This window comes from Acanthopagrus latus, chromosome 14, assembly GCF_904848185.1.
Source record: "Acanthopagrus latus isolate v.2019 chromosome 14, fAcaLat1.1, whole genome shotgun sequence".
In the NCBI taxonomy this organism is placed as follows: domain Eukaryota; kingdom Metazoa; phylum Chordata; class Actinopteri; order Spariformes; family Sparidae; genus Acanthopagrus; species Acanthopagrus latus.
Genome location: NC_051052.1, coordinates 4,633,932 through 4,922,289, shown reverse-complemented (window position 1 = coordinate 4,922,289; position 288,358 = coordinate 4,633,932). Strand labels below are relative to the sequence as shown.

Below are 288,358 nucleotides of genomic sequence, written 5' to 3'. Positions count from 1 at the left end.
GTGACACTTTCATTAAGTTTAAAAATGCAGTGCAAAGAGTGATGAGATATAATGGGATGCATCAAGAAGCAAGAGCAACTGGTCGACATGCAGTTCTGCACGTACACCAATCTTCGCGCAAGCGCATAAGGTAATACTGGGTTTTTCCACTAGAGGTACGGGGATTTTCCATAAGAAATATGGTGTTTTTCCATAAAGAAATAACAGTGTCAGCAGAAATTAAGCAGAATAGTGATTGGTTGAAACCCTGTTGTCCGAACGGACACACCCACTTTTTTTTGCATTTAAAAAAGAGGATGTCCGGGGCTTTGAGCCTCGGGTCAGTTTGGTTTTTCATGGATTTTGTCTGTGTCTGATCCCGTTCTTTTTTTTGCCGGCAAATAATTCCTATTACACTCGGCCTTGAAGACTCCTGGTGACTTTTTGATTTTGAAACTTTTTGGACCAACGAAGAAAAGAGAAGTCGTTTATACGACACAACCAAGGACGAGACAAAGTAGTAAAGCAAAAATACAAAGTTCAAATCAAACATGGGAAAAAAGAAAAAAAAAATGCAAAAAGATCCAAAACATACCAAACAGGGAACAGGAGCATGAATAGGAACATGAATAGGCGGAAGGACAACCCAAGACAAACAACGACCGGACAAGGAGTGAAGGAAACACACAGACTAAATACACAGACACTAATGACACGATGAGGAACAGGTGAGGAGAGAGAGGAGGGAGGAGGCCAGGTGAGGTACCGAGGGGGAGGAGCACATGAGAAAACATGAAGGGAACAAAACAACAGAGGGAGCCAGAGGGGAGAACATAGGAGAAACTTACAGGACACATAAGGGCATGGAAAATCAAAACATAAGACACAAGACATGGAAAAACAAAACATAGGACACAACAAGACATGATACAAAGACATGATACCAAGACAGGAGAATATAAGACAAAAAAAAAAAAAAAAAAAACATAATCAGAACATAACACAAGGACATGACTCTAGAGTCATGACCAATGATGTGGTGGAGACTGGACCCCCAAACACCCTGAGTACTGACCCAGATGATGTCCCGCTGACACCATCCAGCCCAGCAGCACTGCAGGGACTCCTGCAACTCCTGTAACTGTTTTAATATTGTTTTCAATGCTAATTGTTTTTGCTAATAGTGAATTATAATCTGTAAATAGTTATTTATGCTGTCATGTTGTAAATAGTTGTAAATGTTAAGACCTTGAAAATAAAAGAAAACATTCAATCCCTTGTTGTCCCTGAAAAGTAGCACTTGATGCCGTTTGCTGTTATAGATTGTGCGTAAGTTGTAAATACTGAATGGAATAGACAACGTGTGACAAGAGCACTGTATTTTATTTCATGAATTATATAAAATGAACAATTATCAGAATCAGAATCAGAATCAGAATCAGAAAAAGCTTTATTGCCAAGTACGATGTTACACATACGAGGAATTTGTTGTGGTGATATTGGTGCATGCATCAAATAACTATTTAGTGAAAATATAACAAATTAACAATATAAACTATTTAAAGAATAGAAAATATAACAAATTAACAATATAAACTATTTTATAAAAGTAGAAAATATAGCGTGAGCGTTAATGTAACGCATAAAGTTATGGTGCTGTCAGTGTGACAGTAGAGTCAGTGGTAGAGGTGGAGTGTGAGGAGTGTCAGGGGGGATTCAGGCCTTGTTGATAAGGCTGACAGCAGACGGGAAGAAACTGTTCTTGTGGCGTGAGGTTTTGGTCCTGATGGACCGCAGCCTCCTGCCAGAGGGGAGTGTCTCAAAGAGTTTGTGACCGGGATGGGAGGGATCAGCAACAATCTTTCCTGCACGCCTCAGGGTCCTGGAGGTGTACAGGTCCTGAAGAGACGGGAGGTTGCAGCCAATCACCTTCTCTGGTGACCGAATGACACGCTGCAGCCTGCCCTTGTCCTTGGCGGTGGCAGCAGCGTACCAGATGGTGATGGAGGAGGTGAGGATGGACTCAATGATGGGTGTGTAGAAGTGCACCATCATTGTCTTCGGCAGACTGAATTTCTGCAGCTGCCGCAGGAAGTACATCCTCTGCTGTGCTTTCTTGATGAGGGAGCTAATGTTCAGCTCCCACTTGAGGTCCTGGGAGATGATTGTTCCCAGGAAGCGGAAAGACTCCACAGTGTCAATAGTGGAGTCACAGAGGGTGATGGGGGCAGGTGAGGCTGAGTTCTTCCTGTAGTCCACAACCATCTCCACTGTCTTTAGAGCATTGAGCTCTAGGCTGTTCTGGTTACACCAGGTCACCAGGTGGTCAACCTCCCACCTGTAGGCGGACTCGTCACCATCAGAGATGAGTCCGATGAGGGTGGTGTCGTCCGCAAACTTCAGGAGCTTGACGGACTGGTGACTGGAGGTGCAGCTGTTGGTGTACAGGGAGAAGAGCAGAGGAGAAAGAACACAGCCCTGGGGGGATCCGGTACTGATAGTCTGTGCATCGGAGATGTGTTTTCCCAGCTTTACACACTGCTTCCTGTCAGGCAGGAAGTCAGTAATCCACCTGCAGGTGGAGTCAGGCACGTTCAGCTGGGAGAGCTTCTCCTGTAGCAGAGCTGGGATGATGGTGTTGAAAGCAGAGCTGAAATCCACAAACAGGATCCTGGCGTAGGTTCCTGTAGAGTCCAGGTGCTGGAGGATATAGTGGAGGGCCAGGTTGACAGCGTCGTCTACAGACCTGTTGGCTCTGTAGGCAAACTGCAGGGGGTCCAGGAGAGGGTCGGTGATGTCCTTGAGGTGAGAGAGCACAAGGCGCTCGAAGGACTTCATGACCACAGAGGTCAGGGCGACGGGTCTGAAGTCATTAAGTCCGGTGGTCCTTGGCTTCTTGGGGACAGGGATGATGGTTGAGGTCTTGAAGCAGGCTGGCACGTGACAGGTCTCCAGTGAGGTGTTAAAAATGTCTGTGAACACTGGGGACAGCTGGTCAGCACAGTGCTTCAGGGAGGATGGGGAGACCGAAACCGGTCCAGCAGCTTTCCGGGGGTTCTGTCTCTTGAAGAGTTTGTTGACGTCCCTCTCATGGATGGAAAGAGTCGTCACTGAGGAGGGGGGGCCCATTAAGGTGGGCATTGGTGGAGGTGACTGGAGTTGGAGCTGGAGCTGTTGGGAGGTGTCGTGGGGGATGGTTTCAGGACTGTCCCTTTGTCTTTCAAAGCGGCAGTAGAACTCGTTCAGGTCGTTGGCTAGGCGTCGGTCGTTAATGGAGTGGGGGGCTTTAGGCTTGTAGTTGGTGATCTGCCTGAGCCCTTTCCAGACAGACGCAGAGTCGTTAGCTGAGAACTGGTGTTGGAGCTTCTCAGAGTACTGTCGTTTAGCCTCTTTCACAGCCTTGCTAAACTTGTACTTCGCCTCTTTGAATCTGTCTTTGTCCCCACTCCTGAAGGCCTCTTCCTTTGCAAGCCTTAGCTGTCTGAGTTTGGCTGTGAACCAGGGTTTGTCATTGTTGTAACTCACCCTGTCTTATGAACAAATGATTTAAAAAGAACTCATAAATTAAGTAAATAACAACAGAAATAAAGTTAGGATTGTCCTCTGGAGCAGAGGAGAGCCTCTCCATCCTCTCTGCAGCCTCACGTCCTCCTTCATCCTCCCTCCTCCTCTTCCTCCTCGGTCCTGTCCGGCTCTCCTCCTCCCCCTCATCGTCTTCATCCTCCTCCTCCTCCTCCTCCTCCTCCTCCTGGTTACCTGGCCCTGGTGTGTCCTCAGGGATGGAGACAGTTATGAGGACAAACCATGAGGACAAACCAGGACCCAGTAGCAGCGCTGGGCCTCCCGCTGACCCTCTCCTGTCCCTGGATATTAGCAATCCTAAGGCAGTGGCAATCAATCTCGTCAGCAATTTATGTGTTGACTTGCACGGGTAAAACAAATACAATTTAGTTTCCACGTCATCATTCAAACCTGCAGCTACTTTGTACTTCTTCTTTAAATGGTCCCCATTTGTTTCAGTGATGAAGCTCTCTGTTTGCGCCCTAAAACACGATGAAACTTAAAAGACGTTTTGTGTAACGTCAACAGACAAATGGGTTCTAATACAGCAAAAATGTAATATGATCATCACGAGGATAATCATAAACGTGAAGTAAAAATAGTCTATAACATCTCCACAGTCACAATAAGATATAAGATATAAGTCAACCTCTGAACGTCTAACGTTTGAAAGTGAAGGCTTTTAAGGCTTTACTTCCAAAGGCATCAAGCTGAGCATTACCAACGTATTCAAACTGATACTTTGAGATTTTAAGGTCCCTTGAAGTTTAACATATCTGGCGTTGGATGTTCAAATGAGTAAAAAAACGAGTATAAACGCAAAACTTACATTTAAATGCGAGATCCGCGCCACTTGAGGTTATTTATTTATGTCTTCTCTTCTTCTCGAGCAACGAATCTTGGGATATGTGAGACCACGATGGATAGTGGCGGTGCACCCTCCAAAAGCAGGGCGCCTTTGTAGGGTGCATTTGGGGAAAACTTTGAGTTTGGACAGGCTTCGTGCAGCATTGTGACGGCATTGAGATATCTATCTTCTCATGTAACCCACAGCAAGAGATCAATTAAGCATATTTTTTTCAAGATGCAATACTATTTCTTTAAAAAAAAAAAAAAAAAAGGCACTGCATGAATGCAAAATTGCCCAGATGATGATCCTCCATTTTTTAAATAAAATCATGAAACTTAGTAAATGTTTTAAGGGCCCTGAACATTATAAACATATATATATATATATATATATATATATATATATATATATATATACAGTATATATATATATATATATATATATATATATATATATATATATATATATATATATATATGTATATATATGAATGTACTTTTCCTTCTTCAGTGTTTTTCAATTCACAGATTAAGGATTGAATTGTATTATTTTATAGAAGATGCTCTGTCCTTTTATTTTCTGTTGTTTTCAACCAAGCACTACGGAGCCAGATTTCTGCAGAATAAATATGTTTCATCAGTAAGTTGTGTAAGCTGGTTCAGGATATATAACAATGAATGAAAGTCTAGTTAACCTTAAGCATCAAAGCAATTGACTGAGGTGATACTGAAACCAGAGTCATATGTGTAAAGGCCATACATTACCAGAAAGATCCATTTTAAAAAGCCAGGATTAAGCAGAATTAAAAGACTGATTTAAACAGTAGTGGTTAACAAAACGTTTATATTTTATTCAAAGACTTCCTTTTTCTTCTCCCTGTCCAGGCAGCATTGCAGTTTACAGTGACAGCTGTGCAGATGTATAAGTCCAGTGTGTGGGATCTAACAACAAAGTATATATAACATTCGTGTTGTACTAATTATCATTTCTTAATTTCTGCGTAATCACACAGATAAATGACGGCCTGGGAAACATAAACACTTCTGAACCACAGGCTTGTTCGGTGAACATGGTTCTACTATCAAAACAGTCTGTTGCAGTAAACTGTGAACGTGTGTAGAATGACCTACATGGCTTTACTCTCACCCCTCAGGTCGACGACAGCATTAACATTTTGCATGAAGAATGACAAAACTCAGACGAAACTGCTTCCATTATCATTTATTAACACAGAGGAAAGTATGCCAACTGGAAAAAAAAAAAAAAAAAAAGTGGTGATACATGCCTGAGATCCTTAAGTATCCAGTTTCTAAGAGGTGATTTTCAAAGTGTTGTCTTTTCCTGTCACCCTGTAAAAGTCATTTGCTTAATGTAATTTAAAGTATTTTCTTCACTGTAGCTACTCTATTGCAAAAGAATACTTTTTTTTTTTTTTTTTTACATATCTTTAAGTCTTAATGTTCCCTGTTGTCAGAATAAGCAGTAGCCTGATAAAAGGAAGAGAGATGAATAGTTACACCACAGCTTTGCCATTAAGAAAAAAAATCATTCATAATGATATAATCCTCCGTGACGGAACAGAGATTGGCGGACACTGAGGACAGTGAGCGTGCATTCCACATTAGTGTGTGCACTTCATGAGCAAGCCAGAGGTGGTCACAACCCAGAGGTTGCCCAGGTCGTAGGAAACATGGCGGACTGGCATGCACATTGAGACTGTTGTCCAAGACGTACCCTGAGGGCTGCGACTGCTGATGCCCGATCTGTCGAGACAGAAGCCAGTGAAATATATTGAAACCATCATTCTAATCAGCAGACATTTTGTGCAAGATGGCTTTTTGTCTTTGACAGAAAATTCTGTTTATGTTCCATTTTTTACATATCTTCAGTGCTTATATTAATGAGTATATATATCAATTAAATGCAACTGGAAGCCACACTTAATGTTTTGCCTCACAGGTGGAATTAGTAAAGTCAGCTCGATCATAGAGTGATAATGCATTTCAGAACTGCACTGAAACTTTTGAAAGGCACCACTAAGCACATGCATGAATGAGAATATGCCCTTAAAGACATTGTTCGTGGTATTAAAGTTCAGTATTTGGGGTTGTAAATGTGTACTGTTGCTATTGATCTTGCAGTAGGTATCATACGTACTAGAATGTGGATAAGAATTCGGATTGTACCCTGTATTAATTATTCAAATGTTGCTGCATTACCTCTGGTAGAGCTGCCCTGAACTATTCACCACGAAGACGCTTCCATCTGTCCCCACTTCAACCATGACTGCAGACCCAGAAATCTGTGACCAGCGACTGTTGCCACAGGTGGTTGGCGACAAGGTCTGTCATAAAAATTAGGATAAGGAGATCATGATGAATGAGATATTATATATTTCTTAATAACCTCACCTTCAAGAGTTAAAAAGATACAGTATGTCACTGGTGCTGCGGTTTCAAACCTGTGAGAAGTAGATCCGATGGCTTGTGTCGGTTCCCCAGCATCCGTACTTTCCGCAGCTGATGTACTTCAAGACCCTCGACAGGTTGCTCCAGCTCAGGGAGCCAGATCCCTTGTAGCTCGAGGCCAAGTCACTTCTCAGACAGTAGGCAGCGGAGGAGCTGGTCACTCCCACGACCTGACCATTACCTCCAGCATCCACCTGCCGCATAGACAAACCTGAAGACAAGCACACAGAAGTATTTAATCAGCACGCAGTAACTCAATCTGTCACTCTCTATGTAGTAAGTTATGGCAATAATAATAATAATAATAGTAATAATAGTAATAATAATAATAATAATAATAATAATAATAATAATAATAGTTACCACTGGAGACAGCAAAGTTGCCAGCTATGTATTTGTAGACCCTGTTCCCACTGGTACTTGTTGCCCAAAGCCCTGCAGGTCCAATTGAGGCATGATTGAATCTAATTGTGGTCATTCTGTGCCAGGACGATCCAATCAAGAAGTACACATAGCCAGATGTGTCTCTTGCAATCACTTTCCCCTGTCCAGCATCGATCTGCCTGGCATTGTACAGCCGTGGACCCTCACTGCAGCGCCAGGCTGTTGTGAAGACAAATATCATTATTGATGTCCATTGTTAGGAAAATCATCAATTTCAGTTTCAACAATTAATTCATCAGTTAAAAAAACTAAATCTAGCGACCTACCGTGAGTGACGGCCAGGTAACACAGCACCAGCAGAAAGGCTGCGACAGCTCTCATGTTGCCTCTGTGTTGGTGTGTCTGTTAGTCAGCAGTGAATCTCTGGATGTCGCTCTGTAGCCGTGTGGAGCTGCTGCCGTACATCCCGTCTGGTCCTGTCTTGCTTTTATAGTCCATGGCCGCTGATGTCTAATCCTACTAAACTGGTTCTGCGGGCTGCAGGCTTTCTGGGAAAGAAGAAATCAATTTAAAGTTATTAATTTACTGTAACCCTTGACATGAAAAAAAATGCATCTGGTTTGACTGCTTTTGTCAGGTAGAGCCTCCCATTTTAAACTCGACAAAAGGCTAGAGTCTGAGAAGGAATGCAAACATGAGATGAGAGGAAGTTCATTGTGTGCTGCTGAGAATGTTTACTTGTGAAGCCGTCACACATGAAAACTTGTCAGGGAAGTTCCCCAGGCCGACTGAAGTCGTCGTAATGTTCAGATTTCCACAGAACTAATAACATAACTTGTTATTAGTTATAATTGTCCTTTTTAAATGAACACAGTTTAAAAAAAAACAATTGCAATGAAGTCAGGATGTTACGTAAAACGTCATCAATAAAAACAGAATACAATGATTTGCAAATCCTTTTCAACTTAAATTCAATTGAATACACTACAAAGACAAGATATTTAATGTTCAAACTGATCAACTTTATTGGTTTTTGTGCAGATATTTCACTCATTTTGAATCGGATGTCTGCAACAAAAGTCTGGGAAAGTTCGGGAGTATTTAAAAGACACCTGTTTGGAACATTCCACAGGTGAACATGTTAATAGGAAACAGGTGAGTGCCATGACAGGGTATAAAAGGAATATCCATGAAAGTTGTTCACAAGCAAGGATGATGCGAGGTTCACCACTTTGCCAAGCCACAGGACAGGTGATGCGACACAGTGCTGAACACGCTCCTGTCCCAGCTCTTTTGGAACACGGTATGGGAATCCTCACAAGGGAAGGCTATGTACAGATTGACAAAATTGCTTTGTCACAATTATAAAGAAACCTACTTTATGCCCCACCACCAAACTTCCCAACCTCCCTTCACTCGTGCCACCATCCGTGATGTACTGGCAATCTTGAACATATGCAGATCGCAGAGGAACCCCAGACGCTTGTGGGCCGGCGGACTAATCATTCTGTTCTCTGTCAAGCGTTACTCATCTGCCAGACGACTATCAAGTCTGTGTGATTTCTTCACATCTGCCAAAACTGTAATCTGATCAGTATTTATGAACCGCATACAAGTCTCTGTATCACAGTCATGGTTACCCTCCACAGTCTACAGTCACAAACCTCTACATCAGTCTGCATTGTTTCGTAAACGTGCATGGTTTGAAATAAGACAAATCTACCTGCATTTTTTTATTTGATTATTTGTTTGCAAAAGACAAAAATGTAGCAATGCCCTCTGGTCATTTCAAGACTGAATCGAGCGGACCGTGTCTGCGTGGTTGTTGGAAGTTGGAGATTGGGGAATTGGGAGTTGACTGAGATTAGGTTAGCAAAAAAAAAAAGAAAAAAGCAGGTGGAGGTGGGTTTAAAATTCAAAATGCCAATTACATTATAGCTTCAAATTTAAATAGAAAATATGTTAGTAGACTGACATCAATAGTTCGTTGGCCAGAGAATTTGTTTTCTTCGTCATTCCAGAAAAAAAAAAAAAAAACGTCATCCCCATGGCTCTCAAAACAGTAGCAGTTGGTGAACCATCAACATTTCTTACTGCCCCCCCCCAATTAAGGTAGTCTAGAACAGGGGCTGGTTAGTTGGCTAAACATAACCCTAGAAAAGTGAAAACTGATTATTATGTAATGACTGGTTGTTTAATCTGTACAAAACCACAGTGTCAAAACATCAAATTGTGGTTTTACAAGGAGGTTGTGCCAGATGTCTTGGCATGGAGCACACACTTCCTCAGTCTTTACCTCCTTGTAAGGCCAGGGGTAGGATCACAGTGTTACTTTGCACCTACATTATGTAGATCAGGGTTTTGCATTAACGTCAGTGGGGGCGTCAAATTGCACAAAATGCCAATCTCTACATAATGTTCCTTTAAACATCAATATGTACTGAGCTATAGAGGCATGGGCAGATGGATATTGTTTCCTTTGAACTGAGCCATATTATACTCCGTTCCCAGCCTTCAGGATAAGCTCCAGCTAAATATTTACCATACAGATGTGAGAGGTATCAATCTTCTCATTTAACCCTCAGCAAGACATCAATTAAGGATATTTTTTTCAAGATGTAATACTATTTCTTAAAAAAAAAAAAAAAAGTCACTGCAGAAATGCAAAATAGTCCAGCTTGCATGTGAAAAATTCTCCCACTTTAAAAAAAAGCATGAAACTTCTGCTGTTTTTAAAGGTCCCATATTATACTGTGTTTCATCATATCCACACAGCTGTCGGAGGTCCAACAACACTGTATTCGATATGCATTGCCCCAAACCCATCTGTGGTTCTGAGTTTCAGCTAACTAAAAGTCGCTGAAGTGAGCGCTGCTGAGAGCAGGCTGTTTCTGTGCCTGCACCTTTAAATGCTCATGAGCTCCATCTGTCAACGCCCACTTGGAGAGCCCTGCCTGGTACACGCCCCTCTCAGGGAGACGATGCTTATGCTAGCGGTAGCATGAACTCGCTTCAGACACCATTGCATAGCGGACTGAAATAAAAGCTAACTAGTTAGCCAGTTTCCAGCTGACTTCACCATGAATCTGAGCAGCCTGTAGGAGCGCCATGTTACCAGTGGGTGGGCTGCAGAGACCATGCAGGAATCACTTGTTTTCATCATTCTGGGAGTTGGCAGGCTCAGGAAGGAGCAGCTTATATACGTAGAGACCAGAGAAAACGTGTTTTTCATAATACGGGACCTTTAAGTGAGCGCCTCATAAACCGTCAGTAACCCCTCTGAGAAATATGAACCTGTTGCTTCAGTAAAAAGAACAGAGGAGAAAATATTCCTTTTTCTTTTTCAGTGTTTCAGAATTCACAGATTAAGGACTGAATTGCTTTGTTGTTTGATTTTTTTAGAAGATGCTCTGTCCTTTTATTTCCTGTTGTTTTCAGACAAATACTAGACAGAGGCTCTGGCCATATATTCTCAGAAAAGTCAATTGTAAAATGCCAGAATTAAAATGCTGATTTAAATAATAGTCTTTGTTTAAAAAGTGTAAATTTCATTTATGGACTTCCTTTTTCTTCTCCCTATTAAATATGACCCCAGGTTCTTTTGAAAAAGTTTCCTGTCGCGTCGCCTGTCCAGGCACAATTGCAGTTTACAGTGATAGTTGTGCAGATGTATAGGTCCAGTGTGTGAGATATAACAACAACATATTTATAACGTTCGTATTGTACTAATTATCATTAATTTGTGTATAATCACACAGGTGAAGGATAGCCTGGGAAACGGTTTTCAGGACTCATACAGTATATTACTGTCAACTATGAACACGTGTAGAATGACCTGCATGTCTTTACTTTTTCTTTATTTTTCACTCCTCAGGTCGACAACAGCATTAACATCTTGCATGAATAATGACAAAACTCAGATGAAATTGCTTCCATTATCATTCATTAACACAGAAGAAAGTCTGCCAACAAGTGGTGACACATGCCTGAGTATCCAGTTTCTAAGAGGTTTCTCTTCACTGTATTAGGTTACCCTTACACTACTTATGTGTTGCTGCCATTCCTTTCAAAGATTTGTTTTTTAAAAATGACATCAAATTTACCCCGTCACCTTATTGAAGTAATTTGCGTACTGTGATTTAAAGTATTTGTTGTCAGAATAAGCAGTAGCCTGATAAAAGGAAGAGAGATGAATAGCTACACCACAGCTTTTACATTAAGAGAGAAATCATTCATTCATTGTGTACTGTTAACTGGATAATCTAAAGAAAGGACAGAATGTTAAAGAGGAGACAATTAGCAAAAGAGATCCTTGTCCCTGAAAAACAAATAATCTTCCGTGACGAACAGAGACTGTTGGTTGAGGACTGTGAGCGTGCATTCCACATTAGTGTGTGCACTTCATGAGCAAGCCAGAGGTGGTCACAACCCAGAGGTTGCCCAGATCGTAGGAAACATGGCGGAGTGGCATGCACATTGAGATTGGTGTCCAAGTTGTACCCTGAGGGCTGCGACTGCTGATGCCCAATCTATTGAGACAGAAGCCAGTGAAATATATCACACTGTCACTCTAATCATCGTTCTATCTGCAGACACTTTGTGTAAGATAGCGTTTATCTTTTACAGAAAATTCTGTTCATGTTCCAGTTTTTACATATGTTCAGTGCTTATATGAATGAATGTATGTATCAATTAAATGCAGTAACTGGAAGCCACGTTTAACATTTTGCCTCATATCACATGCAGGTGGAATTGGTAAAGTTGGATGGATCATAGAGTGACGATGCATTTTAGAACTGCACTGATTGAATGAGTGTAAATTCAAAAAATCCAAACTTTTGATAGACCACTGAGCACATGCATGCAAGATAAAGCTGCACTGAGACAGACGTTGTTCATGGTATTAAAGTTCAGTATTTGGGGTTGTAAATGTGTACTGTAATGTGTACCTACTGCAGTAGGTATCATACGTACTAGAATGTGGATGCTTCAGATTGTACCCTGTCTTAATCATTCAAACGTTGCTGCATTACCTCTGGTAGAGCTGCCCTGATTTATTCACCACGAAGACGCTTCCGTCTGTCCCCACTTCAGCCATGGCTGCAGACCCAGAAATCTGTGACCAGCGACTGTTGCCACAGGTGGTTGGTGACAAGGTCTGTCATAAAAATTAGGATAAGGAGATCATGATGAATGAAAGATTATATATTTCTTAATAACCTCACCTTCAAGAGTTAAAAAGATACAGTATGTCACTGGTGCTGCGGTTTCAAACCTGTGAGAAGTAGATCCGATGGCTTGTGTCGGTTCCCCAGCATCCGTACTTTCCGCAGCTGATGTACTTCAAGACCCTCGACAGGTTGCTCCAGCTCACAGAGCCAGATCCCTTGTAGCTCGAGGCCAAGTCACTTCTCAGACACCAGGAAGCGGAGGAGCTGCTCACTCCCACAACCTGACCATTACCTCCAGCATCCAACTGCCGCAACAGACCTGAAGACAAGTACACAGAAGTACGGGTCATTTAGTCAGCATGCAGTAACTCAATCTGTCACTCTCTATGTAGTAGGTTATGGCAATAATAATAATAATAATAATAATAATAATAATAATAATAATAATAATAATGATAATAATAATGATGATAATAATAATAATAATAATAATAATAATAATAATAATAATAATAATTACCACTGGAAATAACAAAGTTGCCAGCTATGTATTTGTAGATCTTGTCCCCACTGCTACCCGTTGCCCAAAGCCCTGCAGGTCCAATTGAGGCGTGATTGAATCTAATTGTGCTCATTCTGTGCCAGGACGATCCAATCAAGAAGTACACATAGCCATATGTGTCTCTTGCAATCACTTTCCCCTGTCCAGCATCGATCTGCCTGACATTGTACAGCCGTGGACCCTCATTGCAGCGCCAGGCTGACAAAAGAGAAGACAAAAATCATTATTGATATCCATTTTTTGAGAAAAAGATCTATTTCAATTTTAACCATAAATTTGTCCAGCGATTAATTTTACACTTTTACTCTCAAGAACTTAATCTAGTGACCTACCGTGAGTGACGGCCAGGTAACACAGCACCAGCAGAAAGGCTGCGACAGCTCTCATGTTGCCTCTGTGCTTGTGGGTCTGTAGTCAGCGGTGAATCTCTGGATTATTTTATACTCTGCATCCAAGAGGTATGCGACTTATCTTCCAAAGCTGGTCCTGCAGGCTTTACGAGGAAGGAGGAAATATTTTTTAGAGATGGAATGGAAAGACGAGATGAAAGGGAAGTTCATTGGTGTGCTGGTGAGAAAATTTACTCTCACACGTGAAAACTTGTCAGGCTGTCAACCCCAAGCCCTGATACCATCGCAATGTTTAGATTTTCTCATAAACAATAATGCAACTTGTAATTCGTTACAATTGTCTTTTTCAAATGTATACAGCTGGCATTGTTGGAAGAAGCACTAAAATCATTTACAAGAGTGAAAGCTGAAATACTACTAAGTAAAAAAAAAAAAAAAAAAAAAAAAAAAAAAACGCCATTACATAAATATCTGGCATATCAAATCCCATAAAATAAATGGAGCAAATGCACATAATCAATCAAAAGGTTTTGCTGATGAGTTTAAGCTACTTTATATTCACTAAGATAGTTTAGTGTACTTGTTCCCAACCTAGTGGTATGGTATTAAAGACCATATCCAGGTCTATAATACATTAATGCATGTTTTCGTAAAGTTAACTCTCGCTCCCTTGTGTCCTTTTTCCTCGCATGACCTGGAAATTGTTTCTCCTTGGAGAAGGGAGGCGCCACAATTTTTTTACTTGATGGCAACACCCTTTGGTCGACCAGTGTCCTTACTGATCGGTCTACTGTTCTGACTGGAGAGTATCCGTATCCGAAATTGTTAGAATAGGCTACACTTTTTCCGGTTACAGTAAGGAAGGCCTTATTCAAGCAATTGAAGAGCGCTCATGGGCTCCCATGTGGGAAAAACAAGTATCTGAGTAGACATCATCTAAATGCACCGCACAACCTCCCAAAATGCCAAAATGCCTTGCTCATTAAATTTTCGAATGTTGCAGGTGGACTACAGGACGGGTGGACAATGCAATTGCTTATGCCGTTTCAGACAAAGGGATGCTGCAATAACCTCTCCAGCAATTGAAATTGCTTAAGAATTTGCAGCGCCAGCCTGGTCAATGCAGCCATCCACCTGAGATAGGATGTATAAGTCAGGTTTAGTAGAGGGTTCACCAATCCACTTTTCAATGTGTTATCAGTCTATGGCTCAATGTAATTTATTTTGCTCAAGCTCAAGCATGAGCATGCACCAATTCAACAAAGCCATTACACAAGTGCCTGGAGGAAAGAATGGGACGCACACAATCAATAGTCAGGTGTTCAAATGGCTGGCTATTTATCTGAATGGGATGCATGTCTGATTCTTCTTACCTGTCCACTGTAAGGTATGTCATGTTTCTATGTAACCTGTGATTCTTTTCTCAACTTGGCCTTGGCCCAGTTGCTCTGTACGTCCCAAAGCACGTCCCCTCCCCCCCAGGCACCAGCTGCCCTGCATTCTCATTGCTCGGTTACCCTTTTGTCCACATGTCATCCCACCGTGGCGCGGTTGTGGCACACCGGAGAACGGAGAGAACATAGCTGCAACTTTGCTGACTTTTTTGTGGCTCGTTTTGTGCCGTTTTGGTCATCAGTCATACTCATAGCGTGAATCACGAAGCATGCCTTGAACACTTCAGGGCATGACCTGGGAAATCTACTGGTTAAACTGGCTGATCAGCCCAGAGACCTTCCATGTCACATGTAACAGCATCAGCAGGCAAAGCACTGAGCACCGCACACCTCCACTTTACCTTCAACTTCAGGCAACGCTGAATGCACCTCGAGTTTGTTTGCTAGCACATGAAAAATAGACATGCCTTTGCCCAACACAGGTATAAAGGATCCTAGGTGTCTGAGTTTTCTCAGAGAAAGGCAGAGATGGCAGGATTCTCCAGGATCTGTGCAAAGCCAAGTTTCGCCTCAGTACTTGTGAGGCTTTTGGGGTGGTTACTAGCCCATGAACTGCCACCAATGAGGAGGGCTTCCTCATAGCACAGCAGTTTAACACTTCATCAACATCGTAATCATACTTGACTGCCTTTTCCATTATTGTACTCATATTTTTGCCTAAATAAACTATCCTGTACATTTCATTGTTGGTGTGGTTCTTGCTCATGAACCCTTTTTTTTTTTTTTTTTTTGCAGAAATAACAAATTTGTCACCAGAACCCACAGAAATTTGTCCCGAACCAGTGCTCCCAAGACGACTGCTCAAACCACATTCACGCCACACAGCATTCATAAGCACACAAATATTAGATAATAAGAAAGGTTTTAACTTACCTTCCTCAGTAGAAATGACTCCGTTGTGCCATAGCACCCCACAAACAAGGAAATCCAAGAGCTTCCTCTGGGGCGGTCACTATTACCAGACAAAAACAAAAGCAACGCCAGATTTCTGAAGCTGTCAAATCAAAAACATAAAGACGGTTGTACAAGTGTTTCTGTGTTGGTCTGTAGGGGACTGACAGATATACTCTGATGAACCCCCACATTTACATGTGATTATCCAAAAGACAATATGCCATGAAAACTTTGTCAGAAAGTATGGTCTTAAGTAGTACAGCTGCTTAGCGACAGACAGTGCTGATTGTTAATCTCGAGCCCTTTACTATTTTCATATATACCCAGCCATTTGGACCTACCGACATGACAAAGTGGTGGTAATGGGCTAGTAGACTAGGGCCGGGCTATAGTCATGAAAACTGGTCATAGTACTTTGATAAGACTGTCTGAAAAAACACTTTTCACAATAGAAAAAATACATAACTGCGAAAATGAACATTAATAACAAACAGCATGGCAGTAATGAGCCATTGTAGCTTGTACCAAATCCAAAGAGGAAGAGGTGTGGGCGAACGCTTACTTCTGTGTGCTAGCCTAGATCCAAAACATCCACATGTCAGCACGTGGTCTATACCCATGTTTGCTGCCAAAAAAATAAATTTAAAAAAATGCCTCAGCTCAAGGTTATCCATCGAAACAGTATTAATGAGACAATGTGGTGAATGGGCCCGCCAACAGCAGACACAGGTTAGCTGTACTAGCTAACAAGCGGCACACAGTTCACCCACACAGAAGAGCAGCTGGCCATGAACCATCCCGTCAAAGTTTGGTGCCAAGCCCAACGTAAGAGTGATCCTTAGCATATTGCATGTTTAACTAGTAATTTCACAACAAGTTCAGTAATTACAAGTTTTTGTATTCCTGACATAGAATGAAATGCTTAAATAACAAAACAGTGTGTTTAAAAATAGTCAGCAGTGAGTTTGGTGCACAAGAAGCACAATAGAATAAATATAGTGCAAATAAAATCCAATATATCTTAGAGGGAACTGTCTGTATATAATGTAAAATGCTTTACTTGATAAGCTTCTTGGTATTCCGTATCAATACGCATGTGTTGAGCAATAAGCAGTGACACTGCCCGTCTCTGCAGGTCACGTAAGGCTAAGAATAGATAAGATCCTTGGTGAGGCATGGCTGAACTGCTATGAGTGTATTACAGGCATCTTGAACTTGCTGTGATTTGCAGCTATGATTAACAGCAAATGCTTGCTCAGCAGGTTTCTGACTGACACGCTTCTGTGGATGCTATGGTGTCTCTTTGTGTATTTATTCATGTTTATAACTTTAACGTTACAACTTTTAAAATGATTGTATTATTTTATGGCCTATAACCTTTTGTTGGCATAGCACACGGTTCCCATAAACAGCCTGATTTCCGTGTGTGTCATTGTTGATTCACACCTGAGTGAACTGTGTTGCGTTACAGAGGATTAGGTGTCAAACTACAGCAATCACAGTATAATTTGACCCTCTCATCCACCAATTAACAATCTGAATGAGGAGGGAGCACACCTGAAATGTGCAACCCACTGGAAACTGAGGCCAACAAGGAAGGACTACTACAAGTTACCGAAATGACAACAAAAGATCTCATGCTAAATGATCCAAACTGGCTGGTCTGGTTGAAACACTTGTGAGCTGTCTGCACCACAAACATCTCGATGAACCAGCGCTTCCCTGCAAGGAAACAGAGCTTACAGAAAAAATGCCACCAGGGTGATTTATCGCAAGGCTGGTTTTACACTGAGGTGTGTATGGAGAAACATAGTTTTTGAAATAGCTGACTTGACAACATTCACAGATATGACCTGCAGCAAATGTTTGGTTTGCTCCTACAGTAAATGGCAGGGACAAACGGATACAACCTTTTTTTTTTATACAAAGGAAGATATATTTTCATCTATAACATTTGCTGAATCAACAAGTAGGCCTTAAAAGTTAAGACTGTGTTGTAGACAGCATTTCACCGTTTATACAGTTTCTCCAAATGCAACACATTTTCAAAATTGAGCATTTTTTTAAAGGAGTCTGGTGACTTTATTCACAGATGACAATAAGTAGCCCATATAAGTTGCTGTCTACGGCATTTGTGGATAAAATTACACAAACGGACAGTTTTTACAGGGAGCAAAACAACGTAATGTACTTCATATAATGCTGAAGTTTACATCAAGGCTCCAGTGATTTATAATGTACCGTAGCTGTTTCACAAAGTTTCTTGCAATAACTTTGAATGATGTGATCTGTAAGGTAGTCAGGTATATTGCCTTTACTAGTGACGTCACTTCATCACGCGTCCACCACTTGCTGACACACACAGCAGCCCACGTCTTGCAACAAATGTAAGGAGTAGATCACAGAAAACAGTATATTAATTTCAATATGAAAATGTATGGACAGCTAGCACACACCCCAGAGAGAGACACTTTCATTTTCACTGTCATTCACGTGAGAATATGGTGCGGAATTTGTCTGGAAAACATATTTTTTTGAAGGTATTTGTATCATTAATGTAACAAAAAAAAACAACAATAAAAAAAAAAAAAAACACACACATTGAACATTTTTATATTCATGATTAAAATGATGTTCTTTGTAAAAAGTGAAGAGCTTGGATCCAGGAGGTCGTTGGAGGGCAGCCAAGAGAGAGAGATCAGGCGCTTCCCAAACTACCAATGATCCCGCCAGGAACAGGAACAGGAGTGAAAAGAGAGCTGCATGATGGGAAATGTACAGGGGGATCCTGTTTTGGAGCTTGATCCAAAAGTCTTGATATTTCAGCCTCTGCTACTTCCCCATTTACCAGCAGTTTTTAATCTCACCCCAAGTAAATACACAATATCCGGTATATTTTCAGTACAAGCGCACAGTGAAAATGGACTGAGTGTCATTACCATGTGCCCACAATCGGTGTTTGATTCACTAGACTGTCTTATGACATTTAATGGGGTTCAAGACATGGAGTCCTACTTTAATATTGAACATGTTTAAGAACAAACAACAATATGAAATGACGGCCTTATCATAGCTGAGCTGTTGCACCATCTGGCAGCCACGGAGCATCACAGAAATGTGCTGAAGGTCGGGGTAATGGACTGAGACGCATCCACAATGCACAAAAACAAAGAAAAGAAACAGGAAATGCGAAACAATCAGGCATAACACAGCCAGAGTCTGTAACAACTATACAAGGAGGAAGGAAATAAGACAATTGCAGATATTTGCTAACCTGAGGAGCCAGATGGTTTGTTACACAGAATCGTCTGGAGGGGAACCACTCGAAACTGTTTGGAAAAAGGCAGAAACTCACATGAAATACATATTAGGCCTGCACGATATGAGAAAAATCTGCGATGTGCGATAACACAGTTCAATATTGCGATGACGATACAACTTGCGATAAATAAACAAATACTGAAGTTTGCGTATTATTAACTTTACAGTTAATGATTGGCTAACGTTAGTTTTGAATTGTTCGTGTAGGTCTTTATGGTTGTATTGCAGGTGGTACCTGTGTTTGTAACGCGTCGATTCTCCTGCATCCAAAATAAGTCCATTTGTGGGGAGCGCATATGCACACACACACACCCGACACACAGCTCTCCGACACACACGCACACACATACACACACCTGCCCGACACGGCTCCATGACCCGTTCACGTTGGAGTTGAAAACATCCCGTAATTCATTCCATTAACTGTTTAGTAGCGTGATCAATGGTGCACACTTGTTCGTCCTACTGTTTCCTGGTTACATACATACATACTCACACAATCAGCACACACTCAGTGCTGTTTCTTTTCACCACAGGGTCTTCGTCAACCACATTTTCATCGCTTCTCTCTCCTCCCTCAGCCATTACAACCTGGCAATCACCACCGAACTGATGCCGATTAATTTTGTCAGGGAAGCCAACGGCTAGCTGGGGCTTCATCCTATTGGCCCTTTTATCCAGGGCTCTGCCTGATAGGCTAAATGTTAGCATGCTCAAGTTGCATGCATGGCGCATGTAAACAAAATTATTTTTCTTATTCATCGCGTGTCAGGCAGTCTTTCGCGATGAGTTTATCGCACATGTTATCGCGACGACGATGAAAATTCGATTTATCGGGCACCCCTGATAGATGATTAGATGATTGGATGACCATCTGTCCAATCAGATCGACTGTAGAAAAGAGGGACCACCAGCAGAGCCAGTTACCGACGGCAGTCGTGAGAAGACTGAGAAGCGTCTTTTCCGTCAAGAAAAGCCCTCACTGCTGTTCTTTGTTCCACTTTCAGTGATGACAAGCTCTCCAGTTCCGACGTAAGTCACGCCATAGAAGCCAGGCAAACCTCTTGATTGGCTGCCATTGTTTTTTAAAATGAACAGTACCATCCAGAAGGTCCTTAAGGGACCCTGGATTGTTCAACGGCTGGCAAGATGGATTTGCACGATCACATCCAGCTGCCTCGCAAGGTCAGGTATTTTCAAACGAGTGGCTGGGATTAACAGCGTACTTTCTCTTCCTTTGCTCTCTTCCCACTTGTTTTTAATGGAGAGAACAGTAACTGACATTTGAATGCCGTCGGTGTGTTTTGCGCAACCGTGCATAGGAGCTTGGCAGGGATGTGTGAGTGGATCTCTGCTGGCTGTTTAGTCGTGTGGCCTTCCAGAGACTCACCGCACAGCGAGTAGTCCTTCACCTCCTCTTCCTCCCACACCGGCCTCCCACGTTGGCTCTTCGTCAGCATGCAGCATCAAGACGGCGTGTGTGTGTGTGTGAGGCCGACACGTACGCACCACATCATACCGTCTTGGGGAAAACTGGAACACGTCTTTGAGTCAGCGAGGTTTCGATAGCGGAGTGCTGCCCGCGCTTAGTCCTCTCATAAGAATCAAATATGTCACAAAGGTGAGGGTATTTTATTACTCCACAGGTCTTGTAGTCTGCAAGGTCCCACAAAGAATATCCTTCCACTTTCTTTCTGCTGTCCCTGCCCTCTAATTTATCTCCCGAGCACGTCCTCCCCTCCAAGTCCTTTGTCTCCATAACTGAGTGCTCTGTTTTCCTCCTGTCCGTCTGCCGCGACCCTAAATAGCGCGAGGCAGCGTTACATCCTGTTTATTGGTAAACAGCCTCACTTTTTACAGACTGCTGAGCAGGTATGAGGCATCAGGTGTAAACTCATAAATCCTCCAGGATGCTGCCCTGCATTTTGATGAAGGTATTAGAAATTCCACCGTAGGTCGGACGCCTTGTCTCTGTCGTCTTCCTTGCTTTCTCCGTCTCGGTCTGTTCTTCTCTCTCCTTTGCAATTCAGTGGAGTTTGTTCTCATATACACAAGATAATCTCAGAATCTCAGAATCGCAGTAACTTATGTCAATAATCAAAAATCATGGACAGCCTGCTCCAATCCTGATGGTTGATGGTTGCAGACACGTCCAGCGTTTCATAGCCCCAGAGGATGCCACTTTCCTTGGGGACATACGCCGATGGAGGTTTGCGGATGACTTGAGGCTCCACGAAGCCTTGGGAGTCCCCGAGGCCCAGAGAGCCTTCAGACTGACGACTCTATCAACTTTTATTACGTTTGGGGTCATGTGCTGTCAGTGTTTGATGCACTATACTGTCTTATGACATTTAATGGGGTTTAAGACATGTATGGACCAATTTAGTTTAAAGTTTTGGCATTACCTTTGTCTCAGCAGGGTCCCTGTTTGGTTAGGTATAGGGAAAGATTGTGGTTTGGTTCCAAATAACTACCATACTCATGTAATTTAAGTAAATGCATACATTACATTATGTACATGATGTGAGTGAAGTATTTGGCTAAGTTAAACCAGCTCACTATTGACTCTTGGTTTAACACGGGACATGAACCCTATATACCCTCTATGTCCAGTCTCTTTAGCCATAGGCTACTACAATTTAGGAAACTCTGAACATTTCAATGCAGGAGAAAACAGAAATCATCGCTGGTAAGTTCCCGAATCTACTTTCCCTGATAGCCCATAATATCATTTAATAGACTCTTTCCAAAATGCTTCTTCAGGGCGAGAGGGTTATCTCCTGCGTGACTGCTGCAGGGTTATTTGACCCAGGTGTGAGTCTCAGTAATTTTCCAATGCACCCAAAAGTCAGATGAAGGCGGGTGTTAAGTGTGTCTTCTTGGCTAAGGGGTATCAGATGGATGAAAAATGCACAGCGATGCAATAAATTCCGGTTGCGTATTCTTAAAAATGTTAACTCTACCTTGATTGTTCTCGCACACCAGGTTTACGACTTTGGATCTTCTACCTTCAGCGAGGTATGTGAGGCCTTTCCTGCTGCTTGTGTCAGTCACTGACGCAGCAGTGACTGCAGAGAGGCTGAGTCTGACTGCTAACAGTGGGACAGAGGAGGCTGAGCCGACTGGTCACAGTTGGGCAGTGAGTTTGAGTGGTTTTGATATGTGTGCTCAAGGCAGATTGTGGAGGATTTAGCAAAAAAAAAAGGGGGATGGTGCTCATACTTTCTGTCCACGTGGGCCATGCAAATCACCAAAAATTAAAGTTCCTTGAAGCTGCTTTAAGTAAAACACCTGAGAACTTTTTTTCTACCCCCGATAAGAAAACTGTATTCAAAGCAAACGTTTTTTGGATCATGAGCCACTGATGATTCATTTAAGCACTGCTACAGTGCGCTACAGTCAGCTGCTGCATTTTCCGATCGACCATTCTCAAGACATGCGACTATAATCTGTATCGATCACACTCGTGTTCCGAAATGGTTCGCACGCCTGCACGACGAACAATGGAAAGCTTGGCGTTGGGTTCCCACGGCTCATCGTGCAGGTTTGACTGGTCTGGTAAAGCCATTTGTTTTGCCAGGGAGGGAGCTTGAAAGGTGACGCGGGCAGTCTTCTCAGGTATTTAAGGAATGGTTTGTTGTTTTCTTTTCTCCTGAAAGGACATTAAATGAAATCTTTTCCCTCCACTTAACCGCTGACGTTCAGAGTGTCATTTCATCGCGACCTCTCATCCCGTCGTCCTCGTGATGGTGCTCAGCTGCACGATCAATCCGGCCAAAAGGAGCCGTGATGAGAAGATCTGATAATTTGTCCCCTCTCTACACGCAAACCCAACAACCTTTCAGCCTTCCTGCTCCAGTTGCGTGTCCCCCCCCCCCCAGGTTGCATGCGAACACCATGTGTGACACTAATCAAAAGATATCAGGCTTGGAGCGAACGTCTCTTCATGGTGCCATCGTGATTGATTGTGTCAGCTACACTTTAACGATAAATACACAACACGTTTTACAAAGCTGCTTAACTCAGACTAAAAAGAAGACTTGCTGTGCTTTGGCCATGTTCCTTCATATTTTGACTTGATAAATCTTATCGATGCCACATTTTGCACCTCGCTGACACTGATAAGAATACTGGTATGACAACAGTTATGAGATTTAAAGTCGGGTGATACGCAACCTTAATTTAAACAGCAAAATCAGTTCGTGAGTCAAAATGAATTGATGCGAATGTTGTGTAGAGTTCAAATTTGGTGGACTTGGACTGGCAATTTCACACCATTGACTTACAGTCAGCCACCTCGACAGTGCTGAGAAGCCGGAGAACAGGGCACAGCCTATCATTGCTTCGTAGTTGTGCGCTACCGTTAATTTTTATAATTACCTCTGTCGAGTGTGAACTGCTCCAAAAAAAAAAAAAAAAAGAGCAATGGTTTGCGGACATTTCATGTTGCAAATGTGAAGAATCTTCTGAATGTCACATCCGCCGTGAGGAAGCATGCAATGTCACTAAACAAGCCGGCTGGACGACGGTGTCGGGTTAGCATGCAGACAACGGAAACTGTTTGGCAAAGCATAAAGCCAACACGTCAAAGGTGTGTGTTTTTCTTTTACTGTCAAGCGACACTTACCATAGATGCCAAGAATACTACCCCAAATTATGTTTTTTACCGTGTTTTCCTATGCAAGCTAAACCGATGGGTGGAGGATCACTGACGGCGTTTGCAAGCCTGAATGTTTATTGTCTCTCTCTCTGTCGCCAAACCCTAATGTTGCCATGCTTATATTTAGCAGATATTACTTGTACAATGTAGTTATTTAAGCATGTTTTGTAAATGCATTATACTTCATTCACTAATATACAATATAACAGAACTGATGGCGTCTTTTTGCAACTTTTGCTGCGAGAGACCGTCACTACCCGATGTGAAGTGGCGCTGAAGAGCCACTAGGTATGTCAACACTGTTATGACAAACCACATGCAGAATTGCAGTGAAGCAAGGATCCTTTCATAGTCGCTTTGAAAATGATGCAGTATTACCGAAGTTGTGTCTGTTTGTCCAAGTTGTGTCGCCGTACCTTACTGTCCACGACGGCACACGCAGCCACATTATTACAAAACTGGACTTGCAGGCAGAGAAGGTCTAAGATGCAGTTTATTCATGGGAATGATTTGCATTATGGGAAATGTAGGATCAAACGTTTTTCAGAGCTTGCCCCATATTATGGACTAAAAGTCAACAAGTTGGCTTCTGCCGATTATGTTACAGCAATTCTGTTTTTGCCTTGACTCTGACGAGTCTATAAACTGGACATAAGGAATACACTAAAATTGGTGGACTGCTCCTTTAAATGCCCAGATATATGTAAGTATAATTATAAGTATTTAACAAGCAATAATCTATATCAGTAAGTTCAATGGGCTCTATGATGATTCATTAAGCTAAGTTTTTTTTTTAAATTGAGTTAGAAGAATTTATACAGGTGGTCACATAATTTACACTGTGCACATTTGCGCACCACTTTATGCTTCTGCTAAATGTTGGGGCCCGCTGCGCTTTCTGGCTGCAAAGGTCAAACCCTTGTGTTTCATGGAGCTCATCTGAGAGGTTAGTTTCACGCCTCACAGGCTGCCGATGTTCCCGCCGCCATGCAGCAGAAACGACCGTTTGACTGAAGCTCCGACATATATTGAAAGTTCATTTTATTTATAGGGCACTTCATTTTTAAATCAAACCGCTGACTGCTAAAGGGAGCAGCCTCTAATCTGTTTAATCAGCCAGAGAGAGAGAGAGCGAGAGAGTCTTTTGATGGTTCGGGGAGAAGTTCTGTCTCCGCTGCTGCACCAGCGTCGGCTGCGGTTAAACGTCTGCGTCGATTTGCATCAGCAACGCGCGGGAGCTAGGATTAAAGCTCGGCCGCGCTGAATGTAATCAGATCTTATGTGCGACACCTGCATCACTGATGTGGAGTCAGCGCTGAGTCAGCTGGTGACTGTCCCATAAGGCCATGCCATCATGGAAGAGAGTCAGCCACTGAACTACAAACAGTTATTAACGCTTATTTTCACTTCTAAACATCCAAATTTAGGTCGGCGTGTTTCGGCTGAACATCTTTCACTGTAGCTGCTGTGCTCGTGTACGTACGTACGCTTCTGCAGTAGTGACAACATGAGATGGAAGCGTTCACATTTTTGCCAAAGCAGAAGGATTCAGGACAAAATATACCATTATTCAGCCCTTAACAGAGGCTGTGGAGGAAGTAAATGTGTATATGAAATAATACCACTTTAAACAATTGAACAATTTAAATGAAAGGCAGCGGGAGAGGTTGTTTCTGTGATCCTGGAAATAGTGTAGATAAAGTGCTGGGTAATGTATGGGGTGAATATGTAGGATGGTTAAAAAGAGAGGCTTTTTACTTCTCCAGAGCCATTATCTGCTGTGAGTAATATGGCTGAAGTAACAGTGAGCTGATATTTGGCTTCAGAGGTTTAAAAGTTGTCTAATACAACAGCAGAAGGACATGTTAACTGTCCTTGCAACTGTGTAGCTATAGTTGGGCTAGGGTTGGTTGCTACTTGCCATTAAAGGACAGTTTGTAAGATATGGCCAGAAAGTTAGTTAAAAACATGAAGATAACTGGATGACAATTGTCAACAGAATGTGAGGACACAACAATGTTGATGTTACCGCAAAGACATACAGTGTGAATGGTGTTGCAGCGATGTCTACTGAAGTTAGCATGCTAACCAGTTATCCTTGGCTAACACGTCCTGGTTCATAATAACCCTAACCCTAACCCTGCAGGATGGTGTAAAAGTTTCACTAGTTAGTCAAATAAACAAAAAAAATCCTCAATTTACTGAGTAAAAATATATCTGCTACATGCCCTTTTTAGCCAACAGCTGATGTCTGACCCTCTTGTCAGACTCTCTCTTGTCCCTGATTATTCCCTAGTCCTGGTCAGAGCCGTTAATCGCCTCTGTAGCCGATCCCCTTTCTTCAAACTTGCATTTGTCAATCTAAAAGGCCCTTTTTAATCCCAGTCTGGTGTCCAGCTATGTTCACTGGGCGGCCAGCTCACTTGGCTCTGTTGCCCAAGTTGACTCACAACATCATCCAAGGTTCCGGTGCCGGAAGACTCATGTCAGCAAATAGGGCCACTCGTTGTTCGTTGCTACAGCCAAAGACAGCTGCAGCAAGGAGGCGCAAGTCCAGTATAGTGAGAGGGAGTAAGCTGCTATGCTGCCCCTATAGTTTTGGAGCCAAATTAGTGCTTAAATTAGCATAGCATTCTGGCAAGACTAACATGTTATTGTGTAGTAGGTTAAGATTTTACTATAGGGTGTTAGCATGCAACATTTGCTAATAATCAGCACCAAAGCTTAAGTACAGCTAAAGCTGACTTAAATGTTGTTCGTTTTCAAGGTATTTGTTCAAAAGACAAATAAATTGGACACACTAGAATTTTGACCTGATTCAGGAAGGGATTGGGAACGCCAAAATCATGCCTGAAAACCAATTTCATTCAGTATTTAAGGAGATTTAAGGGGGTATTTGACGGACCAGCCGACTGACACTGCCATCCCTACAGCCATGCTGCTACCTCAAGCTACCTTGACAAGGTCCAAGATGTTCTGTCACTCCATGACTTGATTCCCCACACTTAAATAGGTCATATAGGATCATATGTAATCTAAAACCCCCCCAAGCGACGCCAGATTTCACTGCAGCCGCTGTTGGTGTCTGCTTTTCAGCGTGGAGCTCCTGTCGAATGAATGTGTTGAGGAATAGGACGCTGGGCTGATGATGCAGCTCAGAGCGGCGTTCAGCGCGACTCTCTCCATTTACCCATACATCACACGTGTGAACCCTAACAAGCAGCTGGCCGGCCCGACTCGACGCCAAATTGCACCAAATTGTTTTCCTCTTGTTTCGTCAGGCCAAATCAAATCACATCGCGCTTCAGAGGAGAATCTGAGGCGTTATCATTTTCATACACACCGAGAGGGGTTCATGTGATAGAGGACACCTCTCAGATATAAACAGGTTTATTTTCCATCCAGACTGTTTATCTGCGATGATTCACATTGCGTTATGTGTCATCTCTCCACCATTCCGGCCTCTGGCCTCCTCGTGTTTTCATCCCCGTGTAGAAAAATTGATTTCACAATGCAGTGTGTGATTCCACGGGTCACTGGTCCCTGGCGCCCTCTCTCAGTAGGTAAATGCAAGTGTTCATTGTGAACCTTTGCATTGTCATGACAGACAATTCAGAAGTAGGATGCCGAGCCCATCACTTGGACAAAAACAGTGCATGTGACTTCAGTAAATCCTCCGTATGAACAACGTGGCACCAACTGTGAGTCAGAGCAAGGGACTTGGCCATAGGAGAGTCTGGAAGTCATTTTTCAACCATCTACGATTAAAAGTGTTTCACGACATTTTATGAGATCTGCTGCAAACAGGTCAGGGTGAACTCTAACCCACGCCTGTCTCATAAAGACAGACGTCAGACAGCGTTTTCCTCAAGGTCAAGTTTTGATGTAAACAGTAAAACCTCGGCACATCCTGGATCTACAGGCATCATAAAGATTCAAAGAAAGAATAAACTGGGCACTATAAAAGGAGCAGAGGGCAGCTAACTGGATCGAGCTGATAACATATTGATATCAAATCGTTAAATGGAGATATAAATTAAACCTGCACCGTAGTGAAGCTGGGAGCAGACCAAACAATCGACTGGGCGCTGGCTTAAGTAACACTGCAAATCCCACAAGAACTGGCTGTCCTTCCACCGAACCGCCATTTATCTCTGCTTGTGAATTTCACATTTAGCGTGACAAGTTGGCAAAGAAGCTGAGAAAAAAAAAAAAATGCTACATTTAGTTGGTCGGTGGGAAAGAGAGGAGCGGACCAAGGTAAGTGAACTCGTGCTAACCCTCAGCTGGAGCTGTGACTAAAACTACTGACAGCAAACATCTCATGTAAATGGATATAAAAAATGGCTAAACCTGTTATCTAGCAAGCAGTTTTATTCAAAGCGGCAAGACAGCTCCCTGAAGGCTCTCGGGTAAGGATAAGCGTCTAGTGAAGATGTTTTTTTGGGTTTTTTTCTCTGTAATCCTAGAGAGAGGAGTACCTGCATGGAATAAAGCTCTGCTCAGGCTGAGAGGGAGAGGCAGCAGCCTGCAGGATCATGAGCATGGAGCTGCAGCTACACGGCTGGACACAAGATGGCGGTGTTTCAGCCCAGATACAGTGTATTTTTTTTTTTTCATTGTCTTTATTATGAATAGCCACCAAATATACATTTATTTGGAAAATACTGACAATTTTTAGGCTATTACAAAAAAAAAAAAATGTGACTTGGAGATGACACTTCTTCAGCCAATTTTCAAGATCACAGCTCAGAATAAATGATAACGCAGCTACATAATAACAACGAGCAGTTCATTTCTTCCCTGAATACAAACTACAAATTCCCTTGGGTAAGAATTTAGAATTATGAGACTCGCTCTTTGTACCATCTTACATAATCTGCATAAACTTTTAAACTCAGACACACCCTGCTCTAATCCGCAGCCTCTATACAGCCAAACTGAATAATGGCTATTGACTGGATGAAAACTGCAACATTCAGTCTTTGGCACCATATCAAGCACTTACAAGAAAACACTCAGTAGAGTATTGGATATGTCAGCTCCACATTAAGGTTAATGACACCCACTGCCCGCATGGTGCACCCGTGGTTGAAGAAACAATGCGGAAAGTGCCCTCTGGGGTGCCCCTGCGGTAGATAAAGCATGATAAAGTGTCCATTACGGTGCTTTTCGAGTGCCTTTTTAGCAATCTGGTGCCATTTTCCTCGCCCCTACCCCTAAAACATCTTGAGTCCGCCACTGCGCCCGGGGGCCAGTTCAATGTGAAAAGTGAGTGTATTTCTTTCCTTTGCCCTTTCAACAACCTGTTCATTTAGTGTCAAGCAGTGTTCACAGTTCCTCTCCTCTGCACTGGAGTCCTAATCCTTGTGTTTGACAGACACACATCTGGGGCGGTACCAAGAAGTGCTGCTGCTGCTGCACTGCACCGTCACCTCTCATTTGTGTGAGGTCCTGCAGATACAGCGGATCTGCAACTGCTTCTTCTGCACTAATCTAATGGGAAATCAGGAGAGAAGAATTGTGTTTCATGTGAACTCAGCCTTCTTAAGAATAGTAGCACAATTGTGAGGAACACGGAGAGAAAACTAGACTAGGGACAACACATGGTGGAAAAGAGTAAAATCTGAAGGAGCGCAGGTGAAATAATGGAGAGATATGCTCCATGTAATCCCATCAACCCCCTTCTTGAAAAGTAATAAGTATCATAAAGGAAGACGTAACGGAGAACTGAATATTTCCTTGTGTATTTATTCATTTATTGATTGAGATATCTCATTATAGGAAAGTGATGAAATCGGCATGAAACCCTGTAAGGGAAGTACCTGGCAGCGCTGCTCCACAACACAACAGGTCGATATTACTGACAAATAAAAGTGGGTGTAAAAATGAAAACACACGAAACACACACGCTCTCAGGGATTACGCAAGTGGAGCAGTAAAGCAAAGCACAAGTTTCCTCGCCACTCCCACTGCCGCTCTGAGCTCTGACCGTCTCTCTCCATGGTGCTGAAGCCTCCCTGCTGGAGAGGCTGGAGTGAGATCTCTTAGACTTTAGCCTGTTCACTTGCTGGTGAAAACTTTTAAGTTTACTTCACTCTTTTGCCCATTTTGCAGTGTTGATTGATGTATATGTAACTATTTCAAGTGACGAGAGATCAGATGTTGATCTGTCTTCCTCCTCAGCTGGTATGTGCTACATCCAGGGACGTCCTGCGGTGGGCTTCCCTGACATCTACTGGCTGTTCGACAGGGAGGAAGATCTGCCCCCGGTGGGTAGGTGAGGATGAGGTAGGTATGTTAGATGAAGGTGAGGGCCTCCCTCGCCGGCAGGGCCTTCTACTGATGGTGGAGGAGGAGGATGAGATTAGCAGGGATGGAGAGAAGGCACTCTCTGATAGGTCACTCTTTCTGTCATTTGCAGCCACCGGGTGGTTGTGCTTTGATTTAAAAACTTACTTACTGTGGTATTCAGAAAGTAACCAAACCTCCCTACTTAATAACCCGACCAGGTGTTTTACTCTGCCCTTTTACAACCCCGAGATTCCTACGGTGTTAAATTTCACTCATTTAAAGTTCAGAGATCATAAATTGAACTCGTTGTTTCTGTTGAGTATTTTTCTGTAGCGGGTGTAGAAGGTTCTAACAGACAAAGGTGAGTAAAAACTTCATGTCAGGTCTTCATGTCACTCAGTACCAGTAATTCAAAGATTGATTATGCCACTCATTAAGTTGTATTATGTTCTTTCAGACGCTGCATCAACCTGCCCGGAAGAGCTGGCGACACGGGACATCTGGGATTTCGTCATCTGTTGTGGAAAAAAACACTTCACTCTGTCATAAAAGAACATGCAGACAGTTTATAGGAGCTCCACGGGCATCACTTCCTGTGAACTTAACTTCCTTCAACTCATATAAGATTTTTTTTGTCTTTTAATCAATAATGACCAGGAAAGCGAATCTATCCGCTCTCAGGGTAAGTATAATTAAAGCATCTTAGCTCTAATAGGACGTAACCACAGTAATTCATCCACAATGAGCAATTTAACTAATAATGAAGCTTCTCTCTTGCACGTTGCAACACAATAAACAAGGCTCATGTTAGATACAAAGCATGACAGCTGCTCTTAACCATGACAAGGTGCGCAGGAACCTGTGGCGGTTGATGTGATGCAGCCCTGCAAGGGTCTTCAGTGGAGGCCTGCTATTGGCTGTTGGGTGCTTGAGGAAGGGTACTGTGGGCAGACATGATTGTAGTCCTTATCCTTGAACGCTGCAGTCAGTACTTGAGAATCACACTATATTTTGAGGGGTGCATCAGGTATCATTTACAGACTGCTTCATATACATCACAGACTTTGAAGGGTCCATGCTAGTGTTCGCATTTCTGGCCCTCTGTTGCGCTACATGAAAACACAGGGTGCTACCAACGACATCAGACTGCTGACTGAGGGTCTGCACCGCAGTCGAGTCAAATTATATTTCAGGCAAATTCAGCATGCACACATCTTACTGTGTTCCAGCCTTCAACAAGGCAGTACTTTTACACTTTAGTTAAATGTATATAGCGCACATTTACCTCCTGTATACAATGCACATTGCCTCTCTTTCCTGTATACAATTCAGATAGCATATAGTCCTTTCTATTTTGTATCTTTATCTGTTATCTAATTCATTTTTGGTATTTTTTAAGAATTGTACTTATTGTATGTCTGTCTAACTGCTACTGTAACAAGTGAATTTCCCCGATGTGGGATGAATAAAAGTCAAAGTCCAAAGTCTAAAGTCTTTAATGTATTAGCTCACTCTTACACTCTTATTTCCTATTGTCAGCTATTATTACCATTTCACCGTCCAATCCATTTTCGTGTTTAATCAAAGTAATTTGCTTGCAGTAAACACATTCTTGCAGCCTTGATTTACAGTGTTGTTACACCACAGCTTGTAAGATAAAAATAAAATTTACAAAAAAAATGAAATGGCAATCAGGCGTTACTGTGTGCACTTCAGGAGCAAACCAATGTTGGTCACGACCCACATAGTGCCCAGGTCAAGGGACACGTGGCGGACTTTCATGCACACTGAGACGTGATTCCAGCCTGTTCCTTGAGGGGTTCTGGCGGCGATGCCCGTTCTGTTGAGAGAGAAGCCGGTGAAATATATGAAATCCTCATCCTAACAATGCCCCCCCCTTTCTAAATATACTGGTTAAATTCTGTTACGGTTCCAATTTTCACATATATACAGTGCATACATTAATGAATACTTGTTTGGTTTAAATGCAGTATTTAGAGGCCGGGCTTTTAGACTCTTGCCTCATATCGGAAGTCGTAAAGTTGGGTAAGTCATAAAGTGATGATGCGTTTTAGAATTGCCGTCAAAGCTGGAGGAGTGGAGGTCAAAATGTTTAACTTCTGAAAGCCGCCGCTGTCATTTCAACTTCACATTTAGTGCACATGCATGCAAGATATAATGCCCTAAATGTTACACATTAAAAAGATAAATATTTCTGAGTCTATATTGCGAATGTAAAAATCTTGCACTGAGGTCTCTTTGGGGGGGTTTTCTCTTCATTTTGTTGCATATCAGGAAGCCTCCTTGACACCCTGGCCTAGGGACTGGCCCTGTTTACAGCGTTCAACGTTCACACAATAACATTGTGAAAATGACAGTGCAGTCAAAGGTGATCAGTGTAATGCAGCACCAAATCTATTCTTTGCTGGAGGAGCCTAATGAATTCAGTAGGGTCTCCGTAGCCACCATTGTTCTTGCTGTCTTAACATGAGAGTATATGAGGATGGTAAGGATGTTTTTTTTTTAAAAGATTGCCCCCAAAGTAACTCTGTTTTATATATAAAGAGTAAATATCGTCCTCTGAAATGTCATTGGCTTACCTTTCCCAGAGCATCCCTCCTCGATTCACCACGAAGACTTTCCCGTCCGTCCCAACTTCAACCATTACCGCGGCCCCTTCGATCTGGGTCCACTCTCTGGTGTCACAGGAGGTCGGTGTCATATTCTGTGATACATGATTGGAGTTCACAATGAATGAGTGAATGGGGGTTGTCATACATTCCCTAATAACAACACCGCCGAGGGTTAAAAGACATGCCACGAGCTGCATCGACGAACCGGCGTGAAGAAGATCTTGTCGGTTTTGTCCACTCCCCAGCATCCGTACGGTCCGCAGCTGATGTACGTCATGGCCTTCGACAGGCTGGTCCAGGTCAGGGCGCCGGACCCACTGTAGGCTGAGGCGGAAGTACTGCTCAGGCAGTAGTTGTTGTCGTAGTAAACCCCCACAACCTGACCATTACCTCCAGCATCCACCTGCTGCATAGCCTGACCTGAAGACAAATGCACAGAAGTACAGGTCATTTAATCAGCATGCAGCAACTCTGTAGAAAATCTGTCACTCTCTATATATTGGGTTATAATAATAATAATAATAATAATAATAATAATAATAATAATAATAATAGTTACCGCTAGTCACAATTTGAAAGTTGCCAGCTATGTATTTGTAGACCTTGTCCTGGGTGTTACCAGTCGCCCAAATCCCTGCAGGTCCAACTGAGGCGTGCTTGAATTCAGTTGTGCTCATTCTGTGCCAGGACGATCCAATCAGGAAGTACACATAGCCAGATGTGTCTCTTGCGATCACCATCCCCTGGCCGGCATCCACCTGCGTAACGTTGTACATCCCCGTGCCCTCGTCGCAGTTCCAGGCTGTTGAGAAGACAAAATCACAGTTGCTGTAAGTGTAAAATAAATCTTCAGGAAAACTTTAACTTTCAAAAAAAATCAATAAATAAATAAATCCTACAGTGACCTACCGTGAGTGACGGCCAGGTAACACAGCACCAGCAGAAAGGCTGCGACAGCTCTCATGTCTTCTCTGTGTTTGTGTGTCTGTTAGTCAGCAGTGAATCTCTGGATGTCGCTCTGTAGCCGTGTGTGGAGCTGCTGCCGTACATCCCGTCCGGTTTGTCTTGCTTTTATACTTACGCCCCAGATGGGCTGGAAGTATGTTGCAAAAGCTCTGACGCTTGTTCTGCAATGTGTTGAGGAAAGGTTTTTTAGTTTTCACAAATTCACCGAAACCGCTTCTCTAAAACGTGGAAGGAAATGTTTTTGCGTGTAAGAAGGTTATTGTGAAACCGCACGCGGCAACTCGCCAGGGTAGTCGGATTTCCCTGGGAGAAGCTTTAAAGTCCATTATAAGAGTGGAATCAGCAGCACTGCAAAGTAAAAAAAAAAGAGCTACTTTGCATTCAGTGCACTGGTTCCCAACCTAGTGGTATGGCCCCTTCAACAAGAGTCAGAAGATAAATGTGGGTTGTAAGATAATTAATGGGAGCGGGGAGAATTCAAACAAAGATTTCATCCCTTAAACGGACAAAGTTTAGAGGGGAGAGCGCTTAGTGGTTCTGCTAACAACTCAGGTATCTGAAATGTGACAAGCTTCCTGCACTAGATGCCAGATTAAGTAGTCACAAAGCAAAACATTTGGGAACGTATTGGTTTAATCTCAAGCAATACTATTGACTATTTAAAGGTCCAGTGTGTAGAAATCATATATGCAGAGGTATATGGTAATTTTTTTACATTAGGGTATAATCACCCGAGACAAAGAATTGTGTTTTCCATACCTTAGAATGAGTGTCGCCACTAACTGACTTGAGCAGCCCGTGCACGAGTGCCATAGTGGACAGCTACTGTAAGTATGGCAACACGACTAGCACAAACCACATACAGAGTTACAGTAAAACTTAATTTTGTTGAATTAGGTCATTTTAAAATGTAATCATGGACTAATTTTGTTAAGTTAGTTCATGATTACATTTTTACAATGATTATTTTGGATGGAGTGCATGTTAGCCACGTTAGCATAGCATATTTTTTTGATGTTCATATTGCTGTGATTGCATATAGTTTCCATGTCAGCAGAGCCCCTTTGAATTCTATGCTGTACGCTATCCTGTGTCAGCCAGCCAGCCGGTCGTATCTACGGACTGAGTGGATCCTCTTCTGTGGAGTCCGCCATGTTGCAATCCTGGGGAGTTTAGTCGGTTGCAATCTGCAATATAGTCTGGCTCTGAGGCCAAAACAAATAAGTGACGCACATGTAAGTAATAAACTAAAAGAAATGAATTGTACTGAATCATTACTAGCGTTTCACAGCAGGAGATGTGCTGCAGGACATGGGTGTGAGGGCCAAATCAGTGCCTGAGAATACAATTGTATCTTTGATTAAGACCAAATCCCGTAATTTGGAGGGCGCAACAATCTATTCAACAAGATCTGCAAGAAATGCGGTGTTGTTTTAAACGTGCCATACCCGTGCGTTTTGTTTCACCGCGTCTTCCAAACTGGAGCTGTGCAAGACGAGCAAGGGAGTGCTAAAAATGGACAAAACAAACAATCCTGCGGTACCGACCCCCTGCTTTTGCCTGCTCTGACAAAAATGGCACCGTCACCAGCGTGGCATTGCATAATCTTTCATTTTCGTCAGAACTATTGCTCCACAGCACTGCCGGGGAAAACTGCCAAAAACTGGCTGATTGTGCTTTTTCAGACTCAGCATAACACCATCAACAGGCAGAGCAGGATCCCCACTCCCAACAACCATTATTATCACCTGATTTCCTGACTTTAAATGAGATCACAAGTTGTTAGAAATTGTTCTTAAGAGCCTCACTGCAAAAGCTTCCCGAACACAAGCTGAACATTTTCTCTGCTCGTTCCGTGAAGCTAGCAGTCGAATCCAGACTCTTTGACAGGCTGATGGTCAAGGTTGCAGGCCCCTCCGGCTCCGGCAGGTCCCAGGGGTGGCTGCTGGAGGTGGTTACGTGACTTGAGGCTCCACAAAGCCTCTGGGACCAGCATATACCTTTATAAATGCACCAGAGGCTGTCCGTCTGTGTGCCTGGAGACTGATGACTGCTGCCGCCCCGGGATGTCAGAGGCCATCCATCACAGAAGCAGAGGTCTCGCTGTGTTAAGTACATAACTGTCCCACACACAAGGCTGTGTTCACTGCACTGTGTCGTCTTAATGGGACCAATTTGACATATTAAAGTGTGTTTACAGGTCTTGGGAATTCTACGGAATATATGGAAAAAAGTAGTATCAAGTCTTTTGTGGCTCCAGAGGAAGCCGCATTTAATCTAATAAATTGGACTCAGTGAAGTTGCATTGTGGGTAATGCAGGTCCCAGGCTTTGAAAAGGAATAAGAATGCATGGAACACAAATGGTGATACCTCTGGTTCTGCTGTATGGATTTTAAACATTTCTTTATGGTCCATGACGAGTCCGACAGTGATACAAGGAGGCAGGACGAAGGGAAAGGAAACTGACAAAGAGTGAGTGAAATGAACGAATGAAACACAGGTGCACACAGGAAAGAGAGGCAGGAAGAAGACAAAGGCAGGAAGCGTAGAAAAGATAATGAAAGACCTTGCCCATGACACTGGCTCGCTCTTTTCTGTGGTTTTCCAAGGGTACTAACTGTAACCGCTGTTACCTGACAGCTACAGCCTCCACTAGGTTATATATTTATAAGGCCCTCTTCGCAGCCTCCAACCATTTCTACACTATGAAGAACAAAGCATCTGCCTGCTGCGTGTACTGTAAATGTACAAAGGAATGTCAAGTTTCCCCAGAGCATTTAAATGCAGGAGACAAATTGGAATAAACACTGCCAGGCTCCCAAAGCTACTTCCCCCCCCTGATTGTACCTATTATCATTTAATAGACTTTTACCAAACTGCCTCCTCAGTGCCTGTCGCTTATCTCCTCCGCTCTCCGCGAGATCAATCACCGAGTCACTCTTGAGTTCTGATTCGGAGCGCTTGCGGTTGAGTGGAGCCGGTGGGTAAAAAATGAGCCACCCCCCTGCAAAAAAAAAAAAAAAAAAAGATCATCATCACGCCCAGTGAATTCATTATGTTGTGGTATAATTGTGAGTCTGAGCCACTGCGTCTCATAATAGTGCTACCCGATTGCTGAACGTATAAGCCACATACAAAGATGTTAGCGTATTTGCTAAAAACAATGAGTTCTTGCCTTTGTTACATCGGTGGCATTGATAAAGTTTAGAATTATCTGAGAATTGTTGATTTTGTGTCTTTTACAAATATCAGTATTCGGTGGCTGTTTACCACTAGAGGGCTCAACTCACCCCAAACCCGCCCTCATTTCACCCCCATAAGCAACTTGGTCATTTTTCTGAAACCATCACAATCAGACAACTTTCCATGGGTTCGCATCCACTTGAGCTATATTATTTGAATCAAATACACTCCACCTTTTGCTGTAAAATAATCCAAAATGAAAAAATGTCTCATGTTACCCAGCTCTGCCCTACTGAAACACAGTCGGATTCACAGTACTGTAAACAGAGTGTTTTGAATGTTAGGGCATGGAATAAAAGGAAGATGTTTGTAACTAAAAACTTAAAAAAACTGTCGAGACTGCCTTCCAATCATTTGGCGCCACAGATCCTTGACAGATGGCGGCGACTTTTGAATAGAAGACGAAGGAAAATATCACAAAAAAAAATTTCAGATGCTTCCAGGTGATTTTCCTGACATGGTTTTCAATGCGAATGCGAAGTTGTCTTGAGTGATCACGATTATCCTCTGATGAAACGAGCTGAAATACCCCGACTAATCTAGAGTTAACCCTTCTGAGGAGTTTATGGTATCTTGATGCTGCCGACACTTTCCCGGTGAAATCACTGCTGGAACGCTTTTGCCTTTCCCCTGAAAATGTCCTGATTCCGACCGCGTAAACAGTCCGTGTGTGCGATTGCAGATCATGCGGTATATGGGACTGAAGAGCGCTTTGCATCTCCCCCCTCTTTGCCCTCTCCTCAAATGTCTGTTTTCCCTCTCAAGTTCTCATCTTCCACCTGTAACAGCATCTCCCCCACCAACGCGCTCACGCCCGCCACAGAGTACAGCCCCCTCTCCATTGAAATTCCTAGTGTCGTTTCATCACAGCCTCTCATCTCGCCGGCGTTCCTCGTGTCTGTGCTCGATTTTGCAATCAATACAGCCAGGAGGAGGTGCGATAAGCTCCAGAACCTACCCCTCCCAATCCAACGCCGCACGCAAACGCGCACTGTAACTTTCTCCCGCCCTCCAGCTCCAGTTCCGTGTCATCAGGTCACGATGGGGGAAAAAAAAAAAAACGCTCCGATTCGGTCAGTAAGTAAGAACCCATAAGAGGGCCCTCCAGTGGTGCTTCAGGAGGAACATTTATAGGCAAGATTTGGTGTAGTTCATATCAAATAAGTGACAAAATTGAGTCTACAGCAACATGGCTACTGTGAAAAGAGCGTGTTGTTCACGTGCTCTTCTGTCTTACAGTGCATTTTATCAAGGAAATAGAGGAATACGACTGAGGGATCATGGAAAATAAAAGAACAAGCTCTGCAACTGGCAGTGGGCACATTACACCTCTGAGTGGGAGGCTCAATCTTTTGCACCTCACAGGCTGCTGATGTGTCACTGCGGTTAAGTTCAGTTCAGCTGAAGAGCTTTCATTGTAGCTGCCGTGCTCGCACACGTGTTTCAACTGTAACTACAACATGAGACATCTCTCAAGGATTCTGGATGAACACGACTGATCCGCGGGTGAATGTCTCACCTATTTGCACCCCATCAGCCTGTGAGAATCTCTAAAAACTACATTTCATGTTTGCATTCCGGGGCGTTCAGCCAATGCCGTTTTCAGGCTCATTTAAATGGAGGGCAACAGCAGGCTGAGCTGGACAATAATACTCATTATTTAAGTTACATTTTCAGTTTGAGAAGAGGCCGCGGGTCACGGTGGCTCGGCAAGAGCTGTAAGAAGTAATTCCTGTAAGTTGGGTGAAGGAATAAGATAAGTGTTTAAGAAGATAAGGGAAAAGAGATGTTTCTGATTCCTCTAGTGCAGGAAGAGATGATTTGATTGAGTGATTTTTTTTTTTTTTTTCAGTTCGGGTCGTTCAGCCATTATCTGCTGTCAGCACTGGCCGGAATCCGCGGTGAGAAAAAGGGAAGCGAGGCGGGAGAAGAGAAATCCATTTTTTGGAAAATCCTCTCAGATCAAAATTACGCTGCAGAAATACCTTAAGACAACTTAAAGAACTGCCAGCCTCCCCGAAATCCTCCTCGTGTCAGGTTAGAATTTCTCGGCAGTGTCAACAGCTAGCGGTTGCAAACGAAAGGCGCTGATGGAAAGGGGAAAAAAAAAGGGTTCTTGTTAAAACATTTCTTGGTCCAGAGCAGTTCTTTCTCAAATTCTGCTTAAAAAAAAAAAAAAAAAAAAAAGTGATCGGGACAAATTGGGCCTTTTCAGAGGTCGTCCCAAGTGTAAATGACACTTGCGCAAAAACACAGCTAATATAAATCCAGCCAAGCGGATAACACTGCTGCTGTTTGCTATTCAGCGTGGCGCTCCTGTTGAGTGAAGTGTTGAGGCTGACGATCCAGCTCAGCGCGACTCTCTCCATTTACCCATACATCACACGTGTGAGCCCTAACGAGCAGCCGGCCGGCCCGACTCGACGCCAAATTGCGCCAAATTGCTTTCCTCTTGTTTCGCCGGCGGAATCAAATCACATCGCGCTTCAGAGGAGAATCTGAGGCGTTATCGTTTTCACACAGACCGAGGGGGAGCATGTGATAGAGGACGCCTCTCAGATATAAACAGGTTTATTTGCCATCCATACTGTTTATCTGATGATGAGTCACATTGTGTTATGTATCATCTCTCCGCTATTCCAGCCTCTGGCTTCCTCGCGTTTCCATCCCCACGTTGGAAAAATGGATTTCTTCTCGCGTTAACTGTAACATCCGTGGCCTCTACTGTGCATGTTTAGGTTTTTTGAATGCGACAGACTCCTGAATATTGATACAAACAGGATATCTTAAAGCCACCACAGGCAAAAAAATAAATAAGTATGCACGTGTCTCTAAAAATAAAGCTGTAGTTGCCTTTGATTAATTCACAATTATCACTTCCAGTGCAGCCAGTGGATTATTTACTTGGGTAACTGTTCGCTGGCTGCACCGTAAGTACGCAGTGTCAGCAGTATAGTGAGATCTCCACAGCGTCCGTGTGATGAAATGTGCCGCAGCCTTTGTTTTTGATGCTTAAATAACAAAATTGTGACCGAAAGATCCCTGGTTGGGAAATAACATCCCTGTTTCATCATCACTCACACGGCCACAGAGGACACGCTTGGCGGTTGCGTTGCCTCAGTCTTCGTTTCTCCACATCTACAGCGTTTCATTCTCCCGTCTGCAGACACTGTTGTGTATCGACACTGCAGGGCAAATCATCTCACCTCCCCTCAAATCAATAACCAGTCTCTCTGTTTGTTTGTTTTTTAAAATTCCAATAACAAGAATTTATTGATAGATTTCCATTTTTTCGGTCCGGGTGAGTGATTGAATGCCAATTTGAATTTTTCAGCTGTCACTAGAGGGGTTGGAGGTGATGTGTGGTGAATGTTAGTGCGGTCAGAAATGCCAAGCAACGGCCAACGTTCGCGCCCCCGAGGCTAACGTCTAGCTAGCATATTACTGTTGACAGGAAATCTCGCCTCCAGTGCTCGCCGAACGATGAAAAACCTGTGTTGAGCTCGTCCCCCCTCAAACACGTCCAGACTCATTTAACCTTCTGCCTTTGTTTTTCCTCACAGCAAGCTGTTGCACCGTGCCGTTCTCGATTTTGTTTACGTCTGCTTCCCCATGAGATGATGAGAGAGAGATCAAATGTTTGCCCGGCTCTAGTCGGCGGGGCCGTGAAGCCACAGTGCTGGAGCTTTTGTAACGCCTTACACTGCTGCTACATGCTGCTATTAGCTCAGTTAGCCGTGCATCTAGCATGGGAGCTTTACGGAAGTGCTTTTTTTTTTTTTTTTTTTTTTTTTTAAATAAAGGAGTGGGTCTAAAGAGATGAATAACGCTAAAAAACAGTGTTGGGGGGAACAGGATAAGTAGCATGTTATTGTTATATTGTACTTTAAGCAGTAAGGGAGTTAGTTGTATAACATGTTGAAATATAGGATGTTGGTCATTTTGTTAGTTACTGATGCATTGCCACCCTGAAATTAAGGGTTCATTGATTTTTTTTTTTTTTTTTTTTTTTTTTTTTAAATAATTTATCCTCACAAAGTTATGTGTCACCAGAAAAAAAATCCCAGAAGAAGAAGAATCTTGTTGGTTAAAAGGTCAAATGGTTGTGGAGTCAGATGTTTTTCGAAATGGGTGCACTGCCATCACTATCACTTTGTCGGCGATACCAACAAAAAACAGAATACAAGCGCAATCTATTGGTAAAACCGAGTGAACTCTCTAAAGTGAGAGACAGCCTATGCCTCCAAGGTTTTTAATCAGTGTAAAATAGATGTAGGATATTTAATTGTAGGGGGTAGCATGGACGAGGGTTCGGGACCGGACTGGGGCAGAGCCTTTCTGTGCCGAGTTTGTGTGTTCTCCCCATGTCTGTGTGGGATTTCTCCGGGTGCTCCTACATGTCATCCCTGTGATGAACTGGCGACTTATCCAGGGTGTACCCCACCGTCGCACTGTGTCAGCTGTTCCATGTCATCATTACAATACTGTAGCGTAAGCAGGTGATTTTAATACACACTGTGTCATGGTTCTGTATCTTGTGTTTTGATTTTGATATTATGCCCCTGTGTGTCCCCTCTTTCAGTTTCCCCTGTGTGTTTCTCCCTCTCTGTTTATTCCCTTCCTTCGTTACCTCACCTGTCCTTTTCCCTCCTCACTCACCTCACCTGTTCCCGATCCCCTCATTAGTGTGTCTGTGTTTTCCATGCGCTCCTTGTCTCTTCATTCCGTCATCCTCTGTTTGTTTCTCTTTGTGATGTTCTGTAGTGTCTCCCCTATTGGCACATTTTGGATTTTCTCGTGTGATTTGAACTTTGCCCTTTTCTTTTCACCATGTTTAGTTTTTAGTTGGTACTTTGTTTGTTGTCCTCTAAGCTCTTTTTTTTCCTAGTCTCCTGTTTTTTATACTTTTCAGCTTGTTAAAATAAAGCTGTCGTTTTGGTTTTTTTTTTCCCCCTCCTATCCTGCCTCCCGTGTGTGTCTGCGTTTGGGTCCACATCTAATTTCGTCCATTATTGTAACACACTGCATGAAGAGGCATCCGCGGGTGAGCCCTCATTAGGCTATACAGCATCGCCCACCACTGGATTCATAATGAACTGCAGCAAACCTGAGCTTCTGTGCTTTGATTACCACTCTGAAACAATATTACCCTCTTCAATTTTACAGCGCCTAGTTTTAGCCAACTTACTACTTTCAAACGATGAAGCACTGACATGTTTTTGTTTAAAGGATACTAAAATATGTGACTTTGAAAGGATTTAGTTCAAGTTCACAAGCTGTCAACACAAGCTTGATTGAAAACGTATCTTGGGTTGCAAATTCCTTATTGAGACGTGCGTCCTACCGGCTTCTTTATACACAGTGGGAGTCCCTGTAAATCTTCCCGGGTTCTTCCTCCATCAGCGCTTCAGCAAAATGAACACGGACGTCTCATCGATTAACACTCCGGAGACCTGGTGGCTGAACGAGTCGCACTAGAGGGGAAGAGAGGGGAAGGTAGAAGTGAAACAACACTTAAAGATGATATTCGGCAGACGTCCGTCACCATGTAATCGAAATAGGAAGACATCAAAACACCATCAGACGTCTAAGTGCTATTGATCCTCTGTCTGCCTTATGAGGAAATGCTTCAGAGAGGAGGAAACAGCGAAAAGACGGAGGAGGCCGGGAGAGTCGACCTGTTAAGTGTGCTATTAATAAAACTTGGGAGCCGGGGATAGAACAGCTTTCAACAGACTCACTCAATTCCCCAAACCCCTGGTATTGGATGGATACATCTTTGTGTTTTCAGTTGAAAATGTATCATAAGGATGGGGGGGAAAAGCAAAAATGAATGACCTCTGACCTTGAGAAAGCAGATGCAGTAATGCTGATCACCTTTGTATGGCAGTGTTGTGCGTTTTTGTTGTTGTGTGAAGTCCATGCCCTGTTATCCTGCCAGATCTAATCAAGTCAGCTATAACCCAGCACCTCGAAGCACAATTTGTTATAACTTTGAGGAAATGAAGCTTATTTTGGCTCTCCTTCTAAGTTGAAAGTTGATGCGGTGTGAGCAAGAGAATTCAAGGCCTTGACGAAATGTTTTCGGTTAAATTGTGGTTGAGCCCAAAGTACAGCCACAAAAAAAAAAAAAAAAAAAAAAAATGGAGGTGGATTTCACTGTTCGATGTCGTCATTCAGTTCCCGTCATGAACAATCGTTCATGTTGTTCGTTCGTTCATGTGTTCAGTCGCGTTTCCGGTACAACTGCATTTAGCGGTGAATCATGTAACGCACAGTTCTCAGCTCCTCGTTCTCAAACGGTCGTGCTAATGGTCAACATAACACTGTAGTCCAAGGCAAATACGTGGCTGCAACTTCATGATTATGTGTACTTTTAGACAACACAACAGGGGATAATGTATATGATATGTATATTCACCTTGACAATAAATTGACATGTACTGAAGGTAAGCCAAGGGTGACTTACTGATTGAACGAGAACGATGAGCTATGAACGAAATGTCATGTTTCTTTTTCATAGACACGGTTGCTGTGCTTCCCTGTTTCTCATTGGCTAAAATTCGACGACAGTGTCCTAGACTCAGCATACGATTGGCTGGCTCTCACTCCTCTTCACCCCTCTGATAACTTAACAGTGAACAACACAGCGACTGGTCTCTGAGAACGAAAGAACGAACGAGAGAGAAGTGAAATGTGAAATCAGGTCAGTTCGTTCGCCAACAATCCATCTTTAGTCAGCATCTTTTCTGATTTTAATCACTGTAGTAGCAGCAGAAGAACGTCAACAAATTAAACTATCACAGATTCATATCTGAGAAGTGTTGGGTTTTTTTTTTGGGTGTGGCTGTTTTTGCTTCTTGAAATGACCCAATGATTAATCTTCTATCAGAGGTCCAAGCAATTTACCTTCTGTTGTTCAAGTTAAGGAATGGCTCATTCAACACCAACCCACCTACACACTCGTTCAGGTTGAGCGTTACACTGCACTTAAGCAGCTGTTACTACGAACCGACAAACTGGGTCGCACCCCATGACAGATTGGTATCTTAGGACTCTCACAAAGCTCCTCAGTGGCCAATCAGAGTTGAGAATTGAACAAAGCCGCGCTGCGACTTTATTCAAACAGTAGAGAGAGAGAGGTGAGCGCGGGAGGAGGGGGAGTCACTTCTGGCTGTTGGGACCCAAACAGCTTCAGCTGACTCCCTGACAACTCGACGAGGGCAAGTCCTGACGCGTCCGCCCTGAGAGCACAGCACAGGGCACGCGCCAGCTGAACGAAGGCATCAATTAGTCGGTGGACAAAAATAATCTCCGACTGTTTCGCCGATCAGCTGAGGAGCTTCTGTGATCTTTTTTCACTGAGCGCTGCGCTGACGTTTCTCCTGTTTCAATTGGAGGTGATTTCATTTCAACATGGCCGACGGTGACTCACATTTGATGGGTCAGTCGTAATGGAGCAACAGAATTTAAAAAAAAAACAAAGAAAAACACTTCTTTAGAATGTTTTCCTGCAACAATATAGATGTACTCTTTGTTTTAAAGAATTGGTAAAAAAAAAAAAACTAAAACATAATAAATTCACTATAATTTATCAAATAATCATTCATTTCTACTACCCATCTTACAGACATTTGAAGGCACCATCATACAATTACTGCTTCATCCATTATACCACCATCAACCCCACCTCTGTGGCTGTCAGCATGCTGGGGATCGATCCTACTTGCGTTTGCTGTTATACATCCTGGTCCTTGGCAGAAATGGAGACACTGGTTCCACTTTTACAAAGCCCCTCATAAAAGTTTTGGCACCATCTGTGGGGTGATGACAGAAACAAGAAGGCCACACTAAGTTTTGGGGGGGTGAATGTTAATGATGATGGAGGGAATCCCAACCTGCTGTCGCTCAAAGGAACACCAGTAACTTACAGTAATACACTGAGGAGAGAGCACCTAAAAGTCCTTTTAATTACATTTTAAAGATTGTACAAGAATATCTGGTTAAACCTGAAGTTACGGAGCTCCCTTCAGAGAGCTGTAGACATCTAATAATGTCCAAAATGAGTCACTGTTGCCGTGTAAAAGTCAGAGTCAACCCATAACATACCGTACGATAATGTGACTTTTGAAAGCTCAGACAGAACAGAAAATCCAGGGAAATGAGCCACAACTAACGAAGGACCGGGTCTGAAGCCTTCGCTAAATGTCAGCCGTGAGACATTTCAGATGCTGTAAAATGCCTGAGCTGAGCTCACCGCAAATCGCAGCAATATTCCAGGGGAGCGGTTTGAGAAAAGGTCACCATGCGTCGCCGCGCATTGACAAGGAGACAGGAAAAACTACAGTATCCGTCCAATAAAAGTTTGGAGGGGAGTGAAAAGAGGTAGCTTTGAGCTTTAAAGGAATTATCTCCCCTTTATTGAACCGATACACCGTGTGCTAGATCAATCTGATGATCAATGCAATACATACACAAAGTTAATTTATCTTTCCAACGGGCTGTTTAAGTCTTTGCTTTCAAACATTTCCCAGAATGCCTGGCATCGACAACCACAGAGAACATGCCTGAACTTGCCGCATTCAGCTCGAGTTCACCATCAAGCAAGAACACCTAAAACAGGGCTGAGAGGGATCATCCGTGCCAAATCCATTACCGTGGTCAACAAACAAACCTGTTAACGCCTGATTCAGTGAAGAGTTCCCTTGATTTCGGCTGTTAAACCGCTTGATGTGGTGAGTTCGATTGGGGGGGCCGCGGTTAAAACAAGGAATGTCATACGAGTGGGTAATGGAGAGTGTAATGACTTCACGAGCTGCGTGTGCTCAAACGCGAAACAACAAAAAAAAATCAAACACAAAAGGACAGCGTGAGATGAAACGACGTGGGTTTAACGGGAAGAAATAAACGTGCTGCAGCATCCCTCACTTCCCTTTCTCCCTCCATCATGATGATACTCACACGGCTATCAACACAGCTCTAATCAGTGTCTCACAAGTGCTGACAGCTGCCACCTACAATCAGGCATTTCACATTCATGTCACAGTTTGATCTGATTAGATGTCCAAATAATTAGATCGACAAGTATACAAGGAACACTGCAAAAAGAGAATATATATATATATAACAACGGAGAAAATGATGAACAGTAGAAGGATCCGATATAAACCGTCTCATAGCTCCAGATCTGGAAGGTTTTAGGGTGCTCACCTGGGCTGATTTGGGCTTTGGAGTCGTGACAGCACGCGTGGAGTCTTGGAGTCTGGCATAAGTCTAGGAACTCAGTGTGTCAAATTTAGCCTCTGCTGAGGTAGGAGATTTATTTGTCGCAGCTTGGACATCTGATAACTTAAGTTTTTAAAAAAAACAAAAGGACAAACAGTTATTTTCATTATGGATTGGTCTGCCCTATCGTTTGTTTTTTCGATTCATTGTCTACTCTACGAAATTCTCAAAAACACTGTGAAAATGCGCACCACAAACTCTTTTTACTTGGATTGTTTTATTTAAAGCACTTTCAGAAGCATGAAGGGGTGGAAGTATAATGTTGAACATGAAAAAGTAAAAGAAATTAGAGAGAAAATAGGTTAAAAAAAAACCCTTGTGACCCCTCAGATGTTCTTTGGCCTTGCAGCCCCTGGGTTGGAAACCTTATAGCCATTTACTGTCTGCTTCATATTTATACTAAGTAACACTTTGCATATGGTTATTGTATAGTTAATCAAACTTAAGTTAATAGTTGCTTAACAATGACATGCAACATAAACCATTTATGGAGCATTTGGTAATTGTAAAGTTGCAACTGATGATTATATTATGTTTCAAATGCGTTATAAATACTGTGTAACTCCTTATAAAGTCACAACTTGTGTTTATTAACCTTTACAATTACCTAGTGAATGGTTTATAAAGCATTTCATGGTGAAGTTTCATTTACTTTAAATGCACTGTTTATTTGTGACAGCGTGGCCATTATAAAGTGTGACAAAGAAGGTTTCCATTGAACATTCTAACACACTAACATATATGAAACTACGGAATCCCTCTTTAAATGTATCATGTGTTCACTGCACTTCAAATCAACGTTTCCCTCCTTCTTCCCCAGCCAAGATTTGAATACCGTTTGGCGGCAGATCGTGTGTATTGAGGGCTATTATGTAATCATTTTGGGGGGGGTTGTCCTCAGACACCGTGTTTGCATGCAGGGCGGGACACGGTCCGCTGAGGACCCGATCCGTCCCCCAACGCATCCTTTTCGCGCTGTGACCCAGGTAGTGTTAGCGCCACTCGTGTAGTCTGTCCCCCCCCCCAACCCACCCAGGCCCCCCGGCTCCCTCCCATCTGTCTGTTCCAGCCGCAGAGCTAATTACAGCCGGAGACAAAAGCCTGCGTGATTAGGTTCGAGGTATTAATAGCGTGTTTCCATGTGTGGGGCTTTACTCGCTGACGCTGGTGTCACGGTGGGAGAGGAAGCCAGGTTTCTCAGCTGAAAGTCAAAGATCGTTAATAACGACAACGACTCACTCATTGGTGTGGGGGGGGGGGGGAACCCCTCACATATCACTGATAGCATGGCCCTTGAGAACATATCAGTCGTTATACTACTCGTTTGTACGTGACCAAGATTAGCAGTCATTGGTGGGTGATTACAATGACCGAAATAAAGTTTTAACTAGCTATATATTAAATGTTACTAATCTGTTTCGTATCGCCTTGCTTTGACTTCTTTGTTAACCACTCAGTCAAATCCTGTAGAGTAATGGACACGACTCTAACAAGGATTTGCTGTGAGGGGGGTGGGTGTAGTCGTTTTTATTGTTAAAAATCTGTATCTGTATCTGTAAAAAAAAAAAAAAAAAAAAAAAAAAATCAAGCTCCATTTCTGCCTGACATTCTTTTACAGTGCAAACTGTTCTCTCTCTCGCGTAAATTATGGCATACAGATTAATAATTCATAGCCGTGCATGTGTCAGTCATTCAAAATAAACTATTTAAAGTTGCCTTCCATAGGACCCAAGTTTCCCCGCCGACATTGTTGTTCCGTACTCGGAAAATCGCTGCCGAGTGAGACCTCTTGTTTCTATACTTAACTCCCCTAAGGCTTCGGCAGAGCGCGCCGGTTGCCCCGCCAACACTACTGGGGAGGCGTGGCCGTCATCCCCGCCCATTGGTGGAAGCCGAGGCGCGCACCCGAGTACACTAACGCTGATTGGCTGGAGCTGAATGACGCAGCAATCGCCAGGGCGCTGATTGGCTGGAGTGAGCCAGATGCTCGAGAGCGCCAGAAAACAAGCTTGAGCGGGTGATGCTGGAGTCACCACGGGACAGTGCAGAGTTTCCGCTAGTTGGACAGGAGTCTACAGAGGACTGGAGGTGCAGGCTAAGGAGGACTACCCGCTTCTTTTAAAGAGGGAAATTAGCTGCTATGTTGGTTTGAAGAAACTACACGCTGACAAGTGTTTTAAACCCGACACTGAGCCACATTGGAGTACTTCATTCATTCAGCAAGCGGAGAAAGGTGAGGAATTCTGTTTTCCCTCCAGTGGTTTGCTACTTGCTGCTAAACTAAGTTGTGGAATGCTTATCAGCTGAGCTAGTGATGTTAGCCAAGTAGCTAATTAAAGCTTAATTAGCCTTTATGACTGTAAATAAGTCACAGAATAACAGGTAGGACCCTTAATAGGCTCTGCCACCCCTATATGTATGGACTTATTTGGGTGAATTGGCCCTTTAGTGAGTTAATAACGTTACGTTAACGCTACGTCTCATGTTTCAACTTAGAATTAACGTAATTAGTTAATAACACGTACTAACTCGTTCAGCTTAACCTGCTACATCAGCTGCACTTCAGCAGGTTAAGTTTCGTTAGCAGTAGGCCAAACTATTAAGTAGGTAGCTTGCTAGTTTGGTCCCAGGCGCTAGCTAGCTAAGAGCTAATTAGCTGATGTTCTTTCCGCCAAATTCAGCTGACCACTCGTTTGGGTTCTCTCTCTGCTGCCCGAAACGTCCTCAACTCCACAAGTCATCCCGCTGAGATCATAGTCAGTAATCTGTACACATCCTTACTTTTATCTAACAGCAGTTTTCCCAGATGGAAGTTCAATGCCTCGCACTGAAAGACCTCACAAGTCCAAGGAAAAGTTTCAAGGTGGAGCCGGAGGAGGAAGAGGATGGGGGCCAAAGTGAACAAAAGGTAAGGTGCCCCGCTGCTTGATCCTAGGTGTGGTCTGAATAGTGTGGCAGGTTTCATGTGATAATCAGGATAACCAGGCTAATCAGGAAGGGATGAACAGAGCAATGTGGTGGCATGTTAAGAGTGACATGGTTGCAAGATATGGACATGCCTAGGGTGGTTTTGGGCTATAAACACTAAAATTACCTGAAGAAAGAATGGTAAAGTAGTTTATTGGTTGAAGAAAATAGCAATGAAGTGTTTAAAAATCAGTGTATTGAAAGTACCTGATTCTTTATCTAAATACTGGCCCAAATTTACTAACATGCCCCAGGGAATATGTTTGATTTTCTAAATAAAATCATGAGATGGAGATGTCAGTTTAAAAAGCAGCAGATTTGAAATAAAAGACTTCAAGAGCATTACAGGTTGTAGAGTGTTTCATAATGTCTTCTTTTGCCCCATCATTGTCATTTTTAAGTCCTTGATATTCCCCCAGTCTTACCAAATGTTTGAAATCAACCGTGTAACCACAAATCACTTTGTCGCCATCACAGGAAAACATCTGCGCAGAGTGGAGAAGATCCACGCCACTGAAATCCACCGAGCCCGTTCCTGTTCTGCTCATAAGTAGGTTAGGCGCCGCCCCCGACCTGGCCCACATCACACCCATCAAACACTCAACCCTGGTCGAGCCCTGGACGCCTACAGCCAATCTGAAGATGCTGATCAGCGCCGCCAGCCCAGACATCCGCGACAGAGAGATGAAAAAAGTACTGTTCAGACCCATAGAGAATGAGAAGGACAAGCCAGCAAGTCTGGATGCTGTGGTGGAGGATACAGAGGTGGAGGACTCTTGTCAGGTATGTGAAATGGGACATTTTACCTGTATACGATATTATCTAAAAAGCACATGATTTCAAAAGGTCTCTGACACACTTAAAAAGACATTAAAACACTTCTCCGCTTGGTTTTAAATCCACTGGGCAAAAATCAGTGAGATCGCAGTTCTTGTTTATCAGTTTACTTAAAGAACTGGTCTCACAGGGGAGCCAGAATTTCCACAATCTTAAAAGTCCAGGGAGTAAACACTTTGCCTCCTCACTTCACTCACAGCAGCAGCTGAAATCTCAAGATACTGAGTTTTCAGATACACAAACGCAACCACTCAATTATGCCTAATAAATTAAGTGATATTGTATGTAAAATGGCAGCTGGAGCCTAAATTCCCCAGAGGTTTGTGATAAAATTGTTTGTAATGAGTAATTTAAGGCTCTGTACTGAGATGTGTGATAATGTGTATGCTAAAATAACCCAAAATCATTTATCTATTCGTACCTTTATTTGTTGGTCCAGTTCGAAGCCGTGGAGGAAGAGGACGATGCCGACAAAAAGCCGAGCAGGAAGCAGAAGAGTCTGGGTCTGCTGTGCCAGAAGTTCCTGGCCCTCTACCCTGATTACCCACCGCCACACAGCCCCATCTGGATCTCACTGGATGAAGTGGCGACCAATCTTGGTAAGCACCAGCGACTGGGAGTGAGACGATAATGAAAGCAGCTAATGTCCGTTTCATGAGCGTTAATCATATTTTATGTTATTGGGTTAAACAGCATGCCACTCGTACTGAGCTGCACTTAATGTCCTTTACATACAAACACTAAACATTTGGCCAGTTTTTATTCAAATGCATATATTTCTAACAAATAGAGGGCTGATTTCTCTACTCTCACACTCAAATTGTCAGGAGTGGAGCGGCGGCGCATCTACGACATCGTCAACGTGCTGGAGTCGCTCATGATTGTCGGTCGGATAGCCAAGAACAGCTACACCTGGTACGGTCGTCAGCGGCTGGAGGCCACGCTGGAGGACCTGCAGCGAAGGGGCCGGCAGCAAGGCTACCACCTCCAGATGGAGGTGGCCTCTGAGAGCAGGGAGGCCGGGCCGGGACGAGAGGAAGACGGAGCGGAAGGAGATGCTGGCAGTGGTAATTAACTTATCTTATTTGTACAGCATATTTGATACAAACACACATCCCAAAGCGCTTCCTTAAAATAGACAACAATAAATAAGTGATTGGAAAGAAAACTACACATTTTCTTCCTCTCGAACCTTTGTCTTTACCACTGGCTGCAGTTTACTGTCGCACTTATAGTATAAAATCAGTTTAATGCTGCATGTGTAAACATTTAAGTGCAGGTTCCATCTCAGGAGCAGCTGCCACCAAATGAACGCTGCAGCCAAATGATCAATCCTTTCACTCGCAAACACAGGGGTGAATATGGGCCCAGTTTCCATAGTGATCCTGCCTCTTTATACATGCACGCAGCTTTTCGCCAAGAGGGTTTATGTGTGATAATAGCAGCACTCGTGACAAAGAGGTAGTTTACAAAGGTGACATGCTTTCAGGCGATGTCCATTAAGTAGTTAGTGTCTGGTTGAATGTGATGACCTCAGGAAGTATTTACATAATAGCCGTCATCATGTCAGCAAACACAGGCAGCTGAAATGGTGTCATTAAGGCACCAGCTGCACATTTCAGCCTTCATATTTTCATGGTTCATAATCCCATTATTTCAGCATTGTACACAAGTTGGAAACAGTGAAGTTCATAACAACATGTGAACACAAAGATGATATCATATGAAAGATTGGAGGGTTGATACTGATACTGCAAACGTGGCATTAGAGGACTTCAGCGTGCAGATTTGAGACTTCTGAATTTACACGGCTTATTTTTCTCGGTTGTGGTGGTTGGAGAGGAACCCCCATTTTCACCTTTTAATGTGCGATTTCAAGTGATTGGGATTTAACAGAGGTCATCTTGTCTTATATAAGGGCTGTTCCAATTAAAATTCTAAATTGAAGATCAAGCCAGACCAAACTAACATTGGCAAAAATTGAATATAATCATAGAGCTGGAGAATCTTGGCACACCTGCCTCCTTCATGGTAGATTTATTTGACTGCATCACTCTGACATATTTGCGCCTTTCTGTTATCCGTAGCTGGTGGCAACAGGAAAGACAAATCTCTGCGCATCATGAGCCAGAAGTTTGTCATGCTCTTCCTGGTGTCTAAGACACAGACGGTTACTCTGGACGCAGCAGCAAAGATCCTCATCGAGGAGAGCCAGGACTCGTCGAGCCACAGCAAATACAAAAGTAAGAAAAAGAAAGGATGTGTCCTGCAACACAGAAATCCTGCATTGTTGTTTTTTCCGTTTTATCAGCATTAAACCTCATCTCTATCTGCAGCTAAAGTGCGTCGACTGTACGACATCGCCAATGTGCTGACCAGCCTGGGCCTCATAAAGAAGGTCCACGTGCGTGAGGAGAGAGGCAGGAAGCCGGCCTTCAAGTGGCTCGGCCCTGTTGAATTCAAAAACACTGCAAATGCTGGTAAGATTTAAAGACTAGCTTTGTCAACGACATGAAAGTAGTTCTAAAAGCTATGAGGGCACTCTGGGAACTGATTTTATACACATCACTGTCATCTCTAAGGTGTTTTGGATAAACAAGTCAACCAAGCAGTAGATTTATTGCCAGTAACTGCATTTGTCATTGTTGCTGTCATGCTAACCCAGTAACTGTCATCATCTGCAGAAAATACTGTGAACATGGCAGCTGTCAGTCTGCCTGAGGCCGCACAGCCACTGACAAGCCAGGACTTCAGAAAAGCCAAGATGGCGCGGCACGCCTCTTTCAACATCATGCCAACTTCTGTGGCTATCCAGCGACAGGTCAGCTCTGCGCCTAGCAGTCCGCGGCAAGAGCCTGCAGGTATTGTACACACCCATGTTTGTATCTGTATGTCAAACAGAGCAGGTTACAGATTGTGTGGGTCATTTTTGTATTCTTGTCTGATGAATTGTTTTCTTTCCTCGCACTGCAGGTCTCTCAAACCTGCCTGTGGATTATTCAAAACGGACTGCAGGCAACAACGCAGTGTGTCGACTGCAGTTTGAAAACAGCACTGAGTGAGTTACTAACACACACAGATACACAGATACGCAGCCTGTCTGTAATCACCTTGTGTCTCTTAGTTCAGATTTATCTGCCTTCATCCTCTACAGATTTACTGCCAAACAATTTACTGCACACATGAGCTCTTTCTGCTAACCGTTGCAGAGCAGTCAATCAGTATTACTGTAGAGAATCCACCTCAGCTATCTAGAACAAGGGGAAAGAGTCCACTAGTTGTTTGTGGATTTTAGTTGTCAACCAAAAATTGTAATTTTTCGGGGGGGGAAAAAAAATCAAAATTCTTTTATTCCAGCTTTGTAAATGTAATCTTTTTTTTCTGAATTCTTTCCTCCTCTGTGACAGCACTGAATATCTTTGAGTTATGAACAAAACAAGACATTTGAGGACATCATCTTTGGCTTTGGGAAGCACTGGTCAACTTTTTAAACCATTTTTCTGTCATATTAAATAGAAAACAACTTCAGACTGAAGCTAAACTATTAGATCAAGTGATTGTTGGCTTGGTAAGCATCTGACAGTGTCTTAGTTATAAGATGCCAAGGCTCACCACTTCCTGTCTCTCATACATAATAATTCACACTCACTGCCAGTGTTTGCATTGGCCCAAGTGTTTAGCTTTAGGCTACATGAAACATGAGCCGACTGCTGCGGATATGAATAGTTTTTGTCTATGCATGTATGCATTGGCTCCAGAGATAGAGAACACAGTACTTCATGTTATTTCTGCGGTCGACCTGCTTGTAGCCAAACCATGGCTGCCTCATGACCGTGGCCGTTAAGTGTTTTTGGAGGGAGAGAGATAATAGGACACAGAAGTGCGTGTTGAAAGAGTACATTTTAAAATGAAGCTGGGTAAGAATGCACCAGAGGCAGTGGTAGCCCACAGGATAAGATGGGAGGTTCATAGCTTGGAGGTGGCCAGTTCGGAGCGAGAGAGATCAGAGTGACATCTCACCCCTTTTCCACGACAAGAACTTTTCCACGGATCCGAGAACCACGCTGTGTCTTGACTGGTGAAAGGCTGGAATTTACCGCAGTTCTTGTGCCATACAGGGCTGCAACTAACAATTATTTTCATTATTGGTGGATCTCCCGATTCTTTTCATGATAATTGTTGAGTACTGCAGTCTTGAAAGTATCAAGTAATTGTGAAAAATGCTCATCACAAATTCCCACAGCCTAGATTGACATCCGCATATAGCTCCTTTTGTAAATGAATGACAAGCGAGCAGCAAATCCTAGCAAATGTTTGAAATTTATGTCAGAAAAATCACCGAAACAGGTAATCAGTTAATTCGGTCATTGTTGAAGCCCTAGTGCCAAAAGTTCCCGGTGCCTAAAAAGTCCTGAAAGTGTGAAATGTTGCTGATAGGTCATATACAAAACCTGTGGTTGCTACATCTTGTGTACAGCACTGGGTGGCACTGGCATCACTACTGGGACAATAGTTGGACCTTTTTTTTATAATGATAATTAGTAAACTAGAGGGGGAGTTAGAGAGATCAAATGAAAAATCATTTACTTTCCGGATTTTGCCATTGCAGTCACGCACTAAAGCAGAAGGGAACAGAACACATCATCGGTGCTTTGATTGGGCCATAAACTTTGACCCAAGCCCAGACTACTTCGACATTCATTGCGTTCAATGCAAAATGACCGAATTAACATTAGTTGCTACCTTCTGGTTTCTCTGCAGTAACCGTCCCAGCGCAGCGCTGCAGACGCCCACGAGCAGAAGCCTGCAGCCTCCGTCCTCCACCCATCAAACACTGCTGGCACATTCCATCCACCCAGAGCACCTCTTCACGCCTTCCTCCTCCCCCCACTGCTTGGCCTACCTGCCCAGCCTGTCCCAGCCCTCGGTGGTCATGCTGTACAGGGCGCCGGACAATCCCGACCAAGCGCCCGAAGGCCAGAGATCGCCCAGGTTGCCGTCTGAGGAGGGGAGGAAGAGAAGGAGGGAGGAAGGAGAAGACGAGGAGACGGTGGCGAAAAAGAAGGGAACGTCCGAGTTAGAGGAATGTGACCAGGTGAGGTGGTGTCAGATGTGTTTTGGTACAAAATAAGTGTGATTGTTGTTTGATTTTCTTTCGCCACAGTACTTATTTTGTGAAGATTGACTGGTAGCGACATGATCATTTCGCTTCAGTGCAGTAATATGATTATATGAGGTCTTTTTCTCTGCATAGATTCTGGATAGTGGAGCGCTAAATTGAAATTGGCTGATGAGGATAACTCATCCCTGGTGTAATTAAAGTCTAATCATATTAGTTATGTTTAGGATAGATGAGAGTTGGAAAACCTTAGCAATCTTAGTAATTCCAAATGTCTCAGTTTTCACGATAAAACGGTCTTTTAGAAAGGTAAATTAGACAGTAGAATCTAAACGATTTTACATCAAGAAAATGAACTTGGCAGAAGTTAACTCCAGTGCTTAATCAGCGGAGGGGTTTTAGTGCTGAGGCATAAATCGTTCCACGTTATGACATGAAATGTTAATTCACAATGGATTGTAAATGGTTGGCTCCTTCATCTTTAATGTCCATAATGAGGTCCAGGTTAATTTATTCCCAGTGTTTGTCTTTCCTCTCAGATGAGAGCCGCGTCAGCTGGGTGTTCACAGACTGGAAGCAGCAGGACTTCCCCCAGTCGCCCAGCAGGCCCCTCCAGAGAGCAGCCGGTCGATGAGAGTCAAGTAGGCAGCGGCAGCAGTGAGCCCGCCCAGCCATCACACTACCTCTACGTCCCCAACAATGCAGGTATGTACACAAGTTTGTGAAAGAAATCGATTCACATAAGAATGCATCCTTTACAAGTTTTTTTTGTTGGCTTAGTCCATAGAAAAATGTTTTTTTTCTCCTGATCTGTCTTTTCCAGGTCTGAACAACCTCAACTTCCTCCTCTCTGCCGGTCAGCCACCAGCCGGTCTCGCGCTCCCTCCCGGCGGCGTTCCTACCCTGGCGCTGCCCTACGTCCTGCTGCCCTCTGCAGCCCTCTCCCACTACCCCCTGATAGCCAGCGGCCTACCACAGCAAGGCTCTGACGGCCACAGCAAACTGAGCTTCAGCCTCCCCACTGTGATGTCACCGGCTCACTTTATGGTGGGGGCGGCGCCGTACGGCGTGACGGCAGCACCGGAGATGAGCAGGTCGCCGGTGCCTACGCCGTCCACTCCAGAACAGAGCAGGCTGTACGGTTCAGCCGCTGGCACGCCGCACTCCCCCCCACGACCATGTCAGACAGTCAGCGTCAGCACACCAGAACCCCTGGTAAGACACACACACACACACAGATCTCTGCACTAAAACTGTGTTAACTCCGACATAATTTGCCATCATTATGACACATGACCTTTCTGCTATCAGGCAAAATGCCACAACACAGCTTGACATGAAAGCGAGTGCAGCATCTGTTTTGTGGAAGGTCTCCACTCATTTCCTCATTGAGACACTTCCTGTGTGCCACAGCGGTTTAAGTTGATTAATCTCCAAGTTGTTAAATAGGGATTAATGTCCTTGTCTGCAAAAGCCCAACACAGCCTGCCAGCAGTGCTCCTCTCATACAGAGTCGCTTCAGACGACCTGCTGGGGAGCTGGACGGCAAATGAATGCAGCATTAGAGACAATGTGACAAGTCAATGACTGCGCTGCACTGAGGCATCAATCAGGAGTGTCCTCTGTGTGCCACCCACTTCCACAGTTAATATGGGTGGAGTAATACCTTCATAAAAGGGTTCAGATGTTGGTTACTAGAACGCATTCTGTCATTCATTCCAGATATTACGTTTTGTAAAACGGCACACAAAATTCCCGGCAGACCATAACCATGTAAGAACTTTAAGCAGAAGAGGAAGCTCTTCTTTATGTTTTAACAAACTGACTTTTAAAGGACAAAACCATTTCATTCTTATCTCCTTTCTTTATATTTCGATTTCTTTCGATTTCTAGGTTCAAATAGTGTTCTGGGGACCTTATTGTCCTCTGAGAACAGATTTCTGAGTTTGAGATTAATTATTACCTAATTAATATTGTCAATATTAAAATTCTGTGTGTGAATTTATTCTCCAAAACCACATAGCGACCTTTAAACGATAATTCAAAGGGAAGTTCTATTGGGCATGTTCTGTGCCTTTTTAACAAAAAAAACACTGGAGGAAATGGCAGAGGAAAATAGTACTGAGGATAGTACTAAAGATTATTTCTGCATTTTCAGTACCACCCTGGAGAGACTCAATACTTCTTTGAGTTCACCGGAATTAGTGTTTCCTTGTTTTCATATTTAAGGAAAAAAAACTAGAGTTAATAAACACAGGATTTCAGAATCAGTTGGTAAATTGTCAATTTTGAGCTCTGTTGACCTAAATAATCGCTATTTTCTGATTTTTGACATTATCGAGCAGCCATATTGGCTCCTCTATCAGATTTTCCCATTTGCAGCATCCAGAAAATATCCAGAACACAACATATATATGTTCGCCTTGACTGCACCTCCAAGGAAATGTATAAAAATGCTCTTTGATCCTCAAGTACTCGGTCTAAATGTTCTCTGATCTTCTCCACCTTCACAGACCCCACATACTCCAAAGGAAACGACACCGTCCGCTTCTAAGGCTTTCTTCCAGACGCCGGGCACACTGGGAAATGCAGTCAGCGCTGTGCCGGCGACCCGGAAGAGAGGCTCCGCACAGAGAAGACTGGACGTCGGCCACCCTCCCACCAGTTAGACGTGTGAGGAGATGAATAAATGGTGCTGTTTTAACACTCAGGTGTTGACCCCTGAAAGTGAGGAATATGGTTTCAAACCATTGGTGCTTTGTTAGTGTACTAATGAAAAGGGTTCCTTCCAAAATGCAAGAATGTAAGTTTAAACGCAAGATCTTAAGACGTCATTTTGAAACGAAACTCTCACCTTATCGGTCTTTATGTTGACAGTTAAAATGTGCCTCCTGGAAACAAGATTTCAGACTGATGAGTGAAGCAGTATTGCCAATGCGACAGTGCCCTCCTGTGGTGGGAGTCGGCCACTGCTCTGTTTTGTATTCCAGCCTTAATTTTCCCTCCGCGATATGATCACGCTACCTAATTCCCTATCACTTGTGTATTTATATTTTAGATAATATATGTTGATTACAGGGATTGTAATAAAACATTTACTTTGTTTTTAGCACTAAGTATTTGACATTTTGTACGTCTCATATTGAAGTGATTGTTTTTAGTGGGCCCCTTCAGGTTTTTTTTTTTTTTTTTTTTTTCCAGTATCAAGGTTCGATAGGAAATCCATAAGCTGCTGATCACTGAGAAAACATCGATGGTAGCAGACAAATGTCTCACGGTTCATGTCAGACGTCACTGTGAGGAGAAAATCACTAAAGCCTTAAATGTTTACAGCCAGCCGAGCATCTCAAGGAACTGTTCTTGGAATTCATCGGTTCATCAGGAAGACAGACGTCACTGGTGCTGCGTGTGCTCTCACTGAGTATCTGTAACCAAAGTGCATGATGGTTAAACCCCAAGAATAGAGCTGCAATGATTAATTGATTAGTTGTCAAGTTTTAGATTAAACTTCAAGTATTTCGATAGTGCGAATTCTCTGATTTTCTGGTTTTAGCTGTAATCAAAATTTCCCCTATTTTATAGACCTGACTAATCAATTAATCGAGAAGTTTGTCAGTCGCAGCCCAGCACCAAACCCTCCATCTCTGTTACTGAAAAAAAAAACAAAACAATGTGACGATGCTCTCAGGTACTTGAATACTTGTGAACTCACTTGAAGTGGAATTTGAAAAGATATCAGAGTACTGTAGAAGACTCAGCCTTAATTTATCAGAGGACAGTAGACTGAGGTTAAATGCTGTCCTTTTTTTTTTTTTTTTTTAAGCAGCACTGTTCCACATTCATAGAGTCTTGGAGACTCTCGTTATGACCACTGTCTGCTGTCGTCTGGTGCAAGTTGAGGGGGGGGGTTGAGTGCCTTACACAAAGACACCCCTGAGTAGTTGCCTCGGTACAGATTTTCCTCAGGTCGTGTGAACGGCCCTCAAGTGTTGCCTCCAGACGACCCAGCCTGAATACTGGCGCTTTGGCACGGGACTCATTCAGGAGAGCTCAGCGATGCCACACCAAAGGGTGCACAGATAATCCACTCTGACCGGTGGGTGTGTAGTTGTTAATGTACAGTTATGTCAGCAGTTATTTTTGTACGTCGTATTCATAGCGTCATATGTACTTTCACATGCAGAACGTTAAAATGCTGCTTACTGTGTTTTTTTTTAAATGATGTTTTAATGCACTGCTAGTTTTAGTAGTTGTGTCTGCTGATGTAACAAAGCGAAGAGCCGTTCGTACACTGTAGCTCTGCTCTCTCTGTAGTTGTGGGCCAAACCGGGTTTCTTCTGTAAGGTTTTCATAAACTCTCATTAAAAAAAATTAAAAAAAAATCTATGATGCTGACCTGCCTTGTCATGTGTATGCTTTTGATTTGAAGGAAATTGGGACTGCGTTTTCTAGGAATGCGCAAGTAAACAGATGCATTTGAGTGGCCTTTAACCACTGGTAACCTGGAATTTGTTGATTTAAGCCTGAAATGAATGAAAACTCTTTGCTGAACAGCCTCAGAACTGAGCTTCTGATCAATGTTTTTGATCACATAATATAAGAACTATTAAAAAAAACACTTTTTTTTTTAAATAAATGAATGAATAACTATAAAAGTCAGCTATCCAATGTGGGTTTCACACATTTTACTCAGATGGGGTTTGTACCGCTACTTCATCTGGACTGGATAAACCCTTGTTGTCGCACAAACCTTGTACTGTCATGTTTCCCGTTAAAATCTGTGTTTAAATGACAAAGGTTTCCACATTCTTTTAATAAGAAAACTTGTTTCAAAAATGATTATACTTCTCTGTCTCAAACTAGACTGGGAAATAAAATTGTTAATCCAAAATTAGGGATAGGCTGATTATTGACACGGCTGAGACTCGGCGTTCGTCCGACTGTCAGTTCCACTCTGTGGTCTTTCTCGATGCCCTGCCAACAGCATGGCGTGATCGGTTACATGTTACACGCATTACCTTGTCATGATGACTGCATAATCTGAATCTGCCAGTAACTAGTGATTAAAGTTATCTGACTGGAAGTATAGCAGAGATAGAAAAATGGTACGTCAAAATTGTATTCAAGTGCAGTACTTGGGTGTTAGATAGTTACATTACATTACTGGCTATTCTAAATTTTGATACAAACATAATTTGATCCCTAATCCAAATGTTGACAGATTCACAGATGGCTCCAGTTTACTAATTTACAGATGCTACCAATAATTCAGAGTCCAGTTTGAAATTTCCCAGGCTAAAGGTGCTGCAAAGCCTGCTATGTTGCACACTTTCAAGGTTTAAATGCATGATGGAACTGATGATTTTTGGTAAGGCAGCAGTTTTATACGGTGTTATTACAAAAACAAATATTAACTCTCCGAGTGAAAAAGCAGAAAGGTGGTTGATATTCAAATTGCACATGGGGTGTAGTCATCGTTAATCTGTGGGTTGCATCCTTAATTACGACGAATAAAATCCCACATTTCGCACATCAAGTGTGATCTCGGTGTCAGATCGGGCCGACTGAGCCGCACTTAAAAAACACACACACACTCCCATCTGTCCGGACACATCAACATCTAATCAGAGCTTTTACACCAGCACTAAAACTGAGCTGCCGGTAGATGTGTTCGGCCCCTGAGAGGCATTCATGACACTAAACCTCAGCAGATGGGACGATAAACTTTATATACATAGATGGTTTAGCCGAGCTCTGCCGTGACCAGTATACACACTGTTCCAGAGGCAAAACTGGACAGTTAACTTTCAAATACACATCACCACTACAGTACTACACAGCTAATGAAACTTGTACCTCTTCTACTACAATAGATGCAGGTTTGTGCTGCCAACTAAATAGGCCTACAGTAAGCTAAGGCAACATACTGCCCTTCTGCACTGAGAAAAAGATACCCTTATAAAAAATAAAAATTAAAAAAAAAAATGATTCTGGCTGTAAAAATGCTGTAAATTAACCAAAATCATAATCCCAAAAAAAAAACCATAAATACAGTTTTCAGCCTTATCTTGTTCATGTTTAGTTATGAATGTTTACCCTTATAAAAACAGTGACATTACCTTTAAATATGGATTGATCTACGTCTCCACATAGTTCCCAGCCAGTGTTGGCTTATCACTTAATTCATCAACATCAATGTCCACATTTTTCAGTAGATCATACCGTCAATAGAAAACACTAATTTCAACTATGTTTGTAACTCTGTAGCAGTCCCATTGTTTGACCTTGCTGTCTTTCTTTGTTTGGGGCTGATTTTCCCAAATCCCTCGAGGCTGATTGCAGGAGATTGAGATCACCTGTGCACAGGGTGGGGCGACTGACCCCTGATTGAGGAGTGGAAGCAGCTTGAGGGCATTTCCCTCCCAGCCAGTCACGGTGTGATGACACCCTTTTTTTTTTTTTTTGTGAAGGCTTAAAAGCGGTGGGGTATGGCACAGAGGTGGCGCTCACCCTCGTTGTGAATCTGTCCCTGACCCACTGAGAACCTCATTCCCCTTTAAAATCCAAGCCTCTATACACCTTCAGTATGTCATTTTATTTCCCTCGGGCTTGTGGGAGGCATTTGTTTGTTATACACTGTCTAAGTAGCGGACATTGGGCACCCCCCCCCCCCTAGATTTTCCCGTTTATATTTTAACGTAGGTTGGGCTTGCCTGTAAACAATTTACTACCGATAACGCCACAACCTGGCACCCACTTCACCAACGGTAAAACTACAAACCAGCACAAAAATGACATTTACTCTCTTTCTGAGCAGACACATTACAAACGCTGACAGAAAGTATTTAGGAACAATAAACAGCCAGCATAACAAACTGCTCAGCACAATGCATGATGGGGAAAAAGGGAGCCATCTTTGATGCTCGGCACTGTCCTACACGTTGCAGCCAGGCGGTGCCTTTCACAAAAAAAGTTTCTCACGAGTTTGTGAAATACAAAAACAAAATAACAGGCAGATCTATGTAACTACACAATACAGTACTTTTAAGCATAACATACAGAAACTTTTATTGTTTTTTTACTGTTGATTTTTGCTTAATTCATTTCATTTGATCGATGCAATTACAGTACTGAAACTTGAGTGTCACATTTTCAATTTAAAAAGAATGCAAAGCTATTTTTATATGGAAGATGTTTTGCAAAAAAAAAAATTGATAGTGTTAATAACACAGTTATTGACTTTTCATGTTATTTACTTAAGACATGTAAATTCATGGTATATTTACGTGATTCCATAGATATTTCGTGTATTTAAAAAAAAAAATACAGGGAACATCTGGAAAATGAAATAAAAACAATCACAGAATTACAGATTTTTAAATCCTGTTTGAATGATTTTTTATCTAATACCACCACCACTACTACTACTACTACTACTACTACTACTACTACTACTACTACTACTACTACATCCATGCTATGAGCGACATAGATTTAATACATGCCGAACCCAAAAACCCTTGAACGTGAGAAACATGGCTGCACTGAAGAGTGGGTTAATATCTACCACAGCGACGTGAGAGAAAGACTGATATCAGTTCTGGGGAGAGTTAGCAGCAGTAATATTCACTTCAGCAAGAACTTTATGTTTGAAGGCAACCATTTACGAACCTGGCAACACACCTGGGTTTAATAAGCCCCCGAAAGTGTAACGTGGAGGGAATTTCTGAGAGCAGAAAAGCAGCAGCGGCGAACCAACGCGTGGAGCAGGTGGAGCTGCTGCTCCCCACTTTGCCTTATATGGACACACAGGCTCGGGGTGAGGAAATCCCAGAGCAGAGCCACGGAGACATGAATGGAAGTGAATGCCGTGGTTTGCACTGAAGATGAAAAAGTGGAGGGAGAACAAAGGTGCATGTAGGGTGGTTTACGGTACTCTCAAAGGTTACACCAGAGGGTACACCAATTGTTCAGACGTGTAAAAGAACTGATGTTTGTGTTTCTTGTAAGGGAAGGAGGTATGGAACCCTTGAAGTACTTGTTTTTAGCGCTCATTCACTGACCTTGGAGACTTCTGACTACAGAGCAGCTTTATTTCCGCTACCCTGAGTCTCCTGACTTCAACAATCCCATAAAAAGTCATGCGAGTAGCATAAAAGGACTGCAGGTTCCTCTGTCGATGGAGAAGGAGAAATCGAAGTGAGATGGACGTTTCTGCTGACACACTGAGCTGCGTCGCTGTTCGCCAGTGGCAGGGTCTTAAAAATCAACCTCGCAAGTTGGATCTTTCATCTTGCAAATTGTTTAATTCAGAGACCAGGTCCTGTTTGCTTTACAAGATATGCAACATTTACATTTTAGGGCACTTGTCAAACGCTTTTTGTCTGTCGTCAACAAAACCGATGGCGCTGGCTGCCATGCAAAGGTGCCGACCAGCTCACCAGAAGCAGTTTGGGGTTCAGTGCCTTGCCCAAGGACACTTCGCAGACCAGGGGAGTTGAACCAGCAACTTTTTAACAAGTAGCATGATATCTGAACCCTGTGAATGATGTTTTACTTCAGTTTTTACTCCGTAGATGACTTGACTTGAGTCCCAACTTGGAACTGGAGGTCAAGAACTCCTGACTTGTGACATGATTGCTCAAATGAAATGTGTTCTGTCAAAGATTTCCGTTTATTTTTTGTCGTTTTTTAAATTTATTTTTGTAGTCTTGCCGTCAGTATTTCACTGTTTAGAAGTGACGGAATGAAAACAGTTTCACGATTGAGCAGAAATTAAGAAATAAATGAGCTGTTTAAAAGGTTTACCTTTTTGTTTGAATGCATTTATTTCATTTTATATCAGTAACGACACAAGTCCAGCACACTGTCATACTGTTTGAACAGGTTACATAAATCAGCATATGATATTATTAATCATTATTCGACTGGGACCGAGGCCTCGTCTTTCTTCCTTGTGAAGATCAGATACTGCAGGGAAGTCTGCTGTGGCTTCTTTGTGGCTCCGAGCATGTGATGGATTCAGTATCTGCACATAATTCAATCACTAAATACATTTTGCCAGACAGCATACGGCCTAAAATGACCATCTCGTGCGTATTTTTTCAGCTATTGTGATCATGTTCTGATCTTTTTGAATAGAGCAGCCCTTTGAATTAGTCGTCAGTCCGAAGAAGTTACGTTTCAGATAAAATGCTTACAAGAATGAAGCTGATTTGATATTGTTTTATCAAGCGCTCTATTGTTATTGACCTTTCAACAACAAATAGCCTTATTGAAAAAATAATGAAGCTGAGGTTTGCTGGCGTCAGTGCAGGTTACTGCCTGTTCTCCCCCCCTGCGATCCACCCACTGCAGATGAAATCGCAACAGCAGGAGACTTGGATCATTGACACATGTCGGGTTTAACCAAGAATTACTGTGTCTCTGTTTACATCCAGTCTTTAATTAGGCATAATACAACCCTACCCTCCCCCAAGAGGGCCTAATTTCATGTTCTAACCTTTGAATTAAATTTAATAAATCATGCCAGTCTGCTCCCAGTGTCGCCATGTTGCTCCGCTGTGGTGAGACGTGCAGCGATGCCACGAGAAAAGTCGTGAAACTAAAGGTCATGGGTTTCATCAGCAGTCCTGTTACAGTGTGCTGTATCCTTGCTCGGTTCTTCATTTTGTGGCCCCATTACAGAGTTAGCTTAAAGACAAAAGGAACGGTGATGGATGTACACCTCTACTGTTGAATGATCTGATTTTTTTTTTTTTTCTCTAGAACTAGGCTTGTGGACAAAGAGTTCAGTTCCACAGTAAGACAACGGATCGTCTGTCTTTTTAATTTGGGTCGCAGATGTCAGCCATGTTGTATGGTTGTAGTTATAATCAGGATGTGGTCTGTGGTGGCTTTGGACGTTGCTCCACTGATGAGCGTTACATCATTCGCAACAGTATAATCTGTTATGATACAGTTATGATGTCAACCCGAATCTCTCTTTTTGGCCTTTTTTTCCCCCCCTGTCTGCAAGTCAAACACAACAATTTATTTATATTCTGTGTCCACCAGGGGACAGGAAAGCTGCAAGTTTGGACAGAAAGTTAAAGAATTGTTCATGCAGTATTTCATATAAAAGTAATTGTACTGCACTTAGATTTATAGACAGAAAATGAAAGTGCTAACCCAGGTGTGCAGGAAGCACAAATCCCTTTTTCCTGCACAATCCCACAAGTTATTGCCTTTTATTAAGCATAAGAAAAAGTGTTAGAGACAACCGAAGGACAGTGTGTCCTCCAGAGTTTAAAGCCATTTAGGCTGGCATACCAAACCTCTAAAGTGCTCTAAATGGAATCCTCTTAAATGGAATCAGCTACAGGTCCAAAATCATTAAAAACAAAGGTTTTAGTAGCTGTTTCCTCTCTGATGCATGTGTAACACACCACCTACCTTGTAGGCCCACCTTCAACATATTTTCTGTGTTTAATGATCTGTCACGCAGAACATTTTTAAACCATCTGCCACACATGTTTGTATGGCTGTATTTGAAACTTACACAGTTTAAGGCAAAGGAAAGTTTATTTTCTCCCTTTTTTTAAAATTGAATTCTCATTTGGCAAACATGCCGAGTCAGCTGTCTTAACAAAACCATATCTCAATATGAGTATGAAACTGAATTTCTCTTTCTTTTTTTAGTTTATCTATAAAAACTCTTCCTATAACATTCGTGCTATTATTGTCCCAGGTGTGTGTATGCTGAGCTCAATGATACACTGCCCACCTATAGAATTTCTGACGGCACCTGAAGGCAGCAGTGCGTTGTGTTCACGCCCCTTGAAAAAACCCCTCCTTCCACTGGAATCGTTAAATATGTGGAGTATGTGGCATTTAAGCCTCAGCGTAGTAAAGTCTGCGGCACAGACACGCCGGAGAGCACTTTGGATACACACGCATCCAGCTGGAGTTCAGCCATTTTCACAAAGTTTACCTGCTTTTTAAAGGTCTTACATCAAGGTAACTCTTTTCACTCTGACTTACTATGCTGCTTTGTGAATAGCTGAATATATTACATGTAGTCTGTTGAAGAAAATATATAGTGTTTTTTAATGTTATGGCAGTTTAGAGTGAATATTTTACTGTCGTTGTTTCAGTAACTTTATTAATTTGGACACACTGCTGTTGGGGTTTTTTGTTGTTGTTGTTGTTGTTGTTGTTTTTTTGGCATTTTGGTAAATTAAGTCAAAAGAGCAGCAGTTAGCTAGCTAATAAAAACTGCGCAACATTAATTATTTTTTCATTAACGTTAGCTGTCTTAGTTAAAACACCAAAACCCTGTTAATGAGGCTTCAAGTCAGACAAGTAACAGTGTCTTACCATCTTAAATACATTTATATCTACAGTGTTATAACTTGTTAAAGCTGCTTTTGTGTTTTATAACATCAGGTCGAAATGTATGAACTTTTCGTGTCATGCTGTGCAGCTAGCGACAGAACAGCATTACTAAACCTTCCCCCCTTCTGAAATGTGGTCATTCTAAACAATTGCCCAATATTGGTTCGGTATTGTTTAAAGGGTCAGAGAGGTCACACTGTGGATTAATGGGAATCTGTATAAGTTATGTAACAAGTGCCAGAAGGAGAAAATAATTGGACCTGAACTGAAAATCGTTAGTTTTTAGAATGTAAGTTAATTTAATGGCAGTGATGTTTTCCAGAGTTTCCGTAGTGAAAAGGTTCAGTGAATCAGACCTTATATAAAAGAACAATAAAAATGTCATTAGTCTTGGTTCAGTGGAATATTTCAGCATCCAACGATGATCTCAGAGCCATTTCAGATTGTTTTCTGGGTACAGTGAATACTGAATGAAATATGCCAGATTGAAAAACTCTCAATATCAGCACAAATATAAGACTTTGGCAAATTCACTCTAAAAGTGTCATTATGAATCGAAGGCGCAGATCTAAATTCTTCACCTCATTGAAGGTATTACCACTGAACTCTGTTAAACTTTGAATAGACTGTGGCGGCCTGCGCAGGCAAACTGAAAGAAATAGCTATCAAAGCTGGTCTGTACGCTTCAGCACCAACCTTTTCATCGCACCCCACCCCTGTGGGAAATTTAAGGGTAATCTTAGTGGTCTTTTCATCCCCTCTCATGCTCGGGCCTGCTCTGCAGTCTCTAATCCAGCTGGGAGGAGGACTCACTGACGCACAAGATTAATAGTTTCTACTGCCGTGTGCTTATTTTTCAATTAATTAAGAGCAGCAGCTCTTTTTAATTTCAGCCGCCAGATTATGATATCACAGCGGGCTTGTTTTGTGAGTCTTAAAACGTTAAATTTGTCCCGTATGGATCCTCCTTGACCGCCCTCTTGACACATTTTTAAAAGGGGAGTGAGTCTGTAATTATGGGCAGATGCACATGTGAGTCAGGGAGTGTGCGTCATGTGGCCTCCCAGCGGTGGTGTTTACTTCACACTCACACTTCTTCTTTGCCGCCTGTTTTTGTGTACTGCAGCCACAGGCAATCAGAATACAAAAGCCCTAAGGCCTGGTGCCCGACACATTCCTTTGGGTATTAGTCTGCTCTGTTCTTTAGGCTGACCTCTTTAGCATTGTTATTTTTTTGTTTTGGCCTGGAGCTGTGGTTCTCAATTCAACCAGCAATATTCCAACCGCAAATCCAGTGATACAGTTACTCAGAGGCAGATGCAGATAATACAGCGTGGATCAAGGGACTGCATGCCTTTATATATGACGGGAACTCATTGAATTATCCAGGAAAATTTATTAACAAAAAACATAATGGGAATGACCAACAGGCTCCTCTCCATGGAAAAACTAGAGTTGATGTGCCTTTGAGCAAAGCATCTACCACAAAGTATAGCTTGCCAGGTGCATCGCGGCTGATTCAGCCTCTGATTTTATCGTTTCATCTCTCCTTTCGAAGAACACACAATGCCAAACTGGGGTGGAGGCAACAAGTGTACAGCGTGCCATGGGACGGTGTACCACGCCGAGGAAGTGCAGTGTGACGGCAAGAGTTTCCACAAATGCTGTTTTCTCTGCAGTAAGTACAGCTGCGACGCCTACACAGCTGGACTGTGATCAGATTTAAAGGACCATCACAGCGTTGTTGCATGTAGAGACTAAATACATTTTATGTCACTGCTAACCTTTTTTCAAAGCGTACAACATACTTTTACAGTGACTTTCCAACCTCAGGCAGCCACTGAGTTTATTATTTTTCATCATCCATCAATCCAAAATTTGCTTCTCACATATAAGTCAGGATCTCATTGGTATCACATCTATGTATGTATGATTTATTTATTTATTTTTTTTTTACGATACTGCTGCAAAAGATTCTTGGGGTCATTTACAATGGATACAGTTTTCACTGACTATACTGATGTCTTGTGATAATGAATTTTATTATTAACTGTAAGATATATATGGAGGCTGGATATTCTACTGTTTGATAATAAACTTTACTGTCCAAACTTAGAGCACTGCACTGGAAACTATGAACTTCACTGGGAATGTAATAATTATAAATCATGTCAAGCATCTTTTTCTGCATTATAATCTCTCAGAACCAAAGTTTTAATGTCTGTGATAGGACAATATCGTCCCTTTGTTCTCTCATATGTGTAGTATATACAGAATATTGGCCGATGTGTTGATAGCAGAATATCCTACTCCCTAATATCAGTTTCTGCATCGGCCACAGTTTTGTTTGGCTCCGTTTCTCTCGTATGCTTTATCAAGAACAGTTTACTTGTCATAGTGAGTAACAGTCAGTCTGTGAAAACAGCTGTATGATGGCTTCTGTGCCAGAGCTTTCTCAGATCTAAAGAAATAAAATAACAATGACATCATCATTGTGAACTGAAAAAGTCACTAAAAGTTAATAAACTCTTAAATGTCAGATGTCTCTCTGCATTTCCCCCAATGTCACCCAGACGAACATTTGTTTATTGGCTTTGAAGACAGCTCAGACATTTTAGTAGTTGTGGCGTAACCTTGGCACAAGTCTCAAGTTTAATTAATGAACTAATGACCTGCCGAGAGCATATATTACATCAGCTTGCATTATGTCATTTGTATTCATGACTTCTTTGATGACATAGACTTTATTTGACTGTTTCTACTGCGTCGTGTCCTTGGTTGAGGAGCCATGGAAGATCAGAGATAGAACCCAATAAAGGGATGAGTCAGGAGAAACACTGGTGGACTCAGTTTCACCTCTCTGCTCATCAAAGGAAGCTTGTACTGACATTTCCCTGACGGGTCATCGGATATTCGGCTCACACTGAATTATTGTCGGTTTGCTGGATGGGTGGGCGGTTTGTCCTGCTCCTGAACCATCCTTGAAATGTCAGCAAAGATGTTACAGAGAACCTCATATGGAGACCAGTATTATACAAACGCTTTCATTTAGCTGCTATCAAGAAGACACCAAAGCAATCTGAGCCACAAAAGATGAGTTTATTTTTCCAGCGGTTCCCATATAAAGGCGGCTTTGTCTAACACTCCTACTGAGGAGATGATGAGCTAGAGGACGTGGTGCCCTTGGCTCTCAAGTGCCCTTTCCTCCAGTTTGTCAGTTTGACATTCACTGCTTTTCAGCTCTGTGTATGAAAGGCAGCTATGTAGTGACACAAAATGTCACACAGCTGCAAAGAGAACCTCATGTAACTCTTTGTACTTTTACTGTGACTTTATCTTTTTCATTTGCTTGTACTCTTTGCCATTGGTGAACAGTGATCCAGCTGAAAAGGGGATGGAATTGGAAATACTGTGAGAACCCGTAACAATTGCATAGAAAAATGGTTAAGGAAATGTGAGGAATTGGGAGCAATTTGATTGGACACAGAAATCAGAAACTCACAGAGCTTTCATTTTGAAAGTGTTGGCCCAAAGATCAGAGAGACATGAGGGGAGGCATTTTTCCAGCCAGTTGAGTGAAATCTCAAACCAGTATCAGACGTTCACACAGTGCAGGCCAGTGTGTGAAAAATTCTGCTAATCCCAGCAGTCAGTTTGCAGTCTTAAGTAACAGCAATGCCTCTGTTTTTCCGAACAATGCATACTTCAACTTGGAAGAAACCCGCGAAAATGAATTTCTGTAACCGCTGCTGTAAACAGGGAGTTTAACTTGAATAAAAGCAGTTGAAGTGGAATTCTTGAAAGAAATGAATACCTGATTAGGTTTAAAAACTAGGGTTGGGTATGGTACTTTGATACCTTTAACTATCACAGTTTTAACTAGTATCAGAAATTCTCCAGTCAAACAACACCTACATTTGACTGAAGTTCCACAGCTTTACTTTTTCCATCTTTTATTCTTGAACAGTTCATCAGCCTTCAGTAAGGACACTTCAACTGATGGATTCTTACACCTCTTGTGACACTTAAAAGCTTTTTAGGTCTCACATCTGCACATTCATAAAATCAAAAATGTATTCTGTTTCTCTAAATCCCACAATTCCCAAAACTCAATGTACACTCAGTGCTTACATTTTAGCCAACACATGAAACTAATGTCTTTCAATACAATTCAACTGCTACTAATTTCTTCTGAGGTTTTTACTTCAACTGACCCTTCCAGCTAAATGTATCACTCAGGCTTCAGTTGACATTTAAATTCCTTTTAGTGCCTGATGCGCCACTGAATTTTTAGCTAAAATCTTCTTTACCACACACTCTCAAATTTACACTTTAACTGCCACTTAAACTTTTTTGCATGTTTCACATGCAAATTTTTGGCAGCAAGCAGACATATTTAGTCAAAATACTAGTTAAAATAATGATTCCACAGCAAAGGATCTTCCTTATAACACGAGCAGACATTGGCATACTTGTTTTTTTTTTATCTGAGAACATTTCAGCAACATCCCAGTCACATGAAGACACTGTATCTCTTTGTGATGTGCATAGTGGCAGCATTCTACTTTCGTAACTCCTTTTCTCCTTGTGTCCACAGTGGTCTGCAGGAAGGGATTAGACAGCACCACGCTGGCTATTCATGAGCAGGAGATCTACTGCAAGTCCTGCTATGGGAAGAAGTACGGCCCTAAGGGCTACGGTTATGGTCAGGGGGCGGGGACGCTCAACATGGACCGAGGAGAGCGGCTGGGAATCAAACACGAACAGTAAGCCTGGCTGCTGCATGGGCACTGATTGTTGTATGGTGTACTTCAAGGCTGCATGATGCTTGTAAAAAGTACTGAGAAGAAGCAGTTTCAGTCATTGTGACTGATCACTGTGCTAATCAAGATCAAGATAAATATTATTGGTCACTATTTTTCAGAAGTCAACATGCTTTAAATGATATCCCATGGCAATTTCATGCAATCCATTAACTCTGTTGTCCTTTAGTCTCCCTTTTTATTATTTGTAATGCCACAGAGCCACAGAGCTGTGTTAAGATACATTCCTGCTCTGCAATGCAAAAGAACCATGTAGATACAGTTCAACAGTAAAAGCCCTGCAGTGCTGCCAGTAACTACGGAATTACTATTTAAATTTGACTGCATTTTGCAATTTTGTCTATTCAGTACAACACAAATGACATCTTGAGACATCTGAATAAAGGATCATTCTTCAGACTTAATTGGACAAATAGTTGCAGTGAGGCTGACAAGGTCACTGAGGTCAGTGATTCCCCATGTGTAAAGATGTTTTCAGTTGTGGCCGCTGACTCTGACCGTGCTATCGTCTCCAAACAGCATGCAGTCATGGTGCTGAACTTGTAAGAGTTCCCAAATACACAAACTTGGAAAAATGATACTTCACATTAGACATGGGGCCTCGTTTATACGACAGACTTACGATAAGTAAAGTGTGCACTTTTTTTAGGAATCTAATACAAGCACATGGTTAGAAATAATCTAAGACAAAGGTGTGACAGTCACATGCACCAGATGAGAGATTAAAGTCAACTGATGCAGGTTATGGCAAACTCTGTGTTGTAACATGAGTTACCTTCATCCCTGTCTCAAACTGCACCGTGGTTGGTCTTTGAATTCGAGGGAGTTGGGTCTGGAAAGTCCTTTAAATGTAGTTGATTTTGATGTTTAAAGATATGTTGGAACCTTTGGTTTCACTGTCAAGTCAGCCTCATTAAGGATCATCAGTCCTGGCACTTGTGGGACTCTGCAGCAGTCCAAGTACACAAGAGTTGAGTCGTCAAGCTTAAATATGTCAAAACTGTATATAAAAGCCTCTGTTCTTGTCCTCCATCCTTTTCTGTTTCTCACTGCCCTAACCGCTAAGCTTTGTGAAAGAAAATAAACCTTGACAGGAACATTGGCATACAGTCGACCTCTTTATCAAATCCAGCTTGGCTGCAGCAGCTCCCAGCTGGTATTGTTGAACAGCGTAGATCCAAGAAGAGAGAAGCCTGAGCTGAAGTCTGAGATTCAGAGTGATGATCTAAGAGCTTAATAGATCATCTAATAGACCTGGCTCATTGCTTTCAAAGATGCTCTCCAGCCTGGAGCGGGTGGGTCGTCTTTCAGGGCACTCGTACTGCAATTTTACACCCACTTCTTAGACCTGAAGACAGTGTTTGACTGCAGATGAGTATCCTTATATACAGCAAACACAATGTGAAAGCAGCAAAAACAGACAGGGCAACACAGACCCCCCACACACCTATGTGCAGTGTTTACTCTTGCAACCAGACGTCAGGTGATGACTGTTATGAAAGAGGTCATTATGTAACCTCCTCTCTGTCCTCTGCCACAAAGGGCTTCATTCAGGGGCCACTGGGGCTGGCAGTCACCCTTCGATAAGCACTGTTCCGAGGCCCCTAGTGTGCCCTGATCTCTTTCCCACCACTGGCCAAGGACAGAGGGACAGTAGTGGAATGGAGTGGGACATGCCAGTTTTATTCCTGGTCTTTTTGTCTTTTAAAATTGGGGTGAATCCATTCATGAAGTTGCCTCAACAGAATCGAATGAAGATTTAATGTTTAACTGATACTTAACTAAGGTATTTGCTAAGGTTCTGTAGAGGTTAAGTAAATGGGTAAATGTTTTTTTACAAGAAAAGAGGAGGTTCCAGCAGATATCAGATATCAAGTGTTTGTAAAGAAGGAGCTGATGTTCTTACATTTTTAAGGAACAAAATTCTGCCTTTACATGATAGTCATGTGCTTTAAATTGTTGCCCCCAGGACACACGCTCACAAACCGACCACCAACCCCAACCCATCCAAATTTGCCCAGAAGTTCGGAGGTTCCGAGAAGTGCGCCCGGTGTGGAGACTCTGTGTATGCAGCTGAGAAGATCATGGGAGCCGGCAAGGTGAGAGTTTTCATCTGAAGCATTTTCTACTGATGTGACGCTTTCATGTTGCTGGTGACACTTTCACACTTTAAGCCGAAGCCTAACAGTTACTGCAGAAATAAATAAACAAGTTTGCCGATTTCACATATCTGAACAAAACAAATCAACCACCAGTCGTCCACCTGTAAGTAATCATGGTGATTCTGTCTCCAGTAAATACACCAGCGTGAAGTGACAGTTGAGCAGAAAGATGTGTTTGCCGGATAAAAAACACTGTGGATACAATATGCACTCTCAGGCTTTAGGTTGAGGCATCTGCCAAGATGTAAGCCAAATGGACCATTAAGCCTTCACTAGTGGAGCCAAGTCACAAAAATTATTACTCTTGGTTCAGTGAGGATTCATTTATTTCATGACAACACTGATGGAGAGTGTACAACAAGGCTTTCCCAGTGAATCTGATCGCAGCCCACAGAATTAAAAAAAAGTGCTCGTTCAACTCCGATCGGGTGTTCTGTGTTCACGGTAATTACAAAACTTTACGTGCCCCATAGAATCTTAAGCTGCACTGTGAACTTAATCTCCAAAAGTGTGTAGTAATTATACAGAGCTTTAGCATGAAGAGCCCCCCGCAGAAAGCAAGCCTCCAACCCAGGCAGGGTTGGTTCCTTGAACTTCACAGGGCCATAATCTACATCACAAACCACAGAGGGGTGAAGCAGGTTTGACTGGATTGAAGGCACATGGTTGTTGCAGCGCGGAAACACATGCAAGATGTTTGCTGTGCTCTCTGCTAATGAGAGAGCGCAAATCTTGTTTTTTCCTCATCGAAGCCATTGCATTACAGCTTCCTAACAGCTGGCGTTAATCGTCCAAGGCTGTCTGGTCACTGAGGCTCTTGCAGTTGTTGACAAATGGATTTACAGTAGATGAAGTCACGAAGAGGATGTTTAGTCCTGAGGAAGAAGAATCGGTGAGGCCCAGAGCAGTTGCTGTCCACAGATGAGCAAAGATTTGTGTACTGAGGATTCTGTTTCCTCTAAAAGTGGGAGTGGACCGTTTCCTGTCGCTGCTCGCTTGTGGATTCACATGAGCTTATTTACAGCAGGTGACGTCATCGGGCAGAGAGCTGTTAATGTGTTTCCTATTGGGAGGAAATCTGTTTGAGGCTCTACTCATTGGCTTAAGCGTAACCTGTAATTTTGAGTATAATGAAGACATTCAGAGGTGGCCCCGGGCTGATGGAAAACTGAGCTGCTTTGATGGGATTAGATGAAGGAAATGGTGACACAGGCTACAAAAAACATCTGCAGTTATCAGCTGGAATTAGCTGCAAGGACAAAATCTTTTTTTGTTTGAGCAGAGTTTTGTTTAAAATATATCACATGTGACATTCCTGCATTAAAATGTGTAAAAACAGCCTTTGTCAATGATAAATCTGTGATTTTGTTGTTGCTATGAGAGAGCTAAGAAGGAAGTCGGCAAATGTGATGCAACATAATGTGAACAAAATGTTGAAACATCACCTCAGATCAGATCAGAACATTTCTGCCTGACTCATATATCAGCAGTGTTGGTTGTCCAACAATGATGACAACAACTCCCATGATTCCACACTACCTCACATCATCATCAAACTGCATCTTGTGTTTTTAATTGTTGAGCTTGAGAGACCCTATAGCAGCAGAAATCACGTACTGTGCTCAACACTGTACAAACAACTGTACAGTTTCAGCTAGATTTAGCATAAAAGCATGATGACAGACTGGGGCAGCTGCCACTGTGGACATAACATCAAATCTCCCTCTTCCTCCTCACAGCCGTGGCACAAGAACTGCTTCCGATGTGCAAAATGTGGCAAGAGCCTCGAGTCGACCACTCAGACCGAGAAAGACGGAGAAATCTACTGCAAAGGTGAGATAAAACATCTGAGGTTGAGCTAAATGTGTGCACTGTTCCATGAAAGCTGGAGCAAGAGCTGCAGTCCTACTGACATTTCCTCTGCTGCCACCATGAGTTAACATTCGTGGTTTTGAATGAGTTGTCTCTACATCTACACAAGACTTGAATATTAACCTTTTCATCTAGTGCCATCATTACATCGAGGTTTCAGTTAGTTTATGGATAGATGCCTAATGACATTCTTGGCACCCAAATCTGTATTTATAGCTTTGTGCTTTGCAAATGTTAGCATAGAGCGCTGAGATGGTCAACATGGTAAACATGTGGACCTTAAGATCAGCTTGTAAACATGGTGAGCATGTTAGCAGGCTAATGCAAACATTTAGCTCTAAGCAAATGTGCAAATGCAGTGCAGGCTCACAGAGCTGCTAGCATGGCTGTAGACTGACAACCTGTCTCGCTGGCTCAGACAAAATAAGACCAACTGTAGGTGCAGTATGATCACACTGTGAGGATTCAACCTGAACAAAATCCTCAGCTGCTCTGATTATAAAATACTGTGAACTTTTAATGCATGTTGTTAAATGTCATAGTTGGCTTGGTTTATCACCATTCAGTAGGTCAGTAAGAGCAAGAACAACCTTCCAAATAATAAAACAGTGATCTTGCTCAGATCATGACAAGTGTGTTTTTTAGCTGATTTCATGCAGAAACTCTGGACAAAACCTGGACCAGACCAGCATTAGTTACCATGGTTGAATACAGCTCATGACATGTTCATGACATGGAACACGTTGTCTTTACACATCTTTGAAACTAAGTTGTAAGAAGAGGCAAGACACACGACGGAAAACCTAATAACTGCTTCAGATCCGATATTTGCTAGATTTACTTGATTGATTAATTAGCAATCTTCCAAATGTTGATTTGTGAAGAGCTAGTTAAGATGAGAGCAGCGAAGTCGTACTGGCAGTTGGTGCGATCGCATCAGCAAAGACAGACCTGGAGACTGGCTGTCGGTAACAGCCTCTAGAAACCAAACACACGTACACAAGCTCGTGTGCTCCCTGCGGTCTCAGCGAGCGTTATTTTACACATTTGTTGTGCTGGTCTGGCTGGAGGACACCGACCTTGTCAAGCTAACAGAGCTGCTCACTGTGTAGCAGACGTTTCTCCTCGTCAGCACAATGAGCGGGGACGGGACACAAACACACACTATAGAAACAGATGTAAACACACAGACGTCAGCAGATGGATGTTTGCGTAATGTCATAATGAAACCTTGTACTGATGAGGAGGAATGTTGCATCTCAGCTCCAACAGGCCGGATTCTCCGGCTGCTGTCAGCCAATGATTGTGAGACATCCAGACTGTGTGAGCAGCAGCTGGATATTGTTTCTCTCAGCATGAACATTTTGAAGACAGATGTGGACAGCAGACCTGAGATGTCACATTTACAAAGAAAGCGAAAAGAATTATCAGAGACATGTGTTTTAAACAATCCAGGAGTGTGTGTACCTCATTGTTTGACCACAACCTGAGGAGCGAGCTTATTTTAAACTTTGCACATCGTTGTGAGATAAACAGCTCTGAGTGTTACAGATTGGAAACTGCGCACCCACACACAGACAGGTGTTGTTCATTATGGCAGATTAGACCTTTATTCAAGCTGAAGGTGGTCAAGTATGTACGAACAGCAGCAGCTGCTCGCCTCAGTACAGTGGAATCAGGAGTCGGTCCTCGGGAACTGGTTCGTTGTGCTCCAAGGGCCAAAATGAAGTCAGAAGCTAAGTCAGATTCCAAATAGAAAGGCACAGTTAATAATGAAAGTTTGACTGAAACTGGCGATAGACAAGATTTCTGCTTCACTGTCTCATTGTAAAGTTAATGTTGATTGCACAATGTAATGGATACAGAATCAGTAGTTCTTTATATACCTCACTGTCACTATACAACTTTGTCTGCCACCGGGCACATAGGCACTGGCAAGAAGGAAGTGTAACTGGTGATCCATTTCTATTATAGACTAAGTGACTGAATGAACTCGCGTTTTGTCCTGTGTTGTTGCTGTTTGTGACACTGAGGAAAATGGCAATGTGTCTGCAACAGCGACACCAACAATCTTGGCCAAAAAAACATTTGAACTGAGGAGAGAGTGAGGGATTTTTTTTACAAGTATGATGAAAAGATACACATTTGTTTTTTTTTTAAGAGAACCTGTGTATGTGTGTGTGTGTGTGTTGATGATGTTAACCCAAACTGCACATTCGTGATGTCAGAATGACTTTTTCCCTGGACCTGAATTGTCTTCCCAGCATGCTTCACTGCATCTGCTTGCATACAGCCTGCTGTTACTGCCATACATCTGTAACTTCTTCTTTCCAGTCACTCTGTGAAATTCCGGTATTACTTTTCCTACCTCAGCTACTTGACCTTGAAGCTGCTACTGGTCAACATCAGCTAACGACAGAGTTTTGAAATGCAGATTTTCACAGGATCCTGTCAGGATGCATCTTTGGAACAATGATATCTGCAGCTTGTAACACTTGTTTTCTCTTTCCAGCATGTTACGCCAAGAACTTCGGGCCCAAAGGGTTCGGTTTCGGCCAAGGAGCCGGGGCTCTGGTTCACGCTCAGTGATGGATGAACTGGATCACACAGACACAAACACAACTTCATACATTCCTCTGCCCAACATGAACTACAGCTCACCCTTTTCTCATGCCCCCCCCCCCCCCTCCCCCCTTTTGTTGAAATAGGTGCTAATGATACAAAATAAAAACATTAACAAACCGTTTGTTCACATTTGACTGTATTTTATTATTAAAGCCATTAAAACTGAACCATGCCCATATGTTTACATCTGAAGCGGAGTTACAGTGATGTCTGAAGGTGGGCAGAGAGGCACTGGAGATGATTATGTGCTTTATCTTTTTTTTATTATCGGTATGGTGAGGAGGGCGGGGGGGAGACAGAACAGACTCGTTAGGCTGCTGGAAGAACTAGTGAGGACTGAAATGGCTTTGAATTCACGTCCTGGATGAGTGCTGAGTTCTGCCCTTAAAAGAAAAAAAACAAAACCAAAAAAAAAAAACCAACTCGCACACATTTACCTCCTGTCACTTAAAAGGCATTAAGGAGTGGTTAGTTACTGAAACCGATATGAACTTTACAGCCAAGTCATGACCTTTTAAAGTGCACAGAAAGTAGCTGCTGCGTTGTCGTCTTTGTAGGGCAGAAGTGACATCAGTGGTTGGTTAGCGAGATGGGAGGGTGGGGTGGGGGGGTGACATGTAGAATGATGACATAACCGTCCCCTTCTGGTGATGCAAACATGAGGCCCAAAAAGTTTTCCGGAGGCCTTTTAATGTAATATAACCTCCCTTTATCCTTAAAACTATTGCATGATCACATTTCAGCTGTTTAGAAAACAAAAACAAAAAAAAAAAGTTTGGCGTCTGCCTTTAGTTCTCTAGTGTCTTTGCTTTACAATTTGTACATCCAGTGGTATAACAAACCCAGCGGCATATGACAGAGAATTAAAATAATAATAATTAAAAAAAAAACAACAACTTTAGGATGACTACAGAGTCCACAAGCATGGAACATTCAAATATATTACACACTTGCACAGGAGGGCCTGACTGGACATCTGGCAACCTGAAAGAAAAAAAGTTCCACTAAACACACACTGGATTCGAGAGAAAAGAAAACTCATGAAAAGAAACGGACAAACGAACGTAATGCAGAAAAGTACTTGCAAATACTTAACATTCACTATATACAGACACGTGGCTTGCTGGGCTGTCACCATGGTGATGACGATGGGGGTCAAGTCGACGGGGGGCGGGGACGGCGAGAGCCCAGCTGTCCCAAGCATCGTACATGCAGTGGAGTCTCTTGGCGGGGCGATAATCTGGGTATTTAGGGGTTAAAATGCCTATAGACAGCAGTGTCGGACATCACGAAAAGCTACAGTCATACACTCGGAGTATAGTCACTTGATTCTTCTTCGTTCCGTTCGGTTGGAAGAAATCCCCAAAACTTAAAAATAATTTAAAAAAAAGGTTTCCAGGAGCACCTTCGACTAACACTGACGAAAAGAAAATAATTACAGAGAAAGATATCGTTTATGTACAGATGCACATTCTTTACACTTCAGTCAATCTTGCTGCTGCTGCTGCTGCGGAGCCGACCGCGCGCACGTGTGTGTGTGTGTGTGGGGGTCCAGACAGGAAGTGATGGGAGTCGGCCATGTCTGATGGGCCCCTCCTCCTCCTCCTCTCTGTAAACAATGGAAGCGCCGTCGTGAAGCGGCGCCGCAGGGCCCTTGTGTTCAGTAACGGCCAAAAAACAAAAAAGAAGTCACTAAATTTAAAAAAAAAAAAAGTCAACGATCAGTGCAATGTTGTAGGCAGACAAACGACAAACAATACAAATAAGACTTTACAGCTTCTTGAGAACAAAAACAACACGCATGGAATGAAACCTCTCTGGTAAACTCGTCCGTCCTCCTGCTGCGTGGTCTTCCTCTTATACTCTGCTGTTAATAAATACACTCGCCGTCTATATAGAGTTTTATGGTAAAGTTCCCCGGCTTCCATGTCAAACAGCTACAGGTACTTGGTTTATAACTTTTTTTCTCATAAAAACCTACTCAGCTATAATGATGCAAAATGTAAAAATGATGGCGCTAGAACATAGTCTTTTTTTTTTTTTTTATCTATAAATAGTTTTAAAATAAATATACCTGTATCACATTGTCTGTAGGATATTTTCTGTCGCGTCTACTGTGGCGCAGCGCTGGAGGAGTCCCAACTCGCGCACTCAATCCTGCGTTACGGCCGCACCTCAACCGTTTTTCACGCCATTTCTCTGCCAGGGAAACACTCGGCTATCTTCTACGCTGCGGCTTTAACTTCTGCAGGCGAGCGGCTGGACTCCTCCAGCGGCTCCGACACTTTCCTCTGATAAGTTCAACTACGTTGGCAAATCCTCATCAGTACGGTTCAGAATTCATCACGGTGCAAAATCAAGACCTTACAAAGACATTCCCTTATCTCTATCGTACTTGGAAACAAATTCTGGTTTTAAAAAAGAAAAGAAAAGAAAAACAGACTTTCCTTCAGCGTTCCTAGCCACCACAGGTATTTATCTCAGGAACAGCGAGAGTTCCCGAACCAATCAAAAATTTAAAAAAAAAAAAAAAATGCATACAGGGCACATCAACAGGGACACCATAAATAAGGATATAGAGTGGGGGGGGGGGGGAGGGGGAAAGAACGATACTGCCACTTTAAGGCGCTGCTGTTCGTGCAGCGTCACGTCTCCAGAACAAACAGAAGAGCTTGTACTTTGGAAATCCTCTCGTCCGTCGGCCTCTCTCCTCTCCGTTCGTGCCTGGCAGCAACGCACCGTCCAAAGGGCTCGGGAGAAGAGACGAGGTGGAGGGGTTTGATAGCAGTGGAGGTACAGTAATGAAGTCTGATGCTGTAGAATAGTAGTAGTAGTAGTAGTAGTAATAGTAGTAAAGGTGGTGGTTTGAGAGGGGGGGGGCGGAGAGAAGGGCGGGGTGTCGGTGTGGTGTTTCCCCGTAACAGCATGCGAGTCCTGGCTGATTTTTTTTTTCTTCTTTTTTTTTTCCCCCAAAGTCGTTTGATCGGTGAGGGAGAGATGGTCCAAAAAAAGCAAGCGCTCCCGAGAACAGCATCGCTCTGATATGAACGCCGGGGAGGAGGAGGGGCGGGGGGGGGATTGGTTTGCGGGGCGGAGGGGAGCGGGGAGGGCCATCCGTCCAAACTTCCCTTCCAACCGGCGAGACTCGACTCCCCTCCCGCCCCCGCTCCTCCCCCACCCCCTCTTCTTCCTCTACACCAGCTGGTAGCCTGAGCCAGACGTCTGGTCGTATTCTATTGTGTACTGCGTGGTCCAGTCCACCGTCACGGGCCGGATCAGACCGCAGCAGCGGATCTCGAAGAAATCTATGAGGTTTCTGAAGCAGCCGTGGCTGGAGGGAGACGGAGAGGGAGAACGAGGTCATCATCATCGCAGTTACATGAATGCACAGTTACATATTGGTTACTCATGAGGAGACAAAATGAAATACTTATACAGCTTACATTATTAAAGGACTAGTTCATCCAAATGTAACACTTTAAAGATATGTTCTTCCCAAGTGTAGTGGCAAGAAAGCTGAAGCTGATCATTTAAAACGTGGGGAAAACCACATCAAAGTATCTGCACGATTAGATAACACTGAAGGCAAGTGAGAACACGGTTTGTCCTCACTTGCAGTCAAACCAGTTTCGTTATCGCTGAAACCTGCTGGAGTGACGCCACCGTGACGCAAACAGCTGAGAGGATCACTTACTTGAAGGGGCTTTCGATGGACGTGGCTGTGACTTTAAAGTGCTTGTATCTCCGAGCGTTCATCCTCTCGTTGGTGGTGATTCCCAAAGCCGCGATCTACGAGAGGTAAAAGAGGTCAGAGGGTCAGCTTTCAACTAGTCTTTAAAAGCGGCAAATCACAAAAAAGGTAAAAAAAAAAGACCTGGTAGAGCTGACACATGATGAGCACCGCCACCCACATGAAGTGGAAGACGCTGTTGAGGAACATCCAGAACATCCAGGGAGAGCAGGAGGCGATCTGGGTCAGATAGAGCCAAAAGCCGTCCTTGGCGTAACTGGTGGCGCAGTGGATCCTCCAGTCTGAGGGGAAACGGAGGGGTTAGCGGGGAAATGGAACAAGTCGCGGAGAAATCTAAAAAAGGGGGGGGGGGGTCTCTACTCACAGGAAATGCAGCCGTACATCATCCAGCAGATCATGCAGAGCAGGAAGAACAGATAACCCATGAAGTAGCGGTGATTTCCACTTCCTGCAGAGGAGAAACAAACATGTCACCTCTCACTGTCTTCACTTTTTAATTCTGGCCGCCTCTCACAAGACAAGGAAAGGTACCAAGAAATGTAGTGCTAACATTTCAGCCGAACAGTGGGTTTAATGTTTAACAAGTAATGTTTACTTAGATAACATTCCATCATGAGAGGAACTAGAACAACTGTCCCAAACTTTATGTCCAACCATTCAGTATTTATAGCGATATCTCAGACTGTAGCCAAGTAGGGGATGGATGGATGGACGGATGGACAGATTACGTTGCACAGAGCTACACAGTTAGCATGGCTAAGAAGACTTGTGCAACAGAGTTACTGTTCACACACTGTTCATATACAAAACCATGCAGATGAGTGCAAATTAAGCAGCCTAACAGCCGGAGAGATAAGAGAGGAGAGCTGCTGACAGGTCCAGCTGGCTGGCTGTTATGCACATTTAAAGACAATTCAAGTGACTTAAGTCAAGTTTAAACATTTAATTAAAAAAAAAAACTTTTTTTTCCCCAATTAAAATACTTTATAATGCAACTACACTGTACAGTCTACAGTATAGCAGGCATGACAGACCTTCTAGCAGCACTACGAAGCTGACTTTGAGTGTTCGGTTTAACTCCATCCCGCTGATCTCAAGCAGAAACCCACAGCAACGTGCCGACAAGTACAGGGAAGAAGAGCGCTGCGTGCATGTAAACATGCGTGTAAACACACAACAGCTTCGCAACTGTTTCGTGATGGAGGGAATGTGCTCGAAACATATGTTAGACGTTGAGGAGACGGACGATGTGTTTTGAACAGAGCCCTGCTATGTATACACACCCTCTAAAAGATGACATGCAGCACAAAGAATGCTTTAACTGCATCATAAACTATTGTGTTTGATATTTCAAAACCTCTTTTTAAGCTTTTTTTTCTCCATCTATTTCAAGGCCCCTAGGCCCAGTAGGCATTAGGCGAGACCTGTTTGTTCAGACGGTTTCCACACGTTTAAAGCTTCTTCCTGACCACCTGTCGGTCTGTTCCCTACTGTAATCGGAACAGATCGACTATAGATATGTACTTTATATGACCCTACTGCAAAAAACACAAACTATCCCTTTAACAGATTAAAAAAAAAATTAAAAAAAAAACATTCTTAAAATGACAATCAACATTTTTTGGTGTAATTTCGGTGTGATTCAACATTTTTTGTTAAGTACCAGAAACGGAACAAATTAAGATCAGATTCTTCAGTCGGGACACGTGTTGCCTCTTAAAGTGGGATATGGAGCTGTTAAAACAATAAAAAGCCACAGCTCTCAGCGTGGGGCAGCCCGTTGTTTGGAAGTGAATGTGTTTACATCGTCACAAATGTGCGCTGTGGTTGACATACCAACACAGTTCCCCACCCAGGGACAGTGGTGGTCAAACTTGGCGATGCAGCGGTTGCACACGGCGCAGTGTTTGGACCTGATGGGCTTCCGTATCTGTAAAGAAACAGTCACAGAAGCATAAAAAGTTGGCTTCCTATTGCTGATCTCTGTATGAATGATGCAGTTATTGTGTAAGAGAAGCATTTACCAAGCAGGTACTGCAGAATATGCTCAGATCCAGGCTGCCTGTCTCTGCCAGTTCCACAATTGTCTGGAGGAAGGAAACAAGAAACAAAAGCAGGATTTTTTTTAGAGAAAAAAAAAAGGCAGACCAGAGATGAGGCAGAAACATGAATGAACAACTGAGCAATCCATCTCGCCAAGGTCTATTTGGCACGGCAACAAAAGACCTAGTGACAGCGTACACTGAGGCTGGGATTTCCAGCTCAGCGATCACACTGGAGGCTCGGCTGATTCATGGTGATCCGGGACAAAAGCTACAATGGGACTTACAGTTGGAGTCACTTACTAGTTTTTGTTTAGTTTTAAAGGCAAAATACTTCCATATGGGGTTTATTTTAGTCTGACCTGCACAAATCCTACTTGTTTTCCATCTCTTTTGTTAGTATCAGTTTGCTTTTATATCTTATCTCTGTGCAAATAAACTACAGCTTGAGCCACCGCCGAGGAAAACAAGAGGTGGAAGGGGATCCTCGGCAGGGAGAGGAAGGCTTTGTAGCCTTTGATCGGAGGACGCTGACCAGCTCAAACAGCGGTAGGTCCCGCGCTGTGCTAACAATGCAGGGTAAATTTAGCTCTTCATCCATCACGGGGCCCGGTAAGAAGCAGAGAGGCCCCGTCGTCCTCCATCAGAGTGTGATAATGAGGCACAGAGAGGACGAGAGGACACCGTGGGCAGCGGGCCAGAGAATCAGCCACCAGGCTGTCGCGAGCTCCCCGGTCAAATCTGAGCAGCTTCCTGCTGCGACTCCTCACAGCTCAAGTCACTTTATAAGTAAACATGTCTGATAAACTGGCACGCTCACTCTCTGACGTGGCTTACTGGGATACTTAATAGAATGGAGCGACCATGAACCTTATTCACACCTGAGACCGACAAGTCTCAATGTCTGCTGGGAAACGGGTCTACTGTTGTAGTTAGCGAGGGATGCTCATTTTTTATTTAGCAACATTTGACTTGGAAGACACGACATCTTAACTCAAATTCTAAATGTGGACATAACTAAAGTATTTCTTGCGCTGACTAGCGAGGGTATCAGCGATCAAATCATGCACATTCCTATTTCAAACGATGTGCTGTCTGCCTGTCTCGTTACTGCAACTTTACCTTTTTCTTCTGCTCCTCTGATGCTTTGATAATTCCCGGGTCAGACTTCCAGGATTTGCCAAAGTTGTAGAACAGAGCCAGGGTGTTCAACAGGAAGGGCACGTGGACAGTGGCAAAAGGGAGATGTGCAGCAGGGTTAAGGAAGATGGTGGACAAACAGCTTTTCTTCTTTTTCTTTCAAGGCCAGTCCAGCAAATGTCAATGAAACCATTTCCTGTGTATTTATTAGAATGACGTCAACCTGAGTAAGATTTTCACTTCATAGTAACTTGACTCAGACGCAGACTTTGGCGCAGAGAGCGGCTCGGTCATGTCTCGACTCAGCCACAATAGGAGGGATCTGTTAAGTCTGTTTGTGACAATAGCTCATCATGACTTCCTTCCATGAACACATACAAACAGCCGCGAGTGGACCGGCTGTGTGAAGACTGTAATGGATTACTGGCAGAGTCAGTCATGCAGGTGTGCATGAGTCAGCAGAATCCCACAGGAAAACGAGCCAAGTGACGCTGGGAGGCCCAGGCAGCGAAAACCTCACAACTGTGCGCTCATGTGCGAGTGAAACTGAAGACTCTGACAGAATCACCACTGAGGGTCAGTTACTAAGACGACACAGGGCCAATTCTGTGCAAACTGAGGTGTTACATGCGAGAAATTCTGCTCGCGGTGCAGAATTTCTCACATCTAACACCTACCCAACACCTACAGTAGGCATTTTAAAATAACCTCTTCAGTGTAACTGGCTAATTTTAAGTGACATTTCACCAATTTTACAACTCGAAAAATGTTCATATTCCCTCTAAAAAGATTTGAAAGTGGACACTTACAAAACGTCCTATCTGTTGAAGACGTGCTCCACAAATAGTGTATCTGTATGATGTCAATAACCTTTTTTTTCCCCAAACAAGACTGGAGCATTGCTAGTTGCATCGTCACAGTGGGCATGTTAGCATGCTAATGTTTACTAATTAGCGCTAAACAAAAAGTACAGCTGAGGCTGATGGGGATGTTAGATTTGCAGGTTACTGTATATAAACTATATTAATCAAATGAAATTATGATCTGATGACAGTTCCAATGAAAAACCATCCCAAAACTGATCCCGTTTATCCTGAGGAAAGCATAAATGTTGGACACAAGGGGCACTAGCATCCTTATATACATGCTGTGGACTACTTTTTATTAGTTCATGAAATACTCATTTCAGGGACCAAGTGTAACAAGACATGCTGCTTGAACTTATACTAGAGGCTTGAACTCAAACTGATTTCTGGGATCTGTATTGCCAAAACATATTTGGTGTGATCACCAGCCACGAAGCGTTCCACATAAAACTGATGAGAATACATTCCTCTGAGGCATTACCAAAGGGTTTGATGCCCTGGGAAAGTACGTGCTAGATTCTATGAGGGACACACAGTCAGCGCAGAAATCCCATTTCAGATACAAATCACATGTTGGTGCCGATAGCTTTCGTGGTCATCCCTCCATGACTTCACTGATACACACTTAGTGCTGACAGAGGGGGAGATGCCACGTCCCTAGTGACCACATGAAGCCATTGATCTTCATAAGTATATCCATTAACAACGGTGTGCTGACCTAATACCCCACTAAAATGGATAATCAAAGAACTCCCCAGAGCGGCTCAACCGTCTACTAATGCAGTGACCAGTGGAACTGCAGAGCTGGTGCCAGTGATCAATGGCGCTCGTCAGACAAATGGGATTCAACGCTTCCTCGGGGAGAGGTGGTCACCACCTCCAGTTGGCACCCATTTATCTTCTGAAACGCTGAGCGAGGATTGTTTGACGAGGTTTCCCCAACAGCTGAGAGGACAGGCCGAGCAATAAGAGGGTGCTATTTGAAAGCAGTGATGTGCAGACATACTATAGTGGAATTAGTGCTACATCTACACAATACAAAAACTCCAGGGGGAATTCACGGCACTTCATCATTGTTTTGTTTTTTTTTCATACGTTCACCTGCTGGAGATGCATTCATGAGCGAAGTCTATTGAGGAAAATATGATCCGTGTCCTGGAAAGACAAAAAAAAGCACTGTTGCGCTGCTCCACCCTTGTCATTTGATCTGATTTCAACCACAGGCCTGAGGAGGATACGGAGCTCACAAAAGCGGAAAATGGGTCAGAACTGGCGGATGAAACGGTTTAACCTGGAGGGGAGAACAAAGCGTTGCAAAATACTGTGCGGTGAAATGAAGCTGACCGAGAGGCGATGAGACATCTCCCGTTTCTTTCTCTATCTTGCATTATATTCGTGTTTACCACAACTAAATTCATGTATAATATCGCTCATCTTCAAATCCAAGTTCAATAAAGTTTTACTAAAACTGCAAACTCGAACAAAATGCAGGACTTCAGCGACCCGTGCTGGGCCTCAGTCCACAGGTTACGTAACCAGGCCCTGAAGGGTCAGAGAGAGTAACAGGATGCCTCCCCACTGACAACACACACTGAAGATTACAAAGGAGGACGTCAGGAGGTTAAAGGCAACAGTATATTTCAAACAAATTGCTTGTTGGTTGGTCGAACAGCTTTGGAAATCTCACTGCATGTCTAACAGTTTTAGTTTTTCCAAGAGTTTCTGACTAGTTTTCCATAACCCAATCAGTCACATGCTTCAACATGAAGTTGAGTACTTTGCACAGTCTGTTCCCATTGTACTTGTTTTTAATCGATATCATTACATCTTAGTAAAAACCCCATATGACAGCCGGCTTTTAAATGTGAGCACATATAAACCTGTCTGCCGTCAGGCCTGTTCAGACAACACGTCGGACAAACTCATTTCTTTCCAACACGACCCAAACCTAAACTATGAAGGCCACGGGGTAATTCGGCTCGTGTGTTGCGGTGTGAACAGTCTGACTCATACCTTATCTTTGAATTTATTATTAACTTCTAGTTAAAACAAGACCATCCATGGCCCCACAGGGCTCCTGATTTGCAAGTCGCTCGATTTGCATTTATAAATGCGATTAAGATTAGAAAGTGCTAATTTGTATGTAAGCAGACAACTGGACAAAAAAAAAAAACAAGTGTCCCTCTGTACTGAGAGGAAGCAGCAACAGTCCAGGAGTAAAGTTCAATTCCTTGTGCTGTCTGGAACATGTAACAACATGTCTTTCAACTAAAAGGACAGGTGAAAGACAGCATCACAGGAAGGAGATCTGAGGCAGATACAAAGGCTAAATGACAACCTTCAAAGCTGGAGGGCAAACAGAAGTCTGAAAGAACTTGTTTTTTTCACGAGCAAATGGTCGTCACACGTCAAAGAACCGGCCTGAAGTCAAAGGGGAAACGTCTGAACAATCTTTTATGAGAGAAAACCCAGCAAAGGGAGCAGGTCAAGGGCAGGGATGTCTTTATATCAGACTCCTTCAATCAATTTGAATTTCCAGAGACACTGCACATGTCCATGAAAGAAAGTACACAAAGCACCTGTCCAGCACCGTCTTAAACCAGCTGAAAAGACCTCAGGGCACAGTTTCCTTTTTCAATAAGCTTAGATCAAAGACATCTTCTTTTTCTGTACCATTAGTGGAACGATGAGGCAGAAAATGAAATGCCTTCCCCAAACAACAATTCCCCTCTCACCTCCTGCAATTAGCAGCGTCGGAACAGACTGGTAATTCTTCCTTGAACAAAAAAAAAAAAAAGAGCAGCCACGCCGAGGCCAACAGAAACTCTTTGGAGTCGCTTGGTTGGCTTTCACCCAGCAGCTGCTTGTATACACTTGACGCCCTGTTCGTGATTCTATAACAGCAACAGGTACTGAAAACAGCATGCTTATTCATTCTACATTCTGACCGAAGTATACATCACATTGAGACCCTGTGGTTTGTGGCAATTCATGCCTGCAATTGTTAAAGATCATATCTGCCAACTCCTCCTGCTCTGTACATTAACCTTATTCCATTTCCACTCCTCTAATTCACTGAAACTGACTGTAACTCTATCTCACTGATGTTCCAGCCGACCGACACGAGCACTTTCCCTGCAAATCGTTCGTCTCCCTCAACCAAAATACATTGCAGGCAGCAGAATGTTGTAAAAAGCTGTTTTACAAGTCTGTATTTTATTGAGATCCTCCCTTCTTGTTGTGCCAAATTTACAAACTTACAGATTCCCAAAAAGCTTTTGGCCTGTGCCGTTCTTCAACCTTTGTGCTGCTAAAAAGCCAAGAATAAATATCCCATTTCAAATGGCGTATGACACAACTGCAAGGCTTTGAATCTATGTCTTTTTTCCAGTAGACGCTTTGTGCCAGATCTCTGAGCTCTGGCACGCTTCATACACAAGTGGATTATGGGTGAATAAGACTAAAACAGGTAGACAGAAGAGTTCATCCATCACTCTGAGTGGTTGAAAAGAGCTACAGAGGACAAAAATATAACTTGACTCATAACCTACTGTTGGAATGAAATGGGTTGAAAGTCATTGTTCAGTGAGATCCTCAGCATTATTTGGGATTTAGAGACCATTCTTATATATCTTAAAAGGTTCGTGCTTGATCCCGGAAACAGCCTGAGTGTTTCTAGGTGAAGTGTCCTCGAGCAAAACACTGAATCACACTGCAGCTTTGTCTAGATAAGACTCCTCAGGATTCAACCAAATGTCAAAACTATAAATACTCCGATCCAACAGAATTCATCCTTCACAAAGACTGAAGAGGAGTGGTTGCCAAAATGGCAATTAGGAACACAACTGCATATTACTTTTCTCTGCGAGATTAACTGATTCATACTGATCAAACAGCAGAGCCTGTGTGACCATAAAAATGTCAAGTCATAGATTGCATGGAGCAGAGCCTCATGGGAAGTCATCCCCATTTAGTTTTCTCTTATTTAAGGCAGATATGTTGTTACTGCTGCAGAGTTATAGCACCCAGTTTTCAGACTGAGATAATCTGTGAGGAAATAAGTTTGTTTGGCCAGGAGTGCCCACTGGTTGCCTGGCAACAGCACAGCAAGCACTAGTCTGTCACTTACTCCCCGTAAAATCACACCTCGCTGTTTTTACACTTTGGGTTTTTGAACACATTTAACAAATCAGATAATCCTCACCCGTGAGCTGCAGTACCACACATTCAGCGCTATTGCCTAGAGCGAGCACCAGGCAATATGTGCAAAAGTTCCTCCCTAACTGCCAGGAAACAAGCGACAATGCCAAAGCAAACAGAAATCCACTAGTTGTTTCATGGGTACAAAAACTCAAGTCAAACTTGTGCATTCTACACGAGAAAAGGATATCGTTCCAAAACCAGTAGAACCAGGTGGTGTACATCCAGAACTTGGTGGCCAGGTAGATTCCCAGCGGGAGAGCGCTGTGCATGGAGTGGTCGAAGAAAGCCCTGTGTGGAGAGAGGAGAGGTCGACATTATCAGCAATGTTTCTTTCATTCATTCATTTTTTTAAATTCCATAACATTTACCATTGTCTCATTTCTGCACTGCTCTCCACGTCAAACAGTGTGCACATTGCTAAAACATCTGCTTCACGTCATACATGATACCGCCTGGCAGCAAAACACCGTTACTGGTGCTGTTAAAGGATCACTCAATTTGTCACCACTTGGGTCTTATTTTTCAAGTTTTAGTCAAATTAGTATGTTCATCATTCCCAATACAGCTACTGCTCAGCTCATAATGTATGTGTTCAACACATACAAAGCATTCTTCCTGCAGGTGTGGAACCTGTTTACTGTAGCCCATATGGACAAATGCATATAATGTGAGTGCCTGATGTGAGAACAATAAACCTAACCATAACCTGACGTCACAGCGTAGCTGTACAAGCACTCACAGTCACAATTATTTGTTTTTACCTGCTTAGTATTCCAAGAATGTCAGTAAATATGTAGCAAACACACTGGGTAATGTGTGTTATTGTAGTCGTCGTGCTGACAGCAGCGAAGACCACAACAAACTAGCCCAGCAGGACCAGATGGCAGTTGTAATGGAGTTTAAGCAGGGGGTGCAATGTGTGTATGTGTGTGTACATGTCACTGCCACTGCATGGCATGCTGCAAATTATATGTGTGTGTGTGAGTTTGCATGCAAGAATATGTGCATGTTCCGCTTATGTGTTGGTGCCCCAGAGATTGTGTGTGTTTACAATGTATTAATCATCTTCTAAATCTGACTTTCAAGCTTAATGACTCAGAAATACAGATTTAACATCATCATCTCACAACAAGAAAATGGTAAACTCCCAATTTTGACAAAATACACATCATGGTTGACAATACTGTATCACTAACTAAAGTAATGCATAAACAGCAGGGAAGAAGACTGCACGTACGTGTATGTGTATATGCATGTTATCTGTGTTGAAACGTACTTGGAAAGGAACTGCACAGCGACCCACATGCCAGCGTACATGAGGCCCTTAATCAGCCAGGAGTCAATATCCAGGTCAGCGATGAAACCGACCAGCCAGATGACCACGAAGGGTGTTCCCAGCATCACCTTCTGCCTGAACTCCTGTGGCAGGAACAGGGGAAAGCAAACAGATGGATACAGATGGCAAATCAGGGGAGATAGAGGGAAAAACGAGAAAGTAGGACATTCGGGAGGAGGGAGAAGACAGGTAAGAGAAGTGGTGAGCGACAGGTAGAAGTTGGACAAGAGATGAAGCAAGACAGAAAAGAAATTGAAAACAAATTACATTTTTAAAAATAGCTTAGATTAGCAAACAAATTAGATTAGCGATAAAGGGTTTTAAAATGAGCTGTTAAAGTAAAAATGTGATCTAGAACTCATCTGTCAGGGTGAAGAATGATCTACCTGCTGGATGATCACATACAGTAAACATTTCCAGCACTTTTTCATTTGGAGCTCGACTGCAGACTGCTGTTAGTTTTGAATATCAGAAAAGTCATGAACAGCTAAAGATGCAAAAGAAGTGGGATACATTTACTTTTGTTGTAGTAAGTAAAAATGCCTTTTTACAAAGATGGTAGTGTCTTAACTGTGACTAAAGTGAAATCACATTTTTAGTTTGTCTTTTTTATAACATCTCATATTTTTACACATCTGGCTGTTTAAACGATGGAGACATCAAGAGGAAAGGTAGATTGAATTCTACAGTGCCTGTGAAGTTCTACTCACTATAACACTGGAACTAACACTAGGGATCTGGACTAAAGCTGAGACCTGACCATGACTTCAAAAAATAGTTTACAATCTATTGGTCAGATGTATAACCACAGGGACACATAACCTCTATACAGAGAAGGGGCATCCTTCTGTCCAGTTCTAAATGTTACCTTAATTAACTAATGATGTCCCAGCAGACAAGAGGAAAGACAACAACACATTAAAGCAGAGTTAAAACAGAGTTTTAAATAGCAACAGCACTAACAATTTCACACATTCCTGGCCTTAACGTTCTGTGATACGCACCAAACAATTTACAGTGTCCTACCAGGGTGGGAAATGATCGACCAGATGTTTTCCGTGGCTAAAACATCAGTATTTATCATCAGGATACATGGTAATTAGAACCCACTGTGGTCAGACTGGACACTGTAAAAGTGACTTTGTTCCCCTGTTTTCAGGTAGTAGCAATATTAACCACAACCCCTCTTTTAAGAGCTGTCTCCTTCCTGTCTGACTTGTAAAAGTAACAAACAGCTGACAAACTGACAGCTGTACACTGAAAGGTAACCACAGCCACAGACATGGTGTGACACCTGCAGCAGTGCAAAAGTTCAGACTGTTGGGGACGGTCTGAGCATGTCTGTGTGAACTGAGTCATAGACAGACAGGGAGCCACGGAGGTGTGTGTGTCTAAACAGCAAATATCAGATTGATATGTGCGATCTTAGAAAAGGATTCAAATTTGCCTGTTTTCCTGAAGAGTTTTCCACTCTCTGACTGCCTGCTGTTCTCTCTTCATGCATCTGAGCACGTGGGTATGCGTGTGAGTTCGTACCTTGTCCATCTTCAGTCTCTTCAGGTAGGACGGGCTGTCGTAGCCTTTGGCCTGTCGCGCTTCCTGTAAGTGATTGATCATCCAAACGTTCTTCCTTTGCTTGGCAAGATCTAGCGGTGTTTCGCCCTTAAAAAAAACAAAAAAACAACATACACATCTACCATCAAAAAAAACTCCATTTCCACCATTCTAAATTAAAAGTCTCATTCATTCAGACTATTATCACATAAACAATACGGAGATACAAGTAGATGAGATCATGAGGACGGCATTACCTTGATGTTCTGTGCATCGACGTTAGCGTTGGCGTCCAGCAGCAGGCTGATGACAGTGGTGTTGCCGGCCAGCACGGCCCAGTGCAGCGCTGTGTTCTTGTGATATTTGTCGCCCAGGTTGACGGAAACGTTGAAGGTCAGTAGCAGCCGGGTGGGATCCACACTGTCATACAGAGGAATAGTATCAGTCTACAGAATCATTGTGACACAATATATTATATTGATATTGGTCCCAAATCATGCAAAACTGCATATTTTTCTTCAATTGAAAAATGTAAAATGGCCTGATGAGGCCTCAAGATTTTCAGTTAACTGTCTTATATGACCGGAGAAAAGCATAAATCGTCACTTTTTTTTTTTTTTTTTAACTTCTTGCTCAAAACAGAATCACATTTGTGCTAGAAAGTCACTGATGACATTAGAAAACTCTCAACTAAAATTACTGTGTGTGTTTTAAGTCATCTTGTACCTCTTCTTAATCATAACTCTTTTCTTCATTTAGCAACACCTCTAATTTTTGTGGCTGATGATATAATACTCCTTATGGACCAATAAGTTAATTGACTACATTATGAATAGAAATGGTATATCAGCAAAATTGCTTATCAGGGGATATTCTAATGAAGCTGAGCCGCTTTACTGGGACTTGTTTCCCTGTGTTGGCAGTCTGTCTGATGAATGACCACTCATGTATACATGAGGAGGTTGTGTGTGTGGCTTCAGTCAGCACAAACTTGTCCCAGCTTGTACTTATGGTTTAGTGCACTTCTGCACATTAAGTAATGGTCAGTATTTCATACTTTGTCCCAGCATCACTTTCTTGATGTGAGGTTTAAATACATTCAGTGTTCATAATAAAGCTGTAGTAGCATGAGCATTCTGTGTTCCTTCACGCAAATGATAAAACATACACACCTGTGTGTCCTATAGGCTGCCCACATCAGAGGAGTCATGCCGTTCTGATCCATCATGTCCACATCCTGACGGAGAGGAAAGATGCAATAAATAGAGTGAGGGAGCTGAAGGAGAAGTCAGAGGAGGAGAAGGGAAGCAGCAGGGCTCCCCCTGATGGAGGCCGCTGGTACAAAATCCTTTTATAACCCAGACTTGTCCCCCAGTGGCTGACAAAAAACAAATGACACTAACACCAACATAAAAAAAAGAGATGATAAAACAATGGAGGTCGTCTGGTTCCTATTTTAACAATTACCACCGTCTTCTAAAATATCCCAGTATACAACAGCAATCATATGAGATATCCTGTCAGAGGGACACATTTGCCGACTGTTTATGCACCGTAAGATGATAGTTTCCCTTGGACAAATAAGCTGCAGTGTCGGCATTCCCTACCTGTCCTTTGGCGATAAGGTAGGCCACGATGGAGGTGTGGCCGAACTGGGCGGCCAGATGAACGCAGCTGCATCCCTCGCCGTCAATCAAAGAGGGGTCTGCACCGTATTTCATGAGCTGCACCACCATGGATAGATGGCCTTGTCTGGGAGAAGATAAACACCAATTTAAAAGAGATATTTAAGAGACATTCCCGGCGACATCTTATTTGGACGTCTAATTCCTCACTACACAGCTTCAAAAACTGAATAACACAATCTTAAACTGAAGAGAATTATGCTCCGTTTCTTTTGAATTTTAATGATCATGTTATGATGCAGAACAGAGTGCACTAACAGGAACATGTAGCTCCAGTCTTTTAGAAGTTCAGGGTGAAACGAGCCAAAGCCCTTCTCACTTAAACACCCACTTAAATGCTGAGTGGGTGACAAGGCTAAACTCAACAGTCTAAAGATCAGCATCTCATTTACTTCCACTGCTATTAAATGGCTATATTTCCATGTGAAATGATGAAGCTTCATATGCTGGTTAAATATTTAGAGACTGACTCTCTGTCTGCTCTTATCATTTGATGTTTGTCTCTGCGGTGCAGCAGGTGATTTGTTACATGCTTTTATTGCATACAGTATATTGAGATTTTAAGACGTATCTGCAATGTAAACGTTCCCAGACAGGACAGATAAGATTTGAAGTCATAGAACAGATTGTTTCAGTCATATTCAATTACCTAAGTTAGATCTGTGCAGTATTGCTGTCAACACGCTGAAATGCGACAATTACTTGCTGTGTGTAAACCTGAGCAGACAGCACTGAGCTCAAGCTGTCTAAATAGCTGAGGTCATGCAGACAGAGAGGTGGTGGTGGTGGTGGGGGGCTTTTAAAGGTCATTGGATGGTTGTAGGTTGGAGGCGGAGGGTGACACAAGACTCTGGAGTGTCTGTGTATGGGCAATGGTGTGGATGCCCGTTGTCAAACATATCAATAATTCAGGACAAGCGCATGTAACGCCCCCCCCCCCTCTGTTTGGGAGAGGTGGGGGGTGGATATCATGTGAGCTGTCCCTTCTGAGCAGTTACAACATGAATGAATCATTACAAATGAGGAAGAATGAAATAACCTTCAAACAATAAAGTTGAGACGGAGGATCTCGTCGTAAACCACCAGTGTTGACTAGCAGTGAATATGGCCATAAAAAGGAGAGGGTGATGGTGAATGGGAATTAGCTCCTAAGTGTCTGTTTGTGGGAGTGATTTAGAACCAGGCGGTGGGGAAGCTGGGCTGTTCTCCTCGGGCATGGAGGCCGTGGATTCTGGCACAACTGAGTTAGCTATGACCGATAAATGAATCTCTAAAAAGTATAATAAAAAATAATTCTAAGATTTTTCTGGCAGTCAGATGACAGAAGTTAATATTGAATATAACACAGCATATTTGAAGAAAGAAAACAAAACCCAAACATTTTCCCTTTAAGGCATTCATTGATTAAATATGTCCACTGAATGGCAGATATGTTATCTGTAGTCACTGTGTGTTACCTGGTGGCCCAGTGGAGAGGCGTGGAATTGAGGTCTCCTCCCAGCTGGTCCACTATGGCTCCCTTTGATATGTAGTACCTGCACACACAAAGAAAATCATCACATGAAACTTTATACAGTCTCCACCCATTGAATCGGACCCATTTCTGGTTAATCTAATCTGAATGTAGGCTGTATAACCGGTAAAAATAACAATGGATAGCTTGTTGGCTGACGTTTGGATAAAACAAGGAAGTAGTAGAAGTAGTACGTTATTCATGCCAACGGTTGGCACCCACACAAACTGCACGCAGCATGTAGTGCCAAGAACTTGTGGAACAATTCCCACAAATTTGTTATCATTTTGAGCCCAGTGTGTTGAGCATTTTTCACACTTTTTTGATGGGAGTATTTGAGAAAAATGACAACTGAATTAACAATGACAACCATATTAGTTTTGTTAAATTTCTTTTGGCCAGCTTGTCTCAGCACTGTCTACTGTCTAACTAAATAAAACTGTGTACCCTTTTCATTTCTTGTATCCTCTTCCCAGTCTTCATATAGCTATATGATGTATGCTATTTGATGCCCTTCTCCTGTTCTAAAGAAAACAACAAAACCTATTGATCAAATAAAAAATAATAATGGCAATCATCCTTGGTTGCAGTCATACACATGGGGTCAGCTGTGCAGTGTGATGACCTCAACTCCTAATTGCACAGCATATAAGGACATCGATCCCCCACGCCAAAGATAGTTAACTGATAACACTGTAACTCAGAGTTGGGCCAATAGCCAGTGACAATCAAGCCTTCTAATATCAGAAGACTGTAACGCCCAGAGAGAGTTGACAGTGGTGAAAACTAAAAAAGTTCTTGTTGCTGACCTACGCACTATGTCTCCATGTCCAGTTTATTATCTTATCATTAAACCAGCCTCGCTATGGGAGCCAGAGGTTTCTCTGCTGGGTGAGACAGTCGGAGGTTGGTGTCACAGGGACAGTGGGCTCATTAGTGATATCAGAAGTGAACTACAAAGCAACTCTCACCTTATGGCAACTCTGAGAACACACTACCTCGACACCACACTGCAGAGAATGAAACTGATGTGAAACATGTACCATGTTGTCCATCTGTATATCATATTAAAAAAAAAAAAAGTCTATGTTTTGACATTTTTCCTTCACATTATTCCAGTTGTGGTTTAGTTATTACCACCAATACCAGCAGCGCATTTCAAGACACTTATTTGATATTTCCTCACTCCTTAATTGAACCGGACGCCAACTTGCAGGGGGCCAAACATCTCTTATTTATGCTCTGAAGAATGAGGAGCATTCTCTGAGGGGCCAGCTGCGAGGATATACGAGAGCAGCTATCACGGAAGAATTTTAGCTGAGCCCCACGATGTATAAATACGCGACCCCTACATCTGGCAAATTTGAATGAAATGGTGTGTGACATCTCATCACGCTTAAAGACATTTCTTTGTTTTCTCTCTCCATATGGTCTCCCCTTGCGTCTTGCCATTCATCCTCAGTGGGAGGGACAAAGACAATGGGAAAAGAGGGATGTGAGAAAATCGTGGATGCAGTTTAAGCTCCTTGGGATGTGCCCTCAAATTGAATGCACAGTTTAAATTTGAAGTTCTGCGCTATGTTGCTGTCTTGACATAAAAGGCAGAACTACAAGACTGCATATGACTGAAGAGCTAGATGCTTAAAGCAGCGTTATTAAGAGAAAAGTGGTGCTGGAGAGGGTAATCAAAGTGTGTGGCTGTAGTCAGGGAAACTCCTTTCTTCTGATGGGGGTTAAAGAGCTTGTGGGTTAATAGATAGCAACAAGGTAGAGCAGAAAAGCTGCGCCGCATATTTCCAGGGTGTACCTGGTTCACTTTCACCTTCTGCTACTGCCACCACCAACCTAATACAAAAGCATGACTGGACTCACTTGACCAAGTCTATCCTGTTGTTTATGGCGGCCCAGTGGAGGAGTGTTACGTTTTCTTTGTCTGGCTGCCGAACATCGAAGCCCGCCTCCACCAACTCCCTGCAGCGCTCGAAGATGCCGTACCTAAGACAGAGACAGGAGAGGGATTAAAGCCTCCTCACACACAAAGACACCGGCAAACACAGATAAACACAAGGTTAAATACATAAAACCTAGACAAACTGACAAAACACACGCACGAAAAAACTGACAACTTCAAACAGATACAGATACGCAGACCCAAACAAGACACCCACACTGTGGCAGAACTTGGCGCTGGCTGTCTTTAAGTGGATATTTTGAACCTCAAATCAAAACAAAATAAATCTGTTGCTGTCAAATGTAAAAAAAAAAACAACATCCCAGACAAAGCTTCTGTTGTCTTATCACAAAGACATTGCCACATTTCTCCCCCCACCCCACGCATTCTCGCAAAGTTTTTTGGGCTTGTGAATTACATCTTTGGCGTGTGCTGAGTCAGAAAACCACAGCTGTAAATATGGTGGAGTTGATTCCGGATTTGAAATTTGTGGTATCTTGAGCACACAAACACATAAGTGAGTAAACATGCTGCCCTCCAGTGATGAAAAACACTCCCACTGGACCAGTTCGTAAGTAGTAAACAATCTTGAAGAGGGCTGTCACTTTTTGCATTTTGTTTGACTTCATTTGAACGTAACCTATGTACAGCATAATGCGTAAGGCTGAGAGTGAACAATGACTGCTGTGAGCATGTGTGGTCAGTGATTTCCTCCATTTGTGGTCAGAGACAGAGTTTTACCTCTCTGCACTATTAGGGCCATTCCATACACATGAGCTGTCTCAGCTTGACTCGGTTTGACTCGGCATGTCATCCCAGCGCAGAAAATGTTTAATTTCCATTCCAACTGGGCTACCTGCTTGAAGGTGTGTCTCAAACTGATGACATGCTTGTGTTGAGTAGTGGTCAATGTAGTGGCTGTAAATACTCTTTCTCCCTGCAGCATTATCAAAGAATAGCTGCTAATGAAGTCATTTGGGTTGCAGTTTGCAGCCGAGGTTTCAGATTTGTCACTGTAAAGAAAGGCAGCTGTGTATTTGTTATTCTGCAAACAGCGCAAATTCAGGCCACTGGTGTGTAGACTACTGTTTTAAAGCCTTGAGTTTGGCATTTCGGTCAATCACAACATAACCACGCCGCAAAGCAATCACTGCCTTACTGTCTATTCTACTCCAAATGGGGCCATAACTAACAAATTACCCATCATGTCATATTGAAAAAAAAGACTTGAAAAAGTGACTGAGACCATAAACTTGTTGGGCAACTGTTCCCTGAGGTAATAAATCAAGTGAGAGGTAGGCTCATTTTCTCATCAGCTTTCATACAATCAGACTCCTTTTTGCAGCCAGAGGAGTTGATTCGGCTGGCCAATAGAGAGAATGCAAGATTGAGGCACTTCTTCATTGGCTTCATTTTTCAGACCCAGAAGATCCATCCATATTTTATACGGTCAATAAAACAGTCTTATTTTTGTTGGTAATTTTGCCATCTACAGTGTAGAACCCCAAACATTTCCACACACTGCTCCTGAGATGCCTTGGTGTCATGATCATCTGTCGCGATTATCACAAGTTTGTCCTTTAGCTCAGCCAATAGAAATTTAAAGGGATATTCCAGCATAAGTTTAACCCATGGTCTAACACACCGTGACACCAAGTAAGAGCCCGCCATGAGAGATTAAGTTTCCGACTGCTAGCTTATGCAGTTTTAGCAACCTCAGAAATGCCGGAATATCCCTTTAAGTAGTTCAGCTGGACCTCAAGGCAAACTGCTTTCTTTGTGGCAACGTTCCGTGCAAAGGCACAGACAGTAAGACAGTCTTTACAGTTTGAAAATGTGATTTTTCAAACATTTCAACAAAACCTCTAATCTTCCTGAGACAACGCTGTGAAAATTACACAAAAACAAAAACAAACTCATCATTTCTCGAGGTCACACCGCAATCTGACCACACAAGACGACAACAACACATGTACTGTCCACTCACTGTGTGGCTTTGACGATATCCCAGGTGCTGTAGTCATCCACGTGGTTTTTACGGCTAACGTTCTCACTGTAGCCATGGTTGTAATGACTCTGGGGTTTGATTTCCTGAAAAGAAAGAGAGCGAACAAGAGACAGACAAGCGATAAAGGTGAGTTCAGGATATGAAAGGTTGCGCTGCTTTATTAGATCATTGCCATCATATCATAACATAACCAAATGCGCATGCAGGTGTTTGCAATGAACTGGAATGATTAGACCTCTAGTCTGGTTGAGGTTGGGTGGAACTATAACATGACATTACCAAAGACTCATAACAATGGTGATGGTAAAATGTCCCACTGACAGGTGCAACAAAGCTAACGGGACAGGGAGGAAGCACCGTATACACACCTACAAAGTCCTGAGAAGAGGTTAATTCAACAAAGGGTAACATCCACTAGATTAGACCTTTGACTTGCCAAAGACTGGTCTAATAAAATTATTTATTGCTGTAATGCACTGCAATGATTTCTGTAACTGAGTCATATTTTCTGCTAGTGGTTCCACCTGTGGTTTTTCTGCTGTGACAGGTCAGAATGTCTAAAGAAAGAGGAACATGATGCTTATCAGGCAACCAGGATTTAAGTATGTGAGAATAATTCACAGAGCAACATAACATGTACGATCCTCAAAGGGGGGCATGACTGAACAACAAGCGAGAATCCCCTGGTGATGGTAGAATCCAGACAGACAAGACACTTTGCATTAATTTCAACGGATCCCAGCGTTAAAAGAGGAAATAAAGGCAGCAGGACAGACACAGGCTCGTCGAGTTGCTGCTGAAGATCTAATCTGTCACAGAGATTTGGCGACTGTGCTACTCACATTCAATTAGCCTCCATAGAAACCAAGGAAACCACAATTACCCTCCATCACCCGGAAACAAGGGCTGTGTCTGGTAAGCACAGAGCACTCAAACTGGCTTTACTCAGAGAATGAGAGCTATAGCTAATGTTAAACTGAGTTAAATCACCTCTAATTTACACAGAATAACTGGATTCAGGTTTATTTACTAAAACCATCTTAAAATGAGGACATATCTTTGGAATCAAAACAGAGTCAAGCTCTGATGTCTGAACTTACATTTACAATCAAAAACTGTGGTAATTTGCCACCAACATTGCATTAAAAAGCTTAATACTAACTTCACTATCAAGTAGATATTCAAACCTCTGTGGCGTAGATGCTGCAAATAACACTGAAGAATAATGAGGAATAATGAGGCAGCCTCTAGGGGGCAGAAGACATGTCAGGCTTGTGTGGAACTGCTGGGTAGCTTGAAGCGAGAGGACCACAGAGACATTGAGCTACACCATCTTGCCTCTGACTTTAGCAAGGGGCTTCCGTACAGAACCAGAAGGATGTGCTGAGGCAGCATTCCTGCCACCATGGTGAATGGGGGTGGAGAAACAAGATGGAGAGGGTGCATGAGATAAACTAATACAGACAGAATTTGCCTTACACTTCACTCCCTAGGAAACAAATACTGTGACTGCCTGTTTCAATGGTGAATATTTAATTAAACTACAGGCGTGCACCAAGCTTGATCACAAACTGTATAGTAAAGTCTACTAGGTAAACTATTAGGTCTCCGTTTACAGCACTGGAAAAGCACAGGTGTGAATTTAACATTATTGACGGCTACATTCCATTTGTCTGCTTCAGATTCAGGCTCCTGATATTGTGCGTGCTGGCTCGTGGTCAAGCGTAATTTTCTGTCACAATTTGATTAAATCGTGTTATATTTATTGGTAACGTTTGCACAACTGGCTGGTTGTGCTGATTACACAACATGCCATGGATCTAGGAGTCAAGTCTGACACCTAGAACATTTACGCAGAGACAATAAATTGTTAGTCTTTTATGAAGAGCAGATAGACTCAGCGCGAACCAAACATGGTGAATGTACAGATCATGTTTACCAGACAACAGCAGCCAGAAAACAACAGCCAAAACACTCTTCTGCATTCTGTGCTGACTCACAATAATTTTAGCTACAGTTGAGTAAATCTGCCAGCAGCAATTGTCATTCTAACCGGTGAAAACAACCAACGGTAGCAGACCTGAAGGTGCCCTGTGGAGTTCTCCTGTAAACATGCAAAGGTTATGTTTGCATTCAGTGTTGCTCACTAAAATACATGTGTCTCCTTAAGGTGTAAACAAATGTGATGAATGCATTCCCCTCTTCCCAAAACCTTTGGAAAACTGATTTTTCTCAAAAGTTTGAAACCTGCATGGATAACATGCATGTTCACTAACAGAGGTAGTCAGGACTCACATATCGTGACAGCAACAGTCAGTGGCAGCAGTGTGCCTCTAATATGTGTGACTTTTTTAATGGCTCCCTTTTGCAGAATAATTACTGTATCACTACATTACTGTGATATTAAAGTACACATGCTGTGACAGAAGATGTCGGCCATAGTGCTGACCCTGAATACCTATAGCTCTGTACACCAAAACATGAACTAAAAATACATTCACAAAACCCTCACTGTATCATCTCAGTATTTGCTGCTTGACTTTAGTTGATGTCTAAATGTCAAGTTTTTGATAGAAAAGATAGAAAAAGTACATGAAATTACAGAAGAAACACACACCACTGCCATGTGGTTTCCTTGTGGGTTTAAAGCAGACACAGCCACTTTAAAAGCATAACCAAAATGTTAAGCACACCTGGATATACATACAGCGATGTCATGGGACAATTTCAGACCTCATAAACCATCTGTAAATGACAATAACTATGCACTACATGGGTGCCAACGTGTCGCGTTAGATACCAGTCATTCACAGCAGAATAAGCTTTAGGTCCAGGATTCTAAACCTTACAAGTCAGCGATTGTAAAGGACAAAATATCTATATAGCTGTGATCCTTCCATGAAAATACAAGTAACAAAGTAAGAAAAACAGAAGCTAAGGCCAGCAGAACAGGGATTTTATTTTAAGGACTAAATCAGACTGAGGAGGATGAAGGAGGGAGGATGTGACAGAGGGGATATGAAGGTGACCATCTCATCTTCTTACTCCTGTATTTTTAAAGTGTTAAAGCTGCCAGGAGGCTTTTGTGCTTCTCTCTGCCAAGGATTTGGTCATTTATAAATCCATACGATCTGTTTCAACTACACCATGTGCTATTCAGACAAGTTTAGCTGCCAGAGAAACGAGGGGAGCCAGGTGAGAGACGCTTTCTGTGACTGTGTTTCCTACAACAGGCTACCCAGGATAAATGTGGAACTCAGACTCTTCCCTCATCTGGATATTCAATCGAGAGAAAGTGCTCGCAATTCATCGCCAGGGTAACTGCTTTCCTGTTCAGTCGAGGGACAAGGGGAAGACGGCCTGGCGCTAAACCATCAGACACCAGCTGCTAAATCACTTTCTCCATCTCAACCTATCGTGGAGATAACCTTTGACCCCTTACCAGTCACAACACCCTCACTCCTGGTCCTGTCATCTAAATGCCTGATGGTGGCATTTGTAACTGGAGTGATAATTGCAGTCTGCATTTTTTCGCCTCCTAAATTACATACCTGCATACTGGTCATGCGCACAACAACTAGGCAGGCAGAAGCAATGATACTCTCAATTACGCATGTTATCAATTTCACACTAATCATTGATTTTAGGTCGGGAATCTCATCTGCTCAGGGAAGCAGCAGGCTTGGCTTCTGTCAGTGGAGCTGGTCAGTGGGACATATGGCAACCTCTCCTTGGGGTGGTGGAGGTCACGTGCCCGGAGCTAAAAATGTTAGACAGCACCATTTATGAAAATGCATGTATATAGGTTTACAGCCATAGCTGCAAATATCAGTCAGTTAATTGCTTTTCAATGGAATTAAAATTAGTTGTCAACTATTGTGATTATTGTTTAATTTTTCCAAACATTCAGCATGTACATAATGTAAAGCACTTGCTGGTTTCAGCTTCTTAACTATACTAGTATTGTATCAGTATACTGATTTTCTTTGACAACACATGAAGAGTTAGACCAAATGATTCTTGGATTAATGGAGAAACTAATCATCAGATTGATAATGGAAATAATGGTTAGTTGTTGTTCTCTTTACAGCAGAATCACCCTAAGTTGTAGTAGAAGTAGTACTAGCTACAGCAACAGTACAATAAAAAGTGAAAAAACATTTAGATTTCAATTGGGAAAAATCCAGCAAAAATAATAATTACCCTTTCACTGAATCTGCAATGACTATTTTGCTGAGACGAGACTTAACTGTTGTGGAAAATTGTATTTCCCTCTTGCTGGCTGTAGCCATAGCTCACAATCCAATTTGATCTGAAATGAGAGCCATTTCGAGGGACTAATTCAATATCCATGGTGCGGTTTACATCCCTGGATCAGGGGAAAGCAGAGGGGAAACACTGTTTTATGATGGAAATAATGGGAACATTCCAAATAAACAGAATTAGTGGTTCCACTCTGTGCTACAAGTGGAGTATCACATCAAGTGGCTGAGTATACCCCCCGCCTTTATGTGCCTTTTATGGAAGAATGCTCATTTGCATTTTCAAATGAGACTGGAAGCGGGGCGCATTAATCCCTAACATCCCCGGAGAGAGAAAATGTTTACACTCGAAATGTTGCACTGGTTAAAAGTGAAAAAGGTGCACAGCCCGCCTGAGTGTGCAACCAAACATCCGATGCTCTAATTCAGGTGCCTCACACATTCAGTCTGACTCTGCTCTTAAAATGACCCAGATTCCAAGCAGCACCCTGCTGAAAAGAGGAGCAACTTTGTGCCAAGTCTGTAAAGGCAAAGTGGCATACAGGACAATAAACTACATTTATGATAAAGCTACTACCGCCAGACATATTCCTTCAATATAACAGGCTGATATACAGCCAAAAGGTCGTATTGTGAATGCTCTTGTGCAATGATTAAAAGAAGCCGCAGGATCTGGCACCTCTGAACTCATAGCATACAGTTAAACTCTCTAACCTCGCCATGTCAGGCTTTTGGCTGAATCTTTACCTCTTCAATCTGTGCCACTGGTGCCTGTGTGGGTTAAACTTGAGCTGCCAATGCTTTCTCGTCCTGTGTTTTTTCTGTACACATGTTCAGAACTAAAACTACAACTGGAAAACAGAATCCTGCCTGACTGACAAGAGTACTCCACTAAAACAGCTGTCTAGACAAAACAGTCTGCTTCCTGGTGAGCATTTTAGCACTGTACACAAAATACTCCCAGTCCTCAAACACTCCATAATATCATAACATATACAGAAGATACTGATAAGTTCAGAAAATGACATCATTTTACTGTAATGCAGCCTTAAAAATCAGATAAAGACAGCACTAACCATCAAATCCCGATATAACATTAACCAAAGTCTAAGACAGCTTTTCGTCTCATATCCGTATAACACTATAACATACATATATCACCCAGTCCTAAGTTGATCAGGGGCCAATGTGGGCATTCAAAGTATTCTCACCATTCGTCTCGAACCACTACTTCAGTGGTGAAATGATACCACCAAGCAGCGGTTCTCACTGGCCTCACCCAACTCAGGCGCACCCTGTAGGAGTGATAACTCAGCTGGAAAAGTGATTGCTGCAAATCACTCGAAATATCAGCCTTCCCCTGCATATGAAGGCAGTAGCAGCATTAGTAGAATGCAGAATTTAACTGCACAACAGCTGCTTGCATGGACAATAAGGTCTGCAACACCAAACTAAATCAGAGTCAGCAGTGTTCATGGTTTTTAGGGATGTAAAAAATGACACTAGGCATAACTACAGCACAAGTTATGGGGTTGTAAAACAAAAATGTACTGGTGTGGATGTAGCCTACGTTGGTCTGAGGTCGGGATGCCCCAGTAGCTCCCCTGGTAGTGAGCATGCCTCATATACTAAGGATGTGCCCTTACCACTGTGGTCCTTGCTTTGCTACATGCTGTCCCCTCTCTCTCTCTCTCTCTCTCTCTCTCTCTCTTCCCACCATTCCTGTCTTACCTCACCTGTACTATCCACTGAAGCCAAAAAAGTTGTTTTGTGGTGTCTCAGACTTCACATTCAGGGCAAGCAGTGACATCCAGACAAACAAACTAAGGAGGGAATTCATTGTCTCGAGGGAGAAAAAGACGGAAGGTAATTACATTTCCATTAATCAGGAGCATCCTCCTCTGTGGTAAATCTGATTTTTCCCCAAGTCTCACAGAGGAAGGAACAGCAAGGTGATTAACAGTCTACACCTGAATGTTCTCAGGCCACAGAGAGGAAGCTGCTTATCTGCAATACAGATAAACAAAGGTGCCTCATGATGACTTATTGTGACATCTATAATATACTGCTGTCAGTCTTCAACTGTGGTTCCACAGGCTCAACTGCCAAGCCACAAATACACAGGAAAATACATCATTTACACCAGGCGCCAAATGCAATTGCGTTTCACCTCTCTTTCAACACCATCACTCTTATTTCCACACTTCCTGGTGTGTCTCACATTGGCATTATGCATGAACAGGACTATTACATTCAGTGCTTAAATTGAACATTTGGGATCACCAGCCAGGATGGGAACAAGATTCCCAAGACACTTCTAGCAGAACGCAGCCAAAACGAGATTATAAATCACTAGGCAACTACCTTTTCAACCCATTTTACACTATGTACAGTAACTCATCCCCAAGCATCTTGGGGACTGGCTGGACATTACAGACATGAATCATTTGAATTGCACATTGCCAGGATTAGCTTACTGGAGGTAAATTAGCCTACTTTCACCTGCTGACTGAAAAAGCAGTAAAGACAACAGGACTGCTGAGGAAAGAGAGCAAGCCAACTGTCGCAAAGGAAAACTACTGCATATCAGACAGAGGTCGTCCTTATGCTTAGATTACCTTCCAAGCAAAGATCATAACAACTGATAACGAAAACCTAAAAACACATACAACAGATGTGGACACAACAAATACGGTCCTGCCTGGCTAGCTAGCCTGTGTGCTACAGCCCACGTTACTGTCATTTAATTGATACGTCATTTCTGAAGCAATGTAATCTGGTCATTGTTGTTCACTGCACAACTCAGTAACAACACATGTGTTTGTCTTGGCTCAGAATAGCTTAAAACCATGCACAAATAAATACTGTCAACCACACTAGATGACATAAACGAAAAACGCTAAACAGTAAAGAAAAAAGAGAAAGGGGGAGAGAGAGAGAGAAAGGGGGAGAGAGAGAGAGAGAGAGAGAGAGAGAGAGAGAGAGAGAGAGAGAGAGAGAGAGCCTTACTGACAACCCCAACAAAGTGGAAGTGCTGCAGGTTAGCTAGCTGAGGGGTGACTGCAACATTTCGTACTAACACGCGAACATGGCCCTCAAGAATAAAGCGGACATTTTCCACATCCGTTGATATCAACGTCAACTTGTTGTGGTCGCCGGGTGGACACCTCAGCTCAATGTACCTATGTACACTTGACCCCAATTTACACCATCGCAGCTAAACCAGCCAGCACTGCCAGTTTAGCTACAAAGCTAACGTCGTATGACTGTACGGATTAGGCATCAACGTTGCTTTTTTCCCATGGCCGCCTCAGGCGGGCAGCTTACGGTCTTGTTTACTAGCTGCGCGGCGTCGCCACCACGGAAGGCACCACCTAGCTTAACGGTAACATTAACACGAACATCTGCCCAGCGTTTGCTTGCTATGCAGCAGCAGGAGGAGGAGGGGGGCTAGCGTTAGCAGCCTTAGCATCGTTAGCTACCTGCCACCCCCCACCGGTGGTGTTGCAGGGGGCATCGGAGTTCCCCGAAAAAGCACGGCAAAACCACGCGGCCGCCCGCGCCCGGGGCGGGCGTTACACATTCAGTGTGCGTTCATGTGGGTGCGCGAAGGCGTGAAGCCCAAGGTCCATACCTCGGGATGGAGAATAGGGACGCAGCCAGCTTCTTTCTCATATTCCTCCATAGCGTCGGCCATCTTGGTGGTGATGTCCGCTGAGCATTGTGGGAAACGAGAGGCTGTGCGAGGGGGGAAACAAAAAGAGGAGGAGGAGGAGGAGGAGAGGAGCTGTCAAAACACACGGATGAAGGACAGGCCAGATGACACAGAAGGTCACATTATCTTGTTATAGCAAGTGACCAGGGGGGTACTAATGCACAGCAAAAGACATAATAATAAATACATTTACAGGGCATTATGATTCCTGCTAACACTGAGGATTTATGTAAGAGGTAGCATGCTGTGGGCTATTACATATCAAGGGAATATAGAAAACATATACTCCCCAGGCTTTCTTAAGCCTTGTATCACAACCCCAAAACCCCATGTGAGGTGTTCATACGGGACACAGGGTTTTAACGCGAGGGTCTGTTTTTCATATCACAGGAAGCAAGCAAAATGTGGTTTTGGGTGAGGTTACGTGGCACTAACAGGACCTTGTCATCGCAACAGAATTAAAAATACTAGCATCCACCTCGCCTGGGTTTCCCACAGGGCAAATGGAGCCACTGCACTGATCATCACTGAGGGCTGATCAGCGTAAACACATGCAGTCTGCACTTTGCACCGAGGGTACTTGCAGGAGACAGGGTGTATCGAAAACTGCAGGGAAGGCAAGAGAGGGGTCAAAAGGGGCCCCTTAGAACAGTCTAGACCGACTTTACAATGAACGGTAAAAGTGTACGCCCTCTGTTTTTTTTGTTTTGTTTTTTTTTTAAGGTTTATTGTCTTATTTTCATTCTGCTTTATGATCGTTCAGTGGCGGTTCTAGACCCGTTTTAATAGGGGGGCCAGGTTGGGGCCGGCATTTTAGTTAGGGAGCTCATACAACCCATGAAGAAAAGACAAATTCTTCATTCAGACGAGGGATATGGGAGTTGAAAGAGGGTTTACAATTTCAACAATTTTGATCGGGTAGTAAAGTGCTGAGACACTTTATTTCCACCTTTCCCTTTGGTACAAAATCTTTGCAAGAAATCTGTCATTGTATTATTGATGCAGACCACAGGAGGGGTCTGGACTCAGAGTTACAGGGGCACTGGCCCTCTTTGGCCCCCCCTAGAACTGCCCCTGTGATCGTTGCAGAAACATGTTGATATGTATTTATTGCAATCAGAAACCTAAAACCGAATGGAGCGTCACCGTGTGTGGCTCCTACTACATTAATTAGACTTAAATATAGTTCATTTACACTTACCGCCAATTCCTGCGCGAGACAATTTCCAATATTAGTAGCTGCGCGGTCTGATCAATTCTGTTTGAGAGAATAAGGCCAACATGACAATGAACAATGAAACTCTCCAGAGAAACTGAAGAACGATTCAATTATTTAAGGTGAGACAAAAGCTTCACAAGGCTGGGTTAAGTCGAGGATGCGGGAGGTCTTCAAATGGATAATTCAGGCAACCTCAATGCAAACAAACAAACGAAAACCCACAAAGACAAACAAAACAGGTAAAAATGAAAAACTAAATACTTTTTTTTTTCCTTTTTCTTTTTTTGCATTTTATGATAAGGATATAAAACAGATTACAATAATCTGACTTAGTGATCACCGAGGGGGATTTTGAGTTATGTTACAGTCTCTTATTCTAGAATAGAAATGTCACGGTGTGGAGAAATGATAAGAAAACATGAAATAGGGAAGAGATAATGATAAGAAATAAGAGTGTAAAGTGAAAAATGTATCAAATATAAAACAAAAAAAATTTAAATATGGACATTCAATGATATGTGACAACTTAATATGTGTTAAAAGACCCATTCCTCAGAATACCAAACATGGAAATATGAGAAGCCTCGTGCTAAACATTGACTATGTGCAGATAATACTGAGTAATACTGAAACAGGTAAATCTATTCAGTCATGATGGAACCTCTATAATTACCGACTTGGAGTGCTGTGACTAGATGATATCTGACATTTCATAAACATGAACACTGCACTTACTCACCTGTGCCTGTAGATGTTCTCCACGTCCCATCTCACATGTCCCCGCTATACCGCCACCAGCCACTGGGTGTCACTCTTTAGCCAAGCGCGCATGCAGGTATTGGCTCCCACAGACTGGAGGCAGCTGTGAGCATCCTGTACAGTTTGGGTACGTTTTACTGTGTGCATCCTATATAATCAAAGGAGCACATAAAAAAATACTTCAACATTAAAGCACCTCCATGATAAGATCATTCCAGACACACCCAAAAACCATATTGAAGTAAGTCTACATGAGTGACTCAGAGGCATACTTCACATGGCATTAATGTGATGTTACACAACCATTCATAATCATTTCCACCAGTATATTTTTAGAAAAAAAAACAAAAAACGTGTTCATCACGCTTAATACTGGCTGTACTTAACATGTGCATGGCATGCATGAAGGGAGACACCATCTTAATACTCAGCCCCTTGAAAGGACTTTTATCGTAATTACGTATGACGTGAAAGACGCAAATGATCTCTATTAAAGATCTGAGGGGGTTCAGCCGGACTAATTTTGAGAGCAACAAGAGGATTGACCACATGTTTGATGCTCTGTCCAGCCAGGCAAATCAGACGATCGCCGAGCAGAAACAAGGGAGGAAGTCTCCTCAGGCGTCAAGTTACCCCGTCAGCAATCAGAAACAGGATATGGAGTGTCTGGCCTTCAAAATAAAGTCAGGACCAAAGAATTGTTTTAGAAATGCATTATTACTACTGTCACTTTTAATACTACCATCAATTCTAGAAAATATGAAAATAAAAATATGCATTTTATTCTTACATCATAAAGGTAACTGCAGGAAGGCAAGTAAACACAACCAGAATTTTTTTTAATAACTGGTGTCAAAACACTTAATCGGTAAGTACAGTAATGTGATTATATGGAGCATGAAAACAACCATTGTATGAGTTTAAGATGCAGTGTTAAAAGGTAGTTTTTTCCTTTATCCCCAAAAGGCCTGGCAAAAGATATCTTTGTCATATGTCATATACAGGTTTTACATCTTTACTTCAATGTGTGCAATTAAATGAATTAAATGTCTAAGTGTGGGTCTAACATTTGGTGATTTTTGGGTGTTGCCACAAAAAGAAAACAGAGATATTTTTAACTAAAAACTATTTATCTTCAACCTAACTTTTTTGTGTCATTCAGAAATTAAAAGGTGCAATTTGTCAGAATATTAAAAACATTAGAAAAAAAAACAAAAAAACCCAAAACAAACAACCAAAAAACAAAACAAAACAGAAAAGCTCCAGAGGTAAGTGTATAAATGAGACCAACACTGCTTGCAGCTGGATGGCTATATAATTACCTAGCAAATTGCAGCTACAGTTAGAGGTGTGGTATTATGCTGTATCCCTGTTTTTTTTAATTCCCAAGTGACCAGTTCTTGCAATGCTGCTCCTTTATTGTATATTTAAGACTATTACAATAAAACACAATCAGACAAGGTATGCAACCAATTTTAATGCAATTAAATTACAAGAAAAAAAACAGAAAAATAATATTATATGTATATATAAATGTATTAATTAAAAAGCCAGTTATTTTGTGAACAGATGTACAAAATGTATTGCTTTAAATGGTACACGTTTGTGGCTTTTAATTTGAAATATGTAACCGGAAGTAAGTTCGAATCCGAGTGACTCTACCACTCAAGCCCATGACAAATCGTGCAGGCGGGCTAATGGCTAACAAGTTGACTGAATATAATGGTAGAATTTATATAGTAGAAAGCATACCGCGAATGGTAAAGTTATTTTTTAACTATCCAAACTTTACTACCGGACCGCCATGGCGCCGCTGAACTGAGGAGCACGCGAGCCATCGCCAGCAGGACCAGTGAACACGCAGAAATAACATTAAAACGTCGTCAGCTAACAGTTAGCAGACAGACCGACGTCCCCGAGGACCGACTGAATATTTACACCCAGTGGTTTCCTTCCGTTAACCACAAGGAAAACCTCCCGGGAGACCACCAGCGAAGCAGCGAAGGTTAGTGCCACACCACCACAACAAGTGAAACACAAGATAACACATGCTAATGCTGATCAAACGCTAGCTAGCTTAATTGCTAAATCGTTGTGTGTGTGTGTGTGTGTGTGTGTGTGTGTGTGTGTGTGTGTTTGTGTGCTCTGTGGCGAGTTGACAGCCGTGACTCTGCAGTCGACCAGTGCGTACTATTATGTAATGAACCCGGGTTAGCGATAGCTGAGCAGCAGCTTCTCCATCTCCGCTCTTAGCGTCGGTCTCCAGTCATACTCCAGCGGGAACATTTTGAGGAACGGGCGCCAGTCTAACACAACCTTGTTTGGAAATCGTGCGGTTGGGACGCGGTGTGCTTTTTTTTTTTACGCAGCGAAGTGGTGAGTGGCGAAGTATGCTTAATTAAAATGTCTGGATGGGGGAGAGTTGTGGGAGAAGCCGTGGATTTCAAAACTGCTCTGCGCTATCGGCGTTCTATTTAAAGATGTTGGTCCTTTTCATTACCTGACATCCCCTGCTGACTACACATTAACCCCTCCTGCATCCTCCTAAAGCACATGATCCTTGCTGCAGTGTTGCATGTCTGCTGCCTCCCCGGCCCCGGTGCTCAGTTACCACTTTCACCTGGAGGGAGCCAGGAGCAGAAACAGGAGACCGGGCCGGCAGTAAGGACTGGTCCTAATCGTGTCAGACAACTGATGCATCCGGCACATCCTGGCCTGTACTCAGATATCTGATACCGGCCTGTCATGTTACCAACCTGAGATTTCATGGAGCTTCCTACCTCCTTCCTACCTGAATTTGATTTATATACTTGGGCAGAAGCTAAATGAGGTTTTTATAGTTGAAGGCTAATTCTCTGTTGAAGCGATTCTTCCATCCTCTGAGGCCATGTGGGAAGTCTTTCCGGCATTAAAATGGTCATTTTGAAAAACGCTGAAACATGTATTTACATTGTTGATGTGGGTCAACAACTCTGACCATGGCTTTTTAAACTGCAGAGAATAATAGTTGGATGAAGTCTCATAGTCCGCAAAGCATTTCTGGAGCTTCTCAGGAAAACATTGTTGCAGCTTTCTCTTAAACAACCGAAGTAGATAGGGGCTTCTTTTATAATTTATTTTAAAAAACCCAAAACAACTGAAACACCCCCTCTCAGAAGTGGCTCCATACAGCTCACCTGGTGTAATTCAAGTCCCTGGATGCCTTGACATCCCAAATTAACTCGAAAAATATCTTATTTTCAACCTTAACGCACGGATGTGCTGGTGCACCCACTTCCAGTGGGGTGCTCACTAATACTTGTAGCTAAGCAACTGCAGTGACGAATTTCGCTTTAAAGAGGATGTAAATAGTCCTGTCAAAACAGTTTGGGATCTTTGGGGCCTCTTGTCACTTGGATAATTATCTCCTACTTATTACTACATTCATTATTTATTATGCATAACCTTTTTTTTTTGTTGAGCAAAATCTTCACTGTAGCTGCTAAACTACAAGTGTTATCATGCACCCCCATCTGAAGAGGGTGCGGGAGCAGGACTTCGTGCTGAGGAGTAAATTATGTCTTTTCACATTAATTTGGGATCAGGAGGCTTGAGCTGTATGGAGTTATTTTCGGTTTTTTAATTTATTTTTGTTTTATTTTGTAAAACAAGTCCCCGTCCTCATCAGCTGGTTAGCAGAATGCTGCAGGACTGTTTCGCTGTGAAGCTTCAGAAACGTTTTTTTTTTCGCGGACCGGTGAACTTTCCTTCGGCACGGCAGATAAAGACCGAGTTTTGATTTCTGGGTGAACTTCTCTTTTAAGCTGACTTGAAACTGACCGCAGGTGATTTGAGTCAATGATGCAAGCACCAGTCCGTTTATTATTGTGTGTACCCGTGCCAGCTCGGGCTCTACCACTCACACAATGTATTTCCATGTTTTCCATCCTCTGCTTATTTGCATGTAAATCCCAGGCTTCTCCATGCCAAACAGCTGAGGTGAGGCTCGCAATCCAGGGTCAAAAGAGCGACCTGCTTATTTGCCAGCCAAATGGAGTTTCCATTCTGACGTCCTTGAACTGCAGCTTGTTGCCTGCACTGCACACTGCTCTGGTCGACTCAGCGTTGTTTTAATACTGAGAAGCAAACCTGCAACAATGTTTGCAAAATGGCGTCATATGACTTATTAAGTAACACTACAGAGCACTTTGAAATGACCAAATTCTGAGTCAAATTCTTTAGTTTGCAGAAAACACAATTCTTCTTTAGTGTAACGTGTTATAGAAATCCTTGATGGAGAAATGTGTCCATGGAAAACAGGGCTTTTGTGGAACATTTACCTTGAGACACACAGTTATGTTAATGAAGCTGATTAATTATGCCAAGTGCTGAATAAGAGGAGAAGCTGTTCCTTTGGATACTTGCCATTTAACAAGGCCTGGTCTGCACACAGCGCTTTAAGTGGCAGCTATATTCCTGTATTATATGAATTATTCTTTCAATACTTTAGGTAAATTAATTGCATGCACACGTTGCTGTGCATGGTTATGTCAATCTTTTTGTTGTTGTACATCTGCATTATCTAGTTAAAAAGTGAAGTCCTGTGTCCACGGTTGCATTCATTTGCATTTTATTATTTTATGTCAATGCAGGAGAAGTCGAATAATGAGGTTAAAACAGACTTTACTTTTTAGATTCTCATATTTCCTGTAATGGTTTACTGAGCATGAAGGCTTTTTATCAACACCACCTTGTTCTGCTTACACTTTCGACACCCTTCCTGTTATGGAAAAAACAGAGAACAATGTATCAAGTGAGGTTTACATTGTATTTTGACTACATTATGTTTTGTTGTAATCGGCGTTGCACAATTAATCGGACAATGGTTGAGTTTGCAATATTGTAACATGTTTTGATGATGGTAAAATGTGTGATAAGACAGAATTATAAAGAAGCACTATAGTGCTGCAGGGATGTCATAGCCAGCAAATGTTATTCTCCAGATGTAATGAGATCAGAGCATGTGCAAAGGTGATTTATTTGTCTTTATGGTGGTTTGCATATTCACATGAAAGTCTGTGAACTCCTTCATGCTACACAAAGATTGGACATCTGTACAGTTATTTATATACACATATACCTAAACAAATGGCACATTTATTCAAAATGTGCATCTGGGTTAATATTAACAGCAGCAACAGGATGGTGATGATAATGTGGTTCCTGTCTTCATATTTAAATTTTTGACATCTGATAACCGCTGTCCGTCAACATTGACTGCATTTGAGCAGCAAGCATTATTGATGTAAACACAGGAGAGTCCCCCTCCTCTCGTCTTTTACTCTGTTGGTCTGCCTATTGAGTGCAGCAGCTAGATCTGGGATGTTGTGGTGGAGACATGAGGGCTCAGCAGTCTGATTGATTGATTTTGCCGTTGTTTGACCAGCCTGAGTCCCATTTTTTTCCATTTGGTATCCCTGCGACCGGACATTAACCAGGAGCAGAGCAGACTCAGACTTTCTCAGCTTGGATGGTCGAACGATGCAGTGGGCAGTGAGTTGTTTCAATTATTTGTAAACTTCTATTTTTGACATTAAATGAATAAAAATGTGAAAAATGAATCAGTTACAGGAAAATGGGCATCTGCAGATCGAGCACATGACTGTGACTGTGAGCCTGACGGTTTGTCACCCTTGCAAAATGTCATATCCTGGAAAATGTACTGGGATAAAAAACATTCTGTTATGAAACTTGTTTGCCTTCTTTTCAATCATTTGGTACGTGAAAGTGATGAATTCCATCTTGTCTTGAGGAATACTTTTGTACAGTTGCAACCACATTTCTCAGGGACTTTGGAAGTGGGAAATTTTTGCTTACTTGGTGAAGTCTGCAGTTTGATCTTGGAGCAGTACTTTCTGATGTGCAATTGTTGACCTGGTGATGTTTTCACTGCATTTCTCTAGACAAATATATATTTTCTTATCAGAACATGATTTAAAAATTGCTGAAACCGCGAAACTGATCTTCATGTTTATAGATGAGTATAGAAAGGGCACAGTTAGCGCTTATCTCAGCTGATACCAGTAGAGCTTTAAGCCTTGTGTAGTAAAGTATGCGTTTAGCCCTTGATCACAGTTCCGATCTTTAAAGGGCTTCACAGCAGCCACATTGTGAAACAATAAAACAGCCCCTTCATCTCAAGTCTCTCGCTGGGCAAATACTCACCTGTCAGCAAGTCCCACAGCAGCCTCGCCTGTGTCTGCCTCCACACCCTAACACCATTACGAGCTAGAACAAATGCTGTGCTGCTCATGAAGTTATTGAAATGCCAAGGCCAGAGCATCAGCGCTGCATAATCTTCCCAGCTGGGACACTGAGGCCACTGGCTGTGGTTTGGCTGATTGGATGCATTCGCTCTGACAAATGCCAGATGTGCTCGATGTGAGATAGTTGCCTCTCACTTCTTGTCAGTGTGGATTTATCCAACAGCAGCAAACAAATCAGGTTACATTTCAGGCCGCTTAGTTCAGCAGCCTTTTATTACCATTCACAAGAGCGTTAACCGAGGCTTACCAATGAAAACAGCTGTTTTTATTCCGGTGAAATCAGTTTATTGTGTACCTTTCATTTCATTGCCTCGGCCTTCATTATTCCTTGAAGCTCGACTCCCCTTGGCTGCCATACATCAAACAAAACCGAACAAACACGCCTTTAATTTGCACCTGTCTCCAGGGATAAAGGCTTTAGTTGTCGTTAAGTGTGTTTCTCGTGTCAGCCTTGTACCAGCTCCACTGCCGAGCAGGATTTGTTATTTGATAAAGGGAATGTGGGCGTGTGAAGCCTTTCATGAATGTCCCAGCCCATTAACTTCAGTGTCCACCCTCGTCAGGCCCCCAGAGCATCGCTTCAGAGACCGGGGGATCCTTATTACTGCCCACCTGAACTGCAGCATCCTCCAGTATTACAGAAAATTAATTTTGACAGTTGGTTTCAAAGTTACACTTAAAACACAAAAAAACAAGTGAAAAATGCTTTAGTAGGACTGCACTGAATGCTAAATTCAGGGCCAGTGTTTAAAACAACATTTTGGCAAATGGCTGGTGCCGATACTGAAGTGTTTTTGTTGTTGTTTGTGTAATTTTAGTTATATATTTTACCTTTAGTGTTAGGGAAGCAAAAAAATCTTCATCATGAAAAAGTAACAGAACTTCATTCAGTCATTCAGCCCTTCAGTTTACCATATTTGATGGAGCACAAATTAATAAAAATGCATGAAACCACCTCTAATTTAAACTTGTTAACATGAATAACACATTTTTTTAAAGGTACCACTTTAAAAGCATTTTAGGGCAGCTATACAAGTACCTACTTAATAAAGAATGTTTCAGTATTTTCTTACACAGGACCTACTTGCAGTAGAGTGTGCCTGTGCGAAACTGATTTGACGCATCACAAACATGGCATCGTTTGTGCATGGCCCAGGACAGGAAGGCTCACAGGAAGGGTGATTAAAACCTCCCAGAACATCACTGACACCCGTCTACAGAGCATCAGTGATATCGGAACTACAACTTGCATTTTGTTGTGGAGCCCTCTGAAGTAAAACAGACAATTGTATAAACCAGGAAACTTGAACCTCACTGGGGGACAAATTGAGGATTAAATCAAGTCAGATTTGTGTCTTCATGAATGTAGAGCTTCAAGGACAAAGGCTTTGATATACTGAGTCAGTGGAACCATTACATAATAGCTGACTTGTGGATTTTGTTATGAACTCAAAGCAAATTACCAGATGTCACTTCAAATGTGTATACATGCAATGTACACTATTATGAAGACTGTTACCAGCGAGCAGCAACATTGGAATATACACAGACCCATTATTAATTTTCTAACTTAATACCGCCTCCTCCCTGACTTCAGGCTATTTTACGCACATTGAAGTCATTGACAAGTGATCAACTTAATGACTGAGTGATCGGACTGCACGTCTCTATTTTAGACTTTAATAATGATTTACTCCCCCTGTCGAAAACATTGAAACATTGTCTGTGCCTTTGCCCTTTGGTTTAATAATCATGAGACCTGAGCTTCTGTCTTTGCTAACATGAATCAGTCATGGACCTTCCCCTCCCAGAGGAATCTTGCCTTGCTGCGTGAGTGACATCACAGCCACCAGACATGCAGATGACACCACTTCCAGCGCACATCAACAAAAGATTGTGTCTGAGCTAATGAGATGACTCATGACAGCATGGCTGGAACTGTGGGTGTAGCCTTTGACCACACCTATGATTGTATAGAGAGCATTCAGCGGCACCACAGAATATGTACAAGAGGAGACAGAGAAACGAACGAACATCCTGCATAAAACATTGGCATGTCTTGCAAATGATTACCAGTGCACCGTGTTTTAATGTGAGACATTGAAGCAGAGTTGAGTGGACAACACTCCGCCGTTGCAGCTTACCGAAAGGATCAGCAAAAAATGTCCTTGGGTTCTTTGAACACGATGAAAACAAAGACACAGCATTTTCCTCTGCTCTATTACTGTACCTAATGCACCCTGGCCAGTGAGTTTTGAAGGTGTTTTTAGGTGTAGTGGCTGAGTAGTAAACAAAAAGAAAAAAGGGCCTCAAAGGGATCTTTGATCAGAAATGTTAGACCGGATATTTTGGTTGAAAGACCAAGTTGCTGGTTCTCAGTGCTCTTGATGTTTTTCTTACATTCCCAGTTGGTTGTTACATTCCCAATTTTCACAGCTCTATGTTGTCTTCCTATTTTAAAGGTACAATGTGCACAACATGGACAGACCCTTTCAAACATTCAAATGTTTGTGAACTCATTTTATCAACTGAGTGTGTGAAGAAACAACAGTGCTGACGTTATGTCAAAGACGTCCATGTGTTGTGTTGCAGAGGGATCTACTGAAGTTGAACAGAAAATACAAATTAGCAATTTTATTTTGATTAATTAATCAACAAATCATTGCAGTTCTGTTCGCTTGTACCACTGGGGTGAATCAAGGGAAAAATCAGGGAAAATGGTGGTGGTGGTCTTTTAGGGGAGGGGGTGTGTGTTTGATGAGCTGAGATAAAAACAGTCATTCTTATGCACGATGATTATTGTGTCAATCAAAAAAAAAAAAAAAAAACAATCCTCACAAATATCTAACGATAAACGAGTCACTCTTAAATGGCTGAATTTCTGACTGTTTGCATGACAAACATGTCAGGCTTTGTTGTGAAGCCGAAGGAGTTAACAAGTGTTGCGCATCCTCTGCTTTCTCCTGTCCTAATTCACTCATTCAGACTCCAGAGTCCTGTGCACAGCTGCAGCTCTTAGAGGGATGTGCAATGCATTGTGTTCGATGAGCCAGTTTGATACCGAGGGATGTTGATGCTTTGTTATGCTGAGCTCTCGTTCACAGAGAGCGCTCAGTGTTCGGCGTGGATACAATTTCATATCACGTCAAAGAGTTGGCACCCACTGTTATGGTCAACAAACCTGCAGCAGCTTTAGCTTTTGACAGGTATTTATTTCAGGCACAGTGTGCTGTGCATCTCCTCTGTACTGTCTCCAAAAATCACCTCAGGTCCGACTGTAATAATCCCTTTGGCCTAAGCTGCAGCCGGGGGGGAAAGGGACAGTGTTTGTGACGCAAACTCACGTACTTAAGTCACATGCATTATTCACTCAGAATTTCCACCTGTGCGTCACATCTCTCAACATGCACAGATTTCTAAGTAACACTTTAAGGTTATTCGAGCCAGTCATGACTGACCAGTGAGGAAGCTGAACAGCCAGCAGGAATTTAGTTCCAGTTTTACAAACATTTGTAATGCAAGGCCCAGTGTCAGTGACAGGATAGTATTAGTGATTCCCCTGAAATGCCAGCAACAGCAATGAAAAGAGATTTAATGTTTGTGAATCTTTATCTCCATCAGAGACTTTGCCTCAATCTCATGGCTGAACATGATCAAAGAAAAACTTTTTTGAGATAAGTTTTATTTTTATCTCTCTTATTTAGGTTCTGTGCTGTTCTTATCAACATTTCATTGTTTTAAAAAAAAAATCCTTTAGCCTTATCACTGCTTAGATAAGCTATCTTTGTGGGCCCGTCTCTACACCTTCTGTTCAGGTTAGGCAGGTTTTACTGAGTCTCTGGGCAAGGATTGGGTGTATAATTGCTGTTATTTGTGGGAAAGAATGCCTCTTACTTCAACAATGAGATTTTTAACTTTGAGGTATTGTTGGAGAATTAAGCCTTTGGCTATGCTCTGCCCTCCATCTCACTTTGAGCTCTAGCAGAATGCACTGAGCGGCCACGCTTGCTGCAAAACCGACTCCACATTACGAGTGTTTGGTCTTTGTCACCGGCTTCATTCTCATTAATCCCCTTGAAGATGACTTTTCATTGCAATGGTGTAATCTCCTCATACGGTCATGACTTCTAGCACCATTCAGTAAGGTCAGACAAGCTCCCACACCCACTCAGAAGCTCATTTGCACTCGATCTAGGAAAGCACTAAAGAGGATCGTCCAGAAGGAATATTTGAAGATTGGTGACTTAGTGACTTGTGATACAACTCATTTTACTGATTACTTTTTTTTTTTTTTTACCAATATCAATTATTAGTCATGAAGAAAACTAATACTTATGTACTCTGCTGTTGTAATAGAAGACTTTGTTAAATGAATTCAAATAGCAAGTCATGGAATGTAACCAAATATAATTTAATCAAGCATTGTACATTTCACTCCACTATATTTAACCACTTTTAAGATTCAGATTATTATGTATTGATAGGATGTTACTTGCAACATGAAACCGATTCCATTGGATCAAATTGAACTCCCTCTGGAGTCTCTTCATTTTACATGCTGGTTTGACCAGGCGTTTAAGATGGTTGCTTGGTTTTGAACCATGTCCAATTGCATTGCAAATTTGTGTGTTGATTCCAAGATAGAGTAATGGTTGACAAATGGCTGTTGGCAGCCAGTAAATGCACAAGCTGAGCCCAGGAATAAAGCAAGTTTTCTGTTAAAACTATGGTACATTTTAAGTAAGCAGTGTTCACAACAGTAGTCCTGCATTTATGTCAAGAGATGGGGGTATATATTGTTGATGGTTATATGCCTTTTCTGATCAGTCGTCGCTGTCTTGGATGAGCCAAGATGCTCGTCCCTGCACTACACCCACAGGCAAATGGATAGACCATTCCCGGCTGATGCTCCACCAGCGTCTTCAAGCTCCATACAACTGTGTAATTCAGTTAAATATGATGCATCTATCCGTGGACGGATAATGGGAGAGAGTGAGAGAGAATGTTATTTTCTTTCCGTTGAGCAAATTGTATTTAGAAGATGTCTTTCCCATCAGTGAGGGGATGGCCGGAATATTAAGGAGTTTTGACGGCAAGTTTCAAAAACGGCAATTTGATTGATTTTATGTTTGGGACATTTTACAGAATGTTATTTTGCTCAGAAATATAGTAGCATGGATTTGAATGAATGAATCTATGGCATTTTGTAGAGTCAAGCTCTTGTGGAAAACATACTGTCTGTCCCTTCAGGGGAACAACGCACAGAACAGTAAAGGGGCAACATGTAATGGTCATGGATGTGCTCTTAAACATGAAAATTTGAAATTTGAAAAGTGATGGAGCATCTCTGCCACAGGGTAACAGTGAAAGGTGAAGGGCTGGGTTAGGATTTTTGTAAGTGTACACTCCGTTCCTGGTATATCTGACACACCAGCCTCAGCTCTGACCTGCCTAACACTCACAGCCGGGTGCTTTTGTCAGCAGCATGTTTCTCTTGCAGCTGGACCTGCGCACAACACTTTCCAATACAGAGACACATAACCTCCTGCATGCGGTACACACATAAAGTACTTAAAATCACAGAGACAAGTGAACAGACTGCTTGCAAATGGGAGGTTGTGTTTCCCCATGTCCACTTCCAAAAGGAGCGCCTCTTATGCTGTCCTACTTAGTAAGCATGTGTGCAAACCACTTTGTGGCATAAAATGATAATTTGCCGCACTGGAAGAGTCCACTGGAGCAGAGTATAGGCGACAGTGCCTGATAACATTAGATGTCCATAGCGATACACCACAATAATATGGCAGGTTGACGTTGAAATAGGACATAAGGGAAAAGATAGGGAGGATTCATTTTGATGTTATGAGATAGAAGATATTATGAACTGTGTGTCTGTGATCAGAGGCCTCACGGTGGCTCTGAAGCTGAATCCACTTTACCAGGAGAATTGAAGACTTCACAGTCGGCTCTGGTCAGTTTTGTTGGACATTTATCATCATTCTGGAAATAATTTAGACCAATTTAAAAATCATATTTTTCAATGTAATAACTGAACTACCTCCTGATTATGTTTACTCTCTCATGACAAGCTAAACTTGCCTAAAAATACTTAGAATAAGCCTAGATCCATCTAAATATCTTCTTTGTGCTTAGTAAGATAAGTCATTAAACACCCCAACAGGCTAATTGCGCACTGTAAAAACTCCCATCACAAATACATAACAACTCAAAAGTTACTAGAATACCAGTTGCACAGAAGTCATAAAAGAAATAAATAGTAACATGAACACAAAGGAAAGAAGCAATTTAAAAGATTGAAAGCCAAGTCCTTGTGTCTGGTGATTCCCATTGTACCATGGTGGTTTTGCTTTTTTAATGGTACTTTCTGGCAGGTCACAAGCTACATGCCCTTTTTAAAGGTTAAAATAGCATCTAAGTTCTGGGTTTCCCCTCAGGAAATAGGTCAGCACTCACAATTCTTTCTTTTTTATTTGTAATACTGAATCAGAAAATCCCTTCAACAGGGTCTTTAATGCTACACAGCCAACTGCAAACAAAGGCAGTGATACTCTGGATAACATTTAAGTTAGTCCCTATGGAGGTTTCTTTTTTTCACTGAAAGGCTGCTGAGTGAGTTTTTTGGCCTCAAGTCCTGGCCAGCGTCATGCTTCTTTTTCAATAGCGCCGTATGGTTGCATGTCCCTTAAAATGAATGGACAAATGGAGTTAGTCACGGATGAGAGCCAGTTGGATAATATGAGCTTCTAGTGTATTACTTACCTTATATTCACTGTTACTCTTGGTAACTTGGTGTTCTCACAATACTGAAATGTCTAACTTTGATTTAATACCTTGAAAAATATCAGTATTCACTACCAATTTCAATAAAATATTGAAACAACAATAACAATTTTAGATTTGTATTTAAATATTAAAATATTAAGGCTGTAAAATGACACTGAGGTATGACTTTTCTTTTATCTGCTAGAAACAGAATAGCAGAACAAGTGAATGCTGAATGTCATATTTGTATTGTACTAGTCGTAAACGTTCTCTTTAGATCAGGCATTTAAAGATAAACGGCGAGAAAATGCGACTGGTGCCTGTTTATCAATACTCCAGAAATAAGTGTTAAAATAATCTGAATCAAATAATGTTAAAATTGGATTTTTGATAATACTAGAAGCATGTGATGTGGCACCACTTCCTAGAAATATCTCAATTTTATATATTGCACAGGCTTCCCTAACATTATATTGTATGTTTCATAGACATGATAAATAGTTTTAAGTGGTTTGCCACAATGTAAGCCAAAAGATTTTCTGGAGAGAAATTCTATAAATCTCTTGGTTATTTCAGGTGTTTAAATACAGCCTGTGAGTGTGTGTGTTTGAGGTCTCTGGCAGAGTTGCAGACTCGAGTACATTGAGGTCATATCCAGCAGAGAATGCTTCTATGTAAAGCTTACTCCACTGTCATTGCACACACTCACAGAGGGAGCTCTCACTGCTGCTCCGCTGCCGACACCGGCAGCCCTGCAGCACTAGCCTACATTTCAGAGGAGGAGGAAGAAAAATATGGTGATGTCATCTCTATATCTCTCTCCCTCTCCGTCTCTCTCTCTCTCTCTCTCTCTCTCGTCCTCTCTCAGAGGCTGTGTTGTGAATATAATCATGCTTTTTGCTACCCGAGCTGCGTGAGGTAGGTCCTCCATTCACCTCCCTGCGCTCGCTTCCACATGTGCATGCTGCATCGGTCCGGTCGCTTCCAGGCTTTCTGTGTTTGTGTGTTTTAACTGTGCCCGCGCTTGATGTGTGTGTTCCCGGGTTTCGAATAATCTTTAGGCTTCGTTTAAGGTGTTTTCACGCCGTTTTTTTGTGTGTAGGAAGGCTCTAACAGATGCTAATACATTGGACTCACACCACATTCCAGCCTGACGGTGTGTCCTGATGCCCGACTAGCTCTAGTCAGAATGTGTCTGGTGGTGTCAGACTGCAGATCGCTGTAGAAATCCCAGACTGAGACAAGAAGGTGACTCATGTTAGTCCAGCTTCTGACAGGACTGATCATGTAGAGATGATGTGTATGATCCCGTCTTCCAGCACTCTCTTGTGTGCTGTTCTTTAAAGGTCATTGACAGGGCACGGGAATAATGTCTGCCATCGTGACCTTTGCACTCGTCGCTTTTGCAAGATTTCCGTGAATCCCATAAAACGTAAAATATGAAGGACCTTTAAGCTAAATGTACAGGCATCTCATCCTCACATCTTGTCTGTCTTTTCTGTTATGCAAGAGGTATCACACACACACATACTCACAAACACACACATATTATTCAGCTCGGGCTGCGTGCGTCATACACGTTTTTTCGCTGTAGTGGAGCCGTGGCTCTCTCTGTGATTTTCCTCCCCGTCTCTGTGGCAGGGCTGATTCTCTGCTGTCCTCCGCGAGCTAACGGCCAGTTAAATAGCCGAGCAGCCGCAGTGTTTCTCCTTTAAGGGGATTGAACAGGGCACCACAGTCTCCTTGACACCGCAGGAGTTCAGACTTTCTCATCCCTCTTCTCGTCCTCATCAGCATTCCCGTCCACTTGTCGCTCTGATGGATCAGATAAATGGATGTTAGTGAGCGCTGAGTCATCTTGTTGCTTTTCAAAAGTAATACAGGTTAAATTTTGCAAGTTGACACTTGTTCTGGTTCCCTTTACTAACATGAGAGATTCTCTGTCGTGGGAATTTCACTGTCATTGCTGATATTACAGCAACACAGGAGCACCGCTTTAACAGAAAGCAATATTAACACATTATATAAGTCTGAATCAGGTTTATTTACATCACCTTGTCTCAAGTTGAGCAGTACTCCATGTGGCTGTGCCGCTGTCCTTCATGTTGTGTAATGGCAAGGACGTCTAAACTGACCTTAATGGACTCCATTTGGCACATGAAACGATATGACATTGAATTTCTGTCAAACCTTTGCCAGAAGGGTAGCAGCTGATGTGGTCGTATTAGCTATCAGAATGAGCTGTGAAGTATAAACCGATAAGTATCCGGTAGGAACACATTGCAAACATGTTAAAAGACACATCTGGTGATGTTCTATATTTCTGCTATTGTCAACAGATTTCATGAAAAGACCAAAACAGTGTGTTCTACTAACAAGTATTGTGTGTGAAGCCTATTAGTTCCATCGTTCCTTACAATGAACACACACACTGGAGTCTGTTTTGACTCCGTCTCGCATATGCTGCCACAAATGGTCAGTAGAGCGACAAATACGTATAGGTCCCCAAGAAATGCTTTTTAATAACGCTTGTTGACATGCCAAACTGTTGAAATCATGAATGAATGAAATGGTATATTTGTGGCTTGTTTTTATTCGTTGAGAAGCATTGAGTTTGGGGCTGATGGCTGATAGGTAAACTTACTGAGGGAAAATATTGAGAGACAGAGTAACATGTTGTTAGGTTTGATCTGTTTTTTTTTTTAAGGTAAGAAAAGTCTATAATAGGACCTTTTTCTTTAAACTGGCAGTACTTTTCCCCAGAGCTATACTGATAAATTGGCTTGACTGGCATAGACTATATTGGACCACTGAAGAAAAAAAAATCAGTGTTGGTATATATGCATGCAGATGAGTAACAAGAATTTGCAGTCCAAAATGCCCAAATCTCTTTTAGATTATGGAGAAAAATGTCTTCTTTACATAACGTATGCATCAGAAAAGCAGCGACAAGTTGTTTTTTCAACAGTAAAATGTCTCTGAATCCTTATAAGAGATGACAAAACGCTTGTCTGCAGAATTACTTAAAAACAACACTTTCACTCAAAATATCCTTATCATATTTTTTAAACTTAACGATAAATGTCTGTGTTTCTGTGTCTGTGATGGCAAACAGTGAAAAAAAATAAGTGCTCACTAACGCATGTGTCGTTTTGGCTTCTAAAATAAATGAATTGGCGGCCATGACCATTCAGCTCAAACCGGTATGCTGCAAGTCATGTTTTGGACGGCGCACGCTGTCTCTCTCTTGGGAAGGGAGCGGGGCCAAGAGTACATTTGTAGAGTAGGGAAATAACCTCAAGACTATTTTCCACCTTTGTTCTTTCTGGTCAGATTTGACATAACAAAAGCCAGACTTCCATTCTGGGTGAGTCAACCTAACTCTTTTTACATCGTTTCTTCTTTAGCCAAACCTCAAGGAAGCTCCCAGATACTTAATTGTCGAGGGGACAGAAATTATGTAGAGCCATCTTGTGTTTATGAAAACAGGATCTGTTCGGAAATGAGATTATATCTGTGCTACAGGAATGGCTGCCAGATAATATTTAATTGAGCGGTGCTGTAAGTTCTGCAAGTCTGTGTCGTTTTTTCTGAGCCATGGAATGATATTTTACTGCTCTGTCCTGCTTTGTCCCCTTTTTAGTCTCCTACAGTACCAGATTTCACTAATATTTATACATTTCTATCAGAATGATAAAAAAGTGACTTGTTCTGGTGAAACTGTGCTGGATTCTCTGTGGTCCAGTGAAGCAATCATTTGCCTCTGCCTACATGGTTGATTAATATTCCTCACTCCCTGACCTACATGGATTAATTCTGTTTAAAGATGTCTCCCCCCTGAGCATGGCACCAAAGTGGGACAGGCAGAAGATTACTGTGGACCAAGCGACTTGAATTACTTCTCTTTATCCTGTTGTTTTAATTTCATAGAGAGCATTTTTGAAAACATGGTTTGACCAGCAGCCTTTCATTCCTGCAGGCTGACATTTTCTCTCGGGCTATTTTATCTTTAAAGACGGATGCTTGGTAGATTACAGACTTCTACGTGTCTGTAATGTGCGTGAATGAGTGTAAATGAAAAGTACTGAATTGATGAAGGATCAGTGACTATGGTACCAAAGGGGACAGAAAGCGCCAGATGGAGGCCTTAATGGTATGTCTACTGGCCAGATTCCAACGTAATGATACTTAATTCTTAGAGTGACTTACATCAAAGCTGCACTCTAGATGGGAATTAAGACTGAAACCAGCCACGCATTAAAGAAAATGTAAAGGGCTGTAGATGGTGGACTTGATGTTACAGATACTGGTGAACATCAGGTAAAAAGTTAAATTGCGTTAAGTGATGCGCAGCATTGCTCTCTTTTGCTTGTTAAACATTGGTAACAAACAAGGCTAACATGCATCTGAAAATGGTAAACATACCTGCTGAACACGAGCATGTTAGCATTATCACTGAGAGCATGTTAGCATACGTCAGTGTTTAGCTGAAGGCACTTCTGCCATTTACCTCAATGAAGGGTAATGCTAGTCCTGCATTCTTCCCATAGTTGGTCAAGTTCATCCCCAGCATCCTAATAGCCTGAGACTTAAGTATCTGGCATCTGTGGAGCCAGCACGGGTTAGTTGCAAACAACAATGATATTTTGGACTTGTACAGTGGTGTGTGAGCAACATTCATTCCAAGAGATGATTTCAGCTTGTGCAGATGATCACAAACTGTTAATATATTATATATTTTACTTGCATTTTGCTGATTTGAATGGTACTCTGTGCTCTTAGTCCTCAGTATTTCAACAAATACTTTCTGCCTGAAGCAAACAACTCCACAGCAACACACCTTTTTCTTTTGAAAATCTTGAAAAGGCAGCTTTTGCTGTGAGAGATTCTCGCTGGAGATTATCCTAAGAGCTTCATCGTCACTTAGTAGAGTGGAGGCAGCAGTGGCCTTGTTAAGAATTATCTGAGTGGCTGGTTGTTGCTGCAAGGAGTGGTGATGAAAGATAGATTGAATCCTCTGACAGAAACATAGAAATGACAAATGTCTGTGCTGTGGTTTGATATTTGATATTCTATTACTGATGTGAGGAAAATATCAGGGACCAACATGTGACAGTGTTACTGTCTCATCCCTGACTGTTATCATTCATCTACGGCAGCATGGTAGCACACCGTATGTCTCACTTAACCAAGGGTAATCATTTCCCAAACACTCAGCGATGACAGCAGTGATAGGCCTCTATAGATTGGCTTCTGGAGCTGTCAGAGAGCTGCCTCACCTGTCGAGAACAGACAGTAACATCACTACAATCAGCTTAGGATCCTGAAATGATTGCTGTCCTTGTATGCCCTTGAGCTGAGGTCTACTGTTAATCTAAAAACAATCAAAATCAAAGTATTTCACTGCTGCGCAGTCAAACAATAGTGATAAGCTGTCCAAACAAAATATTTTCTGGTCTGCTCTCATTATTTTCAAACATAGTATTTTCCAAAATGTAGCCTGCGTTTTTTAGTAAAGCACACTGTTTTGCTAAAACTTAGTTCATATGATTATTAATTTGTGATATTATATTATTTGACAGACTACAGTTCATGTTGTCCAGTCCTAATTAAAAGGCAAATGTCACCATAATTAGACTTTAATTGTAAGTTCTATGGGGTCATCATTGCTCTGCAAAACGAGTTTGTGGATAGAAGTGACCGATCTGAGTTTACTCCATAGGATGACTGGGCTCAGCCACAGATACAGGATGCGGAGCTTGGACATCTGGTGGGGTCTCGGAGTAGAGCCGCTGCTTCTTTGTGACAAAAGGAGCCAGTTGAAGTGGTTAAGGCATCTGATCAGGATGCCACCTGGCTGCCTCCCTTTGGAGGTTTTTCCAGGCATGTCCAACTGGGAGGAGACCCCAGGTCAGATCCCGAACTCGCTGGAGAGATTACATATCTCCTCCAGTCTGGGAACGCTGCATGATCCCACAGGAGGAGCTGGAAAGTGGCTGGGGAGGCTACTGATCCTGCTGCCACTGCGGCCCAACCACAGATAAGAGAACGAATGGATGGATGTTAACATCATTCTTTATATAAACATTTTTGCGTGACTTATTATGGTGGCATCCCACACAATCGGTCACTTAAAGCTTTCAGAAAGATTAAATGGGTTAAAACACTGGTTTTGTTACATGTTTAGCAAGACTGAGATCATGATCAAGATGTCGGGGGGAATACCATTTGTAAAAGTCAATATATCAGCATGCCAAACATTGAACGTGTAAATCTATTAGACGGTGACTTTCGGAACAAAGTTGATATTGTTGGGTTGTGAAGCATTTTTAATGATGGTGACTATTTCTCATGCAGTGAACATTGATAATGTTCTGACACTCTGCCCATCTTGGCACTGTGTGATCATCCCATCTGCTCATCTGTAAATCCAATCATGTGGCAAGAGGTGCATATTCACATCACATATACTGATGTTCTTGAACTAGGAATAAAAATCAGAAAATCTGTCTGTTATTTCCCAAGGTTTCCCTCCTGTCTTTTGGCTGTGTGGAGAAACCCCTCACAGCGAGTGTTTCCAGCTTTGCTTTGGGGCCACTGCCAAGCCACAAATTTAGGATTCCCTGTGCGCTTGCCCTCTATCTTTGGCAATGATTCAGAGCTCCTAGCTAGCAGACTGCTGCGGTACGACTGAAACAGATTGTTATGTGCCAGCCAGCTTGTGTGAAAGGGCAGAGTGTCACTTAAGTGTGGGTGAAAGTGAAGGCAACAGAACCACAGCAGACTGGATTGCCTGTCAGTGCCTTGTTCATTGATTATGTCACTAATAAGGTCATAATCGGATCAGTCATAATCAGAGTTTGGTATGGAAATGGAAAAAATTATTAGGAATTAATTTTGTAATAATTAGACAAGAATAGAAACAGATTGAGCACGGGACAAAGCTTTAAGCCAAATGCTAGTGTCAGGATGCTAAGCAGGTTAAAATGTTAGCTGGTATCAGTTTCCGGTGCAGACACTGACTTTGTTAACTCATCGGATATCGGACGCCACTGATTTTTTTCAGATTCCATAGTCTAATTTTTTATGATTGATAGATATGTTATAATACAATGTTAAGCTCATAGCCAAAATGTTGTGTTACAAATTAACCTGCTGGTGATGCTAGAGGAATCCTGTGGAAAATGTGAATTAATGTACTAAATTTTAATGGCGATCCATCAAATTGTTGGTGGGATCTTTCACTCAACAGCAAAAACGTGAAGATCCTTTCCATATCCGCATAAAGGCAGCTGCAAATAGACAGCAGCCTCAGAGCTAATGTGCATTTAGTTATCCAAAGAAATAAGCTGCAGCAGAAGCCAAAGCATGCATTGTGTTGCACTGACAGAATGTGGAAGAGAGTGTGAACTAAATACTGAAAATGTAAGTCACTGACAAACGGCGAACTCAAAGAGCACCAGGTTTATGCATCCCAGAGGGAAGTTCAGTTGTCAGTGCGGCAACACACTTCAGAGACAACATAATGGCAATAAAAGTTGACAAAGATTAATACAAGAAAATGTTTACCTCCCTTCGCACTACATCAAAACATTCCCTGTAGTCGCGGGCTCTGATTTCTGTGTTATTTTCCCACCTCAGCTGTGTGGCTACCGCTCCAGGCTGAGTCATGGACTGATTGCTAAAGCCGGTTCTGAGGAAGAGTGGAAAGCATCTGTCTCTGTGTGACGGGTCCTTGAGAGCTGAGGCCAGATGAAGTGTATGTGCTGGCTGGCTGGAGCCAAGAGGCTATTGGAGCAATGGAGCGTTACATTAGTAGAATGACTGGTGGGGGGATTTAGTGACCTTCTCTTTGTCAGGATGTCCTTCTGTCCTCTGTCAAATATTAGGCACTATTTGTCGCTCAAGAGTCTCCTTAAGCTACCTCCTTCCTGCTATCTTTCTTATACTACCTTCTTGGCACCTTTCTAAGGAAACTCATTTCTGAATATTGGCAAGAGCTTCCCACTTGCTTCCTCAATGTGTGAATACCACATAGTCATGTATGAAATGACTTTTTAGCTGAACTGTACTGGATTCTAAAAAATGGCCTCTGTGATAAGAGCGATTTTCATTTGAGTTGTGTTGGTGGTCAAATTAGAATTTTATAGAAACACTAAACTGAGTGATTTGAACTGAAATCCTGTAAATTCAGTGCTTGCTCTCAGTACAATATCACCTCTGCCTGCTTTTATTTCCTAGAATCTGAATCATGAACTCATTTACTTTAATCAATAGCCTGGCTTTAATGTGGCTTTTACTGCCCTATTTTAGCTAAGCTTGTTAAATTTAAGCATTTCACTGTCATGTTTTGAATGAAAGAGCTATACTACCTCTCACCCAGGGCTGCCTCATCTTTGGTTTAGCTTCTTCATGAAGGCATGAGTTTGCAATTTTTATAGTTTCTTAACTCAGCCTATTCAACACAGTGCAATTTATAAAACATCCCAGAATATAAACCTGTTGATAGAGGTGTTTTTATCCCTCTGTGCCAGCAATAACCGTGGCTGGGAGTGCGGAGGCAGGAGACATTATGTTAATGTGTTGTCCATCCCATCCTCGTGAATGCAATATCTGTGCAATGCCTTAAGGTAATTTCTTAAAACTTTCCACAAACATTATTATTAGGCTCCAGATGGAACCAAGTAGATACCATTGCTCAAAGATTACTGTGACCTCACGTCTGTAGAGTAAAAATTGACTCCAAACTGACTGACTGACTGTCCAAACACTGCCCAGTATTCAACAGCATTACTGAGGAACAGAAGGGGAGATTGTGACCATATGTCACATTTGGATGGATACAGAATTGGTGACACTAATCTTTGGTCCCTACCTTGAGCCTGTGGTGATCTATAGATCTTCTGTGCTGCCTATTTGAGCATGTGCATGAATCCACCTTTGAGAATTTGCTGCTTCTTTGCAGCAACATCCATGTATGAAGCTTTGCAGTCAAACACAAGCTCATTGGTTTTGCTGGCATTTGTTTCAAGTGATTGTCATTGCAGCATGTGATGACGCTCTCTCGGCCCTTTTGTGTTCCTCTGCAAAAATGGCCTCAAAGTGAAGACGGCATGTTTCTCACTGGAATCATACACCTCAAAATAGTGATAACTTCCATTTCACCATAAAATACATTAAATTCCTTCAAAGTCTTTTATGAGTCTGCACAGACATTGATGTGAACTGCAACGTGACTGGCTGTCGGAGGTATCTAGTGTCTTCGTACTGTGCCGTGTCAGCTCCCTTAAGTCAAAGTGCTGCTTTCTTTAGTGGCCTCTACATATAGTTTGATAAGGTGTAAACTCAGTTATGAACACAGGGTTCATACCGTTAAAATTTCAACACTAAACAGCAATCAGCATAAGTGGCTGCCTCCTGTAATCTCAAAAGCATTTTTAGGACAACCACGTGTTGGAAGGCAGCTGCTCCACCCAAAATAATCTGCCCAGAGCGTAGAGTGTAATTAACAGATGGTCCCACTTGTTCATGAACTGATGTTAAGGATTTAACTGACAGTGGTGTTACGATGTTGAGCAGTGGGGTTGGGCTTGTATTTCGCTGTGTGCAGGTACAGCGACTGCACGGAGAACAAATAATGAGGTAATAATGAGTTGGACCATTCAGGAGCTTGTTGACGGATGGGGGTGGGGTATGGGGTGTGAGGTGTGAGGTGTTGAATGTTACTGGACAGATGGATACAGTTTGCTTGGTAGTAGAGATGTGTATGGCAGATCTTGGCATCAGGAGCTAAAGGTCAGTGTTAGGATTTTATTGACAGTATTTAAGAGCTTATACGTGGAGTTGTTGGATATGGAATCCAGTTAACGCATGTAGGTACTTGCGAGATAATAAAAGTGTTTGTTTGCTCTAAGGCTTATTGCATCCTCCATCTGTATTGTTCTTGTGTCTTACATAAGGATGCCGCATTGTTGCTTTAATTTGTCGTACTGTTTTGTGAGAAATACAGCTTGCTTTTGATCTGCAGTCTTATAGCATACAGTATGAGCAGGTAGGCGTTCAATCTGAGTTAAAGGATACAAACTGTTTAAGATATGAGTCAAAGACATACATACTCTGAACCTTTCCTTTGATATCCCTGCCTAAGTATACAAGGAATAGAATGATCAATTTCCTGTGGATTCATAAAGTAACTTACAGTAGATATCCTCACTGCTGTACCTTTGAGTAACACACCAACAGGTCAGTGGAGCGGCTAAGTGGCAGCCAGCAGAAGCCTTCCCTGGATAGATAAAGGTTAAAAACAGTGTCATGCTCCAACAATTCTATAGGGAAGCAAGCTGAAGGCAGACAGAAAAAAGATAGAATGAAAGAATGCATTTTTCAGGACTCTGGGAGAAGGAGCTGTCAGGCCGGCTGATCCTGCCATCCTCCCCTGCTTGCACTAGAAACAGGCTGTTTATTAAAGGCCTGGAGCTACAGCACCTTTGTTTGGGTGGAAAGAAGGCGGTGGGGAATGGTGCGCAGGTTTCTGCTGCTTTAATATATAGTGGCAGAAATGATAAAAAATCCTTTGTGCTTCTCTATGGTAAACAGCCCATGCAGGCTGGTTGATCGAAAGTGTGATAGATGAGTAGGCAGGATTTTCCAAATAAGTCCAATCTTGCAAACTAGCCTTCCTACATGAGGTAAAAGGCCACTTTGATAAATTCAGTGCTTTTCCAAGGCAAAAAATAACTGCTTTCAAATTAACTACAAACCTTAGAGGATTTTGAATAGAAATGAAAGAAAGTGTGCACCTATTGTATATTTGTTGCAATATTGTCCTGTTGTGGTAACTGTTTGCTTCCCCCTCCTAACAGAAATGTGGTCGTCAGAGCGGCACTGACAGGCCTGACTCTGGATTAACACGACCATGGAGTCCTCCTCTGAGTCCCAGCAGGAGCCTGAGAAGACTTTGGTGAGTCAACACACTTGCATGAGATGTAGAGGATCCACATGAACAAGATATTGATTCCAAACCAGAGTCTAACCTACTATTCCAAAATAGGAATTGGTAAATAATTAGGAATTCCTAAAAATAACACTTCATGCTGCTTTTAATCAATAAAAAGTTTCCATGTATCATTTGTTTTTGTGCATTTTGGAAATAAACGCTCCACACCACACATACACTGTATTCTGCAGGTTCCATTTAAGATCAAACAAGTAATTTTAAAGCCACCAAGCCTGCCTCATTGCCTCTTAGACACTGATAATTAGTGGTCTTCACTCACCCTCCATGTATATTCTTAAGGGTTCCTGTTTCCTGTCGGCATCATTGAAGGGACGTCTGCTCTGGGAGTACACTCTTGACCTTAACGATTAGCTTAAGGTGCTTATATTGCTAACTTGCCGCAGGCTTGTCAAGCTCACTGTGGCAGACACTGCTCTTTGCTGCATGTAATTAAACTTGGGTCACGGCGCACGTGTGCGTGTTAGGAGATAGACAAGACAGCTTTTGGCCATTTTGGCCACAGAATTGTGTTCTATCAACATACTCTTTCTTAGGAACAGAAATAGGGATGAAACAGGCCCCTGGGATGAAAAGAACACATGAATCCACAGATGTTCTTTGTTCTGCTACACAATACAAAGTTGCAACCTCCTGTTCTGTGCTACAGGTTGACATTGCCCTACTTGAAGCAAACCCAGACCTACACAGACGTCAGTTCTTTAGGACACAATTTCATTTAATATACTGTATTATATTGTACCTTCAGTGCATTCATTAGTGTTTTCTTTGTTGGGTTTTCTTTGTTGGGTTATGATTTTAAAACAGTCCACACATCAGACCTCCTCTCCAGCATCTGCATTACAGTTATATGTAGAGTACATACATTTTGAAGGATGTTCACACACAGATAAAGGTACAAACAAAGAAAGGAAATGCTTTTGTGAGTGTACTGAGCACATTTATAAAAACAACATCAGAAACAGTCAGACATCATGAAAAGGTCAAACTATTAATGACCCCACATTCTTCCCAATTTCAAGTTCCTACTTTTACTTTGTGTGTCTACTGGAAATTGTTAACATGCTTATGTTAAAAGAAAATAAGTTGTTTTTTTTTCATACTGTGGCACCACTAGTCACTCTTCCATTTTTGGGAAACTCTCGCCAAAAAGCAACCAAGGCTTTATTTGCGATTGAATACGAGTCAAACCTTTGTGTAAAAGCATAATTATGAAAAAAGAGGCACTTTTAAGATTTACCATAGTTTCGTTTTTGAGGCCTCCCCTCCCGAAAAGCCCGGTCTGGTCTGACTGGTCAGCTCTTGCAGGCCTGAGATTTCACAACCTTGCAGAAGTCCTGAGGGCAGTTTGTGAATATGGGCGGTATGCATTTCTGCTAGGATTGAAAGACTTTTGAAGAATGTTACAATTGGATTAACTTTGACATAGGTTTTTACAAACTGTAAATATTATTGGCCCGAGTACAGATCTATGTAGTACCCCTCTGTTATAACAAGGGAGTATCAGTACAGATTAACCTGTGTTCACTCAGACAAATATGTATTTAACCGGTTCTGAGCAAGAGCATAAACCAAAAGTCTCATCTAGAACACCTGCACATCTACTGTGACCGAGCAAGTTTGTGAAGCAGTGGCACCTTCAGTCAGTGCACACACACATTCACACACCCACACATAAAATACCACTTCCCTCCTCTCAGCTCTCAGGATTGTGTTTCTGCCCTTTCATTTCACCTTAATCATAATCCTCAGTAGCCATTTTTGCAGCGTGCAGGAGGGCAATTATAATTGCAGATAACTGGGATGATAACGGCGCTGGCCATCTCTCCCACAGGCTTCCACACATAATGACACACAATAGGATTGTATGGGAGCAGAGCTGATGGTCCTTTCCCACTTCTTCCTTAGAGTGGGAGTGAGTTCTAATAGCACTCAATATCTGTTAGTAGCGCAAGCTAATTTCTCCCCCCGCCTTCTCTAAAGCCTATTTTAGTGGCTGTTTAATTAAACTACTGATGCATTAATTGCTTTGAAAGCTACGTTGGTGTATTTACTGTTCCTTTTGAATGCTTTCTTTTGGACTGAACTGAGTTTGATGAATGTGTACTCCTGTGTGATTTTGCAATAAACCTTCTTTGTGGAGGCGCCGGGCAGTGTGTTATCCCTTGATCACACATTATGAGCGACTTCAGTGCCTGGATAGTGTGAGACTATCTGTAGTGACCACTAGCTGTGGGACGTATTGTGTTGCTGGCATCATATCCTGCTGTTTGCTGAAAGGCCTCGTTGGTGGAGAGGATGGCTCCCAACACGAGATGAAAGGCTCTGGGAAGCAAGCCAGGTGTCTGCCGCTTCTCCCCTCGCTCTGACATCCTCACAGTCAGGAGACGCTTCAGGAAGGTTTATGGCGGCCAGCCCCCCTCCGGTTTCAAACATCCACCACCATTCAGTCTGCTGTCATTTGCATTGTACATACAGTAATGAAAGAGCTGGTGACCTGCTGTTCGGAATAGGCAGCATTGAAAAGGCCATTATGCACTTGAACAATGGGGTTGAGGTAGCTTAGAGGTAAGAGAAGAGGATATATGACTAGAGGATCACTGACTGAGGCGATTTGAGCAGCTGAGATGAACGCAAAAAAAACTCTTATCCACAGGGGCTGTGGCACTTTACCCTCATTTGCTCCAGAGGAGCTTTACAGTTACCAGCAGTACAAGACTTGGTGTGTTGGGGAGCTCCAAGTGTGAATGCAAGGCAGTGTATTTATTATAAGTTTTTATAAACATAGTCATTGCAGTCTCTCATGAAGAAGATAGTTACCATTCCCATCTGATGCAACAACAGCATGTGCCATCAACCAGTTTGTGTCAAACATAATTAGACCCATGATAGTTCCAGAAGGCTCATATCCCAGAATTTGCTCCTACCAACTCTGCAAAAGCAGCCTGACTTTCTCTCTAAGATATGGAAAAGAAACTTGCACAGAGTTTGAAAATCATTTATTAATGGGAAAAAGTTGAAAAAAAAATGCCTTAAGTGTGCATCTTCTTGTTTACTGCACATAAATATCTATATTGACAGTCTGGAGGCCAAGATTGCACTCGTAATAAAAATCGACAAAAGTTGTACCCCCCTTAATGGTCTCCGTTCATGCGTGTCAGGAAAACTGCTGCTCAGTGAATCATTAAAATGAAAATCTAAACCAATCTTGGGTTTGTCCAGATTCATGGAGTAAAGTGTATTCTAAGAGTATTTTAACTGAAAGTGGAATTATTTAGCCACACTATGGCAATGTGGGTTATTTGAGCCACTGCTTTAGTCTAGCCTGAAATGTATTCCAACAATATTGGAGGGATTATCATTCATCCCTCTTACTACAAATGTGGATTCACAACTTACCGCTAGATGAGCTGGTTTGGGAGTGGGGGCTGCGGTCTCTGCTAGAAATTCAACAGGAATTTGCTACATTTCAAGATACGTGGCTACATTCAGTCAGCCTTTGTCTAAGCTAGTTCATAACAGTTTGCTTTAAGCTTAAGGAAGGTGCTATGGCTATCATAACGCGACTTATGCAAGGCTGCTAACATAACAGTTTAAAACATTGATTTTCTGCAAGTTTGTGCTTGTTTAAACAGGTGATTTGATGATTTTTTTTTGCATGTGTCATAACAAGTAGAGTCATTGTTAACTGTCACTGGATTCAGATTGGGCATGTTAAAAAAAAAAAAAGCTGACTTGAACATTCAGAAATTCATGTTCAATGTCTGTCGATCTTTGGTTTTCGATAGATAAATTGCCCTTGTTGATGCTGTCAACTGTATCCATACCGTGTGTGTGTGTGTGTGTGTGTGTGTGTGTGTGTGTGTGTGTGTGTGTGTGTGTGTGTGTGTGTGTGTGTGTGTGTGTGTGTGTGTGTGTGTGTGGAGGGGCACCACCCTCTGTGAAATGGAGAGCAAGGGAGAGAAACCAGTATTAAACCGTAAATGACGTCAAAATGCAGAAATGCAGAGATTCGAAGTGCCCATGAATTAGGTAAATAATTTAAACTAAATTATTAGTTTCTCTCAGCCTGGCTAAGATTTGATTCTTACTTTTTAGTTGCATCCACTTTAACTTGTATCAACTGCATATAAGAAGTATTCACTCCTTTGGAAGTTTTCATGTTTTATTTTTAATGACCATGTAACAAAGTAGATAAAGATGATATTTTTTTGCTTTGACGTTAGCACTTTCACACGTACATTTGACATAAGCTTAGCACCGTTCTTAGTTCTATGTGGCGTGTTGGTGTGCTACTGCTATGACATGTGAATTTCCTCTGTGAAGAAATAAAGAAACTCTCTCTCCGTCTACATTATGAGACTTTTTAACACTGATCGACAGAAAAAGCATTAAAAATATAATTTGATAAATAGATCTCTACAAAGTGATACCCTCAACTGAATTAGTGCCTTCCTACAGTTCTTTGAATGCCTTTTGGCAACATCAAAAGAATGGACATAATTGTACTGAAACTGATCATTTAGATGTGGCTAGCTTTGATGTGGTGCTGACCACACCCACCTGTTAAGATGCAACATGTCTTGTAGCTGCATTGCATTCTGGTCAATTGAGATTTCTGCTGGTTGAAGCTTGCTGTATATCTATTCCTGTTTTTGAGTGTGGCTCTGAAACTTATTTTTGCCATTAATGTCACACTGAAATCAGACATAAATTAAGCTATATTTAATTTGGCCCAGGTATTAAGAAACGGACAGTTTAAGCCTTAAATACAGAATGCAACGTCAGGGGCTATCCACATGTAAATATTATTATTTACTGCTAAAATTATTTCTACCTGGCAGTGCTAGGTACAGAGCCTTATTTCTTAACCTACAATGCCACATAATGTGGAGAATAAGCTGCAGGGGGCTGCAAGAAGCCAGAGGTGAAAATTGGCTTCAGGCTGCTTTTGGGAGTGAGAGACTGAAGCTTCTCAGCTTCTGTGTATCAGTGGTCGGACTCAGGGTGCTGTTGACAGAGCCAAGCTGACAGCCATGGGCTGATGAGACACATTCTCTCCAGTAAAGTAAATGGGTTAAAGTAAACAGGAAAGGCAAGCTTATCCTCCCCAGCTTTAGCTTGGCCTCAGATGCAGAAAAAGTGCAAATGAAAGTCTGAAAATACACAGGATAACTTCAGAAGACCTGACAAAGTGATGCTCAGATTATGTAGGGGACAGTTTTAATATCCAGGGTTTAACTAAATGCATTGGAGCAAATGAGTGTCTCCTGCCATCTGCTCAGTCCCGCCCTGACAGAAAGATCTGTCTTTTAGCACGGCTGAGGTGGCGGATAGGCTGTTGGTTTAATGGTAGTAATCAAGACAGTATGGATTTATTATCACCGATAATAGAAATGGCAGGAACATGTAGCATCACATATATTGGATATTTGGAAAAAACTGTGTGTGTGCTCCCTTGAAAGATTCAGCCATTAAGATATTGCTTTTTGCTATCACCCATGCAGGACCATTAGGAGCACACTGAGCTCTCTGTTTTCGTCCCTGTTTTTCTTGTGCACACACGAACTGACAGGCACACGCACATACGCACGCACACATCCCTCTTGGAGTATCCAGTTCCTTTGGCTCGGGAAGGCTAATATATTGTGTGTCAGCTCATGTGCCGCTGTTATGATGAAGTCTGTTTGGAGAAGAGAGAGGAGTGGCAGCCATCCCCGCAGTCATGCGTGGCATCATGGATTATACATGTCTTCTTAACAAATGTAACCTGTAGCTGTTATACACACAATCCTGTATACAGTTTTACCCATTGTTAATGTCATTCTTGAATGTGTCCTCCATTAAGTACCACGTATATAGAATATCATACACTTATAGCTATATGGTAATTTTTTTCAGAATATTTTCCTGTTGGGGTTGGAGGGGAACGTGCAAAAATGGATCAGAAAGAATGTAATAAAATCTTTAAGTTGGTTATGTAACCGTCCTTCTGAATGAGGGATCTCACTACAGAATATGCTATACATGGAATTGAATGCTGTGAAATGGCGCTGGCGGATATAGCAAAACATTTAATCGCATCAGTCAGTGCTCATATATATCAAGATTTAAATTAGATCACTGTTAAAGCTCAAGCTTAAAATTCTCTAGCAGTAGATTCAGAATCAAATGAGTCAGAGCCGCAAAAATAGAATCGAATTAATTAGATAAACTTTATGAAAAAAGAATCCTCCATCTTGTCAGTATAAATCCTTATAAATACTGCAGTGTGAACTATTTACAGTCAGTGTCTTTGGAAAATTATGCTAATCAGTTAAAATCACTGTGTATTTTGCTGTCCTTTTATTTTCATGTTTCTTTGAGGCCTTGTCAACACATATACAGATGTATGGTTTTTTTTTTGTATGTCTGTTTTTTAAATTCCCTTTAAGGTGCAGATTTGTGACTTTGTATAGTGAGCAACAATTTTGTGTGGTTTCCATCCCCAGGTCGTGTGCAAGACAGGTGTTTCAAAACACCTCTGTATGTGTAGACAAGAGCCGAGTGTCTGGACTCATGCTTCGGGAGAGGATTTTGTTTGTTGTCAGATGATAGGTGATGGCGTCTGAGATTAGCTTTGTGCTCAAGTCATTTTGAGACAAGACTCAGTGGAGTTCACAGCCTGTCATGCTGTTATCCTGTGTAACTCTGTGTACAATGACACAGCTAAAAAGAAAATTCAGTGATTCTGACCCCCCGTTGTGGGTGTGTGACTTTACGGTTTTGTGTTGGCATTTTAAAGTGAGGCAGGATTTATGTGTAAAGATTCTGCTTCTTTCACAAAGGCTGAAGAGCAGCATTTCCTTAAGACAAAATCATGTGAAACCAAATTTGGTGTTAAGGCTTTTTGTGTTTCCGCCAGAGTAACTACTGTAAATGGATGCTTTGTTGTTCCTTCTTCTTTGAGAAAACATTGTCAAAGTCACTGACTGAATCACACTCAGCAGGAGGTTCTGGCCTGCAGCTGAGCTCTTTAGTCTAATTAAAATGGCCAGTGTTCCATTGCAAATGAGCTTTTATATTTCTGAATGTGATGGATGCAATTTGTTTCTTAGGTTGATTGTGCTATTTTCAGGCTCCTTGAAGGCTCCTTTTGGCTTGTTTTACTTCCTTAGCCACCACAGCACAGTGCGAGGAACAGGCCTTTTTCTGTCTAGCTGCAAATTATTTATCTCATCTAACCCCATGATGTGAATCATGATCTTCTGTATCAGCAGACTAAAAGTAGAGTGCTCCATGACAACTATTCCTTTGTAGAAAAAAATAGACAATTTCCTCAATAAGGACAGAGTGTGTAGTTATTTTTTCATGTGTATCATAACAGCTATGTGAACACTTGTGTAAAGAAATGTTTTATTCCATTATAGACAAGATGTATACCTTCTTGTCCAGCCCCACACACCATCGGTTTCATAAAGCTTGATTAATTCACATCTCGTAGCTGCCTAATCCAAGTGGTCGAGCTGTAGGACTCTGAAGATGTAGTAGTTACTGATGTGATTTGCAAGTCCCTCTGTTGGTTGACTGTCATGCACATGCTATCAGTGAGTGTTTTCAACATGGAAAACTGAAAAATAATAATAGAGGAAAAAGAATTTCAGCAGTCATCTTTTAAATTTGACATCATAATACACATTACCTGTATATTTATTTATTATGTCCTATACTTTTATGATAAGACATTTATTTTAATTATAGTCATGATTTTTCCAAAGTCAATCAGTCATCGTGTTGAATAATCCAGATGTCGGGATTGACTGTGACAGTAACATGAGTACATCTCAGAACTCCTGATATTCCTTTTTAGATTGAACATGTTTCAGTTTAGTCATAGTTTCCGATAAAATGAGTTTGCTTCATTGTTGGTGATGTCTTTTGCCAAAGAAAACACTCTCACATCTGTCTTTCCCATGCTACAGCCAGCAGCCAGTTATCTTGTCTTATCTCTTTCTTTCTTCATCAAAAATTGATCAAATCGATAAAACTGTTACACTTGCAGACACTTGTGTATACAAAGATGATAAATTGAGTCTGACAGCATCTAAGATGTTAGATTTTTTTTTTTCTTTTTTCAAATATTTTTCGAATGATTTGAGAAACAGAACTTTAACCACAACCAAACTGAATTTCATATTGTGGTTAATTGTTGAAGTCCTTACAGGTTGCATTTTCAAAATTGAATGATTGTTTTGGAGATAATGACATAGCTACTTGACATGAGGACTGTAAACAGGGGTAAACAGATGACCTAGCTCTGTCCAGAGATAATGAAATCCACCTGTATAGCTGTCGTTAACACACTTTATCTTTTCAGTATAATCAATACAAAAATCAAAATAGAAAGCAACACGCTGTGTTTCTACATGGGGGTTGTCTGCTCTGCTAGTACTTGGCCAGGCCTAGTCTCTTCGTGGAGTCTAGTCTGCTTACTTGGCAACTTCATGCCGATGACAAGACTCCATGAAATAGTCTGGCTCGTTAGTGTATTCCCAAAAGATCTAACTATTCCTTGACATTTACATGGCGATGGACTCATTCACATGTCTACTAGCAAACAAAGATGTTTCAAAGCAGGCAGTGACTTTGAAGAGACTTGCCAATATAATTGGAAAACAATACCGGTGACATGTTTAGTTTTCACACTATCTACACTACACTATCTCACAAGTTTTTTTTACAGTTCATCTCCTGGAACCAACATTGTTGTCCAGTTTTAGATCATATTTTTTGCAAGCTGGTAAAACAAGTCGTGAGAACAGCAGACTTCACTGATTACTTAGCGCAGCTGCTGTTAAACCTTAACATCACCTGTCCTTTTCATCCTCATGCAGAGTACTGACAGAAATGTTGCGGCAGAAGTAAATGCAGCAGACCTCAGTTTAACCCTGCCTGAGGAGATTTAATGTGTTTGTTGACGACGTCGGGAGGGTTTGGCACGGAGTCGTGTTTCAAGATTATTTTCCCGCATGGAAGGCGAAACTCAAATCAAATTGAATCCAGTGTGTTGCTGCGTCTGCAAACGACCTTTTGATAATGATAATGACAAACCTTTCAACTTGTTTACATGTTCTTGTGGTACGTATGGCGTTGTATCTTTAAGTGGCCCCTGTTCTGTCGTGTATGGGAAACATTTAAGCGGGTTAATGGAAACAGAAGCACAGGAGAGTGCATTAAAGCTTACATTATTGGCCCATAATAAGGTCGCAGGGTGGCTCCGTTGTGCATGTGTCGTCCTCTGGGGTGATTTTCCATGATGGCCACGGAGATTGGCTGGATGGCTTTGGTTTATTGGTGCATGAAGGCCTCAGTCAACAAGAGCATGAGGAAGAGCCGTGTGGTTTGAGTAGCCTTGAGCTCGAGGGCGTACGCAGAGCTCTGACTTGCACCTTTATAAACAGCGACAGCCTACTTCCTTGTTTTGTGGGTTGCGTGGTGTTTTGCTGGTTTGTGTGTCAGATGATGTTTCTCTGAAAAAGAGTGATGCTGTAGTCAGAATGCCTGATAATGGGGTTCATATATATATATATATACAGAGAGAGAGAGAGAGAGATGTAGCTGAAGGCAAAGACAGAATGAGATGGATGGATCGGATAACAGCAAGAGGGAAATTATGAGTGCTTTGAGAACATATAAAAGCTGAAGAAGAGTGAACATACAAGTGATGTATCAGATTTACAGAGTAGAAGAACATAAAAGTTATTGAAAATGTGAAGAAGACGAGGAAATAGAGGAAAAGGCACAGAGAGAGAGAGAGAGAGAGACAGAGAGAGAGAGAGAGAGAGACAGAGAGAGAGAGAGAGAGAGGCTTGAATTCTCTCACATGCTCTTACTCTCTGCCTTGTCTCCTCCCTTCAGTGTTTAGTGTGTGTGTGTGTGTGTGTGTGCGTGTGTGTGTGTGTGTGTGTGTGGGAGAGACGGGCTGAGCTCAGTGGCTTGTCGTACCAGGTTTAGTCTGACCAAGAAGCGGTAGCGACAACGGGCTCACCTCCCTCGACCGACTGGCACACGGTACGCATTTCCTCTCTTTCTGTAAATGAACCTTAACACTGTCAAAACGGGAAACAGGAGTGGGCGGGTTAGACTGTCAGACTGTCTTGAAGCTGATCATGCTGTTGTACATTTGAAGAATTTTGTTCTGCAATGAGATGTAGACATTTTCAAAAAACTGGAAAACAGTCATGTGATGCTGCCTTGAAAGTGAGTTTTTTTTTGTTGGTTTTTTCAGCTTTAGATGTGTCTTTGTGCTAAGGTTTCACACTTGGACACTGAGTCTACTGTGTTGTTTCCACTCCAGCCTGTTGTTTGCTCAGTGTGTTGTCACTGAATGAAGGCCAGCGCTCACTGCCACGCTTTGCTCAAGGGCTTCATTTACAGCTAACACAGATCATGCTGCTTCTATTAGTGTGGTGGAAACCGTTGCATTGCTCAATATTCGTTGCTTCAGAGTTCTTCTCTAGAACTGAACTGTGTGGACTGTGGGCCATATGATAGCCAAGGCATTGATGTAATCGAGGCTCATGATAGAGAGAGGGGGGTCTGTCTCTGGTTGCTTGTAAAAGAGGAAGGGCAACACCGGGTGCACTATAGAAACATGATAGCTCCTTTTATAAAGTGCTCTCAAGTCCAATTTAAAACACAATGCAATTAAATGCAGTGCCCAAAGAGACACAATGAAGTACTTTTGTTTTCTGTCTGGCGATCACCTAAATTAACAGCAGAAGTGACAATCAAGTTTCTCTTTTGCTACCTAAATGTCTGCCCATGTGTGAGGCTCATTTGAATGAGGACAAATTAACTAATTATCTATGGCTGGGACGCAGTTATGTAACAACAGTTTTCCAGGAATGGTTGTGTTTGTTTTTCACTTTTTCCCACAAAAGAGGCAGGAATCTTGGCTGCAGCACATGGGGTGCAGGCAGCTGGGTTGGAGTGAGAGTAATCAGATTGATAGTACCAGCCTAGGCCTGCGTTCGTTTAATCTGAACAGCTGCTGGAGTCAGGAGTATAGCATGACGTTAATTCTACAGCATTACAGGGAAACATTTTTGAACATGCGTTCAAATTTTGTTTAACAGCCAACCACCAACACACCGATGAATAATCATATAAAGTATTTATAACTAGTTTTTAGCCTAGCAGATTTAATTGCCATTTTGTTTTTGTTTCATTGTTCAGTCTTAATAGATGATACACAATACATCAAAGCTGCAAAACCATTAAGTACAAGTACACAATGTTAATCATATTAACTTTAACTGTTCTGTACATTAATCTATACCAATGCATTGCGTTATGCTCATTATGTTAAGAAGTAAAAAATTGCAATTAACATTTTCCCAATTGTAATTTGAAAATATTAATCCCCAGACAATCTACAAGTTTATTTAATGGTGTGTTCCACTTCATTGCCTGTCAATATAAGTTCTGAGGAAACATCAGATGATATGTTCTTTTGAGTAAGGAAGGAAGTCGGCAAACAAGACTAAACATGAAAAATCTTAGTGATGTTACTTTGTCTATGAACATTTCTGCCTGAGTCATGTAGATATATTTTCAATTGCGAAAGTGGATATCTGACATGGAAGACAAAAACTCCCATGATCAAGAAGAAATAAAAGTGAATGTTTTTGAAATTTGCGTTGAATGAACAGAGGAAACAGAAAAATGGCTGTGGTATTCCGTTTTGCTCAAAAGATAGAAAACCTACAACAACCAGAATGCACTGCGCAGGCAAAGAGGTGGGAGGCTCTTTGTGCAGGCAAAAATGGAGAGACGTTCAACTTTGTGCATTTGCATAAATTACCATCATTGTACTGGTATGAAGATTGAAAATGGTTGAAAATGAAAAGTTCCCTTTCATGTTTCTTGCTTTGTATTGACTGAGCGATCCCATAGCAGCAGCTCTTCTATGAAGTATAGTGGAGTAGGAGTATCCTCAACTAATAGCAAAAGCAGACAAAAATAAGCATGTAGCTGTTGAGTTTCTGTATTAGCTGATGATCTAATGTACACAGCAATCATTGAAAAGTTCTCACTAGGAAACTGCATCAGAATCCTCTCTCAAACCCTGATGAATGCACACGCACAGATGTTATTATGAGTCTGCATACAACACCTCAGCTCAGACTCCTCAAAATGTAATGACATACAGTTTGATTCTCCAGCTGGACACTTCAGCTGTCTAAAACAAGAAAAAGAATCTAGCTGTGATCAGCCGGTGGTTCCATTTCCTCGTGCTCAAGCCAATCCCCGATGGCGGTATGAGGTTTGAATTCAGATGGCTAACAGCCTCACTCACAGCTTTGCCATACTGAGACTGGGTCAAACTGGGGTGCTCCACTGCCTTTGGTCATTGGATAGAAACATTTTGGTAACATTATGAAGGCCAGCTCATTCCCACTTAGATTGCCCATACTAAAAATGTAATCATTGCACAGTTGAAAAGTGCTTTGAATGAAAATAGTCACAAAATAGTATTTGACTTCATGATTCTGTAGTTAAAGGACTGTACCTAACCTGATTACCCACTCGCTACCATTTGCAGATCTTCCGTTCAGTACTTTCCTTCTTCTTAAGAACATATACTACATTGTTTCCGTTCTGTCTCTGAGCCCGGAGCCCCCCCTGCAGTGATGGAACTGAGACTCCGCTCTGTGAGGCCCATGGACCCACCCAGCCACCCCCCACCTCCACTGTTTTGAAGGCTGCAGTGCTGAAATGCTACAGTCTAATGAAATGCTGTCTGCAGTCTGTGTGAGGCCCCCCCTCCACACCTCCCCGCTCCTTCCTCATGAAAGATAAACCATGGACAAGACACAATTATCCAAACTGCTGATCCTAAAACCAACAGGAATCCTTTTTCTAATCTACTTTCCTTCCCAGTCGCCTGCGAGGTGACATCATTAGGTTTTACACTAGCAATGGAGAGAGAGGGGATGAAAAGCACAAATCCACAGGGATTGCTGCTGTTTGCTCTAGTGTCCGAATATGACCTGCTGCTGAGAATTATCTCTTTATGGATTTCCTGTCAGGCTTTACAAGGATTTCGATTTCCTTTCTGTCCTCCTCCACCCCATATCTCCAGCAAAAGTTAAAAACTCGACATTTAGTTGGAGCTCATCAAACACATTTTATAGTAAAAAACCCCTTTCAGTGCTGTTAGCTGTATTTTGTATTAAAAAAGATGGACGGGAACAACATTTTTCAATACAGACAAGAAAAGGATACTTTAATTAAGTGAGCATTTATAACTACAAGTGAGCAAATGATGACCTGTAGATAAAAATGCAGAGCCCGACTGTTATATGTGTATATTTGGAACGCACATTGGTATCAGCGTATATGTTGTCTGATAATTGTGCAGATATGAAAACTTTTATTTTACTTAACGTAAAGCAGAAAAAGCTGGTTTGGTTGATGATTGATAATTTAAAAAAATCACTCTGACGTTTACTGTTTCACTGTCATTTTGGACAATAAATGTATTGTGTAACTGTGAAATCTCCTGCCTCCATAACGTACCAATCTTTGTCACAACTGTTTGTCAGCCATTTACCATTGCAAAATGTATGTATAATTATATGTTCTGTGTATAAAATAATATCAATAGAGCAGTTTTTTTACTGCCTGATCGTGGTATTAGCATCTGCCTCAAAAGTCTAATATTGACCCAAAAAAAAATATAGAAGATCCACTTATCCACTGTTTAATTCCTGATACAGCCTTCTACACCTAATCTCACAATATCTGCTTACCAATACCAATCTGATACCACTGCTAACTTTGTTGCATTTAAAATTTGTATAATGTTTCCTTATATAATATTTACAGAGATCTACCCAATAACTTCTCATCTGGAGAGGTTCATACACCATTATTCTTTTAAAATGTAGCATATCTGAATCCTATTGTTTGAGACCAGAGGTTATCAAACTGTGAGGGACGCCTCCACAGGGTGTCACAGTATAGGTGACGGGGCGAGGCACATAGGAAAAGACAAAAGGCAAAGACACTGTGGGTGAATTGCAAACAAGAACTGCTAATGGCTAATTCAGCATACTTTTAAAGGGCGTTTTTAAAGTCAAACGTAGCCATTGCAATCGCCACCAGTCTGAGCTGCATTGTTTCTTCATTGGCAAAATGTGACCTGTACTGTACATTTACTGCCACTTGACAACTTCACAGCTAAAGTTTGCCTCTGCTCCGGTCGCTGAAACCAGTGTGCTCTGAAAAAAGTCACCATAGATATTTCTCCTTCCCTTGCTTGACCGCTCACCCACTATACACTGCCATGTTTCTTAAAGGAGCCACGCTGGTGGCGTTATGACAGGCTGTACTATAGTCATATGTCATTATTCCGTATTTGCAACATCTTAAATTTTGTGACTTTGAGCACAACATTAAGTTATTTGTCAAAACATTTTTGGGGAACAGTGTGGCTCATCAACATTGCCAGTGAAGGAAAAAAATATCATGACAAATATTTTGAAAAACTGGAGGGGGACTTTAATGTATCAATTTGTCAAAATTTGTCAAACCAGCTAACTAACTGACTCCATGGCAATGTTAAACTTTCTGTTTACATCCCCCATAGCTACAAATTTAAGTCACTATAGCTCTAAAACTTACAGCAGAGTATCCTTCATATAGAATTAAGAGCCCAGAGTTTCACACCTTGAACACCTGCTGTTACGGCTGCACAATTTATCTAAATTTTACCATACATACTTACTCAAGAACTCACCCACATCTGGCTGATACCTGAATACCTTCCTATGGTCAGTGTCGGGAAGGTACCTACCTCGGTGCAACCCTAATTGAAGATGCTTTTCCCTTTAGCATCTATCAGTCTGTTCATACTTAAAAGGCGGCAGATTAATACAGGGACTGACAACACATTTTCAGTGCAGCAGGCTAATTAGCGGGAGCATTTTTTGGGCTCACTGTCAGGCAGCACCATGGTCAGGCTCCTGGGCGATCACACCTGTTCCCCAGCACTCTGCTGATAAGCTCCACTGACTCTACCAATTTGGGGATATTAGAAAATGTGGTATCTGTAATTTCTCACACCCTCTGCATCTGCCAGTTTGCTTACTGTATTTTAAAGCATTTAACACTTGAAAGCATAAAAAAGCCTAAACCGCTATAGATTACATATACTAACACATTTAGGTTCTACTTTCCTGCCTACTTTACAAATGAATGAATACCCTGGGTCTTATAGTCTCTGTGATTAGTCTTTACTACCTGGCTCGGGTCTCAGTTTGGACAGTATCTTGGCCAACAGATTCGACTCTGCCCACGCTCTCCTGGCCCATATGATTGGACATTTTATTTACGGTGAGTGCTGCAGTTCCACTCCAGCTCTAAATCAGCCACCATATGGGCTGCTCCCAAGATCGGCACCTCATATAGTAGCTCCCCTTGGCCATGGACCCACCCCGTGCTGACAGATGTGTCAGTTCTTTGATGAATAAAGCAAATCTGACACTACCGCATGCTGGCTTGGATTTAGTGTTTTCACACTCAGCTAGTGCTGAAAAGGAGGGTGGTTAGGGAGGTGGTGGACTGCGGACTATGGAACTGCAGTCTGTATAGGACATGACTGTTAAATGTATTTTGCAGGGATGAGATATGCAATACGAGATATCAGTTTTTGTCCATTCAATTTTGTATACTGCTCCTCTCCTTAATGTCAATATGTTTTTGTATTTTTTTTTAATTTTATTTATGACTTAGAGTTTTCTGTTGCAATCCTGAAAACTCCCTTTATTGTAAATTACGGTGCACATGGAATGTAATTAGAAATAAAATAATAAAATTGAGTAGAATTGCATCACTGCAAATCAACAAATTTAAAGTTAAACTTAAGTAAAACAATCTCTGTAATTTCACAGCATGGGCTGCTTTATATCCACTTGTGTCCTGTAAATGGATAGCTCTGGTGCTTTATGCGGCAGGGTTGACTTTGGAGAGAGTGCCGAACCACATGAGTAATTTATCCGGCCGTTTGACAAACCTGGATGAGCTTAGCCACTTGAAAAAGTCTGAACAAGATAGTTCAATCACCTTTACGCCCTTGACTGTATACTTAGTGTCTTAAGTGTATTTGCACAGCAACAAATGTGTCTTGTGTGACATTTTGATTGAGAAGGAAGCAGCTGAAGTGATTTACTAGTGGTACTAGCGCCTCCTTTGCAATGAAGCATTTAAGTAAGCATTTATTTGTGTCAAATTGTTTTTTTTTTAATTTTGACTGAATAATATTGATTTATTTGAATGTAGAAATCCTGTGATTGTTTTCAAGACTCTGCAGCTTAGATGTCCGGTTCATTCAGTAAAATGTCTTGATCAGGACATCCCTAGAAGACTCCGTGTATCAGGTTGCTTAATTAAGGCATGCACAAAGCAAGAACAGAGAAGGAAGTAAGATGCCATTTTGTGCTGTGGTACACAATCAGAAAATCACAATCAGTTTGCTGATTCACAGCTTGTGTGAAGTAAATGCTCAGAATACCAACACATTTAAGCTCTTGGAAATAGTTCAAACAAGGTAGATGGATTTTTCCTCTTATACTGCAGCTAATGTATACCATTCATACAAACATTGCAACAGATGTATCCCAGTAATTAGCTTCAGAAATAACAAAGCTCTTAGCCAGGCTTTATAAACACCACTGATTAATCCAGTGTCACAACAGCTGTTGTGCGAAACTTCATTATAGTGTGTGGTAGGCGGAAGACTTTCCCATTAACCTAAGTGGGTGTTCATTCTCTCCCGGGGCACAACCTCAATAACAACACAATAACAAGTCACCATTTTACATTAACATTGACGTTGAGCAGTGAATCAACATTGGTGTCAACCCCAGCTATTGAAGTTTGAGGGGTTCAAAGGCTTTTTATGTGACACAGTGAAAAATGTGTTCTTGATGTCTGGTTGGGAATTGGGTTATAGCTGCAACAACAAGGTGGCATGGAAAAATATGAATATTAGGGATGAATATATCTTTAGCTACAATGAATAGTCCCTTGTTGACTGTAAACAAATGTAATCTAATCTCATATGTGACATGAACAATGGGTGAACTGATGAGTCCACTGTCCACAGAATTTCCAGAGACAAATTGCCCATAAGAATTTTAGTGGCTTACAGATCAGTGTTTTGGTTTTCCACACTTGAAGTTTAGTCATTTGTTTCATTCTCAGCATCTCATTACCTCTTATAAACCCGCTGAAGAGAATGTGTCAAGTGTAGTATAGTTTATAGACGAATTTTGATAAATCCTCCAGTAGAGTTTAGAGACTTGGAGAATGTATGACAAGGATCACTGAAACTGTTTGAACACCCTACTTTGACACTATGTTCGTTCTACATCTAATTTGTTACCCATCTGTGTGTAAAGCAGCACTACAGTGTGAAGAGTATACAATTACAGAATGGCACTATGAATACATGATTCATATGTTCCTTCTTTTATTACACTGTAACTAATGAAATGCTAATGATCGTAACTACATAGGCACTTGATTTCTAAGAATGCTGTCTCAGTGTTAGCTCAACAAATAGCTAAAAGTGATGACTCAGCTGTTCAGCAGCAGTCTGTCACCCAGAAATATGTTGCTCTCTTTCTCTTTGAGTTTCTTTCATTCTCCATAATATTTGATATTCTATCCCTTCACATGATAAAATGTATTCATGACCTCTATGACAGCTTATGCATAGAGCATGGTGGATGATTTGTTAGAAGCCCTGTTATTTAGTTTTGTAGCCTGAATACACAGCCCATTCAATGTTAGACCAGCATTAAGCCTCCATAGCTCTGTTTTGATTCTTATTCACTGAATGAATGGCAAAAGGTGCCCTTCAGATATAGAAAAGGGAAGGAAAAGCTGCTGTTGTTATCTCTTCATTCCCTGCTACTAAAAAGAAACTGGGTCAGGATTCTGCTTCGAGTGATGTTTAAACATTATGTAATATGTCATGGCATTTTATCCTGTGCAAGCACTCTTCATCTTTTCAGGGACTGAGAGAAAGTCCTGGGTTTAAGGCGCACAAGCTTTGAAGGGGATTGGGGTAATTTTGTGCTGCTCTGTTAATGTGTGTTTCAGTATTGGAATCAAAGTTATGATGTAATGGTCTATAAATAGGTGTATGTAATAATGTGTCAGTTTTGTGGTAATTTATAAATGAGACTTAATGATGAATACTTGATATACCATCATAATGGGATGCAAGACAGACAGCATATGTGAGTATCAAAAATTAATGCCAAAGTAAAATATCACTTAAAGCAAAGCAGTTGAATGAATGTATGCATGAATTTGCTTTGACACCTGGAAGCTTCTTTGTATAACAACAGTGAGTTGTTATTAATGGGATCAGTGCATTCACACACAGGGCTGACATACAGATTGATGTACACCTTTACACTGCTCGCCATTTGCAAGCTGTCTTGAATGTGCTGACCTTAAATGGATCTGGGGGGTCCAAAATGGAGGAAGCTATCTTGGCTATTTAACGGTAGCTGTGAAGCCCAACTTATTTTATTTAACCATTTCTGTCAGAGTATAACCTGCTCCAAAGCAGAATAATGTTTTTAAGACAGGCAGAAGACAGGTGTTGACGGTAGAAACACATGTTTTAAATAATTTAAATGCACTGGGATAAATTACCGTCCCATTAGCGACTAGCAATTAGCAAGCAGTTAGCATGCTCATTAGCCCAGGGAGCTTTTTCTCCTATTCATGAAATTTCATCATTGAATAAAATGATTAGTAATCCTTAGATATAAAGGCTTGGGGTCAGTACAGAACACAATACAAAGGAAACAAAATGATGCTTAGAGAGCTGTTGTGACTTACTAGCGCAAGCATGCTCCCAGCTGGCTACTGTGTTAGTGGTAGGCTAACAGTAAAGCAGGGACAAAATGTCTATGAAATATTGTAATAAAAGCACAGATACTGAAAGCAAGATTGCCATTTGTACAGGTAGGGGAAAAAAATACATCTAAAACATCCCAAGTGGCTCACAAAAGAAAATACGGGTTATACACAATTACTCCTCTCTGCTTTTGCTTTATGTGTCTGCAACAGAAGTTGAAATATTTCAGTTCAGTTTAGTTCAGAACATCTCTTCCACCATACTTGTCATCTCATCGACACAGCAGGCTGCTGAATTTGGTCTGAAAGCCAGATAAAAGGCAGACAAAGCCCTCCAAGCTCAGACAGCAAAGTGTCACCTTGTCTTAAAATACAGCTTTTCCCTATTTTCCTCAGAAGGTGAACTCGACAACCACCGCACACCTTGAGATGATGAGCGTGGTCTGTTTGTGCTTTACCTTGTTAATCTGGGGAAGGTTGTCTGACATGCATGCAATGATACACATTAGACTGATTTTCACCTCAAACTAAATCTGAATAATGCTGTGACATTGACCTGTTCTTAGCTAGAGAGATGATGCAATAATTACAAGCTTAAGTTGATAAATCTGCAGTCAAGGTCGAATTTATAGGCCTCAAATTGTATGTCTATTATGTCCTGTCCTTCATGTTAGAGCAGACCACTTTGGGATCTAAATGTGTGAGCTGTCATCGTGAGTCTATTTGCTTTGAGTCATCCTCTGACTTCGCCCTTATCAAACACAGCAGGCTGAGTGTTGCTCACCGTCCTGTATTGCAGCAATACCTGGCGGCCTGTTTTCTCTATTTTCAGCTGTTGACATCGCTTCTGCATACATGCATATCTGTGATCATGTTCACTCACATCCTGGTGTCATTGATTGCTCAGCTCCTCTGGTTTATCATTTATGCATGTAATCCAGTTTCATCAAATATGTACGATGATTGACTACACTCTACACTTTAAAACATTGCAAGGTGGTTCAGCTGCAAAACAGTTTCACAGTCCACAGTCTTCAGTCGTCCAACCTTGAGTTCAGTCCGTCATTTAGGTTGAAGACTTTACAGCTTTGACTGCTCCTGCTGGAGCCACTTCTGTACCAGAGTTATTGCAAAGACTTTATGGGAGGCTACTCTCATTATATAAGGTAAATTCAAAGTTTATTGGAGTGGGGACTGAATTGGACTTATGTTTTGGCATTTTTTTTTTTTTTTTATTACTATGGATGAATCCTGGATCTGTATCCGATCTACTACACATGACTACCACTCTGTCTTTTCTCCCTCTTTCATTCATTGGAGTTGCAACAATATATTTGCTCTTGTATTCACTGTAACCTGGTCTGTAGCCACTTTTTCATTAATTCCATTAGTTACTGTGTGCAAAGACTTTGGTCATTCGATGACAAGTTGGGGCAGGTGGGAGTGATTCAAGTTTTTGTTTCTGATTATATCCAAAATATTACCAATCATTTTTAGAACATTCGGCAGGGGTTTAATGAGTCAATTTAAGCAGAAAGGTCCTCTTTGATTGGTCTGTCAGGATTCAGACCTGCCCCTCCAACCCCACAGTTGAGTCACCCACTAGCTTCTACAGCTTGATTGTCAATTTATAGCCAGGAAAGCTTTTCAAATGCTAATATAGGCCTGCCACATCTAGTGATCCAACTGTGCCTCTCATTACACTGCACCAATAAACTCTTCTCAGGCTGCCTGTCACAATGCATATTTTTTTTTATAAGTGACACTTGGAGATTATTCCCAGCCCTTCACTTTGTCTTCCTGTCAGTCCTCCCCACACCCACACACTCATCTGCATAATTAATCGACACTTCAGGTGAGGCTATTATAAAGATTATCAACCCCCGGTTGTCAGTTTGTCCAACAGACACCATGATGAAAGACTAACTGATTTGACTCCCTGGACTATCTAGGAATCCTTCCAGTCACAAATTTGTCTAACCTCCTTGTTCCGGTCACTGTAAGTCAGTGTTTTGCAACCCAGAGGGAGTGGCCAAAGTGTAACTCTGCCTTCCCACTGTGAGAAAATGAGCTGAGCCAAGATTAAATTAGAAAACTACTGTGTTGATGCCTCTCCACAAAGCTTTGTTAAGTGACCTCTGACGCTCAGTGACAGTTTCCTAATCCGTTTGCCTTATTGTTGTAAGCAGCTCTTAGTGTTTAGTGTCTATCTCCTCAGACAGAAGCTCTAACCAGTTTCTAGCCAATCAGAACCTAGCAATTTGATTTCCCCTACCTGATTAACCAAGCAATGTCCAATCAGTGGCATCGTTTTATTTGTCTCTCTCCTTGCTGAGCTGCCTTTGGTTGTGTTTCGTCTGCCTGGAGATTAGGGCAAGCCGGCGTTGTTCCTGGTATGACTGTGACGTCCCTTAAACACGCCATCCGCTGCAGCTGTATAGATTGCCATCATGTGATAATTTGGTTCTCACTAAATGGGCAGTTCCATGTAAACCTTAATGAGAGCCACATGTCCTCTCAAGGATGGAGAGATTAGGACAGCTCTGACAGATGATTGTGAATGTGACTGAGCTGAACCAGCACGGTTACTGCTTGAAGGACAGAGGAAAGCATTGGAGAGCAAACGTGATTGGATTCTTCTTTTTTTTTCAGCCAATTGTTAAGTGCGTCTGCCCTCTGCTGTGCAAGGAAACAGGTGCGTGGGCCCAGGGCTCGACATCTGTCCAAGAAGAGTTCCTATTGCTGCTCTGAGTTGGACTTGATACATTTTTAATATTCACCGGGCTTATACCTCATTAAATTGGAGAGATACCAACTGTAAATGGAAATGTAGACTATTAATAAATGGACTTTCAGTGCCAACAAATGGATATGTTACACAGGAGACAGCTGAATTATGTAACGGAATATGATATGCACAATATTAAATGATAAACATAATTACATATTTAAAATGCATGTAGTCACTCCCAATTGTTTATTGATTCTAAATGTAAAGACTTATTCAATTCAATAATTGTTGCTTTTGTAAGAAATTCAAACTATGATAAAAACATATCCAGTAATTCATCAATGACTAATTGATTATTTGTTGCCAATGAAGTTGAAGTTTTTGAATGAGGAACTATTGAATGTCTTGTAATGAAACTTTGTACACATAAGCATGCCGCCCTCAGGATGAATCATAACGTGCAACCGCTTCATTTCATGTTTTAAATTTGTCAAATACAAATATTACAATTGAAATTTCCATAAGTCTTAATGGCATGGGATTTTACTGTTTAGTTTGCAAATTAGCAAATGTTAGCATGCCAGCACACCGGAACTAAAATTTTAAAAATAGTAAACATTATACCTGCTATTGTTAACATCAGCATTGGTGCAGCTGTGGCTCAGGAGGTAAAACAGGTCTGCCATTACTAATCACAGAGGACAGTGGTCAAATCCCGGCTGCATGTCAAAGTAACCTTGGGCAAGATACTGAACCCCAAATTGCTCCTGATGTCTTCTTCATTAGTGTGTGATTGTGTTAATGACTGAGTGTGTGTGAATGACTGAGCATGTAAAGAGAGTCTTGTTTACTTCTCTTATTTTTCACAGTTAAAGACTAAATGATCAACTGAAAATATTTCAGTTATTTAATAATGGATATACTATGTAGTTCCAGGACCAAAGTAAGCACAAAAACCCATACATTTTAATCTGCTGATACAGTCATCATCCATCTCACAATGTCAGGTTACATGGATAAAATGTCAGTGTTGCTTTAGTTATTAGATGGATACAGCAGGTATTGTCATATCAGTCAAAATGTCAGCCTTTGCCATGAAGTAGAACATGTGTGTGTGTGTGTGTGTGTGTGTGTGTGTGTGTGTGTGTGTGTGTGTGTGTGTGTGTGTGTGTCTGTTTGTGTGTGTAATGTGATTATGTGGCAACATCAGTTCATTCAATCCTCCTGCATTACCCAATACCCATCTTATCCCTGCCATTGCTCCGATCTGTTGCCAGTCATGTGTCAACTTGTGTCCGCGTAAACATTTTGGTTAAACTAATGTCTGTTTTTTTTCTTTTGTTTTTCTGTCTCTTGTCTCCTCTTTTGTTTTTATTCGTTGTCGTCCTGTGTGGCTGCGGCTTCTCCCACTGCTGCTGCTGTTGCTGATGCTGCCCACTGTCGCCCCATCCTGCCGCACGCAAACCCACCACTGCCAACATCTGGTCAACATCACATGGTGGACACCCCCTCTTCCCCTGTCCCTCCTTTAATCTTTATCCCAAATCTCTGACACACTTTTTCATTCCCTCTCGCTCTCTACTCCTTGTAATCTCTGTGTTCCCCAACTATCACTATTTTTTTCCCCCCTCTTGCACTTTTCTTTTTCTGTCTCCACCCTTTTCCCCCTGATAGCACCATGCAGAGTTGAGAGAGCATCATGCCACCTCCGGTAAGCCAGCGACCTTTCAGAGGAAGGGCTAAGGGCAGTGCATGCAGCCAGGGGAAGGGCCAGGGCTGGTATTTAGGGGTTGATGGAATATAAGGGTGTGTGTGAGTGTGTTTCAAATAGGGTTAAAAGCTAATAGTAATGCACCCATTTTCTGTGACAAATGTTCTTTTAAAAATGTTTTCAATAGTATTGTGTACTTCAACAGATTTTTGGGTTCCTAACAGTTGATTTAATTGCTCTTCCAGCACCTTTGTTTATCCAGCAGAGGTCCAGACTCATTAATAAACCATTAACTGCAGTTTGCATAGAGCAGAATTTGCATAATGTGTTGTTGACATTCATTTTGCTTGGGGCTTTCCTTGTACTTGTAGGTTTCTCAAGTTGTAGAGGCCACTTGATTGTAACTCCACGCTTTCTTAAAAACAACCCCAGCACTCTCATGTGAAGTTGAAGTTTTTACAACCTGGTTTCTCTTTCCTGTTACGTAGAATCAAATCTTTAAACTCTGCTGTGCCATGTGTGAGTTTACAATATTGGGAAAGTGTGTCACCATGTATGGTACCCATACGTGGCAAGATGTTTCCGTCTCTGGGGTTCTATATCTACTGCTGTCACCTGTCTGGTGTCTGTAGGAAAAGCGAGTCAATACATATATATATGTACCCATGCCCATGAGAGCATACACACCTACACACAGCTGCATCCATGGCTGCTGAATACACAGTGCTGTGTGATAGAGTAGACAGACGCTGACATCACTGGATTATGATCTGGATTATGTAGTATCTTTGTCATCACATGTGTTTGTGTGTGTGGGCATAGCCTGAATCCTGTTGTGTGCCTTCACAATGCATCCCAGTCGAGAGCTTAGAGGCTAACTAATTTGCTAGTGTTAAAACAATGATCACACCCCCTAATGAATTTTTACTTGAACCCACATTTGCTTTTCAGGACGACATGGACAGATATGTATAAATGAATAAACAATATCACAAATCTAAAAATCAAAAATTTTGCCTTAAAAAAATCCGAAAAGATTCAAAGACCCAAGGAAATTAAGTGATATTTTGGCTAGAGCTTTTTTGTGTTTTTCGACTGTTGATGTTCTAAATGTTTCTTAACTTGATAAACCCAAAATGCTGTTAAGATAACTGCAGAATCTGTCCTCAATTCACTGTTGTTGTTTTCATAAGCAAGTGTAAGCTGTATTGACATTTATATGGTGCTATTAGGAGTGGCTGTGTGACAAAATCGAAACAAGTGTCAAAGATACAAGAAAGATATAACTCAACTCAATTTTATGCATTAATTTTGGTTGGCTCCCATTGCCCAGGAATAAATCGCTGCTTGCTTGATTACAGCAAGGTTACTGACTGGGTAAACACTGGGTCGTGATAAGGGACAAGGGCACATATTAAAGTCATCAGCACTCATGAAACACTTATTTTCCGATCATATGACATGGATGAAAACAAATGTTATTTAAGTAATCAAATAATGTAATCAAACACAAGAAGGCTGCACCTGTACTCTAATCAGAAGTAAGATGGCAACATGTCTCTCATGTCCTTTTTCATCCCCCCCCGGCTACCTCCCTCTCTCTCTGTCTGTAGCTGTCGTAGTGTGCGGTGATGACACCGTCCTTCTGACCCCAGGCAGGATGAGCCAGCGCCAGGTGAAGGAACGGGACAAGGAGAGGGAGAAGGAGGCAGGCCTCCAAACGCCCAGCAGGGAGCACGTCGCCAGCCCCTCCACCCTCAGCCCGGGGGTCAGCTACAGCCACGGTAGGATTCAGGCTTCTCCTGCACAGACTTCAGTGCAGTCATTCTTCTTACGTTTGACTGAACTGATTCCCAACTTGGGGATCCTGACCACGGCTAAGGGTCACTCAAGCTTCATGGTGGTCATGAGGTCTTTTTTATTTCAGAGGTTAATGAACCTTTTTCTGAACATATACAGAACAGTAGGCTTGTAATTCAGCATTTCATTCATTTCTGTGAAGATAACGAAATGAAATGGTTATTGTCAAATTTCAATTTATCATGTAAGATATAAACTTAGTAGAAATCTCACAGGATAAGAGCATGTTGAATATCTGAAGACAACCTATATTCACAGAGCCTTCACTCTCTGTCCTTGTTAAACAACAAAAGAGCTAAAAGAAACATAGCTGGGCGGTAGGGAGAAGAAGACACTTCAAAAATAATGAAGCCAAGTAAAAAAAAATCCTAAAAATCTTAGGAAAGCCAATCTCTGATTTAATATTCATTGGAAAAGTTCATCCATTTTATTATTTTACACAAAACCTCCTGTAATTACATTCAGTACCTGCTAAGCCTAAGCTTTATTATTCAGGCAGTAGGTCTCAGTCAATAATTGAAAAGTGGTCCCTTAAGAAAATAAAAGTCAGGAACCCTGGTTTACCATGTACAGACAAGGTTTGAGTTAAGATTTCTGACTTGAACATGTAACGTGTTAAGGCTTGGTTTGTACAGTAGAAAACATGCTCACAGCTCATACCTTTTTCAGACACAACTTGTATTATATAGCTGCTATCTCGTATATAGAATTTGCTTTTTATGACTTGCAATTGGACGACATCCACGTTCAGGAAGAAATAATAGCAAATTGAAAAGAAGAAAGAATCTTTTCTTACTGTGTTCTTTGGGCCTCTGTTGACTTTATCTCTAAATAAAGCTTGCCGTTACTCAACATTAGAGACAGATCTGTTTTTTATTACCCTGTTATGTAGTTAAGTGTTACCGTATGTAACACATTTTTAGGATTTACTCTATTAAATTTCTCTTCACTGTTTCTACAAGCTCATTATGTTTTCCATGTTCACGTGTAATAATTGCCAATAGCTGCCAAAATCTCCATTGATCGCTTTTATGAATCCCGTTACATTTTCTGGTATCACGAGTTCTATGCGATGAAGCAGGAATCATCCTGATGCACACATGAATATTAATTGGTTTTTGAATGGTCAGGGCAGCTGTCTCTTAATAGAAAGGTCACAGACCAGCAGTCAGCAGCCAAGCATCACACTGAGTAAATGTATGGCAAGAACAACACATGCCTAAAATTTAAAGAGAATATAACAAAGACCCCAAAACATACTTACTGACAGCATGCACCACTGAACTGAACAAGGACCTACCTACATCCTGAGCCGCTTACCTCTTGTAATCCTGGTTTCTTTGTCTTTCAGTTTTTCTCGATTTAAGATAACGCTTTAAGACAATTAAAAGGTGACTGGTGACTGGACATTTCTAGCCCCAGGACAGCTGTCGCTGTTATGTTGAGCCTTTACCTTTATGACTCATATGACTCATATTTACTCGGCGAGTAGTTCTCAACCTGCCTGTGTGCTGCCGCACCGTCATAAACTGTTAGGTTTATATCTTCTCTTTTTGTGCTGCTGTTGTCATTCTCTGATATTGAGGTCATACACCGCAGCTACAATAGGTTCATTGTAGCTGCGGTGTATGACCTTCAAAGCCAAAATAAATAAGCCTAGATGTAAATCAAGAGGTGGGGGTGTACTTTGTGGTACATCATAAATACCAGACCAGGTTGGCGGCCTGGTTCTCAGTCTCTTTATGTTGCTCAGCAAAAGCCTTTTACCCTCAACGTTTTAGCTCTCTCATTTCAAGCGGTCATCTCTCCGGCTGTGTGGTTGGAAAGCAACTCATTTTGATTTACTGACTCTCATTTTGGTCATACTACGGTTAATCCCCCAGACACAGATTAGGAACAGATCAAATAGAGGATGTATAACTGTCCAGAAAGAAGCTCAAGGTTAGACTTGGCTGGGGTCTTACATCACTCCTCAGACTGCCTGTGTCTTGTTCTTGTGTTACAGCGCCCTCCTGTGGATTCTCTGCTGTGGTTAATGAAGTGCAAGAATTGGATGTATTTTTTAAAATTCCGAGATGTGTTGAGTAAGGTTTTGTAACATGACAACATGGTGAGAATGGGGATTTATCTTTCACAAGAGAAAATTACGATTCCTTTGATAGGCAGTACAATAGGCATATTTAGGTTGCAATTTTGCTGCTGTTGGGCTGATTGCAGTCTTCAGTTTAATAGTCACAGGTCACACATGAAAACGGGATTTGAAGCTCTGACTGTTATGTCTTTGCTGCTGGATTTAATGAACCACAGGTATGTTGAAGGTTTGCATTTTCTCTACTTCAAATCTAAAACTGCAAACACATGGCCTAATAACAAGGTGTGTCATTTCAAACATGTGATTCATCAGTGCTCAGATGTTGCTATTAGCTTTGGTCGTGAATCTTGTGGTACACATTTGGGCCACTCTAGTATTCTGTTATTGATTACCACAACAAGAGGGCTGCAAGCCTACTTCCTACCACAAGATGGAGCAAGCATAACAAAGGAATGCATGCAATAAATACACTCAATACATAAATCCATTAGTTAATGTACAGCATACATAAATCCATTTACATTTACTCCCTGTCACTGATGTTGCACACTTTTATATTATAATAATATATGTGTGCCTACAGCAACATCAGCAATCACCTGTGAAACCTTCTATAAAAGCTTTTTCTGCTGAGCTGCTTTCCAGCTTCTGGGCGTATCTTGCACCAGACTTATGCATGTGTGTATTTGTTATTTATCATAAAAAGAATTGTTTTAATGTGCTGTATGCAGACATATTAGTTGAAAACCATTAGTGTAATGAAACAAAAACAAACAGTCTTTATTCCTGGGCAAATAGTTTCCTGTTAGTGTGTTCTGTAAGCCAGATACAGCAGAAGAAAACCTAGAAGCACAAGTGCCTGTTGTCTACCCAGTAAGAAAGCATGAAAGCTTTTTTTTTTTTTCTGAACCTCGACTCCTGCAGCCCAAAATGAGTATCCATGGCAACTGAATTTACTTCAGCTAGCCCTTGGTCTTGCGTCAGACTGATGACGGTGTATGCCTTCATTTGTTATTTCTTGACCAGAATTTTAAAATCCAGTCATGTTTCTCTTATTTCGAAGGCTGAATCAACAGGACGGAGATCTTTAATGTGGGGTTCAGTAAGTCGTAGGTGATGGTGATGACTCTTGCACTGACGTTATTATTTCTTAACTTAGAAGGAAATTGTAGGAGTTAGCTGTGAAAATTCACAGCTAAGGTGTAAAGGTTGTTCGTGACGATGTCCTTTTTATATTTCGTTTTAGTGTCTCGATGCGGCTCAGTAAACAACAAGCATCATTTCTTGAGGATAATTCTCGTCAGTTCTGTTGGAAGATAATTACATTTGATTGTACCCCAGGTGTGAAGTGCCTCACCTCTGACAAACCAATTTGTTATGTTTATGTAGTCCTAAGTACTCTCTCAAACCCTTGTTTACGCTTCTACCCTTTCCAAATGGGGACCTGACATAATCATTACCGGATTTTTGCTTGAAAAGACACATGGGATGCTAAGAGCACAATACCATGTATCCTAGATTCTCTACAGTGTTGTTATACCTGTGAATCACAACGCTATTGTAATTTGGTTTCCTAGCTAAATAAAACGTGGTTTTAGTACTTCAGTAATTACATTCAAATCTTACCTCAAAAACATAGTATATTAATGCACTTATTGGGGGTAAACCTGAATGACTTAGAAATTCATAGTTTTGTGCCTCAGTTTTGCACCTACTTTTAAACATGTACAAACAAACAATATCCTTTTCTGACCTATAATTACTGTTGATATGTTCTTAATGTTTCACAAGAAGTGAAATCTTTTTTCTCCCGTTTTGCATTGCTCGAGTTTGTGTTTCAGTATATCCTTACTAGATTTTTTTAGGACTCTCAGATATCAGTCAGATGCAATTGGGCTCAAAAATACAGTATCCGTCTGACTGTAACAGAAAAGAATCAAGACATGCTATTTATAGCAAAGAGTTGTGTAATATTAGTTTATGATTCAGACTGCTTTCATAATGCATATAGAGTGTTGTTTGGATTATTTAGTTTAATCTGAGTTTTGTTGCATCATCACATTTGCGTAGACAAACTCTGTGGCCTGGCTGCCAAGTGAGCCTGCGTTTCTTTATGACTCACTGAGAACAAAAATAAACCCAGGAGGTTTTTTTGACGAGGCTTCTGCAATCAGCTTTGAAGCCGCTCTCGCTTTAACCGCCTTTTGCTGACTTGCCGTCCTCTTTCCAGGTAAACAAAGAAGTCTGCCTGTAGTGGAGAGTGACAGAGAGAGGCGGAGAATGAGAATGGTGCAGGGGAGAAGAGTTTTAAGATAAGGAACAAAATAAGGTGAGGACTGAGAAAGAGTTCAAAACAAAGAAATGAAGAGGAGATGAAGAATATATGAATTGATGGGAAGTGAGTTGAGATGGAAAGTGAGGGAGTGCGAGAGTGAGAGAGCAGGTGGGGTCAGCATGGATTTAAGCTCAGCCTCGGGGATTATGCTCCGTCTGACGGGGTTAACAACATGGAGGGGGCTGGACTTATCTGCACCCTCAGCCACTGCCAATCCAGTGTTCCTCCTTCCACCCACACTCTCATTCAGGGATTGGCTGAGCCCCGGGAGGCCTCAGCACTAAGAGGGACAAGGCTTGACAGCAGAGATATGTGCTGTAGATAATGTAGAGTGTGTGGAAGTAAAGGAGGACAGGGCGTAGGTGATGGAGAATATCTCTGCCTTAGGGCCTGAGCTCTGCTCAGATGGCCGAAGGCTTGCATGGACTAACACAACGTGGATCTAAAGCAGGAGAGATTTTGGCATGATTCGGGTGATTAGAGTGGTAACACTTGACCTTGGGGCACACTTGTTTTAACCTTAAGGAAAGCAAGGTACAGTATGAAGTAGTAGCTGACAATAGGGTCGTGCTTGTTCAGCTTGACATCTCAGTTGTTTTAGTTTTACCTGCTCAAATGATCTCTCCCCTGACGATTTCTGATCTGTGCTGTCTTGGGACTTTCTGCATTGTGCTTTCGTATGTGTGCATTGTTTATGTGAGTTTACTCTTGTGAGGACAGAACGAAGATCACACCAACATAACCTTGCTCAACAAAGTTGTCATGTGGACAGAAACAGAATTATTAACTCTTCTTCAAAGAGTCGTAAGAAGCGAGGAGTATAGCAGAAGATGCCTGAAGGCCAGTGTTGAAAAAGCCTCTTTGTTGCAGAGCTAATCCCAAGCTTACAGGGTCTCCTTGTAGCCTTTATCCAAGACTTGATATGTCTGTTTGCATGTGACAGTCTACAGTGTATGTATCACTTCCACTGCATGGTATCAGCTGTATTACAGCCCGTGGGTTACTGTGTCACAGTTTGTCTGCAGTCTAGTCATGTTTTTTTGCCAAGGCAGTTTCTTTGAGCTTCACTGTTCTGTTCGAACTGACCTTTGTGTTTTCATCTGTATTGTTATGATGAAAAAGGTTTTTACTGATACAGGTTGAAGACAACAAAATGTTACCTCAAAAAGATTTGCATTGTTTTCAACCATCACAAACTGTATCAGATGGTATCTCTTTTTAAATGTACTACAGGGATCTTCTTACTGGTTATGAAACGGTCTTGATTTGATATTGATAAATCTATAAGACCAACATAAACAAAAAAGACTATCAGAGAAAAGACCTGTTATTTCTGTGTAGGTATTGTAGTTATTATTAATGCCTGTCATCAGGTTGGATTCCAACTTATTTGGGCTGGATAAGTGTTATAAACCATTTCTGAGTTTACTTTGTCTCACCATTGTAATATTTTATTGAAAGGGGCTGCCAGAACCAACACAAATTAAAAGTCTCCTGGAGTAGCTTTAAGAGAATTCCCTTTTGGCTGTGGAAACACATTACTTATTGAGATAATAGCAAGTCCAGTGGATAGATAAGACATAAGATCTACAAGCATGTTAACAGGAGCAACAAAGCCTTGAGCCAAATTCTAACATCAACATGACCATATGCGCACAGTGACGATGCTAAGATGCAGATGTTTATCAGGTATGATATTTGCCATTTTCACCATATTAATTTTTGCTCAGTAGCATGCTTACATTAGTTAGTTAGCACTTAACATAAAGTACAGCCGAGGCTGATGGGAACGTCATTTATTTGACAGGAATTTGGTCATAAACCAAAGCACTGGATGCATTGAAATTTTGACCTGTTGATTACACTAGAGATAAAGTCAGAAATATTAACCAGGGAAAAATCAAGTTGTTAGAATTCATCCTGATGGGGGAAATGAAATTTTGCACCAGTCAGTAATTGTGGAGACATTATACTCAAATCACCAATGTCAAACTTGAGGTGGCTTCATGGAGGAAAAGCAAGGAAGTCAGAGGATGTAAATCTAGCAATAACTTGTACATATAATGCCTGTGTTGCAGTATTGCTCCGCAGCACAGCTAAAGATCCTTATTCACCCCTGCACCAGCCCTTTTGGCATGGCAGTACTACCTACACCTGACACCAGCTCATCCGATATACACGAGTACTGGAGCAGGTAGATGTGGTGGAGTAATTCCATCTGGCCAGGCGAGCCAAGGATCTGACATTCAAACAATGGTCACATTTGTACGCTTAATGGTTCTGAACTTCACTGTGACAGGAATGCGTTCTAGAGAGGGGTGGATAATGCATGACAATTTGTTAGAAACAAAATGTCAAACAATTATTTGCCAGGAATGCCGAAGGGAAAGCTGTGCAAAAGGCAAAAGACAAGAATGAATAACAGTTTGACACAATGTTTACTGCAGTTGAAAGCTATACTCGACTATGAATTAGCTGCTTTTATTCAGTCAGTGAAGTTGGTGAGGTTAGGATTTGCCAGAGTCAGTACTCATTAACAAAAAACGGTCTTAACTTCCCTGAAAATAACTTGAAAAAATGACCCAGATGATGACTATACTTAGAAAATGTTTCCCAAGTGGTTCTCAAACGCCATTGGACCAGCAGAAATTGAATTTTCCCCTGAAAGCAGGTTAATTAGGCCTGGGATCTGAACCTCCTCATTACCTGTGTTAATTAAAGCACATTTGACTTGGAGGCAGAGCTGCAGATTCATCAGTACTTTTCAGATTCATCAGGTTGCTCAGGGACAGTTGTTATGGAGGGGATTATACTGTTTACCTCTCCAAGCTCTTTGGATAAAATGTCTCAAGGGACTTTTGGTAACACAGTTTGCTGGGATGCCAGTAGAATGCTTTAAGTTCTTTGAAGGACTGAAATAAAAGAGTACATTTGACAGGCCAGCTGAAAGGGAGATGCCAATGGACTGTGGAAGGATCAACAGCAGGCACTGTGCCTCAAAGACTGTGTTTCAAAGATAAGGGCCAATGCCAAGCAATAATATACAGTAACAACTGATGTCCTTTGTATGAACCATCACAAAGACATTAGCTCTCTTTGACAACCTTCAGCTTTCCATTTACCACATGCCATAGGGACTTGCTGCATGCGAAATAACATTTTTAAGGGGAATCTGAATGTATCAGTATATATCAGCTCTTGATTCAGACTCAGCCATGTTTATTCATGAAAATACAGCAGTAATTGCATCATCTGGGATAGCATTTCTAGAAAGCTGTGTCTTAAGCACATCACAGATGCCTGTGAATAAAGCAGTTTATAATCAGAATCACCTGCTCGGCCACAGACACAGCATTTGTTTCAGCCATTTAACTGTAGCGCACGTTTCAATGCAGCTCTCAGTGACTGCCATGCTGGAGCCTTTTCCATGTGATACTCTATGTAAATGTAAAATCTGATTCTGTAAATTTGTAATATGACACATTAAGAAGATTTATTCATTCCATGTAATTGGCTTTCTTGGTTTACATCTGGGGAATACCGTAGGGTCAACTGAGCACTGGTGTGATGTAGTGCTTCCTTCTGTTCTCAGCAGAGTTTTTGTTTCATGGTTGTGTGTGCTTGTGTGTGTAGTCCAATGCATAGCTGGTTACAAGTGTGTTACCTGAGTAATGATGACAAGAGAACAGTGTGATTAGAAAGATGGAGAGCATGTTTATACAGTGTCTTAAAGGGACATTTCATGGCTATTAAAGTGTATATCCACTAACAACTTGGTGTCCATGTAGGCTATTTACACAACAATAGTTTAAGAGCCTTTCATATTGATGGGGGAAATCAGTACTGAGCTTAAACCAGAGTGGAGACAGGAACCAGTGTGTATTGCCTGAGATGTCGCAGTGGTAAACCCACACCACCCCAGCATGGGAAATGATTGTGTCTGCCACACTGTAAGCTTAACATCCTACAAAAATCACTCCGCACTGCAGTGTTACACAGGGCTGGATTCTCATAGCGTTCCATTTTGGATCCCTTACACATTGCTAAAAACTCGTTAATATCAGTGTCCAACAAATTCCTGCTGCAATCTTATATTTTTTCTTGGAAGTAGTAATGTAAAACCCTGATTCCAAAAATGTGTGTGTGAAATGTAAAAAGCGAAAGTACACACTTGTTCACAAACAGCTTTACATAGGGTTCCTGAGCCCTTGTAATAAAATCCTTCATGCAGTAATGTAATTCATGTGGTGAACCTCCAGCAATCCGTGTTTGGGATTGACTGAGCCTTTTGAGGATCACCTGTTACCAGTGAGCCCGTTTGCCTGGGGATTCTTCCAAACAGGTGTTTTTGGTGCTTTCCACAACTTCCCCAGTCTTTTGAAGCCCCTGTCCCAACTCGTTTGGAACCAGCTGCTGCCATTAAAATCAGAATAAGCACATATTTACAAAAATCTATGAGATTGATGACTTAGAATTAAACAATTTTTATACTGCTCTCAATTGAGAATATATTGAAAAGCAATAGCAAAATTATCACGCTCATCACAACTTCTTTGGAATTGGGGTTGTATAAAACACTTTTATAAACCTTGTTATGAGATTGTTTTCTCAATGCCGCTTAGAAAGTCATAATCAAATACTCTGGAAGCCATTAAGCCGAAACGGAAATATTATGCAAAACCTGCTCATTAGAATATCCGGGGAATACAATTCAGCTGCTCTAAATTGTTGAAAGCTAAATTTGAAAGAAAAGGACAGTGAATTCTGATTGGATTGGCAGATGGAATACTGGATTTAGATTCAATAAAATGGGTTAAAAGAACTGGAGTAGTCAGTGGCTTCCTCAGAACAGGCAACACTTTCCCGGTTAGCGACTGGATTGAGTGAGCACCTAGATCAAAATATTATTTGGCAGCTCTGCTTTTTTACTCCCAGTGGCTCTACTGTTGCTACCCTAGCTGGCAGCACTGATACTGGCAGTTGGGCAGCCACACTAGCTAATATCTGGCTGTGATGGACACTAGCTGGAAGGCACTAATATCAGTAGTAGCTCTGTTGTCTGTGGCTCATTAAAATCTATTGAGTCTCCAATATATGCTACAGTGAAGTCATTTTAATGTTTTAAAATGTTGAATTTGTTTTTGTCCAAAATATTTTTTTTTAATTCAGTAGCTGTTCTCAGTGTAAAAGACCCTGATGTCATTAAAGTGACCGGTGAACCTAAATTTGCTCGGAGCAATATTTCAAAAATATGAACAAATATTGTCACGCACATGCCACTTCAATCACTAATCCATTGAAACATAGCTAAAAAAGCAGTGAAGTGTCCCTTTTGAATCTAAAATCATGAATTGATAATGAAGCAAGAGATAGCGCAGAATAGAAAGATGAGATGTGAAAAATAAGGGCTATTTTCAAGCTAAGATGCAGCTCTCCTACCCATCCGGTGGAGCGGGAGTAGGAGGGGCTGAGCTTATTCGTTATTAAGTACTTACAGGCTGCTGCTTTCACACACACTCACAGAGCAGAGAGCGAGAGTGTGTGCGAGGGAGAAAGGGAACAGTCTGCTGAAGGAAGCCTAGAGGAGAGCAGCATACTGAACTGGTTCATGCCTGGTGTCTGAGCTTCTGTGTGTATGTGTGTGTGTGTGTGTGTGTGTGTGTGTGTGTGTGTTTCTGTGTGCACTGGTCGGTTTATTCGCTTGGCTCACTAGCTGCGTGAGACGGATCAGACTCTTTCCAGACCCCCCCTTGCCCTTCCACCCTTGAGTTTTCTTACCACTCCCCCACCCCTGCGTCCCTTCCTCTCACCCGCCGGGGGAGCTCCCGCCGTCCCAATGATGAAGGAGGAGGGCCTCCTGAGTCGTCGCCGTTTCTCTACGTGCGGCGGGACTTCATCACTTCGACCTCCACACCCGGACGGACGCAAACTCATCCGCAATGCCTCCTTCGGGGGCTATAACGAGCTGTCACCCATCTCGCTGCCAGGTGGGTGTGTGACGGTTTGGGGATTTTGTAGATCTCCATGCTTGGAACTGTGGCTAGTTGACCCTGTAGTTTTACCTCGTGATTGACTTGTATGTCTGCAGTAGTGGATTTAAAAAGTGAGAAGTGTTTGGTCTAGTTAGAAGGCGCGTCAGATGCACTGTTGACTGTAAGTAGAGTTGTCATGATCGGGCTGTACTGTCAACTTGTTTGGATTCAGCTGACTTACGTCGGCTCAGCCTTGGCTTTTAGAGAAATGATTCAGACTGAGTTTGGATGAGGTTGGCTGGTATGGCTAAACTATTTCACTGCTATAAAGTTTCTGCAACAAAAAGCACATTGTTCATGTTGCCAGAAAGAAAGGAACTGAAAAAAATTGAATGTATTACTGCCATGACCACAGGCGTTGGGCAACTTTCTCAGTTCTTGCAAATGTATTTATATTGGTGGAAGCAAAGTTTCAAGCCTTTGGGTTGGACTTTCGCATGGCAGCAGTTGAGTGATATCTTGCTAGGAGATGTGCTGTCAAGGAGATGAGCTTCTGAAGGGACCGCTTCACAATCATATATTCTGTTAATGTAAATGCGAGACACTCCCTCCAAGCAAACATGTGGTTTACATAAACTGTGATTTAAGACATCTGCTCCATTTTAACATCCAACATTTGGGTGCTGTGAAGTTTGTTTTCCACTCAGAAAGTGTAAGTTGGCAATCTAGGCTCACTTCCATATTGGAAGTGAAAGCTAACTTTCCCAGCTTGTTAACTTTAGCATCGATTTGCTATTTTAGTTCATCTGAATACAACACCTGCTCAGTCATGGGCAACCATAGTTACACCATCAATTAAGTAGTTCTGACCAAGCAAATTGGTCAAATAGACATTTAGAACATGAAATCAGCATGACAGCACATTGTGCTCATCACTAGAGATATTTACTTAAAGGTGCACTATTTTGACATTTCCCCCCTCTTGAATTCATACTCAGGGGCGGCATATCATTAGAGTTCACCAAGTGCTGCCAGCTGTGCCTGCTGTTGGCTGGTAGCAGTGCACACTGCCAGATTGGGTCAGTGTTTAGCAACTACAGCAGGAGCTTTGGATCAGGAAAAGCCAGGTAACTCCAGTAAATGTCTCTGCAACACAAAACTGAACAGTTGGACATCCCATCTTCAAATCTATAACTTTGTATAATTTCTTATAAACTGCACCTTGTTACCAGATTGTAGAAAAGGAGAGCCCTAGTCTGCATAAGCCATCTACCTATCCTACCAGGTTCCTGATATTGTAACAGCAAAGACTGTCAAAACCTGCTAGGACAGGTAGTCCTGTAACCTTAGCACTTCCATTACCTTGTGATTTAAATCACAACATGAGGGAAGAAATGGAACACTGAACTCAAACGTGGGACAATAAGTAACAGCTAATAGTGTTTCCCTGCTGCTGATCAACTGCCTTTGTGTCAATCAGTCTTGTTTTCTAGTGCCCACACACAATAATATGACACTACTTCCAGTCATTAAGAACAAGGCATATATGCTATGATTCATTAGCTCCGCTATAAGTTAGTTACTTCGTTACGATTAGTTCTACTTTAAGCAAAAAGGGAGGAAATGTCAACATACTGTATCTGTCTCATCAAAATCTAAGTCTTTGAATGATAAATTTTCCTTGCTCATACAGTAGCTGTGAAATGTTTGTTTGTGACTCCTTATTTCTAAGACTCTGTGCTTACATTTGAAGAACAAAATAGTGAACCATTTACAGGCTGGTGCAGTCTTCACAGGTCGGTGCAAACTGATGAATCAAGAAGGCTCAAGCCTCAGCTCAGCCAGCTTGCCATTACTCAGCTTCCAATGATACCTCTGATGAGAGTGCAGTCATAATCCTCATTTTCAGAAGTACACCAAATCCCAGAGAACATTTAGGATTAAATCAGTTTAGTGTTGATTTGTAAAATCCCTACCTCCGCGATTTTCCCTTTGTTTTTGTCCTCCTGCAGAGGGCACAAACCTGTAGGCAGGCAGCTGGCATCCCCTGGGGCTTTGAGAGGGTGGATGTTCTCTGTTCCACCTTCGCAAATGACTGTTTTCATTAATCCATGAAAGGCTGACTGTGCAGAAACACTGCCACACTTTGATGCAGTAATTCAGTCCTGTGCAACCTAGTTCATCAGTCCTCTGCTGTTTGCCACTGAGCAACTCACATAAGTGCCTTGCTATAGGGCATCTTAACAACAGTTGACGAGGGAGGGGAGATCGTTCGTCATTGTCTTTTTTGCTCCTCAGACCTTTCTGGGGGATTCAGGCTGGTGACCTTCTTTCCCCTTTAATCTTGCGGCTCCTCCAGCAAAACAAATAAGTTGAGCCGCGAGACATTGTCTGAGTCATGTTGTTTTTCTCACAGTCACTTTTCAGCCTTGGCTCCATTCATCCTTATTTTATATGCTCCACTACCACGCACAGCCTTTACAGAGACTGCAGGAGACAGCTGGTGCAGGAAGGGTTGCACTTACTTACTTTATGTATCTTTGTTTCCTTTTATTATTAATATTTTCTGTACCTTCTATTGCTCCTTACATCTGTCTCACTGTTTTTGTTTTTTTTTATGTCCGTGTCGGCTCCACAGTGCAGTCTGCTGACATTATGGTGCCTTCTGTTTTGTAGCTTTAACATAACAGGATTTGTATTCTTTGAGGCTGTGTCTCATAGGAAACAGTCTCACATGGATGGCTGATGACTCAGTTTTTGTTTGTCTGCTGGCGATGTGTGTGGTGTCAAAAGCTCTACTTTGTGGTTATGCTTGGCAGCCAGTGATTTGTCTGTAGCCATTTCATTTCCTATCATGGTTTGGGCTGGGTATCTTTTCTGTTTCTGTAACAATATGTAGTTGTTTTCTGTTTCATTGCTAAAATTGAAATTAATCTTCAACCATTCCCATCAATCAATCATTTCATTTTTAATTTTAAGTTTCAGTTAATCTTTTTTTTTTCCAAGCAGCAATGCAAGAATGTACTTGTTCCTGCTTCTCCACTGTTAAGAGTTGTAGCTTTTACCAGTGTTTTTATACCAGTGCAAACAAATTATCTTTGGGTTTTTGACTGACCCACTTCAGCATTGGAATCTTGAGCTGGATTCTGAAATTGGATGGATAGTCTGTCTAAAAAATGGCAGTGATTGAGACGTTTTTGAGGACTTGGTCAAAAGATTTGCAGTAGCACTTTGGGCCACTTGTCAGCAGTCAAGGGAAATCTTGCTGTAGGGTAGTTCAAAAGGCAAGTGCAGTAGTCAAGACAAGATGAAATATGCATGCATAGTCATCACCATCTCCTGTAAAGACACAGTGGGCATGAGTCGAGCAGTGTTCCTCGGCTAGTTTCAACAAGGGAGAGACCAAACAATTTCCATGCTAGTCAAGACTCAAAGATGTAGGGAACAGAATCATAGAAAGACCCACATAATGGAAGGCAGGGTTAAGAGATGAGGAAAAAGAACCGTGACCTTTTTCCACCTTTGAGTTGACGCCAAAGAAATAAAAACTTGTGGTTCACCTGTATGTAGCTGTAGAAAATCTGTTATCCAAATTGGATCCAAATATCAATTTTTTTGTTTACACAGCAGCAACTACTTTGGCTGTTCTAGTGCCTGCATTGTTTTCAGGTAACACACACAAAACTTCATCTTGTCACAACTTGTCAACAGTCAACATTAAGCAATTATGTTTCACCACCAGAAACACACAGGCCTTTTGTCTTGTGGGTTGTTTACATGGTGACCAGGCAACATTTATACAAGTTGATGATGAAATATGTCAGAATATCGATATCTCAGAATATCAATATCTGTATCAAAGAAGCTGTTTGGAAATGTTTGGGTCTCAAACTGTATTTGTTGACGTCCCTGAAATATCAAAAGATGGGATACCGGGTTGGTACCTGCAGTCTTCACAAAAAAAAACAGCATCTGACAGTCCACATAAACATGGCCCCAGTGGATTATAAATAGAGCACCACAACACAACACAGCAGCCATGGTAATACAACCTGTCTGATGCTCCCACTCTCTTCCAGGCACATCCTGTTTGAAATATCATCCCTTCCAAGAGATAATGTGCTTTTGTCTCGTCAAGCTGCCATTGTGTTGACAGAATAAAAAATTACAACCCTTTTAATGTGGATTGGATCACTTCGGCTCAGTTGTTACGTCACATATATGCGATATCCTGCATAATCGCATATAGAAAAAGGTTTGAAGGCCAGGAACAAGGCCTGGAGATTAAAATGATCAAGGGCAAGGGCATGCTGGGACTGGGACTCAGCTGTGCTGCTTGAAACTCAAATTTGAAACCTCTTTGAACTTCTACGATAAACTACAGTACAAATACACTTAATCCCAAAGTATTATCAGATTTTATTACAGTTAAATGTCTGCCTAATCTTCCTTGGACACACCCTTTCACGTTGGCCGGGCTCTTTCTGCTGTATTGTGTGCTGTTGCTTCCTCTGTAGCTAGGGACTCACTCTGAGGGAAATTGATTTTGAAGTTTAAAATGGGGCCTGCATAAAGCTATTAAGAGAGAGGAAAATGCTCTACCCTTACAAATTGAGGTCATGACTTGGCATACTGCATGTTGGAACATTCATTGGAGTCACTGGCCATAAAGATTAAACTAGGTTTTTGATTATCAAGAAGCAGTGCACTACAGTAGCAACGTTTGGCTTAGGTGTGATGATAAGGACCTAAAGGGATATTAAGTGTTTAAAATTATGTTTAAAACTTATAAGCTTCATTTTAAAGGGCAATAACACCAACTTTACCCACAATGAGTTGACCAAGGAGCTTTTTCAAGTCTGAGACAATAAGCAACAACAACTTAAAGAGCAGCGACCTGTTTTCTGATATGCATTCATTTTGTTAACATCAACCACTACTCTGTTTACATGAACCTATACAGTGAACCTACATTACTTGCTATATGTAGAGTCTCAGAGACACCTTGGCGCAGTGCAGACCTGTATCCCAACTATCCCAGCTGCTCTGCAGGGGCTACACTTGAATATTTGACGTTTGAAACAGACTGTTGTCCTTTGTTCCGGATCTATTCACAGTTGAGGGAAAGCATGTCTGTTTTACCTGCTGTTATGGTATAGTGATCTCTCATCCTGCATTCAGTCCGAGCAGCAAAACAAGACAGGCCATCTTTCAGTTTTCATGATTTTTGAGCCAAAATGATAGGCACAGTCCACAGACGCAAACACACTGACAATTTGCTCCTCAAAATTGATGTATTCTGAAGGGTAACTGGGTTTCCAGCTTTTCCCTCAATTTGTTGTTCACTACCCGTTTCCATGGTAGCCGTCACAGATCCTAAAAAAAAATACAGCGGCATCATGTAGACCTCCATTGCTTCTGTATCATGGTTTAAAGGAAAATGTCAGTGTAGTGCTCTTTATAGCTGCATTATTTTATGTGTTTAAATCTCTAATGTTTTCCACTAATATGAGCATAAATAAATGATAATCAGCTTGAAAGAAGAAGGGTTAATCTATGGTGTGCTAAGAATTTGAGACACTAGCAACATCTCCAGAGGGACTGCCCTACCAAAGAGAGATGAGAAGTGGTTTTGAAGTTGTTTTTGTGGCTTGAAAATAAGCTCCTTTTAATGGGAGAAGCAGCTTCAGTGTTGAATTAATCATGACTGGGTTGAGATAAGATGATTTCTGGGGTGGAGGCGTCGAATGTCTAAAATACCACAAAAACTCAGTTTTCAGATGACGTGTGAATACTGACAGCGAGTCATAATTTTGTGTTTCGTCATCTTATGTTGCTGTGTTTTCCCCAGCAGAGGGGCTGGCTCAACCACACCCATACCTCCATCGGGATAAATGGACAACAGTCATTCTCATTTACTTCTTACAGTCGGAATCGTATCAGTGCATTTACTCTTACTACGTTGAGGCATCACATAGTTATCGTAATTGTTGAGACTTGATAGCAGAGACAGTCAGTGAAAGGAAAGCTCATATCCTGTACTGATATCCCTGTGAAAATACCAAATATACATTTAGAGAGGGTTTATGTACATTACTAAAATATGTGATTGTTTTCCCCTTCACTTTCACCTCTGTCATTGTGTGTCCGAGGCATATTGTTGGTGCACTGCTTCAGCTGATCCAGACTGTATTCATTTTGTGAGGCAGAGCATTAATGTGGAAAGACACTCATTGTAGCAGCTCTTCCTCTCTCTCAGTCTCTTTGCTCTCTCTCCTCCTATCTATGATGTCTGATGCAGTGAGATCACTGCGGCTGTAGTCTTTAAAAGCAAATGCCTGAGTCAGGCTGCAGTGGGGCGTGTGTCCTCTACAACTCCAACTACACACTCACACGCACACAAAAACTCAATCCCTGTAATTCATTCACATACAGCAAGGGTTAGATTTAGCCAACTTGCAGGCTGAATGTCGTGACAAGATGTGGTGTAGATTTGTGCATTTAGGCAAAAAAAACATGGGTACTCATGTATATTAAACAGAATAAAGTGATCACATTTAACGCCCATACTGTTAACTACTTATTTTTCTTTGATCCGGTGAAATCTCCCCCCGAGGATGTTTACTGCAGAGGCTTGTTTTATGTTGAAATTCTCATTGATCTTCATTCCTTTGCTTACTTTTGCCTTTTATATATATTGGTAGAATTTCCATTTTAAAGCCAAGTAGTTTGCAGGGTGAGGTTTGAACAGACTGGATACTAGACTGACTCACCAGATGAACACTGCGGGTAAAAGCCTGCCATTGGGTGACTATTTCAGGCGACATTTTCCTCCCTTCTGCTATCTGCGTGGTACTGTTTCCTAAATCCCTGTCTATGAGAAACGGTAACAGCAACCTCTGAGCTGTTTCCCTTAGCCACCCTTACCTGTTTGCTAAAAGTACAAACCTAAACAAGCTAACTGCTGTTAGCTGTTACCTTTTGGGGTTTTTCGCAGAGTCTCCTGTGCAGTTTTTCTGCAGTGTTGCAAAAACTTGACGCATGTTCTCAAGTGCCTTGTCGAGTGCCCTTCGAGTAAAAAAAATGAAGTATAGTACATATATTTACATGTATGCATTTACTTAATACTATGGGTCGACCACTTATTAGACGATAGTTACATTCTATATTCTGCATTTTTTTGATTATCGGAATCGGTGGTTATTCAACCGGATTGCCAATAAAATAAATGAATTAAAAAATGCTATTTTGGCTCTAATGCAACAAGTATAAAGTAACTAAAGTTATTAGATATATGTAGTTGAGTCGTACCTTAAAACTGCACTAAAATGTATGGTTCTTGAGTTCATGGCCTTTGTTTCATCCATCACTTCATTTTAGGGTCACAGTCACTGCATCCTCATGCCAACTGCTAACTAAGACTAGTATGATTGTTTTAAAGAAGACGTCCAGTCCTCGTCTCTACCGGTCCAAATAAACCAGATGGAGCATGTGAGAAGTCTGAGGGACTGGACTTTGACCTTACCCAGACCCATTGGCATCTGTCAGCAGTGTCACCATTATCTCTGTGACAGGTTAACAAAAAAAAAAATCTTTGCCAGCTGATCTTTGCTACTGCAAGTCATTCTGAGAAGCCTTCCCTTTAAAAGTGAAATACATTCAATTATCATAGCTAAAAATGCTTCATATTACTATAAAATGTGTTTCGTAAACAAGAGCTCAATGATAACCTGAAGTAATTCAACGGCCAACAGTCACTTTATTCACAGTGTGAAGAAAAATCCTGCATTTGGAAAAAACAAATTAATCCTACTCTCAGATATCACAGTATACTCAAGCTCTTCAGTATGAAATTCACACCACCGAAACCCTCCCTACCTTGATATTCTGCTGGTTTCACGCACGGATTGCTTCCCTGCTCAGCCTTTGTCCTTAGCAGAGGAAATGCCCCATCAACATTTTCTGTAGCCCATTTCTGAGCCTCAGCCTTGTCTTTAGCAAATTTGCATAATGAAAAAACATTGCTGAAAAGATGTGGGTTTATTAGGATTAAGATTAAACATGAAGTGTACCTCAGACCCAGGTGGATTATTTTAGAAGCAAAATGCTTTGAGTAATGACAGAAAGGTTTAGTTATAGTCCTTCCAAAAAGGGGCATCTGTTGATAAAAGTGACACCCAGAATGACTGAGTGCACGATTTCAAAATGTTAAATGGTAGATGGACTGCAATTGTATTGTGCTTCTTTAGCTTTACTGAGCCTCAAAGTGCTTTACCTGTTCATGCATACATTCACACACTAGTGGCAGACAATGCAAGGCGCCACCTAGCCATCAATAGCCATTTAGCCACTTGGAGATCAGTATCAGTAGCTGTGGATTCCACTCTATCTCATGATATTTTGTGTTAACTGATAAATGAATAGAACTATTTTGTGTGAGTGTGTGTTAACTTTTCGGCTTCATTATTTAATTTTTCATTACATCACCAGCCTGAACCAATGAAGTGTTACGGTATCTCAAATACATTTATTAACTCAGACTGCTTGATTGCAAAACAGAGAGATAACAAGCATGTCATCATTCTTACTACAAAAGATTTCATGCAGTTCCAGGTTACTTCGTCTCAGGTGAATATCTGTTGACTAAATACGTGCATGTAACCCAAAGTTTTCTAAGATACCATCTTGTTGGACAAATAAATCCTAAAACCAAATATAATTACCATTGCCGCTTAAACCATTACTCACATCGCATCTGTCAAAATCTGCCACAATGTAATCCTTTTGCATGTTGTTCAGACCGATTGTTAACGTGGGAGTTTGTTAAAAATCAGCTGTCTGTTACTTAAAGAACGACAGAGCAGATGACGACTTTACTCTGTGCATATATGATTTTTTTTAATTAACTCAGTCTTTGTAATATGATCATCCAGTCCCCCGCCCCGCGCCGTAGAATGAGATTGCGAGAAGAGGTTGATGAGTGGTTTCCATGGCGGGTGATATGCTCTCGAGTTGTTTTCTTGTTGAAGTTGGCATGGAGATGTCCCTGTCAAGTGGGCACAGATGGTCTGGTGGGACATCTAATGTACCGCTGACACTGGATCCACATTGAAACAAAAAGCAGCACTTAGAAGAAAAGAAAGACAATTGCATGCCCCTCGTTTCTCCATCAGTTCGATGGAAAAGCTGTTTCCTTTTTAGTTGTGTTGATAAAGAAATGTATAGAAAACAAGAAGGGTCTTTCAGCTATAATGCTTCCTTTTTTGTACCATTTATACAAGTAGCTGAAGTGTTCTCAAGCCAGATAAACATGTATGATGTTGACTCTTTCCAAAGTAGGACTTTTACAGCAGCTCTGTTGACGCTTTGAACATTATTTTCATTCCCAAGAGGAACTGTTTGGGCAGAAAGTAGTTACGCTGCGATGTAGTTTGTGTTTCGATCCAGAAATGTCTATTTACTAGCTAGTTAAAGAAAATATCCCACCGTGAAGCCCTGACACACTATTGTGCCTTCCATTTTGTTTGCCATCACCATGATTGCTTTCTCCATGTACACATAATAGACTGCCAGGAAGAAAGCTTGTTTGTGGGTTGCTGTTATTGAAAGGCATTACTGTAAATTGAAAAAGCAGGATCGATGAGATGATATGATGAAAACATTTCTAAATAAAATCCCTCCTGTCATACACTATACATCACATTGTTGTTATTAAAACTATAACTGCAGTATGACTAAGTATGCATAAGTATGCAGTAAGAATTCATAAGAAGGATGCCTGCTGTGCTAGCTCAGATGCACAGCTGTTTTTATTAAAGTTGATGGCTGTTCAAATAAGACGTGACTCTATTCCAAATGACAAATATCTCCTTTGGCAATGAAACGCAGCAGTGTTTCCTTCACTCTCATGGCTGAGTAATGACGGCCTGTGGATAACTGGAGCTGGAGACTATAAAATATTTACAGGCTCTCTGCCACCTTTAGACCACCGGTATCATGAACTGCCGGGGTCTCAGTGGGGAATTTGTTGCCCGGGTGACACTAATTGGTTAGAAACTGGCACACTAATGAAGATTAGAAAAAAGCTAAGGTGGAGCTCAAAGAGGAACAGTGAGTGTCTGTCTGCTTAATTTTGTTACGACACACTACGTCTACATTCAACTGCATTAAGACACGTTCATTATTTTCTAGTTTGACATTTACAGAACTATACACAACTACATTCCCATCAGCAACTTCACGGGAACAGTTGGTAATCGAGTCTTTGTTCCTTGGTTTCTTTGTGTCCCATTCGCTTTCCACGTTTGCATTGTCCCAGCCAAACTATGGATTAAAACAAGGGAACCTCCTTTCAACTTCTCTGACCTCAGAGCTCAGTTCAGATCAGGAACTTGGAGCAGGCGCCAGCTTGTTACCAACCAGATCGTATGTCTTGCTCGCTTCCAGACAGTTTGAAGGACAGCCTGCTTCCAATGCGGACAGTAATGTAATGAGATTCCATTCAGCTCATCAAACATTTGGACTTGCAGGCCTTGCAGATATTTTAAAACACATTTGAGATGGCGAGCTGATCTCACCATTGAAAGGGATCACAAAAGCATGAACTACAGCACCAAGTAACACCATTTTTTTCGGTTAATTGGTCAAATCTTCTGCCTATAAGATAAAAGAAAAAAGGGTACTGAATTGTGAATTTAACCAACTGATATATTTCCATAAATGTAATTTCTACTTTGTTTTCCATCAATTTGCTTTTGAACAATACACTGAATTGAAAAAGAGTACGAAAAGGGTACAGAGTGACTACTTTTCTACTAGTGCTCATGTATGTGTAAAATCAAAAAGATAGTCAACCTATTGTTGTTCCTACTGTGCCACAGGTCATAAGATTGAGCGCTGACTGCACAGAGACAGAACCTCTCCAACTAATCATATGAGTTGGTGGATTGCCTCCCATTTAAAATTGGATTATAAATTCCCATCATCCGAGGGGCATGTCTTTGAATTATGTTGCGACTGATTTTAAAAAGTGTTAGAGCTTGTGTTTGAACATCCACTGTTGGTGGATCCAGGGTTTTGAGGGAAACCCTGTAGAACAGAGAATTGATTAAAAGCATGTCATACACTGAGGTGTTTAGTTTAAAGTGCCTGGTCATTGTGGTACCTTAATCCAGTCTTAACATCAAATACAGTTGAACCAAGTCAAAAGTCCCATATTGTTTTCATTTTCAGGTCCAAACTTATTTTGGGTGTGAAAAATGAACACTGTTAGTGCCCTGCTCTTGAAGTCTCCCCTCTTTTCCAACAAATCTGGCAACAATATCAAATTTTTGATGCCTCGAAATATGTGCTGGGACAGTATTTGTAACGCTGCTGAAGTTTGGTTCTCATCTGAGCATTATTTGTGGCTTTTTGATGGCGGTTTATACCCATTTACTGCAATGTATTGTTGTCGTGCGGTCGTTTCTTCTTCCACTTCTGAAACTACATTAGCTAGCGGTCTGCAAACTTTATCTCTCGAGGGTGCGTCTTACTCGGTGTCACGGTGTGTTAGAACATGAATTAAACTTACACCGGAATATCCCTTTAACATAAATGGAAATCTCACTTATAAATAATATGGGATCATCAGAGTGATGATGGAAAGAGCATTTCTTTATGGTGCTGTGTTTTTGTTCCAGGTTTTGAGCGAGGGAAGGAGGACCTCTTGCCGCTGCCTTTGAAAGAGGACTCGCACTCCATATCTAAGAGCAAGGTAAGAAAAACGCTCCACTATTCGATTGGGTGCATGTTGTAATGAGACCAGAGAATATGGGAATTACAGCTTGTCTGTCTTCTATCCTTTTCTCAGTCTCGCCTCAGGCGTGAGATATCCTACATGGAGATGAGTCTCGCATTATATACACTGTACACATCAAACATCCAAAACTCTGTCATCCATTCAAATGAGCTCAGTGTGGAGGAGGCCCGTCTAGTTTATCTGTCGTGGTCCACATCAAATATGTTTCACAGTGTAGACGTGGGTGTCTGAGTCTCCCTCTGAGTCGCAGCAGAGACGCTTTCATCAGACATGAATCCCGTTACATTTTTGTTTTGATTTTGTAAAGTATGAAAACGTGACAGAATGATCAAAAGCTCTTAATCAGCAAGGCTTCCAAAACCAAGACAAGATTTTGGGGAATGCTTATCTGTGGACTTCAGCTGATCTTTAGATTCTGCTATCAAAAACATCCGACATCTGAGAAATGGCTGTGAAGAAGCGGGACTGAGCCTTGGTTTACATCCATCTCCAGAGAAATACGTGCAGTCTGAGCCAAAGGAAACCCTGTGTGGGTTTCTTTAGGATGTGAAAGAGACGATTTTAGCTTTGGTGCTTGTTATCTTGTATCTTCAGGCTAACTCTGCCTGTGGCCGTTTAAGGCCTTAAGTAGCAGTGCTTTAGGATCCCCACACATCACTGTCTGTCTCTACTTTAAATCGCTCCAATTGGCTTGTGAAAGGAGCTGGCACACACCTGTACTGGCATTTATAGGCTTCATTCTGCTAACTGAGCCAAGTTAAGGCTACCAGGGAAGCAAACAAGCTGGGGAGGGAAAAGAAAACAATCACTTAGAGATGCTGTTTCCTGCTGACTCCTTGCAAAAGATAGAATGCAGTGTCCTCATTTCAGTAGACTCTGTTTATTGTACCATTTGCGATGTGTTATTAAGAGGGAACACTTTGTAGTTATTCAGTCATTAAGTGGATGACTTATCCAGAGAAGCTAAACGGAGCGCAGGAATAAAACAAGCCGCTGATTTTTTTTTTTGTGTAGAAAGCTTTGGTTAAAGTCATCACACATGTTTGAGTAGTGTGTATCAGCTCAGTATTTTTTATAAGGACATTAACTTGAGAAATAACAGATGTTCATGTTATGTTTTTTATTTTTTGCTGTTAAAGTCTTTTGTCCTTTGTGTGTTGACAGTCTGAAACAAAGCTGTACAATGGCTCAGACAAAGATGTGTCGGCATCTGGAGGAAAGCTCACCAAAAAGGAGTCCCTCAAGGTAAGAGAGTTTAAATCAGCTTAAATCTTGAAAAAACTTGTCTTGCACTGTCACACAGTGTTACATGCTGAGTTGTTATAAAATACTGTATAAGTTGAACTTCATGTTGTGCACCACAATGCAGGATAGGCAGTAGTCTTGTCTTGATACTAAAATAACGAACTTTGATACAATATCTTGAAAAATATTGATTATAAATACCATTTCCATTACCACCTGGGGAAATACACACAGAATTGACAGCATGTTGATGAAGGTTCTCAGTCATCTAGGTCATGGTAATACGATTTAGTGCGTAGAAGCACTGACAGCATAACATTTAGTGAGATTTTTAAGGAAGATTTTTATGAAAAGATGGATATACCAAGGCTGCTGTCTGGTATTCTTCAGGCCTGATAGCTATATTAGGGATCATTTTAGCTTTAGGAATTACAAATGGCTATAATAAGTGTGTTGTCCAATAACAGGACAGGATTTACCTCTGAGCTAAATTCTCATAGGGAAACAAGTCATTTCACAGGGGTTGTGACACTAAAAAAACTTGTATGTGAGCTTATGTGAAAAACTATTTTTGGGCCAGTGTGCATCAGGTGAAGTTAGACAGTTTGACTACTATGTCAAAGCCAGCATGTTTCCTGGGCGCCTGGTTAGCAACTTTTGTTAGCACTGGACTGTAGCATTGCATGGACATGCTTTTATTCTTTGCCTTTCACTTGTATTTCCAGACAGCACAGCTCCTGTTTTCACGTCAACCAAAACCATTCTCAAAAAAAATGCTCTGCACATGCCATTTGAATGAAATGACAACGTAACAAAATGCAGAGAGTGTGATGAGTTAGGAGAAAATCTGTATGTTCATAGGCATGGTACAATGTGTTCCAAAAGACATATAAAATCCAGCAGATAACTCACTCTGCATTCAAGAGGTACCAGGCAACGCTGAGAAGTGTGATTCCAGTCTCATTATATTGTGCCAAATGTAATTCAGTGAGAAAGAGAGTGCGGAATATTAATATGCACAGTTGTGGAAATTGATGTTCTGAATATTTTCTGTCTGTCTTTGCTCTGTGTAGGTGCAGAAGAAGAACTACAGGGAAGAAAAGAAGAGGGCCACCAAAGAGCTGCTCAGCACCATCACTGATCCCTCGGTTATTGTCATGGCCGACTGGCTGAAGGTGGGAACCTCTTACACCCAATCATTTGGTTGTACAGTGTACTATAATTTTACCTAACTGTCCTTTCAAAAGATAGAAGGTAACTTTATGTGTCTGCTAGTGTTCCTAACAACCACCCACTTAACCCTGCTGTTTGTTTCTTGATAGTATTTTTACTTCCATCTCTTTTATTTGGTTTACTTGTGCCTTTTGTATTCAAGACAATTCAATTCTATAATCTATATAATCTCTTACATTAAACGTTGTAGGAGTTAAAGGTACATTTAAATGGATTGGTTTGATTAAAAAAAAAAAAAGAAGAAGAAGAATGATGACAAAGTATGAGACATGTGTTGGTCTTTTGTTTCAGATTGTTTTAACATTATCCTCCGTCACTTTTATGGAGAATTTGATAGAAAATGTATCCCCAACACATTTTGCGATGCAGATAGTTACTTAATGACATAAATAAACATATCAATTTGTGACATAATCTAGCAACTTCTAGAGACTCTCAAGTAGACTAGCTAGCTAGCTAACTAGCTTCATTTTTAGTTTGAACATTATTGGTAAAACTGTCGCTCTGAACATAAGGTTTGAGAGTTTGATAATAGTAATAATAATAGCTTTATTTATTAAGCACCTTTTAAAAGCAGAGCTTGCAATGTGCTTAAGCAACAGAAAAAGCTGGAAACTCAGACAGACCATTCTGCATAATTAAAGGCAAACAGAAACAAGCCCAGACTAAGAAGAAGTTGCATCAGAGGTCACTTGGGTGAGGTAAAGCCTTTGAATATCTGACATTTACCTGTATATGATTCAGATTCGTGGCACTCTGAAGAGCTGGACCAAGCTGTGGTGTGTGCTGAAACCAGGCGTGCTGCTCATCTATAAAACCCACAAAAACGGCCAGTGGGTTGGAACGGTGCTGCTCAACGCCTGCGAGCTCATCGAGAGGCCCTCTAAGAAGGACGGCTTCTGCTTTAAGCTCTTCCACCCGCTGGAGCAATCCATCTGGGCCGTCAAGGTCAGAATAAACCTTCAGATACAGGATTTACAGCCATCAGTTGTGTTCAGGAGTATTATGAATCATTCAGGGGTCACTTACCAGGTCATACAAATAGGGGATAGGGAAAGGAGAATATACATCAGGGAAAATGTTAGGATGCCAAACATCCCAAAACTTGGCTGCCTCTTCCTCCTCCAAACACTGCTGAGCTTGATATCACATCAACTATATTCTAGCTGGTAAAAGTTCTGACTGAATTCTGAAGTTCATGAAACTATTCAGTAATCTTCGTAATATATGGTACTTTGGTATCAGCCATGTCTTGTTGTTAGCCTGGAAACAACAGTGAGGAATGATGCTAAGCTTTCTTGGAGGCAGGTCCATGAAGCCAGCTAGATGGCTATGGTTATTGGACAATTTATTTCACATGGCTCTTCCGTGGGTGACGTATTATGAACATCATGAACATCAGATGAGGAGCTTGTGCCAAAAAATCTTTCATACAATGTTTCGATAGTGCAAATTTAGAAATTATATGCCATTTTTAGAGTCTGGCTCTAGTCCACAGGGCGTTTCAAGAATTGATGGAAAGGAAAGTTAAAAATGATTAAAAATGATCCTGATTGCAATTAAATAGACTGCAATATTGATTTTTGGGCAGATCTCCCACCCCTATATTATGTCTTGTTTTTGAATATATGAAATACCCAGAGTAAAAACAACAATCTAAAGATTTATGGTGGGCTGAGTGCCATTACCTGTATTTAGTCAGGCACAGTTAGATTCTTGAGCTAATAGTCTCCCACATCAGTCTGTGTAAAACAACAATAATTTCTTCTTTGTTTTTTGCCAGCTGTTTCCCTCTGTTTTTCTAGTCTTTCTGCTAAGCCAGCAGGCTTCTGGCTTCAGCTTCATATTTACCATGCTACAATCTGTTAAACAATTTCCTTTAAATATGCAAGTTATTTGCTTTAAGGAATCATTATTAAGTGTTGATTGCACAATGTAATGGCTGTAGAAAAATGACATGTCTATGTCTTGATTGATTCCCTATAATCCTATAAAATATGCTTTTTTGTCTGTCAGCGTACATGAAATATCCCTGGTAAATGAAGGCTGACTGCCTGAAACCATTTCTCTCTGCCTTCACATCTCCTTTATAGATTACATAAATTAATAAACATATTCTGGCCTCTGTTGTTGATATCCTGAGGAAAACAGAAGCGATCCAGTTGTCTGCTACAGTGTGCCAACATTAATACGACTTAGAAAGAAACGCTAGGGGAGGAAAGGTTTTCTGATTCCACTTAAAATCATTAAATAACATTTTTATATTGACCCTGAAAAGGTCTCTGACCCTATAGTCCCATTATTTTTCAGAACAGATTGATAATAGAGAAGGAGAATAGTGTCAGAGGTTTGTTATGCAGACAGACACATTTGAATGATGCATGCTTTTCATTCCAGTGCTGAACAAAACGAACAACATAATCAAGGGGAAAAGGATCATCCTTTGTTCCCTGCAGTAAAAGCAGATAAATAAACAGATGTGGACGTTAACTGTATAATTAAGAGTTCAGTCTGCTTGATTTAGGCCATTTTCATGTTTGGCAGAGCACATTTTCCATTTGTTCCTGTGTTTTCAGCTCTGTACAGTCGTCCACTCGAACTGTGATTTGGTATTCATCACTGACCTCGCATTTCAAGTGTTTTCCCTCATGTTTGCGTCATGAATCGCAATTAGCGGTCCGTGTTTTAGATCACAGTGTTCCTGCTCTCGCTGTCATCCTCTTCACCATTGAAAACACTTCACTCAATCAGCTTCTGTCCCCTCTGAGCCCCTCTCATGGCTTGTTTGCATAACGGCATACTCGAGAGTCTAGATTTCCTCTATTTGCACACTAAATGATTCAAGACTGGGAGGAAATGCTGAGGCTATAACAAGGAAACCACCGAGGAGCTCAAAAAAATGCCTCAAGTGGAAAAGATCAGAATGATTGATGGATCAATGAAGACACTGACTCAAAAAGAAAAACACTGGATGTGTGACGTGTATTCCCCCCCTTTTTTATTTCTTGATGTCATCAGGGTCCTAAAGGAGAGGCAGTTGGCTCCATCACTCAGCCATTACCCAGCAGCCACCTCATCTTCCGTGCTGCCTCTGAATCTGACGGTAAGAGACAGGCTGTCAGTCACACTTCAGCTATTCTGGTCAGTAGCAACACAGAGTGAGGAAGAAGAATTCAGCCTCATAAGTGTGAGAGAAATTCTCGAATGTCCCCTTCTTATTTTGATATATTGATTTTACATGTGAAACTTAATATTGACACAACATTATTGTACATGTAAAGTGAATTCATATTGTCGGTGTGCTTCCAACATGAGTTCAGTCTTGTGATACCAATGTGGTTGCAGAGTGTGAATGGATGTATTCATGTGCTGCGTGTGGGTTAATGTGCAGGGAAAACATACACAAAGGAACTTAGGTAAGGAGTTCATCTGGAAGGGGGTTGGTGAAGTGTTCAGACCTTAGGTTTACATGTGACACACAACAAGTGTATCATGAGATGGAGGGGGAGATGTGTTTTGAGGGAGATTATATGTACTCTTGTGACTATTACAATTGACGGTATTGTTCCTAATTATTATAATATCTGAGGAAATACTGCCTTTCCTTTGTCAACATCTATGCTCCGTCGGTGTGTAATTCTTGCTTGCAAGCAATAAAGAACATCAAGAAGAAATATTGTGTCGGAGCTTGGTGTTTGACCAGTTCTCATCTGCACTAGACAAGTGACTGATTTACAGTTGCCAAGACATAAGCAACGTCAGTCTTGGTTTAAAACTACAATCCTACAATTCAGACCAATTCAATATTTTGATATAGGCATGTCTGAGCAACCTAATCTATCGTACAGCTGTTGTAGTAGTTGTCAGTATAGATGGAAAAATACCAGATACTCATATAGGCATCAAAAAGCTGCAGTAATATGTTTGTGTCTAGAAAAAAGTCCCAAGAACTGCATGTATCATCATTCCACAGAATTCTCTTCACAGTGATCTGAGTGAACTCGTGAATAGTTTTAGGCACATCCCACTTGTTCCATGCCTCTGTCCATGGTGCTGAAACATTCAATCCAGTCCCCTCCCTCTCAGAGTCTCTTTCTGTGGTGCTGGAATCATCGATCAGTGTCCAAAATCTCTTTTTGTTTTCTAGTGTAGTGCAAAATATTTACTTTCAAAAACTTCTATTTCTGTGTATAAATTGTGTAAAATATACACAGCAAGTATATAGCCCTTAAAAGCATCAACACCCCCGTTTAGCAAACATGCTTACATTTCTAAATAAGATTCAGCCCTCTCCGGTTTTCATTCAGTTACAACATAGCATGCTCTCTGTAATGCTGTAGATATCAGAATGACAGTGATTCTGAAATATTTTGCTCCTCTGGAAATAATTGTGGAATGTATGCAGGGATGACTCTGGGTCCAAAGATCAAAGTTCCTTTCAAAAAAACACTAAAACAACCATAACCTCATCCTCAGTATTAAAAATCTGATAACAAACTGAAAGAAAAGCCTGAAAATGCAGTATTGCTACAGGTGTTTTCAGTAAAGTTTAGCAACTCAGTGGCTTTTCCTGATATCTTTCACAGGTCGATGCTGGATGGACGCCTTAGAGCTGGCCCTGAAGTGCTCCAGCCTGCTGAAGAGGACCATGATCCGCGAGGGCAAAGAGGATATGAGCACTGTGGCCACAGGCGGAGAACACTCCATTAATTTCTACAGCCTCCTCCGAGCTCATAATATCCACGGTTTCCAGTGAGTAGGAAATAAAGTCTGAACTACAAAAATATTATTCATACATAAAGTTTCATGTTTTAAGACCATGTCCGCTTTACCTCCAGGTTCAATGACAGCGACCATTTGAAAGACCCTGACCTGTACTCAGACAAGTCAGACAGGGAGGGGGAACAGGACCACGAGGAGTCTGACCCAGAGGGCCTCGAGAAGAGCGAGGAGAGCGACAGCGACACGTCAGAGCGCCAAGACGATTCGTACATCGACCTGGACCCTAATGAACATCTGCGTGAAACCCCGTACCTGGAGCAGTCCCACGAGGAGCTCGGAGAGGTAGGTGACAGAGTTTGTTTGAAATCCACTGTTTTCATGCAGAGATGTTAGTCATAAAAAAAAAATTTAGTTGAAGTGTGATTGCAGCATTACACAGTATTCCCAAAGGAATTCTAACAGCCATTTCCATCGTTAGCTTAAATTAAAATTTCAGCTAAAAGCTTTTTTTTATTGGCATAATGAGATGAAATTAGCATATTGCTCTGCTGGGGCGGGTAAGAAAGCTGTAACATGGACAGGCTTTGATCGCAGCCTGTGGAGAGTGGTGTGCGTGGGTGTGATTGGTGGTATGAAAACAAGTGTGAAAGTACTTGTACGTGTTTCCATTCTAATGAAATCCGAGTTCAACAGCTCACTGATTAAACACCTACTATAAAGCAAACCTTTCTAGTTGGGAACTAATTAAAACCTCATTTTGCACAAACAATCACATAAAACTTTTAAGCTCGTGCAAGAACGTTGAATGTTTTCTGAGTGCATTCTAACATGTCTGCGGTATTAATGCAGGGCACGTGCAGGAAAGATCACTTCTCTTACTTTATGTGTGTGTCCTCTTCTCCAGGCTGGCGAGGCTGCCCAGACAGAGACAGTATCAGAGGAGAATAAATCTCTGATCTGGACTCTGCTGAAGCAGGTGCGACCTGGCATGGATCTGTCCAAGGTGGTGCTGCCCACCTTCATCCTGGAGCCAAGGTCCTTTCTGGACAAACTGTCCGACTACTACTACCACGCTGACTTCCTATCAGAGTAAGGACTCACCATTTCTGTTTGTCCTAAGAGTTTTGAAAGAATAGTTTGACAATTTGGAAAGTACTCTTATATGCTTTGTTGACAAGAGCTACCTGAGGAGGTCAGTGCCATCATAACATTATATATTTATGCTGAACATGAAGCTTGAGCCAAAAGGCTATTTTAGTAGCGTAGACTGGAAAATTGGTGAAAGAGCTGGCCTAGCTCTGTCCAAAGTTTGAACTTGATAGATTTTACACTTCTTAAACTTGAGGTGTGTTACCTCTACTGGGTTAAGGTGTCCTATATCTGTAATACCAAAAAAAACAAAGAGAAAAATGACATGGACTGTTTTAAAAAATGGTGACAAAGCAAAGATATTCTGCAACTTTAACATGTTGTGAACAATATTTAATAAAGTTAGCTGTTATGAGAAGGTGGTTTATTATGAGGTAATTGTTCCTCTTCAGTAAGGAAATATTCCAACAGCATGTGTTGTTGGGAGGCATCGGTCTAAGTGTGTTGTATTTACAGGGCTGCAATCGAGGAGAATGCTTACAACCGGATGAAGAAGGTGGTGAAGTGGTACATCTCTGGATTTTACAAAAAGCCTAAGGTAAGGAGAATTATACATATAAAAGAGACCTGATGATTAGCCTCATAAACTATACATACGTTCTACACACAATATATGGTGCTTAAATCACATGTCATGGTGGTTTTTAATTCGCAGGGGTTAAAGAAGCCTTATAACCCCATTATTGGAGAGACATACCGCTGCATGTGGCTTCACCAGAAGACCAACAGCAAGACCTTCTACATCGCAGAACAGGTAACATGAGCTGCAGAAGATGGAATATTACCTACTATTAGTCTGATTGATCAATCCCACCTGTGTCACATAACTCCCATCAAGCAACTACATGTAATAAGCTGACCACATTAGCGTATGTTTTTCTTCAGGTATCCCATCATCCTCCAGTGTCAGCCTTCTATGTCAGCAACAGGAAAGACGGATTCTGCCTGAGTGGCAGCATTCTGGCCAAGTCCAAGTTCTATGGTGTGCACACACTATTATCCACTTAATGTCACCCACATGAACAATTCAATTCTAATTTGATAGTATGCTATTACTTAATCAGCTGTGGATCTCTCATTATTCATTTAGTGTTCGAGAACATCTTTCCACTGACTGCTGTTGTTGTTTACATTCTAGGAAACTCCCTGTCAGCCATATTGGACGGCGAGGCGAGGCTCACTTTCCTCAACCGAGGCGAGGACTACGTGATGAACATGCCCTACGCTCACTGTAAAGGTCAGCCTGGTCATTCTCATGCCATGATCTCACCATTGAAGTGCTTGTATGAAGCTGTATTTGCTTCAACAGTTTAACCCTTTAACCGTTCAATCCACCTTTGACATTTTGAGCATGTCAGTCTTAGAACTTGTAGAACACAGAGTAGACTGCTGCAGAGGTCAAACATATGCAGCATAGAGCACATATAGTAAAAAGGTGGACTTGCAATCTGTCAGTAAGATGTCTAGAAGACCTAGAAGTTGTGTCCACTTTCTGAGCCAGTCATCCGTGCGAAATTTCACATGCTCTAGGCATCCTGTACGGCACGATGACCCTGGAGCTGGGTGGTCAGATCACCATCGCATGTGAGAAAACGGGCTACAGTGCTCAGCTTGAGTTCAAACTGAAGGTATGTCTGAGTTTTCTTGTTTTAACTTAAATGCACTCATGTTAGAGGAGTAGAAAATGTCTGTCCACTGTTTGAAAGAGTTGAACCTTTAGACCTGTTGAGTCATACACTTTTGAAGAAATAGCTTGTTTCTCATGTGACTTTTCTGAATGTCTCACACCACAAACCACTTCGCCATTCCACTCCATCTCCCCCCGCCCGAAAACCATCCCATCCTCCATGCCATTATCTGTATCATCCTCTCGTGATACTAGCGACAGGTACTTTGTCAGGGAAAGCAAACGGGATTTGATACATGTGCATTTAGAATTCAACCCATGAAAAGTGTCTCTAGGTGTTATTGTTGCAGTGTTCTATCTCTGCCTCATAGGCAGAGATAGAACACTGCAACAACTCAGACTATTACAGTGCACCAACTCAGACTATTGCGCTGAAGCACTTTAATTAACTTTGCTTGATAAGAAGTTGATGGTGGTTGTTAGCTTACTATCTTTTTTTTTGGTACATTGGTCTTAACTGCTTCATCTCAAACACGAGACCATCCTGATTTAAAGCACTACAGACAAATGAATATAGACATAATCACACATAGTAAACCACTGTATTTTCCTACACTATATAAACTGTGTGCGTGCACCTCTGCTTCCTGTCCTCTTCCTTATACTTTACAACTGCCTTCCTATTCTGTCCTCACCCTTTACTCTCCGTCTGCCTGCCCTTTCCTTCTCCCTGCTCCTCCTTTTTCTCCTGTTTTTTTTTCCCCTTCAGCCATTCCTGGGCAGCAGTGACAGCGTCAATCAGGTCTCAGGAAAGATCAAGCTGGGAAAGGAGGTGTTAGCTACACTAGAAGGCCACTGGGTAAGAGACGACCTTCACACATTCCTCTGATGACAGCTTGTTGTATAGTACACCCAGATTTACACACATTTTTGTGGGGACTCAAAAAGAACAGAAAGTGACACTGTATTTGAGGTCTTATGGAGATGTTCAGGGAAACATTGCTAAGTTGAAACTGTTGGAGTTGCTTCTCTGTGACTTGATATAATATGCTACGAAAATATTGTCAGCCTGGAACTGACAGTCATGAACCAAATTACTACAGATCACAGCTCTCACTGTGATTTAGAGTGTGGTCTGAAGGCAAGTAAGGAGAGCTTTTTCACTTTGCTCTTACAGGACAGTGAGATCTTCATCAATGACAAGAAGACGGGGACAGTGGACACGTTCTGGAACCCGACGCCGGATCTGAGGCAGAGTCGACTGACCCGCTGCACCGTCCCACCAGAGGAGCAGGGTGACCTTGAATCAGAAAGGTGAACTTAACTGTTATCACAGTATCAACAGATCCTGAAACAATCTAAAAAAATACTGGTGTAGTGTTCTTACACTTGCCACATTGTGAAATGTTTGGAACGACAACACATTCAAATAGTCGTTCAGTCGCTATTTGGCACCTCGATAGATTTTTAAGATTCTCTTTTCAAAGCTGTTGTGCTGTATTACTCCCATACAGTTTCTGACTCTCTCCACTGTCAATCAATTCAGGCTGTGGCAACACGTGACCCGGGCCATCAACAACAAGGACCAGACCGAGGCCACCAACGAGAAGTTCATCCTGGAGGAAGTTCAGAGGAAGTCCGCCCGCGAACGCAAGGCCAAGTGTGAGGAGTGGATCCCCGCCCTGTTCGAGCAGGACCCCGTCACTGGAGAGTGGCATTACAGATATGCCGAGTGAGTGACTCAAATTAAAGATTAAACTCCAGGCACCTGTCACTTGTGAGTTTCATTGCAAAGTAAACTATGACAGTGTAGAATTCAATAATACATACTACATCCTACTTATAAATACATCATCAGGAACAAGGGACAAAGGTTAGTGTAGGTTAGTAAATGTAGCCCAAATGAGACTGTATTTTTGAGGCTGCTACCCAATTTAAAAACAATCTCACAATGACACATCAGCCTATATTTTGTTTTACATCAACATTTCTGAACAAAAGCCTTGAAATGTAGTAACTAAAGAACTGTGATGAAGATAAAAAATGTGTACTGAGTGGACAATTTCACAATGCAAAAATCAGTTCTGTTGCTGCTCTCTGGTGGACAAACAATGTAAAGAAGCCACTCTGTCAAAATTACCACAAACATACAGTATATTTGGCATGAATGTAATGTATTTTTATTTATTATAGGTGGACACGTTTGTCGATACAATTTGTGTATTAAGTTAATGTCAGCCAATAACATCAGCCTACCTATTCATATTTGTTTGAACTTGGAAACATGTAAATATGAATGAAAATGACAAAAACCTAAAGCTCATATCAGACTAAAACACTGGGGATCTTGATTGACTTTGTATCATATTGAAATGGATATGAGAAAAATATCCCCGATCATATTTATGCATCTATACATGATAAAAATCATGCAGGTTGTTGCTATTTTAAAGACATTGCTGTGCTTCTTTTAGGCAACAAACAACAAAAATCTAATGCTGATTATGTTAAAGGGGCACTTTTGGATCAAACTCTGACTTTTGATTTTAACAATATTAATGAGGTAATATTACAAACTCAGAAATACATTTTTTTTTCCATAACTGAAGAAACAAACTATTGTCAGAGGAAAACAAGGTCCCCAGAACACTGTTTATGTTTGGCGGACGCTGCCACTTTTCTAGTTCAGAGTAAAAAAAGTATGAAATTGCGTTGTCCTTTTAAGGTCACTTTGTTTAGTTGTGAAAACACAGAATTTGCTTATTTACATTGTTTAAACATTTTTTAAAAAATCAATGAAGATCTTTCTCCTCATACTAAATTGTGCACCTTTAAAAGTATATTAAACATGCAGGATTGGAAACCCGAATGCCTCTTTTATGTCGCCTTGCTCACACCATAAGCAGGACAGTAAACAGTGTTTACAACAGGTAGTTTTATAGGGCAGTTGGAAATTGAAGCTTCCCCCATTTCAACACACTTGTTCCATATTTTGTTGTCCAGTGTGACAGGGTGCCATCTAGTGCTGGCTCACTGTAACTGCAGCAGTGATGTCTAACCTGCAACCAGACTGTTCTTAATGAAGGAGATCTGTGCTTTTATTACATTGAATGATATTATATAATCAAGAGGATGGTCCTCAAAAAAAAGAGTCTCAGCAGTATTTGTGTGTCTGCTTCTTACTTGTATCTCTCTTTTCATTCTCTGTTTCTCATTTTTCTCTTTCTCTCTTCCCGTTGTCCATGAACTATTTTACGTGTATTTCTCTTTTTTTTTTCACCCTCCCCCCTGTCTATTTTACCATATTTTCCCTCTGCATGTCCAATCACCTCACCCTCTGTGTCTCTCCGCCCTCTCACCAGCACGAGGCCATGGGATCCGCTCAACGACCTGATCCAGTTTGAGAAAGATGGCTGTATCCAGACCAAGGTCCGACACCGCACCCCTATGGTACGTTCTGGCAGTCTTATTAGTCTGAGTAACCAGGGGCCGCGGAGGGACAATTGCAAGTGCCAGGTAGGTTTTCCCGATCGAAAACCGACATAAAAAAAAAAAAAAAAGCTGCTCGCCGCCTCAGCCACCTTCCACGCAGCACCTGATGCACCGTCTTCATTGTCGCTTCTTCTATTTGTGTCGTCGTCACTGTGCTGCCATCGCCGCTGTCGCCTCTGCTCCTTTTTTCTCCTTTTTCTTTTTCTTTTTTTTTTTTTTTATATTTTATTTTTTATTCCTCTTTGTATCTGTTTTTCATTTCCCATCCTGGCACTAATGTTCTCTCTGTAAGGAAGGGAACGTTATGTTGAACTGCATGCTGAAGTAAGTGGATAACCAGCTGTTCTCCTTCCTTTTCCTGCCTTGTCAGGAGGAAAAGGATCAATCATCACAAACGTGTGCCATATTTTGAAATATTGCCTTCCTGTGGGCTCCAGATGTATTAATTCTTGCATTGTGAAAAAAAAAATGAAGGTGAATTAACTTTAAAAAAGTCATTTCTAAGCCATTCAAGTTGCAGCAAGAGTAGCAACTTCTAAACAGTGTTTTTAGGCACTCTTCATGTTACACTCAGTATGATATAAGTTGCCACTTACTCAGACCTTTATAGAGTATGAATAGAAACAACCTTTATTCGAACAAGCAATTATAACTCACCAGTTCTTGATTTTACTATTTCACTAATCGAATCAGACTATATGTGTATGTGATTTCAGTCTCAATCTTACAACCAATATGAGGTGAAAACAAACCCTGGTGAGGGCTGAAATGATCTGTGCTTTACAGAGAGAGTGACGTCATGAGATATCAGTGGGGTTTTTTTTCACTTTATTTAGTATCATCCAAGCTTATAACAGAGAACAGCTTCATCCATCGTCCACCGTCAGCCCACGGTCGCTTCGGGGCTGTCCACCACGCCCTCCTTACCTCCACCTGTCCTCGTCCTCATTATGTCTCTTCGCTCACTTCTCCTGAGCTGCTCGTGGTTCGTGTCATGTCGAGAAGCTACGGGCCGCTGTGGTGCAGTCACTCTAATTAGCGTCAAACAGTTTGCTATTTTTTTTTTTGTCTGTGTTAATGTTTTTGTGTGTGTATGTGTTCATTATAACCACCTGCCAAGTGCCTGTGCTTGTTTTTTTGGTCAGTGCATCAGCATCGGTCACCATGCACAATCTGATATCGCTTTGTTGCTGTAGTTTTCAGAACATTATAACTAACCCTAACCCATGGCACACAAAGTATTCTTTTCAAAGGATGCATTTTAACCCAAACCATGTTTTCTTAACCCAACCAGTTATTTTTGTTGCCTAAACCTAACCAAACTGCAACGTTAAACTGAAAAAAAATAGGTAATAATACGCGATCTAAGTGAACAGTACGATAATATGTTCCATATGGGATTCAAACGATGATCTCCTGGGTGAGCAATAATGGCCCTGGACAAACATTAATTATGATTCTGGAAACATCACCAACACAGTCATATCAGATAAGACATCAATGTATTTGCTGCTGCTTTTGGAAAACAACCAGTGAAGTGATAGAAAAATAATTCTTGTAAGATATCACAGAGACTCTTAAAAGAGGTTCGTTTGCATCTCCTCAGCTGATAAAAAGTTTATGCACTTTGTCAGACTACACAATGTTTTTGTGCCACTACCTTAAATCCACCCTAAAAGCTGTCAGGTGACGAGTCCAGGCCGGAAAAATTGCATCACAGTGAATAAAGCATTGAGAACAGGAGCCATAATCCTGTCAGTCTAATCCCCTTTGAACTGAATTAATAAAATGTTTCAGCTCTTGGCAGCTTTGGTTAATTTTGGACGCCGGCTATGTGTCATTGGTGAGTGTTTTAAAACCGATGTGGCCGCCCGATGCACTAGCATGCATTGCACATCACATCATTGACCCGCCAACGCCGACTAGCATGTTTGTGTGGTTGTGTGTTACATCATGGCACCATTTTCTTGTGTAAATGTGTTTGTGAACAATTCTGTTGATTTTCTATTTTTTTTTTTTATTTGTGAGTCTCTTTCTTTTATGGATGCTATGATATGTTTGGACAGCATGTGCTCTTATTTGGTTGCAGCTGTTGTGTTTGACCAGTTTCTCTCTCTGTGTGTGTTTGTGTGGATCTGTACATGTGGTGTTTAGGTAACGGTGCCAAAGAGGAAACACAAGAGCGACAAACCCAAGAGCCCAGAGAGCGGCTGCTCGTCACCCGAGCCCGACCGCCAAGACTCGTCCGGCAGCGAACGTGAGTCAATTACATTCACACGCAAATACACACACTTATCAGGAGCTTAGCTGGCTAGTTATACTGACCTACAGCATATAGTCTGAATATGATATATAGTCTACAGTAACATTACAGAAGCACAACAGCCCAATAAGCATGCAAAAATTAAAAATCTTCTAGCTTAAACCTGGTCTTACTCTGGTTAGTTTTTTTGTTTCAATAGATTGCCAATAGATGATCTATAGATTCTGTCTGATGTTGACGTATCATCAAGGAAATGTTTTTAACACTTTAACAGTAGTTACATATAACCAACAATAACACTATTTTTTCAACTACAATGCACCAAATGAGGCCCTAGACCAGGCAGAGAATAAGGTTAAACATGTTCCCAGCTGTAGTTAGCTAACAGCACTCTCTGGTGGTGCGGGGTGGAGGTGATGGTTAAGGAACATGCTTTTATTTTATATCTCATTTTATTATTTAGTTCAACATTAGAATCTAATATGATAAACTCTGAGCTAATGATTTACACTAAAAAACAGAAAATTGCATGTCAGCTTTAACCAGGTTATCTGCAGGAATTAAAAACCTCACCTGCTTTGGACCACAACATCAGTAATACAAATTATTGGTGTGTATTTGTAGGTTGTTGAGAGACATTTTACATCTTAAAACTGTAAGTTAGACCGACGTGACGGTGGGCTGTGAGCACAGCAAGCTGCTGAATCATTGTTTTGAGTGATTAAGCTACAAAACTAGTCAAATTTATTGTTTTAGAAATCTAATTTAAATGTGCAGCTTTAGCGCAATAAGAATAAGTATGCTAATTCTGTTATACTTGAAGTGGTATTTAAGTGTACTTAAAATAAGTGTATTGTAAATCATACACAACTACACTTTTAAAAACTGTACTTAATTGCAAGTAACTATAGTAGTCATTTTGTGTATTTAAAGAGAGTATACTCATTTTTAATCACTGTTATTTTGCTTTCTTATAGACTTTAATTTCACTTCAATATAAGTGTGTTTAAGTATTTCTGAAAACACTGCATTTTAATGTTGACATATTAAAGTGCACTTCCGCGCACTTAAATAACTACTCAATCGCAAATTAAAGTGGAAAGTTAGTTGACTTTTGAAATGTATTTTAAAGTGTTTTTAATTGAATTTAAGTTGATGAACTGTTGAGAAACCACGTCTAACACACATTGTTGCAGGACACAAAAGCAAGCATAACAGCCGGCTGAGGAAAAAAGGAGCCGACCTCAGCGAACTTCAAAGTGCCATTGAATCTATAAAGAAGACGCAGGAGGACATAAACAGGTGAGAGCGCTGTTTGTCTCACTCTATCAAGAGCCCGATAACTGACGCCCTAACTTCTGAGCGTTTTACCCATAATTCCTGTGTGTCTGCAGGAGCGTCAGTGTGCTGCGGAGTCGCGCAGCAGGCCGGACAGAGGGTGGCTCTTTCCTGCAGCAGCGCGACTACGTCATCATCGCGTTCCTCATCCTCCTTCAGGTCGTGATCAACTTCGTCTTCAAGTAGCAGCCATAGCCCCCAGAGAGAGTGATGCCGTCACACACACGAGCACTCCCACTCTCTGCGAACTTAAGGCATCACAGCAGCGGGGGAGGAGGGACTTAGAGACGAGAACTCTGACCTCTCACAATAAGTGACTCGAACAGTTTCCTCCCGCTCTCTTCTTCTCTGTCTTTATCGAGTCCAACCACACACGCGTCCAGAAAAAATGGAGACTTTCACACACAAAAAAAGATACTTTTTTTAAAACTTTATTTTTAACCTGTCCATTCCAAAACTCTGGGGAGATCCACAGATTTCAAAGCGGGGAGAAGCGGCGATGAGGAGAGATTGCTGAAGGTGAGGTGTGGTGTGATGAAGTCTCGACTGCCACTCTGGAGCCTACTGATTTGCCTTGATGTATGAGGCAAAGACAGCAGCCATTTTTTTTTTTAGCTGTTTGTTTTTGTTTTTCCTCTCTGATGGAGTGAAACTACTCTGTTGATTCACATTTCACCTCAAACAACAGGGAACTTTTTAACATGGAGATGAGTACCATGACTCAGATGGTGACACAGATTTAAAAAAAAAAAAAAAACGACAAAAAAAAACTTTAATTTTAATGATTTCTTTTTTATCATTTTCTTTCTTTGCTTGGTGTGTCCTTCATGAATAGAGGTCTGCTTGGAACAAAAAGCGGTGATAAGGGAGAGAAAAACAAAAGTGGTCCAATTTATGTGACTTTTATTTTTTTATTGTCAGATACTTTCATATCGGCTGGGGTTTCCACGCATGGAAATGGACGGAGAGGACAAATAACACAAGCGATATGTCTAAAGGAACAGAAGCTATAATTTCTGCTGTATAATAAGATACAAGTTGACCTTTTTGCATACAGAGTCGAGAAAAGAGTCAAACATTTGACGCTGTCATTGTATACTGTAGGTAGCATGTACAGACAGAGGCGTTGTTAGCACATTAGCCCTATGTACAGTATTTTGTCCTAAGGCACAAATGCACTGGAAACATCAGTTGTTTGTGTTTTTAACATGGTCATCATTTTTATCAGTTGAACTTGCACTAAAGTGGACAACAAAATTCTTTTACATTTCTGCTCTGAAGTGGATCGGAGCATCAACAGATGGTTGGATAAGATGATTTTTAATGAGCCTCAGTGACCACTGCCCCACTGTAGTTTCAGATGAATGGTGATGATATGTTTGTAGTCAAAGTGATGTCATCTAAAAACTGCCTTCTTTGACCTAATGGCCAGTGAAAGAAGTAGAATAGGAAACACACGTATTTGCTTTCTTGCCGAGAGTTCGGTGAGAAGATGGATACCACTCAGCCAGCACCAGGTTAGCTTAGCTTAGCATAAAGCCTGGAAGCAGAGGATTGCAGCTAGCCTGGCTTAAGGGAGAGTTGCGTGAAGGGCTATATCTTATCATCATCACAAGCTTGTTGGGCAACCAGCAAAGCTTTCAAGATGAGACCATGCCCAGCTAAGCATGAGTACGGAACATACAGCCTGTAAAACCACACCTTGTCGTGTTTTTAAAGAATTAAATAAATAACATAAAATGTGTTATTTACTGAGATTTAGAAGTGTTGTTAGGTGGATTTTGGTACGTATGGACGGACTCAGTGCAAAGTTAAGCTAACTGGCTTGATACAGTGAAATTACTGTAGACAGAGTGGTGTCAATCTTCTCATCTGACTATTTGTAAAGTGCATTTCCCAAGGGACTGTCCCCAAAAAGGAAAATTCAGTCATTATGTACTCGCACTCAAGCCGGTGGAAAGTCACATAGTCAACAACAGTATTTCTGGAGCTTCACAACGGAACAGCATTGCAGCGTTCTCCTATACAACTGAAGTAGATGGTGACTCGTTTTAAAACCTAGAAAGCCCGAACATCCTACGAGACCTTCCACCCAGTTTAGTAGTTAAACTGAATTTTCATTTTTGGTAAACTCATCCTTTACTAATTATAAAAACAGATCAAGCCATGGAAGAAAAGACCTTTAACACTCCCCTCAGCAGCTCACTTCAAGTCAAATTCAGAGCGTCGATCATCGCTTCCAGTGTTTTTGCGCCTCAGATGTTCTCCAGGCTAGCTAGGATAGACACTTTAGTAAGCTACTAGTGAGTGAGTGGAGGAGATAGACTTTTTCTAATTACTACTATCACCATAGTAAACCATTCCAAATGTACGCAAGTACCAGCCAAACTCAGTGTGTAGAGTAGGAGTCGGCGCCCGTTCACTGTGTACATATCCAACGGGGCGACTTGTTCCTCGCGAGTAGCGCGTGGCGTTTTCAACACCAAGGTTCGCAATACAGACACTCCCGCGCTCTGTGCACAAGCCAGTCTTTTCAGCCTTGTGTGTCTTTCTGTCCACTGCTCTGTAGATACACATGGACATGGCAAAATATAACAAAGTGATTAGTGGGGTACACGATTAGATTCCCGGTGAAGGTGTATCCAAATGGTCTCAAGAAGTTGCTGCTATTCAGCAGGAGTTTGATAGTTGAAGAACTTCTTGGAGATTTTGACAGTAGTTTGTATACATTATGGTTCCGATCAGTTGCCTTCGTCATTGGGAACAAGAATTTAGACATTTTGACGAAACACTGGGTAACGTTCAAAAGTAAACAGCGGATATAACACCCTAATAATATGCAGGCTTATGAGGACCATAACTTATGAGGACCTCTTGAGTCGAGGGCTGGTTTTGCACTCTTATACAGAAAAACAAACCGAAACTCTGGTCCCCAGCGATCAAGTTTGCAAACAGAAAAGTTAATTTGGGCCGCGTATGTTTTCAGTACCAGCGGGGATGAAGGCATCATATAAGAACCTGTACCTGACCTTTTTAACCACACAGTCTGTCAGCAGTTTCTCCTAAGATCGCGGTAACTAACATACTAATCGAGGCAATTCGAAAAAAAAAAACAAAAAAACAAAACCTGCTTATGGACCACATTTGAATATTGATTTTGTATTTCTATTTGCCTGTTATGGTGTTAGCCTTGTCGACGTTTACATATCCAATTGCCTCTGCCGTCAGCTGACTGTTGAGCGATGAAAACCTTGTAACGCTAACACAGGTGTAAAGAAAAAAAAGGAAAAAAAAACTGGTAGCATCGTCGGGAGCCAGCTGTACCCCGCCCCCTCCCCATAAGTTACCCGGCTGGCCCGTGTGTATCTGTACGTGTATTTTATGTGTATCCTCATTGCCTCGATTGCTCATCTTAAACAGAGAATCCAGATCTTAGAATGTGGAGAAATACGTTTCTATCAGTGCCTTCTAGAGTTGGACTTGGGGAGGGGGGTGGACAAGGGGGGGGGGGGTTTAGCGGAGGTGATAGGCGGGTCGGCAGGGACGGGCGGGGCGAGGTGAGGAGCATGCAAAAAAAAAAAAAGAAAGAAAGAAAAGAAAAGAAAAAAATAAACGTAGCCAGAGTCCAAGTCTCAAGTTGAACTCATACCGAAGGGAAAGATCCAGAATAAAGAGCAACAGAGGAGAGACTTGGACCTGGACATGGACCGGGACCCTGGCGGCGTCTGTGGTCACCGTAGTGTTTTTTTGGGGGCGGACGTGCCATACGAAGCCTTAGAAAACGAGTCTGACGCCTGCTACCAACCCCACCCTGCTCCTGCCTCCCCCTCCTGAAGCGTCGCCATAGTAACTCCCCCGTAGGTTGTTTTTTTTTTTTTGTTTTTGTTTTTTTGTGGATGCTGATTCCTGCCACAGAAGGGAGGGAAGGAGGGAGAGCACTCCTCTCCGTCCTCGTCCCTCTCTCGCTCTCTCACTGACCAAATTCAGAGGGAGGCGAACATCTCCGCTGTCTGTCGCTGTTTTGTGCTGTTTGTGTAAAATAACACATTTTATTTATTCCTCTTTTGTATGTCAGTTTATGTTTCTTTTCTTTTTTTTCTGCTTGTAGCACTAGGTCAGTGTTCTCTTTTATTATTATTTTTTTTTCAATGCTGATTTTTAAAATCACACACACTTGGTTTTATTACACTCCTCGTCACTTGATGTCACACACAAGCGACTTGTCCTCTTACTTGTGCACACCGTCAATGTCAAACTCCCCCCTACCCCTAAATATTCCCCCCTCACACACACACACACACACACACACACACCTGCCCTTTTTGCCTATCTGAGTACCTGAATATATTTACTGTATCTCCAATGGCAACTATAACTTCCTGGAAGTTTATGGTCACGTGTAACATAACACAGAATAATAATAATAAAAAAAAAAAATATCAAAACAAATGAAAACCTGCCGTCTTCTGCTTGGGTCTGCGTGTAAATTGCATTTATTATTCATTCTGTATCTGTTGATGTTGTGTGAGGGGATGGTGAGATTACGGTTTAGATTATCCGTCCAGAAAAAAAAAGTGTCTGTCATGATGCAAATGACTGAAGTGTACGTGATGTCAAAGTAGTGAAAATGCGTATGAAAATATGTCACTCGGAATCTGTTATGTCCACAGCTCTGTGTACGGTGTAATCAGTCCTGGTCGAGCGTGAACTGGACTGGAGGAAGGAATCGTAATAAAATCAGAAAAACCATACGGAGGGAAACGAATGAATAGCAGTAAGACAAAATGAAGGTCAGTTGACTGCCCTGACACATGGGATATAATCATAATTTGTGAGAGAGAATCGGTTAAAGATTCACGGATTCAAATTTGATATAGGTGTTGTTGGTTTGGAGCTGTTAATTTGGTTGCCATCGCACTGAATGAAATGGTCCAACAAGATTTTTCCTTTCCAAAAGAAATTGAAGATTTTTTTTAAGCTTTCACTTTAATTTCATGTTTAAGATTTCTGGCCAAAGCCGACCACCTTAAACTCCGATGGGATGAGATCACGTGCGTGCCGTACAACACCACGTAACGTTAAAAACAAAGCGAGTCTTGCATTCGTTTCCCCCCTTTTGGTTCCATCCTGTGGGTGCAGCTGCAGATGATGTGCAAACACCAGGAAAGCCTTGTACCAGCTGCCATTTAGATTCTTAAAACTAAAACCTACATTTTCAAGCTCTTTCAATTCATTCGTTTTTTGCAGAGGCTGAAAATAGTTGATTAAAATAGTATGAAAATGCGGGTATTTGACGCCTTTAATTATGTTTCAACCATCAGAGGCTAGAGGCAGCCAAATAAAAGAAATTCTTTGGTTTGTGCAATGAAAAAAAATGAAAAAACCTTTTATCCAATGAGGGTTAAAGGGATGAAAACACTAAAAGGTGATCATTTGTTTACTGTAAGTACCCTTAGCCACCATTAGAGGGAGCTGAAGAGTCTTCTGGAGCTGATCAGACCCGTCACTATGATTTCCTGAACCACAGACATCCAGCTGTGAGACGCTGAGTCAGGTTTGCCATTTTTTAAAAATTTTTTTTTTCCCCCTGAACAATCTGACAGTTTCTATGTAGCCTGGAGGTCACAGAGAGTTGAAGCTGGACTGCTGCAGATTCATATCCATGGATCGGCCCTTGAGCAGTACACCTGACCCCCCACTGTTCCGGTAAGAAGAGGTAAAAGACTGTGATTGTGCTGCAGTTAAATAAGATAAGAAAGGGACACAGGGCTTCTCCTCTCAAAGCATTTTGATGCAGTGACAACTTTAATCATTACAGGCCGGTACGAAGGACGAGAGAGATCATTTCGGAAGATGGGACACTCAAAAAAAAAAAAACAACATGAAAACAACAACTTCTGAAATCTTTACATCTTATTTTTAGGAAAGCCAGGAATAACATCCGCTGTTCTTGAATCTCCCCACAAGCCTTTGAAAGTAGCGTCCAAATGAGCTCGAGCAGCCCGAGTCCATCCAGACAGCTGTCTGAATCCACCGGCCAGACAATCCCCAGTGTCTCTTCCTCGGCCAAGGACGTTGACGAAGGTTGATAGGGCAGAACAGTCCTTCCTGTCCATCTCAGATAACGACAAAACATCTGATATCAACCCCCCCCTTACTCTGTCCCTTCCCTACTTAGCTCGGCAGCTTTCCATCAACACCCTGGCTCTGCTGTGGAGGGTGGGAGAAAGCGAGAGGAGAGAGGGTGAAAGGAAGCGAGAAAAGGCCAGGAGGTAGGAGAAGATGGTCAGCACCTGAGGTAGAAGAACCGGAGGGAAGTAAGGAGCGGGCGGAGGAGGGCAGGAGGGAGGGATGAAGAGGAGAGATGGTTGAATGAAAGCCGGTGGGTGAGGGCAGTAGGGAGGGATTCAGAGGATGAAGGAAGAGTAGATAGGAAGTGAAGGCCGGGTTTTTTTACAATTTATCTGAACTGAAATCCCACATTTGTATTTTTCGACATTCAAGTCGTGAATAAATAGTTATTTAAAGTCACATTTCTGCATCATTCAGCCATTTTCTTTTTCAGAACTGAATTTTCAGGGCTCTCCATAAAATTGCTCTCTAATATTTGTGATTCCAACATTTCATTAAATCTCTCACCGTCAAAATATGTTTTATCAGTCGTCAAATGGTCCGAAAATAATGTTCCAAATTCCAAAACGGAGGGAGGAACTGGTGGTAACGGGATGGACTGAAGTAAGACTAAAGGTGTAACACAGAATCGACAATTCATACTATATGCTTTACAAAACAGTCAAACCAGATGGGGGTCATTTTTTACCCCAGAGGACAAACGTTGTATGGCAACCTGGGAGGACATAATATACATATAATGGGCACAAACTCCAACAGGGCGCTCTTACAATAAACTTCACTGTCTAAAATGCTAAAACAGCAAAATTACTACACATTTAGTAACTTAAAGATGATCCCAAGCATCTTTTTCCGCATTCGCTGGGACAGTAAACATCTGAATGGAGATTTGAGTTCGGTCCGGCGCGTAATGACTCTGCCGGGCCATCTAGTGTCTGTGGAAAAAACAAAAACAAAAAAAAACCCCAAAAGGTGTTTGACAGCCTCAAGAGAGGACCAGCGAGCGGGAGTTTTTCCCACCATCGCTGGGACATGGACTGAAGTACGGATAGAGTTTCCCAGTAAAGTTGCAGCCGGTGAAGGAGAAGATCGGCTCCGCTGCATCTACATCGTAAAAGAAGACCAGACCCTCCTCGTAATCCACAAACACCCCCACCCGCTTGGGTTTGGACTTCAGGAGGAGGCGGACGGAGGGACCAGCGAGAGCCCTGTATTCGTTTTCATTTCTTAACCATATGGCCCAGTAGCCATTCTCGGGGCACAGCGTGTTCTCTCCCTTCCTGCTGACTGACTCTCCTGCCACCCCCAAATCCCATTTAGTTTTCCCTTTAACTTGCACCTCGTAGTAAAATCTCCCCGAAGAGAAACTCTGCTTCCCCAGGACTGCGCAGGAGGAAAATCTCCCGCCGTTGTCTGGAACGTTCTTCCGGACATCGCCGCACTTGACTCTTTTCCCGTCCTCGGACAGGATGAGATAGGGGTTTGCGGTATCGGGGTCGAGAGTCACGTCCACGGCGTACCGCCGGACCCTCTTTAGCTCGGCGTCGGCACACAGCTTCTTCAGCTCTTTACTGAGTGTCTCCTCCAGCTGAGCCGCAGCTTTCCATGCAGTCCGCCCGCAGGATGAGTGGACTCTGATTTTCTTCCAGTCCTTGGTGGGTGGAGCAGGGTTCAAGGATGGGAAGCTTCGGAGGAACTGGAGGTGGTCTCCGCTGCGTGAGAGCTGCTGCAGCTCGGCGCTTCTCTTCGTCAGCTTCAGGATTTCCTCTTCCAGCTCTCTGACGAAACCTTCAGCCTGCGCTTCTGTAGTTTTCTGCTCCTCTTGAATCGTGTCAATGCGCTCAGCCAGACTCCTCTGAACAGACTGGATCAGAGCAGCGAAGGCCTGAACACTCTCCGCTGTCCGTCTATCCGCATCTTCCCTGCTGAGCTTCACTGACTGCTCGATCTGCTCAATCTTCAGTCGCCTCTCCTGGATCATCTGCCGAACCTCAGCCTCTGTCGCTCCCAGCTCAGCCATCCTCCCGCCATATTCTTCTTCCAGAGGCACAACGTGGTGAGGCTTGTGATCCGTCACAGCGCACACCTGACACACACACATCCGGTCAGTTTTACAGAACATCTCCAGAGGTCTCTCGTGCTTCGTACACACCCGGCCTTCCAGGTTCTCCACAGGATCGATCAGCTTGTGTCTTCTCAGGCCTGCGACTCTGCGATGAGGCTCCAGGTGAGTCTCACAGTAGGAGGCCAAACACACCAGGCAGGACTTCAGGGCGTCCCGTTTGGTTTCGGCGCAGACGTCACACGGAACATCTCCTGGTTGGGCTCCCGGCCTCTCCGAGCCGCCGGAGAGCTCCTTCACACCTGCAGCCATCTCAGATACGACGGTGTTGACGTGCAGCTCAGGTCTGCTGCAGAACTGCTTTTTGCACATGGGACATTCACACCGGACGCTAATGTCCCAGTGTTCCGTGATGCAGCTCTTGCAGAAGTTGTGCCCACACGGTACAGTGACTGGCTCAGCGAACACGTCCAGGCAGATGGAGCACAGAAAGTGATCTTCAGAGAGGAGACTGCTGGCTGCGGCCATGTCTAAAAACAAAAGTGAAAGTGTGAAATGACTTCAGAGACACGTTGGCACTTTTACAACATTTTTATAGTGAAAAATCAGCAACGTTGATTTTGAGTTACCAAGCGATTCAGAACTTTGACATGCAAAGGAGCTTCCTGTTTAGATACAGATAAATTACGTATCGATAAAGTTGTTTACACAGTCGATTATCATTATTAATAATCATTATTATTAATAGTAAATATTAATATTACTTACTAGTGTGTTTGGAGAAGATTTTGCTGTAGTGATGAGGTCTTTGTTGAACCGAATCTAATATTTCAGCAGAGGTTAATGGAGGCTTGCCGAGAAGGCCGCTCTCTACTGACTCCCAGTGTTATTCTCCCGGTTTCCCTTCAAGTCGTGTGACACTCAAATATTCATTTTTATTCATTTTTTCCCGGTCTATTTCCTGGTTCGCCGCGTCAACACAACAGGTGGTCTCCTGCCGTCGATGCATTTAATCTACAGCCATCTTTCTCTCCTCTAATAAACCTGCCTTACTCCGCGAACGTTTCCCTGTTTTCACAGCTCGCTTAACTTTGCTCCTCTTTCGCTTTTGCTCCTTCTTATCTGCATATCTTCCGCCTCCATGCTGGCCGAGTGCCTGTCAGTCAGTCTACCTCTCTCCGGCTGCACTTCTGCACACTTGTGCCGCCAAACAAACGGCACCTCCATGTAAGGGTGCACTGCAAAGGCGAGACTCAACTGACAGCCTTTAGCTGTGACTTCATGAATGTCTCTCGCTTTGGCACATTTCATAGGACCACATTTTGCATTTGGCACCAGCTGGCTAGGGTAGCCGTAGTCCTGGCAACACCGTGGCGACATGCGCTGAATCCAATGAGGTAACAGGTATAGAAATACAAACATGAGAAGATAAGACACCGGAATGATAAAAAGCGGTGAACAAGTTGGCGCCTGATTCATCCGAGCAACAGGAAGCAGCGACACAATGACCACATCCACTATTCAGAACACGCAGCCGTGTAATTTAAAGCATCAGACAATCAGACTAATGCTGTTATTGTAAATAACTGCATGCTTATTGTGTTTTTGCACTGTTTCTGTAATAAGACATACATTAATATAACAGGAGAAGTTAGCGACAACAGTAATGAGGTGTCAATAGAAATAGTTTAAATACGTTGGTAAATGTCATGACACGTGTCAGCCGTGCAGCATGACGTCATGAGACGAAACTGCATGAAGTTGAACAGAAAAGCGACGTTGCTGCATTATTAATAAAACACTAGTAAATACAGTATGTCCATATATATTCAAGCCATGCAAAGCACAGACCATCTGCAACAGCCAGGTGACATAAGAGCAAGTTAGCAGCAAGTTAGCAAAAATAATAATAACAATCATAGGTAGGAAGTCATTAGGAGGGCTCACGCGCGTGAAACTTTCAGTGTCGGTCATTTCTGTTTCAGCTGTGAAGTCGCTTCACGTTTGAAAAGCTCTCGCCGTGAGGCAAGTTATAAATTATACAGTCCCCTTTTGTTTGAGCTTCTCCGCTTGATAAAAGCACTCAGCGGTGCAGCGGCTGTGCAAAAAACCTGGAAACACCCGGCGGACATCAAAGTACATAAAGATCATTATAAAGTTATTATGTCGACAATTTTATTTATTTATTTATTTTCAAAAATAACACATCTGTGGAGCCTGTAGAAAGGTGCGGAATAAAAGCAACTATTTCTCCTGTAAAAAAAACATCATTATGATTGTGAATGAATAAAAAACTGTGTCCGTCACTGCAGTGAACCGCTGCCGCAATCCAGGCCGCACTGCTAACTGAGCTAACTAGCTTACTAGCAGCACACAGCTCGACAGGTGGCCGCATCTTACGCGTTGCCCCTTTAACGTCGAGGAGGCCGTATTTGCTAGGTAATACTGCTGTGGCGTTGTGCTCGAGGTCACAGCGAGCTTCCGTCCCAAGATACCGAATCCACATTGGATCCAGTGGTTCTGCTGCTGCCGTTAGAAATTAAGGAGACAAAAGTGGATTTTGCTTTGGTGCATCGGTGAGCGAGAGCGCTAACATCGCTTTCCACAAGATAAATAACATATCCATCAAACTCGCGGTGAATGTTCTGTGTCCACATTGTCCTAGTGCCTTCTCTGCATGTTTTTGTTGTGGAAGCGCGAACTGATGCATTGACTACACTATATATGTCTCTTGTGAGAGCGCAGCTGTCGCCAAATCCATTCAGGGCCGTTGGCGTTTGATATCGACGTGATTGTTCTGTGATTATAGGTACAATTTTCGCAAAAAAACGTCTGGTATCTGCTGATGAGTAGAACCCCCTCCCCCCCCAGCTCCCTTTTTTCGCCCCTCCTCTCCCCCATCCACCTCGTCCAATCACAATCTCTCTCCTCTTCGTCCAAAAAAAAAGTAATTTTAATTTGTTTCATCCTGACGCTGAATGGGTGGAATGTCACTGTTGCTAGGATACATCATCCCGACGACTGGCTGGCTTTCCTTCAAGGCCTGGGAGGAACAGGGAGGGGCGGATGGAGGATACTGAGCAGGGAGGATACCGGGGAAGGGAGTGAACAAGTATACTGGAAGGGAGAGGGAGCTGGAGGGGGAAGAAGAAAAAAAAAAAGCCTTGGAAGAGGGGGTCTGAAGGGGAAAAGTAAAAAAAAAAAAAAAAGGAAGAGGAAAGGGAAGCGGCAAACGAACCCGTAAGAAGGAAAGCAAAGACAGCGAGAAGGAGGGAGGGAAAGATGGGGAGAGTGTTTAAAAGGAGGGGATGGGCGAGCAGAGAGAGGAGAAAACGAGAGAAAGGACAAAAAAAAAAAAAAAGAAAAAAAGAAGGACGCAGCAATGGGAAACACCTCACGGTGCGTTTGTCATTATGTAATCTGTCTGCCATCGTCCTTTACCCCCAGACTCCTCCCCCTTGGCATCGTCCTGGCAACGGGGCCGTCAGACTGATGTTGCCGGGCCTGACTCCACGGTGATGCTTTGCATCAGTGGACACCGAGCACTGTGTTACACCATATAAAAGAGGTCAGTTAAACGTGCGGCCACATTTCCATCAGCACACACATTCACACACGTTGCTTTTGCTCTGCACGAGGAAAGCAGTGTGTGTTTTTTCTCCCACCGGAGGGTTTTTTATTTATTTATTTATTTATTAGAGGAGACTTATTAATATTTCAGCAGATGTACTGTTCTAGATGGCGGAAGCGCATGAGTTGTTCTGTTAAATAGTACAGACCTAATAGTGCCTTGCCACATTGGAAAAAAAAAAGAAAAAAAGATCTGCTTTCATTTGACATTCAAGGGCGTCAGTCATGGTGTGAAATGGCACAAGGTTATTTAATGGCGGAGGAAGCTAGACACATACAACAGTGACCTAAAAACATGACGTGTGTGGGCGGTTCTACGGATCCTGAGTCGGTGTATTTAGTTTATATACACCCAGTGAGTATTTACCGACAGAATGGGAAGAAACGTTGCGTCAAAAACACTTCTGTGCCCTCGGTTGCAAAGGTTGTCGACAGAAATTAGCATGCTAACCACGCGGTCTCAACAGATTGGCGTCCACCTAGACTCTGTGATGAAGTCATATTTACGCCGCGTGTATGTGAGCAGACTTGGTGCTAACCCTCTTTGCACCAATGCTAGCGGTGTAAACACCAACGCTTCCATGAGAGACGGCTAACTGAGCTAGTCGTTACTCTGGTGATATGCTACCCACTATGTGTTTGGAGTATGAATTCGACAATCGCTCACATACTGCACCTTTAATGGCAGCCGACTAAAGCACAAGAGCCACCGACTGTCTTATCTTCATGCACCAAACTGAACATGTACCAATTAGCATTTTCATTTGGGGATTTTCTGGAAGTCTGGATGGAAACTTGACTAGACATTGTGTCCCATCCATATCCATATCCAAAATATCATTATTTATTTTCGTTTTTTGTACCTTTACCTGTTGGAGACACACAGACATAGACTGAAGAACGCCCAGCGTGGCCGACAGAGGGTGCGTTACGTCACCCGAAAAGCCCTTCTGCCCGCGTTGGCAGCTGTATTCGCCGGTAGGCTTAAATGGGTTAACAGACATAAAATGAGGTAATCTGCAGTGCTTGCAGTGCAGCGGGGTTGGTGAGGTTGCGCTGGGTGCTGGCTCAGCGTTGCGTTTATCCCCCTGTGGAATCGACAGAGCATAAAAGAACTGCTGCAGCGAGCCGCTCTCATTCACAGCAGGATTAGCCGAGCATTTAGTTGTCTTTTTATTATGATTTTCTTTTTTTCTTTTTTCTTTTTTTCCCCCCTCCACCACCACCGCCTGCGCCTCGACAGCACAGACGTGAACACATTATCGGGGGGGGGCGAACCTAAGCAGACCCTCGGGGCGGTGCTGTCCACATAACTGGCTCTTTGCACTCCGTCCCCCCCTTCCCCACGCTCCCTTCTCCTCCTTACCCGACATCTGGGTCACAGATAAGGAAAGTGTGACGCGTGAATTAGGAAAGCGCGAAAGCCTTTTTTTTGTTTGTTTTTGTTTTTGTTTTTGTTTTTTCTTACAATCATTGTCGGCGGAGGTTCTCTTTAGGGTTTAGGTCATTTCACGGTCGTGGTATGGTTGTGGATGCTTGTCGCCGGACACCTCAAAACCACCGTGTGAGCTTCAGTCTGATTAGATTCACAATATGCTAACAAGAGCTAAATGCAGGCAATGATAAGTCTTCGCCTCCCTCCCTCCCCTCTCTCTCTACATGTGAATGCATGCCTTGGATAGTGATGATTTTTTTCCACTTGTCCAGGTCGGCAGAGCTGCAGCTATTTATAGAAAGAGGAATTGCTTTGGGGAACCCCTATAAGTACAGCTGCCGCCTCTCTGTCGCCCGCCTCGCTCTCCGATCACAAAGTGTTCTCTCACGCCTTAAATACAGATGTGACGCCGCTCAGGGCAGTCCCTTCCTGGGTGTTTTTTTTTTTTTTTTTGTCTGGGGCTATGGTGCATATAGATCTTTTAATTTGGATGAAAAAATACTGATCGCTCACAGCAGACAGTATGGTTAGTAGCCAACACAAGCAGGTATATCCATTCAGGGAAACATATGCATTGCCCGAGGACCATCTGCTCACAAGCACGGAAGACGTTTATCGTTTGAATGTGACATTTTGAGCTGACATTAGCCGAGGCAGCTGACGGGATGGTTTTGTCGCTCAGACGTCGGCGCTCGGCTGCTGATGGACAAACGGGAGCTTGTTGTGCTCTGACATTCCGCTCGTATCAGCAGCTTCGCTCAAACAGCGTTTGACTGCAAAAGAGCTCACGGTGGAAAAAGATCATGTAAACGCCCCAACGTTTAAATTTGCATGCGAGTTGGTTCGGAAATCAGACACGGCTGACAGCTTGTTGGTAAAGAGTGGCGGTGGATTGTGTTTTTATTACCACTGACTGGTAAAAAAACAAACAAAAAAAAACAAACGTACGATGCCATTCTGTGATGGAGTTTTATGTGTAAGCTTCGGTCAAATCCAGCTAACCAAGAAGCACTTCTTTTGTTTTCTGACTTTCAATTCTATTAAGGACTTGTCGAGCTAGCATGCTAATCAGCTAGCCGTGGCCCGACCCTGTTCGTAGTTCCCGTGCTACTGGTACGAGCAACAACACCCCTCAAGCGCTCTGAGTTCCCTGCCCTGACACCTAAATGCATGGCTAACCAAGCTAACTAGCTAACGGCAGCTAGAGTTTGCTGTCAGCTGTTTGTTTTGAACGTGAATTCGACAGGTGGCCCCATTTTATATATTTTGTATCTTTAATTAACCACCTGATGGACCATGTTGGCTCATAGCTTAACACAACTAAGAGACTAGTTATGCTAGCGCCTCCAGCATGATTAAATGCTAAGTGCTCAGGATGCTAATGAACCTACCCGGACAGCGTTTGAATGCTGAAAATAATGTTTACCATTATTGTCATGCTAACATTTGCTAATAGCACCAACACCACAGTAAGTTGAGGCCCAACTTGGTAAGAAATTACAGTTGTGAATGTATGATGGCACAAGATGGAGTCCCCATTTCATCTTGGCTTTTTCTGTCCCAATTCATCTCATAGACTTGAGATAATTCACTGGACAATGGCTAAAAACCCTCCATATTTAAGAGTTGGTCACATCGCCTTTCGAACTTGGATTGAGACTCGATGATCAGTGGTTTGAACTGTGCGCCTCAGGCCTGTGTGTTGAGTTCTACATCTGTCATTCTCCCCCTGACCCAGAAACAAAACCAAAGACAGATTCTTTTAATACATTGTCCCCTCTCTGTTTCGTTAATAGACTCCCGGGCCCTCTCTCAGGTTTCCCTCATTTAGCTTTGCATCGCCATAAAAAACAAAAGCCGATCTAACGGTGGCGTAACACAGCACAGTTTGTTCGGATACAGTTTCACCGCCACAGCATTTTTAACAGAGGCCTCGGACAGTAAGTGCCGTGGGTCTGCACGTCCACATCCAGGGGCCTGTCTAGTTTGATGACCTTTGACCCTTTGAAGGAAGCTGGGGATGCACTGCGACTCCGATTTGTTTCTCGGTGTCTCTTCTGTCCCGTTGTCCTGCTCTTCTTTGACATTTCTCTCTGTTTCCTCGAGGCATTTATCATCATCAGATTACAGATTCTGTGTGGGTGCCATGTGTCTGTTTTTATGTGTGAGATGCTGCAGCAGGCGCCGGCCAAGGACCCAATTAGAGTTCTTTAAATCTCATCAGCAGTCTAGCTGAGGAAAAGCATTTCCAAGGTGGTGCACGCAACAAGGTTTTCAAATCTTAATGCTCATTGTTTCACCTTTTGTGGGCAACTTAAATATTCGCTTCACTCCCACCACTTACAATCAACCTCGTGTCTTGCAACAGCAGGCAGCTGTTTCACGTGAAGACGCACCGAAACTTGGAGCGAATAGTGGAATTTCATTCGCTCGGTGGTTGGAGATAACCTGAGGCGCCAGATGGTTTGTTAGTCAGAACCATCTGGAAAGGCGCTGTTAGAAAACTGCTTGGAAAAGGGCAGGCACTTCAAAAAACTTACTTGGCAGCTGATTGGACGAAGCATCTGTCTATCAACGTCTATCACGGGCCTCGCAAGGTAGGGCCAGAAACACTGCTAATTTGAATGCTAATGTTAGCTTATGTTAATTTGATGTATTGCATAGCCTATACGTGGCTACACAATTTAACATTGCACTTCAATAAAGCTGCAAATGTAGTACTGCCATGCACGCTAATTGCTAATATTAGCATTCTAACATGCATACAATGAGAATGCAAGCACGCTGATGAGGAGCAGGTGTGATGTTTGTCAGCGTGAAACCCAAGGAATAGCCGAGGCTCATGGGAATGTCATTCGTTTTTCATCCAAATATCAACCTCATGTCACATAATCACAGGATTATGAGGTGTAATACAATTCATCCCCTGGGGACCACGAGTGGCTGTACAAAATGTAACGGTCAGTGTACAATATTGTAGAAAATTAGATTTCCATGTGTTTTTTTTTTGATACGTGCAGTCTATATTTACAACTGCACGACTTCTGTGTGGTTTTGATATCACAGGTATATAGTCACTGCCCTCTACCAGGCCCCCAGCACAGCCACGGCTGCAGAAACACCGACGGAGCTTAGGCAGAAACATGGTGGCTTGTGCCTACTCAGGCCTGTGAGAGCCGACCAATCAGAGCAGACTGGGTTTTCGTGAAGGGGACCTTAAAAAGACAGGCAATTTAAAGGGCCAACTGACCGAGGGTGAAAAAAGACGCAGCAGCAGTGGAGATTATGAGAAAAATAATGTGTTTTTTGACGCTGAAGAATGTAAACTTCGACTTTTTACATATTTTATCACAATTTCACCATTCTTGCTCAGGTTACTCCAGCTAGGTTGATTCTGTTCACATGAACCATCTTTGAAGTAGGTTGGAAGGGGAAATATTAGTCTAAATAAACAACTTTCCTTTTGTCTTTCTCCTGTTACCGTCTTTCTCCTTTCTTTCAGTCCCAGAGTGCAGCGTGCTGCTATAAAAGTGGAAGTGGAATCACTTTCACATAACTTGTGAAAACTGATTCCTTCGGTGTTTGACTCGCTGACATCTTTTCGTCACATTGTGATGGTGATCGGGATTATGTTATCTCACCTGCACAGACCCCCACCGCCTGGACCACCTCATTATTTCGGCGCCGTTATCCAGCGAATAATCTGAACCCGCCGAAAATGGCTCGTGGTGACTTTTTCTCCACTGGCCTGACTCATATTCAGCTCTGGGGATTTTGTCGTATGCGCTTCCTCCGCCTACAGAGGACTGTTCTGTCACACTACCACAGATACGAGACCTGCTCCTGTCGAAATCCCCACTTTGTTCTCTCAAGCCTCTCTGCTGCTGCTGCTGCCCACTCTCTGCCCACTAATGAACTTCCTCGATTGTCTGAGTCTTCACTGTTCCCCTCCTGTACTTGTGGCGGCTGAAGGTTTCTCCCACTTAGCCTCTCTGTACGGCTGCCGCCCCGACTCCTAACAGCTCTATTTGCATGTGCTGTCACTGAGACTGATGGCTGAAACAACAGAGAGAGGAGGGAGGGAGGGAGGGTGGGAGGGTGGTGGTGTCGGTGTTGATGCCGGTGAAGGAAGGAGGGGGCAGCAATCAAAGGAAGCCAGGCGATGACTCAGAGATTTTGAAGCGCTGCCTCCTCTGGTTGCCAGCCTGCCTGTCTGTGTGGCCGACAATCTGCTGACTCCTCAGCGCCTTATCAGACACCTCTGTTGGTCTCCGCTCGATCTGGTTACGCTCCGTTCCTGACCCGGACTAAAAAAAAAAAACTCGAGGACTGGCATGTGGGCCCCTTTAGGTGCTACTCCTTTGCTATAAATACAGGAGCACATTGTTTATATTTACAGTTTAGTCCCGCCTCCAAACAGGAAACGTCATCCGCTGATCTTCGCTGAGACCTTGAAGTCCGGCTGAAAAGAGCGTACTGTCACTTTCAACTACAATAAGCGATGAGCCGTAATTAACTGTGCCCAAAAATTCAAATCTGTATTTTTCCTCTCATCCGTACCGCTGTTTATCCAAGTGTTTGCTTTCAGATGTCATGACCCAGTTACTCAAGATAATCCGCAGATATTGCTGCGAGCGGTTGCAGCCGCCAACTGTGTCGCAGCACAGAGGGAGGAGGGTGCCATCCACTCACGGACGAGAGGCTGGCTAACTAAGCTAGCTCACGTTCCAGCTCGGCTGAGGATGCGGCGCTTGACGCTTGACGATTGAGGGGATTCACTCCTAAAGAGACCGTTCACAGTTGCACAACGTTCCCACGATGGTCTTTTAAAGGAATACCATATCGGATCTTAGGCATTGACACTATTTCTAGTAAAACTCAGTGTGCAGTGTGCAGGGACTACCTGGAGTGCCGCCGAGTCGCCAAGAAACCATCGGAGGCGCTGCACAGAAGCGCTGAGTGGGCAGATAATCTGTTGTCATACACAACACTGCACAACTTCCCTCTTAAACTACACTTGTTATTTTTTCATTTCTGTCGCGTAGGGAGCAAATTAGACAGCGGATGTGCTACTGTTCGTCTAAAAAAGGAGACAAAGAGAAAGGCGAGGTCGTAAGAGCAAAAGACGAGATTTAATTAACTTAAGATGTAGTCCTTAAAAGTGAAAAAGAAAACACGAGGACTTGAAGGACACGGGCAGCAACACAGGTCAGACAACACGGGTGTGAAACGCAGGTGAACCAATAAAAGTTGAAGGAAAACCGTATATTTGAAATCAGCAGGGGCTGATCACTGATCACTGTTCACTAACCAAGGTAATAGAAATAGTAATTTTTGCAAACCACAGCTGCAGGAGAAATTATGACTTTAAGACTCAAATGACATACAACAGATAACACGTTTTTGTTCTGTGTGTGGCTTGCGTAGCGCACATGAAGTGGTATGCTTCTGCAGCGTTTTGGCTCGATTGACAGGTGCCACGGCAAATCACTCCCAGCCGCCCGCTCATCCCACCTCAGCTCCTCCCTGTCTTCCTCTCGCCATCCCGATCGGCTCACATAATTTTTCCGCCTCCGCGCTAATCTCGAAATGGCAGCGATCCTTGACCCTTGACGTGCTCCCTTGGAAACCCGCCGGTGATGTCACAGCCTCTGCCGGCCTGCGCTTGTTTGTTCAGCCGTCGGCGTAGTTCTGGCTCATTTCACAGCGAAACACATCTGTTGCTTACACGTGCACATTTTCTGTGTGTCTATGCACAGTGTTATGTCCAGGTTCTGTTGACTGTCGCTAATGGAGTTATGTTATCATATCGACCGTTGTTTTCCCCGAACACAGACGAGCCCGTGAAAGCAGGAAATGGCGTGATTCTCGGCTCCGTGCTGAGGTGAGCCTCCGTCTGAGCGTCTCATTCCACTCTGCTGTCTGCGCTGTTCAACAACAACCCTCCGCCGCTGTCCGGCTTCAAAATCACCACCATTTTAGATACAGGAGTGATGGAAGGACACAAAAGGGGGATGGAGGTCCTCCGGTGACAAAACGCAGTTGGTAGAAATGAGAGCAAACCGTCCACTACTGTTCAGGCGTCCATTATGGAGGCACTGGAAGTTCATGGCCAGACAGTCAGGCGGTCTGTGGTTGTGTCACAGTGGCAGCTTCTAAGACAGAGACGTGTTTCGGTCAAATGTTCCTTTGATTCAAATATCTGTCGGAAGTGGGCTTGAAAGAGCCTGTTATCTGACTCTCTCCCATCGGCCGGTGTCTTCTTTGCGCAGAGGATGAAAAGTGAGAGAAGGCCGAGACACGCGATCTGCGCGGGTGAGACACAAAGACGTTCTATAAACGGTCCACAAATGAAGACGAGGGAGGATGACACTAATGACTTTGATCGCTCAAACGCTTTCACATTCACTGATGTGTCACGTGTCTATTAATAGCAGCAGGCGGCATTGAGGTGGCGTTTTATTTTTTTTGCAGGGGTCAGCTTAGATACTTTGCAATGTGTGTGTGTCTGTGTGTGTGTGTGTGGGGGGGGGACTGCTGCGGAGTTTCACATATTTGTGTAACGAGTACAATTGTAGTCACAGATTTTACAGCCCCGGCTAATGGCAGCGGTTAACTGTACATTATTCATGGATACACTGTGAGTTCAGTGGAATAAATGAATGCCAAAGAAGCAACTTAATATTTTATTGGGAAATAATATCTGTAAGTAGCTGTAACTCCGAGTATGAGACAACGGGACACAGATGGTTTAAAGCCCCCCCACCCTGTCCATAGGAGAAAGAGACCGATCACGCTTTGTAGTAGTTTTGTGCCTCTTTAACGCACTCTGACTTTCCAACAACAATTTATTAACAGTCCCATCAGACGTACCGGTTCTGAACCTGTTCAGTGACCTATGTGTGTTTCAGGGATGACTTATTTCTGTAGGCTAACCTGGTCGTTAGCATTACCCTGGCTACCACAGCAAACACGGCCTGTGGGATTTGTTAAAATTGGGTTTTGGATTAATGCAGGAAAAGTAATCTCGGGGGCAAACATAACCTCATGGTACATAAACGTTCTGCAGGAAGATGATCCTTGCACGCTGCCAGCGATTTTTGAATCGTGAATGCAATCGTCAGAATTGAAAAAAAGCTAATGTTGACAGCTGCAGCGTAACAGCGGTACAGATAGGAGACTTTCCCTGTTAAGCCGCAGTTTGCTTGAGTTCGGGTAAGAAGATTACATGGTTAGGTTGAGGAAAATATTGTGGTTTGGGTTAAAATTGCCATGTTACTTCTGCTACCAAAGTAACCTACGTAAGTTACAACCTATGTAAGTTAAAACAACTCACCTTTGACCTCTAGTTTCTAGTCTCCTGTATGAAAGTCCTACGTGTGTTTAACCCAACAATCCATTCCCTACATAAACTCTTACTCCTTCTACCACTCCTCACTTCCTCCTTTGCAACACTAAAAAATACTGACCACTAGAGGTCGCTACTTACCAAAAAAAGCTGCTTTCATTTTCAACCTATATTGTTTCTCTGATGAGGACAGGCTGACCCATCATGGTGGCTGAAATCCGCCCTCTGGCCCTGCCTGTCTTTTTCCAAATGGACAAGATTATTGTTGCAGTAAAGTCTTGCACAGGTCATACAGCCGGATTTAGTGCACTTAAATAATTGTAGTTCATTTCCACATTTAGGCGATGAATGTAATAAAAGATGATACGTTCATGGATTAACAGCCGCAGCCCTCCATATCTTATGCCAGGTAAAAGGGTCGACAAAGATGGCAGAATTATAAAAGTACGAGACAGTCTGTTGTGGGAAAAAAAATAAAGATAAAAAGGAATTGGGCGAGGACAGAAGCGCCTCTTTTGTTACCATCTGACAAACAGATGTGATGTAAGAGGTGGAAACCTCCGTCATTGACGGCGGAACGCTGTAAGCCAACAATCAGTGGCAGGATGACTCAGTGAGAGGTGGAGGAAGTCCATGTGGGAGGAAAGGTTAAGAGAGGACGCCGCTGAGAGCGTTTGGACCGGGGACGCCTTTCATTACTGAAGCCTCCAGATGCTTCTGCGGGAACTACTGCAGAACCGATGTCAGGATTAAAGAAAACAGGAGATTACTGTGATTGAATTTCGTCTTTGTTAGACAGCAGATGGTGGAGACCGTCGGGAAGTATTGGTGGATAGAGGTTTGCGTTTAAAACACAGGAAACTGTCGGCCCAAGAAAGGACTGATTGAAAGTAACGTCAGCTTCCCCTGTGAAAGAGCGTAGACTCCACAACCACCCCTGTCCCTGGCTGTACTGAATCAATCAACTCAGCATAACACCGTGTTCAATTCTGTCTCGAGGCGGCGACAAAAAGGTAGCAGTAGCTCTTGGAGGGAAGACGTACGAAAATGATGTGGTTTTGCAATGGCAGGGTCTATTTTTAAGGTGGTGGGTGATGTGTGCACAGCTAAAACTCCCTTTGTAGCAGACGTATACGTGGGCTCTCAGCTGACAGAGCTCCAGAAATGAACAGGGTTACTTCTATTCTATCCATTTGTCAGCTGTGCTCTTAAAAGCGTACAGCCGTGACAGCGCATGAAAAGCGCTGACAGCTTCTCACAGCTGAAATGTCTGTTTGATTTTGAAACCAGGAAATGCAGATGGACCAGGCATTTTTTTTTAAGGTTTTTCTAATGACACATTTCGAACCATCAGACATCAACTCGTAAGATGCAATCAGACTGCACTTCACCGTCATATTGATGTGACCCCACTGGAATGTTTGTCCAGAGAGGTTTGTGTTTCTCAGGGTGTTGCCAAAGAATATAATATTCTCTGATTATTCTTAATTACTAAAATAAAAACTTGTCAGACAATGCAGGAAGCCCAGAATAGCCCCCATTAACTTTCGGTGTGGATCTGGGTGTCTGGGACTCATCCAGAAAGAAATTCTCATGTTCTTTAAAGTGACTACAAGGACCTTTTTTAGCGTTAATGAAACACTGTCGCGATTCCTCTGCTGATTATAAATGACCTGTAACGGCAAACAAGACCATGAGCATCGCCATCCACCTCTGATAGCACGTTTCTGGCATGGGTGCTTTCAAAGATCTTTACAATAGCAGGCACTGGAGTTGTACCGCTTTTGTCCAAAGGGGCCGCTAGAATCAACAAAAACTGAAAGTTCATCGTAGTCACTTACAATGTTTTGCGACATGCACGGACCTTGATGAAAAAAATGAAGTGTATTTAGGTGGCTGGTGTCTTTGAGGGAGCACAAAAGAGTACATATACAAGATATGTGTAGTTTTCATATTTTGTCAGATTTCATGTATGCTGAGCCACTTGGGGGCTGGGCCGGATGTTGCCTGTGAGACAGTGAACCGAATAGGCTGGCTATATACCGATGTGTATGTTGTGTGTACGCATAGTGTGTGATTTAGTCTGTAGTTTTTTTCCTTTCAGAGGGCAGGGTTGCCAACTGACCAATCATACAAAACATACAGTCAATGGATTATTTAGCTCATTAGCAGCAGTTCTAAATAGTTAAGCCGCATTTTCCATGATAGTAAAAACTACAACAGCAAAATCCTGCTTCAGCACCGATATATGAGTGATAATAATCATATAATACTGTATATAATCGGATAACAATCACATGGGTCAAATGGGCTTCGTGCAACCTCTACCAATGACCAATGACAGTGAGTGATTAATACAAATTGTAGAGGAGATTTTCTTGATTATAACTTGTAACAGAGTATATTTACAATGTGGTATTAATACTGTACATGCATATAGAATATGAATGCTTGCTCACTACTGATAGAAATGTACCTTCTGTGCATTAACGTAGTCATTTTTCACACAGCACTATCAGACCAGCAACTACTATTTTACCTTAAGTTCACTGTGACTGACTAAGGATCAACTCTGATCCATCTTATCCTTTCGTCCCCTCTATCCGTCTGACTCCAAGTGTTGTTTTTTGTACATGTGCACTTTTTTGGGGCGCAACGTGTCCGTCGCTGCACATGTTGCCGGCTGCCTTATTAAACCCTTAATATCCTGGAGGACATCATTATTCCCCTACCAATAATTACAGTGATGAATGTCCTCTCAGGAGTTATTACTGGACTCATACTGATGTTTTTTCAGAAGAGAAAAGGCGACGGTGGGCAGCTGTGAAAACTGTAACTCATCCTTATCCACCGAATCCTGCATCACAGCCCGTTGAGTAGTCGTATTGTTTGCAGTGTACGAACTTTACCGTGCTTGATGAAACTATCCGGCAGCCTACAGGTTTGCAGTGCTCAGCAAAGACTCGGGGTGTAGCGTGAGAGCGCTCCGAAGGCCCGGAGCCAACCAATCACGCGCCCAGAGAGCAGCCGCCGACAAATGACCTCGCTCTGCCCAAACCAGCCGATGTTGCGCTTTTCATTGAACCTGAGGATTAGAAGTCAGTTGTCCCCTTCGTCTCCTCAGAGGCCCGGCATGCTCTCCCTGTGAACAACTGCTCACATGCTGATGTTCAATGTTGCAATGCTGCACTTCGTTTCAGTGGCAAATTGAGCTGTGCTGTAAGGAAAAGGGTCAAAATCCTGGTAGTTGTGCTCTTCTGGCTACAGTCAGGTTATATTATGTGAACAGCAATCACTGTTCAGGTCAGTTACTCCAATCAGGACAGCGAAGATATATCTCTCTCGGTAGAAAGACTGCGTGCATGAAATTATTAAGACTTTTAGAATGAATTCACCTAATTTGACAGGAACTATACACAGTTTGTTTGTTAAGGAACCTGCGATGTGTCGGGTGCATGTGTAAAGCATCACTTCGAGCGCCAATGTTCACAAATTTGGAGTGCTTATGGAATGCACTTATTATTCAGAGCTCTACACAGGCTGAATTCTCTGTGAACTCTCCTAAATATCTGAATAACAGGAGTTTTTTTTGTTCCTTCCATTATGTCGACATTGTATGAAGACAACTTTAGGCGGAGCAGTGCTTTGAGCTGACGTGCTAACATGCTAGAATCCTCACAATGACATTGCTAACGTGTTAAACACATCATTTTTTTTTATTTTTTTTTTTATGATTCTAAGCAAGAGAATGTTAATCCTGTTTTGGGTTAGTGTGTTACTATGTCTTAGGTTAGCGTGTTAGCATGATTACCTAGCCTAATTAGCACTACACACTTAGTGCTTCTTAGGTTAGCGTGCTAGCTTGCTTAGCTTGTACCTATTCTAATTAGCACTGCACACAAAGAAGCAGCTGAAGCTGATTGGAATGTGGTCAGTTTTTCAGGTATGCAGTCCCAAACCAAAATATTGGACGGGAGAATGCCAAAAACATCGTCAACTCATCGTCTGGTGACCCGGGTTGTCTGTGATTATGTCGACATTGTATGAATACAACATTAGGCAGATTGGTGCTGAGGGAGAAATGCTAACGTGCTAACTTTGTCAAATTGACATTTGTAATGTGTTTAGCGGGTAAAATGCTTTTATTGAGTTTAAGCAAGCACAATGTTAATCCTGTTAGTTAGTGTCTCAGCGCTTCTTAGGTTAGCGTGCTAGCTTGCTTAGCTTGGACCTATCCTAATTATCACTGCACACAAAGAAGGAGCTAAAGCTGATTGGAATGTGGTCAGTTTTGCAGGTACCAACTCCCAAGCCTAAACACTGGACCAGTTTAAACCTTGACTTTTTGATGGTGCAAGAGACAGTTCAAAAGCAAAAATGGATGTCTGTGAACTAAGCGAGCTACATTGCACTAGCGTGGCTATAAAGTCGATAAATTCAGTCTATACCTCTCCTGATTTTCATAACTTTGTGTCTGTTTTGTCCGTTTCCGTTTTGCACACATTTCTCACTGGCAGGATAATCGACATGAACCCCGAATTAGCGACAGCCAGGTTTAAAAAAGCCCTGCTGCTGTTGTTACAGTCTGAGAGGTTATGAATGGATTCATGTGCCTGTGAAGCTGCTTATAGATGAGCCTTGGCACTCCGGCGTTCACGGCTAATGGATTCGCGAGTGGCTCTGTAAATAGGCCATGGCACAGGAGCAGGCCAGCGGCAGCAGCCAGGCCATGAATAATGCATGGGGGTGAATTCAAAAAGATGATTTCCGGTTTCGAGGGGGCTTCAGTGGAACTCCGCTTTTGGAGAAAGTCAGAGGCGGATCCTTCACGGTTTTCACGAGCGGCGAAATATTTTTGCTCAGCCCCGTTCTTCAAAGCACTTCCGTCTCAAAGCGGTTTGTGCAACATGCCTCCCCGCGTCGTGTTGTCGACAAATTATTCTTGGCTTTATTTACACTGATGTGTGAGGGCTTTGGGGAGTCACAGTCGTCTGGAGACTTGAACCTCCAGAGCCTTTTTTTTTTTTTTTTTAATCCTCTCTGTGTATTTGTGACTCAACTGTTCTGTTCGAGCTCCCCAGCGCTGATACGCTTTGTGCGTCGCATTTAATTAAACGTATTTTGATTTCCCTTGTCATTTTAGGGATCTCAAGCGGCTGTATAATGTTTTTCATCATGTTCTGTTCTCTATGTCCTGTAGGCAGTGTTCACTCTTTGGCCGGAAATTTCCCTAAATCAGATTTTTGTTCTCCTCAACGCAGACTGGAGGCGTCCTCAATGTAAATGATCACCAAACTGCCGCGCCAAGTTCTTCCAATTCCCAACTTTGGACGTAAATGCACGCAGAGAGATTTCAGTCGTTCCTTAGCGTTTCACAGTTTAACTACCTGAATGGCTTTTTGATCATTTCAGATGTCATCGTGGTCAGCTTGTGTCACAGATTGCTGTCAGGGTTTACAGTAGTGATGCTGGGTAACGGGCGAGCGGGGCCTGTTATTCCACTGCCCACTGAGTGTGGCGACACATTGTAGTGACAGTGCTGAATGGGATTACAGAGCAGCTTGACGGAGCTCTAGAATAGAGGCCTTTTTTTTTTTTTTTTCATTTCAATGTAGAGCTATTTTTAAGCACTGTCAAACCTGCCCGCAGAGAAAGAGAGAGGGGAGTCTTTTAATCAGTGTTGGGGAAGCTACTTTGAGGGCAGAGCTTTGCAAGCGGCCGGTTACTTGACAGAGGGGGGGGGGTTGAACGACAGCAAGGCTAGCCAAGCGAGGAATGTAGTTTGAACAAGTGAAGGTACTTAGAAAAAGTAGTTCAAAGCACAAAAAAAAAAAAAGATCAAATGACAATGTGCTTGTGATATGAAACTTTAAATAAAATATAGTAAACTAACATGCCACTCATAAATAGCAATAATAAATACTTATGATGATTCAGATTCAATCATAATCCAATTTTATCATATTCAAATGATCAAATATTGACTGATTTTCACAGGTGAGCTGACAGTCCACCTCTCTGGGAACATCCCTGAGACCCTAAACCAATCTGTGTTTTTCTATCATCTGGCCACAGCAACAAAAAAATACTTAACTTGCACATGTATTGAGCGTTTTGCCTTAAAGGTCTTCAATTGTTTTACTGTGTCCCATTAATTACCTAGACTGTGGCGGGCCCACCGTTTAGAACTGTAGTCGAGCAAAGCAAAGTGAACTCCTGCATCATGGCATTACTCCCCGATGCTGCTTGTAATGGGTGATGAGAGCAATTGCTTTATATGCAACACGAGTCTTTCTTTCATAACGTTAAGTTGACGTCGGTCGGAGTCTGCGTCCTTATCCCACCTGAAATCTTTTGCTAGCGTGGACCAAACTGTCGGCCCGTCGCAGCCCGGGGTACCGCCGCACTGCACAGCAGCTCGTTATCTCAGGCTGTGAGACTCAATTCAACCTCAGCACTCCTCCATCAAAAAAATCATTTTAATTTTATGACTTACCCAGCTGGTCTCAGTTGGAATCCCACTCAGTGGGTATTCAAAAATAACTCTTTTAACTGCACATAGATAGCCAGTGTTCTTGCTGATAGTGTTGTATGCTTATGTAGGCCACATAGGTACTGTAGTAGTCCTGGATGCTCCCTGATGATGCTTGAAACATTTGGGACTGAGTGGCTGCAACAAGTAGCAAGAGATTGAGCCCTGTGTTACACCTGTCTCTGGATACACGTTGACCTGAAAAAATGAATTACCTAACGTTTCATTCAGTGTTGTCCCTCGTTCTTCTACATATTGCTCACTGGGCCCACTGGGAACACTGTTTCACTACCTGACGAAACTCAATCTCTTCCTCCCCTTCAGCTCATGAACAACAGAGATCTCAGTGAATAGAGGGTAAAACTTTGAAAAGGGGGGGAAAAAAATACAGCATATTTTGGATTATAAAACCACTTCATCACACTCCCCTGTCTCCTAAACGCGTTACAACTCCAATCAGTTTAGGTGCAGTGGTAGCAGACTTTACAGCTCAATAATAATACAGCAGTGGAGGGGTGATAGTTTGATAATAACAAGGTAATCGTCAATGAATGCAATGTAATTACCGAAGTAATAACCAGGTAATAGCTTGAGATTAACACTGGGTATATTTGGGTAATATTAGACTGAAATGTATGTAGCATGGTAATAATGGGGAAACATTTAGCAATAGCGACGAGGCAAAACTATTAAGGAATAATATAGTAACATCTTGGTGACAATATGGTAACCCGCTAACATTAAAACTGATACGTCAGTGCAATATTTAGATTAAAAATGGTGGCAATAACCTGAAAACACTAAGGTAATGGAGGTTGATGTTTCCATGTTGTTATATTTCATTATTGTAATACCTTACATACAATACATTCATCCTCCCTTATGTGCCAAATAACAGGTCACACTGTCACAATTGAGAAATAGGACCAAAATGCAAAACACTCAAGGCACCAAAGAGCACCAAAAGGCGAGATTTGGTAAGCTGATGCAAATCTGAAGTTTACGATATGGCTGGTGAGCTCAGGAAATGACATCACTTTACTGTAATGCAGCTTTTAAAACCAGGAAAAGACCGTCCCAGGTGTTTTTACAAACCACTGATGCGTTCCTGTTTTCTTGTGTCATGGGCTACGGACCATAACGGACCATAAAAAATCTCATAGCACACTCACGTTGTTAGCAACAATAGCGACCTGACTTTTGATATGGGGAGGCGGAGGTGACGGTGGTGGAGCTACAGGCGACGGGGCTGCCAATCCAGTGTTGGAGGTTTTCATGTGTAAATAAAAAAAACACCGGATAATTCTGAAGCGGGACCGCTGCGTTTCAACATTCAGAAACGTGACACTACTGGAGATTTTTAAGGGAGACCTCTGGACCATTTTCAGCCATATTTGTTGTGACAAAAAAAAAAACCCAGATCTATTATGGAAAAGTTGGGAGCCTTGCTTGTGGAGACCAAACCAGGTGTTTTAAGTGAAAACATGCTTTTTTCCTAACCCTAACCAAGAGTGTAAGCACAGTTTTGTCACAAGATTAAAACTGAAAATGCAACCTGAAGAAATGTTAAGTTTGAACATTTCCGCTTTGCAGAAACGAACATTGCCATCATTGATCATGGTGATCAGACTGAAACTGTTTTTCCTTATCAAGATATAAGAACATCCCAAATCTAAAACAATATGTACTCTCATTTAATGATACCAACATAATAAGATAAGAGGGGAGAGATGGAGCTTTATTTATCGCGAAAGATAATTTTGCCAGCGATTGCTCCAACAAACGACTGTACAGGCGAAGAGCTCTATTGCACTGCTTTTGTTCCTCTAAGCTAACCTTTTTTAACTCAGCTCTAAAATATTTTTCTTCATCATGAATCCAGCATTGTTTTGTTGACTTTAGTTAAGAAGATATGAGGTTTTCATGCAGCAGCAGCAGCAGCCGTGTTGTGTCTGCGTCTCCGTAGAACTGGATGCGAGTGCCACATCATCCAGGACCAACATGAGGCTCTGACGCAACATCAGAATAATATCCAAGAGATCACAGCTGGAGGCTTCACACTGACACAGACAGAGCGGGGAGAATGGTGGTGGAGGAGGAGGAGGAGGTGGTTCAACACAGTTGCTGTAGCCCCCAGATACCATTACCCCCCCCCCCACCCCATCCCTCTCCTGTGACCTGCACCCTACTGTCAGCCTCCCGAGCCTTATTCAGCGCGCGTTACGCAACAGGGGTTTATGCCATGTGCTACAGGCTAGTTAAGTATTTATCAAGCCTCTTGTGTAAGCTGTGGATGGCAGGCGGCTGCCAGTTGCCTCTCCCTCCTTCCCTCTCCCTCTCTCCCCATCTCCCCATCTCCCCTGCCGAGCTCCATCTATTTTTCCTCCCGTTTGCTCGGAGGATGCCCAGATGTCACGGCCGATCCTCATGACTCAGCCGCCGCGCGTCTCTGCACGCGTGATATTTAGCGATAGAGCTCAATTCTGATGCGGCATCATAACTTAAAGTCTCCCCTTTCTCCCCTCCCCCCTGAGTGATGTGTGCCGCGCTCCTCCTTTCATTGAATAAAAAAAATAAATAAATAAATAAAAAGGAATAGAATAGGAGCACGCATCCAGACATATATCACACCGGGACAAGCAGAGGCCGAGACAGAAAATCAAATGCGCGGTGATTGAGCCCCGCCACGGCCCGCAAGTCACTGTCACAAGTTTTACTGTGGCGCTTTGTGACAAAAACCCCCATCTGGCAGATCAAACTGAAATTCCTATAATAGTGCGCGGTGGCGGGCTGAGAGAGCGCGCGGGCCGGGGATCCAGTCTGTCAGGGGCCCGGTGGATTACACCCATCACAGTCTTGTCAGCAGAGCCATTTTGCAGGAGGGCAGAGCGGTGAATGAAAAGGTAACCCGCCGCCGCCGCCGCCGTGCAGGATGAATGCAAGCTGTCAGGGTGCGAGAGGACAAATTTTGCTCAGAAGGACAAATTCTGGAAACAAGAACTATATTCTGAAGATGTGGGGTTATGGTGCAGACAGTAGTTGGGGGGGGCGGATGCAGCGTGGCTAGCATGCTAACAGCAGCTGTGCGGAGGTCAGCCCCTCGCTCATACAGGCTAATCATTGGCTGACGATGCATGGCTTACGAAATGACCTTGGCCAGGCTGGACTTTGACTTGAGGCCTTCTGTAAAATCTTCCAATAAAGCAGAATCGAAATAGTGTCATATCTTATGTATTTGAGGGTGTGCAGGGACTTTGAACAAGATGAAGTTCCTGGTTAGGTTGAATCTGCAAGAAAACTTTTTTTCAGCAAAAGCCATCTAATGTATTAACCTGTTGCAGTAGCCCACCATTCTCGCAGTCAATTCAAATGCCTTCACACACACACACACACACACCAAGGAAACGGTGCATTTATGTAATCCAGCATTAATGATTTTTATTCAAACATCCTTGACGTCAGCCTCCATGCTGTCTTGAGTTAGTGCCAGCTCAGCATTTTCTTTTACTGCAGCTTCAGGCGGTGCTACGCGGGGAGGCCCGTTTTGTGAAGTCGTGACAGGAACATACAGGAAATGCATTTACCACAAATTCTCCTGTCAAACAAGTCATGTTGTTTGAGTCTTTCTTTTCATCAGCAACCGCAGCGAGTCTGGATGAAGAGGCTGCAGACCTCCAAAATCTCAGCGACGAACCTCCTCCTGTTACTATAAGAGACTATAAGTTTGCATAACGCAGAGCGCGGAATCAGGTTGCACTGATTTGTTTCCAGTGCAAGCCAGTTGCTTCTCAGCTGTATTTCTGACAAACCAGAGAGTTTTGGGAACATTATCAACAGAATATGAAATGATGTTCATAGCAACTACAGTATTTCCGTTTGATGGAAGCGTACAGCCACGGGGAGCATCGAGTCTGAATATTTCACTCTCTATTACCATCACAAAGCTTCAATAAAGAGTCTGAACCAGCTGATACAGAATGTGTTTGATGTGGAATAAGATATTCTTTCTGACGTTGTCGCTACTTTATGGGGTGAAAGTGGGGAAACTGTGATCCAGACTAATCCCTACCCTGCTCTGCTGCCCACACTGACCAATTCCCCAGCTCTTAAACGCCTAACACCCAAATTTGTGGCGGCTACGTGTATTTTTAGTCCTGCCTCCCTTTGCGCTCGGTGGGTCGAGTTCCCGCTCAGACAGTTGTCGCTCATCTTCACACGCTGTGCAATTAATTCAAGGAAAATTTAGCACCGCAAACCTACTTAGTAGCATTCAAATGAGCTCGGCGTTGCTTCAGACCCGCGCTCCCTCCTTGTTATTTCTGGGACACGCTGTGCATGCCAGCCACATCATAACAGCCAGCACGCTGCTGGAGCGCTCAGAGGTGACGACGGTGATGCCATTCATATTTCATGTTTAATGTGCCCCGTTTATCTTACCGACAAGAAAAATTGTTATCATTGCAGCTTTAATCAGCTAATAGCTCAGTCTGCTCCGGAAGCGTTCACGTTTAAGCTCCGTGCTCATTGATCAGTGAGTAAGAAGATAATTGCTCTTCAGAAACGCTGCAGAAATCACACTAAATGTTCTCTTTGTCTGTTCCCAGAGTGTAGTCGTCACCGCTGGGCTGCCGCTGAGCTAACACCAAGCCCTGCGGCTAATATTAGAGGTAAAATTGAGATGGCGTGACGTGGCGTCGCCCCCCCCCCATCGCCGGCCTCCCGCTGTGTTCGCTCAGCCATCGGAGGTCGGCCATCACACTCGTAATAATAATCTGCTCTTCTGGGTGGAAGAGAGAGGAGGGAGAAAAATCGGATTGTCATCGAGAAAAGGGCTGAAGGGGGCGGGCAGCTGCCATTAATATTTAAATTTGGCACCAGCAGCCAGCCGTCTCTCCTTACAGCTACTCAGAAGACGTCGAGTCACACATCCTCTGCAGCCGATGACTGTGTTGTCATCAGTTCCGTCCCGCGGAGCCGAAAAACACTGAAACTGAGAGTTATGACCTCGGGCGCTCGCCTCTGTTGGTGCGGAAGTGGTCGGCGTGTAATCCATAGTCATGACCTTTGAGGCCACTGATCAGTTCGGGCTGTTTCACGTGACAGACTTCGGTATTCACTTTTGGTCCGAGCTTTTCTCACAGGTGTGGAGTGGACGGGGCTCAGCTGGAGAAGATAATCCACTTAAATGGATCAGTTAGAATTAAGTCATATTTGAATCAAGGTCTGATGACATAGCCAGCCACTTTCCTCTAGCACAGGTATGAGGCTGACAGCTGTGGATTTTGAGTTCAATATCTCGAGAGCTGTTGGATAGATTAGGTTGGATACCTCAATGTTCTTCACAGGATGAAGAATGTGTTTTATCCAGCTCAGCCATCAGGTCTTAACTTCAACCTGGCCAGTACTTATGTTCATGGTTCATTAGATAGCTAATTAGATTAGCTTTGGCATTTGATTAGCTCATATTCATTCTTTGTGGAGAGTAAATTGGCAGGGGCCAGCATGCTAACATGCTGAATCTAAGATGATGAACATGCTATCTCCCAAACATCAACATGCTAGAATATTCATCATGAGCGTATTAGCATGCTGGTGTTAGCATTTAACTCAAAGCACCGCTATGTGTGAACACAGCCTCACAGAGCTGCTAGCATGGCTCTAGACGCTGTGGTCGGGTTGAGATCGACTTCAGCCATTAATGGAAAACCTGCAGCGCTCTCATTCATACTAATGAGGCCAGTGTGTCAGAGGTGTTTAAGTCTGAATCCCCGCCCGATACCAAAGTCCTTTAGGAAAGTCTCTCCAGTCAGCAGCCATCTTGGCAACTCCCCCCCCCAACCAGCAGTTATTTCGTGCTCACAAGACCAGGCCGCTGAACTTTCAGCACTCAGAGACTTAAATACCACTTAAATCTAATAAATACACTCAAAAACGGACTGACTTTGCCACAAAATAAGGTTTAACAACCTCCACCTCTGGCATTATGGACTCTTGTTTTTGAAAATGCTTTAAATGGAATGTTAACTGTATTATAATTTCTCTGATAATACCCAAGGATGTTTTTTAATTTTCCAAAATTTTAACTCAGATTTTTTGTGTATTTAGTTATTAATATATGATGATATATGGCTCGAAACCAAAAATTTCCATTAGCTCACTACAAAGTGCACTTCTTAGAGAGGACGACGGAGGAGCCTCTTTCCCAGGCAAGAGAGATCAGAGGGCTGAATATGGGAGCAGATTGTGAGCAGATGGTGGAATACTGTGACAAGAATGAGCACGGCTGAATATTACAAATGAGGAACAACGCTGACACACACACACACGCGCACACACACACACACACACACACACACACGTACTTACGGTACCTGAATCATTCTAGCTATTGATCAGCTGGGCTGTGAGTCTTCAGTTATGCTAAGTGTGACACGGCGCTTATCAGTGTGCAATAACATCACCCCGCGCTTCCCACGGCGATCGCTCCGGAGCCAATTGTTATGTCTACTCTTGAATGGAAAATCGCTGAGGTGGAATATTCACCCCCACACACTCTTGAGCCTGGGCGCCCAAGAGTCACAACTAAGGTCCCATTAGCATTTGATGGTCTCATTAAACAGCCCATTAGGGAGGCTCGCCGTGCGGACGGGCGGCTCTCCGTGGCAATTTGCAGTTTGATGGCCACGGGATGCGTTCCCTCGCCGTTCTGTCAGGTGCCCTTGAGAAGTGCGTGGCATTTCTCCCTCCTAATGGAGGACTCGCCGTTAGTTTCAAGGAGCGTTTTATTAGCTCGAGGTGTTATTATTAGGCTGCAGCTCTGACACAATTGCACATCCTGACTATCGCAATGATGCCACCCAACCCACGTAATTATACACACTATATTTTATTTTACTTGCCTATGAATCAGCCAATACAGGGAATATGGACTCCCTCCAGGCTCTGGGTGATTATTATTATAATACACTTTTGTTGCTAAAAGGAGAACTGAACTTGTTGCCTACCACTTCCTCGGAGAAGTGAGAAGTTGAGGCTGTCAATCATTGCCGGCGGATACAGTTCAGCAGACTGAGTAGTCAAGGAGTAGTTCTACGTCAGCTCCATTGAGCTGATGTGGTGTTGATGTTTATGAAACGCTGACCCCTGGACAGTCTTCAAAGTGGCTGCAACAGTGTTGTATTCATTCTTTAATGGAAAGCGGAGGCTGTGATCAGAAATGATTGGTTGTTTTTGTTAGACTGGGTTACAATCGTGACATTTTTCACAGCTGAAAATAACTAAAGTGGTTCCGCCTGCTGTGAAGCGTCTGACATGCCAGAAATATAACAGTATAAGAAGTTTTTAAAAAAATTTTATTCCAGCTTTAGTGAAGAAATTCATTTGTCTGAATACATATTTGCATACGCTTCATATTTTAACCAACCTGTTTCAAACCTTTTGACCAACAAGACGTTCAACTGGCCTTGAAGCACGAGTAAATCTTGTTATTATCTACCCTAACCCCACGCGGAGAGAAAGCAAGGTGAAGTTTCGCAGTCCACAAAACACTTCTGGTGTTTCACTGCAAAAAACGGAGTAGCAAAACATAATTTTTTCCTATGCAACCGGAGGAGATGGTGGAACCTAAACTGATTTGAAAAGTTGTTATTTACAGCCTCGTTCAAGCCGAAACATTAGCTGTACCTGCTCAGCTAAAAGCATAGACGGGCGCCCTGTCTGAAGTGGGTGCACCAGGTCCCCACCCTTGCATTTTGAGGATGTAAATAACATTGTTTCAAATCGAAATCGAAGATTTGGGATCTTCGGGCATGTGGAGACTTGGATTATGCCGGACGAGCTGTATGGAGCCATTGTATGAAGTCCCCAGATGCTTCAGTAGTTTAGGAGAGCACTGTTTTGCTGTGAAGCTCTGTAAAGGTTTTATGGAATTTATGTATTCCAGCTGGAGAGAAACAGCTGGCATAAGTGTTTAGATGGTTATTAGACATTAGTATTAGTTATTATTAGTATTTTCTTTTTAGCTGATTATCAAAAGTTTACACCACCCCTCTTGATCTGATATAAAATCAGTTCACAGGTTTGATCGGATCAGTGTCTTCTGATTGAGGTGAGGCCGTTTTTTAAATTGTGCACTTTTTTAGGCTGTTATTCTGATTATCGGTGGAAAAGCAGAGTCCATGTTTTGCCCAAATATGGCTGATTGTACTACTTCGGTTTCATGCGTGATCTCTCCAAGCTTACAAGCAAGTGCCCGACTTGGTTTACGCGTGTTAGAACACTTCCTCCAACTGTTGTGTCATAGTTCATTGAAACATGCAAATGATGGTCCCAGCATCAGCCTGTTCATTAGGCTGCGTCCCTACTGTGGTTTACTTACAGGAGCATGTCACTCACATTGTTGCTCATTAAGCAGAACTCAATACTGATTCACTTCCTCCATCTCCAGTATGTGCATGATGGAACAACTTCTGCGAAGTTGGGTCTCACCTGCTCTGTATCTTTAGAAGTCATTGACTGAAGGTCTGTGCACTTCATTACCAAAATGTCCAGCGTTTGCACGTCTTATGTAAGTCTCACGACAGAATATTTACATGGATCTACAAAAAGGCATTTTGCAGCACGTGCTCAGAAATGTAGTCAATAAAACCCTTACAGTATGTTTGCGCTGAGTTTCTTGTAGAACTTGTAAAACAACTTCATGTTTGGTTTGTGTATCCGTGACATGAAATGCTTTTAAAGCTGCACTGTCTAGCTCTGGAGAAGAAGAGGAGTCTTGCTATTTCGGGTCGAGGTGGAGTCTGAACAAATGAGTCTTGAGTCTTTTGCGGAAGATGGCGAGTGGTTCTGCTGTCCTGACATTGGTCGGGAGGTCGTTCCACCGCTGAGGCGCCGGAGCACGGAAGAGCTGCGACTCAGCTGAGGGACCTTTGTCTTCTCTCAGTGATGGCGGTACCAGCCGGCCCGCTGATGCAGTGGAGCGAAGTGGTCGCGCTGGGGCGTGTGGTCTGACCAGTGTTTGGAGAGAGTGTTTGGTTAATTGAAATACAAACTCAGAAATATAATTTTTTTTCCCCATAGCTGAATAAAAAAAGTTCTCCTCAGAGGATAATCAGGTCCTCAGTACACTGTTTAAAGCTAGAAAGGTGGCAGGGTCTGCCACATATAAACACAGTCACAGTTTATTTATCTTATTGTTCAGGGATAAATAAATAAAAATGTCTTCCCCAAAACTACATGGTGCACCTTTAAGTCTACCAAATGTATCTGGATGCATTGCATTCTCTCTTATCTAAATAATGAAAATGAAAGTGAAATTGAAATTAGATGAATGCCGAGAACGCACAGCAAGTTAGTTGGAAGTTTGCGCTGCAAACCGAAGGGGACGCCCCCCCCGTTGTGCGCGTGGCGCGTACGGGAGTGGGGAAAGCATAAAGAGCACTCTCCAGTGTGGGCTGCCACGTCAGATGCCCTCCATTCAGGGAGGAGACCTCATCCGATAACACAATGTCACCTCTCTCTTCTGGGTCACCGGGTTCAGGAGGTGCTGATTCACCCCGCTGGGGGCCAAAGTTCACCAGGGGGTCAAAGTGCACATCATTGAGTCAGAATCAAATGAACAAAAAAAAAAAAAGGGTTTTTAAATGTCAGTGACGTTCCTCCTGAAACTCCTCGTTCTTGCTGGATGTCAACAGGCCCCGAGGAACAACGTCAAGATCCTTTTGCGCGCGCTTTCGACGCGTTATTCTTTATTTGATGCTTAATTGGCTGCAGAAGCTCGCAGGCGTGTCTCCCCTCCGGGCGCAGAGTGTCCTCCGCCCGTTAATTATGCAGAGGGGATGGTGGAAGTTTAATTTTCAACTTGAATGCATTTGCAGTAACTATCTGGTGTGCATTTCCCCCTCCTCCCGCAGTCAGGTCACTGTCACTGTGTGCAAACAAAGCGGAACTATTTATACACTTAAAACTTGATAGCTCTTGCGATTCGCCACGAACAATGTGATAGTGGATCCCAGGACGAGACGGGCCCGGCTGAAACACTATGCTCGGGGAGGGCTGTGACATTTCAGCTAACATTTAGAGGCCCGCCTAATTAATATGAGCATGGGTGTGTTTCCAAAGCCAGTCCACTTAGCAAATTCAAATTTATTTCCCCAATTACTTCAAAACAACAGCTGTCCTAATGCGCCTGAGTAGCTCTTTTGTCAGCTCACTCGCTGCTTTGCATGCCGGCGTGGCTCCTGTCACACAGACGAGCCCACACAGTGGCTTTAAAGCTGAAACGAGAGCTGCTGGGTCACTGTGGACTCCGGGTGACGCATCGGTTCTGTTTTGTTTATTCTGCTCACATTGCACCGAGTTTGCTCATTGATTTTATTTTACTGCATGGCATGATGCTCAACATACGTAGTATATTTTGTGTTACACTAGCAGCATGGCTTCAGGGACTACAATGGCAGTTGGTTGGTCTGTTCACTTTTTTGAAAAATCTAAAAAGATATTAAATTTCCCATGAACTTTGGTTCACATACTCATGGTTCCCCTTTCAGGCGGATCCTACTTTGGGGATGTTCTGACAATTCAACCAGCTCAGAATTTCCACATGTCCAAGTAACTATGCGGCTGTGGCTCAGGGGTAGAGTCAGCGCCTTGTTATCGGAAAGACGCTGGTTTGATTCCCCTGGTCTGTTCACGCCACAACGCCACTGTTGTTTTGAATCATCAGCCTGGTGGCGGTTGCCAGTTTGTTGCACTAGCTAACAATAATGCTAGCAAACGTTGATCTGCCAACACTAGCTAGCGAATGTCAACACTGAGAACGCTAGCTGGCTAAGATTGATGTTGCTAACATTGCTAATTCTAGCTAGCTGACATTACAACTGTATAATATGCTTAGGGAATACTGTAGAAATCACCCATTTTTACGTTTTTTCCCCCCCACAAACCGGCAACCAACACTTGATCGCTGATGAAACAAAGATACCATGTGATGTCAACGGTGATATACTATTGGCTGACAAACCTTGTTAAAAGCTCGAACCAGCTGTCAGAATTCTTACACAGAGACGAACAAAACGATCATTTTGGACCTGACAACATTTTTAAAACTACTAATTAACATTTGTAGTAATGTTTTTAAGGAAAAGAGATACTTAAAATCTGGACCTTTGTACAGGTAATATAATACATATAACACATTTCTGCATATACATTCTTTTTAAAAGAATATTGGTCTGCAATATGACCTTTAAGTGCTGCGCTTAAATTTTGACCTCATTGTACCTTATTTGATTATTTTTTGTTTTCTACCACTCCACTACATTTCAGATGCAAGTATTGTACTTTTCTTCTCCTCTACACTTATTTTCTAACTTGAAAAATGAGTTCCTTTGCAGATTCAGATTGATATAACCAAATATCATCAACTAATAAACTGTACGATTTATTATTAGAGGGTACACTAAGATGATATGAGGAGTGAATTCACAAGTCGGCAGTGTATAACGTAGTTGAAATTAGGCCTACCTGCACCAGCACCTTTAGTGTTGAAGTGAAGTACACATGAATGCAACAGTAATTATTACACTGTATTCAGATATGCATTAATTAAGGTACTTTAAGTACATTTTGATGCTTATATTTTGCACTTTTGCTCAAGTAAAATTCTGAAGGCAGGACTCTTGCTTGTAAAAAAAAAAAAAAAAAAAAAAAAAAGTATTTCTGTATTGCAGTATTGGTACTTATGCTTAAGTCAAAGATCTGTAGCCAACACACCTGCAGTGAGCCCTCCACCAGCCTTGAGCTGTACCATGTAAACATTATACCTGCTGTACGTCAGCCTGTTAATTGTCATTGTGAGCATGTTAGCATTTCGCTAAAAGCTTGCTATTCCATTTACATTCAGGGCATTTGGCAGATGCTTTTGTCCAAAGCGACTTTTAGCTCATACACTGATGGCGGTGGCTGCCATGAGAGGTGCCGACCAGCACATCAGGAGCAGTTTGGGGTTCAGTATCTTGCCCAAGGAGTCTTCGACATGCAGACCGGGGGAATCGAACCCAGTGACCTTCCGATAAAAAGACAGCGTTAAGGTAATCGGGATATCAAAGACCTTTTTTATAAGCCATAAAATGGCAAATATCACTTGCAGGAACTTTAAACTTTAAACATTCTGTTTAATGAATGATTAAAGGTCCAATATAGTTCTCTAAAGTCTGTCATGACCCTTAACTCCAGATAAATGTATACCTATTGTTAGTGACACTGCCAGTTGTTGTCAGCTGTAAAGTGTTGGTTCACTCGCTGGAGGTGTCAGCCAACAAGCTCAGCATTCAGATCCCTCACAACTGTGAAGCTGCTACTCATATCTAATGAGTTGGGGGAGTTTTACTGACACATATGTGGTGTCTGGAATCATTTCCCCACAGAAAAAAGGAATAAAAGTCGTTTAGAATAAAGTATTAAAGAAAAATGAATAAAAACTGTGCTCATTACTCTCAGAAGCTGCCCTCAATAAGGACGGCGTGTCGACGGAGCAGCATTTGTGGTTTTTCCATCAACGTCGCAATCAGAGTGCAGTATAATCAAAGGCAGCTTTACTGATGTCACGCTCAAACATTGACACCACTGCTAATGGCGAGAAGTACCAGACAGAGCGATTGACTGTTGCTTTTTGTATCGATATTGAAAAGCTTGGGTCCAAAAAATTGGAACTTGAAAATGCGGCCACTAAAAACACGACCAGTCGGGATCTGGAGCATCACAGGACACCAAAACTCCCCACTGCACCTTGGCACTGGTCATAAAGGTGTCAAATTTTCCCAATCCTGCATATAGAGATACAATTTGGAATCCACTTTCTGTTTGTCTTGTCTGTTTCAGGTTCATTTTACAGTGTGAATGTCACATCTGGAATGCCACAATTAAGTCAGTTACAGTTTGTCTTGGTGACTATAGGAAATCAATTTGTGAGTTTTTTTTTTCCAATATCCTCCTGTCAGGGCCGTAATAAAAACCTCTGGCAAAAAGCAAAAATAGGAACAGAATACAGAAATACAAACAGAAAATGAAGTTTTCCCTGCAGGTTTTTTTCAAAGTAAACTTCCATTCCTGTGGCCAGAGGGGATGGAATAATCAATATCTGTCCAAACATGCCTCCCCAGTAAAAACCGCAGCCCTATAATGGTGGCCATCATCACCTGTTTTTCCTCAGCTGTGGGGAGTCAAGTCGAGGAATTGTTCTCAACCGCGGCGGAGGGGAAGTTGGCGGCAGTGTCGCGGCACAGGACACAAACCCAGCCTGACACTTCGAGGCCGGCATGCTTTGCGGTTTTTTTTTTCTTTTTTTTTTCGCACGTGTTTTTTTTCTGAAGCTCATCAGATATCCTGCTGACAGCCCCGGCGGCCTCCATAAGTGCAAAGTCAGTGGTGGGGGATTGTGTTTGGAGAAGGAGCTTCCCTTGTTACATGAGTCCGAAATGTGAAATCCACTCGCTCCTTGAAAAAAGAAACAACCCCAACATCTCGGTGTCGAAAAATGATTGCTCGGGTGAAAGTGAAGCAGACCAGACCTCCGTCCATGACGTAATTCTTTCGCTTGGAAAAACAACTCAATTTTGACGTTCATCCTCTTCTTTTGATTCAGCCAAATTCCACATTTGGTATGTAGTGTTTAAGATTAAAACACAGTGAACAAGTCTCCTACACATTAACCAGTGACAGTAGCTGGTGCATAAACCATATTAACTGTTAGTGAATGTTTTGAAGTCAGTGGTAATGAATCACTATGTTGAAAGGGAATGATTGATTTCTGGGTAAATTACGGGTAAAATAAGCGATGGGATGAGAGCACAGTCATGTATAACTAATGATGGCAGCAGTTCAGTTTAGGTGGAGCCAGTTCCAGGACCTTTGTGTTATATGCTAAAAGCTAACAGGGACAGTGACTACTTAAAGGATAAGCTCATCCCAAAATGATCATAATATACCCCCCCACCTTGCAGACAGACGGTTAGGTGAAGTTTTGCAGCACACAGAACATTTCCTGGACCTGATTATCTGCAGCGTTCTCTCCGTCGTATTTTTGCTGAGACCTGGTAATTGCTTATCATCACCTGTTTGTAAAGCCGTGTGGGTGTTACTGCGTTTTTCACAGTTTTCCCTGACATGTTCTTTCTTTGGCTGTTTTATGGCAGCAATCGCTGTTTATTCTGGTGTTGTTTTTTTTTTATTTTTTATTTGCAATATATTTTCTGTGTTGTGCAACTCGAAATTCACAGTTTTCAGTTGTTTAACGTCAGCTGAAATGTCTGAAAAGCCGACAGGAATGGCCCGCAACATTTACAATGTACGCAACCCACACTTATAATGTGCCTATAAAACAGACAGGACAGGAAATGCGAGTATACAGCATGGCTCAGAGGTGACTGCAGGAAAAGCACAGTCATGTATAACTAATGATGGCAGCAGTTCAGTTTAGGTGGAGCCAGTTCCAGGACCTTTGTGTTATATGCTAAAAGCTAACAGGGACAGTTGATATACATGACTTGATGACTTGATGAAGGCAAAAAATCTGCAATCTGTCTTTTGGGGGCGATGGCAATTGTAAAAATGTACCGAAACTGATTAAAGGCTGCAGCAAGAGACTCAGACGGAGTTTCGACATTCGTAGGCGACGACGCTGAAAGCTGAGCTGAAAGAAATGTGGAGTTTCAACATACCGGTGTTTTGGACAAACATTACAGCGCTGACATTTATTCTGCCGATCGGGTTGGTTTTGTCACACGATGACATTTCAGAACAATGAGACGTTTCACAAAATGTGACAGCATTTCCTAAAAAGACATGAACTGTTCCTTTAAAACGTCCATAATCTGAAATCTTGTTGTAATTGGTTAAATGTTGAAACGTTATTGTGTTTTGTGGTTTTCTCTGGAAATTGTTGTGTTGTGGCGAATGATGTGTTTTTTACCATCAGGGCTACCATAGAGCTGGCTAATAAAATTGTGTTTTTTTCATAAAGTTCAGTTAAAAATGCAACTTCCAACTTCCTGTTAACATTTTTTTTGTTTACAGTGAAGTGACTTATTACCACCTTTCTCCAGCCACTTCAAGGTGCCCTCGACCATCCTCCCAGCTGACCCGATGGAGCCGCTCAGCGTCACGCTCTGGTTCTACCTGCAACCCTCTGATGTGCAGTAACTGTGATGTGAAAGATTGCGAGGTGAGAAAATCCTCCCCGAACGCCCACGGTTGTTTTGTCCAAAGTCTATTCCTGTGCCGCTGGCCCTGCATGACTCAGGGAAACGTTCACTTATGAGCTTCTGACATGGACGGCGCACGTGGGAAGGCTTCCTATTGTAGGAGAAGCGTTGGATGACAGAGCTGACCTTTGGGCACATGCCAGATATCGCTCATAGAGAGTCGACGCTGAGCAGCGCGCCTGGTGTTAGTAACACTCGGGCTGGTGCTGCCTGATGGATGAATCACGCTGAAATCCTCGCAGTCTCTGCCTCTGGCTTTGTTGACGGTCAGGAGCAGTGAGATTTCGTTTGAGTCCCTCTGTGTTCTGAGAAGCCTCGTCACTGAGAATTCAGTCCAGAGGAGGAAATTAGTGTTAAATCAGTATACATGTACTTTTAATGGAATCTAGAAAGTGCTCTCTCATGCGGTGGAATGCTAGACAGTAGACTGTTCTTGCTCAGGACCCTAATGTTAAGAACACTTTACTAACAATCTTGGAAACTCTTGTCGTTTTGACAGGCGGGAACAATGTGACTTTAACTCAGGCGGCGCTAAGTGGCAGCTGTGACAAACCTTGAAAATGTGATCCATGTCACGGAGAATTCAATCTTCAACAGCTACATGCAATTACTCATAAACGGAGAGATTTAGGTGTGAGAGAAAGAAACTGACAACGTTTAGCCAGCAGGTGCATGATGGGAAATCTCATCTTAACAAACTAAGGCTCTTTTTCTTCCCTTATTGACGGATCTGGAGGGGGTCACACCCCGGGCTCCGCTGGGTTATTGCTCTCCTCTGTTTTACTATCTCCTTATATCCGTGCGCCTGTCAAATTTGATGCCTCTTCACTCTGATCTTTTCCGTTTTACTGCTAATCATCTCGTGTGGCCGGCCCTCTTCCAGGTCGCCACGGCGGAGAGGAGGTCGCGTGCCTCGGGCCCAGACGTGGCGACGCCTCGGCCTGCTCAGTCGTCCTCCTGGATCCACACACTTGACATATATCATACTTTGTATCAGATATTTCTGTCAATGCACTTTGTAAATTGTACTTTACTGCATAAAGCGTGTCCATTAAAGCGTGTTAACAGATTTCGCGGAGTGCCACTGCATACGTGGAAACAGAAAAAGCCTTTTTGTGGCTCCGCAGGAAAGCTGCATGTGATCATAGAAATTGCCTCGATTTGTCCATAATGAGTCCAGCAGTGTCATAGGAGTGCAATGATGGACCAGTGGACTGCTTCTCAAAACCTGGCATCCACAATACCCATCAGAAACAATTGATCAGGTTCCATGCAGCTTCCTCTGGAGCCACAAAAGGCTGTATAGTACTTTGTTTTCCACATATGCTGTAGTTCTGCCCAAGACCTGCACACACACTTTGATGTGTACAATTGGTGGAGTTACCCTTTAAGGCAGGTGCCACTTGGACAATCTTTTAAGAGCATGAGGTGGAGATAAGACACATATCCCTGATGAGACTGCAAAGGTACACAAAAGCACCTTGGATGACTTTTTTACATCCTCAATCCCATGGACGAATTGACAAGTTCATTATTATATTTACGTGCTGTGGGAGAATTACAGGGAAATGAATGATGCACGCTGGTGTCTGCACTCTATTTCCAAATTGATGCAATCGTGAACCTACAAATCTTGGATTCGAATAGACTTTACACTAAAACTGTGATATCCGCCTGCTAATCGTTGAGATCTGACCAAAAGAAGTCAGTCAGTTTCCAGTGAGCAGAATTTCGGTCCAAGAATCTTTAATCAAATTTGTATTTCCAAGGTCAGAAACTGTGATGTAGCGACTGTGAAGGTCATGTTTTTTTAAACTGTTTAGGAAAATGCTCTGATTTTGAAGTCGCTGGAGTGAAAATGTCCGCAGAGCACTGGGAACATCACAGTTCAGACGGTTTAAGGGCATAATTGAGTTTAGTTTATTAGAATCCCCTTCGGCTACAGTGTACCTGCAGCTGCTCTTCCTGGGGTCCTGGGCAGACAGTTTAAAGCAGAAAGCAACAAAGTGTAGCATGATGATGATGATGATGATGATGATGATGATGATGTATGAAGAGTGTTATGCCCGTGCAAATCATGCCACGCTTTTGCTGATAAAAGCGAGGACGAGGATGATGCCTATGACAGTGAAGGTCACAGAAGACGACGAGGGCGAGGAAGGGTGAGCTCTTGTACAAGCTCGTGGTGACGACAAAAAAAAAAAAGAGATGAATATGACTTGCTCTGCTGCCGGAGGAGCAGGTGGGTAACGGTGGATGGTGGAGCACACCATCACAGTGACACGGTGTTTGGGAAGGATATGGAGAGGGAATGAACCATGAGGGAGGAAGTTAATGATGGAGGGGGTAAGAAGTGTGGACGAGGTGATGAGGAGGAGCGTCAGAATGAGGACAGGAAGATTAAGATGTTGGTGGTGGTGATGATGATCTCTCATCTCCTGCTCTCAACACCCCACTCCTCCTCCTCTTCCCCACCCTACAGGGGCACCCTCGCCCTCGCCCCTCCCATGAACAGCGTTGCCTCGGTGACTGCCGGTTTACGTGATGACGTCGGATGTATATGAGCGCGGGCGGCGGGATCTCTCTCCCCTTTTACCGCCATCGGAGCGGAGTCTCTTTCTTCCCCGGGACCTCTTCACTGCGCAGAGCCGCTTCACCAGTCCAGCCTCCGGTCAGAGAGCGAAGGTAAGGGACGGGACCTGGAAATGGCTCCGGCGCCAACGCCCCAAACTTGTGCGTCGTCTCGAAAGTTAAATTGCAACCCCGCTTGCTGGAATTAACAAGCGGCAGAGGAGGACTAGTCCTCTTTGCTAATGCTAGTGTAGTCAGACAGCGGCAGCAGCCATTGAGACTGGCTCCACCATGATGTGTGTTAACGTTACACGCGTTTAAAAAAAATAATGAAACAACGGTTAGTATGCACGGCCGTTTCCCCCGGATCGTTTTGACATTCGTTGCATTGGTAAAAACCACGAAACGTCTGCTAATTCCCGTAATTGTCGGCGTTTATCGACATTTGTTGACACGTGTCTTGTTAACGTTATCTTGTATTTTTGGACTTGACCTTATTTTTTTTTTTTGAGGATGTTTCCCCAGGGTGGGGAACTGTGGATGCGAGTCTGGACCTTAAGGGGTACAACACACGGCGGATGTTTCAACTGTGGTAGCCGGTGATATGAACGCTACATGGCGAAAGCCCGTTAAAACATGGTCCCGGATCGCTGGCACCACTTCCTAACTGGCCCATATTTTCTAGCTACGGCACCGTGTCTGTCGAAGCTGTTCCTCCCACTTGCCTCAGCCCAGGCGGTGCGCATCAAGCTAGCAGCACAGAAGCTAGCTCAACTAGCAAGGCAGTGCATTAACAAGACCGGCAGGCCGGCTAAAGTTAGCCTGTTTACTAGCCAGGGGCTTGTTTTGTGGAGGAAGCGGGCGGACATTCGTTATCTGACGTCGGACGGTAAACGGTTCAACAGGTTGCCCGGCTCGCTTTTGGTTCACATGAAGTTAAAATGTGGCTTCAGAGTGAGCAGGCGTGCTCCCACCCGGGGCTTTTTGTCAGTCATTGATGGGTCGCTGGACTCGAGCATGCAACACGTGGTCTCTGGGCAGGATTAGTACAAAAAGCCTGTCCCAGAAAAGAAAAAAGATCTGTGTTCGGTCAGTGTGTTCAACCAGTGCTACCATTGCAGTTGATACCGAGATCTGACTATATATGAATTGTTTTGCGGCTATTTGGTATTTGTTGACTTTTTGTGACCTCGCCGAGATGACTAGAAGATTAGATTTCATACAGAATATTATCTGTTAAATGTATCAGATATGTCTCATATCATGATTCGTCATGTAGATGGATCTCTTGTGAGTCTCATATTTCACAGTTGAGATGGACGTATTTCACAGAAATGTGCATACATATGTAGGTATTCCAGGAACGTGTACATAAATGTAGTCATAACTCCTTCCAGGCATATTCTGCATTGATTTAAAGTGCCAGAGCCTTTTCTCCCTGTAGAGCAGTTTGTCCACATTATGTTTCACTGCAACTATTTTTGTCCATTAAAAAGCAAGTATTGACCCCAACTCAAAACACCCTGTCATCACATTTTGCACAGACAGTATATTTGAAAAATGTCCGCCTGCTGCTAAGAGCTTTCTACAGTACTTTCCCCATCAATAATTTGGCATAATAGAGAATACAAGAAGGCCGGGGTAGATGGTGTCATCTTACCTCAGATATTGCAGTGTGATGTGTGCTTTTTATTTTTCTTTCATGGTTGTGGCTTTGTTTCATGCAGACCATTGTTGACTTAAAAGTGACAGCTCTCCAAATTATGAAATGACAGGATGCAGCTCTCATTTGAGAAATGGGACACGATTAAAGACACAAATCTGAGTCAACACAGACAGCTCTCTTCATCAGTTATTCCCCTATGAAGGAAGAAACAATTTGATCTGCAACGTGACTTTGTTCAGAGCTCACTGAATTGTCACATCAGCTCTGTAGTTGACTAATCTTGCTATATTAGCCGAATGTAGGCCAGCTAATATATAGAGAGATGGTGGTGATATGATGGCTTTGCTCAAAGGATATCCATCCTGCTCATTTAAACATAAATGGAAAATAAGACTTCTTGGTTTTGTACTTTAAATCTGAAAATAGTTTCATCTCAATGGTTCACTTCTGATTATCGTGGACCCCAGAGGTTTTAAGTTTTGGGCCTTTGGTACCAGAACCATTAACCGTGTCACTGTCTTATAAGGGACTTTACTCCTGGGATGACGAGTGAATGCAATTAATGACTAGACAGGATGGTAAGCTAGCAGGGAGGTGGCAGTCAAAGACTAGGATTAGAACCTTTGCCCCAGTCTGTGCTCTATTGAAATGACATTCACGTTTGCTGTGATTTTTGACAGACTTTGATGGGGCACATTCATGCAGAGTGTTACACTCTGCATGAATGTGCAATTCTGCATTGGAACTGCCCAGTATGGTAGCAACAGAATGATGTTTACCACATCTGATATATAACATAAGGCAGATGCATGCAGATTACCAATGATTTCTGTTAATATGCCAATTATTTTGCCAATTAATCATCGGTAAGGAAGTAGTGAAACATGTCCTGCGTAATTTAGCTAGTGTTCCAGGTGATGTATTCAAATGGCTTGTTTGTCCAAACTAGGAATGTCAGTTACTACTGAGGCTGAAAACTATTAAATGGTTAATTAGTAAGAGGAGAAACAAGCAAATTGATGTGAAATATAAGAGTCACACAACTGAGTGATATGGCCTCAAAATAATAACCCTAAATTTTTAGGCCGTATCACAATGCGCAATAAATTGCATCTCCTCAAAGGCACTTCAGAAATACTACGACAACAAAGGAAACCATATCAACTATTACAGTATTTTTTATAAAATACCTCCATCAATATTGGGGGATAACTAGCAGTTATAAATCCCTTGCTGCAATGCTTTTAAAACGGGGGATGATGTCTTGTGTCAAATCCCTATTTGGCAATATCCAGAATCTAAGATGATACCTGGTCGCATATCCTGATAATGATACGGATAAATTGGCCAGCCCTAACATGAAGCAGAATAATAAGGCAAAAGGTAACTTGAAAATGACACTGGTGACTATTGGATGTTTATATAATTTAGGGGGGAATATTAGAAGATAGCTCAGGTACTTGATGTCAGAAGTCCAGCATGTGCCATTAGGGAAGTGTCCCTCTGTCAGAGTGCCTCTCAGTCTTCTGCATGATTGAGGTTGTTGTCTGTCTTGTACTCATTCCAGTGGTTCACACCATCTTTGCCAATTGTACTGCGGCTGGGCTAGTTTGGAGGCAATGACAGAGGTAGCTGTTTGCCTCCTGAGGGAGTGAGAGACAGGTAGGGCAGAAACAACCCAAATACTAAACATAAGACAGAGTTTACTGTTAGGAGTCTCGTGCATAACCTGTGAGTGCACCTGGGGATGTTTAATATTGACCATTGGTGACCTGAAGGCTGTCGATTTTGAGTCCAGCCAAACAAAAATCCCCTTTAGTAACTTCACCTCTATTCTTGTCCATCACCAATATCAAATGAACTGCACGTATTGCTCTGATGGAATGCTTTTAAAAGTAAAAACCTCTGTCTATAAACCAGCAGCACAAGGCTTAGGTCTAGAGTTACAGCCACCTTAGCGATTGTGTGTTTTGACACCTTTGTCACTGCAGGTCATGATCTATTGCCTCGCTGTCTTATGGGCACGATCCTGCCGCTCACAAAAGAATGCCATGGTAATCCATCTCTCTAAGGGGAAGAAGGCTCTGGGAGGGGGTGTGGGGCGGGGTAGTCACAGTCTAAACAGATCACAGATCCCGTCTGAATGGGAAAAACACACTTTTTACACAGAAAACTGGAAATGTAATTCAAAAGGTGATGAACTGAGAAAAGGAAGATTGTCATGATTGTAGTCTTTACTTCTGTTGTGCTGCTCAGTATTTGGTAATCGATGTGATGATGAACAAATATAAGACAGTGGTCATCTTATGCGGTCCTGTTGTGGCTACTAATGGTGCCCAAAACTTAACTTTTTTGTGGCCTCACAGGGCTATTCTTAAAGAATGGGGGGCATGGTGTCAGATCATCATTTTTCTTCTGTTAAAAATGGGCACAATATTTATGATTCTTTTTCATTAACCCCCTAAATTCTAGGGAGCTGCATTAGAAGCTTAGTCTGGCTGCATTATTGGGAGGCTAGGTCTACACTCCTTTTGTGGCAGCAGACATTTAGATGCATTCAGCGTACATTAAAAGGCGTGTTTCTGTATCACTGATGTGACGATATATTAACTGCACAGTTTGTCAAGACAATTTCAGTGAGAACCTTTCTCAGCTGCTAGTTGTTGTAGGTTTTTCTTTTTTTTTTAGGAAAGAGGGCTTTGCTTTGATCTTTCACTGAATGCAGGCTGTCAGGAGGTGTTGACTGCTGCATAGAGCTCCTTCTTTATATGTATTTTTTATGCATTTCCTCTTTGATGGCATTGGTGCACATGCAGCAGTGTTTTGCAAGAGTAGGATTTCTTCTAATGCCTGTTTTTGTTTTGTTTATATGAAAATATTTGCCATGATTTTAAAGTCAAGTGTTAAAGCCTTATGTACAATCTGGGTTACGTAATATAAATTGGGTATCTCTTTTGTTATGTTCTGCTAAGGCTCTGAATATAGAAGCGGGGTGAGGACCACATCTAAATGTGAAACATTGAAATCTGTCTGGGAATCAGCAGGTTACCAAGTCAAGCTCTGTCAGCTTTGAATGTCTGAGATTGGCATGAAAACATTTAGTTAAGGAAATGGAACCTATTCTATACTGAATATGAATACCAGCATTTATTATAGTGTCTCTTGTGTCGGCAAGATTCACACAGGTGCAGGTATCCTGTTATTAACTCATTTATGAAGTTACCTACCGGTCCTGGTCAAGTGTTTCGTACTGATTTAGTCCTGTTTAATATTTGTTATCTGCTGATAATAAATAGGATCAAATACTTTTCTTTACCTCAGTATTAATTAAAAAGGTGTCTGGCATGTTGAAAAAACAAGCAAGAAGCTTCTTGATCCAAATGATTATTCAAAGGAATGAAAGTTTAGAAGACGCATCACTCTGTTGGACTTGAAGGAGCTAAAAGAAGCACTCAGTCCTCTATGATTTTACAGTGATGTTACAATTGAAGCTCCTTCCCTTACAAACCATCTGTGATGAAGACAAACACCAGCTTGTAGACAGCACACAAACCTGTCAACAGCCAAGTTTAATTTTGGCCATCAAGTTACTTGTGGAATTCACATTAATTAGCGACAGCTGATGTGACCTGCCGCCAGCGCATTTGTCATTTTAACTGGGGAAAGCATCAGTCATCTCCAGCTAAAAATGAAGCTGTTACCTGAATGTTTTGTACATTGAGATTTTGATGATGATAAATGGCACCAGAGCTTAGTGGATCGGTGTATATTGCCAACCCAGGTGTCAGAACAGAGTCACTCATGGTGACTGTGACCAAATTTTTCACACCAATTTTCACTCTCGTACAGCGTAAGTGTCACAGTGTAGAGCCTGGCTGTTGTGAAGGAGAGCATTGCTGCAACACCAGCAGGCTGAGGTGAACAAACATAGTATTGTCTCCTCTGTAAATTAAGATTAAGAATTAAATTAAGAGAATTCAGACTTAACTAAAAACAAATAAAGTGCAAAGTTTTCATCTGGTTTAAATCAAGTTTTTAAGTCTCAAATGTCACCTATTAAAGGTTGTATGGATAACATTTTTATGTAGACAAAAGATTAAAAAGGAATATGTCTACAGCGCCTGTAGAAGAGTGCTGAATAGATGTATCTTTTCCATACATATTGATTGAGAATTAATCGGTTGCCAGGGCCACAATGATGATTTTTTTGTATCCCTTTGTAAGAATTCTGACAGTTGAGTCAAGGTTTGTGAGCCAATAGTGTAATGCGGTTGGTATCATGTAGTATGTGTTTTGTCAGTGAGTCTTAATAGTTGCCATTTTGTGGAAAAGAAATTTTAAAATGTCTTAAGTTCTACTTAGGAAAAGAACCATGGTGATGTAATTGCATCATGAAAATGTTGATCTCTTCATCAAAGAAAAAACCTGTACTTGTTATAGCTCCTCATCCTCAATAGCTGTTTTTACTGTCTTTCATTATGTGTTGCTAAGTTTAACATCACCCCTGTAGTGCTCTTAAGCATCTTAAATTAGCATCAGGAGTTATTTGCAAATGCTGTTTGACCCAGATCTGCTGACAGTCAAATGTTTAGTCAAAACTAATTTGTTTGTGCCGTCCAGTATTTCTAAACTAATTACTTTCTCTTCCCTCTACAGCATCATTTGAGACTCGGCTAAGATGGCAGACATCGACAAGTGAGTACATCTTTTTATCAGTAAAAACTTGGCCTCCCTGCTTCCTGTCTCCTCTGTTGGTCTACTACTCGTGGTGCCTGAGATATGCAGCAGGGAGATCCTTGGCAGTAACGAAGAAAACACCTGCTGTGACATGACTGATTTGGGCGTGGTTATATATGCAGCCTGATCAAACCCATAGAGGGAAGTGCAGCAGGCATACCCCTAGTGAGCCCTGATGGAAGCAGTTGTTTACCAAGGCTGGGGCTCTTTGGGGTGCCACGCCTGGGCTCGGGTTGCATCGTCAGCTTGACACACTAAACACATACATACAAAACATGTCACAGCGTTTGAGTGACACTTCTAAACACTGCTCCGACATCAGTGATGCTCCAGTGGCTGTCGCACAAAAGAGACAAATGCACTCTCCCTCACATACATACTACTCCACTGTTGTTGACCATTGATTTTTCACCTCGTGCTGCAGACTGGCAAGAGGGTGATGGGCTTTGCTGATGAAACTGTGTTGGGTTTGGTATTGAGCTCTCCTGCAATGCATCTTAAAGGAGGGTGTCTTGTTTCAGTGTTTGGAAAAGCATCATGGATAAAGAGAGCCTCCAGTTTTCCTTTACTGCTTGAGCTTTTTAGAGCTTTATTGCATCCTGTGGTTTAAAGGGATGAGAATTGTATATTAAATAGGCAGGGATTGTGACTGGACATAATCACCTACTTCCCTCAATTACTGCTGAATGTGCCACTGAGCAAAGACATGTTAGAATGACCAGAGGTGTCACTAGTTTTCAAAGTCAAGGACTCTACTGATCATTCTTCATGTTTTGAAATTGAAGCTTTAGGCAATTAGTGACTTTTCTATGATAGTTTAAGACTAAACAAGTTTTCCCAGCTTAATCGTTCAGTATATTCTTGGAATTATAAGAATTTAAAGTCGCTGGCAGCTTCTTCCTAAACATGTCAGAAGTAGTTTGGTGGTCGGTGTTAATTCTGTGCAAACAATCTGAAGTGCTGTGTTTTGGCTGACCTTCTCTTCTGCTCCCCCTCCTCTGTGTCTCCCTGAGCAGCAAAGACCAGGCTGAGATGGACCCAGCAGATATGGAGGATGTGGAAGAAGTGGAAGAGGAGGAGACGGGAGAAGATGAAAACAGCAAAGGTACGCCCCCTTACTAAAAATGCTTTGGTACAGACTTTTGACAGTGTAATTTCTAGCAATTTAATAGTTGTAAGTGGTTTGTGTCTTGAAATGCTTTTTACACAAATGTTACATGAATATCTGCGGAGGAAAATGCATAGAATACCAGGTTATTACTCATTCAGGTGTATAGAAATGTCATCTCAGTAGCAGATTAGCAGTTTGAACTCTGTGTGCCTCTGCGTGGCATTTAATCTGAGCAGAGTATTTGCATGACATGATGTTGAATTGTAGTTATGAGCTGGGAGGCATAATCAGTTTTATTTTGGGATCTTGATGCTGTTTATGCATCCTTTGATGCTCAATAAATGATTCACACAGATTTTTTTCCCTTCTTTTTCATATTAGCCTACTCACGGGGCACTGTGAATGGATATAGATAGCTGTTTGGCCTAGTCTATTTATAGCAAGTTTGAATAGTCTTTTTTTAAAAGCCAGACTTCAAGTAAGGCTCAGTCTGACTGCCTACGGCTGATCTGTCATAGCGACCAACACAACTGTGCTAAGTCTCGATGAGAAACCCGACATATCATGCATTAAGGCTGCCGTGAGTCACCAGTAACAAACTCAGAGGGACACAAAAATCAGAGCCCAGCTAATACGCTAAACTATACCTGCTCCAACCCACCAGTGCAAATTATATAGCGACCTCCATTCTCAAGTTTATTCACTGTTGCAGATTATGCTTTTAGGAAATAGGGAAGCATAAATGCTCTACCTGCAAATGCATAGATGCCGGTTTAGACCTTGGAAGCAACACTGGCAGGGTTATCCTCAAACAAGCAAGTGTTTGTCCCTGCTAAACTAGATTGGTGGGACTGCAGGGTCAGACCTTTTTAATGTACAGCAGTGATAATGTACAGTGACTTAACTTTGACATCACTGCACAAGGGGCTGGCAGCATACTGGTTTCATCAGTTACCGGACACAGGACACGACACTGGTGTGGCTAAATCTTTGATTCCACCTTTGATTTCTATTTTAAGGTTGAGATTGTGATGTAATTTTTATTGATATCCAACTTAAAATTGAGATCGTGACACCCCTGGTAAGGACCCAGTGGATTAACCTTTTGTTTTTTCTGAAAATGTCCCCACAACAATTGGAAAAATCTTATAGTCTGTGTGTGCTAATAATTTTACATCACTTGATTTACCGAGAGCAAGCCAGGTGACTGGTAGAATGATCACAAACTACATTAACATCTACAGTTAGTGTGTGAACTAATGGAAGAAAACTTATTTAATACAACTTGTGCTAGGAAGGTCTTCAAAGTTAAACTTGACACCGCACTATTGGAGGGCACAATGTGCAGATGTATTCTGTTACTTATTGTAGGGCTCCACAGAGTTGCAACAAATTCAATCTATGCTGATGAGCCTACATGTACACCCCTTCGATGCGTTCACAGTCGGAAAGTATAATTGCTGTTTTTTTTTGAGTCACTGTGATTCTAAAATGTAGAAAGTCCATTGTGCTCAGCAGGGATAATGTTTGGTGAAATAGGGGTAAATACAAAGAGGCACTCATTACTGCCTCAAAGGCAACTGGTCCTGTGATAACTCACTTCACTGATAAATCCACACGAAGCGTGTTTGTATTAAGGCACTCTCCTAACAGCTTGTGTTGTGTGAATTCAGACAAGCATAGGTGTATTTATTTGACTGGAAGCTGTGCCTTGGACAGCTGCTCTATGCTAGCTGGTAAGACATTATAAGCAAAATGGCCAGGATGTGCCAACAGAGAAAAGTGACTTCCAATCTCTTTAATCTTCTCACCTGCCAGCAGCGATCTGACTGAGCTTTGATAGGTGCAAGCAATGTGTCGGACACTCGGATTGTACCATCTGTCACCTGTCTGGTTGCACAAAGGCAGAGCACCCTTTTTTGGCGACTGCTGCCTCTTGTATCCATGTAGTGCTGGCAGATTATTAATTTGACTTCATTCACTGTTTAGCTTGTTTACTTCAAATCACAAAACAGGAAAAATATGCTGAAAACAAAACCTTTAAATGTAATAGAGATGACTGAATGCTCTGGGCAGGAAGCTGCTCACATAGTCAGTGAAAACTCATAATGCTTAGAGTTGCAGTGTGCCTCAGGATGGCTCTGATATTGCAGGGAACATGAAGTCATTACCGAATAGAACAAATAAATATGTCTCCATTTGCAGTGATTCCTGTCCAAAACATGAATTTGCTTATTTGAGCAAAGCATTAATCTACTAAAATCTCCCACTTCTGAACATTTCTCATCAAAACACAAGTGAAAGCATCTTTTCGTGCTCATGGATTGTTTAGACTGCCCCCGTATAGCACTTTTGACTATATTTATGTGTTTGATTCCTCAGCCCGTCAGCTGACTGTGCAGATGATGCAGAATCCACAGATCCTGGCTGCGCTGCAAGAGAGGCTCGATGGTCTGAATGGCTCACCGTCAGGCTACATGGAGAGGTGAGACATGGTCTATTTTTTAGTGACAACTTAATCTTTGAGCACATCTATACAGCTTGCCCCTTTCCAAGGATCCTCTGCAACATCTGTAAAGACTCTAAAGCAGTAAAGACACTTTCAGTAGCAGTTGGCTCCCTAATTGCAGCTGATATTAAACATTTTGGCAAAAGGCTGGTAAACCCATTTTTGATTTATTGGTCAAAATAGCTGTATTTGCCATCATTACATTCCCTTCTGCCATTTTTGTGTGGAAAAAATAAATAAATGAATAAATACAGGGAAATAATATATTTTTGTTTTAATCAATAACTTACAGAGTAGATGTTTTTTAACCACACTGCTAAGTCCCGGTGCTGTGGGCCATCAGTCGTAGGTTGTAATAATTTACACTCACTTGGATGGTAGGGGGATGTTTTGCTTCTGCAATTGCATACTTACATGCTAATTAGTTTCCTAAGCGGTGGCTGTGCCTGGTTGAGCAGCAATGCTGTTACGCAAATCAAGTTCAAGCAAAGTTTATTCATATTTAGCAGCCATATGTTTTAGTAAAAGATTAAAAAAAACAAAAAAAAAAAAACAAACCTGAGTCTAGAGGTGGGATTTCAACTTTCAAACTGCTACTGAATGGCTCAGCCCATACTAAGAGTCTGGAGTCTGGTTTTGTGGTGATGATGTCAAGTCTCAGCCCACGCTAGGTCAATGACTAACCATCTCAGTAGCAGAGAATTTCTTAGGCTTAACTTTGTGTAGAGCTGCGTAACAGGCAGCTAGTCAGCAGCCTGTTTTAAAATATATCAATTGTTCTTGTTTAGTGTAGTTGTTGGAAAGAAAAGTGGTCAGCATAGTTGACCTGAGAGCCCAGACCTTTTTAGTTGCCGATCTATACCTCACTGTGTTGGATGTCCAAAGAACCGCCTGAATGACTATATAGTAGAACGAGATCAGCAGCTCCAGAGGCAGGTTGAACTGTTCTGGAGCACGAAGTACATCCTCTGCTAGGCTTCTTTCTCGGTCCTGGGAGATTGTGGATCCCAGAAACCTTGAGGTTTCCACAGCAGACACATTTGCTCAGTGCGGTAGAGGATGGCAGTTTTGGGGACCCCTCATGAAGTTTACTGTAATTTGCACAGTTGAGCGTGTTCAGCAGCAGATTGTTCTGATGGTACCAGTTCAACCTCCTGTCTGTATGCAGACTCATCACCGTCCCAGATTAGGCTGCGTTGTCTGCAAACTTCAGGAGTTAAAAAGATGGGCCGTAGAGCAATAAGAGCAATTAATGCAAACAACAAAACTTCACCAAGCAGTCAGTGGATGTTGTTGTTTTGGCTGGTGAGTTAAATCTACCAGCCGTATGTGTATTTTACCAGCATTTGACCAGTGGCTGCTTTTGATAATATGCATTGTATAAAGGCATTTATTTTGATAAGACATAGATTCAGCCTATTCCTCTTGTGCAAAATATTTACTTGAGTAAGTGAATACTTTGGCAGTCATTTTGTGTTCCAATTGTACTTTGGATCAGCATGTTTTGTCTGTGTCAGAAAGTCCCGATTACACCCACTGTGTTTGAAAGTTTTAATACTTGGCATAAAAACATCCAAGAGGGGGTGAGTGCCTTTTAATAGGCATCGTTAGTTTGTCCTACTCATGGATGAACTGGATGCACCAGATGGATGACTACTTAAACTTACTGAAGAACAGAGATACAGTCAGTGCCGGTAGCCTCTGAGATGCTGTGTGAATGTAGCCGTGTGTCTTGGCCGGGGGGGCTGTGCCACCCACAGCTCCTCTTCTCAGAAAAACCATCAGCAAACAGCTCTTTGATCAACTTGTCAAGTATTTGGCAGTCACCAACAAACTCACCATTTACAACATCCCGGCACTTGAGACCAAACATGTATTCCCATGCCAGGGTAGCGCAGGCGGTTTAAATTAGCACACTGCAGAGAAACTAGAGCTCCCAAAGCCTGGTAATCACGTCACAATTACTGCTCAGGAATAAGTCAATTGATGTTGAAGGCTTCACCTCAAACAGGGAAATTGGATTTCGTCAATTTGTATAAAAATTAATGGTGGTTGAAACTTTAGTGCCACGGTGGCTATTTAAGAATTGTTTTACATGTCAGTATCTTCTGTTTGCAATTTTAAAACTGACTACTGTCCAGCTAAAGCTAATGGCATCAAAATGGCATTCATTAATTTAACCTGTATTTATCCAGCCAGTATTAGTTTTTAATCAGCCTGCCCCGTGTAGTAGTGATAATGCAGAAATATGATTACTTTTGCTGATTTCAGGAATTTAACTCAGCCCTTCATAGACTATACCTGAATTTGAAACTATATATGTCTGCTCTTCTGGTCTTGATGGGCTTTTGTCATTTTTATTTGTGGAGCAAGCTATACAATAAAAACTAAACATCTAATTTCATTAAGGTTGATTTAAAACTAACTTACTAAACAACTCCAACAACAGCCATTGAACCATAAAGTGTTAGACATACTATATACAAGTATTCTGTAACTGACATGAGGCCAACTTGCCTTCTGGTCACAGGTTGCAGTGATGCATTACAAAACAGAGTTGAGATATAAAACCTGTCATCCTGCTGTCCAGGACTGATGAGGTTGTTTGAGGTCATAGCTGTTTGAGTCAGTGCTCTTGTCTACAGAGGTTAACACTCCTCCTCAGTACATTCCTCAGTATTTAAAAGAGAATTAAAAGAGGAAAGAAAACCTGACTATTCTTTTCAAATCTTTAAGAACCCACACTGCGTCATCTGCACTAGGAACCAGGCTTTGAATTCCTGAAACATAAACCAATCTGTGTACAATGGGATGTAATTTCTTCACTTTGTTGTTAAATTAATCAAATCTCAATAAAACTTGTTCTGGTGCAGGGTCAGTTTGTTGACAGTGTGTACATTTTGTCTTGAGTGTTTTTAAATGTAAAAGTCTGGGAGCAAAGGAAAGACTATCACAATTATTATTAATCTAAAGATATATTAAAGGGTTGCCACAAACCCAAATACCCAAACTAGCAATCCAATTGTTCTCACTCAGTGTGCTTACTTTTACCGTTACAATGTATAGATTTGTCATAGGTTTGTCATTACTGTACTATATTTGGAAAACTGGCCTGTGAACTGTGTAGCAAGAAAAGGCAGGGTGAAATTAAAATGAAGAATATGACCTTAACAATATTTTTCCAGGATTGTACTCACATCTTCTCTGTTCGTGTCTGTCATTCCACAGTTTACCAAAGGTTGTAAAGAGACGTGTAAACGCCCTCAAGAACCTGCAGGTCAAATGTGCCCACATTGAGGCGAAGTTCTATGAAGAAGTACACGAACTGGAAAGAAAGTACGCAGCCCTCTACCAGCCGCTCTTCGACAAAGTACGTCATTACACCTTTTCCTTATTGTGACTTAGAACTACTAGTACTGCTATTACTAATATAAAAAGTTTAACTCTGGCTTTCCTTGAAGCATAAACTGAAATATTGGCATTACAATTCAGTTTCCATTAAAAGAATCATGAACCTTTATGAGTGTTGATCATTATGAGTAACTGGATAAGACAACAAGGAGCACTTGATGCATGCATTATCAGTTAGAAAACGTACAGTTGATGCATTCTCCCTCAGCATCTGTTGCCTTTAAGCGGGCTGCTGTGTTTATGCCGATACGTGTTGATGTATATCCAGTGAAAACAACCCCCCACCCACCCACACGTCTTCCATCTTTGATCTTTAGTAGCAACCTCAAAAATAGGAAGCGGCGCGGGTGCCACTGATCCATTTTAGAACTCAGACATAAAATGGATCTTTCCAGTCGTCTTTGTAAAGTAGATGGCTGTAAACATAAATACCACTATAGCAGCTTTAGCATTTTACTGTTGTTTACACTTGAATTTAGGTCTGTAACTTTGCCTAGAAAATGCCAGAAAATGTAGAGAACTGCTCTTTACAATTTAGTTAAAGCCCAGATGACATTTACAAATGTCTGCTTCCTACTTCCAAGCTTTGGTCATTGAGGAGAAAAGAGAAAAGGGTAACCTTTGCAAGCTGGAACAAGACCATGTTTTTGTTTAAAGGGGTCTTATTATGCAGATGTTTAGGTTCATACTTTATTTTTTCTCATATAGTGCATTGCTGCAGCATCACCTTCCACGCTTTGTCTTTAACGTTCCATTGTAGCTACAGAGTGAAACATCTCGCATCCGTTCAATCTTTGGCGAGAGTTGCACTTGCGCATTACATAATGGGCAGGATGTAGCCAATCATTGGCAGAGAAGGGCGGCTTGTGCCGAACAATGTAGTGTGATCTAAAAAATGATGCGCTACAGCAGGAGCAACTGTATTCCTGCTGGCTGACTGGAGTGTATATATTTTATGATAGATGGATGGATAGATAAGGCCTATTACATAGTGATGCACATAAGTTACGGAAGTAAAGACTCAACACAGGCGTTTGCGACAGTGCATGAGCAGTGTTTTCTGTGGGAGAGAGTAACTCCCTTTGGTGTGGACTTAGGGCTTTTTCACTAAGCACACCGTTTGACATGCACAAAAATGCTAATAACACAAGAAAGGAAAGTCAAAATCCCAAATACACAATATGACCTCTTTAGTAGCACCCAGGATGATTATTAATTTAACTTGTAACCTATTTGATGAATTAAGACAAACTGAGACGGTGAAAAGTGATTTTATAGTTGAAGATGAATGGGGATGAAATGACTTCTCTGATCACAGTTTAACTTTGGTTATTGTTTTAACTTGAAATTATAGCATTTCACATAGATTTCATAGATATTTAAAACAAAATTCACAAATGTTATAAAAATCCCAGATTTATAAACAGTTACCTGAAGAGTTCAGTCAAACCTGACACGGTCTGTAGTTGCACTAGAATGACACACTGGGTAAAGATCAGATTGTTCTACCACTTTCAGATGCATGACTCAGCACTGCTGACAGTGTTCATTATGGAAGACTGCATGATCAAAACATGGCAGGTCTTGTTATTTTCATAAAGCATTCTTGACTCTTCTCCCTTTTGATATACATGTTGTTGAGTGGACTTACTTGTGCTAGAAAGTCACCTAGACAGTCACCTGCTTGTTTGTGAGGTCACTAATTCAGCAGCGTTACAGGCTGGTTTTCATGTAAACAACCTGAGCAGCCAGTTTCCTAATAACAGCCAATGTCCTCACCTGTCTCTTGAAGAACTCACACAAAAGTGGCGTTGAACCAGTGGTCCAAACTTTAACTTGTTTTTATTTCTCTTGTTTACAGAGAAGCGACATAGTGAAAGCAGCATATGAGCCCACAGATGAGGAATGTGAATGGAAAGCAGATGAGGAGGAAGAGCTGACAGTAAGTAAGCAGGTACAGGTGACGTATACACCTGCATGCTTCCCCTCTAACTGAGCACATTTTTTTTTCTTCTAGTTTCAAATTCATGCATGCAGCTTATAGTCTCATCCAGAACAGAATAAGCTTCTCAAAATGGCAACACTGCATGCAGCCAATGAGAGCATGGACTTTTTCATCACTGATTTCAGATGGATGGATTTATTGCAGCTGTTTTTTTTTTTTTTTTTGAGGTGGGGGGGTAAAATTGCATGGACCTAGTTCCCTTTCTGCATTTTTTGTCGTCAACTAGTCCCTAATGCTGAGTGCTGTCTTTGTGGGTGTAGGTGGTAATTAGCTCTTTGTTTAATATGGTATGATATATGACAAGAAAAGTGGTTGAGCAAGCATTATTTTGAAGAGAAAATGTCTCCCTGAACCAGGATGAGATGAAGGAGAAGGCCAAGCTAGAGGAAGAGAAGAAGGACGAGGAGAAGGAAGACCCCAAAGGCATCCCCGAGTTCTGGTTAACGGTTTTCAAAAACGTGGACCTGCTCAGTGACATGCTGCAGGTAGGTTCATCCAGACAGCTGCTGGGGAGACGGTGAAAATGGGTCACAGACAGTATTTGCTGCTAGCAATGAAAAATCAGGGTTTGCTTCCACCTGCTGGCCTAGTTGTGTAGAGCATGGGCCTCCCCTGTAGATTATAACAATTCGCTATTTTCCTAAATGCTTTCTCTCCTCCTCAGGAACATGATGAACCCATCCTTAAACATTTACAAGATATTAAAGTAAAATTCTCAGATCCAGGACAGCCCATGGTGAGTGAGCTCGACCCTCATATTGAATAGCTGAAGCCCGTCTGCTGACTTTGAACTGCCTGTAACTGTCATGATGTTGTTTGGTCATCCACAGAGCTTCACGTTAGAGTTCCACTTTGAGGCCAATGACTTCTTCACAAACACAGTGTTGACAAAAACCTACAAGATGAGGTCAGAGCCCGACGAGACTGACCCCTTCTCCTTCGATGGACCAGAGATCATGTGCTGTACAGGGTGAGTTCAGCACCTGGTTTTATTTTGTCGTCTTGTTGTAAATTCAGTTGTCCAGGTAATCAATATAAGTTGTTTAAACACGTTCTCTTTTTTAACTTGTTAATCAGTCATGACATTTGTATAATTTTAACTGCCATTTCAGTGGTCTTGATTTATATCAAGTGAGATGTTTCAGTATTGTCCTTTTTTCTTTTTTTTTTTTAAATTTATTTATTTTTTTAATATGTAACTGTCAGAGTAATTCTGTTTTAATAATGTCTGACTCATTTTTGACCCATTCCTTAATGAAACATCCCCTCAATAACCAAGATAGCCATTTCCCACCATGCCTCCATTAGCTGGCTATTTTCTCTCTGAATCATTTCTAAGTAGATTTCAGCGACCTCACCAGCTAGATTCCTAAAATAAATCCAAGATGTCATTTAGACTTGACATTTAAAATGTTTGGATACTGACCTTGCTTTCTCCTGCTGCCTCCTCCTCGTGTTTCACCACAGTTGCACAATTGAGTGGACAAAGGGCAAGAACGTCACGTTGAAAACAATCAAGAAGAAACAGAAGCACAAGGGCCGCGGCACAGTGAGGACAGTCACCAAAACAGTCCCCAATGACTCCTTCTTCAACTTCTTCACTCCGCCAGAAGGTAAGGATGGGGCAGGGGTATTAAACCTGTACAGTTTATCGTGCCTGTCATAAATATGTGTGTGATTGAACTAACTTGAATACTCTCTACTTGTTTACAGTTCCAGAGAGTGGAGAATTGGTAAGTCTTGTAGTACTTCACATCATCTCAAAGTTGTATCCCCTGGTTAGTCGGTCAAATCATCGAAAGGCATTTTTCCTTAATTGCCATACATCATTGCCCAACCCCTCAGCTTCAGTATTTCATTGGTTAGTTTTGGCTATGAAATTTGTCAGACGAATCATTTAATGAACTTGCTCTTTGAGTGACTTAATTGATGAATGTGAGTCTATATACTTTCGTTTTTTTACATAAAAGCTTAAAATGCCTAAATGCCACATCCCTTGCTTCACAAATGTCCACAAACTATTAAACAGATCTGTGAGTCTAACTACTAGGGATGCAAATTTAAAGCAATTTAATCTGTAGTCATTTGCCTTAATAACTAATTATATGTTAATTATTAACATGATTGGTCTTCTTGTAGTTCAATGTAAATTTAGAGCAGGTTACATTAGGAGTTAAAAGAACAAAGTCAAAACCAGGTCACTTAAACAATAACAAAATGATAACTTTTGTTTTTTACCAAATAAGAATTACTTATTTTCTCATATCAGAATTCTGTATTTTATTTTGATTGAATCATTTGTAATTAGTAAACGGATGATTTGTGCCTTTCTCTGATCGTCAGTTAATTCATTTTTATTCAATTAAATTCTTAATGGCAATTAATAGAGTAATGATTAATCATCCACATCCCTCCATGAACGTACATATTACATTTTTTATTTATCCTCAACTGGAAATGGTCCCCCATAAATGCACTGTTTCAGTGACTAGCTGTTTTCGTTTTTAGTTAATGGTTCTAAAGATTTACAGATTTAGAATGAACCAGTGGGTTTGGTGCTTGGGAAGACAGGAAGCATTGATGGATTAACATCTGTCTTTTGAGGGTTTGATAATGTGTAAATTCTGAATAATACAACCCTTTTTCTTACGGCTGGTCAGCAGTCAAAACACAATGCTATGCTTAAGGGGAAAAAATAGGTATGTGGCAATTTAGCAGTGGTCCAATTACACACTGATTTCCAGTAGTCACTGCATGGTCTCATCCAAACCAGTACAGCTAGGGTTTGGGTCAGTGTCAGATGTGTTCCTTATATCCAGGAAAGCAAAGCTTTCAACGGCTTCAAGCAACAAAAACAGCAAGGCATGAATGAATGTATATTTTAGATGCAAAACTTTAATATTCAAAGACACCTCACTCTAGTAATCAAAGTTTTCCAGTTAAAGTATATATTTGGCCTTTAGCTAGATGACTGCATATTTTCTGTGTTGCTCTTAGCTGTTAAATAAAGGAAAAGATTCCTAGTGATTAGCCAGGTTCTGAGCTTCATAAATCTATGTATGTAAATAAACTGGAATGTCAAGAGAAACATCATATTGTTGCCAAACCCAGAGTACAGCCCAGAATGATTTCTGTTACCCTACCTAACCTTAGTGCTGTTTTAAACAATTAAATTGCACACAATGATTGGCCCGTCTGTGTTCAGGATGAAGACTCGGAGGCGGTCCTGGCTGCAGACTTTGAAATTGGCCACTTCATCCGTGAGCGTATCGTACCTCGGGCTGTGCTCTACTTCACAGGAGAGGCCATCGAGGACGATGATGACGATGTGAGTTCTGGCTTTTTAGTTCAAGTTTGGTTTGCTGTAAACTCTGCCTTATTGGAATGAACAAATGTCACCATTATGGACGGTTCATTGTGTTATACTTTGTCAAAGGAACAGACACAAAGTAACAAAAAATGCACTGCTTTGGCACCTTTTTAAGCTGTTAATGGTGTAAGGAACGTTCTAGTAATGGATTTCACTATATAACATTTGGCTGAAGACTGAAAGTATCAACTGTTTTAATAGAGGATTCCTTGGCAGTTGGATATTACATTTATTTTGGGTGAAAAAATGAGAAGCTTGAATCAAATCACATTTAGCTGAGCTAATCCTCATGTTTGTCTTCCACAGTACGATGAAGAGGGAGAGGAGGCGGATGATGAGGTGAGACTATTTAAGACCTTGATGAAAATGACTGACAGGCTTTAGTGTCGTCATGGATACTGCTGAGGAAGCCCAGTAGTCTGAAGTTTCTTTGTGCTGTGTGTTCAGGAAGGAGAGGAGGAGGCTGATGAGGAGAACGACCCCGACTACGATCCCAAGGTGAGATCAATCACACACACACACACACACATACACACACACACAGCCCCTCCCCCTCTTAAGATCTCTGGTGTCCTGAGAAAGAACTTACTCAGCTGTTCTCAACTTTGTTGGCTCAGGGTGCTCTTTCCAAAAGTAAAACAGCTCTGACTGGAGGCCTCTGATGGCAGCAGTGATCTCTCAGTCTCCACAGTTCATGAGTGAAATGTTCATGTTTGTAAGTTGAAAATGTAGTCCCTTTGAGGTTCCTGAGCTGCAGGTAGGGAACAGCTGTCCTAAATTGTCAGATTTCAACATACAGAATACATACTGTCAAATGCATCTCATTTTACACCAGCTTTTGGTTTGCTTCAGCTTTTTATGTTGTCGTGATCTTGATTTGGCTTCCAGACAAAAACAAAACTCTCCCAGTAGACATTTATCCTCTTTTCACCATCGTCCTAACCAGATCCTGAACCTGCATTTTCAGAGTTATTTCTCACCAATTAAGACTGACTAAGGGCTTGGCGATATGGACACGATCAAAGATCATATCTCTGTATATTTAGGGTATATTGGGTACATGGGTATATTTTATATCTGTATTGTTTTTATGGTGCGAAATGTTCAGATGTAAGTCAAATCCATAACTGAGATGTCAACAGGGGCAGGGCTTTCTTCCCTGTTTGAAAAGATACAGCTGCAAAACAAAGTGCATTTGAATGGTCGGGCTGGATGTTGACTTTCATTGCACATATCACTGGTGCTACAGAGATGGAAGGTCTGGCAGCACAGGACATAAAATGGTTGCATTAGTATAGTAATATCAAGGTCTGTAGTTGGAGACAATTATAATCTTTTCCAAAACAAAGTCAGAGACCTTTTTAACAATTGATACAGTACTGGTAAAAATGCAGACATTGTTTTCAATATGTTAACTTTAATCATTAATAAATATACACATGGCAAGGAGAGGGAGCACAGTATTATACATGTTCCCTTTTACGAACTGCCGTACTATCACTGCGCCGCAGTGTTGTAAACATAACTGTTTTCTGATTCATCTTACAAACAAGCAAGCAGCTTAGTCTCTGTCTCATTTAAAAACTTCTGGATATATCTTTAAAAGTCAATATACTGCCAAGCCCTAGTTGGACTCTTGCATGTTATTACTAAAACCTTAACCTTAAGCAACACACAGATTTATAAAGATGACCCCAGTGTTGCCTACAAACAACATTCATTTGAATCATTTATGCTGATGTTTTGGCCTTAGTTTAAAGCATAAATTGTGTGAAAAGCTTTGGCCTGAAATGTCTAATAAAGCATAATTGTGTGTATGCTTTGATTCAGACCAAATTAAGTGCAAACCTGCAGAAGTTTATTGTAATTCAGCTGAGACAAATAAAGAAGAGCTCCTCTCCCGTAGGCTGTTTATTCACTGAGATTTTTGGCTTCACTGCCTTCCTGATGGAGGTAATGTACCTGAAAAACTGAATATACAGAGCGTACAAAAGAGAAGCTGTGCAAACTCAAAGGTTTGCAAGCAACAATAAGACAAATGGAAATCTCCTGCTACATAATGTATTGAAATGGTTTTCATTGGTGAGTTGCTAGGCTGGTGTCTACTGCTTATGAAGTTGCGCAGTAAATCATGCCATTTTCTCAGTGCACGTACAGCGGTCTGGTTTGGGGCTTTTGTGAAGTGTTACTTGGGTGATCTGGCCTGAGTTCAGGCACAGCTTGTAACTTTGACCCCGACACGATATAAACAAGCATGACCTTTGCTTCTTTGCTAAAAAAAAAAAATGTCTTTGACATTCTGTATTCTGCTAGTTTTGCTTTTTTTGTTTTTCTCCTATTCATTAATGTTTCTTCATCTCCGGTCACTTTGGCATCCTTTGTCAGCTACTCTTTAAATTTTTCCTCACTAGGTTTAAGTGGTGACAGTAGAAAAATAACCCTATCCTGGTAGGTACAGCTTGTGAATTGTCAGCTTACTACCATCACACCCCCACCCGTCACCCTCGCCCTCTCCGATTTTGTTTTTTTTGCTTTCCTTTTCCTCCTGTTTGTCCATCATCCATCCCTCCATCTCTCTGCACCCCACACACAAGCACCCTCCCCCTCCTGCCGCCGTGCTGCACTCCCCAGAGTTACTAACCCACTGGTTTGTTGTTGTTGTTTTTTTTTTTTCGAGATTAACCCATAGTGAGTTCTGCATTTGCACTTGTATTATTTCTGTATGTTGAAGCCAGTCCAGCCCTCCTTTGTCTTTTTTTTTCCCTCCACAATGTTGAACTTCCACAAACGCAGCCTAGTTTTTGAGTTTATCAGGATGATTATTTGTCTGCCATGAATCCTGTCCTTTTTGTTTATGGATGTTTTTTGTTTTTAATACCCATATAAACACCATCAGTCCACTCGTCTATGGTTTTTATCCACCTTCCCGTTCACATTAGTTCCCTTCAGCTGCCTTTTCTCTATAGATGCACTTTAAATGCTGGGATAATGGCCTTGGAGGGCTGTTTGTGTTAGAAATAAGTCCTAACCAATAGTTGGCAAATTACCCAAATAAAAAGAAATGCCAACAAAGTGTTTTATCTCCCTAAAGATGCCATCATTGTCTGCAGTAACGGCCCATTTTCTGTAGTTTCATTAGAAACTCGATTGCCTGCAGTAGATGGGGTAAAAAAGAGAAAGAAAGAAACATGAGGAAAAATAACTGTCCAGACATGAAGTCTTTTAACAGACACTGCATCATGGTGTATAAAAGAAGCAGAGCAGTTACTTTTGGCATTTTGGTGATAAAACAGCAGTGTTTAACACTACATCTTGCTCAGAGAACTATTGTTGGAATAAAAACTATCAGGAGTTCAGCTGCGGCCAAATGTATTGCACAATGGCTAAAATGACCTTACAGTGGAGTGGGGTATGGCACGAGGCCACCAAGAGCAGCCTGAACAGCTGCAGCATGCCATCACCTCTACAAGTGTCTAATGTGTGTTGGAAGGACGCCCTAACCCAACTACGATGGGGGTCCTAATTATCTTTCTGTGCACTTCTCATCCCCTATTTGTGAGTTGCCTTTTTGTTGTTGGCAGCTAATTGATGGGAGGAAAATGTAGAGAGGTTGAAGTAGAGAGTGTTTATTGTACTGCAGCGTCAAAATAAGCACCTTTGGCAGTTGATCAGCTATTTTAATCCCATTTACTTATTTTTATCCCAGCATTAAGTCTTCTATAAATGAACTTAAAGCAATACCAACACATTTTAATCATTAGCCAATGGAGATTATGGAGCTTAGTGTGTTCTAAGGCTCGTGTTTGTTGGTTTAATGTTCCTTTCATCTAGTTTGCAGAGCTTTGTGTCTGACCAGTATGTTGGCCTGACCTCCACTGTCAGCTGATTGGGCTTATCACTGACATTGATGTGCAGTAGAAACTGTGTCAAGACAGTAACAGAAATTGCGATAATAAAACTAAATGTTGTCTCTATTTACATTAGTTTGTCCACGTGATCATTAGTGCTGGTATTGGTTTAAAAACTCCAGTATTTGTCCATCTTTTTGTAGATTCCTGAGCCTGTTTGTGCACTAAAGTGATAATTCTTGTTAGCCACCTAAGGAAGCAAACACTTTGAGGTCACAAAACTATTGGTCTGTCAGCATAAGTAAAATCACTAGGGTTTTTTAACTATGAAGCTGAAGCCAACAGCCAGTTAGCATAGCTTTGCATAAAGACTGGAAACAGGGGAAACATTTGTGGTTATTACTCTTTTTACAGATTAAACACAGGAGTAAAGCGCTTTCAAAATGGTTTGTAAGCTGATTTAGTTACCTTGTTAAGGAGCCAGGTTGCTCGCTCTTTCCAGTCTTTATGCTAAACTAATGTGTCCAGCTTCATACTCAATAGATGCATAAGAGAGTGGTATCAGTCTTATTTAACGCTCAGCTTTGAAGCAAATGTATTTCCAAAAATGTAAAAATATTCACCATTCATAAGTACACATTATAAACTCACTGCATCAGATATGCCCACGGCTCATTGGCCTCCAGTGTGTTTAATCAGTAGATGGCATTGTTTGACTCCAACCCAGGGCCTTCTCAGATCATCCCCCCCTCTACATCCCAGTCTTTTCTCTTTCTTTAATACTTTGACAAAGTATTTCAAAAAACACCCACAGAACCTTTGTTACCACGATGCTGGGGTCATTAGCCATGGATCACTTTAGACCATGATGATCCAAACCCTGTTTGCAATCACTGCATTCATAAGGATGCTACCATGATGACAAATCATAGTTGTCCTTGTCTGATCTGAATGTGTCTGTCCCCCTACATTCATATCTGTGAATTATGTCTGTGTTCAAAGTAGTCAGGAGACGATCTACGCTTCAGATGTTTCAGCGTTTCAAGTAGCTTGTTAAATGTCTTTTAGGTCTTGAAATGGCTTTGCTGTGTGTGATGTGATTTTTGGTATGTCTGGGTGGTGTGTGTGTGTGTGTGTGTGTGTGTGTGTGTGTGTTTTGGAGTGGTTTTGGTCTTAACAACCTGTCCACCCCATCCCTGTGATTTCTTACAGAAGGATGCAGCCCCCCCAGCTGAGTGCAAGCAGCAGTGAAGTCTGGCCCGGCTGCCTTGAGGAACAACTGCACTGTAACGGCTTCTCAAATTAAACAACAAAAAAAAGTTTAAAAAAATAGTTACTTACGCCTTATAATGTTTTGTATTTTTCTTGGTAGAGAATTTGAAGAAAAAAAAAAGTTTCAAGATTTTTGTTACAAAAACTCATGGTAATATACTGGGAGCTGTGTGGCTCAATATACATAGTATTTTACTAGACCTGTTTTTTCCTTCTCTTCCTCCTTCTCTGTACAATAGATAGAATACAGGAAAAAATCTCCCTGGAAAAGCATGAACTTGTTTCTTCACTGCTAAAAACTAGTTTGGGTTCTTGTGAAGTCTTTTGTTGTATTTGCTCTTAGACAACAGCTGTGGTTTAGACTGCATCGCGGCGACGTCAATTTATAATCCCCACCCCCCCTCCTGTTTCCCTCCGTATCCTCCTACCAAAGTTACTGGTTGGTCAGTTCTGGTTGTCCCAGGTGATTTTTTTTTTTTTTTTTAAACTCTTAGCGGGGCCTTTAGCACTTGTAAAAGCACTGTAGCATTTCCAGCTCTTGTGAGGGAGGACAGATATGTGCCCTGCGGCCGGGTGGCTACTCCAGTTTATCTAATCTTGCTGAGCATGGGATCCGGAGTTGGTGTTTTTGGCCACTTCCTGCACCACTTGTGCTCAACTACTTTCCACTCTTGATACATTCCAGTAAGCAGACTGGCTGGCACTGTCGGTGCACCTCTCTCACAGGGAGTCAACATGTCTTTTAACTGGACAGACTCACCTAATTTGAACAAAAATTCTGTATTTTTTTTCGACCCCCCCTGTCATGTAATCTGTCACTCCCAGAGTTTGATACAGCCTGGTTGAGTCTCTTAAACATTCCAGAGGATCCTTTGGTGTGATGGCCAGTTCGGGCCCCCACCCCCAGCCCCAATAATCCAGTGCTTCAGGCTCCTCGTAGGCTCGCAGTGGCGTGGCTGTCGTCTTTTCTGTAGCACTTTGTATTGTGTGTGTGTGTGTGGTGTACCAGTGGCGTCCTGTCATCGGTTAACTGTCTTGAGTATTCCCTGTGAGCAGCACTTTGTTTGACGCCCCCCGTAGCCTTATCCGGCACGGGGGACTGGTGCTGTCTCCGCTCTGTGGAGAGTTGTGCTATCTAGTTTTGAAGTGCATTAACTTTCTTACTGGGGAGGCACACTTGGCCTGTTCAGAGAGGCTTTGTATGAACAGGGTTGGGCAGATGTAGCGCAGTGAAAGACAAAAGAAAGGCCAAACCAGGTGTTGAAGTGTCTGTTAACATGTCAGCTTCACCAAAACGCCCCTTTTTCTCATCACTTTGACATTTACCTCTTGTGTCGTCAATTTGTGACTAGTCAGGTGACTCACATGGACCTCAGCCCAGCCTCTGAGGTCTCTGTTCATTTTAATCACTGTGAAAGAAAGAGGGGAAGTGTGATAAGGCCTTTGTGTAGGCCAATGACCCACCTCCCTCCCTACCCCCCCCAAACTCCTTCCTTTGTTACCCAGAAGGCCACAGAGAAGCATGTCAGAGCAATACTTAAAGCCAGGAGGGGGACCGAGAAGAAACCGTAGCCTGCCTCCCTCCCTGTCCGTTCTTAATGCCTTTTTAGTCGTGAAAACAGCCAAGTGTTGGTTGTGTTGGGCAGCATCGTGTCCACTGTGGAGAGCCAGGGTACTTCTCATTCTGCAGGGAGTATTCAGATCATGTTCAATGGAGAAGGACGTGAAAGGGTTTCTGTAGGGTCCTTCTGAGCAGCTGTTGTCAAGGCAAAATGCTATGCTACAAAAATACTAATGTACTCAATAACTGTACGTGTATGTTCATGAATAAATTGGTTAAACATGTCCAATATGGTCGTCTCGTTTTTTGTTTTTGCTGCTGATACTGATACCAGCCAGTAGAGGGCGCCATTGCTGTGAGATTGTACAGTATTGACACATCCTGACCTCCATGAGCAAATATGGTTTGTAATGAAATAAAGAATGACCACATCAAATACCACACTAAAGCCAAGAGCGCCATTAGACCTGATCCCAGAGAGGCCCAGTGTGGGTGAAACAAATTAAAAATAGAGCAGCTTCTTAACAGTTGCATTGCAGAGAGTAATGGTAAGATTATGTTAAAGCCAAGTGTGGAGACACTTAATTGGGTGACATGATAAAGGTTTGCACTAGTTGTATAAACCAGGCTGTCTGTATATACTGGAGGTCACCAAAATAAAACTAGTGGACAGTGAGGTAGAATCTGAAACACTTCCAGCGGTGGAGAAGGTAAATGTGTAAAATGTTCCATTACATGTAAAGGGTCTAAATGGATACAGCCAATATTTACATCAAATTGTATTAAAAGTGTCCCTCTTTGAAGCTGTGTTAAGATTTGAGATCCACGTCAGCAACGTATTTATAACTATATAATGTGTTTTGTATATTAACATGCTCTAAATGTTAAATCACTGCCCGTAAAACAATTTACAGCTCTGAGATAAATGTGCAGTCGAAAGTACATTCACAGTAACTCCTGACCTTTTCGCAGGTGACCTCTGAAAATGTGCCCTGTCCGCTTGTTACGCCGCCCCTCGCCATAGGTCGATCACGTCAGCTTGGTGTGGATATGAACCGCGAGAAGTGACTTTGAACATAGCTGAAATTAACGACCACTATTTTGACACTTGGGCATTAATCTGAGATGGTTGGGATGGCTGCCTCCGGGCCCTGGACCCCCAGGCCGGGGACCAGGCTAGAGTGTAGTCAAGTACAATTACCTCAAGGTTTGTTCTATTTGAAATGTACCTGACCTGATCTTAAGCACAGCATGATCACGACATGAACATCACATTGAATCCATGTTTTTTGTTTTTTTTTGTTTGGCAAGAGCAGCTCAGTTTAAAGGTGTTTTTCAAAATAAAATATAATGATGAGGCTCATTCATAGACATGCATTCATGAACTGCAGTGTATAAATAGCATTGAGCCATGTAGTTGCCTGACGACTATCACAATCACATTACACACTAAATCCGAATTTTCAAAATAAAATGCCTGTCAACACCGAGAAGTCCTCATTAGTAGGCTGTTATTGTTTCCTGTCTCGGGAGGCTGGGTGCCTCTGAGGGGGGCGGTGCACCTCTCTCCGGCAGACCCCTCCCGCCCACAAACCCCCCTCACACACTGTGACCAGCAGCCAGGCAGGCACTACAGCCAGCACCGCACACCACCGCACAGCACCGCAGTCGCAGCGGCGGCTCATGCCTTCACCTGCTCCGGGATAGACAGCCGTCCATCTGTCCGCCCGCCCGTCCGTCCGTCTCCGCTCGAGCAGCCCAGCGAGGAGGAGGAAAGCCCGGTGAAAGCGTCCAGGTGGAAGATGCTGGAAAACGGGAGGAAGGTGTTCAAGGAGGGTCTGCTGGAGAAGCGGAGCGACGGGCTGCTGCAGCTCTGGAAGAAGAAACACTGCGTCCTGACGGAGGACGGCGTGCTGCTGCTGCCGCCCAAGCAGCACGACCAGCCGCACCACCACCAGCCGCACCACGGCGGCGGGGACACGGGCAAAGTCAAGGAGCTGCACTTCGCCAACATGAAGACGGTGGACTGCGTGGAGCGGAAGGGCAAGTACGTGTACTTCACGGTGGTCATGACGGAGGGGAAGGAGATCGACTTCAGGTGCCCGCAGGACGAGGGCTGGAACGCGGAGATCACCTTGCAGATGGTCCAGTACAAGAACCGGCAGGCGATCCTGGCCGTCAAGTCCACCCGGCAGAAGCAGCAGCTGCTCGTCGTGCAGATGCCCGGCCAGAAGACGGTCCGCAGCTCGCCGAACGTGGCGTGACCTGCGGCGAGTCCCGCGGACACTGGTGCGCCATTAGCGGTAAGAAAGAGAAAGCAGGATTGAGGGAAGGGAGGAGGAGGGAGGGGATGGGGGTCCCCAGGTCCGGGGACCACCTGGGGATCCCCCACCCCCTCTGTACATTAAGGACCCATTTTTTGTTATAATTTCCTGGATACATGTGCCATGATTGAGGACGTCCGCTCCATCACAGGTTACAGTCCTCCCCGCAGATCAAACCCCGAGCGAATATCTACAACTACAGGGGACAGAAATGTGGATTTATTCTTGGCGTAAAGAAAAGTTCGGGAGCCCCTGGTTTCTGGGCCGTGGCTATATGCTCCCTCCACTGGATGTCCACTCACAGCCAGGTTTGATGTTTCACTCAAGGAGGGGTTGGCCCTTACGCACGGAGGCGAGCAGGTTTAAATTACGCACGCCGCGTATTTTTTATTTTATTATTTTTATTTTTACATAAATACCGAGAGGATGTGCGGCATATTTGTCCATAAAATCCCACTCAAATTATCAGACTTACAAAAGTGAGGCAATGCTGCGACGTGTTCAAGTCCTCAGTGTTAAAGTTGAACATTTGAAAACTCGCACATTTTGCCCCAGAGACGTTCAAATGAACGCGTAAAAACGCACAGATCGCGCGGTCAGGCGAGTCCCCGCTGCTTCGCACCGACGTCTCAATTTAGTCCTCACTCTCCGATCCGTCCTGTGTCACAGCCTCAGTAACGCGCACCTCCAACCGAACACCCAAGCCCACTCCAACTCGTGTTCATCAGAGCAAACGAGCCGCTTTGTGACGGTACATTTCCAGGCACATGGCTGGGTGTGGGCACGTGGTTTATTCGCTGTCACGCTGAGATCTCAACCCAGCAAGAACACATCAGGGTCCAAACATCTGGAAACACTGCGGTCACGCATTATTATAAGGTCACTGCCATACATAGCAGGCGCAAGTCACCAAACACGGGTCCCGCAAAGGCTTTGATTTGAGGGGAGACGCTGTAACCTGACACACCCCACACACACACTTTTACAAAGGGGACTTTCACTGTTTTCCAACACTGATGACTTTTTAATAGGCTTTAATCACTTTATCGAAACAAACTTTAATGTCTTAACTGATTATTATGATTTATTAACATCTGTCCATAAGATCAGCAGAGCTGCAGCTACTCCTGAGGTCTGAGGTCAAATCCTCTGTGTTCTTTTCCAACAATTTGGGTTTTATTTTGTAATTTAGGACCTTAGTGTTTATGTGTAGGCTGAATCCATATATTTTAGACTTAATATATTCTACATGTACTATTTCTAGTACAAGAAAAAGGAGAAAAGTCCCTGCTTTAAAGGTCCAGTGTGCTGGATTTAGGAGGATGCATCGGTAGAGATGGAATGAAATATTCATAATTATGTTTTCATCAGTGTAATCAGCTGAAACTAAAAATTGTTGTGGTTTTGTTACCTTACGATGAGTCTTTTATTATTATTATGAGTCTTTTTATTATGTAAAAGTGTCACAAACCAAACACGACCTTTACACCAGGCTTTTGGCTGTAACCGCAGGGACGAATCAGGCGAGGGGTGTTCAGTTGGTTGCGATCTGCAACCTCCCCACTGGATGCCACTAAATCTGTCACACTGGTCCTTTAAATGAGTTAGTATTTCCCTCTTAGAAAAAGGCTTTTTAATCGATTGAATTTGAGTAATGTGTTAAATTAAGATTAATAAATATAATATAACACATTTAAATGTCTAGAATATAAAAAAATATTGAGGTGGGGTCAGGTGGACCATTTGACTCATGACCTTAGTATTCTAAAATGTTGCCTGCTGAGTAACAGTCCTTATACACTCTCATACTTGCCAATTTCTTTTAAGTAGAAACTTTCAGACTGAGTGAGGGGAACAAAGTTTTTTTTTTCCCATTACGTCAGTGTGAGTTGGCGTCAATGGTTTGACCCCGACTGTTGAAACGAAATGAGCAGCCCGAGGTCCCTGTTATATTGAGTCCATGTTTCAGGTTGGCTCTAGATCTCCTTCGTCTCCTTGTGTCAGCCACCGCCAGTCTGCAGTCTGTCTAATCGATTGCGTCCACAGGTTAATTGGACACTCGGCCGGAGGACGAATATCGAACCGGGCTGCATCTCCCCCCTGCCGCTTCGCCACCGAGCTCCATCCTCCAGGAGAGCCCCTCTTCCATGTAGTGGTTTCCACAGACCAGCGCCCCGCCCCAGTCCCCTTTTCAATACAGAGACTTATTTCACAAGAGACTGATGGACAAAAAGCATGTGAGAAGACGACTGTATTCTACCGTGCGATTGGGCTCATCCCTTATTTATTACATGTGTATATATATTTTCTATAAAAGTACTCTGTTGTTGATGAATGTTCAGTGTGGTTGTTGACAGAGTGGAACCAGAAGTACTCGCTCGGAGGCACGCGGCCTACGCGTCACACACAAAGTCCACTGGGAATATGCTTACGTAGTTATCTTAGGACGGTTGCTGTAGGTTAGTCACATCAGTTCATTACTGCTAAAAATGGGTCATCGTCCATGTTTCCATTTCCCAACTGAACCAAAGAATCATTTTTTTTTTTCATCACGTATCTCTCTCTTGTGCGGTGTTACAGCTCAGAATATACTATACCACAACACTATAGATATATGATGAGATACCTGCATGACCTGTACCTGATTTGTTCGATGGCTCGATCTGTTAACACCTACAGTGCATCTTCCTGTTTTTTTCTTGCGCATATCAATCATTTGCCATCGTTTTTATTTGGCTAAAGCTCTCGTGCTTTCTTGTAAGTCTTAAATCTGAGATGCCGGCTTGTTACCCTCAGTTTGTTTTCAGTGGTTACAGAGGAGAGCTAGTACTAACATGCACAGTGGAGATTTTTTGTTTTGTTATATTGACAATTTTACAGAGGCAGAGCTGCTCTAAAGACAATTTATGTGGTTGCATTAAATCTCAGCCGGTGGGGACGAATTAACACAGTTTTACCGGCGCGGTATGTGCAGTCTGAAACTGAAGCCTGGAGGAAACAACTTTAAATTGATAACCGACAAGAAATGGGGAAAACACTTTGACATTTGAAATTCAGAGACACTTCCTCAGTGTTTTTAAACATCTCGGTAGCCACTTAGCAGCGTCGCTCTGTCTTCTTTTATCTACTTTTGAGACAGGATGATGGTGCAAACCGGTTTCTGTTGCCATGTAAGTGGCTGTGCTAACTAGCTTGATATTCTTTCTATGTCAGATAGCAAGCTAGTTCACAACAAGAGATCTATCCACTGGTGATGCTTGTCAGAAACTAGCACCAGCGCCATAATTACTGATGCCCTATGGTCGTTTCATGGATTAGAAGCGTAAGCTAATTTAGCTAAGCGATGAATCTAGCGTCAGAAGTCTTCACTCCAAAAAGTCACCAACACAGATATTCGTGAATGAACGATACGTCGTGCCAATGCTGGAATATGGTGGATTATGCCTGCTCCCAACAAGCTAACATGTTAGCATTTAGCTCACCGGCTACTGTAGTTTGCCTGCGAGTAGCCTTCATCATCGGGCTCACACGTTCTGGGCCTCCATTAGCGCTGGATAACAAGTCGCCAAATTACGCTTCATTCATGACCTTATTTTGCACGGACACCGTTGCCGCATCCTGAGCTTAACGGCGTCGAAGACTAATGCGGTTGGTTCAAAAAACTACAAACGAGCAAGGGCGTCCCGCGCCCCCCATACCAAGATGAGAGTTGTTGCGACAAGGCTATGTAGTTTTGTGTACTAAACCAAACATAGCATTAGCTAGTTAGCTGGCTGCTCACTTTCCAATATCCTATCACAAAAATTGGTTTCAAGTTTGCCGGCTAGCTAAATTAAGCTAAAACAGCCTTGTCTGTCTGTGTAGCAGCTCTGCCTCTGAGAGATGTTCAGACAACCTTTTCTCTAATCTGCAGCTTTTAGACTGCGAGGCATGAAATGATTTTCGTGAGAAGGGACTGAACAGTGTGAATGTTGTGTAACTTCTAACGGTGACAGGTAATGGCCTCAGAGATTGCCTCAGCGTTGTTTTGTCATGATGGTGGGGGGGATGTCGCGTTGTTGGGGGAAACATTTTATTTCACTACGGCTCATGTCGTTTCCTGTTTGGGAAGTGTTTCCCCACCAGCTTCCCCCCACTCTCTCTGTCTCTCTCGCCAGCGTATTGGCGCCAAACCGACACATGCCTCCGTGTTGTTGTCATCTCCCACACAGGGTAATGGCTCTGCCCTTTATCTAATGTGACTGGTGTGATGCTTCTCTGACATGCCTTCCCGTTGCCATCATTACGCACAAAGTAATAGCTGTGCCCCTTTTTAATCCACTGTCCAATTTCTTATTTCAACGTGAGATCTATTTTCATACCTCGAAAAGATACATTCCATTAAAAAAAAAAAAAAAAACAGCACAGTGTCTTGTGTGGCTTCTTTCCCTCTTGTGCACAGCGGCGGATGAATGCCGGGGCCCGGCGGTTCAGCGGGGTCACTCAGACGACCCGATTAACTAGCCGCTCTCATGCCGTGCAAATGTTGAACCTCTCACCCCCCCCCCCTGTTTCCTGGTCTAAAAGTAGAAGCTGTGTGGCGAATTGGGTTTCACCGCCAGTTGTTGCCGCTCGGGGAGAAAACTGCCAGCGCGTAATGTCAAATGCACGCGCGGCTCCGTCCACCCTCCCGTCTCGAGCTGAGCTGATTCAATTAAACGCGGCGCACATGACGGCACCCTTCCTGACACATGGAGGGTGGGGTGGGGGTTGGGGGGGGGGATGTCACTGCTGTGTCAGGAGGCAGCCCTGTTTCCCTGAATACTGAAGTCAGGACCTGGGAGGCACCTGCTTCCCCGCCAGTCCTTGAGCACTCCTTTGCCTCTCTTTCTGTGCTTACAGAATGAATAAATGGATGCAGTCACAGCGGTGCAGCCGGGGTTCGCAATAAAAATGCATTTTCATTTCGTACATTTAGCAGATGTTTTAGTCAAGAGCGACATAATTAGTGTTTACAGAGGTTGATCACCAGAAATATTAAAGCCAGAATATGGAGGCTTTGCTGGATGGCTGTTAAAAATGTTCACGTTTATATGATTAGTGAGATAGCATATATTTAAACGTACTACAAGGAACCTTTAACTTATTTGGAAACGGTCTCAGTTTAATACCGATGCCTCTATGTGACCTACATACAGCTCACGAGACCACCAGCTAGAAGACTGGCTATTTCTGTGTAGTTCTCAGTGGCTGTCGCTGGGCTGGATTCTGACGTGTTCAGGTTTAACAAGTCATGAAGTAAAACTACTGAGCAGAGAAACTGCAGCTCTTTCGCTGATGCTTGCTCGTTAGCCTCCTTGTTATGGTTAAACCCTTCAGTCTGGCTGGGAGCAGCTTTCCGCGCTAAAAATTGTCATTAGAGTATTATTATCATCACTCTTTTTCTTATCCCGTCTTTGCGGCGTCATGATTTATGCGCACGTCCCGACACAGCGAAGAAAATCCCTTGTTTTAACACCTAAGGTCAGTAAGTGTCTCAGGTCATGTGGCCGGCTGCCCTCGGCGCACTGTTGGCGTCATGACGCTTTCCACAGGAAATGACGTGCGATTTTCAGGAGGTTTTCGTCATTAAACAGGCAGCATTTCACAAAAGCAAGAATCAATAAAGTGTGTATTTTTGTTATAAAAAAAAAAATCTGCCTGTCATTGCTAATGTCAAGATGACCATGGTTATTACTGGAGCGGGTTCCCCTTTCTCCTCCTCATCACTGGCCCTTCTTCTTATCCAACTGTTCTGGCCAATTCATGCATTATACCGACTACTTTGTGGTGAGGAAAATCATAATCTGCAGTCTCAGGCTACAGGCCAATGAATTTAACTCTGAAACAATTTTCCGAGGAAAAGCTTCCTGGAAAGAACATTGCCTTTTTGCAACTTCTCGACTCCAATTAAGCTAACCTAAGTGTGCAAATTGTTCCGCACCCAAGCTCATAATTAAACACCATAAATGAAGTGTAAAGTTTTCAATAATGCATAATAAAAGAGCATTAATCTGGCAATAAATAACCGCTGCTAATGTGCAGATTAAAAGCTTAACCGGCGAAAAATGAACCTCAGAGCTCGGTATCGACTTCATATGGAATTGCCACTGAATAACGCAGCGCTTTCTGGGAAACTGTTAGAACATAAGGGACCAAAACAATAAAGTCATACCAAATCTCCTCTCGTCTTTTTTTTTTTTTTTAACAAAGAGAACAGTTGCAGTCTGCGGGGTGGCGCACTGTTCGATCTAACCCACAACAGAGGAGAGGAGATCAGTGAGGACGCGATAAACTTACAGCCTTGTTCCTCTTGTTGACATCGCTCCAACATGGCGGTGCGTTCCTTTGAAGTCCCCAGCAGCTGTTCTTCCTGCGTTACATAAGAAGCCTCTGTAGCTTCCCATCTTGGCACGTCGGTTTGACCGCCAACGTATTCCTCACCATTACCGTCTCTCTTTGATCGGGGGGCGGGGGGGGGATGACGTGGAAACTGATATCTTCGCGGCACTCTTAAGTGATTCGCACGAGCTCTTAATCCAGACCACCTTTGTTTCAGCAACTGGATCCCAGTTTGACCCGGTGCCAATCTGGCAAGGCAGTTAAAATCGTTTTTGTTGCAAAAACTGATGGACTGAATCCCCCCCCCCCCCCCCGAGAAAACAAAGTGCTTTAGTCAACCTCACAAATATATAGTTTCAATTTTAAAAACAGTTCAGCCATTTTACAAAACATCTGGGCCCTGCAGTTTTGAAGAAATGCTACTCAAATGGCAGGATATGTTTTATTTATTAATTATATTATTATTTCACTGCTGCGGATTAATACATATTCAGTGCTTGTAGCGAGTATACACCAGCAGGACAAATGTGAAAGTGTGACTAAAAGCTTTCACACACCGGGGGGTATCTGATTGTGCGACCGCTTCCCAGCCCCAGTGATTTTTTCTGAAATGATTAGAAATATGTGACAGAAGTGATTTGGGACGACTAACCTACTGCTGCTGTATATGGGCGATTTACCGACGAGGAACTGAAGCTGTACGTCTCTCTGTGCTCTCTTCAAACTGTAATTTTAACTCGCAGAACACGAGGTTTGCTGGTCCACCGCTGCCCCGACTGATTAGTGTATTTGTAACTTTGATGTTTTAACCCATGCATCTCAGCGGACTGGACTGGAGCCTTGGAAGCTGGCAGCTCAGATGATGAACCCGGTCAGTGCTGCAGTGTGACCCCAGAGACCCCTGGGGCCCTGCTGGACTTCTGCAAGCTGGCGTGTTTTTTTTTTGTTTTTTTTTAAATTTTTTTTTTAGTCCTGTTTGGTCAGTGGTAAGTATCTTTACGAATTTGCAAATTGAAGCATACTTGTTCAAATTTGTGTCACTGCTGGTGTGAATAGTTTTCATGTAACATATACACAAACGAGTACATTGCATTTTTCTGTTCCTCATTTCTTTTTCAAACGTTGGTTTTTTGTTTTGTTTTTTGCTGAAAAAAAGATATATCACCAGACTTAAGCTGCCATTATGCCCCACCAGATGTGCTTATTGGATGGTAGAATGGTTTTGGATACTGCTGGGTCAGTGAGATGGCCCCAAAAGTCTATTTTTGAGGGCAACAGCAGTCCATCATGATAAAGTTGTGCTGACAGAAAATTCTCCTTCTCCGAGGTCCATGTGTCCTTCTCTATTGTGGATGCAAACATAGTGGATTGCATTAAAGTTCCTATATGTAAGTCGATTTTTGAGTTTCATTTCCTAATTGACAAATACCGACGCATTGGGATTTAAGGTTGGGCTGGCCTGCCATCCCAATGTTTCAGTATAACTTTACTTGCAAATACCACCTTTAATTCCCCCGTCTTATTTTTTCCCTTCCCTTACATTTTCGTGATATTCAAAATTTTAGGTCCTATATATCAATTCTTAAAACATTCCTCCAAAAAAGCACTATATGCATGGACATATGGGTCCACTGACTCTACTAGAGACCAACATATATAGTGCATACTTCGCTGATATTTCCTGGATCTCTTGCTCTGTGGTGGGGGAAAAAAAGCCAGTCCAGTCCATAAACAGACCATTTGTATGTATGCCCCTATGCAGCCTGTCAAACGATGCGTGAAAGTTGTCATGCCTTGTTGATTTTAGTGTGCTGCATTCATGTATTTATAAATCCCAGGATATTCTAAATAATCAATAACCTTCCCAGGATCCATTGTGTCTGATTAGGCTGAATGACATTATGAGAGCTGCAGCACAAACATGCCTTAGAGCGTTATTGATCCATAAACTGAATATTTATTTGATGGAGTGAAGAGGGTTTTTAGCTTACACACTTGTTGATAAGATTACTGTGATATGAACAGTGATCGACCTAATCTGTCCAAACGGTCTTAAACCTGCAGAAGACAGGGCCAGGAAGGTGCGCCATATTTCCAAAATTCAGTTTCAACTTACACAGATGCTGCTGCCATAAGGTAGGGGGATGGGAATGCCCCTTTGGATGCCAGCTAATAATTATTTTCTGATGATTAACTGTTCTTTCATATAGCCTGTCATGCTGTTCTAAACATGCGTGATGAGAAGATTAAGAACTTATGGTGAATTAGCTGCCTGATGCTGAAAACGTTGCTGATGAGAGTGGTGAGAGCGAACTGAAAAAGAAAATCTTGGTTAAAAGTTGCTCTGAAGAGATGAGGGGAACTGCAGAGTTTGGCGAAAGTGTTTGCCACACTGATTGACTCCTTCCAAAGTACATATGGTCAACAGACCCATCATTAATAGAAAAACAATGATTACAGAAGCTTTAAATGTAAAACAAAGAGTTTTACTCTACAAAGTGGTTACTCTCAATTTAATATTGACAACTTTACATTGAGACTGTCAACAAGAAGACTGGCAATCTTTAGAGGTATTGTAGTTATTCTGAGTACCTGTCAGCAGGTTGGATTCCGACTGGTTCAGATTAGTCATCAAAGGAAAACTATTTTTAATGGTGGTCTGCTGAGGATGCATTGAGGAGTCTTGAAACCTGAGGAAAGAAGTTGCTCTGGTGGTACAGCAGTAAAACAGCTCCCTTTGTTTTACCATCATTATATTACAGATGTTAATCTTACATAGCCACAAATAGAGACATCATCATCACCGTGCATCCTGCCAACAGCTGGGTTAAAAAAAAGTCAAAGGTAACACTTAATAAAGTACACAACGAGGTACACAGAATGTGAGTAGTTACTGAGGAGCAAGTGAGGAATGAATTATGAACTACTTGATACTTAATGAATCGTTAACATAGTTAGTATCCTGAATAACTGATTTGAGGACTGTATATTAGGTAATGATGAGTTACTAGAGAACTGACAGGGAGATATCAAATCAATGAATCATTAGGTAATGTTCATAGTTCATAAATATCTTTGAATCAGAATACTGACATTTTTTCAAAAAAAGAATAACCAATGATTAAGTAATTATTATCTATTCAGGTAATTACTCAGTATGAAGTCTCACTGGGTCTGAAGGTACACAAGCAGAGTAACTAATGTTAGGTAATTAGTATTTAATTAGTCTACTGGGTAACTACTTGGTATGATGTCTCACTTTACTTAAAGGTACACAAAAAGAGTAACTAATGATTAAGTAATTAGTATCCAATGAGTCTATAAGTAATGATTTATTCATTTTATGAGTAGAATTAGACTTAGGTCAACATTATTTAGTATACAGTCCTTGAATCAGAGTTATTCAGGAAGTTCTCATTAATGGTTCATTAACTATCAAGTCATTCATGATTCTCTCTTAACTCACTCTTCAGTAACTATTCAGATTTTTGTGTACCGTAATGTAAAGTGTCACCAAGAAAAATGGCATTAAAATTAGTTGCCTCTTTCTTTCACTTGCTTTATGAAAGTGTTTTTGTATTGATTTTCCACTGTGCGACTATGAGTAACTTTATCAGATTCCCAAAGACTGAACATTACCACGCTGCTACCTGGTTCCGGGTGCTGAACCCGGCTAGTACACGGTGAACCTCAGGTTTTACCCACTTTACCTCCTTGGTCGTGTGCTTAAATATAAACTTCGTTTCATCAGACATACACAGCATCATGAAGCACATGATCCACCGAAATGCTGAAACATGAGCATGATCTATGAATCTTAGTCCATAGTACATTATGCTTAAGTGTACCATGAACTTGTAAGACATTTGTTTGTGTTTTATATTCTTTCAGACATGTCATTACAGCCAAGAAATCTGATGGTCAAAGACGTCCTCCGCACCCCTGATATGTTACTTTCCATTTGCTTGATTGGTTGCCATGCCAGCCACTGCGCTAATGGTCTGATTTGTGCTCTTTTTATGCTTATATTTTTCACTCAGTCATGGAAAACTTTTCCGATAGCGCACAAGTGTAGTTAGCCACTAAATAAAAGCCATAATCATCTTCAGGATGTTCATCACTTAGATTACAGGGACTCATCTGCCACCCTTATCAAGCCACATCACCGTCACATCCGTAATCACAGATCACTTAGAGATGCAGAATCTCCTCAAATGGCTTTATTATTCAGAGCGGCTCACAAAAAAAGATAACAGGTATACAAAGAAAGGCCCATTATTGTGGGACATCTGGCGTCAGCCCGACTCCACAGGCTGCGTCTGAAGTGAAACGACTCATCAGCACAGAGAACGGAGAGCAGATTGTTCACACACTCGCTGTTTTGTTTTCTTCCGACAGCGTGGGCGTTAGATAGATAGGTGTAAGATTGCTTATTGGCGCTTTATTCAGGCTGAGCGTCAGAGTCAAATCCAACTTGTATGTGCCTTTGTGCGGCTATCTGATGAAGAATGGATACAAGTGAGTGTTTTTAAAAAAAAAAATAGTTTTATAACCCTGCAACAGAGGATTATGGGGAATGCAAATAATCTCAAACTTGAGATCTTTATTCTCACTACTCAGCATTATTAAACCATTATACTTTATGTAATTAGCCATTAGCAGGCTGTGCACTGTGGTATAGGGATATAAAAATCCAGAAATACTAAGCCATCTGCTCAGTAGTACATAAACTGTGTGTTTTATACCTTCTATGTAAATGACCCAAATGGTAGGAAAAACCAAAAACGATGAGCAAGGCAAGCTGGCTTTTTTGAAAAAGTATTTCAGCTTGTCACTTTGCCCGTTTCTCTCTATGTGTATGTGTGTGGGTGCACGCTGGAGTGTCAGTTATGCAAACATGTCTTGCAGGCAAAGCCGCCAAGTTCGCCATCTCTGTGATTCATAGATGCTGAGAGCTTGTTTTGGATTTAGGTCCGTTGTCTCCGATTCAAATGAACACGCTTCTGATGTTGTCTGTTTTGTTTAGTTAAATCGCTGTTGTTCTGGTCTGAGCCCGGTGGAAAAAGTCAATAGGTAGGAGTGGAGGCTTATGTTGATGACACCTGGTGCTGTTCCTAACTGTTGCTACTCAGTCAGATGGAAGCCGCACAAAGTTCTCTTTGGCATATCTTTTAAATAACCATCTTTACATGTGACTATTCTCATTCTAGTTGGTCAGTGACATCAAAATAAATTACAATAACTATAGATGATTAGCAGGTTGTGTTTGAAGCTGCTGTGATCAATATGTATACCCAGTTGTGCTTATAAATGTACATCTCCCTGGCACAGCTGGCCGTTTCTTTTTGGACTTATCATGCAGAACACGTTTCCCCAGCCAAAAGTTTACTCATCCTTTAATGTTTGGCCAGATAACTTACAAAAAAGTACCCACACATTAGTTTGAATGGCTGTTAAGTATGTTTCCCTATTTGTGCCTTGTTTAATTATAGTTGTGTATCGACTCCTCAGCTCTTCAGAGACCTCTCCACATTGGCCTGATGCTGAGCCATGGTGGGAATTGTCAAATGACCAGTCAGAACAGATATTTAAAGGAAAAAGCTATACATAGATAATGCCGCCCCCCACCACCACATACTCTCCTACGGTTGCTGCTTGAAACGTGAACGGAGCTCTCTAGAGTCCGTTTTGAGTGCTTTCTGGGCTACAGTAGAAACATGGTGCACTCTCAATGAAGGTGGACCTGCTCTTTCTGTAGATGTAAAAGCTCCTTCTGAGGTAACCAAAACACAACAAGTCTTAGTCTCAGGCGATGATACACTGGTGAAATCACAATTTTGAATATTATATTCACTTTCTGCCTCTTAATCCCACATACTGTCTTGAAACATTGTAAAAAAAAAAAATGTAATTCTGCTTTAGCCATCACAAACCTTTCCCAGCAAAGTATTCTCGTAGCTGTCGGAACAGAGCTGCTCAGTGGGAAGCTGGCTTGAAAAGAATTTTAATGTATGTACATAGTCAATGAGTACAATGAAAGACGGGAAACCTTTCTACAATGGATAGACTATCTGAGGTATCTTAAGTCTGCGCGTGTGTCTTTGTGACAGATGTGTAGCATTGGTGGATGCGGTTTTGGAGTGGTGAGATTCACCTTGAAGATTCTTGTTTCTCATGGAAGGATGCTTTGTATTCTGGTCCCAGCTGTGGTACTGTAGCTAGCACTCTGCAGCGGTTGAACAGACAGAATTGTAAGCTGAACGTGGAAATTACACCGACCTTCAGCTCAAAACCCAAAGCAACAGGTGAGTTGATAATGTTATTTGACTCTTATCTTTCCGGTATGTTATCTTGTTAGCGTAGCAGCACATGAGCGTAGCGACCAACTTTGGTAACTGGCCTTCCTCCTTCCGTACTAGCCTTCACTTGTTTTGTATTTGTGATTGCATTAAAAGAGCCTGATGACCTTCCACTATCACAATGGAATGTGATTCGTCATCATATAATTCAGGAGTTATCTACATAGTTTGTCCAAATCTTTCTCAACGATTTGACCTTGCTATTTGGTTACCATGGCCTCCAGAAAATAATGACTCTTAAATTAAACAATGAGGTCGTATCTGTGCTTCAACAGCAGCCGTGGGCAGCGTGTGTGCAGCTCCAGGTACAGTGTTCTCAGTGTGTATGTGAGAAGAATTAAGCATCGTAGAGACGGGAGTGTTTGTGGACTGTAGATTTAGCTCCCCTGCATCTCCCAAGCCCTTTGACCCTCTGTGTGCTTGCTGGCTTTATTCCTAGACCACCTCCATCTCGCTCTCTTTCTATCTCTACACCCACCCACACACACACGTGCACGCACACACACACGCAGACACTGCAGCACCTGTTGCCAAACCACCCGGCAGAGGCCGGTCAGCTGGCTTCGGCTCAGCCTCTCTCTCGGCGATTAGAGCAAGAAGAGCAGAAATGTCACCTTGGTCTGCGCCGCTTCTGAAAACTCAATAAAACCCCCGACTGAATGCTCACACACAGCGCAGCTTTTACAGTGCTGACTGTAAAGCTGTGCTTTATGAGAATACGTTTCATCATGAGCCTCTCTTTTTGAGTTATATGAACTGGTGTGAGCTGATAATCCTTCTTACACAGTATTTACAGTAGGCTGGGATCCTGTGTAATTTGGGATCAGCCACAAAGCTTTTTATGTGTCAAAAGATGCTTCCACTCTGAATAATTACATTTACTAAAATCACCTCAGTGACACTTCTATAGTGAAGATTCCACAACTTCCCTAATGACTTTTCTTTAAGCATCCCCCCACTTGCTATGCCTCCCATGCTTTCTGTTCTGGCATTGCACATATATTTTACTATAAAAATCTTGGCAGATATACCATTGACATTCTTAGTAATAGCTGAAACAATTAGGCCTTGATTTCACACAAAAGAAGACAATAGAAGGCGTTTGATTCCTCGCTGCTGACAGTTGATTTTGCTGGAATTTCAACTGTCATTAGCAGATTTTAGCGGCCTGCTCTAGCTGGCCAATTTACATTGGGAGTAAGGGTAATTGGTACTGGTAAGGGGAGTTCCACTGCTTTTAAACCTGAGCAATATATGTACATATTTTAGTGTCCAAATGATTCATGCTTACCAGACTTTGTGGAATTGCTTCAGCCGCAAAACGGTTGCAGTGGCTCCCATGCAATCTTTTGCGGTAACTCCAACCAACAAAGCTATATCCACTAAAAGTGCTTGTTCTTGCCACTGACAGGTTGAGGTTGGTACACTAAATGTCTGACATTGCAGAAATAGTTTTTACAGAGATAGACCTTGTTGTTAAGAGTAAGATCCTTTTCATAACTGGAGAGTCTCACTCAAGAAGAAGTCTCATTCTGAAATGTAATGATTTAAAAATGATAGTCACCCCTTTATTCAGTGAGATGGTTCAAAATTCTGCCTGACTGTCTTTTTGATGCTTTTGGCTGGCTAATTTTAAATCAATAACACTGTGAAAGGACTTTTGAATATGCGCATGGTGGCTATACATACTGTGCATGGCACGTGGCTAAAGTGACATGTCCAAGGTCAATGTCCCCCTAAAATCCATGCAAAACAAATATGTGTTCACAGAAATATGTAAATAAGGAGCACAAAAGGTCCACAGAGGTCAAATGTATATTTTGTTGTGTTCTTCTCAAACTGCATCTTCGAGAGTAAAGGATGAGGACTTGACAATGTGAATAGAAACTGACTTTGACAGTGTAAACTTCCCCACATTCAGTAAAGCATGGGACAGAGCTAGCATCAGGCAAGGTTTTGAAGAGAGAAAAAAATGTTGAATCTCCTAAAAATCTTTAAATGCCCTTTATTAGAGCCTCGCTCACACCACTTTAACATGTAGAGAGACGCACGGCTTGATGGCCTGCCACTGCCATGCCTAGTTACGGTTGCTACGTTGCGACTAGATAGTCGTTCGGAGGAGGGGGGTTGATGAGCATTTAATTAGCAACAGTTGGTCTTTGTGCCAGTTCGCATCATGCGGCGAAAACCTTTCTCAGTGCATCACACACCTGGGAAAATAATTAAGAAGTGAAGCAGCAGGCTCCACTTTAGTAGTACTCGAGGCACAAATCTAATCTAAAAATGGTTTTAAAAAATGGAAATTGTGGCACAGTTCCCTTAAGAGGGTAAAGGGACAAGTCTTAACACCGATCAAGAGTTAGAGCTATGATTTAAATCCATGCACGCGTGTTCAGGAGTCCACGCAGAAAAGAGTCTATTAACCAGCATAAAAAAGCGTACAAAACATTGCATTAAATTTGCAAAGTGGGTGTGGATTTGCATGCATCCCGCGGGCTGTTTGTGAGACTTTGAGTAAGCACAGCAGGTTTGAGAAACACCTTGGACACTGGCTGTTTATTTTTGGTTTTCACTTTTTTTTCCCTGAAAATGTCCTTTTTTGTCTGCAGTTAGAAAACACGAGGTCAGCACAGCGGTCCCCATAAGGACGGTGAGTCCCCACAACGTTGTAAACAGATGTATGTCCCCACAACATTGGTAATATGCTTCCACACACATATACGCACACGCACAAACACATAGTAAATATCCTCTCTGCTATCAGTATGAGTATGCAGGTGGTAAGCTGTAGACTCCTGAATACAAATACACACAGACAGATGCACTCAGTCTGTTCAAGCAGGCACGTAGACAAGGAAACACACACACACACACGCACATTCAGTCACCCCCTCGCCTACACACACAGGTGATAGGGTGTCTGCCAGTGATAACAGCAGTCGGGCAGCTGTGCGGACACAACCGCCTCCTCGTTCCCTCAAGGTCACCGATAGGCAGGAAGCAGCGGGGACAGCTGTCGCTCAGCCAGTCGCTGACCGCCCTCTGTTTGTGTGAAAAGCTCAGTTCCTCTTTTGCATGAGATAACACCGCTGTTAGTCTGGGATTATCTTCCCTCGGGAGCCAAGCAGCAGTTAAAAACAATGCAAATGGAGATGGCGAACCACTTTGTAGGCAAATTAATCTCCAAAATAGAGGGCTTGCCAGAACTGGTTTGGCAACTAATGATACGGCTGTATTGTTCTTTTTTTTTTCTTTTTTCTTACAACAGCTGTAGATTTTATTTCCCTGGAAAGGACCAGATGGAAAGGACACATATTCATGTTAAGAGGGATTCATGATTTGTCTGATTTCTTTGAATGCTCCCAATTAACTGATTTATCATGTGCAGTCTGTCTGAAGTTGCTCCGGCTCCATTTTTTAAGGCTGGACATAAACTCAGAAAATCTTTTTTTCAGCCCCATGACTAAGGTTCAGTCCCTTGTGTCAGTAAACATCCCTGCTGATACGGACCAGTGAATGGACACGTGTCTGACTCAATCAGTGTAGTGTTACGTACAAAATGAAATAAGATGAGGTCCTGACGAGGTCCCGTCTTCATAAAAATCTCTTTCAGTGCCACAGATGCACTCAAATGCAATAGACACAGTCATGGTTTTGCCTAAAATTACTTCCAGATCCGTCGCTATGCATTTCTTGAGGGTAGTAACGGTCGGGTCTGAGGAGAGGATGTAGCCTACGCTGAGATGCTGCTCACACAATTGTGAAATATTGCCTGATTGGAGGCAGGAACTGTGCTTGAGATGTGATTGTTCAGCCACAGGTTGATTCAAAGACTCTTGTTTTTCCGTATGACAGCTGCCCTTTACATACTGAAAGCTAGTAAAGAGAATAGCTGCAATAGTCCCACATTCTGGTGTGCTTTTGTCTGAATCTGTGGGTTCCCAAATATTGATTCTCGGGCTATTAATTCAGTTGCTAATGAAGACAATTGAAGTCCGACAGTGACTTAGTTTACCAGGTTTATCTTTCAACGTCTGTCAGCGCCCAGTTGTAACAGGGCACTCAGGTTAGTCTCACTTTTTTTGATTGATCTTTATTGTTGAAATCACTCATTCGTACGGTGCTGAATGTGAGAGAACCCCTTGTCTTGCGTCCCCTGTGGAGCAGCTGGATTCAGGAATCCATCTCGCCGAGCCACAGGGGTTCGCGCCATTCGTCGTCTTATCGAACTACTGGAAGCCACGTGGTCCAGGTGCGACAAAAGCAAGAGAAGCGACTGTTCCCTCAAAAACAACAACAAAGGCAGCTCCTGAAGAGGTTAGTGTAGCAGTTGTATCGGAACTGGAGATAATATTTCATTGAAAATAGAGCGCAGAATGGCACTGACGGCTTTTCTCG

General features: G+C 42.2%; 11 protein-coding genes and 3 long non-coding RNA genes across 26 annotated transcripts in view; 7 read left to right on the top strand and 7 right to left on the bottom strand.

Moving 5' to 3' along the window:
- LOC119032594 (fish-egg lectin-like) overlaps positions 1-636 on the bottom strand; it is a 4,877-nt gene extending 4,241 nt beyond the window's left edge. Inside the window, exon 1 of the mRNA XM_037121980.1 lies at positions 575-636. The gene's annotated coding sequence lies outside the window, so the exon portion shown is untranslated. The remainder of the gene's footprint in view (positions 1-574) is intronic.
- Positions 637-5,668: 5,032 nt separating this feature from the next.
- On the bottom strand, positions 5,669-7,771 carry LOC119032595 (fish-egg lectin-like). Its single transcript, XM_037121981.1, has 5 exons — positions 7,569-7,771; positions 7,222-7,461; positions 6,852-7,069; positions 6,610-6,734; positions 5,669-6,153 (listed from the first exon to the last, which is right to left on the bottom strand). The coding sequence occupies exons 1-5, from the start codon at positions 7,621-7,623 to the stop codon at positions 6,012-6,014; spliced, it is 780 nt and encodes a 259-aa protein (XP_036977876.1). The 5' UTR covers positions 7,624-7,771; the 3' UTR covers positions 5,669-6,011.
- Positions 7,772-11,085: 3,314 nt separating this feature from the next.
- On the bottom strand, positions 11,086-15,732 carry LOC119032617 (fish-egg lectin-like). Its single transcript, XM_037122030.1, has 6 exons — positions 15,653-15,732; positions 13,308-13,468; positions 12,934-13,173; positions 12,518-12,732; positions 12,276-12,400; positions 11,086-11,771 (listed from the first exon to the last, which is right to left on the bottom strand). The coding sequence occupies exons 2-6, from the start codon at positions 13,360-13,362 to the stop codon at positions 11,630-11,632; spliced, it is 777 nt and encodes a 258-aa protein (XP_036977925.1). The 5' UTR covers positions 13,363-13,468; positions 15,653-15,732; the 3' UTR covers positions 11,086-11,629.
- Positions 15,733-31,426: 15,694 nt separating this feature from the next.
- On the bottom strand, positions 31,427-33,651 carry LOC119032391 (fish-egg lectin-like). Its single transcript, XM_037121492.1, has 5 exons — positions 33,491-33,651; positions 33,141-33,383; positions 32,787-33,001; positions 32,549-32,673; positions 31,427-31,788 (listed from the first exon to the last, which is right to left on the bottom strand). The coding sequence occupies exons 1-5, from the start codon at positions 33,543-33,545 to the stop codon at positions 31,647-31,649; spliced, it is 780 nt and encodes a 259-aa protein (XP_036977387.1). The 5' UTR covers positions 33,546-33,651; the 3' UTR covers positions 31,427-31,646.
- LOC119032392 lies at positions 33,280-34,808 on the top strand. Its single transcript, XR_005078879.1, has 3 exons — positions 33,280-33,411; positions 34,312-34,374; positions 34,605-34,808. It is a non-coding gene; the product is annotated as an uncharacterized LOC119032392 (long non-coding RNA).
- Positions 34,809-48,029: 13,221 nt separating this feature from the next.
- On the top strand, positions 48,030-59,370 carry e2f7 (E2F transcription factor 7). Of its 2 annotated transcripts, none has more exons than XM_037121491.1 (13): positions 48,030-48,309; positions 48,874-48,984; positions 49,521-49,826; positions 50,320-50,479; positions 50,708-50,947; positions 51,968-52,123; positions 52,217-52,360; positions 52,565-52,741; positions 52,854-52,938; positions 54,642-54,975; positions 55,539-55,704; positions 55,823-56,214; positions 57,513-59,370. In XM_037121491.1, the coding sequence occupies exons 2-13, from the start codon at positions 48,883-48,885 to the stop codon at positions 57,666-57,668; spliced, it is 2,418 nt and encodes an 805-aa protein (XP_036977386.1). In that variant the 5' UTR covers positions 48,030-48,309; positions 48,874-48,882; the 3' UTR covers positions 57,669-59,370. The 2 variants fall into 2 exon arrangements, with proteins under 2 accessions (XP_036977386.1, XP_036977384.1); XM_037121489.1 differs by having other exon boundaries at positions 48,871-48,984.
- Positions 49,652-61,288, bottom strand: LOC119032393. Its single transcript, XR_005078880.1, has 3 exons — positions 61,119-61,288; positions 50,302-50,493; positions 49,652-49,788 (listed from the first exon to the last, which is right to left on the bottom strand). It is a non-coding gene; the product is annotated as an uncharacterized LOC119032393 (long non-coding RNA).
- Positions 61,289-65,852: 4,564 nt separating this feature from the next.
- csrp2 (cysteine and glycine-rich protein 2) lies at positions 65,853-77,974 on the top strand. The gene is made up of 6 exons (XM_037122138.1): positions 65,853-65,997; positions 67,934-68,053; positions 70,973-71,141; positions 73,168-73,297; positions 75,100-75,193; positions 77,745-77,974. Exons 2-6 carry the CDS (start codon positions 67,942-67,944, stop codon positions 77,819-77,821), a joined length of 582 nt encoding a protein of 193 aa, XP_036978033.1. The 5' UTR covers positions 65,853-65,997; positions 67,934-67,941; the 3' UTR covers positions 77,822-77,974.
- A 262-nt stretch (positions 77,975-78,236) lies between these two features.
- zdhhc17 (zinc finger DHHC-type palmitoyltransferase 17) lies at positions 78,237-107,906 on the bottom strand. Of its 2 annotated transcripts, XM_037122136.1 has the most exons (17): positions 107,803-107,906; positions 99,886-99,989; positions 97,820-97,942; positions 95,892-95,969; positions 94,357-94,501; positions 93,922-93,986; positions 93,007-93,169; positions 92,732-92,857; positions 91,136-91,278; positions 90,047-90,147; positions 84,773-84,897; positions 83,633-83,695; positions 83,445-83,538; positions 81,973-82,056; positions 81,732-81,889; positions 81,552-81,646; positions 78,237-81,188 (listed from the first exon to the last, which is right to left on the bottom strand). In XM_037122136.1, the coding sequence occupies exons 1-17, from the start codon at positions 107,863-107,865 to the stop codon at positions 81,050-81,052; spliced, it is 1,869 nt and encodes a 622-aa protein (XP_036978031.1). In that variant the 5' UTR covers positions 107,866-107,906; the 3' UTR covers positions 78,237-81,049. The 2 variants fall into 2 exon arrangements, with proteins under 2 accessions (XP_036978031.1, XP_036978032.1); XM_037122137.1 differs by lacking the exons at positions 99,886-99,989; positions 107,803-107,906 and adding an exon at positions 98,116-98,134.
- A 3,584-nt stretch (positions 107,907-111,490) lies between these two features.
- osbpl8 (oxysterol binding protein-like 8) lies at positions 111,491-201,752 on the top strand. Of its 9 annotated transcripts, none has more exons than XM_037121537.1 (24): positions 111,491-111,866; positions 133,812-133,909; positions 157,293-157,329; positions 158,943-159,113; positions 181,270-181,343; positions 182,553-182,633; positions 183,707-183,808; positions 184,611-184,814; positions 186,885-186,969; positions 188,453-188,618; positions 188,705-188,930; positions 189,493-189,677; positions 190,194-190,275; positions 190,393-190,491; positions 190,623-190,719; positions 190,876-190,974; positions 191,268-191,365; positions 192,134-192,223; positions 192,542-192,678; positions 192,911-193,096; positions 194,727-194,814; positions 197,011-197,113; positions 198,316-198,421; positions 198,514-201,752. In XM_037121537.1, the coding sequence occupies exons 2-24, from the start codon at positions 133,865-133,867 to the stop codon at positions 198,641-198,643; spliced, it is 2,691 nt and encodes an 896-aa protein (XP_036977432.1). In that variant the 5' UTR covers positions 111,491-111,866; positions 133,812-133,864; the 3' UTR covers positions 198,644-201,752. The 9 variants fall into 9 exon arrangements, with proteins under 9 accessions (XP_036977432.1, XP_036977430.1, XP_036977435.1 ...); XM_037121535.1 differs by having other exon boundaries at positions 194,727-194,880; XM_037121536.1 differs by lacking the exon at positions 111,491-111,866 and adding an exon at positions 112,011-112,237 and having other exon boundaries at positions 194,727-194,880.
- Positions 201,753-204,266: 2,514 nt separating this feature from the next.
- On the bottom strand, positions 204,267-215,662 carry LOC119032108 (E3 ubiquitin-protein ligase TRIM21-like). The gene is made up of 3 exons (XM_037120905.1): positions 215,358-215,662; positions 207,420-207,889; positions 204,267-207,181 (listed from the first exon to the last, which is right to left on the bottom strand). The coding sequence occupies exon 3, from the start codon at positions 207,177-207,179 to the stop codon at positions 205,575-205,577; it is 1,605 nt and encodes a 534-aa protein (XP_036976800.1). The 5' UTR covers positions 207,180-207,181; positions 207,420-207,889; positions 215,358-215,662; the 3' UTR covers positions 204,267-205,574.
- Positions 209,575-242,366, top strand: LOC119032109. Its single transcript, XR_005078778.1, has 3 exons — positions 209,575-210,219; positions 240,698-240,816; positions 241,740-242,366. It is a non-coding gene; the product is annotated as an uncharacterized LOC119032109 (long non-coding RNA).
- Positions 242,367-243,418: 1,052 nt separating this feature from the next.
- nap1l1 (nucleosome assembly protein 1-like 1) lies at positions 243,419-269,206 on the top strand. Of its 3 annotated transcripts, XM_037121614.1 has the most exons (16): positions 243,419-243,541; positions 249,750-249,788; positions 250,847-250,935; positions 253,324-253,426; positions 256,679-256,820; positions 258,723-258,815; positions 259,223-259,351; positions 259,531-259,602; positions 259,697-259,836; positions 260,334-260,479; positions 260,580-260,599; positions 262,072-262,194; positions 262,543-262,575; positions 262,684-262,734; positions 264,648-264,684; positions 267,297-269,206. In XM_037121614.1, exons 2-15 carry the CDS (start codon positions 249,772-249,774, stop codon positions 264,651-264,653), a joined length of 1,164 nt encoding a protein of 387 aa, XP_036977509.1. In that variant the 5' UTR covers positions 243,419-243,541; positions 249,750-249,771; the 3' UTR covers positions 264,654-264,684; positions 267,297-269,206. The 3 variants fall into 3 exon arrangements, with proteins under 3 accessions (XP_036977509.1, XP_036977508.1, XP_036977507.1); XM_037121613.1 differs by lacking the exon at positions 264,648-264,684 and having other exon boundaries at positions 258,723-258,803; XM_037121612.1 differs by lacking the exon at positions 264,648-264,684.
- Positions 269,207-270,504: 1,298 nt separating this feature from the next.
- phlda1 (pleckstrin homology-like domain, family A, member 1) lies at positions 270,505-275,642 on the top strand. The gene is made up of 2 exons (XM_037122418.1): positions 270,505-271,220; positions 273,288-275,642. Exon 1 carries the CDS (start codon positions 270,720-270,722, stop codon positions 271,179-271,181), a length of 462 nt encoding a protein of 153 aa, XP_036978313.1. The 5' UTR covers positions 270,505-270,719; the 3' UTR covers positions 271,182-271,220; positions 273,288-275,642.
- The last annotated feature ends 12,716 nt before the right edge of the window (positions 275,643-288,358 follow it).

Excerpts from the sequence above, each read along its gene's own strand:
- phlda1 (XM_037122418.1), top strand. The coding sequence starts at position 270,720 with ATGCTGGAAAACGGGAGGAAGGTGTTCAAGGAGGGTCTGCTGGAGAAG.
- csrp2 (XM_037122138.1), top strand. The coding sequence starts at position 67,942 with ATGCCAAACTGGGGTGGAGGCAACAAGTGTACAGCGTGCCATGGGACG. Across the intron at positions 73,298-75,099 it reads AGATCATGGGAGCCGGCAAG|CCGTGGCACAAGAACTGCTT; the intron begins GTGAGAGTTTTC and ends TCCTCCTCACAG. Across the intron at positions 75,194-77,744 it reads CGGAGAAATCTACTGCAAAG|CATGTTACGCCAAGAACTTC; the intron begins GTGAGATAAAAC and ends TTCTCTTTCCAG.
- LOC119032595 (XM_037121981.1), bottom strand. The coding sequence starts at position 7,623 with ATGAGAGCTGTCGCAGCCTTTCTGCTGGTGCTGTGTTACCTGGCCGTC. Across the intron at positions 7,070-7,221 it reads CAACTTTGCTGTCTCCAGTG|GTTTGTCTATGCGGCAGGTG; the intron begins GTAACTATTATT and ends GCTTGTCTTCAG. Across the intron at positions 6,154-6,609 it reads TCAGGGCAGCTCTACCAGAG|ATCGGGCATCAGCAGTCGCA; the intron begins GTAATGCAGCAA and ends CTGTCTCGACAG.
- osbpl8 (XM_037121535.1), top strand. The coding sequence starts at position 133,865 with ATGGAGTCCTCCTCTGAGTCCCAGCAGGAGCCTGAGAAGACTTTG. Across the intron at positions 159,114-181,269 it reads GGGGGTCAGCTACAGCCACG|GTTTTGAGCGAGGGAAGGAG; the intron begins GTAGGATTCAGG and ends TTTTTGTTCCAG. Across the intron at positions 194,881-197,010 it reads GGGACAATTGCAAGTGCCAG|GTAACGGTGCCAAAGAGGAA; the intron begins GTAGGTTTTCCC and ends TGTGGTGTTTAG.
- nap1l1 (XM_037121612.1), top strand. Across the intron at positions 256,821-258,722 it reads ACCAGCCGCTCTTCGACAAA|AGAAGCGACATAGTGAAAGC; the intron begins GTACGTCATTAC and ends TCTTGTTTACAG. Across the intron at positions 258,816-259,222 it reads AGCTGACAGTAAGTAAGCAG|GATGAGATGAAGGAGAAGGC; the intron begins GTACAGGTGACG and ends TCCCTGAACCAG.
- LOC119032108 (XM_037120905.1), bottom strand. The coding sequence starts at position 207,179 with ATGGCCGCAGCCAGCAGTCTCCTCTCTGAAGATCACTTTCTGTGCTCC.
- LOC119032391 (XM_037121492.1), bottom strand. The coding sequence starts at position 33,545 with ATGAGAGCTGTCGCAGCCTTTCTGCTGGTGCTGTGTTACCTGGCCGTC. Across the intron at positions 33,384-33,490 it reads TTACCTGGCCGTCACTCACG|CCTGGAACTGCGACGAGGGC; the intron begins GTAGGTCACTGT and ends TCTTCTCAACAG. Across the intron at positions 32,674-32,786 it reads ACAAGATCTTCTTCACGCCG|AATATGACACCGACCTCCTG; the intron begins GTTCGTCGATGC and ends CATGTATCACAG.
- zdhhc17 (XM_037122136.1), bottom strand. The coding sequence starts at position 107,865 with ATGGCCGACGCTATGGAGGAATATGAGAAAGAAGCTGGCTGCGTCCCT. Across the intron at positions 99,990-107,802 it reads TCCCTATTCTCCATCCCGAG|GAAATCAAACCCCAGAGTCA; the intron begins GTATGGACCTTG and ends CTTTCTTTTCAG. Across the intron at positions 83,696-84,772 it reads CAGAGGAGCAGAAGAAAAAG|ACAATTGTGGAACTGGCAGA; the intron begins GTAAAGTTGCAG and ends TCCTTCCTCCAG.
- e2f7 (XM_037121491.1), top strand. The coding sequence starts at position 48,883 with ATGGAAGTTCAATGCCTCGCACTGAAAGACCTCACAAGTCCAAGGAAA. Across the intron at positions 50,480-50,707 it reads TGAAGTGGCGACCAATCTTG|GAGTGGAGCGGCGGCGCATC; the intron begins GTAAGCACCAGC and ends TCAAATTGTCAG. Across the intron at positions 56,215-57,512 it reads TCAGCACACCAGAACCCCTG|ACCCCACATACTCCAAAGGA; the intron begins GTAAGACACACA and ends CCACCTTCACAG.
- LOC119032617 (XM_037122030.1), bottom strand. The coding sequence starts at position 13,362 with ATGAGAGCTGTCGCAGCCTTTCTGCTGGTGCTGTGTTACCTGGCCGTC. Across the intron at positions 13,174-13,307 it reads TTACCTGGCCGTCACTCACG|CCTGGCGCTGCAATGAGGGT; the intron begins GTAGGTCACTAG and ends CTCTTTTGTCAG. Across the intron at positions 12,733-12,933 it reads CAACTTTGTTATTTCCAGTG|GTCTGTTGCGGCAGTTGGAT; the intron begins GTAATTATTATT and ends ACTTGTCTTCAG.